Source organism: Pelodiscus sinensis, chromosome 2 (assembly GCF_049634645.1).
Source record: "Pelodiscus sinensis isolate JC-2024 chromosome 2, ASM4963464v1, whole genome shotgun sequence".
In the NCBI taxonomy this organism is placed as follows: Eukaryota; Metazoa; Chordata; order Testudines; family Trionychidae; genus Pelodiscus; species Pelodiscus sinensis.
In genome coordinates, this window is record NC_134712.1 from 43,374,796 (window position 1) to 43,618,588 (window position 243,793).

The 243,793-nt window shown below is 42.2% G+C and overlaps 5 protein-coding genes across 7 annotated transcripts; 3 read left to right on the forward strand and 2 right to left on the reverse strand.

Annotated features, from left to right (window-relative positions):
* The first annotated feature begins 60,269 nt into the window (after nt 1-60,269).
* LOC142827004 (uncharacterized) lies at nt 60,270-62,556 on the forward strand. The gene is made up of 2 exons (XM_075920419.1): nt 60,270-61,209; nt 61,606-62,556. Exons 1-2 carry the CDS (start codon nt 60,522-60,524, stop codon nt 62,151-62,153), a joined length of 1,236 nt encoding a protein of 411 aa, XP_075776534.1. The 5' UTR covers nt 60,270-60,521; the 3' UTR covers nt 62,154-62,556.
* Nucleotides 62,557-76,771: 14,215 nt separating this feature from the next.
* Nucleotides 76,772-101,814, forward strand: CALB1 (calbindin 1). Its single transcript, XM_006127494.3, has 11 exons — nt 76,772-76,905; nt 77,390-77,466; nt 82,739-82,813; nt 91,938-92,021; nt 92,130-92,186; nt 94,610-94,687; nt 100,109-100,164; nt 100,257-100,296; nt 100,378-100,431; nt 100,978-101,049; nt 101,410-101,814. The coding sequence occupies exons 1-11, from the start codon at nt 76,824-76,826 to the stop codon at nt 101,515-101,517; spliced, it is 783 nt and encodes a 260-aa protein (XP_006127556.1). The 5' UTR covers nt 76,772-76,823; the 3' UTR covers nt 101,518-101,814.
* Nucleotides 101,815-113,467: 11,653 nt separating this feature from the next.
* DECR1 (2,4-dienoyl-CoA reductase 1) lies at nt 113,468-145,819 on the reverse strand. Its single transcript, XM_075920423.1, has 10 exons — nt 145,661-145,819; nt 132,748-132,947; nt 130,858-130,915; nt 130,642-130,728; nt 126,577-126,724; nt 121,955-122,054; nt 120,793-120,865; nt 114,197-114,343; nt 113,759-113,821; nt 113,468-113,654 (listed from the first exon to the last, which is right to left on the reverse strand). The coding sequence occupies exons 1-10, from the start codon at nt 145,736-145,738 to the stop codon at nt 113,595-113,597; spliced, it is 1,014 nt and encodes a 337-aa protein (XP_075776538.1). The 5' UTR covers nt 145,739-145,819; the 3' UTR covers nt 113,468-113,594.
* A 2,665-nt stretch (nt 145,820-148,484) lies between these two features.
* On the forward strand, nt 148,485-200,776 carry NBN (nibrin). 2 transcript variants are annotated; one of them, XM_075920420.1, is made up of 16 exons: nt 148,485-148,662; nt 152,665-152,798; nt 157,341-157,489; nt 162,343-162,502; nt 165,475-165,578; nt 176,735-176,852; nt 178,300-178,490; nt 179,561-179,658; nt 181,786-181,933; nt 182,408-182,689; nt 183,246-183,699; nt 188,659-188,730; nt 191,871-192,026; nt 192,531-192,644; nt 195,059-195,108; nt 200,605-200,776. In XM_075920420.1, exons 1-16 carry the CDS (start codon nt 148,620-148,622, stop codon nt 200,633-200,635), a joined length of 2,304 nt encoding a protein of 767 aa, XP_075776535.1. In that variant the 5' UTR covers nt 148,485-148,619; the 3' UTR covers nt 200,636-200,776. The 2 variants fall into 2 exon arrangements, with proteins under 2 accessions (XP_075776535.1, XP_075776536.1); XM_075920421.1 differs by lacking the exons at nt 148,485-148,662; nt 152,665-152,798 and adding an exon at nt 157,833-157,954 and having other exon boundaries at nt 157,373-157,489.
* OSGIN2 (oxidative stress induced growth inhibitor family member 2) lies at nt 200,385-243,501 on the reverse strand. Of its 2 annotated transcripts, none has more exons than XM_075920422.1 (6): nt 243,258-243,501; nt 236,949-237,094; nt 230,590-230,726; nt 228,716-228,907; nt 218,474-218,565; nt 200,385-214,260 (listed from the first exon to the last, which is right to left on the reverse strand). In XM_075920422.1, the coding sequence occupies exons 1-6, from the start codon at nt 243,299-243,301 to the stop codon at nt 213,210-213,212; spliced, it is 1,662 nt and encodes a 553-aa protein (XP_075776537.1). In that variant the 5' UTR covers nt 243,302-243,501; the 3' UTR covers nt 200,385-213,209. The 2 variants fall into 2 exon arrangements, with proteins under 2 accessions (XP_075776537.1, XP_006127558.2); XM_006127496.4 differs by lacking the exon at nt 243,258-243,501 and adding an exon at nt 240,132-241,051.
* Nucleotides 243,502-243,793: the final 292 nt, after the last annotated feature.

Sequence of the window (243,793 nt, forward strand, 5' to 3'; positions counted from 1 at the left end):
GATACATTAATGGCAATTTCATGCAGACTCTGGAGTTCATCATTTTTATAGTTAAGAGGTCAGTAAAACTACCAAGGGGGCAATTTCTTGCAGCAACCTCAGAGCTGTGGCTAAGAATTCTTTTCTTAGGGTGCTGCAAAGTTCCTGAAACTTCTCAACTAAGGGATAGATTTTCAAAGGTACAAATGACAGTTAGGATCCCAACTCCTATGGACTTTCAATAGGAGTTACAAACCTATCTGGTATTTTGTGCCATTGAAAATCTCCCCCTAGACTTTTAAAGCCAAATTCTGCCTTGGTATATGTATATAGGACTCTCATTGGAATCAACATGACACTTACTAGCACATCCCTTGACAGAATCTGCACTTTAAGTGGTACTGCCATTGCCCTATTAGGAGTTCTAGTGATTCTGGTCAGGGAAGAGTGTCTTACCTTTCAGCCAATAGATGCATAATAAAAATGAACACTGTTCATAGGAGAATAAACAGTTGCAGTAAAAGGAAAAGAGAAATCTAAATGTGTGACTCTCACTTTCCTGTGCCTAAAGACAAGAAAATATTAAGCCGCGCGGCACGGGCTAGATAGTTCGAACTAGCAAGCCATTCCGAACTATCTGTACACCTCGTTCCACCCTAGTTCGGAATGGCTTGCTAGTTCGAACTATCTAGCCCGTGCCGCGTGTAGTCGCGCGGCACGGGGTTCGAACAAGCCGGCATTTAAAAATGGCGCCGGCTGGCTTATGCAAATGAAGCCCGGGAAATTCAAATCCCGGGCTTCATTTGCAAGTGCGGTATGCCTACATTACCACCCTAGTTCGAACTAGGGTGGGAGTGTAGACATACCCATAGAGACATCTATCCTGTCCCCCCTCCGTCTCCTCTTTTCTAAGCTGAAAAGTCCCAGTCTCTTTTGCCTCTCTTCATATGGGACCTGTTCCAACCCCCTGATCATTTTAGTTGCCCTTTTCTGAACCTTTTCCAAGGCCAAAATATCTTTTCTGGGGTGAGGAGATCACATCTGTACACAGTACTGAAAATATGGCGTACCATAGTTTGATACTTCCCCTGCTCCTTCTTCCCATGGCTTCCCCCTTCCAGCTCCCTCTTCCCAGGTTTCCTCCTCCCCTCTCCCACCCTCTCTCTTCCCCTCTCCCACCTCCTTTTCCCAGTCTCCCCGAGTTTTGTTCAAAGAGAGTTTCTATTTTTGAACACACTTGTCCTTTATTTTGTACATCAGGAAGGGGGGCTAGAGAGGGGTAAGTGGAAGGAGGTGAGGGAGGAATGGGGTATGAGCCCCCGATGGGGAGGACTGGGGTGGCTCTACAGGCTCCTCGGGGTGGAAGCTCTCCTGCAGCCCCCTGATGGACACCCCCTCCCAGATGGCAGCCTGCGGCAAGTGCAGCCGGGCTGATGGCCGAGTGCTGTGATGTGCCAAGTGTGGGCATTCAGGGCACTCCAAGCCAGGACTGCTTTGCTGTCCCTCATCGAGTTAGACAAGTGAGCGGGGAACCCCTGAGAACTGTCTGTCCGGGGTGGGGGTCAGGTCCCTTTAAGCACAGCCCTCGGCTAGCCTGAGAGAGCAGCTCCACGCTCTAAGTCCTAATCTGATGCTCTGCCGGCATTGCTTCCGGCCATCCTTAACCTTGGTTCAGGGTCCACTCAGTGTGGACATGCTAGTTTGAATTAGCAAAATGCTAATTCAAACTAGTTTTTAGGTCTAGATGCACTAGTTCGAATTAGCTTAGTTTGAATTAACTAATTCGAATTAAGTTAGTTCGAATTAGTGCTGTAGTGTAGACATACCCTAAAAGCTTAGCACTCACCTGGTATAACATATCATGAAAAAGTATTCAAATACAGCCATCCTCTGGTCAGCCTTTCTTAGACATGTGTATGGAGGGAGGTGGGATACAAGGAGTTCATACATCCATGCACAAAATGACTTGCTAGAATCCCAGTAGGGAGTGCAGCCCCTATCACCGCTCTAGGCACCAACTACTTGAGAGGTTATGGGGAAGAATGGGGTCATGACCTCTATTTCTTTCACATTAACTATGACTGTCAACTGTGTTTGGAGTGTAGATTATACTACTTCCCCTTCCACGGCAGCAGAGCTATTGCTTTGTGTACCTGTTTGAGGAGCTCATAGGAGGAATTCTGGCTGCTTCCAAACATAGAAGTCAGAAAGTTCACGTGAATTTACAGATTTTTTTTCACGTGCATAATAAAACCTCTGACCCATACAGGTGTTTCTGTATTCTGTGGAATCTGACATAACTTCATGTTGCTGTAATACAGGTAAGAAAATATCTAACTTCAGGTCATCAAAGGAACTGACAGCTAGGATCTGCTCTTCCTGATATTGTAGAGAAGTCCATATTGCCCACATCTAAAATATCACATTCAGAAACAATTCTGAAAAATGTAATTACTTGATGCACATGCAGTCCTGTGGATAATTTCCCTTATGTAAAGGAAGTCCCCAGGTGGTATAGTGCCAACGGAATGGTTCCACACCACAAGCTGTGTGGATCACTGAAGGACTAACTGCAAGAATCTGGATCATTGTGGGTACCTGTGCACTATTTATTTCAATCCCTTTTGACAAACTATGTCATTTCTAGCCCACTGCACTCTTTTTATCAAGAAATTCAACATGTAGCTTGCTCTGTAGCCTCCTCCCTGCAGCAGGAGATATGTGGGCCATTCTGTTGCATGTCAGGTTGCTTGGTAGTTCTTGAAGAAACCTGATAAATGATTTTCTTCTAGGTCAGCAGTTTGCAAATGGTCTTTCGAACACTATTACAATGGTTTATTTCCCTAATGGCCAGAGGATAATAAATGGAAGAATATATGTACTTAATACTTCTCTCCTTCAGAAAGCCTTCATATTTCTTGGATGGGAACAGAGCTCTGTTGTCAGACTATGTCTCATCCATTTCCTTCACAAGTGAAAAACAACAAGAACGGTTATGAACATAAACCAAGTCTTTAACTCTTTGTGCTGGAGTCACAATTGTTCATACTCCAGTGCAAGGTGACTGCAAAAATTAGTGAAAAATATTACTCTGCTATTCACTCATACTTTACACCTGCTTTGCCCAGGGACTATTGGCTATGCAGAGCAGTGATGAATCAGGATCAAGACTGGTTGTTTATTTGCTGACATAACTAATTAATACACCAATAGCAACTAATCACAACTGCTATATTAGAATTGCACAAATCCATAGTCACATGAAAATCACCTGTTACCAGCTGGTATTTTCCCATCCCAACAATAAGTGTGGTTCCAAAGCACATGGGGAAAAGCCATAGAATTCCTTTTCCTGGGTTTAATCTTGTCCATATCAAAGCTCTCCTCTTTCCAGGATACAAACAGTGAAACACACTATCTCTTTGTTTTTTCCAACATCATCAGAGATGCTATGTTCATCCTGGTTTTTTGTTTGTTTGTTTGTTTGTTTGTTTGTTTGTTTGTTTAAAGTGGCAACTAGTCCCTGTAATTTCAATAGCTGTGCCTGAATGCAGTGCCAGCAACTTAATCTTTCTGGTCCAATTCTCTGATCTCCACACCTAACAAGAAACTTAGGACAAGTGTTTTTGGTCCTACCTGGGCAGCCATGTGGCTACAACAGCTCCTACATCACCTTTTTTCAGGAACCCTACCCTCCCTCCACAGTCACGTAAGAAGTGTGTCTGAGAAAAAAGGTGCATAGCCAGGTTGTCTTTGCTCCCTGACTATCCCTAGCTGCAGAATTGTCCCTGCAGACTGTTGGCAGCTGGCTTAGTTTAGCTGAATTTGATATGGATTTAATTTGCACTGGAGACCAACCTGATGGCTGAGGATCGGGCAGGCTGCAAAAGTGAAAGTCCCCTTTGGCCATGTCCCTCCCATCTTACAGCAAACACTGCTCATTTGGACTATAGAATCTGAGCCAGAGAATTTGCTCATAGTCTACCAGGAGAAGCCAGTGGGGTGGCTTGTGTGAGGAATAACTTTCTCATGTAAGGATTTGCAGCTTCAGACCTTGAATTGCATGATAATGATAAAGTTAGTACAGGTCTGCTTATTCACACACTCAGTTTAATGACATAGTCCAAACAGTTTCAAACATCTTTTCTGCAGATTTAAGAGCCATCAATTATCTTCGATTTAATGATCGTCACTGTCATAACAGTATGTTATGCCTGACAATGTTGTCATTATTTAAATGCTAGATTATCCCCCTTTAATTAACAGGAGAAGACACTTCTGATTTGTATTAAGGATGAGTTGAGCACTGTGAGACTTTTACTCATAGTCTCTTTATAAAGAGAAACCTTTAGATGTTCAGTATATATCAGCTCAACACCAGGCACTTAGTTCTCATGTATATCTTTCACCAATGTAATTAATTCTATTGTTATCAATAACAAATACAAAACACAGTCCTCTATTTTGATCTGTAGAGGACAAATAGCTTGCGGTCTAACATGTGTATATGTGTTCACATTTTTCTAAAAGCTTTTTTAAACACCCAAAGGAACTAATTGGGGGCTAAAACAACATAGGATCCATCTTCTCATGGTATTTCAGTTTATGTCTGATGGAATTATGAGGACACTAGTTATTGTGATTTTGAACTCATAAATAGCTCTCTAAGAAATTATAAATGCCTGGTAATATGCAAATGTGAATTCCAAGATTTACCAGAATGCTGTTGCATCCGTGAATTAGAATGATAGCCCGATCTTTTGTGATGATTTGATCTAATAGTGAATTAAAGGGAATCAGGTCCAATAAGAGGTAAAATAGCTTTGTTTTAAATGATATTTTCACATAATGCATCATATTTCTGCCATCTATAATTTACCATCATTAGAGAGACTTTAATAAATACCCCATGTCTGCATAAACTTAAATAGTATGGAACTCCAATGACTAAAAATTCATTCAGAACCTAATCAGAACTGCTGAGCAAACCATTTCCCACAGAGTTGAAGAAAAATCCAGAGAAAGGATTTGAAGACACACATTAGTCTCCAGCTAACATTCAAACATTTTTGTTTGAGGAGGGGGGATATTTTGGAAACCCTCCCATTTATTGTTAAGCAAAGTAAAAATGTATGGATGCTGCCAAAAGGGGAGAGTTCCTATTTGACTTTCTTAAAGGAGTAATTCATTGAAGCCTAATTCTTCTCTCATTGCCACTAATATAATTCCTCTCTTTTCAAGGAATTACTTCTGATTTTCAATTGGATGAATAAAAGAAGAATCACATAGGTTAGGCCAGATTCAGAGGGGATATGCAAAGTGGTTTAAATTAGACTCCTTACATTAACTTGGACTCCTCTAAATTATTTTCTTGATCTGGTTAACATTTTTGTCAAAACTTTTCTTTTTCAATTAAATTTTAAAATGTTAATGGCAAATTTTCATTTTGGTCCAGTTTGTTGACAACCAGAAATCATAAGCCGACAATTTATCATAAACATTGTTACTTGTTCCCTTCAAATAACTTCTTGTTGTTCTTGGTAAAAAATTAAGGGTTTTGATTTTTGAAAACCAAATTTTATTTTTAACTGAAAAATGTTTTCAGAAGCAAAGAATGTTTCAGTTTTGGTTTTAATCAGAAAATATCCACAATCAATTTATAAAAAGAAGAAAAAATGCTTGATAGCATCCTGCAACAAAAACAACTGGCATGTTCAGACTGCTTACAATAATGCACTCATGTACAATAGTGACAGAGAATCTAGATTGTATGGCTTTCATTGAGGATATTGGGAAAAGATATACATTTCACCAATTTGGGCATCCCTGGACTTAGACTCCCTTCTGAATATGGAGCCATGGAATTTCTTTTATATGGAAAATGGGCACAGCCTGAGCTAAGGTAAATTACTTGTTATTTCTAAAAGTCAGCAGAATAATTTCAGATCAGCAAACCTAGTAATGGCTGACTGCATTACTCAAGTTAATTCCTATAGTCTAATTTCACATTTTGAAAGCCATGGAATACAGTTACTCTGACTCATTGTTAGCACCTTTCCTCTTCAGATTCTGTTTAATAATGACAAACTTTCAGCTACCCATGTTTCAAAGGGATTTGCCTGTAGTCTTGTCAATTTATAATAGTGAGTTGTTTTGAGGTAAAAGTAAACCTAGATAATGAAGAGAGCACTGTAGATTTTTCTTGAGTAAATATGAGTGGCAGAAAGGTAAATATTAGTTAAGGGACTTCTTTGGCAATAGGGAAAGTATTTGCTTTAAATACAAACAATGTGAACAAAATGAGTTAAATGAGAAAATGTCATGCAAAAAAAAAAATCAAGCTTCCAAAAGCAATTTTAGCTTCACTCATCCTGTACTTTTTCATTATCTGCATTTTACTTTTGAAACAGAAATACTTTATATTATATTGCACCTTTTACCAGAAAATAAAAAAGAATACACCTCTGTCAGTTGGCTGACTTAACACTCCTGTTGATACCTTACATTTCTGACTTAGTGTTTTTAACTTTATAACTTCAACATTGCACCAATGCCATTTCTGCAGTTAGTTGCAGCCTAACTCCTTGGAAGAACTGAGGTCAACCATAAAATATAGATTTTAAAAGTGCTTGATATTGTTCCCTCTCCACTCCTGGCTTTCTTTTGACTGTAAGGGTGGAATGAGGCCACACAGAAGTCAGTGAGTGGGGACAGGTTTGCTATTGACTTAACAAAGTCAGGATTTCACTCTCAGATTAAGGAAGAGACTGTGTCTTCCTAGAAGTTTGTATAGATCTTCAGAGAGGGTACAAAATGCAAGCAGTTTTTATAATAATAAAGATAAAAAGAAAGGGGAGCAGAGTTCCTATAACCATTCTTACCTGAACTTTGTCTATTACTTAATAGGTGCCTATAGATTTATTTTAAAATAGTGAAGATATAAATAAAATAAGTATTACCATTGGATATTCTCATGAATGTTGTTCAATGTTTGCAAAAGTTTTCCTCTTTTATTCCCCCGAGGCTCAGTAATGACCTTCCCTGTGGAATAGCCAAGAAAATGCGCCCTCTGGATCCCTAAGGATGTTGCTCTCTTGATCAGCCAATGGAAGGGATTATGTCATTCAGAAACAATCCCAACTCAGCAAAACTGAGCTTGGAACATATTGCACCTTTTTATGGTACATTATGTTGCCACCAGGACACTAGGCCAGCCTTTACATGTCATGAGTCAGTGTTGTTTCCCAGTAGAGATATTCACCACACCAACAGTGCATCAATTAACATGCACCCCAAACATATTATTCTATGTTTAGTTCTTGGAATCAACATAATCCACATTTTTATTGAAGAAAAAAATTGAAAGACAAGGAACAGCAAGTGGTCTCTTTAAAAAATTACTACATTATTCTAAATCAGTGGAAGAAAAATTGTTGTGTTCTAGTTTCTCTGGCTCATTAAGCCTAGAAATCTGATAACAGTCTTATCACCACAGGATAATGTTAAATTTTAAATGGGAACAAAATAAAGCATGCACAGGAATATATTAACCTGTTCTATCCCCCAATAAAATACACATACACTAACCGGCAATTTGCAAAAGATATTTGAGATGTATAGGGTACAAATAGGTTAATACATAAACATATGGACATGGCCTGAATATTAATAATGGGTAAGAAAGAGACATTCATCTGTGGTATTCAGAAAAGAAACATCAACAGCCGAACCAATTTGCTTTCTGATATTGTTGTTAGCATTTTCAGTTTGGGAGACAGAGACTATAGCTGAAAGTGAAGTTAGCGGGCTCCGAGGAATACATGCCACTAGCCTGGGCCTCAAAAGTAGAAACAACAGACAAGTATGATTCGTCTCTTGTTTTCTTTTTCTTTTCCTTTCCCTTTTCTTTTCTAACAGAAGCAGTCACAGGATGTTATTTCCAACTATACGCCTATCATCATCATCAACAACCACCCTGGGCTCGACGCCCATTGGTGTCCGATGCCTCCCTTACTATTTCCTTCCATCTTTCCCTGTCCAATGCGGAGAGGCTTAGTTTCTGTAAACTAGCTCCACACCAATCTACTATATCTTCCACCCATTCTCTGTGAGGTCTGCCTCTCCTATTTGAACCATCCATTATGCCGAATAACAAGGTCTTGACTTCTCACTCATCGTTCATTCTGCAGATATGCCTGAATAGCTAGCTGTAGTTTCCGCTGTATAACCTTCTGCAGTAGGTTCTCTTTTGGCTGTATCTTCCTATATAATTCCTTGTTGGTGACCTTCTGCATCCATCCTATTCTCAGGATCTTTCTATAACAACTCCTCTCAAATGCCAATATCCTTCTCTTCGAATCTTTCATTATCACCCAGGCCTCACATCCATACAACATGCTGCCGTTTTCAAGATGCTTAGCTTCGTTCCTAAGCTAATCGCTTTGCTTTTCCAGACCTTATCCTTCGCCTTCAAACTCACTCTTGCTTTTGCTATTCTAGTCACTATTTCCTTCATACAGTCATGTTGCTCCCCAAATACGTGAACTTCTCTATATTCTCTAGTTCGATTCCATCTACACTGATCTTCCTTTCTATTTCCTTATCTCCAAATACCATCATGTCAGGCTCCCCATCTCCTAAGATAAGTTCTGACTAGCATCACTGATACTGCTTTTCCAAACACCTATCTCCTTCCTGAGCCTAGGTTGCCAACATTTCTGTGTTGATTGCAAATCCATGTTGGAAGAACTAAGCTATGAGAGCTTATCTGGACATTGAAAAACAACATAATAGTACACTGAGCCCTAAAAATAATGAAAGACATGAGCTAGACCAGTGTTTCTCAACCAGTGGTACAAGTACCCTTAGGGGTATTCAAGAGAAGTCTGGGGGGTACGTCAACACAACTGAAATTTGGAGAAAACTGAATTTTTGTTTTAAGTTTTACAGCGCTTTATTCTTTTTGTACTTTTTACGCCCAAAAATTTCATTGCCCACCTGGCTATGATTACGTTGTTTAAACAAATGTGTTGCAAAGGTAGAAAAAAATTGTATGTCTGAAACCTATAAGTAAAGGGAGTACTTATAATTTTTTTAAAGGGGTACGTTATTTAAAAAGGTTGAGAAACACTGAGCTAGACCACAATCCTATAGTGCTAAATATATAGGGCTAGGTAGTAGCTCTAACCATAGCCCTGAATAGGGAAGATCACAGAAAGAGAGAGAGTTTCTCAAGTAACTGGAGCCTGTGCCATTTAGGGATTTATATGCCAAATTCAACACCTAAATTGCATCCAGAACCAAAGAGAAAGCTAGTACAGCTAGCAGAGGGCTTTGTATTGTGTACCACCAGTTTACACCATTCAGAAGGTGGGTATTTGCATGCTATATGAGCAGTTGTTTCTTAGCAGTCACAAAGACATGGGCTACAGAGTCTGCAAGAAAAGGCCATACATACATCGCTAAATATAGTCAGAAAGAGGCACTCTTGGCCATCATTGCCCTCTAGGATTCCAGAAACTCGCCCCAAACTGAAAAGCACGTTTCCAGGAAGCAAACACTTGAATACTGGGGGTGTAAAAACAATCACCACAGGATCCTTCCTCAGTCAACTACTATCCCATCTAAACTGAGCATTAGCCAGCTGGCTGTCATGCAAATTCCAGTTTCTGCTAGGCACTGAAAAAGCAAAGACATCCCATTATTTGGATTTGGTGAACCTGAAATCTGGAGCTGAGTGCCATCCCCACACTAATGGAACTGCAGTCCAAATCCCTTCACAATTCTCCAAACACATATGGAGCAGAGAAGTAGCAACACAGAGCTTGAAGGAACCAGGCTTCACAGATCATACAGCAGAGATGAGCAAATGCTTACATTGACACCCCCCCCCCCCCCATGCAACCTCTGCATGCATGCATCAAGGAAAGAACAAGGATGAGGATGAGGAATGATACAATCCATCCCAGCATCTACAGGTGAAATAATAAAACTTAGTAGCTGATGCTATAAAAGGTTGCTGGCAGATACAGACACCACACTAATTTCCTTTGCTAGAAAGGATCCATAATGCAATGAGAGTTATATGCTAAGCTATGCTCAGGACATCTGGCTGCGGTCAAGGATATCTAAGGACTTCAGATTGCACCTTGTCACGAACTTCTTGATAATCTTCCCTGAAAAACAGAAAGGTGCGATTGTGTTCCAGAAAGGGGAAGAGGCTGGCGCTTCCCTGAAACCTGCAAGATTCCTACTGTACTGCAGGAGTGTGCATGGAAGAATGACCCTGCAAATCACATCGTCCCAATAAGATGCCATCAGCAGGTCTAGGGGAGCTGCTAGCTTTGTGGTGGTTTAGTTTAGCTATGGTGTTGGTTCCCATGGAGGACAGAAGTTAGGGACTATTGCTATGCAAATAACTGATATTTCTATTCAAAATATTCATTTTGTTTTATTTTTGGTTTGAACAAAACATTTCATTTTGTTTTGAGGAGGTTTTTTTAACCCACTGTAAAACTTGAAACGAAAAGGTAACATTTCATTTAGAAAATGTTGAGCGGTCAGCTCAGGCTTCTGATAGCCCATGTTGCCAACCTCCCCTGCCCGCTTGTGGAAAGTTCAAACAAGCATGATGGAATGGATCAGTTGATGATCACCTGTTCTGTTCATTCCCTCTGGGGCACCTGGCATTGGCCACTGTCAGAAGACAGGATATGGGCTAGATGGACCTTTGGTCTGACCCAAAAATGGTCCGTTCTGACATTCAAGCACCTTTTTGATTCTGCTGCCCTTTGCGTTAGGGAGAAATTCCCTATAAACATCCACAAACTGAATTCATTATCTACTTTCAGATCCCTCCTTAACACTCTCCTTTGCAGTGATGCCCACAAAAAGCTTGACAGCTGGTAAGCAGCTGCTGTGTTGAGACCATTACCTATCATGCTGACCAATACTGTCTGATTGTCGCCTTCTACTCCATGTCCATCTGTTGTCTCATACCTTATACTTATACTGTCAGTTCTTTGCGGGCAAGGGATGTCTTATTTGCTCTGTGTTTGTACAGCACCTAGTCCATGGCTGGGTCTTTTAGGCACTATGAAAATACTATCAATGCATAATAATAGTAAGTTTTAATTTTTTCAAAAAAAATATCTGTTTTTAATTCCCTGGAGTGAAGACATGGACATGGATATGTCAGGCTGTTCTAAGGTATACCAAGGGTCTGGCAGAACATGGAACATGGAGCAGTCCAGGTCAAAAGACAACTTTGCTATTCTCTAGAAACTGGAGAGGATGAAGAGAAAAGGACATAAGTAACTTCTCAAAGTCCAGTTCCCCAGTCAGCATATGACAGACCTTCCTAGGGAACCCTTTCTTTCTCCGGTTACTATAACAAGGGGACCAATATTTAAGCAGCTACTTGATAGACTGACAAAGAATGCAGATAAAAGCACCAGGCATGGAATGGAGCTTGTGTTTATCAGGCAGCTCCAAAAAGAACAATGCTTTAGAGAGCTTCCAACAGTGAAGTGTGACAATTGTGGAAGAAAACATTGTCCTCATTCTGAGTTTGTAAGCAACAAGTAGCCAGAGAAAGTTTTATTATGAGCTGCAGCAAGGGAAAAACTGGTTCAGACAGGGGGGGAAGCCCCCCCCTTCCAAGGCAGATCTTCAAACACAAGCTATTATGAAGCAGTTTATATACTGTCCATTACATATAATAACAATAACAATTAGTCTCCTTCCCATTACAAACACCAAAGGCTAACAGTTATTTTAGTTCCACCCAGATGTTCCTTATCTCAAGGTCCCTCCCAGAGTCAGCGTTCTATCCTTATCTCCGTATGGAGGTGAGAGGCGAAGGCAGCGTCTAAATACAGATCTCGCGTTGTCAGGCCACAGACTTAGCCTAACTCTTTCTCTCTTGTTAACAAGACCAAGATGGCTGCACACAAATTCCCTTATTCCTTTTTCCTGCCTCCACACACCTATCCCCCTCCCCTCCACACACACACACACGCACACATTTCTGAGCTCTGCTTTAAAGGCTCTGTCAAGACCTAAATTAAACAGCTCCAACAAGAAGCCAAGCATGAAACTACAGCGGGAATGAATTTGGCTCAACATAGCTTGACTGAATTGTGTGTAGCTGGACAATGGGGGAATACTAGCTCCAGAAATGCATTAAGAAGGCTGGCTCAGTAAACTTTCTTTGGTGTCCCAGGACACCCAGATCACACACACTACTATTTGCCAAGTGCTTCATTTGGTCTTAAAACGATAACTGCGGAGCCTGAGGTTGATGATCTGGGTGATTATCAAACACAAGGCTTTACTCCAAGTTTCTGAATGTTTTCACAGAGAGCACTGGAAAATGCTTGATGATTGTGGCCTAAGTTTTGAGGCCACTAATAGGGGCTACTAGGGCATAAATTGTTATGAAAAAACACTTATCCAACTATGAGAGCCAGCCCTTGCAGAGCTAGCTCAAGCTCCCTTATTCCCTGTACAAGGTTGACCTGTTTGCACTAAACAACTGGGCTACGTCTACATTGGCCCCTTTTCCGGAAGGGGCATGGTAATTTTTGAAATCGCAATAGGGAAGTGCGCGGGGGATTTAAATATCTCCCGCGGCATTTAAATAAAAATGTCCGCCACTTTTTTTCGGCTTTTAGAAAAGCCGGAAAAGAGCGTCTACACTGGCCCCGATCCTCCGGAAAAAAAGCCCTTTTCCGGAGGATCTTATTCCTACATTTCACGAGGAGTAACCTAGTTCGTGCCCTGTGTAGCCACGCTGCATGGGGTTCGAACCAGCGGGGTTTTAAAAATGGCGGCTTCCCGCTTATGCAAATGAAGCCCGGGAAATTCAAATCCCGGGCTTCATTTGCAAGTGCAGTATGCCTACATTACCCTCCTAGTTTGAACTAGGAGGGTAGTGTAGACATACCCACAATGATTTGATATGGCTCAAGACAAAAGTGTCACCTGCTGAACCACCAACACCAAACTCTGTGTCTCCATGGATTTCCTTGGAGATCTTCTAGCTTAGTGCTACCATGCTAGGCTTTGCTCTGCTTGAGGAGACATGACAAAAGGTGCAGTTCAGCATTTTTTTCTCCACTAACCCTGATGTAAGCTGCAATGATCCACCAATCGTTAACTCACCAGGAAATCTTTTTATTACCTTTAAAATCCTCATTGATAAAGTGAAGCTGTCAGAAATCAAAGCCTGAGGTATGATCCACAGAAGATACAAAATAATATATTGTAACAGATATAGGCCAGTAAAAGCAAAAATCACTAGCTGCAATACAATTAGCTTTATAGTGTTGAAGGAGGGAACTAGACTCTTTTTGGTTAATTGGGGGGAGGGGGAGAGAACTAAGGGAAGTTCATTTGTTTCTTGCGGGGAAGGTCTAGGTTGGATATTAGGAAAAAATATTTCACTAGGAAGGTGGTGAAGTACTGGAATGGGTTGCCTAGTGAGGTGGTAGAATCTCCATTCCTAGAGGTTCTTAAGTCCAGGCTTGACAAAGTCCTAGCTGAGATGATTTAACTGGGGATTGTCCTGTTTTGGGCAGGAGGCTGGTCTTGATGACCTCCTGAGATCTCTTCCAGCCCTATGATTCTATGCTCTCCATACAATTTATTGGGTGACAGGATGAGAAGTCAAACAAGTATTTATTATGTTGTATCTGACAGATCAGTTGCTTTCACATTAGATCCAAATGTTCTGTGAAAAAAAAGAAACAGACAACATAAGACCAGTATTTCTGGCTAGTCTTGATGGGGAGGAGAGGGAGTGCTGGAAGACAGATTCTTTCGCTCCATGAGCATCTGCCAAAATAACCAGGGGGATAAAATCCAGGGGAAAGCACATTCAACTAATGCATCAATTAGGACTTTGCATATTAAGGGAGCATGGACAATCAGGATGAAGAGATTTGCCTTCATTTGCTAGCAGGGAAACACACCCCTGCTAGCATTTAACATCAAGGCCTGGGGAACCGGTGTCACTTTTCAAGGAAGCAGTAAGTGTTGCTGCTGACTGCATACACCCTCCGGGAGTGACTTGGGAACATGCCAGCAAAGCGTTCTACCACATCTCTTCTCACAGATCCCTGCCTTCCTCCTTCTAACAATAGGGGGGAAAGTTACAAACTGGCCTTAAATATATAAATACTAGCCAGTCAATGTCCAGGTAATTTGGGATGATCCAACAGATAAAAAAATGCTAAATATATCTTCATTATGCTTTATCGTTGTTCTTTTCCTATTTTCCAGGCAGCAGGGTAAATCTCTTAGTGTAGTGCTAAGTCCCAAATAAATGTGAGACTATATGTTTTGAAATGCTGTACTCATAAGGAAATAGTTCATACCAGGAGATCAAACTATCCTTCCAGGAACAGCAGAAGCACCACGTTTGGAGATGCTAAACAGAGGATTGTGTTCTTTGTAGCCAGACAGGAACCCCCCTTGTAACATCCATTTTTGCTTGCCTGGAGCATGCAGGGCACACAGAGCAGAAGGCCCAGGCTGTGTGACCGTGAATGGCTGTAAACAGAGATACGCCAATTGCTGACCAAGAGGCTGCCAAGGAGTGTCCTTGACTTAACCCATATTGATACGAACACACAGCCGTCCGCGGGGGGAGGAATCTCTCGCCTAGTAAAAAAATGTCTAGTACTCACAATTTAGTTATTCACTTGCAAGTGTAAATTAATTTGAAACTTGCTTGTAAGAACTGGAGCCACAAAACGGACTAGTACAATTCGGCATCTTAGATACGAAAGAGGATACGGGCCCCCAGGGATATATAGATGGGTCCAGCAGCACATTTTCTCTGAGTGTCAATCTACCATCTATCTACTGGTCGGGTTAGGTGTTTGATCTCCCGAGGTTCCAGAGGGGACGCCCACCTCATATTCGTCTTTCCTAGGAATTGAGAGACTGGCCCTGGCCTGACACGCTGGAGTCGAGAGGCACAGAAAGGGGTAAAAATTGTACCTGGATGTGGTCCTTTGTTTAAGTATATATATACATAGTGTTAGAGCTCTTTAAAGATTATATTTGCTAGCATTTAAGAAATAGAGCAATAGCCATTGTAACCATATGATTTATAAGCTTCTTTAATAAACCTGTAACTGTTTAAGCTTTAACCTGACTCCTTCAGTTGCTGTAATAGAACCAAGCACAATTTAAAAGAACTTCAGCCGGTCATAAAGGAACAGACATAGGGAGAGCTTGGGCGTTTGGATCTGTGTCACTCCTAGGTGACAAGATCCGTGGGGCACCTTTTCAGCCTTTCCTAGGCTGCCCACTGCGAAGGAACCCCTGTGTTCTAGCAGCTAAAATCTAAGGTGTAATAAGCTCTTCCTATATAACGGGACGTCTGTTGGCCTGCTGGCCACCCTCTGCGACGGGACCCCAGTCTTAGCAGTAAAGACACGGACGTTAAACCTTTTCTCGGAAACATACACACACACACACACTGCCCTGACCGTCGGCTGACATTCTTGCACCATTCAACTCACCTCACTACTAGTTCTTAGATCTGTGAATGCTATTTTTTGACCCTGGCTCTGCCCTCCCCAAAAATAAATGGCTCTTTTTCTTACTGATCACACTAGAGTGACCAGGGCCAGGATCAGAATGTGGGAAAGGAATTGTGTCATGATTCCTCAGTGAACCTCCAAACTTATTGGACCATTTTATGCAGAAATGAGAAAGACTTTTGAGGCATCTCCTTCTTGTGCTGGGAGCCAGGTAGAATGGCTAGAGAACAAGCACAGAGGAATAAGAGTTATTTATATCTTTGGTCCTTAACTGAAATAGGAACTTAAGGCCATTTTTACACTACCAATTAATTCAGTAAAACTTATGTCATTTTAGGGTGCAAGAAAAAACACCACACAAGTGACATAAATTTAGCCTACATAAGTGGTAGTGTGCATAGTGCTATATTTGTGGCAGATATTATTTATATTTTATATATAATTTAATATATATTTATATTATATTTCTGCTGGCATGTCTCCTGCCTCTTGTTAAGGTAATTTTATGATGTCTCTTGTTGGCATAGAGGAGCTACATAACTGATCATACAGCAGTGCAGTGTCATGAGTACACTTGTGCTGCTCTAAGGTCACTAGTGTTGATAAGAACTTACTATAGTTAAAGAAGTAATTTGAAGTATACTGTCTTTCTGAAAGTTAATGTGATTAAAGGTACTCTCACTTAGATTCTCTCTCTCTCTCTTTCTCTCTCTCTTACACACACACACACACGCGCGCGCACACACACACACTCTTACTTTTTTGGAGAACAGGTCATTAAATTTGACCAAGAAGAAACAACCTCTTTATCTTTCACCATTTTCCAACCAGTTTTATTTTTAAATAAGCCCACAATTCTTATCAGGAATTAAGTTCTCCAGTTCTATTTTATTTTATGGTATGGGTGCTTAGATCAGGGGGGTCTGGTTCTCCCTACTTCTGTGGCCTTCATCCAGGGCCAGATTATCCATTAGGCACAATAGGCACAGTTCCTAGGGCCTACAAAAAAGTTCTAGGCCTACAAAAAGTTTAGGGCCTAAAAAAATTCATAATGGACTCAAAAGTAAGAAAAGAAAACTACTAAAACAAATTATACAGTTGTAGTGTCAACATCCTCCTACTTCCCCTTTTCAGCTGATTATCATGTACACTCTAAGTATAATTGCAGTATACACCAAAATGGCTGTTACTTTAGAATGAAGTACCATGAATTGCTCACACAGTGCACCACTTTAAAGAGCAAAAATTAAAGTGGACGATATTAGGTGTATAGGTAATAGGGCTTTTCTCCCTTATATATCTATATATAATCTAAATAAAAGTCTACGATTTGGAGGGTGCGTAGGTCCTACGAAGTCCTTAATCTGGCCCTGCCTTCATCACTGTGGCAGCTCACCAACATTATTTCATTTATTCTCAGGTAGGATATCCCACTAATAGGTGGTAAGTGAGTATTATCCCCTACCCTTTGTAGAGGGGTAACTGAAGGACAAAGGAAGTAAGCAACTTGCCGAGGGGCACCTGAAATCTGTGCCAGAGCAAGGAATGAAACATAGATCTTCAGTCCAGTGCTTTAACTACAAGACAAAACCTTTCTCCAGCAGTTGCATTTCAGCACAGCATAGAGATAGGTATCATTGGTAAATTCTGATCCTGGAACAAGTGTGGAGTTTGAGCACCCCATAGGTTTGATGATGGTCAAGGCCATTCTTTTAGATCCTGCAAATCCCATGCTTTGAATTTGGGGAGGAATCAATAAGAGTACAGTACGTCTCTGTCTACACTACCAGGTTATTTTGAAATAAAAACTCCCAAAATAACTATTTCAAAATAGGCTTATTCCTCTTCACAAGCAGAAGTTTTTATTTTGAAATAACAAGCCCCTTATTTTGAAATAACAGGCTTGGTAGTGTGAATGCTCACCATGTTATTTCAAAATAAGGGGAGTTATTTCGAAATAACTCTCCAGTGTAAATATACTCATACTATGTCTACACTGGTGCGTTCTCATGCAAAAACTCTTTTGTGGAAGAGTTCTTTTCCATAACTTTTCCAAAAGAAAGCGTCTACACTGGCATGTGCTTTTGCACAAGAGATAAGCTTTTGCGCAAGAGCATCCATGACAGTGTAGACGCTCTCTTGGGCAAGAAAGCTCTGATGGCCATTTTAACCATAGGGCTTTCTTGCGCAAGAAATTCATGTTGCCTGTCTACACTGGCCTCTTCTGGAAGAGCTCTTGCGCAATAGGGCTTATTCCTGAGCAGGAGCATCAGCGTTCTCGTGCAAGAAGCCCTGATTTTATAAATTAGAACGTCAGTTTACTTGCGCAAGAACACACAGCCAGTGTAGACAGGAAGCAAGTTTTTGCGCAAGAGTGGCCTAGTTCAAACTAGGGAGGCAAATGAAGCATACCGAAGTTGCTAATGAAGCATGGAATATAAATATCCCGCGCTTGATTAGCATAATTGCAGCCGGTCACCATATTAAAAAGCTGGTAGCCCGAATTAACTTGCCGTGTGTAGACACAGTAATCCAATCCAAAACCCTTCCCTCGAATTAACTATTACTCCACCTTAGCTGTACAAGCCTGATAGACAAGTCATCTACCAGCTTTACATATAGATCCTTGGCCTTCATGGAGTTTGGTAGCCCAATTCCTCCTACAACCCCATCTATCCTATAGTAAAAGGCAAAGGTAAGAAGTAGCTCTTCAACAACCACCTATCTATTTGAAATAACTTCTCTCTTTTTATTCAGGTTGTAGTATAGAGTTTATGGTGAGGGTTAAAAAGCAATTAAGTATCCAGAATCTACTGCCAAGAGGATCTAATAAGACCCCAAACATGAAGCAAGCTTTGCATTCATTGAGGATGTTACAAATTCTGTTGATTACTTCATCAATTGATGCAGTAAGGACTCTACTACTAGGCAGGGGCAGATGAGGATTTTGCGGGGCCCAGGGCAGCACAATTTCGCGGAGCCCCCCTTTTTGACATGGCGCATGCGCCATGGAGCCACAGTGCATGTGCGGGGCTTCTTGAAGCGCGGAGCCCGAGCGGCCGCCCCACTCGCCTTACCCTATATCCGCCACTGCTACTAGCATAGTTTTATTTATAACTCTCAGATCACAGCAGATCTGAATTTGGCTTGATCTCATTCATACTGTTGCTAAACTGGAATTCAATTATGGAGCATCTAAGGACCATGCTTTTATTCCTAGGGTGATTTATAAAATCATGGGTTCACTCAAGCCCAGATTAAGGGGGGGCTAGCCGGGCAGCTGCCCAGGGCACCAACCTATGGGGGGTGCCTGTTGGCAGCTGTAAGGGGCGCTGTGCACCAGGGGCCGGGGGCCACGTGGCGCCACTTAGAGCTGCCATTAGGTGCCGCATGCCCAATTGCAGCTGTAAGGTGTGCAGCGCACTGAGGGATGGGACCACACATGCGCTGTGCACCTGGGGGTGGAGCCGCACATGCATCGCATGCCCACTGCCCGGGGTGCAGGAATGGCTTGAGCAGGCCCTGGGTTCATTGGGGCACTAAACTTTATACCATTGTCTAAACTAGACCTCATGGTACCAGGCTTTCTCATAGTATTTTGGTACTGTTGCTGCCAGTCCTGTCTGTAACATACACAGAGGCACCAAAAATGAAAAAGTTATGAGGTGATTAAGAATATAAAATATATTTTCCAAACTCTATTAAAGATTCAAATCAAACTGTAGGTGAATGCTTAAGATGGTACTAATCTTATCCAAGTGCTTTGTCTTGCTTTTAATTTTACCAGGACTAGGCCAGAGACATGCTGAATATTTGAAAACCCCATTGATTTCTATTGGAGTTGTACGTGTTCAGCACTTCGTAAGTCAGATTCATATTGTGCATTATTGAAACAAAACAAAAGTTTGGAAGGATTTTTTTTGAAGTGCTGATTTATCCATTCTGTATTCCCACTCTTTCTATTTAGTGTCTGTTTGGAAAGATAATCTATTTCTTTTAGTCATGTCAGTGACTCACTTTTTGTGGAAGAATAGCAATTTTTTGCCATTTTACACAGCTGGTGTCAGCTTTAGCTTAATAAGTCAGGAAGCACAAAAATAGAGAGATTCAAACCCCAGAATGAATGACAGCTAGCAATGGATGACTCCCCCACCTCCTTAGGAATGAAGTTCCTTCATATTATGCAATTATACAGTAATGTGATTCAAAAGAAAGTGTTATATGTGAAGCAAAGGAATGAACTTTTGGCTGGTTTCAGGGGAAAAATCTTCATTGCTGAGTTCTGATGATGTTGGTAGGTTGTAAAAAACACTGAAGGAAAGATTTGGATTTTCTCTTTGCCTTTGTGTGATGGATAGGAAGAGTGCTGGCCTTTTCTGAACATACCAGGATTCAGAAACCAAAGGGTTAAACTCAGGTTGCCAGGAGGTGTTGGCAGGGAGCCAGGAGAGCCAGTGGAAAAAGTTTTTGAGATTAGAATCGGAAGATACACCTGCCTGCTACTCTTCTTTGTGTGAGTTTTGTCAGGAGTGAAAATGGACTGGACCTTGAAATGCAGATCTTAAGTAGATAGGGAAATGTCCATTGAGATATGATCGGGTTATTTTCTTTGTTCTGTTGTTTGGTTAAATGTCTCTGTGCTAAGTCCCTGTCCGTGACTCCACTATGCACTATACTTTAAGCTGTATCGCACGGATGGAATATTCAGTCTAAGCCAGTTAAAACTCTTCCTGTATCTAAGTCATTGTACTCCATGAATGCAGGGGATCTTGTTTAGTTCTTTGTATTTTCAGTAGTGAACTTAGGGTATGTCTACACTACCCACCTAGTTCGAACTAGGGGGGTAATGTATGCATACCAAACTTGCTAATGAAGCCCGGGATTTGAATTTCCCGGGCTTCATTAGCATAAAGCCGGCGCCGCCATTTTTAAAAGCCGCCTAGTGCGAACCCCGTGCCGCGTTCCACGAGGCGTGCAGATAGTTCGGATTAGAAGCCTAATCCGAACTATCTAGTCCGTGCCGCGTGGCTACACGCGGCACGGACTAGATAGTTCGGATTAGGCTTCTAATCCGAACTATCTGCACGCCTCGTGGAACGCGGCACGGGGTTCGCACTAGGCGGCTTTTAAAAATGGCGGCGCCGGCTTTATGCTAATGAAGCCCGGGAAATTCAAATCCCGGGCTTCATTAGCAAGTTCGGTATGCATACATTACCCCCCTAGTTCGAACTAGGGGGGTAGTGTAGACATACTCTTAGTGTGTGTGGGTATACTATTAACTATGTTTCTCCTAATCCTTCAGGAAAAAATCACAGCCAGTGTGACCAGCCTGTCCAGCGCTGTCTGTGATTTGGGGGGGTAGGTGATGAATAGGAAGAGTGATGGAATAAATCCCAGCATTCAGTAACCAAAGGGTTAAATTCAGGTAGCTAAGGGCTGTTGGCAGGGAGCCAGGAGAGCCAATGGGAAAAGATGTTGAGATCTGAATGATAAGCTATACCTGATTGCTGTTCTTCTTTGTGTCAGTTTTAAGTCAGGAGTTGGGGGAACAAGATTAATTGAACCTGGCAGAACTACCATGCCTACAAAGAATACTGGGCATGGAAATGAATGGACCTTGAAGCACAGATTGTAAATAGACAGGGAAATTTCCATTTAGATGTGATCAGGTTATTTTCTTTGTTTTGTTGTTTGCCTAAACTTCTTTGGGCTAAAAAGCCCTAAAAAACAACAAATGGTCCTGCAGCATCTTACAGACTAACACAAAATGTAAATAGTATCATGTGTTTTCATGGGCACAATCCACTTCTTCAGAGGAATGGAGCAAGCGGTCCTGAGGTACAAATAAATAGCAGAAAAAGAGGGAAGATGCAGAGGGGAAGTGGAGGAGAGCTTTGTCAATCAAAGTGTCTGTGCTAAATGAGGCTAGTAGAGTGGGCTGTAAGTTTCCAATAGTTAGCTTTTGATGTCATTTGGGTGTTGAATATACCGGCCCATCCAGTTCATGTCTTCGTTCAAACCTTAGTTAAATGTGTCAAATTTGCATATGAAGGCAAGGACACACTATTAGCCTCATTTAGCACAGACACTTTAATTTACAAGGTTTTTTTCTCCTTTCTTTCCCCATCTCTCCTCTTTTTCTGCTATTTATTTGTACCTCTGGACCCCTTGCTCCATTTATCTGAAGAAGAGGATTGTGCCCATGAAGCTCATGACACTATCTACATTTTTTGTTAGTTTCTAAGGTGCTGCAGGACCATTAGTTGTTTTTCAAGATTTTTCATTTATAGACTAACACGGCTACCCCTCTGAGAATTCTATGTGCTAAGCCCATGTGCCTTCCTCCTCCCCATACACTGTACTTTAGGCTGTATCCCAGGGATGTAATTTTCTCTGTGTTTTTAAATTGTTCTTTTCTCAGTTACTTTAAAACACCTAGTAACCAAGTATGTTTTATAGAATCATAGAATCATAGAATACTAGGACTGGAAGGGACCTCGAGAGGTCATTGAGTCCAGTCCCCTGCCCTCATGGCAGGACCCAATACTGTATAGACCATCCCTGACAGACATTTATCTAAACTACTCTTAAATATCTTTTAAATATCTCTAGGCAGTTTATTCCAGTGTTTAACCACCCTGGCAGTTAAGAAGTTTTTCCAAATGTCCAACCTAAACCTCCCTTGCTGTAGTTTAAGCCCATTGCTTCTTGTTCTATCCTCAGAGGCCAGGAAGAACATTTTTTCCCCTCCTCCTGTGACACCCTTTTAGATATCTGAAAGCCGCTATCATGTCCCCCCTCAATCTTCTCTTTTCCAAACTAAACAAGCCCTTTCAGCCTTCCTTCATAGGTCATGTTCTCTAGACCTTTAATCATTCTTGTTTCTCTTCTCTGGATCCTCTCCAATTTCTCCACATCTTTCTTGAAATGTGATGCCCAGAACTGGACACAATACTCCAACTGAGGCCTAATGAGTTCAGAGTAGAGCAGAAGAATGACTTCTTGTGTCTTGCTCACAACACACCTGTCAATGCATCCTAGAATCATGTTTGCTTTTTTTGCAACAGTGTCATATTTTTTGCAACTGTTGACTCATATTTAGCTTGTGGTCCTCTATAACCCCTAATCCTTTTCTGCCGTATTCCTTCCTAGAAAAGTCGTTTCCCATTCTGTATGTATGAAACTGATTGTTCCTTCCTAAGTGGAGCACTTTACATTTATCCTTATTAAACTTCATCCTGTTTACCTCAGACCATTTCTCCAAATAAGGCAATGATTTGATTCTTGTGTCCTGGAAGGCAATAGGAGGTCTGTGAATGCATGCCTAAGATGGAGAGGTCAGTTATCAGAGATTGTAGTTTGTCTCTTCTTTCCAAACTCTCTTATGGTAAAAGAGCTTGAGGGTACTTCTCTGGAAGAAGTCCAAGTGCTTTCTTCCTAGGTTCAAGAAGAAGGGCTTTTGTTTTGTTTTGTTTTGCTTGGTGAGCTTTTAAGCAGAAGCCTCTAGAGCCAAGGTATTTTTAAGGTCTCTTGTGGACCCCCACCTTCTGCACTCAGATTGCCAGAGTGGGGAACAGCCTTGACACCTTGCAAGAGCTTACTATGCTTCTGAGAGCTGTATAAATAATGAGTGATAACTGTGAGGGCAGGTCTACACTTAAAACATTGCACTGGCACAGCTGCACCGTTGTAGTGCTTTAATGAAGATACTTTATGCTGACAGGAGATAGCTTTCCCATTTGCACTTAATCCACATCCCTGACAGGCAGTAGCTATGCTGGTGGGAGAAGCATAGCACTGTCTACATTGGGAGTTAGGTCGGTATAACTACATTACACTGACTTGTGGATTTTTACATCCCGAAGCAATGCAGTTATACCGAGGTAAGTCTGTAGTGGAGGCCAGACCTGAGTTTGTAACTCAAGTGAGAGGAATTTTTGTCAGTAAGCGCACTGAAAAACCCTGGACTGACAGTGAACTGGACTCCCATCAGTGCAAGTTCATCCAGTCTGCACAAGAGCTCTGCTAAGGTAATTCATTCTCTGGGGCTCATTCAGTCCTTGGTTTCTGCTGAAACTGCCAACAAAGAAGCCAGTTGTGACATTGGATATTTTTATGCTGTAGACACCTTTCCATTAAAAAATGGACTGAGATCACCAACTCATGTCATTCTGGCTGCTTAGCACCTATGAGAAAAGTAAAGACTTTTGGCATTGGGTCAGATTTGATTCACTGACCTGAAAGTGAAAATATCCATGTCCCATTACATAGTCTCTGCATCTGCATGAAAAGCAAGTTCATTTTATACCAGAAAATTGCTTTTGGTTTTACAAAAGTTGTCCTTGTGAATTACTGCAGTGGAAGAAAGGGCTGAAGGTCAGGGTAAAATAATTAAAATAGTTTTAAATTGCTATATTTTCTATAACCCTTGCAATTCTATTTCTCTGTTAAACTGAAAAGATGATGAACTGATACTCCTATTTAGTCTTTTTTTCACACTTTGGAGTGAATTAGAGTAGGGTTGGAGGCTGGAGGTGGAGACTGTGATAAAATAGAGAGGAAATACAAAGTTAAGAGAGTAAAAGGAAAATAACCACTTATCTCCTCTCACCCTGACCCATTAAGAAAATTTTGATTTAACACACTGGATAAATTTTATTCTATTACATTCTAAATAGGTTCTTATGCTGCATTCATCACCATAATAGCTGAATGAAAAAGGCAATTGGCCAATTTTATTTGTAAGCCGTCTTGCCTAGAATTGCATAGCTAGAACTCTGAATCAAACAAGCTTTGACATATATCTCCATGGATGAAGATCCCCTTCTGTTTGCAGAACCTTTGCTTTATCAGTTCTAAATCATTTGGACTGAGTTGTGTAGCTGTTGTGTGCCATGGATAATTACTCCCAGAGCCTTGGATAATTTATTTCATTTGTGATTGTCAGAATGTCAGTTGGGTCTCCTGTAATGGCCTAAGTTTGAAGGAGGGAGGACATCTCTGCTCTTCCTCTGTATTTTAACTTTCAAACAAAATAAAACCAAGCTTTATGCTATCCACTTACTCCTCTATTAGGAAATCAGTCATCAGCACTCCTGAGAAAGTAGGGCCCATGGAGTCATACTCTGAACAGGTGTTTTGGAGATGCTAATAGATTACCTAATATCAGCTGCTGCTGTTTATTAAATAGCTATTTCCTCTGCATTCCTACATGGGAGAAGAAAACATTACAATACTAGGATGATACCCTTAATGTATGCATAGGTGAATCTATTTGGCTGGAATCAGAGATTTTCTGATAATAATGAAAAAAATAGATGACACTAAAGAAAATAGTCATTAATTTATTGGGAAAGGAAACTAGATAGCTGTGGCCACTGGCCAGCACAGTCTCCTGCATTACACTATATTCCAAATGCAGTGTCTTTAGCTTGCCCTTCCTGCCTTATATTACACCTGAGATGTCTTTAACCTAACCTTTCTGTGTCACACTATACCTGCAGTGCCTTTCACTTAACTGTAAATACTGCAGCTGGGGTATTGTTACTGAAAAAAGAGAGCAGGCAAGGAAACAAAATGCCACTTCAGTTTCCTAACCATAATCCTTGAAAACTTTCTCAATAGCATAGTGTGCAACTTTCTGTTCAGAAGGTGAGATGGAAGTCAGTCATAGCTGCGAAGATTAAAAGGAATCAGAGACTTATCTTCTGTAACAGCTGTTGGCCTCCTAAAAATCTTACTGCTAGAAGGGGACATAAATAACAGCATCCAGCTTACCTATTTCTTTGTGCTGATTTATTTCCAGAATCTAACAATTACTTTACACAGAGTGAGTGCACACGATATGTGGAGGGTTACAGTATTTCACTGACAAATCCCTTAATAAGTTCCTGCATTCCCCTCTGTCTTGGCTCATTTTGTACCTCTCCCCAGTCACACACACTTGTCCTGTGGAACAAACTCTTAAACCTTGGTACAAATGAGAGTTTAAGGTCCCTGAGTTTCCATTTACCATTGACATTACTATAAAACCAGATGCTATTGTCAGGCTAACAGCATGGACCTGGTGAAGGGGCATGGAACATTAAATATAGACTCAGTTCAATAAAAGAAAGAATTTCATGGTATTTACTTCTAGGCAAAAGTTTAATTTATGTTTGTGTATTGATTCAAGTCCTATCCTATGATTCCAAATGGCAGAGTTTAACCCAACTGTCAACACCAAATACAATAGCAACTTCTTAAAAAAATAAAGCAATTTATTTTATTGAGTCATAGTCTGCAGTTCATACAGAACACCATAAACAAAACTTTCAAACCAGCCAATGTTTCCAGTTTCCATTCACCAACGCCCTTTCTACCCTTTCCTTTGGTGAGCAGAACAGCCTACAACCATCTCACACTCCTTTTTAAACCTTCTTCTGCACTGTCTGCGCATTTTACCAGGTCAAACCCCAGGCCACTCAGGTTCCATGTGTTTTACGTGGCGCTTGACTCGGCTCTTTCAGTGCCTGAGGTCTGAACACAAATGGGGGGAGAAAGACTAGTTTGCAATACAGTAGCCAGCTTTTAACCCCTGATAAAGATCTGACATGATTCTTCAGATTTTCAGTGTAAATGTCCAGATGAGACATTTATTTATTTTAAAAAGTAACAGCTTTATGGGATTAACCCAGAGGAGTTACTTAGACAATACTGAGTCTGTGGGAATTGTATCTGAAAATGGACTGACTAGAAATTAAGGCTCAGAACCTATGCTAGGGATATGTATAGTATAAGGATTTAAACTCCAGGTCCAGTGCTCCCTTCCAGGAAATGTATAACTGCTCTCCAGGACTTTGCTAAGAAAAGGACTGAAGAGTAGCAGTAGGGTGAAAGGTGAAAAGGGTGGCATGAGAGCCTAGTCTTGTCCCATTGCACCATCCAGGGGTAGCCGCCTGCTGATAAAAATAAGAATTCTTTTTATATTAGAGTACCAAGGAATCCCAGTGTGACGAACTGGACCAGGATTGAACACCACTGAGGGCATCCGCTCACAGTGAATTGCTCAAAACCAGTGCTCCTTACAGCCCTAGACTGGACACCTTTCCCAAAAGAGGCCACAAACCAGCCACACGGAGTGCTTCAGCTGCCAATCTAGCCGCAGGAAGCCTCATGAGCAAAACCCCTCAGACTCTCCAGTTCTCCCTGTGCCAGAATCAGCCCCTGGCTTACACACAGGTGAGAGATTATCGAACCTGATCTTACCTACCCTGAATGGATTCTCCTGGCCCCAAAGAACTAGCCACAAATCCCTGGTCAATTTCTACTTTAGATCTTACACACAAGATCACGCTGGGCCAATCCTTTAGAATCTAAAAACTAAAGGTTTATTAACAAAAGACAGAAAAGGTTGAGAGTAAGGTTATTAAGGAGAATACGCTACATGCACCAATCACCAAGTTCCTGATGCAGGCTCTTAGCAGAGATGTTACAGACTGCTAGCTTAAAAGTCTCTGGTGTACATCCTATGTCAGGATGGGTCAGCAATCCTTCCTGGCTCTCTGTCCCTAGCAAGGCTGCATCTGGGATCAGTAGCAAGATTGAAGACAAGATGGAGACCACCTCATGGCATTTTATATTCATTCCTGGTGTCTCCCAAGCTGGAGCGGGTCACATGGTCAAGTGACCTGTCTCTCTTCCACATGCCAGCTGCCATTATGCCCTAGGTGGTTGCAGGTTTCCAGACGCATTCCTCAGGTGTGTATTGGCCTCTCTAAGAGCCATTGTCCCCGAAGCTGTGCTAGTTAGCATAGTAATTCATTGGACATTCCTTCCTTACAGCAGGCAGTCCAGGCCACAGTACCAGCACAGAGTCCATATTCATAACTCCACATACAAACATCATACAAGTACATGAGTAGCATATATAGAATCAGTAAGACATAAGCTTTCATTTGACAACTCACATGGTCCACTTTGAACAGAATTTGGGGCAAACATCCCCCCCCCCATGGGCGCAGTAGTGTTCTGTCTGCTCATTATAAAACCCAATAATGTGACACCCAGTAAAGGATCAAGCCCCATTTTGGTAAGCAAAAAGACAGTCCCTGCCACAGACAGCTCACAATGTCCAGGTCAGACAGGCTGCTATAAGTAGATAAATTTGACAATAGGTGAGAGTAAGTTGCACTGTTAATGTGACACAAAAATTAAGTTTAGCAAAGCAGAAGAAATCCCAATTCTCCAGGTGCCTAAGCAAGGCCAAGTGTGGACTTTACAGAGCTATCTGCATCTCTGGACCTCCTGAGAACACCTCTTCAGGTATTAGACCTTTACTTTTTCTGCAGTGGAACCACAATTCCCTTCTCTTAGTCCAGCCCTACTTACCCAGCAAGTTCAACTGAGTTCAGAGAGCTGTGGTTCTTCATTTCACAAGTGGCATCCAGTTACAGAACACCCTTCAAACTAAAGTATTGTTTATGTGCACTGCGAGAACAAAGCATCAGGGAAAAAGAACTTTAACCATCAGCCAGTCGACTACATGCACAGCTCTTATCTGTATTCTTCTCATGCCTTTGTTAGTCTGGGGCCCTCAAACAACTCCCCCACTCTTGAGAGTCTTATTTTAAAACTGCTATATTCCTTCTGCTCTGCTGTGCCCAGGCATTTTCCTGTCCTGGAATTCTCCCTTAATAGCCCTACAGTATTCTTGGAGAAGTGGCATATCTTGAGTCAGTCTTTCCCTTCTTGGTTGGTTTTCCTTGAAGCCCCCTATTAAACTAAATCAATATAGTAATAAGGTAAACAACCCAATAGCCAGGTCAACATACAATATTCATAAGTTATTACAGAGCCATTCCAGTCCCGTCACTTCAGGCAGGAGTGACGTGTAGGTATCATGAAAATGGAATGAGAGTTAATGTGTTAACTATCCTGAGATCCCATATCTGAGACAATATAATTAACTTGTCTTAAAGAGGGCTGGGAGGTGACAGAGAAGTTAATGGATTGGCACAGGGCCATCCTGAGGGACACAGGACCTGGTGCAACCCACCCCAGTGCCTCAGATGCAGGCCCGGGGCACCCCAACCATGCCCTGCTGCAGGTCCCGCAGAGAAGCTCCGGCTCCCATCTCCCATGTGGTGAGTGCAGGGGGGCAACTCCTGCTGTTGCCCAAGGCCAGGCCCACATAATCCTTCAGGTCCCTCCTATCCATAGGATGGTTGGGGCAACCACAACAGGGCTTCCAAAAGCATGGGGCCAGGACAGCTTCCCCAATTTCTCCTATGGAAGAGCATAAAAGTCAGAAATATCATTTTGTGAGTTGCATGAAGGGAAAGAAACAGAATCAGATAGTAGGGGTAAAAAAATCTCTGTACTCTTACTAATTCTTTTTCTTTCCCTTCATGCATCTGATGAAGTGAATCACAACTCATGAAAGCTTATGCCATAATAAAATGGTTAGCCTTCAAGGTGCCACTGGACTCCTTGTTGTTTTTGCTGAAGTGATTACCTACCTTGGCATACTTGGTATCTTTTCCTACAGATCGGGAGGATGGGGAAATCTCACTCCTATATGACATCAGTAGGACTTTGTGCGCCTCTCTTGTGAGTGGGTGTCTCTGTGTGAAGGGGAAATCTGGTTCTGAGCAAGGAAGGATTTCAGCATTAGCCCCTTATCCTTTTGTTGACTTGCCTTTGCCTTCATGTTCTTTATGGAGCCATGCTCTTCTTTTCCATGTGTTAAGGAAAGTATTTATGGACATGGGGAAGCTGAAAGAGATGGTGGCAAGGAAATCAGGCACCCTTTCATGCAATAGTTATGTATTTCACTGCTAACATAATCCTGATAACATTATTATGCACGTGGGGTGTAGGTGAAGGTAGGGCTATGGGAAGCAAGAGACCCTGCTCCCCACCATGGCAAGGCGGGACAGTGTGCCGCCAACTCCCCCAGCATGGGGAGGGAAGGAGACCAACCTCAACCTCCCTGGCCTGGAGCATAGCTAGGGTGGGCAGTGTGCGTCTCCAGCCCCAGAGCACAGGGAGGGAGGAAGAAGGGTGCACAACTCCAGCCTCCCTGGCCCCAGATCATGGGGAGAGCGGAGATACATATCCCCAGTTTCCCCACTTTGGCACACTGGGAGGGATGAGGGTGCACAGCTCCAGCCTCCTTGCCCCAGAGCTTTGGGAAGGAGGAGGGTGCGTAGCTCCTGCCTCCCTGGCTCCAGAGTATGGGGAAGGTGGGTGCTCGGGGGCAGCAACACTCCGCCTACAACAGGCATTCTGGGGCCGGAGTGTGGGCGGGGCTAGCCTAGTGGTTTGGGAAACCAATGCCTTCCCCCCCAGCATACCGGCTGCCCATGATTACATAGTCAACAGTAAACACTAGGTACTTACTAAGACCATTACTGCATTGACGGACATTTGATATAGAAATCATATTTCCCGCAGGCCCTCATGACTATGATTGTTCTGGAAAATACATTGCTAATAACATTCCATTTTTAAATACTTTGCCACCCAGCTGCAATGTTGACTACAAATTCTCTGGAACTGAAGATACAGTATTTTCATGTTACCAGACACTCTTCACATTTTAAGTTAATTTAATTTGCATTAAAAGTGCCAGATTGGCAGAGCAGAGGACAGATATCAGGGTAGGCTTTCCTTAAACAGACCTGACAATGTCTTTCAGAGCGTAAATGGACCATCTCCTAGCTGACAGGGATAATTAAGCTTTCTTGTCTCAACTGAGGCTGCTAACAACAAGACCAATGAGTGCCAGTTGGGAAAGTGGATTTTGTGATGTAGAGATCTTTGTTCATATGAAACTGAACAGATTCCAGAAATTAATTTCCAGTAGGTCAGAAAATTGCCACCATTTTATAGCTTTATTTTATCATTATCGCCAAGGGTTGGGTTTGAACCAGTAACCTACAGATGGAAAGTTCTGTTACATATGAAGGTACAGGCAGTCCCCGGGTTACGTACAAGATAGGGACTGTAGGTTTGTTCTTAAGTTGAATCTGTATGTAAGTCGGAACTGGCGTCCAGATTCAGCCGCTGCTGAAACTGACCGCCAGTTCTGACTTACATACAGAATCAACTTAAGAACCCCAGGCGTCCCCAAGTCAGCTGCTGCTGAAACTGATCAGCAGCTGATTCCAGGAAGCCCGGGGCAGAGCAACTCTGCCTCGGGCTTCCTGTAGTCAGGGCTGGTCAGTTTCAGCGGAAGCTGACTTGGGGACGCCTTGGGCAGATCAGCTGGGGTGCTGCTGGGTTGCTCCAGTAGCGCCGCTCCTCGGTTCTACTGGACCAACCCAGCAGCACCCCATCTACTCTGCCCCAGGCGTCCTGATTCAGCAGCTGCTGAAACTGACCAGCAGCGGCTGAATCAGGACCCCTGGGGCAGAGCAGCTGGGGTGCTGCTGGGTTGGTCCAGTAGCGCCCAGAGCGGCGCTGCGGGACCAACCGGCAGCGCCCCAGCTGCTCTGCCACAGGCATCTGGAGAAAAGCCTAGTCTGCTGGAGGGGGGGGGGGCGTACTAGCTGCGCCCACCCCACCCCAGCAGACCAGGAAGACACGGGCGGCGGACCGAGACGCACCGCGGTCCCGCCACCTGGGTCCTCCGTGGCTTTGCTCCCAGTCTTCCTGGTCTGCCAGGGAGACGGGGAGCAAAGCCTGTGAGGACGCCAGCAGCGGGACAGCCACGGGGAAGCCTCGGGGAAGCCGGCAGCGAGGCAGCCCAGGTGCGCCTGGGCTGCCTCGCTGCCCGAGCCCCCCGTCACCCCCCCTCGCGGCTTTGCTCCGCGTCTTCCTGGTCTGCAGACCAGGGAGACGCGGAGAAAGCCCCGGAGTACACGGGCGGCAGGACCGCGAGGTCCCACAGTCCGTGTCCTCCCGGGGCAGCCCCGTTCGTAACTGCGGATCCGACATAAGTCGGATCCGCGTAAGTCGGGGACTGCCTGTATACCTTTTATCAGGGAAATATATTTATGCAGTTGGCACCTGTATTGTGTTTCACTTTTAAAATCTTCTCATGCCAGGATGTTGCTACACAAAATCTATTTCCTGTTCTTACTGAAAAGCTGCACCAACGCGTATCCAGACAAATGTTGAAGTTTCTATAAGTGTTGCTGTTTCAGATCTTTCTCTGTAATCAGATTGCTAGTGTATTTACTGCTTAGACTCTCTCCCCAGCTCTGCTGCTAATTGTCATACAACAGAGCACTGAAACCTATGAAGGTGTTTATGTCTCCACAAGCTCATAAAAGAGAACTGTAAAAGTATTCCTGCTGACTGTGCAGCAGGGACTCTGGAAAATAATTATCTCTAATAGCACTGTCCAGACACTTTATACTTCCAAGTTAAAGAGCAAACTACTTAACTGCAGAGATGCACAGGTGCCTGAGATAAGGAAATTGGATTCTTTACCAAGGCTTTTTTCCAGTGTCTCATGCACTCAGCAAAAAGCACATTGACATATACTAATAATTTGTTGTAGAATTTTCTCTTTTAAGCCAAGTGTTGTGTTTTGATTCTAGAAGTTAATTAGGCTCCCTGTTGCTTTCCTGACACTCTCTTGCTTTTTGGGGCTCATGCCTATTGAACTCCCTATTACTTGGAGTTGCTAAATCAAAACTGGATGGTCCTTTAAAAAAGAAATTGGTTTATTTCAGTCCAGGTTAGTGGTTGTGATCAGGACATCGCTAGGTGCTTCCGGAGATCAGCCTAGATTATCATAATGGTCCCTTTTGCTCTTAAAATCTAAGAATCTATTCTACCATTGTTTCCAGTGGTACATTTATACCGCGCAACGTAGCTCAAAATAAGCTACACAATTCGAGCTATACAAATTGCACAGCTTATTTCGAGATAGTCTATTTGGAAGTAGACTACTATTCCGACAAATTCATTGATCCTCATGGAATGAGGTTTACCAGGACATCAGAATAGCAAGCCTGTTATATTGAATATATTTTGAAATAACAGGCTTGCTGCTAAGATTCGGAAAACACTATTTCAGGATACCGAACGTATTCCAAAATAGTACCGCTGTCTAGATGTGTTGGGGAAAACAATTCCCTTTGCATAGTGCTTCTATAGATGAATGGCCATTAATTAAAAAATTGCAGAATTGATTAACTAATGATTCAGGCCAGTGCAACTGTTGCAAACTTTTCTAAACAAAACAAAATAAATTGTGTATAACTGAAAATGCAAAATGTATTTAATGGCTTAAACTGCACAAAATAAGTTTACAGTATTTCCAGGTTACCACCAAATGGGTTTCAATACATAATCTTAGAAGTACAGTAAAACTCCAATAGTCCAGCATCCAATAGTCCGTCACTCCTGATAGTCCAGCATCAAAATGGCAAGAGCCTAGTAAGTGAGCTTCAGCAAAAAATGAGTCACAAGGTAACAGCGGCAGCAGCTGACCTGAGCAAAAAGGGTAAAAAAGGCTTTAAAAAACTAAAATATTACAGTATACTGTATACAGTATGTACAATAAAAAGGGTTAAGAACACTTTATATACAGTATATAATGTATACAGTATATATATAACCAGTTTATAGTACCTCCGGATAGTCCGGCATATTTGATAATCTGGCACCACCTAGATCCCATAGGTTCCGGATTATTGGACGTCTACTGTATTTGACTAACATTTTGTTCACAAATATTTTCCCTATAGTGAACTGTCCTCCACCTCCAGTGCTTCCATTAAATGTGGGATTCACTAAGGGCTCATCTAGACTACGCTAGTGTGCTGAAAGAGGATAGGCAAATTTCATGGGAAAGTAGTTTAGATGCAGCTTTTTTGGCGACCCCCCCCCCCTTTGTCGAAAAGCCGTGTAAACCTCATTCTTTGAGGAAGAGCAGCTTTTCAACAAGGGGGAGGGGTCATCAAAAAAAGCCACATCTAAACTACTTTCACTTTCGAAAGCTCCGCTTTTGAAAGTGAGATTGGAAGAAGATATGCAAATTCTATGGGCATTTGCATATCCTCTTTTGACACTCTAGCATAGTCTAGATGAGCCCTAAGGGATCTTAGACACCTAACAAATAAATTAGGTGCATGTGTCCAATATTTAGGCACTAGTGACATTCACAAAACTGCTGCTCAGCCTAATCCTGTAGGTGCCTCAGTTTTCATCATTAAAGTCCCCCAATATGGCTAAATTTCAGTAGTTGAGCACACATACAGCTGCTTAAAGTCCCGACACCCCCAGCAACTCTCCATCTTACTTATGCCTAAACCTTAGTGGGACTCACAAATAAGACATTCCTCATCCAGGTTGCCTTCAGGGGCCAATTCACTAGATATATTCAGAGCTTGTCTAAATTCACACTAAATAGCTAGAAGAACAGCCAGTATCCATCCTCTCTCTGCCCCTCTTATAACCTTTAGCTTAATCATTGGGGCATTCACCCAGGATATGGGAAACCCAGATTCTATGTCTGCTCTGCCTAATAGTAGGCAGGAATTTGAATGTTGATCTCCCACATCATGTCCCAGAAGAATGCCCTAACTATTGGCTTGTGGAGCAGGGTTCTCTCAGTCTAGTCTATTGAAGCTGTTCCACTTTGCAAAAATAAATAGTCATTGGGTCACAGGCTACTCTTGCCACTGAACTAGAGACTCAGGGTGCATCTACACTGCACCATTTTTCCAGAATAATGGCCGTTATTCCGGAAAAACAATATTCACGTCCATACAGCAATTGCGTTATTTTAAAAGAAAATAGAAATAATTGACTGCTTTTTCCAACACTGGTAAACTTCATTCCGTGAGGAATAAGACCTCTTCCAAAAAGTCTTTTTCAGAAGAGGGTGTGTGTGGATGTGGAATAGGGAGTTTTTTCTCAAAAAGAGGCCTCCAGGAAATCCCACAGGTGCCCTGCTGGCCACACACAGGGGAAAGGGCTTGTGGCAGGAAGCCCTCAGAGCCTCCAGCCATGGTGCAGCTCACAGTGCCACACATCTGGCCAGCATGTCGCATCCCAGGTAGCACTCACTGGGCTCCCAGGAGCCTGCCAGGGGCTGCAAGAGGCATGCTCCATCCTGGTATGGAGCAGAGATCCTGGCCCTCCTAGAGGTGTGGGGTGATGAGGAGAATTTCTAGGATCTCCGCTCCAGACAGTGCAACGCCAACATCTATGGCCAGATGGCCGAGAGCCTGGCCACAAAGGGCACACCAGGAACCTGGAGCAGGTCTGGAGCAAAGTCAAAGAGCTCTGCCAGGCCTATGTCAGGGCGAGGGAATGCAGCTCATGGTCTAGGGCAGAACCCCACTCCTGCCCCTATTGTGAGGCCATGCATTGCATCCTGGGGAATGGTGCAGCCCCTTCCCCACCCCTGGTGGTGGATTCGGGGCTGGAAACACCCATCATTGCCCGCCCAGGGGTCCCAGCCCATGAGGAGGAGCAGGAGAAGCAGGAGAAGGATGCAGACAGCACTGTGACCATGCTCACTTTGGAGCCAGAACCCCACTGCCTGGATGTGTCCCAGGCATCCTTCAAGGCCGGGGAGGGATCATCAGGTGAGTGGACTTAGTTTTCTCACACACACAAGGTGGGGGTGGTGGGAGGCTGTGGTGCAATCGTCACTTGGCCTTCTCGACCTGCCCATCGCACTGCAGTCTGTGCACATGGACACACGTGCAGCACCAGTCTGCACCACGCAGCCCCAGGAGGCAGCATTGGAGCACCCCTGGGCTCCTGCTCATAGGCTCTGGTGAGGCCGCCCACACTTCTGACCCCCAGAGGGGATGCCCTCCCACTGTGAGCCATTGCTGGAAGGAAGCTGGGGACAAGGGCACACACACATCCGCACACAGACTCCGGAGTGCTGTACATGGCACGTGGGCATGACTGCACGCTCAAGGCAGCCCCTGCTCCCGGGGACAGCGCTGCCACGTGAAGGTGTGTGTGCGGTCCTGATGGAAACCCAGGCAGTGTGAGTCCCCTCTTCTGGCTACTGGATCCCAGTGTGGCCGGCCATTTTCCTTGCCTGCTTGTCCGTGGGACATGGGAGGGAGGGAGAGGGGAAGCGTGGTCCCCTGTGGACCTCTGGGCCCCTGTAAGACAGGACCCACTGTCCAGGCCACACATGGCCTTGCTCCCAGGACATCACCGTCCTCTGACTGGGGAACTGTTGCTCTCAGATCACAGATGAGGGCAGGGCCTCAGGGACAGTGTCTCCAGGGATGATGGACACTTCTCTTTATTCTCCCCAGCTGAAGCAGCTATGACTGTGGGGCGATTGACACCAGCCAGATGCCTGACCCCAGGGAAGCTGCAGGCACCAGAGGGTCCAGGAGGGCCTCATAAGGGATCACATATCCATCCTCCGGGACATGTAGCAGATGCTGGCCCAGAAGCTCCAGGACAACACGCAGTAGTGGACACAGATGTAGAATGAGCTCCTGCTCCTGCTTGTGCTCCTGCCCCAGTCCCAGTCCCTGCCTCTGCTCCTGCTCCCCATCCCATGCTTCACCCCACTCCAGCCCCCTCCTTGCCTATGCCCCTATCCTTTGTGGATCCCCCAACCCCTGAGGTCTCCATACATGAGACAGAGAAAGCACCAGAGCAAAGCACCACGTTCAGCCCCAGCCTTGAGCCTCTCCTCCCCTTTCAAGGTTCTCATCTCCCTTCCTCCTCCCCATTTCCATGTTCCCAGCCCCTTCCCACTCTCCATTTCCAGATTCTCAGCCCCCTCTCTTCCCTAGTTACTTCTACCCCACATAAACCACTACAAAGTTCTATTTTTAACAACCAAACAGTTTTTTTTATTACGTCTGTGGGGAAGAAGGCCGGAGGGGGGAAGGGAGGGGTGTTGTGGGAAAGGCAGAGGCCTCTAGTGGGGAGGGAACAGGGGAGAGTTACTGGGATCCCTGAGAGAAACTGACCCTCAGGGCCTCCCAGATGCACACTCTCACCTTATAAGCCTGATGGATGGCAGCTGTGCATGGCTGCTGAAAGGAGCACACACATGCAGATATCACCTGGGGGATGTTCTGCTTCCCCACATCCAGGTGGGTCAGAAGGCACCAGAACCTTACCTTCAAGCAGCCAAAGGCGCATTTGGTCTGCATGTGGGCCCTGCCCATGTGGCCATTGAAGTGGTCCTTGCTCAGGTCAAGGTTGCCGGTGTAGGGCTTCATCAGCCACGGCATGAGGGAGTAGGTCACATCCCCCACAATGCACAGTGGCATTTCAACATCTCTCAGACTGATGTGGCACTTGGGGAAGAAAGTGCCAGCCTCCAGCTTGTGATAGAGGCTGGAGTTGTGGAAGACATGAGCATCATGAGCCTTCTCCAACCAGCAGATGAAACTGTCCGTAAACTGTCCGTAGTGGTTGACCTGCAGGACCACCAAAAAGTATCCCTTTTGGCTAATGTACTGTACTGCCCGGTGGTCGGGGGCCTGGATGGGGATGTGTGTTCTGTCAATAGCCGCCCCGCCCCCCCCCCCGGCAGTTGGGGAAACCCAGGATAGCAAATCTGGTGACGATGATGACCACATTGACCAGGCAGATAACCCTGCACAGCAGAACAGTGTTTATGGCCCTCACCACCTGCAGAAGGAAACATACAAAGAAACAGAACAGAGAATCAAAGGAGTTGCCAGAGCCCTTGGGAGGTCCCCGAGCCCTTTCTCCCTTCCCCCTCACAAACACCCCAGGAGCCACCCCCTATGAAGCCTGTCCCCGACACAGGGCTGTGATGGTGGGACTGCAGAACCCTCTGGGGATGGGGTTTCCCTCGCTGCACCACCACACTCCCTTCACCCCCAACCTCCCTTTCCCTAGGTACCCCTTTCCAGTATTCCCCCCCCCCGCCAGGGACTGCAGCCTAAGAGCATCATACCTGCATGATGAGAGCCCCAACAGTCAACGTCATGCCAAACTAGTTGCCTACAGATCGGTAACTGTCCGGTGTGGCAAGCTTCCAGACAGCAATGGCAACTCGCTTCTCCAGGGGGATGGTGGGTTGCATCTGTGTGTTCCATTGTCTGAGGGCAGGGGTGAGCCAAGCACCCAGCTCCAGGAACATCTCCTTCCTCATATGGAAGTTTTGGAGCCACTGCTGGTCGTTCCACCACTCCATCACTAACTGGTCCCACCAGTTGGAACTGGTGTCCAGCCACCAGAAGCGTCGCTCCACAGTGGGGTGCGGTAGCAAGTGTTATACTTCTGCACACATGCAGAGGTTCTCAATGATCAGCTCAGGGTTGAACTTATGCAGGCCATGAGAACAGCCTGCAGAAACTGCTACAGAAACTATTGGAGGAAGTGCTGTGGTGTCCTGAAACAAGGCAACCAAAGTACACAGTGGAAATGCTTTGCTGTTCCTCAGGGCGTGTCTAGACTACAGGTTTTTTTTTTTTTAAAGTGGCCTTTTTTTGAAAAAACTTCCCCTGCATCTAGACTGCTGCCACGTTCTTTCAAAAGTAAATTGAAAGCATGCGGCAGTTTTTTCAATCATGGAAAACCTCGTTTTACGAGGAAGAACGCCTTTTTTTGAAAGTGCTTTTTCAAAAAAAGGCGTTATATATGCAAACTGTGCTTTTTCAAAAGAGAGCATCCAGACTGCTTGGGTGCTCTCTTTCAAAAAAGCAGCTTGCTTTTTCGAAAGTACTGCTTGTAGTCTAGACGCTCTTTTTCAAAAGAGGCTTTTTCTAAAGTATCTTTCAAAAAAGCTTCTTTCAAAAGAGGCTTGCAGTGTAGACATAGGCTCGGAGTGGTAGGCAAGCAAGCAGAAGAACCTGAGAAACAGCTGTCCGAGGGGGGGGGTTCCCTTTAAGCATGTGTCTCAGACAGCCTCAGGCAGAAGTTCCAGGAAGCAACTGCTGACCTGATGCCCTGCCTTAACTGGTTCCAGGTGTCCTTAAATGTGAGATAGCATCCAATCAGTGCGGACGCTCTCTTTTGAAATAGCAAATAGCTATTTCATTGTGCTTTTTGCTTGTAGACACAGATATCTTCCAGAAAAAGCTTATTCCAAAAGAAGCTTGCAGTGTGGACATACCCTCATTCTCACACACTCACAATCTCTCTAGACCAATGACTAGTTGCAATAATTGCACATTTTGCCAGACAGGGTTTTCAGTCATTTCAAAGCAATCTGGTTTTGCAAATAGCATTGAAATTTCCCACTTTGAAGTTATTTCAATGCTGCCAAGGTCATACTCAGGTTAGATTCAGGTTCAGTCCCAAGATATAGAGAATACACATCTGTATGCATATTCCTACTAGAGCTTCCTGTTTGAAGTGTGTTTAATGATCCATAGTCTCAAACGTATAATTACTCCAGAAGTCAACCCAACTGCATACACATGGCATCAGGAATAGAACTCATGAATTTCATCTTCAATATTCAGTCCTCTATCTTGTGAATTAAAGGAGCAGCTCAAAGTAGGTCTTCCAGATCTAGGTCTTTCCTTTTCTGATAATCACATTTTCTTCCAGAAAAAATTGGAAGCACTGCAACCATTCTCTTCCAGCTGTCTACCAGAGTGCCTTCAGAAAAGGAGATTCAAGAGGCTTCATCTCTGTCTTTTGCCAAAGACTTAGTTTTCTTCTTACACCATGTAATAAAATTGAGTCGTGTATATGCTGACAAGTGAATCTAAACTTTATTTTCTCACCCCAATCACCTGCCATTGGCTAGATTTATAAAATGTTCATACCACTAGCAGATGACAGCAATCTGTGTTCATTGACTCCAGTAGCTACTGTTCCACCACCACTTATGGATATCAGAAATAAAGGCCTAGCCATATCCAACTGACATTTCAGCTTCTGGTATCTAGTAATAAAATACCTGATAAAGGCTACGTCTACACTACACTTCTTTTCCAGAAAAAGGTATGCAAATTGCACTCCACAATTTGCATACCTTTTTCCAATTCTTTTTTCAGACACGGCTTTTCTAAAATTTGGCCCATCTATACTGGGCCAAATTTTGGAAAAACCTCCTCTTTCGGAAGAGCCCTTCTTCCTCATGAAACAAGGTTTACAGGGCTTCTGAAAGAGCATATCTGCTCTTCAAAAAAAATTTCAGAAGAGCAGATGCATTCTTTAGACGTGGCAGAGTTTTTCCAGGATAGCTCTGTAGTGTAGACATAGCCAGAATGATTGACTGACCTGATATGATGACATGCGATGTAACTGGTAAGACTGGGAGAGGCTCTCTCCCTATCATCTTTCCTGTCCCATGCCATGAACTAAATCAAGAAGTAATTCACTGCTCCTTCAGTCTGATGTTTAATCCTTATCTACCAAATCCCCTATAAAAATAGAACATATTTTTAGACAATTAAATATTAAATTGTAACAATACTAAGAATACTTTCCAATAACTGGGGAAGCTACAACAGCGTACTGTGTGTAGGCTTCTATCCAGCAATAATATGTTACAGGCCTCAGGCTGATATCACAAGAGAATGTATACATATCCCTTTGTAATAACTAGAGTAACTGCTAGGCCAAATATAAACTTGGCTCCTAAAGGAATTATAGAAGGTAATAACTGTGCTAACTAGGCCAGTGCCTGCCTGTCAGTCAGTCAGCAAGACACAGGGACTAGACTAAGAGAAAATGTGTGTGTGGGGAGGGGGGGGGGGAAGGGAGTGGTTCTTGTTAGGGAGTGCTTGGGAGCTAAGAGGGAAAAGTTAGATGTTTACAGCTGGAACAGTCAATTCAGCTTCTTTTTCATTCTGAGAAACCAACAAAGATGGACTTTTGAGCAGCAGTACCATGTAATTTCTACCATCTCTGACTTAAGTTAAGTCCCCAACAACCTAGGCTATATCTAGACTGCTGCTTTTTGTTGGAAAAAGATATGCATATTGTGCTCCACAATTTGCGTACCTTTTTCCGATAGTTTTGTTGGAAGAGGCTTTTCTGAAATTTGGCCCGTCTACATTGGGCCAAATTTCAAAAAACCCTCCTCTTTCAGAAGAGCTCTTCTTCCTTGTGGCACGAGGAAGACAGGCTTCCGAAAGAGCGCATCTGCTCTTCCACAAAAAAATGTCGGAAGAGCAGACGTGTTCCTTATGGTATCCCGGAAAAACTCCATAGTCTAGACATAGCTGTAGGCTCATATTCAAAATGCATGTAAATCCTAATTACCTGATTTTCAGAAGAACCCAAATGTAGATTCATTCTCTCTCCCCAAATCCAAAATTCATATAGAAACAGATTTCATTTATCTGTAATTCCAACTGTTCAGATGTTTCAGATAATTAGAACTTAGTTCACAGATTTCCAAGTCTCACAGGGGTAGTCGTGTTAGTCTGTATTTGAAAAACAATGGGGAGTCCTGTGGCACCTTAAAGATTAACAGATAAATTTGGGCATAAGCTTTCATAGGTATGCATCTGATGAAAAGGATTTTACCCATGCCCAAATAAATCTGTTATTCTTTAAGGTATCACAGGACTCCTCATTCTTTTCACAGCTATCCAAACGGAGTAGGGGAGTGAAATCTTAAATATGTTCCATGGAGACCTTGAAGCCTAATTATCTGGTTCAAAGACATAATCAGTTGCAACTCAGGTTGTGCCTCATCTTAAGAGTAGTTGTTCAATGAAATCAAGAAGCTAATACTGCTTTGAAGTCCCCTGTGCAAGTATACACTATGTAGTCTAGGGGGTTGACTCTGCTGTGATTTACTGCTATACAGGCAGTCCCCGGGTTACGTACAAGATAGGGACTGTAGGTTTGTTCTTAAGTTGAATCCGTATGTAAGTCGGAACTGGCGTCCAGATTCAGCCGCTGCTGAAACTGATCAGTTTCAACAGCGGCTGAATCTGGACGCCAGTTCTGACTTACCTACAGATACAACTTAAGAACCCCAGGCTCCGTGGCTTTGCTCTGCTTTGCTCCCCGTCCCCCTGGTCTGTAGACCAGGGGGACGGGGAGCAAAGCAGAGCAAAGCCGCGGACTAGGGAGGAGCTTAAATGTATAGTTCGAGAATGCCGGGGGGTTATCAGGAAGGCGAAAGCGCAAATGGAGTTGCGACTGGCTAAGGATGTGAAGGATAACAAGAAAGGTTTCTACAGGCATGTCAACAAGAAGAAGGTGATCAGAGAGGGTGTGCAGTCCCTAATGGATGAAGGAGGTAACCTAGTGACAGAGGATGTGGGGAAAGCTGAAGTACTCAATGCTTTCTTTGCCTCTGTATTCACGGACAAGGTCGGCTCCTGGACTTCTGTGCTAAGCGACGCAAGATGGGAAGAAGATGGACAGCCCTTGGTGGGTAAAGAACAGGTTAGGAACTATTTAGAAAAACTAAACGTACACAAATCCATGGGTCCAGACTTAATGCACCCAAGGGTACTGAAGGAGTTGGCAAATGTCATTGAGGAGCCTTTGGCCATTATCTTTGAAAAGTCGTGGAGATCGGGCGAAATCCCGGATGATTGGAAAAAGGCAAATGTAGTGCCCATCTTCAAAAAAGGGAAGAAGGACGATCCAGGGAACTATAGGCCGGTCAGTCTTACCTCGGTTCCTGGAAAAATCATGGAAGGGATCCTAAAGGAATCCATTTTGAGACACTTGAATGAGAGGAAAGTGATCAGGAATAGTCAGCATGGATTCACAAAGGGCAAGTCGTGCTTGACCAATCTGATTAGCTTCTATGATGAGGTAACTGGCTCAGTGGACATGGGAAAGTCAGTGGATGTTATATACCTTGACTTTAGCAAGGCTTTTGATACGGTCTCCCACAATATTCTTGCCAGCAAGTTAAGGGAATGCGTATTGGATAAATGGACGGTAAGATGGATAGAAAGATGGCTAGAAGGCCGGGCCCAGCGGGTAGTGATCAACGGTTCGATGTCAGGATGGCGGTCGGTTTCTAGTGGAGTGCCCCAAGGTTCAGTTTTAGGACCGGTTTTGTTCAATATCTTTATTAATGACCTGGATGAGGGGATAGATTGCACCCTCAGCAAGTTTGCAGATGACACTAAGCTACGGGGAGAGGTAGATATGCTTAAGGGCAGAGATAGGGTCCAGAGTGACTTAGACAAATTGGAGGATTGGGCCACTAGAAATCTCATGAGATTCAACAAAGACAAGTGTAGAGTCCTGCACTTGGGACGGAAGAATCCCAAGCATAGTTACAGGCTGGGGACCAACCAGTTAAGTAGTAGTTCTGCAGAAAAGGACCTGGGGGTTACAGTGGATGAGAAGCTAGATATGAGTCAACAGTGTGCCCTTGTAGCCAAGAAGGCTAATGGCATATTAGGATGCATTAAGAGGAGCATTGCCAGCAGATCCAGAGATGTCATTATTCCCCTTTATTCGGCTTTGGTGAGGCCACATCTGGAGTACTGTGTCCAGTTCTGGGCCCCCCACTACAAAAAGGATGCGGACGCATTGGAGAGGGTCCAGTGGAGGGCAACCAAAATGATTAGGGGTCTGGAGCATATGACCTACGAGGAGAGGCTGAGGGACTTGGGTCTGTTTAGTCTGCAGAAGCGAAGAGTGAGGGGGGACTTGATAGCAGCCTTCAACTTCCTGAAGGGAGGTTCCAAAGAGGATGGAGAGAGGCTGTTCTCAGTAGTGACAGATGGCAGAACAAGGAGCAATGGTCTCAAGTTGTGGTGGGAGAGGTCCAGATTGGATATTAGGAAAAACTATTTTACTAGGAGGGTAGTGAAGCATTGGAATGGGTTACCTAGGGAAGTAGTGGAGTCTCCATCCCTAGAGGTGTTTAAGTCTCGGCTTGACAAAGCCCTGGCCGGGTTGATTTAGATGGGATTGGTCCTGCCTAGAGCGGAGGGCTGGACTTGACGACCTTCTGAGGTCTCTTCCAGTTCTGATTCTATGATAAGGGGATGGTTGGATGAAATAACATGATCTTGGTAACTAATTGACCATTCATTTCCAGTTGGAAATAGGTCAATGGAGGGATGATAGGAGTTGCTATAGGGAACTTTCTGGGTGTCTGGCTGGTGAGTCTTGCCCACATGCTCAGGGTTTAGCTGATCGCCATATTTGGGGTCAGGAAGGAATTTTCCTCCAGGGTAGATTGGCAGAGGCCCTGGAGGTTTTTCGCCTTCCTCTGTAGCATTGGGCACAGATCACAGCTGAAGGACTCTCTGCATGTTGGGGCCTTCAAAGTATTGGAAGGCTTCAATATCTGAGACATAGGTGAGAGGATTATTCTAAGAGGGGTGGGCGAGATTCTGTGGCCTGCACTGTGCAGGGGGTCAGACTAGATGATCATAATGGTCCCTTCTGACCTTAAAGTCTATGAGTCTATGAACACGCGGGCAGCGGACAGCTCAGACGCGTCTGGGCTGTCCGCTGCCCGCGTGTTCTGCCGCTTTGCTCCCCGTCCCCCTGGTCTACAGACCAGGGGGACGGGGAGCAAAGCAGAGCAAAGCCACGGAGCCTGGGGTTCTTAAGTTGAATCTGTAGGTAAGTCAGAACTGGCGTCCAGATTCAGCCACTGTTGAAACTGATCAGTTTCAGCAGCGGCTGAATCTGGACGCCAGTTCCGACTTACATACGGATTCAACTTAAGAACAAACCTACAGTCCCTATCTTGTACGTAGCAGAGCAAAGCCGCGGAGCCTGGGGTTCTTAAGTTGAATCTGTATGCTCCGCCGCTTTGCTTCCTCTCCCTGGTCTGCTGGAGACCAGGGAGAGGGAGGGCCCCGTTCGTAACTGCGGATCCGACATAAGTCGGATCCGCATAACTCGGGGACTGCCTGTACTTGAAATAATTTCACAGGATCTTTTTAGGGGAATAAGGCAAAATCCCACATTTATTGACAATGTAACATTATTCTGTTATGTGCATATTCACACATACCCACTCACACACAAAGACACAAACAAACCCCATCTTGCTTTTGCTTAAAGTTACCAGTCTGTTGCTTACATTAACTTGCTGGCCAGGCAAGTTTACAGGAGGAGGAGAAGGGGCTTTTCTCGGTCCAGACCGATGCTCCAATCTTGACAAGACGAGACCTGGAGATTCATGCAAAACACCCCATCTTTTATAAGACTTTTCTCCCATTCAGGTCTATACATTTTGCTATATCAGTCCTTCATCAATCATCATTTTCACATCTGTTTATTTGGAAGTCATTCTTTGCCATCTGATAACAATATATTGGTGCCTCCTTCCCACTGTTTATCTCAAGGCTGTCTTTTTTAAAGGGATGCTTGCCCTTACCTTTAAGGCCATCCATAAGTCCTGCATCCGTCTGCTTTGTTTTGGGCCTTATTTAATGGTACTTTGATGCCTCTGAGTCTTACGGCCTCTGCTCCCCCTTCCTCGACATCTGAATTATGAAACTGCTGACTCTAAGTTGTTACATTCACATTCTGAACTCATTCACTCTCCTTCCATAGAAACTACACAATTATTTCACACATGGGAAAAGGGATACAATTGTCCATACAAAAGGTATCAATCTATTTCCAAACAAAGCTTCTGCTAATACAAACTTTTAATCATTTATCATATTTTCTTTATAACACAATCTTTATTTTAATTCTAGGAGCAACAGTGTGATCATGCTGAATCACAAGGATCCTTCTGATCTTTCTGTTTTGACATCAGATACAGACACAAGCAGTTTGCTGCTACATCTTTATTGAGGCCTAGAAGACTGTTCTTCCCTGCTAACCAGAGAAGGGCAGCCGGCAGAATTATAGTTGTTTAACATTTAGCACATTACATAAGACATTATAAAACTCTTTTGTCTACAGTACCTGAGCTTTATACTGGTGTAACTTCTGTGGTTAGACTGGAGTTACTCTATTTACTCTAGTATGAGAACACAATCAAGCCTGAATCTCCACGGCAGCTGCCTCTTTCATTTCTATGAGCTATTCCAGTGAATTAACATCTGTGAATGACTCATAGGATTTCAGTGAAAGGATATTTATCTTACTCTACTTTGTATTTCTTATTTTCTAAAGGAGGGGATGCTTAAGTACCCAATGGTAGAGCCATAGTTGGAACTAGGTTTGAGTTGATACCTTTTGATGGCGAAAACTAGAAATGGACTTAATCCACAAAGTTGGATCCAAATCCTCTTTTTTAATACTTCAAAATCTGAGAACGTTCAGAACAGGGTTTTCATTTGGGTGTCTCTTGACTTTGCAAAGCACTCAAAAACAGGGGAGGAAGATTGTGGAATTGCATAATGTAAATCCTCTGCCCAGAAATTCCAAAAGAGAAAGCACTCTCTACCCCTTGGCTGTGTCTACACTGGCACCCTTTTTCGTAAAAGGGATGCTAATGAGACACTTGGGAATTGCAAATTCCGCAGGGGATTTAAATATCCCCCGCGGCATTTGCATGAACATGGCTGCCGCTTTTTTCCGGCTCGGGGCTTTGCCGGAGAAAAGCGCCAGTCTAGATGGGATCTTTTGGAAAATAAGCCCTTTTCCGGAAGATCTCTTATTCCTACTTGAAAGATCTTTTCCGCAAGATCCCATCTAGACTGGCACTTTTCTCCGGCAAAGCCCCGAGCCGGAAAAAAGCGGCAGCCATGTTCATGCAAATGCCGCGGGGGATATTTAAATCCCCCGCGGAATTTGCAATTCCCAAGTGTCTCATTAGCATCCCTTTTACGGAAAAGGCTGCCAGTGTAGACACAGCCCCTCTGTTTGGGAAAGGGGAAATGTGCTAACATGCAGTTTCATTTGCTTAGGCTACCTATTTACAATTCCTGTAGCGACATATGGAAAGTAATCATATACATGAACTTGGATTTTAGGAAACAGTGGACTCTCTAGAGGTGAAAGAGCTATTACCTTGTGGCAAAGTATTCATTTCAAAACAGCCTGGATTCTGCTCAAGGATCCAAAGAGTTCTTGGTTCCCCTCCCATGAAGACTTTGCTCTAAGAGACAGTGTAGAAGACTCTGAAGCAAGAGATGACTCAGACTGAGGAATTTGTTGCAAGAGCTACCACAGAGAGTTCCATGGCAGGAGATGACATAGCAGACAATAGCAGAGCTGAGTGCACTCCAGTGAGCCCTTGCTTACCCAACTTCTTGATCAAGCTGAATCACTGAACTTGGCTAGGTAGTGGCATCTTCTGGCAGCATTAGGCAAGGAGCCCATTTGGGACTAGAAACAGATCTGCAAAGAGGCACATAGACTGCTGCAGGGGTTTAGCATATGAGTGAAGTGGTGCATCCAAAGGCATTCTCACTCCTAGATGGGAAGAGAGACCTACAGCAAAAGCCACTGGAAGGACAGTATTTCACTACAGGCAGTCCCCGGGTTACGTACAAGATAGGGACTGTAGGTTTGTTCTTAAGTTGAATTTGTATGTAAGTCGGAACTGGTACATATTGTAGGGGAAACTCTAGCCAAACATTTTTTTTAGTTTTGGATAGCATAGGGAAAGGTTAACTCCCCTCTAATGTTTGTTTTGCTGTCTGTTCCCCTGTTCAGAAGATTTCACATCTATTTCTGTCCCTGTGCAAACTCAGGACTAAAGGAGTAACTCATCAAATACCAAACAGCTCTGCACCATGCTTTGAGCTAATAGCTTTATTTCCACACACCACCCAGGGTTCTAGGAGGAGGGTCCTTTTTTTGCTAACACAATGAGGCCAGCACTTTGTTTGTTTTGGTGGAGTCTTTGTTTGCCCAGGGAGCCCAGCATGTATAGGGGGAGGAGGGGCGGAGAGGCTGCTTTTGTCTGCTGTTCGGCAGCCTGTTGCTCAGGGGAGGGGGCAGCCTGTTGCTGGCAGGGGGGGAGGGGGGAGGCGTGCAGGATGCGAGGCCGCGGGGGGGGGGGGGCAGCGGGCGTGGGGAGGCACTTTTCCTCTGCCTGGCAGCTCTGCGGGATCCCTGTCCCTGTGGCCAGCTGCTGCAGGCAGAGGCCAGTTGGAGCCGGCCAAAGAGGAGGAGAAGGTGGATTCTAGGACCCAGGTGAGCGAGCCCCGGGGACGCTGCTGCGCTCCGGGAGCCCGGCATGTATAGAGGGGAGGAGGGGCAGAGAGGCTGCTTTTGTCTGCTGTTCGGCAGCCTGTTGCTCAGGGGAGGGGGCAGCCTGTTGCTGGCAGGGGGGTGGGGGGGGCAGCGGGCGTGGGGAGGCACTTTTCCTCTGCCCGGCAGCTCTGCGGGACCCCAGTCGGAGCCGGCCCGAGGAGGAGGAGGATCCTAGGACCCAGGTGAGCGAGCCCCGGGAATGCTGCTGCGCATGTGCGGGAGTTGCCTCACCCCGTTCGTATCTAGGGATCCGACATAAGTCGGATCCACGTAAGTCGGGGACTGCCTGTATTTCTTTGCATATGTATTCTGTTGCTCAGTTTTCTGAAGTGATGATTGTGTTTCTTTTCCCCAAATAAAGATTTCTTTGTACACAGTCTGAGAATGTCTGAGAGAGGGGAAGTCCTGCCTCTTAAAGGAACTCAGGAGGGATACATTGGATATTCTAGATTTCTGGTGGTGTAGATTAGTTATTTGCCAAAAAGTCACTTCAGTATGTTGCATGTGGATCTTTTTTCCCTACCTTTAGTCCTATGGTAGAAGTATTAGAACAGTCCTAGCATATGTAACTCAAGTAAATTTATATCTGGCACCCCAGTGAGTTTTGATAATTGAGCATTCAGAAACCATCAAAGCCACTAATTGATGCCATTCTGCTGTCAGCTGCTCCAGCTCTTCGCCTCCCTTATTAAACCAACTGCTGTAAAATTAAGACTTGTTGCTGAGATAATAAGAACTGAAGAATGCACAATCTTATTCAGTTTTCTCAGTAAAGACAGTGCCTGGACATAGCAAAATTGCCCAGTTAGCCTCAGTCCAGCAGCACCTAGACTGATATCCTAAATATAAAATGCAAATTTTAAAAGAGATTTACTAAAGAGCACAGTTCACTTCCTTTGAACAAATACCCACATTTTAAAGATGAAAAAAATTGTGAAGAATTGTCCTGTTTTCACAATTTCTTCTGTCTGGATCCAACTATGAAGATAAATTATCTTCAGGCAAACCATTGAAAAAGTATAGTTTGAAGCTAGCCTTCGTCCAAGATAAATTTGACTTTTAGACATAAATAGCAACTAACATCTGTCTAACCTAAATGTTCTTTTTTTTACTTTAAACTAGTTTAATTTAAGCAATAGGAGTGGCAGTTATTTTTAATGGGCAGCAGCTGTTCATTAAAGTTATAATGACATTTAGATACCCTGGTGATAGACACCTCAGAAATGCCATAGATGGATAGATATTCATTAATAGCTTGATTGACCTGGAAGTAAAATTAGCTTGAAAATAGACAGGTTACCTGCTTATGGGTATAATGTGGAGGCATGGAGATAGTGTAGTATATCAAGAGATGCACATGCAATAGTAACCCTGTGACTCTGAATGTGCTAGAATCCAGATTAGAGTACACATATTACAGTGGGGATGCTCTTGGTCTCTGAGGTAAAGGTGTCCTCTATATGAACAATTGCACTGGATGAGTAATTAATAGATTTAGGAGAGATTGCACATTCCATTTTGATAGCTGAAGGGAAAGTGTTCTTGAAATCCTGGCGCGAGTTAGAGGATTAAGGGTATGTCTACACTACCCTCCTAATTCGAAATAGGAGGGTAATGTAGGCCTACCGCAATTGCAAATGAAGCCCGGGATTTGAATTTCCCGGGCTTCATTTGCATAAAGCCGGCCGGCGCCATTTTTAAATGCCGGCAGTTCGAACCCCGTGCCGCGCGGCTACACGCGGCATGGAGTAGCTAGTTCGGATTAGGCTTCCTAATCCGAACTAGCTGTACTCCTCATTCCACGAGGAGTCAGCTAGTTCAGATTAGAAGCCTAATCCGAACTAGCTACTCCATGCCGCGTGTAGCCGCGCGGCACGGGGTTCGAACTGCCGGCATTTAAAAATGGCGCCGGCCGGCTTTATGCAAATGAAGCCCGGGAAATTCAAATCCCGGGCTTCATTTGCAATTGCGATATGCCTACATTACCCTCCTATTTCGAATTAGGAGGGTAGTGTAGACATACCCTAAGAGATGTCTACAGTGGAGCAGGAGGTGTAATGTCCAACGTGGGTAGATATAACCTGCCTGGCTCTGATCAAGCTAGTGCTCTAAAAACAGAAGCATGGCCATGGCTGTACATGTGGCATGATGGGTTAGTCACCTGAGTACATAGCTGGGGTTTCAGATGGGATTGCACTCAGGACACTGAACACATTTCACCACCCATGCAGTAGCTACACTGCTCTTTTTAGCATGTCAGATCGATCAAAGCTAGCATGTATATGTCAGCCCAAGCTGAAAATTACATCTTACGACTCCAGAGTAGACATACCCTGAGAATCTTCTTGAGCAACAAAATGAGCCCTATATAGTCCTGGAATGCATTTGGAAAAAAAGACTACATTCCTGATTTGTTACTACTTATTTATAAAAGAGCATAAATATAAGAGAAATACACAAAGATAACAGTACTTCTGTAAGCTCCTTCTAAAGTTACAAATGCATTGTAAGTGTACATGTACAAGTAGTAGCCAAGTTTACGTATGTCTAAACAACTTATTTTCTTAGGGCTTATCTACGTTACAGGTTAGGTCGGTATAACTTACATTACTGTTCAAGCAGGATCTCCTCGGCTACTTGTACTCCTGTCTTTGTCTCTGGCTTCGGCCATTTCCAGCAGGTGTCGCACAGCTTCTGGGCAATGAGGCGGGGTCATTTAAGGTATCAAAAAAAATTTTCTCTGCATCCCATCCTGAGGTGACATGTTTGGGGATAATAGAAATCCCCCACTATTATTGAGTTTTTTATTTTTTAGCCTCTCTAATCTACCTTAGCATTTCATAGTCATTATCTCTATCCTGGTCATGTGGTCAATAATATATCCCTACTGTTATATTCTTATTATTAGAGCATGGAATTATTATCCATACAGATTCTATGGAACACTTTGGTTCATTTAAGATTTTTACTTCATTTGACTTTACATTTTCTTTTACACATAGTGCCATCAACATGAGATGTTCTGTCCTTCCAATATATTTTGTACCCTGCTATGACTGTGTCCCATTGATTGTCCCCATTCCACCAAGTTTCTGTGATGCCTATTATATCAATATTCTCCTTAAATGCAAGGCACTCTAGTTCACACATCTTATTTTTTAGACTTCTAGTGTGTGTATATAAGCACTTTACAAATTTGTCACTATTTAGCTCTCTGCCATTTCCTGATGTGTTTGAATGGCACTCTTTTCCATTTAACTGTTTCTCATCTCATCTAATCCATATTTTATCATCTTCCATCCTCTCCTCACTCGAACATAGAGAATTTCTATTAATAGACTCTCCCCTAAGAGATGTCTCTGTCTGATCCATGTGCTCCTATGCACCCATAAGCTTTCCCCCAGCCCTTAGTTTAAAAACTGGTCTTTGACCTTTTTAATGTTAAGTACCAGCAATCTGGTTCCATTTTGGGTCAGATGGAGCCCATCCTAAATAAATAGGGTAAATTTTACTCCACTGGCCAGTCTTGAAAACTCAACATAGGCTCTGAATCAAACTTGGCTCTTCCTTCCTTGCACATAATTAGCAATAATCAAGGTACTCCAGGCCAAATTAGGGCCTCAGTTAGACCTCTGGAAACCCCATAGTGTCCTAATTATGACTTAAGTGACACCTTTGCAATGCCATTGACAACTGTAGGGTTGCACAGTTTTTACTGACTGGAATTTAGAAAACAATTCTGTTGCTGATTCATTCCCTCTTTTGCAAGACTGGCTATGTGGGGCTTGCACGAGTAAAAACGCACAAATATGCATTAGCATTAAAGTCAGCAGCTATGACTCTGAATATAGATACGTAGAAGATTGGTGAAACACAAAAGGATCATTTCTACATAGTAACTTTTCAGAACAGATTTGTACTTTAATTAACAGCTCTGATTGATTAGAAGGAGCACATATAAGTACTGTTTTCTTTGTGCATCTCTATTATATTTATGCTCTTTTAAACGAGTACCAGCATATCAGGAAATTTATTAGCAAACTCTTTGCTGTAAGTAATGCGTAACTTTAAAACAAATACACTAGCATGAGAGCATTTTGATTAATCTGCTTTTCATTAATTGAACACCCTGGCAACTGTAGCAAATTATGCTTTGAAAGAAACCAGCACAATTATACGCAGCTGCATTGTTTAGAATCCAATGTTCCGACAACATTTAATTATCCCCAAACAAACATTCATTATTTCTTTACATCAGGTCTAGACCTAAACTTGATAACTGCAATACATATGTTCACTTGTTGGAGGATTGGCAATCTGGATGTCCACAGGGCTCAATTCCAGGGAAATGATTACTGGCTGGTCATAAAAAGCTCTGGCGCATTTACAACATGGACAGGGCTGTACATTGTGTAATCTAAGAAGTAGAGCTAGAGCGCATATGGGAATTGTTCCATCCCCCAGAGCTGTTGAGGAAGTGCTGTAGGGACGTCCAGTACAGCTCAAACTTTCCTAGTGTTCCATTTCATTACAAACCCAAAACTCTGACCACTTTTTCTCAGTTACACATATATTTTACTGAACTTTGGCTGTATTTCTAGCTGAACGGAATACAAGAATACAGTTTTTATATTAACTTAGCCAATTTGGGGGGGTGGTTAGCATGAGAGGAAAAACATTAAGCTAAACTCAATAGTTTTGCATTATTTGCCTTGAAAAGAGGCAAAAAATGGCGATTTCTATATTCACTAATGCTCTACCATGGTCTAAGGGCACTATGTTGCTAGAAATTACATCTGTGTTTAGACTAGTGCTACTTAGAGTCCATGTCACTTGTCTTAGCCACACACTTAGAGTAAAACTGAATAACTACATTCTGCTGACCTAATCTTCCTGTGAAGTTTCTATTAAAAAATGTATTCTTCTTTATATGCTGCTGTGTATGGTTAATGAGCTGGCTTGTTTCACAAGGTACAGATAGTGGCTGCAATTAAGGCCACATTTACACTACTGTTAAGTTGACTTCAGTTATATAGATAACCATCAACTACTGTAATTACATCACTTGTGCATGTTCACCCAATGCTTCTTGTTTTGGTGGAGCACTCCACAGTTGCTGCTCTAGCACCAGCAGAGCAGTGCACTATGGGTAGCTGTCCCACTGTGAAAATTGCTTCCTTCTCCAGCTAGGAGTTCTGGGAATGGTTCACAGTGCATCATGGGAGCAGAATCACCACCCCTTCATGCAATTTTCTCCATTCCAAGGCCTTCCATCTGCATGTTGTACCATTTTTCAGTAGTGCCTTGCCCTTTCTGCCTGAAAGCATGGATCCTGCACTGCTCACCTGCCTTTTGATAAGCATTATGGACACAAAGTGACTGAGTATTTCATGAGCTGTGAATCTGAACAACCACCTGTTTGTAGGTGTCAAAGTTCCTACAGCTGGATTGGAACTGTGACTGCACAGTCTTCTCTCCCCACAGACACAACAGATCCAGTACACCCTAATGTAATGCACATAGGAGTCCATTTGCTGAGGAAGGTTGGGATGGTCAGCTGAGAAGATGCAATATGAGCTGTCCTGATGCTTGTTGAGGTAGTTTAATTATGTCGGCATAGCAGGACTGTTAAATGGGTAAGAGGAGCATTGTTGTATGTACACTACCACTGTTTCGTTGACGAAAATGGGCTTGTCAACAAAATTGTATAGTATAGACAAGGCCTTAGTGAAAAATGAAAAAAAATCCTATGTATAACCTCCATGCATCTGACAAAGTGGTTTTTATCCATCAAAGCTTATGCCCAAATAAAGCTTTGTTAGTCTATAAGGTGCCACAGGATTCCTCATTGTTTTTGCAGACACAGACTAACATGGCTACCCCCTCTGACACTATGTATAGTTTGTATTTTTAACTTTTCAAAGTACTTTAAGATCCTTCAGATAAGAGTCCTTATATAAATATAAGATTAAATAATTATCCATTTCCTTCTAGTGTGCCATTCATTTCATTTTCCACTCGCACAGCACAAGCATAAGATTCACCTTTCACAACCCTTTATGCTAAAATTTACCCAGCTAGAACTGCTCTGCTCTGACCCGACCCATTCTTCAGAAGTTCACATGAATATGAATTTCCAAAGATGACAAAGAAACATGACACGTCACACCCAGCCACTGAGCAAAAAAATTGATCACAATGATTTATTAGTTAATCTACTATATATTTGAGAGTGTTTGTCTATGCATCTGCTTGAGAGTCTGGCTGTTTGTTCAAGAACTCCTCCTAAATGATAAGAGCTAGCCCTCCCCATTTGATAAGCAGCTTCCTTTTATTATAACTTAAACCATGATAAGGGTTTGGTTGTGCCAGGAAAATAGGAGGTACCCAGAACGGGATTGATTCTCATAAAACCATACAGAAAAGAGACAGGATCACCAGGAAGGTGAAAGAGGCTGACTGGGGGTGCCCCCCAACATGCACTGCTCCAGCCCTGAGCCTCCATCCTCCAGGCACCCTTTAGGAATGGTGAGGGGGGACTGTAGCTCCCTCTCCTTGTATGGGGGCATATAAAACCATACAGAAAAGAGACAGAATCACCAGGCAGGTGAGAGTGAGAGGAAAGTGCAGTTTGCTGCATTCCTCATTCTGGCTGGGAAGCACAGGGGGAAGACAAATCTGGACTTGCTCCAGCTGGGGTTAGAGAGGGCAGGCAGAGCTGAAGCTCTCTCTTACCCCCTGTTCTTATGGGAACACTGCTGGCTGTTTCCCTTCACCTGGGAGCAAGGAGAAAGTATGCAGTTTGCTCCATTCCTCACTTTGGCTATGAGATATACACGGCTCCTTTTTGCTCAAAATGCCCCTCTTGCGCAAGAGCTGTTCTTCCACATTTTTTCAGGAAGAACGGCTCTTACGCAAGACGGGGGGGAGGTGCAAAAACAGAGCTTTGTTAATTATGCAAATGAGGTGCAACAATATTCCACACTTTGCCTCATTTGCATATTTTTTTGCGCAAGAGAGGGCAGTGTAGACATAGCCCAAATGAGGGGGATCTAAAGAGTCTGCAGTTGCATCTTCAATTTCTGTTTCTGCCGCTGTTGCTATGACAATGTGAAGCAGGATCAAATCTTTACTAATTAAGGATTTCAAACAATTTTTAAAGCAATGCAGTTTACCTTCAAATAAGCCTTACTGTAACTTAATCTACTAAGTATGAAGCACTTTCACTTTCTTAGCAAACAATGCAATGGAAACAAAGTAATAGATCAATGGTAAAATAAATAAAGGTCTGGATTTTCCTTTCAGTATACTGATATCAAAGCTTCCTCACTACATTCCTTTTGTATGCATTTAAGAGTTTACTTATTTGTTTCCAGTATATAAACTCAGCATATGTCTGGGGATGACATGCAAGTTATGAATCCTATATATAAAATGTATTGATTGAATGTATATTACCTAAACATAAAAGGAATAACATAGTATATGTTTTGTTAATTGTGGCACATTATATATCTCTATTTGTAAATATAAGAATTATGCAGTATTTCAATATTAATCATTCATATGTATATATAAGAACAAGGACCATATCTATTTTTTTAACACCTTTAACTCATTAGCCAGGCAGATTGGTTTTTTAGATTAAGTCTGAGGGAAAAGTTATACCCAAGGTGAATTTTGAAACAACCATGTCACTCTGAAACTGATCCCTCAATGATCCTTATCTGCAAACTATGGGATATTTCTTCCATTGAACTTCACAAGGATAAAATCAGTCTGAAGTCTCATGTTAGCTATCGGAAACCACATAAGAACAGGCTTTACTTTTTTGACTGTAAAGGTAAACAATGTTTATCATTCTATTACTTAGGCAGCAAAATATTTTTAGATGTAAGCTTTCAAAGACTTTTCAGCCTATTAAGTATTCAATTTTCTCAATATGGGCAAGTACTGTACTAAATATACAGACTTTATAAAACTCTGCCATGAAGTCAGCAGATATTCTGTCCCAGTAACTATTCAATAAGATTACTAGAGAAGAGTTGTCCTTTTCATATGTGTTCATTTTTTTAATTGTATCCTTTGGTATATATGGTTGTGACAATTTTCTTCCACTATTTGATCTGAGGAAATGGGTCTGGCCCATGAAAGCTCATCATCTAATAAACCATCTTGTTAGTCTTTAAAGTGCTACATAGTCCTGTATTTTGTTTCAGCTACACCAGACTAACACGGCTACATTTCTATCACTAGAGAAGAGTTAGCATTTTCAGAAGGGCCTAAGTGTCCATTTTCAAAAATGACTTAGGAACCTAAATACAGTACTGTTAAGAAATTAGGACAAAGTCACTTTTGAAAACGATGTCTACAAGGTGCCCTAAAAGAGCTCTGAAGATATGTTGCACTCTAAGGGTATGTCTACACTACAGTGTTATTTCAAAATATCTTATTTCGAAATAGTTAATTTGAAATAGCTCATTTCAAAATAACACATCTACACACAAAATGCATTTCAAAATAGCATTTTTCTATTTCGAAATAGCACGTCCAAACTGAATGGACACTGAATTGCACCGAAGGCCGGCTGGATCCAGGTCCAGCAGGGCATCAGGTCAGGAGTTTATTTGTGTGGCTGCTGACTGAGGCTATTTGAGGCTTGTGCTTAAAGGGACCCCCACCCCGGGCAGACGGTTCTCAGTTTTTCCTGCTTGCTTGCTTGACTCGATGAGGGACAGCAAAGCATTTGTGTCTCTGTATGCTCTGGTTGCCCTCACTCAGGACACCACAGCACTCTGCAACATGGAGCCAGAGCTGCCCCTGGGCACTCTGGTGCTTCTCGTGAATGCGTTAATGCGAGCCTGGCTGCACTTTCTACAGGCTGCCATCCAGGAGGTCCATCAGGGGGCTGTCAGTATCCAGGAGGCCCTGCGGGAGAGCTTCCATCCTGAGGAGCACTAAGAGCCTCCCTGGTCTGCCCCAATGGGGGCTTGGGCCTCATTCCTCCCCCACGTCATTCCACTTACCCTCCCAGCCCCCATTTCTGATGTCAAATAAAACACACGTATTTTTCATGAACACGAACTCTTTTTATTTAACAAAACTGGGGGGAGGGTAAAACTGGTGAGACTGGAGAAAGGAGATGGGAGAGGGGAGGGGAAAACCTGGGTGGAGGGAGGAGGAAGAGGGAAGCAAGGGGAAGAAGGTGGAAGGGAAGCTCAGGGCTCAGGGTTGGGGGGTGTTGCCGGACCAACCTGATGTTCATGCGAACCTGCTCCTGAGTTCACATATGGCCTTTGATGGCCAGGCTAGCAGCTGTCCTGCCATAGATAGCCGCATTCCTCCGTCTAGTGTGGAGATCATGGACATTGGGGACATCCCCCCCAAACCTAAGTAAGGTCCACCCTGGACCAGGAAGGTGCCTGCCTTCTCCAGGCCCTGGCAGGCTCCTGGGAGCTGGCAGACTGCCCTGGGGAGCGGTGGAGGGCTGGCTGCCAGTGGCTTGCTGGCTCATGTTTTGGGGCCACTGGGTCAGAGGCAGTGACTGCTGGTTCTTGGGCTGGCAGGCTTGGAGCTGGCACAGGCACTGTAGCCGGCACAGGCACTGTAGCCAGAGTCAACCCCTTTAAGGGCTCCAGGGAGGGAGAGGAGTGTTCTAGTTTGAGGCTGGAGTAGCCACCAGGGCACCCTGGGAAGGCTGGAGGCCCCCTATTTCGAAATAAGTGTTTACACAGCACTTATTTTGAATTAGCTACTTTGAATTTGGAGTTATTCCTCATAGGATGAGGTTTACCAAATTCGAAATAAGTGCTCCACTGTGTAGACGCTAAAATAGTTAATTCCAAATAATGGCTGTTATTTCGAATTAACTTTGATGTGTAGACATACCCTAAGAGTTTGTCTACACATCAGGGCTAAACTCAAAATAAGCTACCCAACCTGAACTATGCTAATTGTATAGTTTAACTCAAAATAAGCTATTTTGACTTTGGGTGCATCTACACAGCAGTCATTTTGAAATAGACCACTTTTCCTCTGACTTCCCTTAATCCTTGTAAAATGAGAGTTACAGGAGTTACAGGAGTAAAAAGTCCTCCAGCTGGACAGTATTTTGACATTAAGTTGAAATAACTGCTTGTGTGTTGGCACGCACTTTGTTATTTGGGAATAACATGAGTTACTCCAAACTAATGCTGCTGTGTAGACATAGCCTAACTACCCCCATGCAGATCCTGCTGTCATGCTCCAAAGATAATTAGTTCATGTTAATGTAGTCCTGTTTGAAACATGTACTATGTTTCACATGTACTATGTACCACATGTACTATGTACATGTGTTCACATGTATTGTATACCTTTTATAACATGCCAATATGTCTACCTGGGGTGGTCAAAGAACAGTTAGTATGCTTTACAGATCACCTCCCTCTGGTACATTTTGACGTGACATGTAAACAAGCCCTTAGACACTTTTGAAAGTTTTATCCACAGTCTTAACTTCATTTTCATGCTAGAGTCATAGGACCAAATTATCTTTCTTGATCCCTTTGATTTCTCTTTGATGCAAAAGAGGTGGAAAAATGATGACTCTCTCCAGCTAAGGATTCTCTCAGGGTTGGAAATGTCTCAGATAGCACAGAGATGGCATACCCAGCTCCTGCAGCCTCTGGCAGAGAGAGAGAGATATTATTGGAGCTCAATTGCCTCATTTCTATTCTTCAATGGATACTGGGTGCGGCCAAGAATATGGCTGATAGAGTCAGAGAGTTACAGTTAACACTGGCATAAGCTGGAGCAACTTTACTGTAGTAAAATTGACCAGTTAGGCCATGCAGTTCCATCCCCCCTGCCATTGCAGGATTATTCTCTACCTGTGTTTCCTACAGGCTAATGGGAGCTATGGGAAGTGGCACAAACTGGGACACCACTTCCTGCAGTTCCCATTGGTTGGCATGGTGATTCCGAAGCTTCAAGTGGCTGTATTTGCAGCGGTGCAGAAAATACATTGGTGGCAGCCCTCCAGAGGCTGACCCTGGAGAATCACATCTGGCCTGTGGGCTGGTTATTGCCTGCAACTGACTCATATACTTGTTTGCATGTGAATGAGAAAATGTGAAATTTGTGAGAAATTGTCTGCACCAATTTTGAAGGCACATTTTTGGGGTACCAGTGCACAAATTTTGATTATATGGATCTTGAATCAGCAAATGGAAGGAAACAAAATTATTGTTAATAATACATCCCTGATTCTTAATCTTTTTATTTTTCACAGCATGAGTGAAAGATGGAGACTCATCCCTAATTACAAATTTCATTGCTTTCATTAGGCTAAAATCAAACCTTTCTGTAGAAGCAGGGCTTTTATGTATTTACTAGCAAATCTACCCAGCATTGTGCAGGTCCTTAGCTCAATTAAGTTTAACTTATTTAAATGATTGAATTTTTCCAAAATTAAGGGAAAAAGTTCATTGTAATAAAAGAATTAAAGTGATTCAAACATTAGATAGAGCTTGTTGGTGGACAATTTTTGCAGTTCTTCCATCTTTTGCTAGAACAAACAGGTTTATTCCACTTCCTACTCTCAGTGTAGCAACATATAGTTGCCCATGTCGACAAATTTCTCCACTTTCTCTTTTCTGCAAGGTTTATTGACAAGCAATCCTATTCCAGGTTCATCCTATTTTTCTGTCTCATCTTAGTTTGGTCTCTTTCAACATTCACTCATTTATGTTAGTTTTGAGGACTACTTCATTTAGTGATTCTGTCTCTTTTCTGTTTGCTTTTATGAGAAGCAATCCCCCATTCCAGGCAGTTCCTGTTTTCCTGGTACAACCAAATCCTTACCTTGCTTTAAGTTATGATAAGAGGAAGTTGTATACTGAATTCAATGGTCCTACCTCTTACCATTTAGAAGTCTTTGATCAAACAGACAAACTTTCTAAAATATATACCATAGTACATTTTTTGTTACTTGATTAATGGTAAAGGGGGGGAAGTACATAGCCATTCCAAATATAAACTGGACATTCACAAATTTACATTTAAAGGTGAATAATAAGAAATAAAAAATTGAACTGGTTTGCATATAAAATCATTAGCCAACATAGACTTAAACAACACAAAAATAGTCAAGAAGCTCCAGAAAAGGTGGTGAAAGGTAAGGATGTGGAAGTTAATAATGGAGCCTACAACATGCTCATTGAAATATATATATATACACACAGACATGTATATATAGTTATATATAGTTATTTATTTATGTGACAGATTTTCAGTTCTTTCCAAAACACTTCAGCATTGTCAATGAATTGCACTGAAGTATTTGTGCCTGTCTCCACATCACATCTCAAAGTACGTTTACTTGACAATATATAATACTTATAAGTGAGAGTACAAGTGAGCACTTCTTTTTTGTCTTTCAGTTTAAAATGAAAACAATAAACTTTGCACACAAGTTTCTAAAAGATAAGTACACTGCATCTATGGGGTATGGTATAATTGAGAAATTGACATTCTGTGACAAACACCTACTAACTAAAATAGAAATCTATATTTAGTCTCTTATACTTCATGCTTGGTTAATCTGGAAAACATGTCTGGGAGAGCAACTGGTGTTAACCAGTCTGATAAAGTGCTGTCTGCAGCACTACTAACTTGTTAACTGAGCATTTAAAATAGATATTGCACATGGTCTCAGATCAACCATGAGGAGATTTATCCTGTATTGTCAGTGCTCCTCCTCCTCCACTCTTAGGCCGTGTCCACACTCAGGGGTTCTTTCGAAAAAAGTAGCCTTTTTTCGAAAGAACTTCCCCTGCGTCCAGACTCAAGCCGCGTTCTTTCGAAATTAAATCGAAAGAACGCGGCTTTTCTTTCGACGGCGGTAAACCTCGTTTCACGAGGAAGAACGCCTTTTTCGAGGGAGATCCGTCGAAAGAACGTGAGTCTGGACGGGGGGAGCCCTTTCTTTCGAAATTATTGGCCTCCAGGAACAAGCCCTGGTGGACAATCTGGGCCATGGGTTGCACGTCTGTGGTTCCTGGCTGCAGCCATTCCTTAAAGGGACAGGCGCACCCTCACAGCCACTTGTTGCAGACAAGGAGCCAGAGCACACGGCGACCTTGCTGCAGCATGTCACAGCCCCAAGAGCGTCCTGGCCCTTCCTCCGAGCCTTCTGGGGACCCAGCCAAGGGCTCCAAGCGCCGGGCACCATCCTGGTCCAGCGCAGAGATCAAGAGCCTGCTGGAGCTCTGGGGAGAGGAGGAGGCCTTACAGGCCCTCAAAAGCCGGCGGCGAAATGCCGAAATTTATGGCCGCATGGCTGAAGCCCTGGCCCAGAAGGGCCACTACCCCCGCACACAGGACCAGGTGCGCTCCAAAGTGAAGGAGCTGCGGCAGGGCTACGCCAAAGCCAGGGAGGAGAGCTCCCGGTCTGGGGCAGCCCCCCACTACTGCCCCTACTACTCAGAGCTGGACCAGATCCTGGGTGGCAGTGCAGAAGCACACACACCACGGCGGTTCGTCCAGTCTGGATTGGCAGACCCCGTGGTGGACGCTCCAGAGCGGGAGCTACAGCAGTCTGGAGACGGGGACATGGGCCCAGAGGAGGAGGACACCGAGGAGACGGCGACCCTCACCCTGGAGCCAGTCACCCAGACCTCTGAGGCCTCCCAGGCGTCATCTGGCACGGGAGAGGAAGCAGCAGGTGAGTACAGTGAGTTTGTGTCACACCCGGGGGGGGGGGGAGGTAGGTGGGTGGGTGCACAGTGGGTGATGCACAAGGGAAACCTGTCATGCTCAGGCTGATGCCCAGGTCACACACACACACACACACACCCACACACACACACACACACACACACACACACAGTGTGACCTTCAGAATGTGTGCTTCCCCTGTCTCAAGGGAGAGGGCATGCCCTTTTGGACAGCTGTTGCACACATGACTGATTGTGATAGAAATGTAGCCGTGTCACTCTGATCTGAAGAAGTGGGTCTGGCCCTGGAAAGCTCATCCCCTAATAAACCATCCTGTTAGTATTGTAAGTGCTACAGAGTCCAGTTTATAGGACTGATTGTGTCTTCTTCTTTTCCTCCACAGCCGGACCAGCCGTGGAAGAGGGCCGCAGCACCCCAGCCCCACCTCCATCTCCATCTCCACCTCGGAGACATGGGAGCCGCAGACACAGGCGTGTCTACGCCGACATCCTCCGGCAGCACGTCGAGGCTGTGCAGGAGCAGAATGCCATCCTGCTACGGAGGGCGGAGGCAGAGGAGCGGTGGCGTGATCGGCTCATGAATGAGCTGGTCCTGCAGCGCACGGTGCTGTACGCCACCCTGAGGGAGGTCAGCGGCTTGCCTGCTGCTGTGCCAGGTCCTGCTCCTCCAGCACCCCATGACCCCACCCCACCAAACCCCCCTTCCACAACAGCAGCCCTTTCCCCCCTTGGACCTCCCTCTCCCCCAGCCCCCCCAGCTCCCCAGCCCCTCTCTCCCCCTGGCCCTCCTCTCCCCCAGGCTTCCACGTCCCAAGAGCCCCCCAGCAGCCAGCCAACCGACAGGTACATCACCCGATCCCGTAGCCGGGGAGCACCCCAAACACGAGGCCCAGGCAGGAAAGGGAAATCTGCCAAGCCCCGTTCAACCTGATCCCCTTCCCCCCTCCAGGTTTCCAGTCCCCTTCCCCCCTCCAGGTTTCAATGACCCCCATCACCCCACTTATTAAGCACACACAAAGGGTTAAAGGAACTGTTTGTTTATTGTATATAGTTTGGCAACAACAAAAATGAAAAAATTTTTTGTTCTTTTGCTACATTGTTGGATAATATGTACAAAATTTTAAATAAGTAAAGAGAACATTTTATTTTGAAACACACCCTGGTGTAAGTGATGTGTCCAAACTGGGTCAGGAGATGGGTTGTGGAGGGAAGCTTCTATTGGGGGCCAGGGCCCAGTCCCCAGGCAGAAGCCCCTCAGTGCACTCAGTGGCCTCCACTGGAGAATTGCTCCCGGAGGGCCTCCCGGATGCCAACTGCAGACCGGTGAGCCTGGCGGATGGCAACTGTCCGGGGCTGGGCAAAGAGCCTCTCCTGGCCATCAGCAGCTCTCCCCCACCCTGGTAGGAAGGCCTCCCCTTTCCTCTCCACGAGGTTATGGAGGACGCAACACGCGGCCACCACCTCGGGGATGTTGGTCTCCCCCATGTCGAGGCGTGTGAGCAAGCACCGGAATCTGCCCTTTAAACGTCCAAACGCACATTCCACCTGGTTGCGAGCCCGGTTAAGGTGAGCATTAAACTGCTCCTTGCTCACATCCAGGTGGCCGGTGTAGGGCTTCATCAGCCACGGCATCAGGGGATAGGCGGCATCGGCCACTATGCACACCGGCATGTGCACATCCCCAACCGCAAACTGGCGATGGGGGAAAAGTGTTCCTGCCTGAAGCCTCCGGTACAGGTACGAGTTTCTGAAGATGTGGGCATCGTGTGCCCGCCCTGACCACCCAACACAAATGTCTGAAAACTGTCCACGATGGTCGACCAGGGCCTGGAGGACCATAGAAAAGTAGCCCTTTCTGTTTATGAATTGGGCTGCTCGATGGGGCGGTGCACGGATGGCAATGTGTGTCCCATCGAGCGCTCCTCCGCAATTTGGGAAGCCGAGGGCAGCAAAGCCGGCCATGACGCTGTCCAGATCCGGTAGACAGATGAGCCTGTTGAGCAGCTCCGAATTGATGGCCCTCACCACCTGCAGAACGAGACAGACAACAAAGTGTTAGAAGGGGTGCCTTATGTCTTAGGAGGAGAACCCACCGCCCACCTTCCCTCTCAAACAAACAGCCCGGGAATCCCCTCCTCAGAACCCCCCCCCCATTCAGGGTGAGTGGAGGAGCTCCCTCCCACTCCCACTCCCACTCGGCCCTTCCTGACAGTCTCCCTTCCCCCCACCCCAAACTGTGACTGTCCCCAGACAATGACTTACCTCCATCAAGACGGCCCCGACAGTAGATCTCCCCACTCCAAATTGGTGTCCCACGGAGCGGTAGCTGTCGGGGGTTGCCAGCTTCCAGAGGGCAATGGCGACCCTCTTTTCCAGGGGGATGGCGGGCCGCAGGTGGGTGTTTTGCCGTTGCAGAGCAGGGGCGAGCCAGGTACACAGCTCCTGGAAAGTGGTCTTTCTCATGCGGAAGTTCCGTAGCCAGTCTTGGTCATCCCAGATCTCCATCACGAGCTGGTCCCACCAGTCAGAGCTGGTGTCAAACCTCCAAACACGCCTGTCAACGAAAAAGTTCGGAGGCAAGGGCAGTGTGGCTGCCGGACGGGGGAACCCCTTGTCCCTCTGGTCTGGGTCCAGCTCGGGAAGGAGCCTCATGATTGTCTCACGAAGATGCAGCAACAGCTGCAGTATGGTGGTGTGGGACCCTCGCCTGCCCAGGGGCAGCTCTGGCTCCATGCCACAAATAAGGGTCTGCAAGCAGAAAAACCTCACAAGAAAAAAGCTGCTGGGGTGTCCCAGGAAGCTGAGCACTCCAAAGCAGCACTGCGATGCCTTGCCAAATTCCTCAAGGGACAGCAAAGGCAGCTGCAGCAGCAGAGCAACGGGTGTTCAGGAGTGTCCCTCTCACCACGCGTCTCTGCAAAGGGCAGGCAGGCAGCACCCGGAAGGAAATGCTGCCCCCATGCCCTGGCAGAAGCAGTTCCGGGTGGCTTTCAATTTCGAAAGAGCGTCCGGCAGTCTGGACGCTCTTTTTCGAAATAGCGGATCGATCTTTCGATCCGCGCATTGTAGTCTAGACGCGCTCTTTCGAAAGAGCCTCTTTCGAAAGATGCTTTCGAAAGAGGCTCTTTCGAAAGAAGCCTGCAGTCTAGACACAGCCTTACTGATGATGGGAAGAATGAGACACTACACATGACTCCATTTTGATAAAGTCCCTCATTAATAATTGTGTCTACACATTAGCTTGTGCTATAAATGGCCACTGAACATTCTGCATTCCCAGCTATATGACTGCCTGTTCTGCACGAAGAACAAAACTAGCCCTTCATGAATTTCTCCCAAATATCAGTAACTTCCATTGACTTTAATGAGATTTCTGGGTAACTCAGTGCTTCTGAAAAAGTCAGGATGCTTTTATGTAGGTTCCTAGGTATAGATTTAGCAGTCTGACTTTAAAGCACCTAGGTTTGAAAATTTTAAGCAATGTGCAAACCCAATAAAGGGATATATTATCCCCTTTTACATTAAATCCTACAAGAGTTGACAACTCTTGAGCACAAGTAGAAACAAATTTGAAGAATTTAAGTGCAAAATATTGCATTTAATTTGCTTTTAAAGTTTGGTAAATTACAGGTCTGGTGCAAAGCACAGAAATGGATACAGGACATTCATTTAGTTTAAGATCTTGAAAAACGTCACATAATAAATCCACAAAACCTTAGTGTCACTGCATCAGTGATCAATAGTTGATAACAGGTATTCCAAAGATTGAAAGAAATTAGTATTTAAGCTTTTTTTATAATTCAGGTTGTAGCTGTAGCTAACTTGATTACATAAAAGAATTAGATCATCAACGAGAAGGCTGAAAATGTTTTCTTGTCCTTATAGGAACATTTCTGGACCCATCTCTCTCCTTTGAGCAAGTAGTTTTTAAAATATTTTTATGTCAATGATACATCAAACCGGTCCATTTTGTAGTTCAAGTGAACATAAAGCCCTGATTTCATGGACTCCACAACCCACATGTTCCTATCCTCAGGCCACAATTTCCTTGTGATGGAAAATAATTTCTCTACATACCTTGCTTACTAGTATGGCTGGAACTAAGATTAGAGTGGCCTCTGGTATTGCTGCTCCTCTTCCAATCAGACGCTAGAAGGTAAGGAGCTGTGGGCCAGTTTACTGCCCTTAGTACAGCAAGCAGTCAGCTATGCTCATAAGCTCCCTGGATGTGCTGATTTGAGCTGTAGAGCATGTCTTTTTCTATGTAAAAGAGACAGGCATGGGGAATGAGTCCAATCTTGGGTTGGCAAATGTGGTTGCATGTCTTGTAAGTTTAGTGATTCGTGAGGGAAAGGGCTTGAGGCATTAGCCTTTTGACATGCTCTCTTCTCCCGTAGAGACTTCACGTCACTCATCAAAAGTGGATGTGGCATTAGGGTCCAAACTTTTCCATCTGGATCTGTTCAGCACAACAATTCTCATGTTCAAATGTCACCCTGGATGCTTTGAGGCTTGCCTTCAAGGTGTATTCATATCTAAGAATAGGTTGACTCTTAAAGTTGGTTCCTATGGTCAGGTGGATATACAGCACCATTTTCAGTATATGGGAAACCTTCAGGAAGACCACATGTCTGTATCAATGAAATTGAGTCCTGATGAACATAGTCTTAATACTAGGGATTCTGTATAAAGGTCTTAGTCTGCCATTTGATGTGGCAGATGAATCTTAGAAAGAGAAAGTGGAAGAGCATTCATGTCTTGAAACCTTAAAGCAGTGAGGTGAGTGCAATATCATGGTAGAATTTTATCTTAGTTCTGAGACAGACTCCCTGCTCCCTCCAGAAATACCCTTTGCCAGGCACTGAATGATCTCATCATCCAATATAGCATTGCTAAAAAGTATGTTGCCCAATTGGCAGAATTTTCTGACCACGCTGAGGGCTGTGTTGTCAGTTATGATGGCATCCTGGTGCTAGTGATGCTGATTAGTACATTATCTCTGTCTTTTTCAGGCTGATTATGAAACCAAAGAATTCTGAAGCCTAGCAAAGCGGTCCAGAATAAGCTGAATCTCCTAGCAAGTGTGTGCTATGAGGGAATAATCAGCAGCAAAAAGGAGCTCTCTTAATATCTGTCCAATTAACTTGATATGGGCCTGAGTTGCTGAAGACTAAATCCCAATCCCATCTAAACTGGATCTGTATACCTCTATCAAAGTCCTGGAATGTGAACAAGAGCATAGCTGAATGTACAATGATAAAAAAGACTGGAGCCATTACACATCTTTGTTTGGTGCTGCTGGTGACAAGAAAGCCTTCTCAAATCTCCACACTTCATTGCGCAGAACATCATGTCTTCGCAAAATGAGTGGATGGCTACAGTCATCTTCTCTCCGCACTTTTCAAATGTATAAAAAAGTTTCCATAGACCCTCATATGTCGAAGGCCTTAGTCAAATTAACGTACACCACATATAAATCCTTGTTCTGTTCATGAGCTTTCGCTTATATTTGTCCGCCTGTAAAGGTCATGTCCAGGGTGCAAAAGCCAGTACACAAGCCACATTTTGACTTTGGCTAGACTATGTCCACTACATGAATAACAAATATGTGAAGGATAACCCATGCAAGGATCTTCCCCACTATACCCAGCAGTGAGATTTTGCGATGTTTGACACAGCTAGATATGTTTCCTTTTCTTTTGTATAGATGGACTATGAAATCATCCTTATATTTCTGGGGCATGGTACTCTGGTCCCATATATTGTTGAAAAGTCTGGCGAATTTCCTAACATGATGGGCACATCCAAATAAGTATGTGGAATGCCATGGAGGCCTGAAGATTTCCTATGGATAGCTGTATGATGGCCTTAGTGATCTTGTTTAAAGAGCGATCTATGGACAACTCCTCCAGGACAAGATGTTGGGAGTGAGTTGATAGTGAGTTGGACATAGTGGATTGACAGTTCAAGAGACTACCAAAGTGCTCTGTGTTTGGGAATATCATTTTTTTTCTGAGTAGCCAATTATCATATGTTGTGAGGAAAAGGGCTGTTCCATTGAATATTGGGCCAGACATAGTACAGAGACCTTCACAGAAGGCCTTAATGTCATGCTTGTCAGCTACTTTCTGCAGCCTTCTGGTCTCATCAGTCATTCTTCATTACCCTTAATTGGATTTATAATGTATGTTTGACCCGGAGGTCCATAGGCTTGCTTATTTCTTGTCAAAGCAGTAGGATTTGTGTATGTTGAGCATGATCTCCAGTAGCTGGTCAGACATTCTCATCAAACCTGTGTTGGTGTTTCTGCCTGTAACTGACTCCTGGTGCTGTCTTTTGCTGTATTCATAGGGGCAAACTGGTACAGGGGTGATCATCCCTTTACTGTCACAGGTCTTTCTGCCTCTCTTTCTTACTCTGTATTCTCCACTCTATAACAAGTCTTCTTTAGTCTATTGGGTTCCTACCTTCATGTCTGTCAGCTCTGGGCACTGCTTGGGGTCCAGCATATACTACACTTTTGACCTACAATGCACCCATATTGTCTCCTTTTGTTGATTTGTTTAAGACTGAGTTGGTGACAGTGAGACTGAGCTGATCACACTTGAAGGGAAGTAGTTGGCCATTGGCATTTTACTTTCCAATGCCACGAAGACCTACCACCCTGCTCCACATGTCAGAGTCACTTTCCATATGAACATTAAAATCTCCATGGACAATGTTTTTGTTCTGGTGTGGCACACCTTTGATGATGCTGCTGAGATTCTGATAAAACACCTGCTTGATCTCATTTAAACCAGTCATTGTTGGCATATGGTCACGAATAACGGTGGTGTATTAATCTTTGGACAAGTTTCCGCAGAACATCATAAGTCAGTCATTGATTCCCTTGGGGAATGAGTCAAGCTTGCAGGCAATCTTACACTATACAGCAAACCAACTGTTTGACTCATTCTTGACCTTGCCAATAGAGTAGTAGGTGTTGCTTGTTCTCACATCTTCAAAGTGGGACTCATCAGTGAATCTGGTTTCAGTGAGGGCAGCAATGTCTGTCATACCTCTTCAGTGTTTTGGCATCAAGGTCAATTCTACAGTCTGGTTTTTGGTCATTGTAAATAAGAGTTCTGATATCCCATGACTCAAATGTCAGTCTTTGAATCTGTGCTTTATTTCAACTGTTGAGTTAGATAATCAGACAAGAGAGCTTTCCTGACAAAGAAAAAGATAGTCTGTGTTTAGTTTTTTTTTACAGTCTCCTTTCCCTGGACTGGGGATAGCTGCACTTGGCCTAAAAAGGCCTGCTCTGTCACTTCAGCAGGATAAGATCTATGAAGAATCACCATCACCCAAAGACCGCCTATGTATTATCTTACCTATTACAAAGATAGTTTCCCCAATTATCACCTCTAATATCATTATCTCAGAGACATTAACCTCCCCCCCCCACCCCTCCTCTGTTCTAAAATCTGATTTGTCTATTTTATATGTGTTCACTTTTTTCTGATTGTATCCCTTTGGTATATATGGTCATGCCAATTTTCTTCCACAATTTGATCTCAGGAAGTGGGTCTAGCCCACGAAAACTCATCGCCTAATAAATCATCTTGTTAGTCTTTAAAGTGCTGCATAGTCCTATCTTTTGTGTGTACAGTTGTGAATGACTACTGCTGGAAGCATTCTCTGTCAGGAAAGTGTTAAATTAATTTGGTCAGATGAGCTAAACGAGTTGAATGAGTTGATTAAACAGCCTGCACTCTGAATGGATTTAAGTGAGAGAGGTTTGCGTAGAGCCTTGCTCACTTTCTTTTCTAACCAGTTGTTGCTGCACTGGTGCAGTAGATGCCACAATATCAGCAGCTGGCATGGTTGCAGGATTTGTGTTTGGAGCTGTCCTCCTCGATGAGCTGCTGGTTTGAGCTAAAGAGCCTCATCTGCCTCTGGGTATAATGACTAGTCAATGACCGTATATAAAATACAGGTTGCCCTTATGTGCCATCACAAGCAAATGCTTCATCTCCATCCTCTCTGTTTTCATCCTATTTGTTATAACTAATGTATTCTTTCATATCATCTGCCAATGAAAACTTCACAGTGACCCTGATAAGGAGGACAAGAAGGTTTAGGGGGTTACTCACACTTATTAAGGCGTGACTCCAAAACTAGTGGAAGGTGGGTGTATCTCTCTCTTCCCATACAGACCTCTGGAGTTCTACCCACTGCCCGCTTAATGAATAGGTAATAAAGATAAGGATCTTTATGAGTCTGAAAATCTGGTTTTCGAGGCTAAAGTTGTAAGCTGATAAGCTGGCCAGCTTGCACTGTAGCATTGTGAAAGCCTAATGCTTAGCTTCTATTTGTTTTAACTTACTACCTGCATTTTTTCCATTCTCTAAGCACTGTAAATGTCATTTCTTTCCATAAGCACACAAGGCTGTGTCCTGATCTTTGACCGCAAACTGTCTAGTTCTGCCATCAGCTCTGCACTGTGGCTCTCCATATTTTTATTGGAAACCTTATACAGTTTTACGGTGTTTATATTATCAGCTCTTGCAGGGAAGATATATGATTATGAACATCAGATAAGGCAGGTAAAATGGATCAGATTTGCAAATAGTTTGTTTTATAAATGTTTATAAACGTAAAATTCACAACTCCCAGGCAGCCACTACTGGTAACTAATGATGAAGTACTCCCCAGTAGCTACTTAGAAGTAGTTGTCAGTTCTCTACAAAAGCTATTCAAGATTGGAGGATTAGTCAAAATGATCCCTCATGAATAGAACCAGGTTTCTCAGTTCTGAACTGGAACTTAAGTAATATGGAGTCAATCATTTATATTTTATAGAAAATTAAACACTTTTAATGGATCACAGAAATTAGAGATGGGGAAATGCTTATTTATTCATCCATTCTAGCCTTCAAGTTTAGCTTGTTATTTGATTGATAAAAACATACATCTTAATTTTTCAAGGGAGGGCAGTGGGAAAGAATGTGGTGAAGAAAATGTACAAAAAGCTACAGGAGAATGCTATAGATAATGTAAATAAATCTCTGAACTCTTAAACAGCTCATTTAATTTGAGGGAGAAGTATTATATGGATGAACTATTCTCCTCTTCACATCCACATTTCCCAGATACTAATCTTAAATGAGAACCACAGATATGGAGAATAGACCATAAAAATAAATGCAGTCTCACAATAAATGCAGTCCCGTTTGCACCATTGAGAAATAATGGGGCCAGGAATATGGCACGATGTATGTAGAACTTTGATTTCACCGGTTACTTCTTTGGAAACAACTGGCCTTATTGGAGAATACCCAAGTTCTGAGGGCTTGATCCAAAATTTACTGAAGTCAATTATAGTCTTTTAATGGAGTTTTGGGTCCAGCTTTGAATTATTACAAGAAAGACTTGTGATATTGGTGTGTAACACTGGTAACTTTCCTTATCTGTAAAATCTGTATCTACCAATAATGTAAAGCAAATGCAACAATCAAACAAGTAGTACAAACTGAATATTAGTGTTAGTAATAGTTTTGTAATCAAATATTATAGACATACGGAGCCAAATGTCTATTGACTTCAATGAGAACAATAACTGATCCTTTATAAAAGACGTTTATAATTAATTTTAAAGCACAATTAATCCTATTTAAGAACATAGATCAAGAGTCTCATAAAACTGTCACTTTTAGCATGACTTTGTACAATAAATATTTATCCAAGAAATTCAGAGTTTTCTGTGAACATTGATATTAGAAATTATAAACTTTAGATATTCTTTTTTGCACTCTCACAACACAAAGCTATCCTGCACAATAGTTGTACTTTAAGGACCATGGAGAACATGATTATTGCTCAAGAAAGTATTCATTTTAGCAAAATTATAGCATATGAAACCCTTTTAATAGGTAGTCTCAACTAGTGAGTAATGGAAAAACTTAGGTTATCTAATTCCAAATTCCTTTATTACAGTTATAGGTCAAACTCATGTGACTTCAATGCAATGAAATTACATGACAGGAGACTCAATAAAGTATAATATGGAAAAAAACAATAACTAAAAGCAAACAACATTTAAAGGTTTGCAGGTTCATCTTCCAACCTGGTTGAACTTAAAACTAGCTCAGCACAATGACATAAATCCAGCTATAATAAAAGTCTGGGTCACAGTGTATTATTACTCAGCAAACTGGATTCCCTGTATTGATAGAAATCTGTGTGATTAGCTGGAGTGCTCAATTCATCAGCCTTTATACTGAAAAAACTCCATTAATTTCAATGGAGTTCAATAGTGGTTTCGATTGAAGTCTACAGGATTGGGCTCCAAAATCTATTTACTTTTTCAGGATAAAATCCCAACAATTACAATTAAATTCTAAGATCTATTCTTCATATATGTGGCTTTCATATAGGATTAGTATCAGAGGGGTAGCCATGTTAGTCTGAATCTACATAAACAACGAGAAGTTCTGTGGCACATTATAGACTAACAGATTTATTGGAGCATAAGCTTTTGTGGGCAAAGACCCACTTTGTCAGATGCTTCTGATGAAGTGGGTCTTTGCCCAGGAAAGCTATGCTCCAATAAATCTGTTAGTTTATAAGGTGCCACAGGATTTCTCATTATTCGTTTAGGATTACTGGTCGATAAGCATACATGTCAAGAAGAGAGTAGCTCCTCTACAAAATAATTTCTCCCCCAAATTATATGAGCTGTTTAAGAGGTAAGAGATTTATTTACATTGTTTGTAGCATTCACCAGTAGCTTTTTGTTCACTTCCTCCCTCACCTTCTCCCCTTCCACATTCCTCCTCCAAAAATTTAAGAGGACACTTAACTCAGCATAAAAGACTGTAATGCGGACAAAGATCTCAACTTAGTATTTGGTGATGGGTGCTTATTTTACAAACTAAGATCCCCAAACATACAATCTGATCTGCATAAGTGGGCTTTTAACTGTAACAGCCTCACTAACTTTATTGGAGCTCTCTGTGGGCGTATGTTTCTGATCATATGGAGCCAACTGCAGGATCAATGCTCTTTTTATTATATGAAATGAGCTAGTGTTGTATTGGTGTTATGGTATTTAATGTTAAGTGGCAGGCCTACCTGACTGCAGTGTATTATGCCCTGCATGCAGGGTGAGTCTACATCTATTTTTTTTCCTACTGGTTCAAGAGATATTGAAGTCTTATAATTTGGTTAATATTTTATCCACCATGTCATTAAAATAGTTTAAAGAGTTACTCATGATCCATTCATTAATACTTATTTCAAGATTTGACATAAAGTTAATTGTCTTCTAAAAATAGTCCAGAAATTTCTCCATTATGATCCTTTATGGTAGTCCATGTTTCCCAGATACCTTTAAAGTGTATTGTTTGTAAGTGCTGTAAGATTTTAAGAGATATTTTATGGAGGAGTTTTAATGTCTTTTTCCATGCTGAAAGGTAAGTAGAAAATGCCAAGGATTAACTTTTTCAATTGTTTATTTTTTATCTAATGTCTGTTTTCAGGAAGGCAAGATGCCAGCAACCCTGAAACAGGCTGTGATCAGACTCTACTTCAAGTAACTATCTTTTGATATTAACTATTTCACTGACCATCATTAAGGTTCAAGTCTTCTTTTTTTAGGGAAGATAGGAGAAAAGATTGTGATGAAGAAATTTTAATCACACACAAAGACTACACATTTCTTTTCTCTTCAGAACTGGGTATAGCACAAAGGCATTGGATGACCTCCTCCTAGCAATAAAAAAGAATAATTGCTTAATTGTGACTTGTTTTTGCTGTCACAGCATGAGGGTTGCCTTTCTAGTTCCCATTTGTCAGTTATCCTCTTTAGGACCATTTTCTGCTCACGGTCCATGAAAGCCCAAGTTTTGCAAGCTTCTGATCATGTGACAATGCTTTTTTTTAATCTTTTTTGGTCAGTCATAATTTCAGGATGAACATTATTGTGTTGTTTATTTCTTGTTTTGTCTGTGGATATTATAGGTTGGATCAGTATTGTATCAAAGTCAGGACATTTTTGAGTCATTTTGATTTCCTCATATCTTCATAATCTCATTACTGAACCTTGGGAAATTAGTTATAGATGCTGCAAAAACATCTAAGACAGAAATAAAAGTGAACAGTTCTCTGAAAACTCACACTCTGAAAACTATTCATCCGAACTATTCTGTGAACATTTATGACTAACAAATATATTCAGAAAAAATCAGGATCCCATCACAAACAATTCACTAACCATAAACAACATCAAAATAATAAATTTTGAGCCAAATTCTCCGCTGACTTAATTGTAGCTATTTTGATTTACACCAGCTGTGAATCTGGCTCAATATCTATAAAGAGAAGTTCAACTAGCTCTAGTTAAAGTGAACAACAAAGGCTATACTGCCCAGTTTGTTAATCAATTGATATTTGTTTGTTAATCAGTTGATAGGCTTAGAAAGGATAAATCTATGGCTCTGATCTAGAGTCCACTGAATTCAGTGGAATGCTTGCTATTAACTGGCTCAGATTGTGTATATACTTGTATTAGAAGATCTTTTTCAATTCTTTGTCTTTGTGAATGGAACTTAATATCTTCTTAGAAATGAGAAGACCGCCTTCTGATTTGGGTTTTACATAAGTAGAGTACAGTTGCATTATTTGAATGGTAGTTTGGTAATTCATTGAGCATGAAAAAGTGGAGCATAGTTAATTACACAAGTGACTATTTTGCATGTAAATGTCTTCTACTTTTACATTAATGTGCAGAGGTGCTTTAAGTACAACAATGATGGATCATAACACCTTCTGATATTATTTTAAGAGACACATAAATTATTTGTATACAGTACTGATTTTGGAAGTGTTAACATTATGAGAAGACAACATGCATTTTGAAATCCAGAGCACAGTACTTACACATATTTGTGTACATTACTAGGAGGAAGTACACATTTTTAAATTTCCAGTAAGATTTCTTTTCAAAGCCCCTTGGCCACCCATGACCTATGTGTAACATTTTGTTCATGGCATTTTTAGAATGTAAATAATTTTAAAGAACCATCACATTAAAATCCTTCCCACCCTCATTATTAAGGATGCTAAGTAAGTCATGGAGGTAATAGATTTTATGATTTTACGTGATCTCTGCGACTTCAGCCCCAGGAAGTGGGAATCCATCTGTTAGCCCCAAGCAGCAGGACTTGGGCTTCCATGATTTATTGCCCATATCCTGTCCATAACTTTTACTACAAATACCTTTGTCAAAATCTTAGCTTTAAGGATAATATAGCCCAAGATTATTCTGAGCTGGCCTGCCTTTTCCAGAGTCAAACTTTCAGGTCAGAAAACACAGTAGTTGATGTGCCAACTCAAAACAGAGCACAGCAAGTAGCAGACCAATGTAAGATGCAAGTAAGAAGACTGTACAAAATGCTTCAGTTTCCATGAGTGCATACAGCTGGAAGATGACATTCTGTACTATATTGGGAAATTTAATATGTTTGGAAAAAAAATAAAAGATTGCTTCATTGGTGGGGACCTGTTTATGTACAAATTATAAAAATGCCAGTTACATTTTTGTAGCCTTCTAAAGTCCTTTTCTCACTCTAGTGCCTGTTTTTTCAGATACCTTGTTTGGTCACAGAAACCTCGACAAACAAATCTGGCCCAGTGCTCTTATCCCTGATGCTACCATTACTGCTCAATGTGCTTGGCCCTGATACTGACATACTCATCAATGCTACATTGTCTTGCTGTTGCTGTTTTTCTGTGGAAACCTAGGAAGTTTCAATCTATATTTGAAGACCAGAAAAGAGCATACTTCAAAAGATTCAGGATGATGTCATAGCATAGGCCGTTTCTTAATTAATCTGAGCCATTCATAACTAAAATATTAATCGGTGGGAATTTGCTATAATCATGATTTTTTTTCATGTGTCAAAAATATAAGTGTGTGATTGCAATGAAATATTGCCATTGATTTTGTTTGATTAGTACATTGCAAATTTATAATGATCACTAATATCTTAAATTTATTTCAGACATTTTGTTCTTATAACAAATAAGATACTGAACTAAATAAATTAGTTACAATATTACCAGATCCTTCACCTTAACAATAAATAGCATTTACTGCTCACAACATACTCGGACACTTTAAAGAATACAGACAAGCTCTGAAGAGCTTACAATTTAAAAGGGGAAACCTAAAAAGAGAAAACTGCACACAGCAGATGGTGAAAGCGGAGACTGGAAATATATGGGGCACAAATAGGTGGTCACATGAGCACACACTTTTGTTTCATAATATGTAGAGACTCCCAGCCATCCAATCCATTAAAATCCTCCCCTTGGCAAATTGCCTCTTTAACTATCATCCTCTGAGACTATCCATGTCCCTTGACCATCTCCCCTGCTCTTATTCTCCACTAACCATTGAATTTCTTTTATCCTCACACCACATGCCAGCCCCAAATATGTACTCCTGAAATCATCACCTACATCCTGATACCCGAGGCTCTCAGGTCTTCAGGTAGTTTGGATCCCCCACCCACATCTTGCTGCATGCTGACCAGAGTTGGTAATGTCCTGTGTGCAGGTCTGACTTATCTGTGGTAGAGTCAGCAGGAGACTCCTGCCCCACTCCACCTGAGACTAGGGGTGAAGGCAGAAGGTTTCCAGGGCCTGGTGCTATTTGCAGTGGTCATCTCAGGTGAGCAGAACCACAGAGTAAAATGACTTGTCCCAGTGGGGACAGAGCCACCCTTTCGTTACAGCACCAAGTTCCCTGGGTGAGGGAAATTGAGGACATCAGTTGGGCTGTTCTGCTCCCTGCTTGCCAACCGACTGATGCAGCAACTCTAGGAGAAATTTCTGCTCTTCAACTCGTAACACTTGCTAGAGTCCTTTCCTCCACTAGTGGCTGGGTCTAAAGCAGCAGAAGGCTTTTCTGGGTGAACTCCTTCAAGCCTAACGAAACAGTAGCACCAGCTGCGGCTGGATCATTTTCATACTGTGTCTATCCCAAGCACACACCATGGCATCTGAGTACACTCTTGGTTCCAAAGAGTTTTGTTTGAGGGTGAGGACAAACCCTGATTTGCAGCTCTCCTCTGTGTTACAAGAGGGGACCTGCCTTCCTTGAACCCCCAAAGGCCATTACTATCTTCACAGAGGCATTCATCCAGACATGCACCACACATCAAGCGGGGGGGGGGGGGAGGAATTTCATCCATAAGCAGGCCCCGCAGTTACCCCAGATGGCCCGGGTTGCTTCAGGCGGGTTTTAACCGCCCTGGCCCCAGGACTTGGGTGAGTCAGGGAGAAGGGCGCGTGCTGGGGCACCCGCCCACCTGGCAGCGAGCAAGCGGTGGCGGGGCAGCCTCGCTCCCTCCCCCCCCCCTCCCGGAGAGCAGGAGGGAGGCGGGAAGGAGGGAGGCTGCCAGCGGGGGGAGTGGCCCAGGCGGGCCAGCCGCGATAAATAGAGCGCGCGGGGCCGGGAGCAGGGTCAGCACCGCGGACAGCAGCGCCCTGCCCCAGCCACCGCGCCCCAGCAGCCGCAGCAGCTCTCCAGCCCGCTCGCCCTCAGCCCCACGCCATGGCCGCGGAGACTCACCTGCAAGGAGTGGAGATCTCGGCCGCGCAGTTTTTCGATATCTGGCACCACTACGACTCCGACGGTGACTATATAGCATCGCGCAGCCCCTCTCCGCACAGCAGCTCGGGCCCCCGGCACCCTCTCCCCCCTTCCCCTGGACAAGCCGTAACTTTGCCCCGCAAGCCCGGAGCTACCAGCCCCTGGCGAAGCAGGCGGCCGGGGTGGGCTTGGAGCTCTGCACTGGCGCCCAACCTGCCTCGCCTCGCGTGTGTCTAGCCCGGCGGGCGCCTTTAGCAGGGCAACTCTCCGGCTCCCGGCAGTGGATTCCAGTTTCAGTGCCTCCTGCCGCAGCTAGGACGCCGCTATTTCCCTCTAAACAACTTTGAATGTAGATGCCTTTGGAGGGGAGAAGGGGTGGCAGGAGGCTGAGCCTACTGTAGCGGCTCCGAAAGCCTCCGGGTTTTGAACACGAGGTTTGTAAATGGCATTGCCGGCAGCTGAAGGGATGGACGCGAGAAAAGCAGAGGGCTCTTCTGGGACACTAACCATAACTCTCTTTGCTGTAGGCAATGGGTACCTGGATGGGAAAGAGCTGCAGAACTTCGTCCAGGAGCTTCAGCAGGCGCGAAAGAAGGCAGGATTGGTAGGTTACTGTTTCCTCCTGCTTTATGGCATCTTATTGAATAATTTTCTCCCGCAGATGTCCGGCGACTGCGTCTCTTCTGTCTTTATGGGGCATCAAATGTTCAGTCACTTAGCTGGTCAGGCAAGGGCAAAGTTTAGAAATTGACAAACGTCAAGTGGGATGCTAAGTAACTTCGGGAAATGCGGGGATAGGGAGTACCTGACAAGACACAAGGTAATAGTTAGATTCCATCTTGGTGCTAATACTAATGTTATGTTATTGACAACATAACAGTTAAGAGTCAGGAAAAATATGCACCTAGCATATTACAGATTGAAAGCAAGGCTTCTCCCTTTGCCTGACTCAATTATCTATCAGTATAATTGAAGAATTAATTTTTCACCTGCTGGACATATTTCTATCCCTTTTTTAATGTCAAGAGTAGGCTCATCTGCATTTCTGCCCCTCGGTGGTCAAAAAATAGGTCTGCACATTATTCCTAACTATTTGCATTTCATTGGTTTTATGAAAGAGGAAAACCATTACTAAATCTTGATAATCAAAATTGTATTAGTGTACAGAGAAGTTACCTGGATAATATAAAAATGTGAGCAAAAAGAGATGCAAAATGGAGTTTAATTTGTAACAATTATAAATTCAATGCTTTAAGCAAGAGAGAAACATTTTTAAGTCTTTTAATAGTCTTTAAACATTTATTTATTTTAACATTGCACAAAATAAAACCAAATGCTGCTAGATAAAGATATTAGATTAAATACACCGTAACCTTTCCTTACTGAGTAAATAACCCCTAAAAGAACCAGAAAATAAAACACACTATTTAGCATCACGCTAAAATATATAGTACTGTATAATGATACCTACTTAAATCTACTCTAAAAAAGATATATATGAAAGCATAGAAGATAAAAATGCATTAACTAGCTGACCTGTAAGGAGGAAATAGGTTATGATTCCATATAGGGCTATGTCCAAATTAAGAAATAAGTGTTAGCTTTTAGAAAAAGAATCCTTGTCTGGGTCTTCTAGTTTAAAGGCTGGAGAGTAAATGTGTATTGGTATTTTTATTTGTTTTGTGAAAAGTAACATCTTCCTACTACTTCCATGAGTTAATACACAGCTAAAAAAAATTTGTAATCTATGACTCTGCATGCACACTCTAGATTCCTAGTCTTTTTATAACTGTCACTGTAGAATTAATATCCAAAAGTATAGGTAAGTATGATTTAAAAGGATACTCAGAGTACTAAAAATTGTGCAATTGCAGTCTCTCTCTCTCCTCTTAATTTCTTTCCACAACAAGAATGAAGCAAGTAAAATTACATTTTAAAAGGGAGGGCAGGGAGAAAAGCCCATTTTAATTCTTTCATTAGAACAAAATATTTTTAACATATGAAGATGGAAGTAACAATAAGCAAAACCAGATGATGCTGAAGACTACATTTGGAATATATATTAATATTAATATTATTTTAAAAAAATGGTCCCAATGTAATGCTCAATGAATGAAAGATTCAGAGGTTTTACATCAGGAAACTGTCATTTTAAACTCATCTTCACATTTCTCAAGAAGCCATTTGTGTGATAATAAGTCATCTCCTACTTAAAAAGTTAGCATTCAAAAGTAATGTATAAGATGCTTGTAGGATTATTTTTGTCTTCCACCCACTTTACCATTTATGCTTTTTAATGGACCCTATCTGCACTCTGTTATATTTTGAAAGTGCTTAGGTATTTAATTAATTTTTCCTTGTCATTGCTCTGGTACAAGCTTATTTCTGGAATATTCTACTGAAAAGACCAATCTACAGTAACAACACTGAACTTTAGAACTTTCATTGGATCATATAGAGAGTCTTGATACCTTGATCCCTGAAGTCTTTTCTGGATTATGGATATGTGCCATCAAAGGTTTCAAATCTAAGCTGATTCTTGGATTTGGAGGCTCATTTTCCAGTCATCTCACTAGTTCACTTGTCTTACCTTACTGGAAAACTAATTCAATGGCTTTGGATTTCTTGTCCTTTGCCAGAAAGGACACAATGAGAAGATAATGGATGTTATATGTGATTTCTGTAGCTATGCTGTTCCCCCACAAAAGCTGCTGCCATCATTTGCTTTTGCATTTTTGATAATTTCTCTTGCTCTGTATTTTTGGAATATTCAATTATGCACTCTTCATAGCTGGATTTTACATCAGTCATGCTATATGCTTATAGAAACTCACTGATTTCATTCTTTGAACAAGATGGCTTAGCATTTCTCGGTGCTCTAACCAGCTCCTAATTTGTTCTCATTGTTTTGTCATAGCCTATCAACCATGCAATTCTTTTATTAATCAAATGGTTATTGTGAAGACCATCCTTTTGCTTTATATTACTTCCAAAGAAGAGTAACATGCAATTTGATTAGTTTTATATCTATATTGCATAATATTGTCAGAAGGAGCTTGCATTTGCAATTTAGCGTTTGAGCTTTTTTGGTGACACTTCATACTTCCAATACTACTCCCTCACATTACAGTATGTGAAATACAAAGCCAATATTTTACAAATGCTAAAATAAATAATACTATGGCATAAAATAAAATAATATTTTTGGGATAAAAATTGCATGTTCAGTCTCTTTTGGCCTACATTATACTTGGTGTGTTCTTCCTCTTGTTTCACTTTTGCTAATTGCCATGAGAGAAAATATGTAAGGAAGTGGCTACAAAAGGTATTTCTAGCTCTTCTACCACCTCACCAGATGACTTTGGGGAAGTTTTTTAATAGCTGTTCCTTGATTTTTCCCTCTGTAAAATGAGAACAATTTTTACCTACTTGATAGAGATAGTGTGACTTGACATTCATAATTGCAGTGTACTGGTGATACTATTGCACTGTTCATCCTATGATTTCAAATCATTTTACTAAAACTAATATACAATAATAATTCAGATTCAGATAAATATCTCCCTTGTTTTAAAAGGGGAAATTGAGGAACAGAGAAGTTAAGATACTTGTCTATGGTAACAAAGCAGCAAGTATGTGGTAAAACTAAGATTGGAACTGGTAAAAATACAGGATAAATTATTTGTCATATAATATATCCAGCAAATAAGTTATTATTTGATCAATTATAACGCTGATAACATTAAGAATATATTCATTGAATAGTTTTTTTAAGCGGTAACAAAGAAAAATATCCAAATATTTAATCAGGGCTAATTAGAATTAGATATCTAGACTTTCAGGCCTGGACCTCAACCAGTAAGCAAATGCTACTTCACTATGAGATCTTTATGTGAAAGGCAACATTGAAAGGTAAAGTATTAATAATCATGTCTTAATTACAATGGCAAATTATGGATTATTTTGAAACAAAGAGGACATTGGGATGTGTTTTGCTTTGTCATAAAAACGTACATGTTTTAGCAATTGTTAGTAATACCATTTTTTAGCACAATCTTGGACTTCACACAGGCAAAATTCCCAACTATTCCAGTGGGAGTTTCACCTAAGAAAGGACAGCAAGGGGTTTTTGCGTAAAACCAGCCGTTTTTGCACAAAAACCGTGGAGCATCCATACCTCAAGCACATTTTTGTGCAAGAAAATCTACAGTCAATTGACAAACAGAGGGATTTTTGTGGTGTAGGTATACCTCCTTCTATGAGGCATAACTCCTTTTTGCACAAGAGTTCTTGTGCAAAAAGGTGTGTGGATGCTCAACAAGTGTTTCTTGTGCAAAAAGAGCCTATCACAAAAAGCTCAGGTGTTCTGATGGCCATTCTGTGAATGGCCATCAGAACTTTGTTGCATAAGAGTGTCCATTCAGTGTGGATGCTGTCTTGCACAAAAGCACATCACTTTTGCTATATGCTTTGGAGCTATGGATGCATTTTTGCGCAAGAAGTTTTTGTGCAAAAACCCTGCAGTGTAGACAAAGCCCCAGACTAAGCTCTTCATAAAATTTTAGTCTCTTTCATATTGATAACTATACAACAGTTCTAACCAGAATCCTGCATGAGGATCTTTTAGCATATATCCTGGGATTCAAGAAGAGCTCAAAAGAAGGCAAATGGGCTCCTCAAAGGTGAAGGAGACTATACTAGTGGATCAGAGTTGAATTGATCCATGGTATGACTCCATTGCCATCTCTTAAAAGAAAAGCTGTCATTTTAAGACAAGTGAGTAAACATTTATACCAAAAGCACTTTGACATTGGCACTGTGGACTGGGGAGTTGACAGTCATGCTGGATCCCTGGGCAAGAGGCAGGAAGGACCAACTCCATGCTCCTGGAAGGGTAGGGCCTAGTGTAGAATAGATAGGGGCAGCCAGCCCTCAGTGCCACCCAGAATACGCCATGTTGTCCACTCCAGCGCTTACAGCCACCTGGAGCATGCTGTGCGGGGCTCCACTGGCAATTTAAAGGGCCTGGGGTTCTGGCCAGTGCTATTGCTGCAGTAGCAGCCAGAGTCCCAACCCCTTTAGAATTGCCAGGCTCTGGGGCAACTGCTTCCTTTCCATTCCCCCCATGTCAGTGAGCCTGTTTGTGGATTTACTTTGTTCTTGAGGATTGCTTTATATATTTCAGTAAATGATTCCTCCCTTGCAACCTGGCCTTTCTTTGTTTGTTCTGGCAATTAAGTTATAGTCCTGCTTTTATGGCATCATAAACAGTGGACAATACAAATGTATGATGTACAGATTCCACTTGTGTGACTTCATTATGAGAGCTGTTTGAAGACTGGGCAAAAAAAAAAGTTATGCACCTCATTCAAATGACAGTAACTTAGACAAATGTGAAAGGTAATTTTTTGTGATGTTCCAATGTGTTATATAAAAATTTGTCCCACTGTGAAAGACACAATCATGTTTCAAATTTGTTCATTTAAAAATGAAAAACTGAATAGTAATCAACTGTGAAATTTCACTGTCATCTGATTAAACAAATGAACAGTAATACTCACCTTCCAGTAGATTTGTCTTTACGTGTGAATGTTCTAATTTTGAAAGGTAAAATAAATGGAGTATCTAAAGGTCAGATTCTGCCACTCATTCCTATCAAGTAATATCTTATTGCTCAAGCAGGCACTGTTACTGCAACAGGTTTATTCAAAGTAAAATACTACTCAGCATAAGACTGGCAGAAACTAGGCTTTACTAGGTTTTTATTATTAATGAATTATTATTATTACCTGGCAGTTGCTCACAGGTCTTGAAATACTTAGCACATATTTATACATATCTTACAAATAATAATTCCATTATTGTGAAATTTTTAGGAATTAACACCTGAAATGAAAGCTTTTGTGGACCAGTATGGGAAAAGTACTGATGGAAAAATAGGAATAGTAGAGGTAAGCTAGTTTCTTTTATTTCAGGCTGAGTAATGTTTATGTGTACAAGAATGCTCTTAATATAGTAAAATGTAGCCAACTTGAACATCATCTATAAATATATGTATTTTCTTGGATTTGCTGTAACTGAGACTTCTTTCCACATCTTAGGAACTTTAGTATTTTTTGCACTGAGACAGTGAAAAACTAAATCTCTTTTTCTCCTTCTCAGACATTTTATTAGATTCCATTGAACATTACACACTCACATCAATAGAAAATAGATCTTCACTATTGTTTTCTAGCAATGCAATTAAAGTCTGCATATTTTCAGGAAATTCAAGTTATTAAAAACATCAATGTGGTAGGATATTGTATACGGTTTTATCCTGAGTTACACTGAGTGCTAGTTCAAAATCAAATTCCAATCTCACAGCTCCTCTAGTTAGTATAAACCACAATTCAATGTAAATTGGCTCAGAAAGGCTATGTCTATACAGCAGCGTTATTTCAAAATAACAAAGTGAAGCCATTATTTGGAAATAATGTTGAGCTGGAGGACTTCTTGCTCCGACTCCTGTAACCCTCATTTCATAAGGAGTAAGGGAAGTCAAAAGAAGAGTGTTCTTCCTTCGACTCCCTGATGTGTAGACAGTGCCAAAAGTCGAGTTAAGCTATTTTGACTTCAGCTATGTAATTGACGTAGATGAAGCTGCATGTCTTAAATTCAACTTTTGTACTGCTATGTAGACATGCCCAATCAGATTTCCCTTCTGCTCCCCCTTTGTAATCATTGTACATAATGGTTATTTCTGATTAATGCATATGATGGTTATTTCTGATTAATGCATATGATATGGACTTAGGGGAAGGCTAAAATCTTGTTCACATTTTCAGTGATGTTTTCACAATCTAATTAATGAGGGATTTTGATTCCTTATGGATTCTTTTATAGAACACAGACCCAGATAGAAATGGTAAGCAGAAAACTGTTTGCAAAAGTTAGAAACAACCCCCTGCTACCTGCACTGCTCTGGATTATATGGGACCATGTTTTCCATTGTGTAGACAACTTTCTGAGAAAGAGGAGCACTCATGGAAGCACTTCCTTACCCAATCTGTTACTTGGTTCTCAATGTTTAATTCTACAGATCAATGGGAAAGTGTCCATGGGCTGGTGCATGGTTTGAGAACCACTGTTTTAAGATCCAAAATACAGGACTATGTAGCATGTTTTAAGATCAGATTTATGAGTCATTGAAGTCGATGGGAGTTTTGCCCTTGAAGTCAGAGAGATCCGGTTTTAATCCCTTAAAATACAATCCTGTTCCCAGTTTGACTATCAGAAAAATATTTCTGAACAATTTATAAAGAGCTCCTTGGAAACATGCTGTCACCTTAACATTTCTGTGGTGACTGACTCCTAAGTACAGCTATTTTGAACTGAAACATTGTGTGGAATATACAACAATGAGATTTTCAGTATAAAATATGTAGTTACCAGTACAGTACATTTTGACCAAATGTTTGATTCATAATCAGACTGAACAGTCTACAAATCAGAAGAGTTAGTGCAGATATATCTTTCTATTTCTGACAGATTATTAGTGTATGAAATTAAGTAGGCAAGTTTAAATACTTTATATTAGAAGCATACCTCTTTTATTTAGAGTACATATGACAACACACTGTTACATGAAGCATGTACAAATACTTCCTGAAAAATACTATGTGATCTACTGATTAGACAAAGAATTTGGGATTGTATCTCCTAAATTTTATTTTTGGGTCTGTGACTGACTCATAATGTGACATTGGCCAAGTTCCATAGGGTCTGATCTTGAAAGGGGCTAAGCACCATCCACACTGACTAATGTCAGTGGGTACTGAGTGCATTCGGCAGTTAGCTGGAGGGCCTCAGCATCTTGGAAGGTTGGGTTCTTAACCCTAAAACTGCTTAACCTACATCACTCTATCAGTATGAAGCTGAATTGTTTATAAAGTGCTATGAGATCTCAGATGAAAGGTGATGTATGTTTAAAGTGATATAATAATCTTACTGATGATCAGTTAAACTTTGTTTTCTTGACCATATACATTTTCAAATTTAAAATGTTCAATGTTTTCAAAATGAATCCACCTCATTTACATGCTATATTATGATGTCTCCCCACTTCAAAGAGCATGGAGAGCAGGGATGGACAAGATGGCTTTAAATAGCTGGCCCCTCTGCTCTGGATGCTGGGGAGGAACTGGGAGGTGTCACGTGCTGCTCCCGTTCCCAAGCAAAATTCCTCAGCTCCTATTTGCTAGTTTCTGGTCAGGAGCAGTGTGGGAATCCCCCTCACTCCCTGTGCTGGAGCAGAGCCACATGCAGCAGCTAACTGATCAGCTTGGGTCTGCAGCATACAGGCAGGAAACCTGCCTCAGGTTCCTACAGGGCTACTGGCCTAGATAAGCATCTCCTGACCAGAGCCTGTCTCTGGCACCCCAGCCCCTCTCTCCCCTCAACTACCTGCCCCAGGCCACAACCCCCTCCTACTCCAGATTGCCACCCAAACCCTTGCACCCCTTCTTCCCACCTCCTCCAGGTCACAACTCCCTCCCAGACCCTGCAGCCCCCATACACCTCCCCCAGGCCAGAATCCTCTCCTGCACCCATATCCCTTTCCCGATTCTGCACCCCAAGCCTCTGCCCCAGATCACAACTTCCTTCCTCACCCGAACTCCCTCTCAGACCCCATACCTCTCCTGTACCTCAGTCCTCTATTCCATACTCCCTTCTGCACCCAACTGCTGTCCTAGACCGCACACTCCATAGAAGTGTGGCCCTTGTGCACTTACTAAAATCTTGGAGTGGCTCCCCATCAAAAATTATTGCTCACCCCGATGTAAAGTCTATGAGCTATTCTTCTTTTAAAATAAATAAATGCAGCATTCAGTCACTCAACTATTGGAACACATAGCACCTGAAGATTATTTAAAATATCCCGATTAATAATTATCCTGAAGGGAAGATCTATCAAAGAGGAACACTGAATGGCTTAAAGTAATGCATTTTTCAGCTTTGCTGACAAGATTAAATGAAGCCTTGAAGTGCAAACTGGGTCTTTAGCAGTACATTACTGCAGTAAGTTCTCCAGCTTTTAACTAGTTTCCTCCAGCTAAATATGGAACCTGACATTTCTCTTACTCTCCTTTATAAGACATTGCCTCCCACCCCAATGTTTTGTCAAATCAGTGCTTTCATTGACAGGTAGATCTTAAAGTCCAAGGTTTATACATCTCAGGACTAGAGCTATTCTTTATCTAAATTATGTAAATGCTTATTCCTATGAAACAAAGTAACTACTTAACATACAGAAAAAGTTTTTCTCCCTTTTCCAGGTTAAAATGTTATGACATATATTGAAGCATGTAAATCAGGTATTTTAAGGAAAGGGTTAATATCAGTAATATCCATTGAGAAAGTGATTTTTAGGGAAGTGTTCATGCTCATCTGTTTAAGATATTGTAGCTCCTTTTCCAATTAGGCAGTAATCCCCTTCTCTCTTAAGTTCATAATGAGAGACAGAGGGGTCAAGCTAGTCTCAGAAGAAGTATCTTTCCAACTATTTTCTAATACAGTATTGTACTCACAAGACAGAGAGAGCTGACATATTCACCATAAAAATAGCAGTTCACAGGAACATTCTCAAACTATATCCTTTGAGTCTGCCATTGTAAGTGAAGGCTTAGGGAATTTCATAATCCTATATAAACATCATCATGAACTACTGCTGCATTTTGTACTCTAGAAAATGACACCAGGCTTCCATATTTACTCTCTTAATGACTCATTCAAATCTGCTCCAAAGTTACAAGTAAAAAGATGGTATGTCTAACTATTAACCCTGCCAATTCTTCCTGAGACTTAGACATCAAGCTGAGTTCTTTTTTGATTTCATACATCTAGTAATAAAAATTCTGGATCTGGAACTTTATTATTGCTTTTGAGGAAAGAATAAAAAGAACCTAGCTTCCTCACTCCCACCTTATTGAGCCTACAATGCTAAAAGAAGCAAAATAAATACAATTGGGGAAAATTATTTTGTCAGAAATCTAGGCAAACATGATTTAATACCGAGTTATCAAATGAGACAGTTCACTTATCTATAAAACACTAATACAAAAAAAGTGGTACCATATATATTTCTCTGCATCCTAAATGAAAGTTCTATAGCCATAATGGAGAGTAAAACTTAAAGTAATATTTTATTGACAGTAGTAATATATTTTGTATCTTAAATGTAGATTAGTACTGGTAGGTAGTTGTTTTTTAGAGAGTTAGAATCCTTTTTCAGAATTCACTATCCGCTAAGTGTAGCTACCATTAAGTCACAATGGTAATGTTTTGTGGGAACATGTTTCTTCTTTAATTGTACACATTAAATATCTTCTGATTATAAAACTGGGAACTTGACTATGTGATGGAAGGGACAGATTTTGGATTATTGAAAGCAGTGGAAGGAATTCCTTTTGCGCTCCATGAGCTAAATATATAAATAAGTTCTCAAACTGTGGTCCATGGACTCCTTTCTGTTCTGCAGAATGAAACAAAAATGTTACAATAAATGAATGTTACAAAAGGGACCAGACCTGTGCCCAATTTACATAGTCATTTTTACCTTAACTACAAAAAGGAGAACATTTCTCCATATGGAAATTAATATTTCTTATTCCAGGTAAGTTCCTGCACTAAGGGACAGCTTGTGGCAATTAGCTAGGGGCTCAAGTGACGTTTGGCATGGGAAATGATCAGCCCACGAGGAGCCTAGGGGGATGTGCTTTAGGGAAACCAAAATCCCTCTTAAAACAAACCAGGGAGCAGGCTGCACCATCCATTTCGGTTTCCTGTGTTCTTTCATCAACCATATTTGGCCTGTTATGTCTACACAGCACTCTTAGCTCAAAATAAACTATTCAATTTTCCTAGCACAAATTGCATAGCTTATTTTGAGTGTATTTTGAATTAGCTTATTTTGTAATTTGGTGCTGTCTACACAATGCCAAATTTCAAAATAACTCGCTATGCCAAAATGCCCCTTAACCCTTATGGAATGAGGGTTACCGGGACATCAGAATAAGCTGCCCATTATTTTGAAATCTATTTCGAAAAATGGGCTGCTTCTACAGACGCAGAATAGCTATTTTGGGATACTTCCAGAAATAGCTCTGCAGCATAGACATACCCAAAATAACTACAGCCTTAAATACATAGGGTATTTATATAATACATAACTGCAGCCAGGGTAAATTGGCCTGGACAGATGAATTAAGAAAGGAAAATATTAAAAATTAAAAATATTAAAAATGCTTCAGAGAAACAAAACAAGGAACATTAGGAGATGTTAACTGCAGTCTGCCTCTAACCATCTTCTTAGTCTTTAAAGTGCTACATAGTCCTGTATTTTGTTCTAACCTAATTCATTCACTATGATCTAAAAATACATCTGACAGCGAATAGGGGAGCACTCTAGGGTCCCTATCAGTTGATAGGGACAAGTGTACATAACCTAATTAGTATTTTGTTTCACTAGTCACAACTTACAGTATGTGAAAAATTTCAAACTCATGACAAAGTGCCTGCACACTCTCAAATGTACGCACATACCTGCACTATAGCTGCGGAAAAAAGGGATGACTTTATCACTAAGAAATGTGGTAGCGTCAGATTGCTGATTGGTTTACCTATATTGAATATAAATAGGAAAACTGAAAATTTGGAATTTGTTACATAACTAGATGAAGATTTGCAAAAACTAAATACAACTATAGGAGCCTAATTTAGGCACCGAGGTGGCCTGATTTTTCAGAAATGCAAACCACCCCCAGTCAATTTTCAGTGACTTATGCTTGATGGCATACTTCCATGGGAGCTGCTGTGTAAGCAGCAATTCTGAGGCTATTTATCTGAATGCCTGATTGTAGATTTAGGAGCCTAATTTAAGGCCATCATTTCTTTACAATTAGACAATACTACAAAGTTGTGCTATACTAAGCTAATTTTTCTTGACAGTAACTAGAAGTCCTTTAGAGATTGGCTGTTTTATACCTAAAGATCTGAAGTTACTATGCCTGTTATACTTTTACAAATACCTATATAATAATTACAGGCTGAATCTTTAATCTGTCACTCTTGGCATCTGACCAGTGCCAAACCAGAGAATGCTGAACAATGGAAGGTCAATATTGTCTAGCAGCATTGCCAACACTTTCACTGCTTTCTGGGCTCTTAGAAGAGATCTAGTAGTAAATTAGAACTAACTAACAGCACAAAATACTGAGAGCCAGGACTGCTGGCTTTAAACAAATTTTATGGGACCATGGGAAACTTGGCCACACTCATGATAAGTGGACGTCTGGCTAACTAAAAGCATGCCAGACCATGGATGTTGCCAGACCAGCAAGTGCCAGACTAGAGGTTCAACCTGTACATGTTTGTATCTGTATGCAACATGACTCATTGTTAAAGTGCAATAATCCATAGACATCAACAAAATGAATGGAAAAGGTGTTATACGTCTTATGTCACAATCGCTTTTCTGGGAGGTAAAGGAGGAGACCCTGGAGGCAGAGAATGAAATTTCCATGTCTCTGAACTGTCCCCATTTGCTAATACTAAAGAAACAGATCACACTTACATCTATTACACACTCACAGTATGTAGGCCAATGGTCACCAACCAGTAGATCAGGATCTACCAGTAGATCTTGGAGCCTCTGACAGGTGATCCTGACTGGTTTGGCTGGGAGACTATCAAGTGCTGGTACTTCAGCTGCTCCACCCCCCCCCCCCCCCCATTGCCCTCCTGCTTGTTGTGCAGGATGGGGGAGACAGAGGCAGGAGGGCATTGATGTCACTTTGCCTCCCTCCCCTGTACCCATCTTCAGAGTGAGGAGGGCAGAGACTTGGAAAGGGGTGGGAGGGGCAGGGCAAGGGTATTTAGCTTGAGGTAGATCCTGGACTGATTTAAATTCCAAAAGTGATCTTGTGCTTAAAAAGGTTGGAGACCGCTGATGTAGGCACACTGTTTCTACCTATCAAGGAATGGAATTTTGAACATTTGAGTTAGAAAACTCATTTCCATTGATTATATTTAGTAATTTAGAAATCTCTCAGGATGCACTTTGTTATGCTTGATAGTGTATATCAATTGCTCCATTTCTGCAAGCCAAATAAGTGATGTGTATTTTAAAGTGTACCAACATTTAAGAAATATAACTGATTTTTGTGGTGATTTTTGCAGTACAGATGCTCCATTTTCATCTCACTGAAACATATTAAAATACACCTTATGGGGAGTGAAGGATAGGAGCTCCAGGCAGCTAAGATCCCACTAGAATCCAGCAACAAAGTCCCACCTTTGCAATTCCAGTTCATTGCAGTGAATTGAGATTTGAAATAGGAATGGAGATAAGATCTGAAGTATACAGAACAGATCTGAATTTTGAATCCGGTCTTGGATGGGGCTACCAGGAGTTGGTGTCTCTTACTGCTGTTTTTATAAATGGACACATTTAAGGAAAAAAATTAATGCCAAAAGGAAGGTTTCTGCCTTCTTCATCTTCTCTGCCTATCTTTTCTTTTTTCCATTGCTTCTGCCCCAATTTCCTATTTTAATTAGAGCTGGTCAATACTTTTTTCTCAAGCAATTTTTTTTTCAAAAGCAGGTTTTTTATAAATTATATTTTGCCAAAAGTGTTGACCAGCTCTAATTAAAATAGGAAAACAGGGCAGAAGGAAAGGAAAAAGGCATTTTAAATTATAGAAAATATTATCCAAACTATTAATTATTTTTCATTCCAGTAAACTACTAATTTTGAATTAAAAACATTTTCCAAATGAAAATGGTTCTTTTCAAATACTTCAAAATGAAAACCAATTTACTATTTGTGAAAATAGCTTCTCATCAGTTTTTGAGCTTTAAGGACACATTCCTTGAAGTCAGTGGGATGCACTGAAGGGCTGAGTCTCCCTCATCTTGCTGTTCTGCTTCTTGAATTGGCTTTTCCTGAGCAAGGTTTCATGATTGGGGCTGACAAATGGCTGTGGTTCCAGGATGGATTTACAGCTATCTTACACATTTTATTTTCCTCACTTCCCTCATTTGTTTCTCTGCTTGCCCTACGGCACCTTTGCCTTCTTCCTTTCACTATTCCTCTCAGACTTTTCCCTTACTTAGTACCCACATATTCCAAAACTTTTCCTTCACCCTTCATCTCTGTATCCCCCATGGTTCTCTGAATCTTGCCCCCTTCATTCGCAACACTCTCCCCACTTTGCCCTCCCATTCACTCAATTACATATGTAAGCTTTTACTGTACATCTTAACCTTGTTTTTGTGAATGTCAGGCTCCTCTCTCACCCTTTCTCTAGACCTGATGGTTCACTCTTTTCCCTCTGATCTTCATTTGTGTTTGCTCTTTAGGAACATATAAAAAGCAGGGAGCCAAAGGCCACTGAGAGGCATGTTCCCCATTCTAACGTATGGAAGATACTAGCAAATGGCGCATGTAATTAAGATTACTGTTTACAAAGAGAAAGACAGAGAGCTGATCAGGGGACACAGCACTCCTAACAAGAGCAAGATAGGGACGCCATCTCTGATTTCTATTAATGAAGGCAAAAAGTGGGCCTGTTTGATAGAGGGTAAAAGAGCCACTGAGAAAGCAACATCACTATACATATTAGAATAATATTGTATAACTTTTAAGAACCTGATTCCGTGGAGATCCTATACAATGAGTAGATGAGACTTGGTCCCTGAGAACTTGATCTAAAGACGATTGAAGCCAATGGGTGTTTTCTAATGGCTTCAGTGGCATTAGAGCAGGTCCCAAATTAAATTTTGACAGTAGGGAATAAGAGCACACAATTTAAAGTGTAGTTGGAGAGTAACCCAATATAATGACTGTATTTGTAAAGCTCCCCGACACCCAACTGAAGTTCTTGGTATGTGCTGCAATTATCATACAACCAAACAGCCAAATTATCAGAAACAATTTTTAATTGTCTCTAGAGCCCCACTAATGAGATTCTCTCTTTTCAAAGAAACAAATGCAGTTTTAAAATAAGATTTCAAATTGATTTAAATCTGTTACAGCTTGCTCAAGTATTACCAACAGAAGAGAACTTTCTGTTGTTCTTTCGGTGCCAGCAGCTAAAGTCCAGTGAAGATTTCATGCAGGTACTATACCCCATTTTTCCTTTTCCTTTTCCTTTTCCTTTTCTGAAGTCATTCTGGTCTAGATTTAAATAGATACATAAATAAATCTCTTTAATTTACTAATTGCAGACCTGGAGAAAATATGACACTGACCATAGTGGCTTCATTGAGACTGAAGAACTTAAGGTAAATTGATGATTACGTGTATTTCATAATGACTATATAGACATGTGTATTACACCTTTGTACTGGTCTACAAGCCTGTTGGAATGTAAAACACAACTGGAAAATGAGAAAACCTGATATTTCTATCATAGACAAATAGAAATGTAATTTCTGTTCTGATAAATGACTCTAAAATGGCATTTAGTTCAGATCCGTGTTTTCCCCCCTGTGACTGCCAAATAACCAGTGCTCAATTTAGAAGTTAAAAAGATGTTTTAAACTAACAAACTTAGAGAGGATCGAGAGAGCTAAACTGTGTCCCTTTTCCACAGCTATCTCATCCACCATACATTCTGTGGTCCAGTATAAGCCCACAGCAATACCTGTACATTCCTGTTGTTGCCATACTAACCCCTCTACAACATTAGTGGAATCCCATTGCCCATGCTGTGTTTGTATAGGTGTAATTGATGGGAACTTATCACATCTGATGCACAAAAAACAACAGCCTCCAGTTTGCTCTATTAGCTGTCAGCTCTGCGGTTAACAGACGTAAAAATCAGCACATACTTATTAAAGCTAGCAGATACTGTTTAACTCTAAATATACATGGGGAGTAAGTCCAAATGGAAAGAACCATTTATACATAACCATTTTTCTATGTAGAATTGCATTTTAAGTACACCTGGTGTAAACTGTCATAGCTCCACAGGACCTCAGCTGAGGACCTGTTCCTGTGTATGCACTGATTGAGCACAATTGTCTTGTCTATATTAAGCACAATTGTCTTGTCTCAACAAGAACTGCACACGCATTAACCAAACCATCCAAAAGTCAAATTGTCTGAAATCCTTAGTAGTGCTTTATAAAAGCAAAACTCACCACAGAAATCTATGTAGCCATATTGTCTTTTTTCTCCATTTTCTTTGAGCTGTTCTGGTAGTGCAAAAGAGACGAAGAATGTCTGTATTTCCTCTGCTGAGGAGTCCCACCTCAGATCAGTTGGCATAGCCAGCTTCTATGACTCGGGTTTACAAGTGGCTACCCCCTCCCACCCAAGCTCCCACATACAGGTGTGTCAAAAGAGAGGTGGGGGTTCAGGAAAGAGGCACAGCTGGTTCATATTGTACTTTAGCAATCCCCAGTTGTTGGACAGTTCCTTGAGGACTGTTTCCAGTGAGTACTGTTTAGACCAGCCACTGAAGACTGGGCTAATGAACAACCAGAAAATCTTTAAATGGTTCCTTGATAGCTCCCTATCTCTGCTTTGCTGGTCAAATCTCATTTATATCAGAAAATCTGGATCATTTTCCAGATCCTTTCAGAACAAAAACTTCTCTTGATACAAAAATATTATGCATTTGCTGTAACCACTTTTAGTCCCCACATAGCTATTTGAATGCACTTAAGATCTAAAATATTTACATGAAATCCATTCACAACATTTCTGCAATACTTTAAGTGTATAGAATAGGTACAGAGAAGTCTGATGAGAAAATTTACAGGATGGTGGTAACGATGGGGCCCAATAGCTACCATTCTTGTCTTTCCAATTCAGGACAACTATGTATACACATGACTGAGAGGGCAAATGGCTCACGAGGAAAATTTTATTTTAAAATGTGGTACAAACTGTGAAAAAGTAATGATACTCAAAGGTATGAGATAAAGAGGTTAAACCAGCTTTGTGTGTTCTTCATTGAAAATTGATAGGCAGGCACAGTTCTCAAAGCTTGCTGATTCCTTGCTTAATAAATTAAGATTCTTTTAATGTCACTTATCTAGGACATCTGTTCAAACTAATCTGTGGGGAAAACAAAAATTCATTCTTTAGAGTAAAAGAAGCTGCTGTTGAAGGTCAGGAAGAAACCTTGCCAGTTCCTCTCAAACTAGAAAATACTGAAAAGTACATTTGCAGTGTATGTGTGCACGAAGGAATGAGGTTTCACCTTCACCTGAAGTGTAAGATACTTGTCACTGATGAAGTCAGGAAAGTAAACTGGATTAATCATTAATCCTTTCTGTAAAACTGTTCCTATATTTCAAACAGACTAGGAATTCAAGTTTTTCCAATGGGGCTCAAGGTTAATTAATGCAGTTTACTGTTAAAATTAATTAGTACACAGTACAGCTGGAAGCCAAACTGTTTCCAGACTTCTGTATAGTACAGCAAAAGGCATATTATGCACAAAGTTCTGTGGCAATCTTTTAAAAAATACGGTGATTCTGTATGCTTGGTTTGGTTAAAAGAATTTTTGTCAGATATGCTTAACATGGAAATTGCTTCTTATTTTCATACCTATTTTACATTTCAGTAGAAAATGTATAAAACTAGAATTTCCCAGACTGCCTCTAGACTGAAATTAGAGTACAACAAGGAAAGTAACTAATGTGTAATCATTTTGGCTTTGTCTCACTTTACTGACTTATTTCACTGTTTTCAGAGTTTTTTGAAGGATTTACTACAGAAAGCAAACAAGCAGATTGATGATTCCAAGCTAACAGAATACACACAAATAATGGTAAGAATATTCAGACATTTCATCCATAAAAGCACAATACTGTGCACATCTATGGCCACTAAGTTCTCATTTAAAGGTTCTCATTGACTTGAATGAGAATCAGTTTGGATCCATATTAGGCAAAATAAGACATCACACTTTAGGGATCACAGTCCAAGCCAAGAGACATATGTAATTCTGTAGCTATGTCGTCTTTAGCTATGATCTGTAAGTTTAGCTGTCTTTATCCTAATATAAGTATAGGAAACCTTTGAGGAAATTTAAAGTATTGCTAACAAACACCACAGACTGGTACTAAGAAGAATTTTGCCATTGAAGGTGCTTTTCTTTCAGATGAAATTAAAAACTAAAGGTCTAAACTAAATTAAAAACTACAGATCTTGTTATTGAAGATCCCATGACACTCGTCATAAGAATAAGCAGATTAACCTGTGCCTGAGACACTAATTATAATCTTCCTAACTATAGTTACTTTGTAGTTTGTTACTTTATTTCTTGTCCTTCACTGTTATGCAGTACTGCTTGCACTGTTAAATAGTGCTCTATTTCATCCTAAATTTGGCTGCATCCTGGTGATGATGAGCAAAGTAATTCTTTGCATAATCTTTAAAGGTCAAGGGCAATGTGATAGTTCTGAATGAAAGGCTCTAAATCTCAGTTTTAAATTATTGCATGATTAGCATAGGGCACAAGAAGGAAAAGAAAAGATGAGCAAGACTGCCCAAAATATAAATTCTGCTGTGTGTTCATTAAATACTTAAAAACACTGACTAGATTGATCAGTTTGTTTTTAATTCTATGGTATAGAAACTGAATGATCTATAGAGTCTGTGATACAGGGATATTTGTTTGGCATATATTTATTAGTTTTCTCTAAAGTGTGGAATAGCACTACACACAAGTAGTAATTGGGTTTAATCCATCCTCTCAGAAGAAGGCACAGAATAGCTGGTAACCAATTACCATACATCTATGACTTTAGAACCCTAAAGACACATACCTGTTCTTAAACGTCTCAGGTAGGGAATGGAAACAGAATATAATCTTTTCCCTGCAATGCCTCCCTCTTCTCTTCCTTCTCTGTCCTCACAGCTACTAAAGGAATTGTATCCTACATTAGGCCAGGTTGATACTAGACCCGGAAGGTACGCTTAAGGTAAGCAACTCCAGCTATGTAAATAACATAGCTGGTGTTGACATACCTCAAGCCGAGCTTGGAGCCGTCTTCACAGTGGGAGGCCAACAGAAGCAAATGCTCCAGTCAGCTTCCCTTACTCCTTGCAAATTGAGGAGTACCAATGTCAACCGGAGGTGCCTTCAGCATTCGATTTAGTGGGTCTTTACTAGACCTGCTAAATTGAATGTCAGAAGATTGATCTCCAGCATAGTAAGTACAGAGGTGGCCTTAGTGGTCTAATAGGTTCCAAAATAGGTCTCAATTGTCCTTTTCTATGAATGGACAAGGAACGTTTCTGATAGTCGTCAAGTACAGAATGCTTAATTTTTATTTTATTTTTTGCCCATTCTACACTTTTACTGCCTTCCTTGTGCTCTATGCTAGTGTGAGAAGGGGAACCTGATATCAGGGCAAGCATTCTGGGCAGGTAGGATAGGACAGGCTCTGCTTGAGTCCTAGCCAGGCACCAGGGGAGCCAACAGCCATGTGGGCCCCTGGGCAAGGTTATGATGGTTATTACTATGATGGGGATTAATTTAGCTACAACTGCTCAAGAGAGAGATCTTGGTGTCATTGTGGATAGTTCTCTGAAAACTACCACTCAGTGTGCAGCAGCAGTCAAAAAAGCAAATAGAATGTTAGGAATCATTAAAAAGGGGATAGAGAATAAGACAGAGAATATCTTATTGCCTCTATATAAAACCATGGTGTGCTCACACCTTGAATACTGTATACAGATGTGGTTGCCTCAACTCAAAAAACATATATTGGCATCGGAAAAGGTTCAGAAACAGGCAACAAAAATGATTAGGGGTTTGAAATGGGTCCCATATGAAGAGAGATGAAAGACTTGGACTTTTCAGCTTAGAAAAGAGGAAACCAAAGCTACATCTAAACTATTTAAATCCCCACTTCATTTGCACTTTTGAAACATCTAATTTACATCCCTCTGCCGACAGAGGGGTGTAGTTTAGACATACCCCTAAGAGGGGAAATGATAGAGGTCTATAAAATCATGACTGGTATGGAAAAAGCGAATAAGGAAAAGTTATTTACTTATTCCCACAATATAAGGACTAGGGATCACTAAATGAAATTAATAGGCAGCAGGATTAAAACAAACAAAAAGAAGTTTTTCTTCATTCAGCACATAGTCAACCTGCAGAACTTCTTTCCAGAGGATGTGGTGAAGACTAGGACTTTAATAAGGTTAAGAAAAGAGCTAGATAGATTCATGGAGGTTAGGTCCATCAATGCCTTTTAGACAGGATGAGTAGGAATGCTGTCCCTAGCCTCTGTTTGTCTGGAAATGGGTGACAGGAGAGGGGTCACGTGAGGATTATCTGTTGTGATCTCTCCCTCTGGGGCATCTGGTAATGGCCACTGTCGACAGATAAAATACTAGGCTAGCTGGACCTTTGGTCTGACTCCGTATGGCCATTTTTATGTACTCCTGGAAGGGATGGGGCCTCAAGATGCAGGTGCAAGACTGGGGAAACAATCACACCACACACCCACCCCCTACAGCCCTTAGCCCTGCCTGGAGCATGGTGCACCACTGCCCCCCCTCCAGACTTAGAGCTGCAGGGAGCACTAAAGAGCAGGGAGCTCTGGTCACCTTCCTGCTGCAGTAGCTGTCCGGAGTCCTGGACTCTTTAGAATCACTGGGCTCCCGCCCCTCTAACTCAACATGGGACTTGCAAGTGACCTCCATGCAACTGTCAGTAAGATTTATGTGTTCCAGGAAAAAGGGAAGAAAAATCCCTGTTTTAAGAACAGCCAAAGCTATGATGTGTTTTTGCTTTGCCAACAACTTAGTTTCACCCCAAAATATTTTAGGGAGTTAACATTTCAGGGTGAAATGCCTTAAACTGACCCTGCCTATGAGAGAGGTTAATTAAGACAAAGATCTAGTAATTCAGTTTTCTTACGGTAAACTATTTGTGTATAAATTTCATGACAGATTAGTTGCTCAAAGTGTTACGTATGCTCAAGAAGTAAATTTTACATCCTTAACCTTCATGCATGGCAATTTTTTAGAACTCTTTAGTCCAGATTATGTCCTACATTTGGGCCTCAGTTGGTTGAAATAGTGCTAAAGAATTAATAGTCTAAATAAATGATAAAGGTGATTTTATGCCATCTTCTCAAAAACTAGAAGGGAAAAACTAAAAAACAGAAAACATAACAGGCTTTAAAAACACTTACCAATAGAAAAAGGAAGAGGTATCTAATAGCCAACATAAATAGCCACATTAGGGCTGCAACTGCTTGCTTCTGCCAAATTTAAAGCCCTCTCCCCCTTAAAGTCATGCAGGGAAGAACTTCCTTTAAAGGATGGGGAGGATAAGAAGGAACCAGGTGTTCACACTGGACTGTATGTCTGCAGAAACAGTCATGTCTCTATACTATCTCTATATAACTATTTTGTATTTTTAAATACAAAATTGTGCTTTCCCCTGCAGCATGAATGCTGTATTTAAAGGGGTACAAAAAACTGATAGAGTGTGATTCTACCTCCGACCACTGTACATCTGAAGTTACTGTAATTGAAAGAAACTAATGAGGGGAGGGAAAGGAGAAACATCGTGTTTTCAGTTACTCCTCCAAAAACTCCTTGTACATACAGTAAGTTTTCCATTATGCTTTTTCTCAATCTTTCACATAGCATAGCAAAAGGAAGATAACATTTGAAAACAGGAACATGTAACTGTATAGTGACTGGAGAGGAAGTCACAGGCAATGTAATACCTCAAAGTTCTGCTAACTAAATTTTAAAAGGTCTTAATTTCAAATTAACCATGTCTCTTAAGAGATTAGAGACAATGCAATTTGCTGACTTTTCATTGTATCTATGATACATTAAATATTACATTTTAGGCAGGAAACCAATTTCTAATACATAACAGGATCATGGAAAATAGTTTAAAATAGTATATAATATTTTTGTAAAATCACATTAACATATGTATTTATTTCTATTACATGAAAATTCAATTTGATGGAAGTTACTTAGATATAGTTCTTATATAAAATTAATCAACTGTGTGTCAATAGTGGAGACCTGCAGTTATTAATAATTAAGTGTTTATAAGACTTTAAGCTGGGAATAAGTTAAGCATGAGACATTAAATCAGTCAGTTCTGTTTTAATTCTTTAAGTAAGATTATATTTATAAGATACATAATCCATTTATAATACATCCCAAGATCAAAATTTTCATCAAGTGCATGGTATTAGGCAGATTCTGATCTCGTTTACATGTGCCTTGGCAATCAAATGAATATGCATTATAAATGTTGTCTTTTACATGAAGATAGCACATCTAGATGGAACTGAACACCCAGCCTATATTTTCAGATTTTAATTTTAGCTACTATACTTTAGCTACTAGATTTTAAACTGAATTAATTTGTCTTTTTATAAGCAGAGTTAAGTATGCTAAGTATTAAAACAGGACTCAATCAAATATACTACTATATAGGGTTTTTTAAAAGCCTGTACTGTAGTGTTTGACTTAAGTCTAAATGTGTTTTGCAATAGACAACAACAATATGGACTAAATCTTCATCTGAGCTTAAAATAGTATTTCAATAGGTTCAGTAGAGGATGTTGGCTACCATGGCTATGGCTTTTGTGCCCTTTTGTAAGGGGACAGATTCTGACTTCAGTTATACTAATATAAATCTGTAATATCCCTATTCAAATCAATTGAGTTACATACAAGACTCTTTGTGGATCTTTAAAATCCTTTTACGCCGGTGTTTCTTAAACTTTTTAAGACCGAGGAACACCAAACAATTTTTTTATGAGGAACACCAAGGATGTTTTGTTGACCCCCCCCTCCCAAAAAAAACGGGTTGGGGGGAAAGTTACTGAGGAAAAAAAACCTCTATTGTTCTCTGTGGCACACATCCGACTGCCTCGTGCCACACCGGTGTGCCGTGGAACGGGTTAAGAAACAATGTTTTATACTGTTATCCACAAATAGAACTATCAGAGTTGCACAAACAGTTCCTTATTAGGATTTTATAGTAGAATTACTAGTTATCAATTTATGTTTTCAATACTTTGTAAATTTGTTTTCAGTTAAAGTACCATGCAAGAATTAGTTTATTGAATTAGATTTCTACATTATATTTATTTAGCACATTCACATTGTTTTTAGATTTCCCAAAGAAATACTTCATTTCCTTGCTGTGCTAACCAATACTTTTATATTAAACATATACATTTTATTTCAGCTGAGGATGTTTGATGCAAACAATGATGGAAAGCTGGAACTTACTGAAATGGCCAGGTATGTTTTTATACCTATATCATCTAAATATTGCATGCTAGCTGCCTTGGTGAAAAAAAAAATTGTTTGAACTCTCATTTTTCTCTCCAAAGTTTACTCCCAGTACAGGAAAACTTTCTTCTTCAATTTAAGGTATGCAGTTTTACATTATAAAGTTTGATATGTGACACTATCCATTATTATTCTAACTCTTGGCATTCTTTTTGATTTTAGTGTGTCAAAATGTGTAGAAAAGAATTCAATAAAGCTTTTGAGCTGTATGATCAAGTAAGTGATCTGAAAAATGTTATAAAACCACCTCTTTATACACTGAGGCTGCGTCTAGACTGGCATGATTTTCCGCAAATGCTTTTAACGGAAACGTTTTTCCATTAAAAGCAATTGCAAAAAAGAGCATCTAGATTGGCACGGACGCTTTTGCGCAAAAGCACTTTTTGCAGAAAAGCATCCGTGCCAATCTAGACATGGTTTTGCGCAAGAAAGCCCCAATCGCCATTTTCGCCTTTGGGGCTTTTTTGCACAAAACAGTTTTTAGCTGTCTACACTGGCCCTCTTGCACAAATACATTTGTGCAAGAGGGCTTTTTCCCGAACAGGAGCAGCATAATATTTGCGGAAGAACACTGACAATCTTACATTAGATCGTCAGTGTTCTTGCGCCAATTCAAGCAGCCAGTGTAGACAGCTGGCAAGTTTTTCCGCAAAAGAAGCTGCCATCGTGAATAAAAATTAGGGGAAAATAAATTAGGTGTAATGTCACAATAGCCAAAATGTAAATGCTCAAAAATAAACATTGATATCAATATTTTTTCAGGATGGCAATGGATATATAGATGAAAATGAATTAGATGCATTACTGAAAGATCTGTGTGAAAAAAACAAAAAGGTAATTCTAGAGTTTTTCTTAATTATTAATTTAATCTGGGTTTTAAGGAGATTTTAAATCAACTCAATGATAGAGCTGCTAAATCATAATTCCTGAATTGAAGAACAATTAGAAATCTTGGCAAAAGTAAAAACAAAGTAAATCCTTCACTATGTGAGGAATGATGACAAAGTGACGTTATAAACTGGCTTCAGAACAGTGAATATCAGAACAGTGAATATCAATGTTCATGAATGTGAATTGCATGCAAGCACTTGAACAAATAGTACTGTTGGGTGGCAGGCAGCAGATAGATTTTTCCCTACCCATTCTCTATCCTTGGCAAACTGGATTATAAAGCATTATCTGTTCTTTACATAGGAATTAGACATTAACAACCTTGCAACATACAAGAAAAACATCATGGCCTTGTCTGATGGAGGAAAGCTTTACCGAACAGAACTTGCTCTTGTTCTCTGTGTCGAGTAGAATTAGAGACCGCCTGTCACTTCAATTTAACTAGTGATATACTGTATCAACACAATAACTGTGCACTATAAAGGAGTAGGCTGTACTTTCTTTTATATCTGTAAATTTAAAGCACACATACATAATTAGCCATGATGTGTGGCACATTCTTTTCAGTCTGTTTCTATACTGTTTGTAATGTACAATTTTTGTAATTATAAGATAAAGAGAATGTCGGTTTGGGCCAGTCTGTATATTCAATACAAAAACTAAATGACTTTTTTGCTTTCATAAACACTGCTGGAGAAAAATTAAAAATTCTGCAGAGACTGTTTTGTTCATCATATCCTTTGACACTTGCAGCACTTCTGTTCAATGACACACATAAAGTAAAAGCCCAGAAAGCTCTTTCTTTCAGTGTATGACAAAATATGATTTTTTGAGTGTAAAAATGCTGTTTCCAAAGTAGGAAAGATGACCAGGGATGTTTGAACTGAAAGATTTACCAAATTGCTGAGAAATATTTCCAGTAGTCAGATTACCTACATGCAAATCTACACTCCTTGCAATTAATGACGAGAGCTTATGAACTTACAGCATACAATATAGTATCTATAAACAGCAGCTATCTGGAACAGCTACCAGTGCTGCTATTCACAAGCATACAGTTATTTTCAATTTAGTTGTTTAATTTCACAAAATTTAAAAAAGGTCATAGGCACGTAAGAATTACACGAGACAGAACTTCTTGACAAATCTTTAATCTATTTTGAAAACCTGACTAAACTACAGAAAGGGAGGATAATTAATACACAAGGTAGCATAAAACATTAAGCGTAACTCATAAAAACTGCTGTGTCAGAGAATATGACAATTCATTTTCTATACTATTTGCACATATTGCAAATTGAAATTATTCTAGTAAACTGCTGTTTTTACCTCATAGTCTGTGTAACCTATAATTAAATTTAATATACTAAAACTACTCATGTCTGGTTTGTCTATTTCCTGGATTTTCTTAGCCAGTTGAAAACAATGAAATAAAGGATTTGTTTTGAAAGTGTCCTTCCTGCATCTTACATTACATGTCTATGGAGAAAATTATTGGCATTTAAAACTAAAAAAATAATCTATTTCTCAAAGTACGATTTCAACGATTTCTAGCAGAGTATATATTGGACCGTAAATTAGATTACTTAGCATAGGAATTGTTTTTCAATCAGAAAGCATACCATGTAGTTGCTCCCATCTTTTTTTTTCTGATTGTGCTCTCCTTTCACTTAAACTGGTTTTGTGCCAGCATAACACTGCAGACTTCAGTAGAGTCGCTCCCAATTTATAGAGCTGTGAGAAGAGAATTAGGTCTATGCCTTAATGCCAATCAACTTAAGCTGCCTCTACTTAAAGTGTGTTGTTTCAGAAGCAATCCCAGCTCAATAGATTATTTTATTAGCCAGACACAATGCCTAAAATGCATCCACAGTAATTTATCTAACAAACGGGGGAAAATTGGTTTAATTAGACACAAGTGGTCTCAAGTAGTAAGTGTATTGGGTATTTTCTGATCTTGAGACAGATGTAATTAGATGATAGGAGGAAAAGGAGGCTATAGAATTATTCTTGACAGAAAAAAATAACAGCAAGAAGTTTAAGGTCAGCTCAAGACAGGTCAATGACAGCCTGACTCCAGGCACAGTGATCTAATTCCTCAGCTTCTGTTTCACCTCTTTTCTCTATGTAATGTAAAATATAACTCTATATTTTAAGTAAAGGAACCATGAATAGATGAAGCAATGGATTTTGCCTTATTTTAACACTTAAGAGTAAAGGTGAAAAAAATCTTGTAATTACATATGTGATTTAAACTGACTGTTTGCTACAATAGTTAGACTGAAAGGTAAGATGGTTAAATTGTTTTGACAGAGTCATCCTTTAAATGTGAACCTGGCTTCCAGAACACAAGAAAAGTTGCTGATCAAATATTTGTTCTAAAGTCTCCCTTGTACCTTTCCTATTAATAACCTGTAGCCTTATTCTACTGTACAGAATGTATAAAGAAGATCTGAGTCATCTATATGTGCAATATTTCTTAAATCATACATAGCAGGACCATATATCCACTGAAATAGAGCAATTTAAAAAAGACAAACAACCATATGTGTTATGTTAATATGTCAAATCTAGCAAATATAAAAAGTCAGGATCACTGTAAAAAAGCCTGTTTTTTAAATTCCTGGAATTGTTCCTCAAAGTCTGGGGCCTGATCTCAAGAGGTGCTGAAGACAACAGGAGTTGGTGATGGACAAACACTAAGTTTATTTCATGTGGGAGATATCTGGTGGCAGCTTCTTTCATAATACTGAAAGAATAATAGACAGCTGAAATCTGGAGTTTAAATATATACAATATATTTTACAAAATATGCCTTATAATTGAGATTTCACCACAATATATGCTATTAAATTGACAGAGAAGACCATTTTCTATGTGAATTTTGATGTGTGTAATTTAGTGAAATGTAAAACAGAAAAGTTCTATTGTACTTCAGAAAAAATAGTTGCCTTCATTACCTTTAAATCTGACACTTCAATCATATGTGTTATATATAATAAACTCCTTATTTATGGAATTAATCTAACTAATTAAAGCTGGACAAGACCAAAACATTTCCCAGTCTTGGCCTACCACACAACATGATCATCTATCCCTTGGAAATCTGATAAGGAGGAATTGTTAAAAATATACAATTAACATCTGAGATAAGTTCCACTGTACATAGTAAAGAGAAACCATTAAGAAGAGCGTTGTGAGCAAGATACAAAAAGTAATTTGACCATTCTACTCTGCGCTGATTAGGCCTCAATTGAAGTACTGCGTGCACTTCTGGGCACCACATTTCAATAAAGACATAGAGAAATTGGAAAGGGTGCACAGAAGAGCAACAAAAATTATTAAAGGTCTAGCAGACATGACCTATGAGGGAAGACTGAAAGAACTGGATTTGTTTAATTTGGAAAAGAGAAGACTGGAAAGAGTCATGATTCAAATATCTTAAAAGGGTGTAACAAGGAGGAGAAAGAAAATTTGTTCTCCTTGTCCCCTGATGATAGGCCAAAAAGCAATGGGCTTAAATTTCAGTAAGGGAGGTTTAGGTTCCACATTAGAACAAACTTCCTGTCACGGTAATTAAACACTGTAGGGAGATTGTAGGATTTCCATCACTGTTGATATTTAAGAACAGGTTAGACAAACATCTATCAGGGATGATCTAGATGGTGCTTGGTCCTGCCATGAGGGCAGGGGACTAGACTTGATGACCTCTCGAGGTTCCTTCCAGTTCTACTATTATATGATTTTGTGAAATTAAGCTTTTCATTGTCAACTTAATGAGGATTAGAACACATATTTCAAAATAAAATATTTGTGCATTCAATCACTGTTGCACATATGTTCTATTTTGAGATACAAGGGCTTTGTCTACACTGGCAAGTTTTGTCATGGAAAATTGCCTGAGTGTTCATGCTGCAACATGAATTTTATTGCAAAAACCTCATTTTTGTCTACAAAAAATGTCCAGCTCTCTGGGGGGCTTGGTTGTCTTTTCCCCTCCTTGTGTTGTTGACAGACATACTGTGTAGACACTTTGAGGCATTTTGTTCCTGATTCTGGCCTCCAGGAAATGGTCCAAGTTCCCAATCAGCCATTCTGGTCTGCAGCTTGAACTCTGCTGTCCTGCAGCTAAATGACCAGCTATCTGCCTCGCCCCTTTGCAAGTCCCACAAAATTTAAATACTATTTCCTGCTACCTGGCACCTGCCTCCTCCAACCCCATGTGCTGGCTTAGCATTCAGTGGTCTGGCATCTTTCCAAATGTCCATGCTTGATTATCATACCAAACACTCCCCCACTTGCACCATTGCAGCGCTGTTGAAATCAGTGTAAGGGGAAAAGAGTAATTTATGTGAAATGGGTGTGACACGCTACAGTGCAGAGTGAAGATTAAATAACTCAGACAAGCCCACCATCATTCCTGTGAGGTAAGCTGATACTCCAGTATTTCACTGAAGACCTGCTGTTTCAATAAGGAGCTGGATGCTATCCTCAGTGGTGACATCACCTTTGCCGCCCACAGCCCATGGATATTTGGGAGGGCATGGAAGCAGTACACAGAGGCAATGCTATCCCTAGGCATACACAGTTGCATGGAGCACCAGGAAATTTTGGGCACCACATTTTCAGGTGCTTCTGCACAGCTGGGTGAGCTATGTATGTAAGGGACTGCTCTGAGCCAAAGTGGGGCTGCTTTCTCCCTGCCCTCTCCATCCCCTACTGCACTTCGTGGTCCCAGAGATTCCTTCTTTCTGCACTCCCCCAACTCTGCTGGCAACAGGGCTGCTTTCTCTCTGCCCCTTTCACCCACCCATTTGCTTCTCTCACCAGAATGGGGGCAGAGAGGAGCTGAAACAACCTCAAACTCTGCAGCTCTACTCTGGCCCCACCCAACATCCCCCTCCCCAAGACTCTTACCACTTAGTGTTGAGAATGAGGGTAGGGGAGAGGAAGGCTTAGTGACAGGCCTGAGGGTTTCTGGCTGACACTCCATATCACAGACTGCTAGGCAAACCTGTAGCATGGCTCCTGCCTCCTCCTTGCACTCTTAGGCCCCTTCCAGGCCTCCTAGTCCCCCCTGTCTCATCCTCCAACCAACACCCCTTGGTGAAATCCATTTCCCCTGCCTATCCCATCAGTGATCCTTGCGGGGGGGGGGGGGGGAGCAGTTCGCTCTGTCCCATCCCTCCCATTAGTGCCCCTGGGGGGGAACTCAGTTCCCCATTCTCACACACACACACACACACCACTAACACTGCGGGGAGAGACCTAGTTCTCTGTACCTGCCAATCACAGCACACACTCCATGAAGGGGAGGAGGGCAAAGGGGAAGTGAAGAAGGAAAAACAAGAAAAAAAAAGCCTCACTCTCAAACACAGGGGAAAAAAACAACAAAAACAAAAAAAGAACACACACCAACCCTCACTCACAAACACAAGCTCAGCACACAGCAAGAAAGCGCCAAACACAACACACACTTCCCTCAAGAGTCCTGTATCTGCTTCTCCTCTACCTGGAGAGCTCCCTCTCTAAATCCTCAGTTAGCACTCACCTGTTCGCAAGCTACTTGGTCACTTGCCCACTGCCTTATAAAGCCCTGGAGTGCCTGAAAGACCCTCCCCCTACCAAGGCTCAGCCAATCAGCAGAGGCTTCTAGAATTCAAACTTTAATTAGAAGCCAACAGTTTCCACCTGCCAATCACAGCACACACTCCATGAAGGGGAGGGGGAGGGCAAAGGGGAAGTGAAAAAAAAAGCCTCACTCACAAACACATGGGAAAAAACAAACAAAAACAAAAAAAGAACACACACCAACCCTCACTCACAAACACAAGCTCAGCACACAGCAAGAAAGCCTCAAACACAATACAACATGGAGTGTGTGCTGTGACTGGCAGGTGGAAACTGTTGGCTTCTAATTAAAGTTTGAATTCTAGAAGCCTCTGCTGAGCCTTGGTAGAGGGAGGGACTTTCAGGCACTCCAGGGCTTTATAAGGCAGTGGGCAAGCGACCAAGGAGCTTGCGAACAGGTGAGTGCTAACAGGGAGTTTAGAGAGGGAGTTGGGAAGGGGAGAGAGAAGGGCATGAGGTTCTCTTGCCTTTCTTTTTAAATCCCTTCTCTAAGACAGCAGCAATGGATTGTTACAGGTCTGCTGTTGTTACCTGCACAGCGTGTGCCATGTTTGTCTTCCTCCCGGAAGAAAGAATGGATTTCATCTGCACTAAGTGCAAGCTGGTTGCAATTTTGGAAGAAAAAATTAGAGGACTGGAGGCCCAAGTGTCAACCCTACGCTTGATCAGAGAGGATGAAGACTTCCTCGATAGAAGGCAGCGTTTAATCCTTCAAGCACGGCAGGCGGAAGAGCCAGCAAGGTACGTGACCAGGAAGAGAACTGGCAGCATGTAACTTCTAGAAGGGGGAAAAAGGCCAGCATGTGAATCCCCCAATGCTATAGAGGTAAGTAATTGCTTTCAGACTCTCTCCACAGGCTCTGAAGTGCTGAATGCTTTGGAAGGGACCTCACAAGGAAGAAACCGGAAGGGAACACTATCTACTGGAAGGCATGGGATGCATAGTCCTAGGGATGGGGGTTCTACAGCCACCACCCCCAAAAGAAAACGATGAGTGGTGGTGGTCGGGGACTCCCTCCTAAGAGGGACTGAGCCATCCATCTGCCGTCTGGACCTGGCATCTCAAGAGGTGTGCTGCTTACCGGGAGCCAGCATTCAGGATGCGACTGAGAGGCTTACCAAAATGATCAAACCTTTCGATCGCTACCCCATCCTGCCTCTCCACGTGGGAACTAATGATACGGCCAAGAATGACCTTGAGCGGGTTACTGCGGATTATGTAGCGCCGGGAAGAAGGATCCAAGAATTCGGAGCGCAAGTGGTGTTCTCGTCCATCCTCCTGTTGAAGGGAAAGGACTGGGCAGGGATCGTCGAATTGAGGATGTAAATGCGTGGTTGTGTAGGTGGTGTCGCAGAAAGGGCTTTGGTTTCTTCGACCATGGGACTCTGTTCCGGGCACAAGGACTGTTAGGAAGAGATGGGATCCACCTAATGAAGAGAGGAAGGAGCATCTTCGTGGGCAGGCTTGCAAACCTAGTGAGGAGGGCTTTAAACTAGGTTCGTTGGGGGACAGTGACTAAAACCCTGAGGGGAGTGGGAAAGTTGGATACCGGGAAGAAATGCAGAGAGGAATGAGCAAGAAAGGAGGACCCGATTCGAATGGAGAAGATAGGGTGATCAACTGGTTACCTGAGGTGTTTGTACACTAATGCGAGAAGCCTTGGCAACAAACAGGAAGAACTGGAGGCCCTCGCCCAGTCCAAGAAATATGATTTAATTGGGATAACAGAGACTTGGTGGGATGACTCGCATGACTGGAGTGCTGTCATGGAAGGGTATAGACTGTTCAGGAAGAACAGGCAGGGGAGAAAAGGAGAAGGAGTTGCACTATATGTAAGAGAGCCCTATGGATTGTTCTGAACTCCAGTATAAAGAGGGAGAAAAACCTGTTGAGAGTCTATGGGTTAAGTTTAAAGGAGCAAACAGCAGCAGTGATGTTGTGGTTGGTGTCTGTTATAGGTCACCAAATCAGGTGGATGAGGTAAATGAGGCTTTCTTCAGACAACGGAGAGAAGCTTCCAGATCGCAGGCCCTGGTTCTCGTGGGGGACTTTAATCACCCTGACATCTGTTGGGAAACCAATATGGCAGTACACAGGCAATCCAGGAAGTTTTTGGAGAATGTTGGGGATAACTTCTTGACAAGCTTGACCTTCTGCTCACAAACAGGGAGGAACTAATAGGGGAAGTAGAGGTGGGTGACAACCTGGGAAGCAGTGATCATGAGATGGTAGATTTCAGGATCCTGACCAAAGGAAGAAAAGAAAGTAATAAAATACACTCCTTGGACTTCAGAAAAGCAGATTTTGACTCCCTCAAAGACCTGATGGGCAGAATCCCCTGGGATGCTAACATGAAGGGGAAAGGAGTCCAGGACAGCAGGCAGTATTTTAAAGAGGCCTTACTGAAGGTACAGAAAGAAACCATCCCGATGCGTAGCTAAAGAGGCAAACATGGTAGGAGACTGGATTGGCTTACAGGGGAAATCCTTAGTGAACTTAAGCACAAAAATGAAGTTTACAAGAAGTGGAAACTTGGACAAATGACCAGAGAGGGGTTTAAATGTATAGCTCGAGAATGCCAGGGGGTTATCAGGAAGGCGAAAGCGCAAATGGAATCACGACTGGCTAAGGATGTGAAGGATAACAAGAGAGGTTTCTACAGGCATGTTAACAAGAAGAAGGTAATCAGAGACGGTGTGGGGCCCCTACTGGATGAAGGAGGTAACCTAGTAACAGATGATGTGGGAAAGCTGAAGTACTCAATGCTTTCTTTGCCTCTGTATTCATGGACAAGGTGGGCTCCCAGACTAATGCACTAAGTGATGAAAGATGGGATGAAGATGGACAGCCCTTGGTGGGTAAAGAACCGGTTAGGAACTATTTAGAAAAGCTAAATGTACAGAAATCCATGGGTCCAAACTTAATGCATCCGAGGGAACTGAGGGAGTTGACAAATGTCATTGAGGAGCCTTTGGCCATTATCTTTGAAAAGTCATGGAGATTGGGAGAAATCCCGGATGACTGGAAAAAGGCAAATGTAGTGCCCATCTTCAGAAAAGGGAAGAAGGATGATCCAGGGAACTATCCAGTCTTACCTCGGTTCCTGGAAAAATCATGGAAGGGATTCTTAAGGAATCCATTTTGAGGCACTTGGAAGAAAGGAAAGTGATTAGGAATAGTAAGCATGGATTCACAAAGGGAAAGTCGTGCCCAACCAATCTGATTAGCTTCTATGATGAGGTAATTGGCTCTGTGGACATGGGAAAGTCAGTGGATGTGATATACCTTGACTTTAGCAAGGCTTTTGATACGGTCTCCCACGATATTCTTGCCAGCAAGTTAAGGGAATGTGGATTGGATAAATGGACAGGAAGATGGATAGGAAGATGGCTAGAAGGCTGGGCCCAGAGGGTAGTGATCAATGGCTCGATGTCAGAATGGCGGTTGGTTTCTAGAGGAGCACCCCAATATTCGGTTCTAGGACCGGTTTTGTTCATTATCTTTATTAATGACCTGGATGAGGGGATGGATCGCACCCTCAGCAAGTTTGCGGATGACACTAAGCTAGGGGGAGAGGTAGATAGGGTCCAGAGTGACTTAGACAAATTGGAGGATTGGGCCACATGAAATCTGATGAGGTTCAACAAGGACAAGTGCAGAGTCTTGCACTTGGGACGGAAGAATCCCAAGCATGGTTACAAGCTGGGGACCAACCAGTTAAGTAGTAGTTCTGCAGAAAAGGACCTGGGGGGTTACAGTGGATGAGAAGCTGGATATGAGTCAAGAAGTGTGCCCTTGTAGCCAAGAAGGCTTATGGCATATTAGGTTGTATTAAGAGGAGCATTGCCAGCAGATCCAAAGATGTCATTATTCCCCTTTATTCGGCTCTGGTGAGGCCACATCTGGAGTATTATGTCCAGTTCTGGGCCCCCCACTACAAAAGGGATGTGGACGCATTGGAGTGGGTCCAGCGGAGGGCAACCAAAATGATTAGGGGGCTTGAGCATATGACTTATGAGGAGAGGCTGAGGGAGTTGGGTCTGTTTAGTCTGCAGAAACGAGGAGTGAGGGGGGATTTGATAGCAGCCTTCAACTTCCTGAAGGGAGGTTCCAAAGAGGATGGAGAGAAGCTTTTCTTAGTAGTGACAGATGGCAGAACAAGGAGCAATGGTCTCAAGTTGTGGTGGGAGAGGTCCAGGTTGGATATTAAGAAAAACTATTTCACTAGGAAGGTGGTGAAGCACTGGATCAGGTTACCTAGGGAAGTAGTGGAGTCTCCATCCCTAGAGGTGTTTAAGTCTTGGCTTGACAAAGCCCTGGCCGGGTTGATTTAGTTGGGATTGGTCCTGCCTAGAGCAGGGGGCTGGACTTGATGACCTTCTGAGGTCTCTTTCAGCTCTATGGTTCTGTGATTCTATCTCACCAGGTCCATCAGCACTCCTGGGGGGAAACCCAGTTTCCCCTGCTGGAGACCCAGTTCTCACTGCCTCATCTGCCCCCCACCAGCACCTCTGGGGGAGCCTCAGTTCCTGTCCCATTTCCTATAACAAGCACCCCTGGGCAAAGGAAGGATGTGGGTTTGGTCCAGTTCAGGAGGTGAATAGTGACATTATAAATAAAATATACTTTTTCATTTGTTTTATTTTTAAAATATTTTCATTTGCCCCAATTTCATACAAAAATTAGCTCACGTCCTGGTAGTTCATATGAGTGACTGCCTTGAGGCAGGCAAGTGGGGCGAGGGAGAGGCTGGCATGGAGCACACCTGCCTACAAGTACATTTTTCCAAGGACTGTGACTCCTCTTCACACTGGAATCAGTGGAGCACCAGTTTAATAATCCTGCATAAGGCCCTATAAATCCTAAAGACAGCCCTGCATGGAGGAGCTAACCTAGAGGATGAAATTGCAGATGAGGAGGTTGAGGTATACAAGGTTCCCCCCAGGTCACTGAGTGAGTGTTTCTGGCAGCCAGGAACTGTTCTCCACTACTGATGGACATAGCCAGTCTAAGCAACCGCTTTCCGGGGACCAGGAAGTAGAGCATCAGATGCAAGGTAAGTGGCTGTGGTTTGTGAAGTGCAGGACTGAGGGCATGGAAAAGTAGGAGGCTGCTGTGTTTCTGTGAGCTACACATATGCCTATAGAGCTAATCAATATGGCTGAGCAGGATTTTGATGCTCCCTGTGATCTCCATGGAATCCTGCTTTCAAAACTTGTGGAGAGGTACTTATAAATTTTCTGCCACAGATTCCATGGCAATGCAGATTGTCCCCTCCCTCCCTCATTGTAGGACACCAGCCTGTACCATTCATCAATCACTTGTGCAGGAACCAAAGCAGAACATGAGTTCTCCACAAGTCTGGAAAAGTTCTGCCTTGCTTTCCTTGCTCACCCTGACAGGGCAATGTCTGCCAGGGTGTTGCTTGCCTATAGAGAAGTGAGGCATAGTTAGAACTATGTTCCTGAAAAGAATTTTCTAGCTCTGATTGGAATTTCTTTTGTTTGTATGGACAACCATCAGCCATCCCCTCACTCACCATGATTACCAGGCTTGCTGAGATGTGTTCCTTGCAAGGGTCAATGGGAAATTGAGTAGAAATGTTGGAAAAGGGGTTTAAAAGTGAAATGTTACAATGTAGAGCTTAATATTAACAGACTCCTTTTTGTGCATTGTGCCAAACAGCAGAGATGTTGATGACTCTGCCGTGTACCATGTTGGAGAGACTGCAACAGAAAAAGTAACATCCTAGAAAGGACAGAGAAGATTTAGTAAGCAAAGTGCTAAATCAATTAGCAGATGTTTGGAAAAACTCTTGGAAAGGGAGCTGAGGGACCACAAGGTCAACCAGGCCTTTGCTAGGCAGGATCAGGGTAATGGAGGTACAGACTGAGATCTTAAAATGTTTAGAGAAGCAGCAGAGTGAGATAATCAGGTTTCCCCCTCTTCTCCTAGCAGATTCAAAATTTTGTGTCCAGTTACTCCTCCCTACCTTTACTCCCTCACATACCTTTTTCCCTCTCTAGGAGTACACATTTCCCCCTGCCCTCCACACCCTCTCCCAACTCTGATTATGATAGCTAGACCTACACACCTTTGTGAGTTGTAACTCTTACCAGCTGTCGGAATGTTTTATTGCATTGCAGTGCAAGGTTTTCTGATGAATAAAGGCCCACTTTTACAACCGTTCTACACTTATTTACAGTTTAACAATATCACAGACCAGTCACTGTGATTTTAGGTGCAGGCTTGAAAGGCATGTTCCTGGCTATGTGTTGCATTGGAAGGGGCGAGTGAAGCCTGGAAGCAACTGTAATGGAGGTTTATTTCAGCACTCCTCATTTTCAAAGTATACCCTCAAAGCCTCCCTGAGGCTGACAGCAGCCCTTTGAGCTCTTCTGAGCAGCCAAACGCTGTGCCTCACTGCTCCCTGCAAATGAGAAAAACCACTGAAATAGAGAGTAGGGAACGTTTCGTGTGCACTAGTTGGATCTCACATGGGCCAGTTAGCACACGTCATGCGGGTGCACGCTATCATACTGTGTAGAACAGCCCACATTAAAACAAGCAGAGAAGGGGAAGTAATTCTATAACATGGTATAGACATTTAAGACACTTTACTCATAGTTGGAGTATATTTTATATACGTAATCAAAAGACTTAATTTGTCTTTGGGAACAAATCAGCCAAACTGAGGGATAAGAATAAATGACACATTCAAAACATATCGCAGTTTCAACTTTTTTACTAGAATTGTTAGATAAATGTGTAACAATTTCTTCATATGTGTGCATTTTACTCTTAATGGTACTTTACCGATGATATTTTTGTAAGGAAATCATATGACAAGTGTATATTAAGAATCTTTTGTTTTCCTGATTAATGCTTCCATCAAATCCCACTGCTCATTGGTAACCTATATAATATAAGAAGAAATAGCATTTCACTTTGGTCTGCATACAATGTTATACAGATTTCTAAGTATATTTGTATGTAAATAGTAAGCATATCACTTATTACCTTTTTCATCTGATTGAACTCTCCAGCCATAGAAACATATTCGCCACCATCCATCCTAATTACCTAGGAGAAAAAGAAGCAGAGCTTCAGATTGGTGCTTTTTTATTACATGTTTGTATCATTAGCATTCTTATATCTCTGGGTGTGGTAATATCAGCCCAGCCTCAACTTATACAAGTTCAGACTAACAAGTACACTAACAAGAAATGAATGCAAAAGTTCTTATAAGAGATTCTGTGCTTTAAAACTATCTGCTAAAGTATAATAAGCAGACTAGGTAAAAATTAAACTAAAGGTTTTCAAAGGAGCAATTTCTTTTGTTTAAATTCTCAAATACTCCATAGCATTTAAGGCTTCCTGAAAAATTCTTATCAATTAAGAACTTCTTTTATAAGCTTAATACTGCTGACAGTATGAAGTAGAATAATGAAAACTTACTGCTCCAGTAATCCAACTTGCATATTCACTACAGAGGTATGTGGCAAGATTTGCTATTTCTTCTACAGTTCCCAGGCGGCCACAGGGAATCCTCCCAATCATCTCTTTCTCAAATACACCTGTTGGGTCAAGACGGCTAAACGCACCCTACAGAGTTTTAAAAAAAATTAGCAAAATGTTATGAGTAACTAAAAAATAAATTTAAACTCAGGTACAATACCGGATATTAGATTTAATACTCAAGCTAGCAGTTAGTAGAAGTGTTGTGACAATCATATGCCTATTAGTGGGGTGGAATAAGAAAGAACAGAAAACAAAAGTCAAACTCCGTTCTCAGATACTTAGTCTAGTGTAAATCCAGAAAACCAGTTACACCAGACTTTAACAAAGCAGTTCATGGTGCTCAGCAGTGACCCTGCTACACAATTATAGAGCAGAAAAGAGAAGCTCTAGTAAGCGTCTTTTACACTCTGATTGAAAACATGAAGGACAAAAGTCTGAGAAAAACAAGAATGCCTCAGAGCTACTACAGAAATGCAGAAGAAACTCAAAAAGAAACCAAAACGATACATAGCACAGAATAATCAAACTGAAAAGCAAATATCCTTTAAACTGGTTGAATAGGAACAATGAACAAAATACATCTAGATAGCTTTGGGCTTTAAAGTGCATTTGAATATCTGGAGACAGTGCAAAGACATGGGTGAGCCCGGGGGGGGGGGGGGGGGGGCAGCGACCTCACTCAAATTGATTCTCCCACTAGCAAGAATAAACTTTACTGAGCAAAATCAGAACCCTAAGAAAACATAAGTGAAGGTATGCAATGTGAAGTAATGCAAGTGTAGCACTCTTTAGTAAAACACAAATATGTAGTATATAACTGCTTGATCTTATTTTTTAAAATACCAGTTTGTATATCTAATATTTTTGTAATGATATTTTCCTTTTCTGTTCCTCCTACAGTTACTTAAAAAAGTATATATCCCAAAATGTGGGGGTTTCCTCAGGGCAAGTGGGGGGAAGAATATAGATAAGTCTTTCAATAGTTCTCTAGTATATTAACTGTCATTTAAAAAAGTCTCCAGTTATTACAGTTGCAGAGAACCTTTAAAACATGACTCATTGGCAGCTGAGGCAGCAATGCCTGCCTGAGTTCGTAGAGAGCCTGAACAACAGCTCTGATGCGTGAACTGCCCCACTAACTTAGATACAATGATAGTTAATGTAAAGTATTATGTACTATACAATGATAATTAATGTAAAGTAACCTGAAAACTTCCACACAGTGTGCAACGGCAGCCAAAAAGGCAAATAGGATGCTAGGAATTATTAAGAAAGGGCTAGAAAATAAGACCCAGAATATCTTACTGCCCCTGTATAAAACTATGGTACGCCCACATCTTGAATACAGGCAGTCCCCGGGTTACGTACAAGATAGGGACTGTAGGTTTGTTCTTAAGTTGAATCTGTATGTAAGTCGGAACTGGCGTCCAGATTCAGCCGCTGCTGAAACTGATCAGTTTCAACAGTGGCTGAATCTGGACGCCAGTTGTGACTTACATACAGATTCAACTTAAGAACCCCAGGTATCCCCAAGTCAGCTGCTGCTGAAACTGATCAGCGGCTGATTCCAGGAAGCCCGGGGCAGGGGCTTCCTGTAGTCAGCCACTGGTCAGTTTCAGCAGCGGCTGACTTGGGGACACCTGGGGCAGAGCAGCTGGGGTGCTGCTGGGTTGGTCCAGTGGCGCCCAGAGCGGCGCTACGGGACCAACCGGCAGCACCCCAGCTGCTGTACCACAGGTGTCCGGAGCAAAGCCGCAGAGCACGGGGGCTGCGGGACAGCCCAGACGCGCCGTGGCTATCCTGCTGCCCTCGGGCTCCGTGGCTTTGCTCTGCTTTGCTCCCCGTCCCCCTGGTCTGCAGACCAGGGGGACGGGGAGCAAAGCGGCGGAACACGCGGGCAGCGGGACAGCCCAGACGTGCCGTGGCTATCCTGCTGCCCTCGGGCTCCGTGGCTTTGCTCTACTTTGCTCCCCGTCCCCCTGGTCTGCAGACCAGGGGGAGGGGGAGCAGAGCAGAGCAGCAGAACGCGCGACCGAACGCGCGGCCAGCTGACAGCCCAGACGCGTCTGGGCTGTCAGCTGGCCGCGTGCTCCGCTCTGCTCCCCATCCCCCTGGTCTGCAGACCGGGGGTGGGGGGAGCAGAGCGGAGCACGCGGCCAGCTGACAGCCCAGACGCGTCTGGGCTGTCAGCTGGCCGCGCGTTCCGCCACTTTGCTTCCTCTCCCTGGTCTGCTGGAGACCAGGGAGAGGAAGTGCCCCGTTCGTAACTGCGGATCCGACATAAGTCGGATCCGTGTAACTCGGGGACTGCCTGTACTGTGTACAGATGTGGTCTCCTCACCTCAAAAAAGATATTTTGGCCTTGGAAAGGGTTCAGAAAAAGGCAACTAAAATGATTAGGGGTTTGGAACGGATCCCATATGAAGAGAGGTTAAAATGACTGGGACTTTTCAATTTAGAAAAGAGGAGACTGAGGGGGGATATGATAGAGGTATATAAAATCATGAGTGGTGTGCAGAGGGCGAATAAAGAAAAGTTATTTATTAGTTCCCATAATAGAAGAACTAGAGAACACCAAATGAAGTTAATGGGTAGCAGGTTTAAAACTAATAAACGAAAATTCTTCTTCACATAGCGTGTAGTCAACCTGTGGAACTCCTTGCCAGAGGAGGCTGTGAAGGCTAGGACTATAACAGAGTTTAAAGAGAAGCTAGATAATTTCATGGAGGTTAGGTCCATAACAGGCTATTAGCCAGGGGATAGAAATGGTGTCCCTGGCCTGTGTTTGTCAGAGGCTGGAGAAGGATGGCAGGAGACAAATCGCTTGATCACTGTCTTTGGTCCACCCTCTCTGGGGCACCTGGTGCTGGCCACTGTCGGCAGACAGGCTACTGGGCTAGATGGACCTTTGGTCCGACCCAGTACGGCCGTTCTTATGTTCTTATGTATTTAATTATTCAAGGTTTATTATGAATCTACTCTAAGTTAACAAGAGCGTTGGGTTTAATTTCCCCCTCCTTATTTCCGTTTGAGACGCAAAGCTCAAATTGCCCATGAGAGCATCTAAGCCCACTTGAGGGGACGCCAAGGCCAAGAACTATGCTTAGCCTAGTCAATGAGTGTGAAACTCTTTTTTAGAGAAAAAATTTTTTACTACTTAGCACAGCTGTCACCAACCAGCAGATCGGACTCTACCAGTAGAGCCTGGAGCCTCTGACCATTGATCCTGACTGGTTTGGCCGGGAAGCTATCAAGCACTGGCACTTCAGTTGCCCTCCACCCACTGTCATGCTGCTGCTCTTGCCCTCTGCCTTGGAGCTGCCCCCCTGGATGCCTCCTGCTTGCTGTGAAAGGTGTGGGGGGGAGAAGAGGTGGGGCACTGATGTCAGGATATCCTTCCTCTCCCCACTCCTGTATCCTATTCTCCACACAGAGAGAAGGGGATGGAGGGAGCTTGGCAATGCAAATCTCTGTCACTCTCACACACTGTGTGTGTGTCTGTCATTCTCACAAACACACACTGTCCTTCCCTCTCATCTCCTGACCCAACACATATGTGGGTTGTTGTTGTTACTTCTTTTACTGCTTGCAAAGTGTATTATTTTGGGGTTTCGACTGGTTTGTGCATTTCATAATTTTCATTTCTCTTTTATGGTTAAATTTAATTCTTTGAGTAGTGAGTTCCAAAATGCCTAACCTGTCACAGCTGGAGTAATTATCCAAATGGTAACTGTTGTTCCTGGAAGTGGCTGGCCTGTCCCAGCAGCTCCTGAGAGAGGCAGAGTAGGGGGTCTCCATATGCTGTTCTTGCCTGCAGACACCACTCCTGCAGCTCCCATTGATCAATAACAGGGAACTGTGACCAGTAACAGTGGCGGGTTCAGTGCCTGTAGATGAGGGGCAGCATATAGTGCCATGGAGCCATTGCTGTACATGCCAGTTGCTTTCAGGAGTGGTGCACGGCTAGGGCAGGAGTAAACCTGCCTTAACCCCACTGCTCTGCCACCTGGAAGCCGTCTCAGTTAAGTGGTGCCCAGCCAGAGCCTGCATCCTGAATCCCTGTTCCAGCCCTGAACCTCCTCCTACACCCAACCTCCTGCCTCAGACGTGAGTCCCCCTGCACCCAAACTCCTTCCCAGAGCTTGCACCCTGAAACCCCTCCTGGATCCCAATCTCTCACCCTGGGCTAAATCCAGAGCCCATCCCACACTCTGAATCCTTTGGCCCAAGACCAGAGCCTGCACCCCAACCTCCTACCCAGCCTGGTGAAAGTTAATGAGGTTCAGGGAGGAAGAGAGATGGAGTGAGCAGGGTGAGGCCTTGGAGAAGGGATGGAGCAGGGGCGGGGCCTCAGAGAAGGGAAGGAAGCGGGGCAAGGGTATCTGGGTTTGAGGTAAATCTTACATTACATTTAAATTGAAAAAAGTGATCTTGTGGTTAAAGAGGTTGGAGACCACTGACTTAGCACATACAACTATAACTACAACTTACTGTGAAGTGATACTGTAAACTTGAGAATTCATGTTCTATTTCAGTTTTAAATAACTTGTATTTAATAATTTAGCATCCAGTATTGACTAGGGCGTTGCATGCTTTGTTGTATGTGTAGGCCAAGCACACTGTATCCACCCAGGGTGCCTTGCATTGCTCCATTATACCCATAAGTTCCCGCTTTGTCAATCTCTCATCCTTCTCCAGTTTAGGGACTCCCTGTAAATCCCCCACTCCATCTTTCATACCGGCGGATCTGTGAGCCCCCCACATCTTTCTTCAGCCACACCACTGTCTCCATGCCTCACCCATGCCTCCCCCATTCTCTCATTTCCCCATGCTTTTCCTTTTTCTGCCAGGGTCTGGGTCCCCAACCCCCTCTCCCTATTCTCCTCTCTGCCACCCAACCACCAGGACTTCCATGGCCTTCCGCATTCCTCCCACAAAGCTTATTTCTTGTCTTTCTTTCTGGGACATAAGTCGTTCAGGATGTTAATATGTTTAAACTGTACTGAAGACCATTAGGGCTGTGATGGTGTGCATTATTATGTTGGAAGGCACTGATGGTTGTCATCAAACAGTTCTTTGATATATATACTGGAGAAAAGGCTGAAGCTGCTGGGTCTCCTAACCAGATACCAGGGGCCCATGTGTCTTCCAGTTTCCCTATATTACCAAAATCAATAGGATTCTGCTCACTTAAGCCTACAACATTCCCAGAAATTTTGGAATTGATTAGATATGGCATTCAGAAGAATTACAGACAAATAAATGCCAGACAGAAGGTAATGCCTTGCTTTTCTCAGATGAGGGAAGGAACAATAAGGGTAGAGAGAGCATGCCCAGAACTGCTGAGCTGAGGGGGATTGGTATCAGGAATAGAGGGCAGGTCTGGTTCCCCTACCAGCCACTGACAGAGTGGCTCCCGGGCATTGAATGAGAAGACTAAGGGTACGTCTACACTAGCCCCCTAGATCTAGGGAGGCTAATGAGGGCGACCAAAATTGCAAATCAAGCCCGGGATTTAAATATCCCGCGTTTGATTTGCAAGTTCCCGGCTGGTCTCCATTTTAGAAATTGACTAGGAAGAAGTAACTGCCTGCGTCTACACACGGCAGTGAAACGGGATTCCGATTTAAAGCCCCTAAATTGAATTAGCTGGTATTCCTTCTGCAATGAGGTTTACCAATTAATTCGAGTTAGGGCTTTATTTCAGAATCCTGTTTCACTGCCGGGTGTAGATGCAGGCAGTTACTTCGGGCTAATAAATTTCTAAAACGGCGATCGGCCGGCAACATGCAAATCAAGCCTGGGATATTTTAAAGACCTGGGCTTGATTTGCAATTTCAGTCGCCCTCATTAGCCTCTTTAGATTGATCTGGGGGCTAGTGTAGACATACCCTAACTAGGATTGTTGATGGACTGAACCCCGGAAGGGGGACCACTGAATGATCTAGATGTGGGTCTTGGAGTGACAGGAACTGCAGACCAGAATCAGAAAACTGGCTCTGGAAACAGTAGGCAGGAGCACTAGCTTCCAGAGCTAATCCCAAGACTAAGCAGGAGGCAGCAGTGAATGGAAACTCTGTGACAACACCATTTTCACTGTACACACACAAACCAATTAAAATATATTTCTATCGACTACCAAAACTTACAGATAGACAAAATAAGAGAAATGCTGCTTGAGAACTTACTGGAGTTTGATTTAAAACCCTGTTATATATTTTGATATATGATGTTGACTATTTATATTTTTAACAGTCATAAAACTTAACTTTTTGCATCTCAACATTTAATGTAATTAAATAATTATTTTATGACTTCCATAAATAAGTTCCCACAACTGTGTGAAAATTTAAGAGAAAAAAATAAAAGCTCAAATAATCATAATTTTGTGCAACTGTAAAAATTTAAATACATAAAAATGCTTTAAAATAAAAAATTATATTTTCCATTGAATTGATAAAAATGTAATAAATTTCTGTCAAGTCTAAGCATATGCAAGGTCATGCTTCACTTTTTAATTACTAAAAATGTACCTTTGTTTTTATTGGACCTGGTTGGATCACATTGAATCTCATGCCGTATCTACCCCATTCAGCTGCAAGAGACCTAAAAATTCATTAATAGAATGCATAAATATTTCAAATAGTATGTTGTCTAATTTATTCAGGAAGCAATTTAGAATCAAAACTGGGAAGTATATATGTCAAACATGTAAACACTTTAACATTTTAATCCTGACCTAGGTGCTTATAGATTTCTTGAAATATTTTTACTTTTTTATTATTGTTAATTTGATTGAAGTGTTCTCACACACGGTTCTCATGATATACGAATTAGCCAACTGACAGAGTGACACCAATTTGACATATATATTGGAGATAACGTATACTTTAATGACAATTACTGGGAAGTAGGTATCTATCTTCCTTAGACACTTTACAGAATCCCACCAGTTGCAGATCTCCAATATATTGTTGCAGATCTCCAATATAATTCTCAAATCAAGTGTTTCAGGAAAAATAAGATAACTAAATCCTAACTTCTAAAATGTTTTACAGCAGAATAAGCAGTGCAGTTTTCATTTATGAACAATATTATTGTTTTGTTTATTGTTTCTTTAAATGAGCACACTTTTAGGTCATGCACCATCTGTGTGAAAAAAGTGCATACAGAGCAAAGCAAAAATGTCTCTTATTTGCTTTCTGTTTGTCTGGAGATATAATCACACCTGACCTATTTATATTTTCAAATATTTGCATTTGGTTGTCTCTATTGAAATGTAGTGGCTGAACTGTCTATTAGTATAATCTATTTGCATGCCGTTAATAACCACAGATGCCTTTGTTTGGGGGAATGGAATGAGGGTATCTGTGTAAAGCTGTTAAAAGAATGATTGCAGATGGTCCTGACAAAAATCTAAGCAACAGAATTCCATGGAATTCAGTAAACAACTATTTACTGCTTTCTTTTTGCCCTGGTAAGATGGCAAAAGTAATAAAACTTAAATGTTTCTTTCCACAAAAAGCTGTGGCAGTAGCATCTGCTTTCTTGTTATGGAAAATGGAAGCTAACAAGTCCATTCATGGTCCAGTCAACTAGTTTCATTTTGCCAGACTGACAGGATATAGATACAGAACCAATTAGCCAGCTCTGGGAGATGTGAAGATAGAGCATGTGTAATGCTCAACTACTCACTTGCACATTGCATCTACCCCAGCTTTGGCAGAGGCACTTGGTGATACAAATCCAGACCCACTGTCTGCATAGATTGTTGTAATAGCCAAGAATGCTGCCCCTGTAAGATGCAAGAAGATAATTTTCCAAACACACAGGATGAGTTACAAATCTTAAAATCAACAAGTATCAGAATAGTAATGGTGTTGTTTTTACGGATATAATTTTCAGATGTAAAAATGAATTCAAACAAGTTTAGTTCCAGTTGTTCTTTTTATTTTCAGTTTAACAGTGCCTGAAAGAGTTATTCCATATATAGGAATGCTTTTTCTTGATAGCATTATAAGTCCCAATACTGCATTTGGAATTGTGCAAGTATATCCTTGCACTCACAGGGTATGTCTACACAGCAAAGTTATTTCAGAATAATGACCATTATTCCGAAATAACTATGCAAGCATCTACACAGCAATTCTGTTATTTTGAAATAATTTTGAAATAACAGACGGCTTATTCCGATTTCTGTAAGCCTTATTCCATGATGAATAATGCCTATTCCAAAATAGGTATTTTGAAATAAGCCGTGTGTAGATACTCCACCTCTGCTATTTTGAAATAGCCCCTCACCAGGGCCATTCTAAGCTATTTCTTTGGGGCCTCTAAATTGAGAAAGCACATCTACATTAGGGAATCCTGCGTCAGACTAGTTTTGAGGCTTCTCTGCGGTGTAGATGTGCTATTTTGAAATAAGCTATTTTGGAATAACTATTCCAGAACAGTTTATTCCGAAATAACTGTGCAGTGTAGACGTAGCGACAGAGTTCCACTGACATTGAAACTATATCAGTAAACCCCTTCTAGTGTACATGGCATGAGCGATGCTTCTTGCTGCCGAGGCCTTGAGGGTATTTCTATAATGCAACCAGATCTGTACTTTCCAGCTTGGGTAGATACACATATGCTAGCTTTGCTTGCACTAGTTTTCTAAAACCAGTGGTATAGCTGTGATGGCACAGGCAACTCCTTGGACTAGCTGCCTGAGTACAATCCCATACGACAACCTAGATATGTACTCTGTCAACGAGCCTGAGCCACTTCTGGAGCTGCTGTGGTTGCACTGTTATTTTTAGCTTGATGAAAGCTAACGTGTGTGCGCCTACCCAAGCTGGGAATTGCACGTCTATCTGCAGTGCAGGCATACCCTCGGTTCTCAGGCTCTATTTTGGCTCCAGTTTTCATCAATCCCCCACACTTCCTGGCTGAAAGGGCAGGAGATAAAACATCCGTGTGAACAATTAACAACTTCAGCATAGTTTTAAATAATTGCAAATTGCAATAGCGGGCTTGAGGCTGAAATTGAAGTTTATTATAGTGCCCAGAGATCTTTCTTAGCAGGTCGCAGTAACTCATGCGATAGCAGAAAATACACCAGTTAATCTTATCAACTGTTATATTAAATATTGCAATTAGTGCCATAATGAGGTATCATAACAGATTATTTGTATAAAATACATAAACAATTAAAATAGCAATTATTAACATAAAACAAAGCACATTCTGTGCTGTGATTTTTTTTGTTTGTTCATTCACAGTTTCTTGCATAACACAGTGATAGAAATGTAGCCATGTTAGTCTGGTGTAGCTGAAACAAAAAACAGGACTATGTAGCACTTAAAAGACTAACAAGATGGTTTATTAGGTGATGAGCTTTCGTGGGCCAGACCCACTTCCTCAGATCAAATAGTGGAAGAAAATTAGATATCTAATGCTAGATATCATTAGGATTGTTGCCTTAAGGACATCATTAACATTTGATATTAAATATCTAATATCTAATAACAGATATTAGATAGGATCACAAAGAAAAAACAGTTTCTTGCCATTTCAACCAGAAAGGGCTTTGTCTCAACGACTTGATTACCTACATCCTGCTTCAAAGACCTTTTAACAACAGACTTGAAAGAGAATCCTCTGAACTGTCATTCATGCTTAAATTCGACACTTTACGCCTAGGTCTAAACAAAGACATTATCTTACCCATTATAAAGATAGCTTCCCCAATTATCACCTCTAATATCATTAGCTCACAGACGTTTACCTCCCCCCTTCATCCCTCCTTCTGTTCTGAGATTTGATTTGTCCTTTTCACGTGTATCCTTTGGTATATATGGTTGTGCCAATTTTCTTCCACTATTTGATCTGAGGAAGTGGATCTGGCCCACGAAAGCTCATCACCTAATAAACCATCTTGTTAGTCTTTTAAGTGCTACATAGTCCTGTTTTTTGTTGCATAACACAGTTACTCAAAATATCTTCCCCAATCATTAGTGTGTACCTACTGTAGTTGAGAAAGGGGAAAGAGGGGACAAAACATTAGTCACCACTATAAGTTTGTGGTGAAGAAGCCACTAGTTCCTAATTCTAGTGAATGTAAAACTAAAATATTAAAAAACCACTATGGGTAAAACAATGATTTTCATTAGGATTGTTGCCTTAAGAACATCATTAACATTTTATACCTTGGGGCTAAGCCCACATACAAAGACAAAGAAAAGTAACTCAGTTAAACATTTATGGTGAGAGAAATTCACAGGAGAATTAAATAAAAACCAACAATATAAGTTCAATGGGCATTAACAGATGTGTGTGAGGCTATTGTGCAATAATTAGCCCTCTTTAAAGAAATACAATTCTCTATAGAGAGACTGGGAACAAAAAATAGGTACTCCCTTCTCCAACTATCTTTCAAATCTATTTCAATGTGAATAAAAATTATGCATACTTAGTAAACTTATAAGAGTTTATTAAATGCAAGTTAAGTAAAACCAGGTGCCCCTTGACAGAGCGAGGTCAGAAGCAGCTATACCAATATTGACCAAATATTGTTAAAAGGGGGGATGGATAGCTCAGTGGTTTGAGCATTGGCCTGCTAAACCCAGGGTTGTGAGTTCAATCCCTGTGGAGGCCATTTGGGGCAAAAATTCATCAGGGATAGTACTTGGTCCTGCTGTGAAGGCAGGGGACTGGACTCAATGACCTTTCAAGGTCCCTTCCAGTTCTAGGAGATAGGCAATCTCCATTTGGCTGTAGACATGGAAATAAAAGGATCTTGGCAATGCTGGGGAGGAAGGAAATATTAGTACTTCTCTGTGGGATTGGACTGACTGTACATTTCCAGAATGTACCTATGTTACCTATGGAACATGAAGACACCATTTGACCAGAAACCATAACATACAATTCAAAGCATCATGGATACTTTTTGGAGTGAAGTATTACTACACCACTCTAACAAAGACTACAATTTCAAGAAATCTGATAAGACTATCATTTTTATAACTATGATTGCAGTAACAGATTTTTGTTTATGTAAAATATAGGAACAGGCCTAAGTGCATGCTTTAGATGTGGTTTCTTCCAGAATTATTCCAGAAGAATTTAGGAGAAGCAATGTGTATTTAGGGTAATGGGGGAAGAGAAGGCTTCAATATCTGAGATATAGGTGAGAGGATTATTCTAGGAGGGGGTGGGTGAGATTCTGTGGCCTGCACTGTGCAAGGGGTCAGACTAGATGATCATAATGGTCCCTTCTGACCTTAAAGTCTAAGTCTATGAGTCTATGAGATTACATTATATAGGCACAAGATGAGGTGGCACACATATGTAAAGTAAACTACTTAATATTCATGTACTGTGTACAGACTATGAATTTGAATTATAATTATTGCAAAAACAAAAGATGATGATGTAACTCATTCATCAATTAAGTCTATGCTCTACTGGCAATTTAATATTTTAAAATGTTCCCCAAGAAAAATCCCATTGAAATTAAAATACCTTATTCCCAAGGATTCCTTGAAGCAGAAAGACAGAAAGAAAGACAGAAAGAAAGAGGCATTGAGGCAGTAGTTATATACAGATACATTAAAAGAATCATAATGAAGCTCACTGTGCTATATTGTAAAATATATGAAGAGACTAATTTTAAAATTACAATCTAGTAAGCAGTAAATATGGTTTCAGACAAGAAAGACAGAGCCTGACACAATGATTATACAATAATGAAGAACATATTTGGGAAAGATTATTATTAGAAAGGAAACATTTGTTCCTGCTTCAACATAACTGCAGTCTATAACAGCAAAAAAATCTGAAACCTTATAATGAACAAACTGTCAACATCATATGTCAAAATATACAAAGTAAATATAATTAATCAAACTCTTATAAGTTCTCAAGCAGCACTTTTCTTACTTTGACCCTATGTAAATTTCTATTATTATTGATGGAAATATTTTTGTTGGTTTGTGTGCACACAGTGATATTGAGGTTTACCAACATTTCCCTATAAAAAGCTAATCTTTTTAAATCTAAATACAAGTCAGGACAATTCTAGATTATTATCTAGTGAGAGTCACTGACTTAGTGGGCAACTTCGTACATTAAGGCAGTGCTGAGTATTGGATAGATGTCTGCAGTATACAAAGCCTGTAAACCTGTACAGCATTAAGACTAATTTATCAAAATATTTGTTTAAAGCATCAAAACTTGCCATTATATTGAATACATGTTAAAACAAGGACAATAAATGGCAATAAGATATCACAATCCTTAGGCATTATTTAGTTTGAAGTGTAACTTACCTTTTTGTACTTTAATCAGTTCCTTTCCAATTTCCAGAGTTACAAAGGCAGTACCGTTAAGAACAATATCAATTATTGTTTTCCATGCATTAGCAGAAAGTCGTTCAGTAGGAGAAATAAAGTTTCCAGCTGCATTGTTTATCACAACCTAAAACAAGAGAAGACAGGTCTAAAAAGTTATATGGAAATTAGTACACCATAGCTCTTAAGAGTTAAAAAAAATCTCTTGGCATTGCTAGGTATACAGGCAGTCCCCGGGTTACGTACAAGATAGGGACTGTAGGTTTGTTCTTAAGTTGAATTTGTATGTAAGTCGGAACTGGTACATATTGTAGGGGAAACTCTAGCCAAACATTTTTTTTAGTTTTGGATAGCATAGGGAAAGGTTAACTCCCCTCTAATGTTTGTTTTGCTGTCTGTTCCCCTGTTCAGAAGATTTCACATCTATTTCTGTCCCTGTGACAAACTCAGGACTAAAGGAGTAACTCATCAAATACCAAACAGCTCTGCACCATGCTTTGAGCTAATAGCTTTATTTCCACACACCACCCAGGGTTCTAGGAGGAGGGTCCTTTTTTTGCTAACACAATGAGGCCAGCACTTTGTTTGTTTTGGTGGAGTCTTTGTTTGCCCAGGGAGCCCAGCATGTATAGGGGGAGGAGGGGCGGAGAGGCTGCTTTTGTCTGCTGTTCAGCAGCCTGCTCAGGGGAGGGGGCAGCCTGTTGCTGGCAGGGGGGGAGGGGGGAGGCGTGCAGGATGCGAGGCTGCGGGGGGGGGGGGGCAGCGGGCGTGGGGAGGCACTTTTCCTCTGCCCGGCAGCTCTGCGGGATCCCTGTCCCTGTGGCCAGCTGCTGCAGGCAGAGGCCAGTTGGAGCCGGCCGAAGAGGAGGAGAAGGTGGATTCTAGGACCCAGGTGAGCGAGCCCCGGGGACGCTGCTGCGCTCCGGGAGCCCGGCATGTATAGAGGGGAGGAGGGGCAGAGAGGCTGCTTTTGTCTGTTCGGCAGCCTGTTGCTCAGGGGAGGGGGCAGCGGGCGTGGGGAGGCACTTTTCTTCTGCCCGGCAGCTCTGCGGGACCCCAGTCGGAGCCGGCCCGAGGAGGAGGAGGATCCTAGGACCTAGGTGAGCGAGCCCCGGGAATGCTGCTGCGCATGTGCGGGAGTTGCCTCACCCCGTTCGTATCTAGGGATCCGACGTAAGTCGGATCCACGTAAGTCGGGGACTGCCTGTAGAAGTAAAACCATTCTTATCAAATAAGACAGTTTAGACCGACAAAAGAAAATAATCCATCATAAATTGCAGAGAGCTGCCATATATACTCTGTCACCAAGCCCCACAGAGGAAGGCTGCCATATAGACTCTGACCACCAAGTTATGCAGTCCTGCAGAGAGGAAAGACATTGACCAAAAGGACAGCCATTTTGACTCTGGCCGTTAGGCCATACCATCCTCTGGTCATTTGGACTCAGCCATGGGGCTATAACACCCCTCTCCTCTTCCCAAATGGTGATGGGGTGTCCCATCCCTGTGACAGTTTCCCATAGTGAATACTGAAAAGAAAGCTATTCTACAGTGATAGCTTGGTAGAGTCTGTGTCAGTCAAATTCAAGGATCTTTACTAATACTTCAAACGACAACCCTCAGATCTCATATTACTCAAATTAAGAGGTGGGCAATAAGCAGGAAGTGGTTCGCTAGGGTTAGCCTTCAGCGGGCTGCCGGAACTTTATTTATCTGTGTATCCACAGGTATGGCCACTTGCAGCTACCATTGGCCATTTCCAGCTAACGGGAGCTGCGGGAAGCAGTGTGGACCAGGACACCACTTCCCACAGTTTCCAATGACCGTGAATGGTGTTCTGCAGCTAATGAACGCTGCAAGCAGCTGTATCTGTGGATGTGCAGGTAAATAAATCCCACATGGCCCATCAGAGGCTAATCCTGTAAACCACGTCCAGTCCATGGGCCGTTTATTGCCCATCCCACTAAAGTTGTTAATATAAGTAGTCACTGACCTTGGCTACTTTATTCCAATGAGAACAAACGTGTACAAAAAAATTAATGTTTTAAACAGACTCACCATCAAGTGGTTTTGTCCCACATAGTAATTAACCAGGATAGACAACTCCAAGAAATATATATATATATATATATATATTTTCTCATCACAAGGCTTCTGACCCGGGGGTGGGCAAGTGGCTGCCAGCGGGCTGAATGCAGCCCTCCAAGCCACTGGATCCAGTCCACGGCTGCCTTGCTGGGATCCTTAAGCACAGTGCAGCAGCAGACACTTTAAATGCTGCTGCTCTATTCTGGGAGCGAGGCAGGAGGCTTTGAGCTTTGTCCCACCCCTCAGCAAAATCTCTCAGCTCCCATTGGCCAGTTTTCAACCAATAGCAGCTGAGATATTTGACTGGTAGCAGGGTCAGCTAATGAAGCCTCCTTCCTCTCTCGCCTCCTCCCATTCCTTCACTCTGCTTGAAGCAGAGCCACTTGGAGCAGTCTGAGACTGCAGCCTTCAAGTTCCTGCAGGACTGCTTAGTGGCAGCTGTCTAGGTAAGCGCCTCCCAGCCACAGCCTACCTCTAACACCCCTATCCTCTCTCCTCCACCCAACTAACTGCCCCAAGCCAGCACCCAAATCCTCTGTACCCCCTTTCACCCAGGTCCAACTCCCTCTCAGACCCTGCACCCTCTCCTATTCTCTTCTCCCAGGCCAGAATCCTCTCCTGCATACATACCCTCTCCCTGACCCTGCCCTCCATTCCCCTGTCCGGAGTCATCTCCCAACCACTCTCTACCATAGTGCTGCACCTGGATCTCCCTGGACATCATCAGTACAGTCCTCTGACCTCGCAGCAGGACCAAGCACCATAGATATTCCCTGATAGATGCCTATCTAACCTGCTCTTAAATACCTCCAGTGATGGAGATTCCACAACCTCCCTAAGCAATTTATTCCAGTGTTTAACCATCCTAACAGGATGTTTTTCCTAATGCTCAACATAAACCTCCCTTGCTGCACTATAAGCCCATAGCTTCTTGTTCTATCATCAGAAGTCAAAGAGAATAATTTTTTACCCTCCTCCTTGTAACCCGCTTTTTGGTACTTGAAAACTGCTATCTTGTCTCCTCCCAATCTTCCCTTTTCTAAACTAAACAAGCCACTTCTTTTAGTCTTCCCTTAGAGGTCATGTCTTCTAGACTTTCATTCATTTTTGTTGCTCTTCTCTGGACCTTCTCTAATTTCTCCACATCTTTCTTGAAAGGTGGTACCCAGAACTGAACACAATACAGGCAGTCCCCGGCTTACGTCAGTCCGACTTTTAAGAGGAATAAGGGATCTTTCGGAAAAGGCTTTATTTTCCGAAAGATCCCCGTCTAGACTGGCGCTTTTTGCCAGCAAAGCCCCGAGCCGGAAAAAAGCAGCAGCCATGTTTATGCAAATGAAGCAGGGAAGATTTAAATCCCCGCTTCATTTGCAATTGCGTTGTGTCTAATGTGCATCCCTTTTAAGGAAAAGGGGTGCAATCTAGACACAGCCATTCTGTATAGTCACTTCCCATTCTATATATGTGAGCAGCCTCTGCCTTTAGAACCTGTTCCTTTAGTTTTGTTCCAAAACAGCCTTTTTTACTCAGCCATTATGGAAACTAACTTGTAGGAGAATTCTGATTTATTTAGCTCAGTGAGTTGCTGAGGGCTTTCTTGTATATTTTGTATACACCAAAATAAAGGCAAGGAAGGATGAAAGAAAGACATTATTACTGTTATTTCTGCTTCTAATTGGGAAGAGACTCTGCATAATGTGACAGGTGTCATAAGTACAGGGTTAAATTATAATTACTCTTGTACGGCTACATTCTTCTTGCTTCACTCAAACAAGTAATTCCATTCTAATAGCAATGGAACTTATAAATAAGTAAGAGGACAGGATTTGGTCCAGTTGGCTATTGAAGCATTGAAAGTGGCGATAAGCACTATAGAAACATTTTTGTTCCCACAAACTGTTCAGGGTATTTTCAGCAATAAAGACTGAAGTCATTGCCTCCTAACTAGCATACTTACAGCAGGGTGTCCAGCCACCTTGATTAATTCAGCAACAGCATTCTTAACAGAAACTGGGTCTCTCACATCACATTGGACTGCATGCACCTATATAATAATAGAGAAAAAGGCAACTGTAAGATTTTATTAAAGTATCACTCACGAGATAAAGAAGCCAAAAAATTCTTTAAAGCACATTAAAAACTAATAAAAATACAAACTTAACTATAAACTTACCTTGTTTCCTGTTTTAGAAGAAATTTCTTCTGCAGTTTGTTTCAAAACATCTATCTTCCTAGAAATAATTATACATTTTAGTATGACTTTTGTGTTTCCACTGAAAGAATCTATGTTACAAATCATTACACTTTGAAACATTAAAATCTTTCTATGAATGCCGTCTATGTACTGGTGATTTTAGTGCAAAATTCACCTTTGAAATAAAAATAATTTAATGGCCACTTGGCATTTTCATTTCATTAATCTTCTCTCATATTATCAGCTAAAATAAACTCAGCTGGGACAAAAAAAGATACTTTTGATAGAAAAATATATCAAGCGATATTTAACAAAAATGCCATTATCCTAGCAGCCTTCACTGACCAGAAAGGGGGAGAGGGAGTTCCAAAGAGGTGAGACTATTTTCCATGGTGACATATGACAGAACAAAGAGCAATGATCTCAAGTTGCAGTGGGGGGGGAGACCTACACTGGATATTAGAAAAAACTATTTCATTAGGAGGGTGATGAAACACCGGAATAGATTACCTAGGGAGGTGGTGGAATCTCTATCCTTACAGGTTTTCAAGGTTGTCAAAGGCCAGACTTGACAAAGCCCTGGCTGACATAGTTTAGTTGGGGTTGGTCCTACTTTGAGCAGGGGAATAAACTTCCAATCTTAATCTTCTATGATTTTATGAAACTCATGGTTCTAGGATTCTAAGCATTTTATTTAGAATCATAAAGCTGGAAGGAACTTCGAGGGTCATGAAATCCAGTTCCCTGTACTCATGGCACGAATAAATATTATCTAGACTATCCCAGACCATCTCTGCTTTTAAAAATCTCCAATGATGGAGATTCAACAACTTTCTTTGGCAAATTATTCCCATGCTTAACAATAATGACAGTTAGTTTAAGTGAGATATTAAGAAAATCCTTCCCTAAGTATAAAAACAACAAGCAGTCCTGTGACACCTTAGAGACTAACAAATTTATTAGGCCATGAACTTTTGTGGGTAAAACCCACTTCATCAGATGACTTGGAGTAGAAATTATAGAATCCAGGGCATATATAACATCAAAAGAAGTTACTTGTCAATTGTAGGACCAGGATGGATGTGTCTTATTCACAGCATTTGATGTGGAGATGAGAATCTCAAAAGCTGGGAAATTGCTTCTGTAGTTAAGATTTTTATTTAAGTACGAGTTGATAGTATTGAACTTGTACATGAACTCTAGTTCAGTTGTCTCCCTGGGTGATAACATTATTTTGTAGAAGGATGGCTACGTTTAAATCTGTTATTGAATGTCCAGGAAGGTTAAAATGTTCATCTACAAGTTTGTGTGTGTTACCATTCCTGATGTCATATCTATGTCCATTTAGCCTCTGTCACAGAGACTGTCTGGTTTGGTCAATATACATGGCAGATGGGCACTGCTGGCACTTGATGTCATATAGCACATTAGTGGATATGCAGGTGTATGAGCCCCTGATGTTGTGGCTTGTGTGGTTAGGTACTGTGATGGTGTCACCTGTATAGTTAAGTGGACAGAGTGTGTTTAGACTTGTGGACTATCATTATGACATTAATATGTATTTCTTCTCACTGATGGCTATACAGCAGTCAAGCAGAAGGCATTGCATATCCTACATAAATACTAACAGTTTTAAATATAATGTTTACACTCTGCAATATGTTTGCATACATTTGAGAGTAGCTTTTGAAAATGTAACACACCAGATTCTAATTAAAATAGTAACGCAGGTGAAGAGCCAGATCTAAATTACATTACTGTAGCTATGAATAAGAAACGTATTGTTTATGAAGAATTAGGAAGCAGATCAATGTAGTTTTCAATACTAAATTTAAAAAAGATTTTTTAGGTTTGATTATTAGGATTTACCTGCTTGATATAACGCATTCAGCACCTAAACTGGACAGTGCTGTTGTCATTCCTTTGCCAAGCCCAGTACCTCCTCCAGTAATAAAAGCCACTTTTCCTTGAAAGGCATTTGGTGGTAACATCACTTTTTGAAGAGGTGAAAAGAAGCTAGCTTGTGGTGCATTGCTGCTTTGACTTAATACATTTGATGCATGATTGAACTGGAAAAGAAAATAATTTATTATTGCAAGTATGCATGGATTCCCATAACTATTATAAGAAAATTAAGTTTTCCGTCTTGGAATTACAATAATATTTTCACAATTGACACAAATTACCTGTCAGCAATTATTTTATGTTTATTGCATCAGCCTACACATGAATACTTTTAAACAAATATGTATATTAAAGTCATTTTAATTTCTAGAGTGAATATACTGCTGTAATTTCCACTACATTTCCAAATGAAATAACTGTTGAAAATATATTTTAAGTATTTTTATTCTTTTGAACACTGTGCCCAGTCCTACAATGATTACTCCTGTAGACTGTAATCTTACATTGGGATTCAATAATGTGGATCTATCAGCTGTTTGTAAATCCCAAAGGAGGACTGAAGTGCTCCTATATAGACTTCTGCTCGTGTTTAACTGTATGCATTATGAGTCGCTCTCGTAAGTCAGTACTACTAACTAAGTGTAAAGATAAGCAGGTGTATAAATCCTTGCAAGATTGGGGCTTTTAGTAGTAGCTACCCAAGGCCTTGATTCTTCATCATTTTAGTAAATAGAATTTTCATTATTGGCAGGGTGATTAGATTTAAATCAAATTGATTTAAATCATTAGTCAGGAAGACTCAATTTAATCATGGTTTTTCTACATAAAAGTGCATTCTACTGAGAGAATGGTATGGGCAGGTCTAAAATCAATGAAGGCGACACTCAGAAAAACCTCGACATTTCTGGAATATGCTGCTCAAACAGTTTTACTTTTGCTTCTACTGACTGTCCCTCCCTTCTCACATTTATCTCCAGACATCTTCTCCTTGTCCAGATCTAAATCTCTCCCAACAATCTTCAATTCACTGAACTTTCTGAAACTTTACATTTTTAGACAGTGGTAAGGGATTGTCTGTATGTACACAAATTTGCAGAGGGTCAATATGGATGCGGTCTTATTTCTCATCTCTATGTATTATTTATATATTTAAAAACATTTTTGCTGTTAACAAGCATGTTATCTCTGGAGACACAAATTCACAGTTTGACTACTGCAAAATTAAGCCTCTCTGATGGTATCCAGGCTATGTCTAGACTCTGGAGTTTTTCTGGGAGGTATCCCAGAAAAATTCTATCGCATCCAGGGAACACATCTACTCTTTCAACATTTTTTGCAGACGCACTCTTTGTCTGAAGAGCAGACATGCTCTTTTAGAAGCCCTGTTTTCCTCGTGCCATGAGGAAGAAGGGCTCTTCTGAAAGAAGAGGTTTTTCCGAAATTTGGCTCGGTGTAGACAGAAAAGCCTCTTCCGACAAAACTATCGGAAAAAGTAGGCAAATTGTTGAGCACAATTTGCATACCCTTTTCCGATAAAAAGCAGCAGTCTAGCTGTAGTCTTAGACTGAACACTGAATCCCATTGGGTAGCTAGAAAGATTAACCTAAATAATCTATGCAGAAGGCTCTGGAACCCCATCAAATCAGGTCCCTAATCCACAAACTACTGAAACTCATTTATAAAACTTTTCTTAAGCATTATATGAATATATTGCCTTATACTGTACTGTAGAATTAGAATTTATAAGCCCTGTTCCAAAGAGAGATATCTTTGAGCTATGATGGATCTTAATCAAAACTATCTTTAGATAGGTTTTTCATTGATTTTATCCACCCTGATTACTGGCTTCAATGGGAACAAGATCAAGCCCCATACAACTAATGCCATGGGTTAATGGAACTAATTATACGAGTTAAGCTTTTACTACTAGAACTTTTATTATAGATGGAGCATTAAAAATGCCTGAACATCCCATTATAACACCCACTTTTTAGTTGATTATAATTTTGCTAGTTTGAACAGTATAAACTGAAAATCTTCAAGCTGAAGGCTTTTGTAAAATTTCAGCTAGAACAGTTTAACCATTGGGAACTCATTATGCTAGATCCTCTACTATTGCCAATTATCTCCTAAATTTAAAGCCTCTGCATTGGAGTAAATAAAACAAAGATGCCCAGGGTAACTCAGATTGCAGGAAGGCTATCAGTGAGAGGTTGGAGTGATGTAAATTGCTTGTCTCCCTATCAGAATGAAGAATTTAAATAGGCGTTCAGGCTAGTCTCAAAATTAAGTGGGGCTGGCCAGTGGGGGCAAAACTATATTGACTGCTCCTGAACCTACCAATGGAAACTAAATTACACTTCACAATAATCCATGTCAAAGGTTAGATGACAATTATAGCCTGCCCCAGCCACAATGCTTTTAAGAATTTCTGTAAGACTGGTTTTGACCAGAAGAAAAAGGGTGTGTACTTAGTTATAAAAGTTGTTTTAAAGATAAGGAAATCTTACATTTCTGAAGTGAACCTGGTGATCCAAGTAACAACAACTCAGTGAGGCAAATAAATGAATTCAATACTACAAAGAAATTCTGTGGTAGACAAACTCACACTTATCACTGTTCAAATCTAGATTACATACTAAAGTAAATATCCTAGTGCTGATTGAAGTCTTCTAGGTAAATATCATCAAAATTTAGAACTTTTCCACAGCATACCTTGTGGAAATATATTTATAATCATACAAGTTAATGTTTTGCTTTTTCAGTTAGCTATTTACAAGTTGTTCTATTCTGGCAAAATATGTTTCTCTTTTTTCCTTATGAACAATTAACTGACCAAAGTAAACTATAATAATCTTTTTCCATATCAAAGATAATTTTACTATCTGACTGCCAGTCACCTTCAGAACTTTTACATGAAAACAACAAAAGCCAAAGGCTTTTGCGAAGAATGACATTTTCGCCACTCCCTTCTCCTCAATCCTGTGTGTTTGCAATTGGCACTAGAACTGAGCACCAATCACTGCAATAAACTATCTCCTTACATCACTGGAAAGACCACACACATTCAGGAAACCTTCTCAAACAACAAAGATTCATTTCACCTATTGCTACCAGCCAATCTGCATTCCCAGAATTCAGTATACAGTAATTCCTCATTTAATACATGCCCATTTAACACGTTTTCGCGATAGTACGATTTTTTTTTAGGGAACGTTTTTTGAATTACACGACTGTCCCTGGAATAACATGATTTCCCCAGCTGACCCTTTGCCAGCAGCTGCACGGGGCTTCTCCCACCTCCCTGCAAAGCGGCGGAGGGTTCACCGCTCGCCGCACTGTTCCCCTCTGACTCCTCCTCTGCCCCCGCTTGCAGGCCAGCGGCTGGGTTTCCCCAGACAGCCCATTGCTGGCGGCTGCACGGGGCTTCCCCTGCCTCCCTGCAAAGCGGCGGAGGGTTCGCCGCTCACCGCGCCATTCCCCGGCGATCCCCCCTCACCGGACGCAGTGTGAGTCCTGACAGACCCGTCACAGGAGCAAACTCCCAACCCAATCCCCCTCTCCTCTCCTGCCCTTCTCTTCCCCAGAGCCAAACACCTCCCCTCCCTGCTGTAACCCAGTCCCCTTTCTCTCACAACCTTATGTCCCGGTCCCAACAGACACCACCGCTTGAAACGCAACCCCCAACTTTTCCATTATTTTCAATGGGAAAATTGACCCTGCATAATACGTTTTCACTTAACATGATCATTTTCTGAAACATATCTATAGTGTTAAATGAGGAATTACTGTATTCACGCATCAAGAAGTTCTGGACATTGCACAAGAGTGTCAACCTGAAATCTGTGAATCCAATCCATGTTCTTCCTGGCTTATGAAAGAGGGAAGAGCAAATGGCACCATTCCTGACTAAAATAAGTCAATGCTTCTTTCAAGAAGGGAATCTCTCCTTCCTACTTCAAACATGCTATAGTTCAACCAATGCTGAAGAGACCTAGCCTGAGCACATTAGTTCTAGATAACTACTGCACAGTGTTAAATCTCCCATTTCCCCAAGCAAACTCATAGAGAAGCTGGCTAACAGTCAATTACAACCTCCTCTAATTGAAGCTACTATTCTAGACACAGCACAATCTGGATTCAGGCCAAGTTGTGGAACAGAAGTTGCTTTAATGGCAACTCCTGTCCGTGGATAGGGCAGAGAGCTAATCTCCACCAGCAACATGAGGATGATACACAGAAATACATTTAGTCACACTCCTACCAAGATGGCCATGATGGATGTAAAATGGCTCCTGGCTGCAAACAACTGTCTGAAGCCAAACCTCAGCAAGGCAGAGGTTATGTTAATGGGCAGAAGAAAATATTTTCAAGAGTTCTCAGTCCTGGTGAATCTCCTTTGGTTGAAGGTACATACCTACTATTGCTCAATTCAGTCTTAAGTTTAGGAGCACTTTTAGATTGCTCGCTGACTCTAAACTTTCACATGGCGGCATTCACAAATAACACTTTTTGCCATCTCCAGTTGGTTAGAAGATTGTCCCATTCTGGTGGACAATGACCTGACCTCAGTTATTCATGCTTTTATGATCTCTTGGCTGGATTACAGCAATGCAAAATACCTGGGCATGAAACCTTCAGTACTCAGTAAACTCCAGGTGCTATAGAAAGTTGTAATACATCTCAATAACATAGGCTACTACGAATACATTAAAATCAGTACTACCCTTAAAATCTCAAAGCAAGTTCAAGGTTTCAGTCCTTATCATCAAGACACTCCATGATTTAGGACCAGGATATCTCCAGCATGAAGATTGTGGTCAACAACTTTGTACCTCTGGTACAATGAAATTCTACAAAGAAGATAAAGCTCATTTATGTGAAAGACATAACCTTCTGGAGGGCCACACTGAGACTGTGAAATGATCCCTAGTTCCTGCGGGAAGTTCATCACTAACGAGGCATGTTAAATATCGGTTAATTGAATAGTCAAGTAACCACATGAATTCTTATCAGGTAGTCAACTATTTTGTAATCCCTGGGAACGGGGGCAGCGGACGGTGTGCTCTAGCCTTACCCTGAGGAGTCCACTGCCACTCTGCACTACTGCCTCTGGGTGCCAGGCAGGAGATGGTCAACGATGGGAGCCAGTTTAAAAACCAGCTTTCCTCGCAGACTGCCTGCCTGTCTTCCTGTGCTGCCGCTTCTAATAAAGATAAAGCAGCCCCCGTCTGAGGAGGTCTGAGCTCCCAGACCTGATGCAAGCTGGAAAAGAGCCGGACTGCTCGCCCGCCCACCCGGCTCCCAAGACACTTTAAATGCAGTCGCAGCTGGGACAGGTCCTGGACCTGTCACAAGCCAGGACTGAGACAGGCTGCTAGCCAGCCTGAAAAAAAAATTACTGGCAAGAGGGAGATGGGGAGGGAAATGTGTGTAGTCTATAGCATTAACTGATAAGCTTTTGCTTATCTGTTAATTGACTACACTATTACATCCTTATCACAAAACTCACATTTCCTTGACCTGGCTTCATCTAGCATCAATACATAGCAACATGTATTTAAAATATCCACTAAAATAAAGCATTTCTCTCTGTGGGGAGAGGAGAGAACACGCTATACATGCCCAACGTTGATCACATCCCTAATGAACAACTGGAAAGACTGTGATGAGGAGCATGGTCGGGACTATCCTTAAGATTTTTGGCACCCTTCACAGACCTAGCACCTGTACTCTCCATCCCAGGGTAAGAGAAGGACAGCCACTCCCTGGGGCAAGGCTGTGCTCAGGACTATGGGGGAGAGGTTGGGAGGAGAGCAGGCAGACTAAGGGGCACAGCCAGCTGGAGCAGCGGGCAGCGTGGTGCTTACTAGTTAACCTTTCACATCCTTAATCATATCTGACTTTTGTAGTTTCTTAACCTCTGGATGATGATTTATAGGCATGATTATTCTCTCACCCATTCCACTCAACGACAAATAGTGACTAGATGCCTTCTTATTCTGTACACAGATATACGTAATATTTATCCATTATCTCTAAGTGGAAGACTTACCCGGCATTACCCGAGTCCTTCAGGGCAGGGAGTTGGTGGTGTTGGGGGGTAAAGGAGTCAGAGCAGGGGGTGAGAGAGCTCAGGGCAGGTATGGGGGGTGCAGGAGTAAGGGTATGGGGTTGGGTGTGTGGGAAGGCTCAGAGTAGAGGTGCAGTATTCAGAGTAGAGGGCTCAGAGGCGTGGGGGGGGGGGATTCAGGGCAGGAGGTAGGGATAGAGGAGTCAAGGAAAGGTGTGGGGGCTCAATGCACGGGGCTGAGAGGTTTGCAAGTGCAGGATGGATGGGTGCATTATTCAGCCGAGGGGGGCTCAGGAAAGGGGGCTGAAATATCTGGGGTCCTCATCAGGGCCTGGCCCTGGCAGCTCCTTGGTGTGGGAGGGGCTGCATGGGCCACCCCGACAGGCCTCAGGGGGTAGGGCTGTATGGCCTGGTCTGGCCCCTCCTTGAGGGGTGGGGTGGGAAACTGCCTGTGCCAGACCCAGCACCTCCTTGGAGGAGGGCTTCATTGGTTGGCCCCAGTGGTGCTCTTGGGGTAGAGGGCAGGGGGCAGCTCTCTGTCTGTGGCAGGCGGGTAGCTGCTCTAGTCCCACTGGTTAAACCTTCACATCCCTAATTTATACACTAAACTGGACAAGGCAATAAAAATGCTGTACAATGCCATGTATTAGTCATGGAAGTCACCATTATGTTTGATGATGTGGGAAATAATGATATTGAAATTATTTCCACATATAACTGCTTCAGTGATCTATGAATCTTCCTAATATTTACACACTCTGTTTTTGCTATAAAATAGTAAGATTTCCCCAGAAGCATAAAAAAAGTTATGATTACACAGGAAAAAAAAGTAAAGGACTCCACCTAGAGGTTATATTCAGATTTATTTTGATGTGATCCAACAAGTTCTGAAAGATTTGGCAGAATTGTGAAGATAAATGAAATAGTACTAGTTGAAGTTATGTGGTCTAAACCAAGCAAGAATGGATTATTAGAGATTAATGACCATATAAAGAATCAATCATAGAATTAGTATTAAAAATATTATACAGAAAAGTCTAAGAGAGAAATGATTAAGAGAGGCAGTCATAGAGAGATTGGAGTAGGAGACTGGGAATCAGGAAACCTGAATTTTTATTCCAGGCCTGCTACTGATTTAGCAAATAATTTCTGTATCTCAACTGTACAGTTTTTAAAACAGGAATTAAAATAATCCATGTTGGAAAGTGCATTGAAAGATGAAAATTAGTGTATTCTTGATAAATTGACAAATCATGTGTATACATTTGCCACAACAGAAAATAATAAACTTTCTTTATTTACTTAAATGCAGTGATAAGTTTTCTGACCTTACCTATTAGGAGGCCTGATATAGCAATCTACTGAGCACATTACGGAAGAGGTAAACAGTTACAGGACAGACCTTTTGTGAATGGACAGATGGTCTGGAAAGTCAAAGTATCACAGTACCAGGTACAACATCTGCTAAAGAAACTCCCTGCTACAGCTCAGGACCAAATCTACACAAACATTCCTCCCTTGCCCCCGATTCCTGACCAGGAGTATTCTATCTGCTACTCAAGATCCATAAATCTGGAAATCCCAAAGGTCCCATAATCTCCATCATTAGCATCCTTACAGCAGGATTAGCCAGATATGTTGACTCTCCTCAGACTCTTTGCTACCAGCACTACTAGCTCATTTCAAGACATCACTGACTTCCTAGGAAACTATAGAGCATCAGTAATCTTCCTGAAAACACCATTCTGGCTACCACATATGTAGAAGCTCTTCATCTTTACACCAACATTCCACACAAGGATGGACTACAAGGTGTCAGGCATACTATTCCCAATGATGCCAGAGCAAATCTGGTGGCTGAGCTCTGTGACTTTGTCCTCATCCACAACTATTTCCACTTTGGAGACAATTTATATCTTCAAGTCAGCGGCACTGCTATAGGTATCCACATGGCCCCACAATATGCCAACATTTTTATGGCTGATCTAGCACATTTCCTCAGCTCCCATTCCCTACTTATGCTACATTGATGACATCTTCATCATATGGGCTCATGGGAAGGAGACCCTTGAAGAATTCCACAGGGATTTCAACAATTGCCACCCCTCTATCAACCTCAGACCAGTCTATACAAGAAATCTACTTCACTGACATTACTTTACAAATAAATGATAATCACACAAACATCACCCTATACCAGAAACCTACTGATCTCTATTTTTACCTACATGCCTCTAGCTTCCATCCAGGACATATCACACGATCGATTGTCTACAGCCAAGCCCTAAAATATATCCATATTTGCTCCAATCCCACAGACAGAGACAAACACCTACAAGATTTTTATCAGGCATTCTTAAAATTTAAATACCCACCTGAAGAAGTGAAGAAATAGACTGACAGAGCCAGCCAAGTACCCTGAAGTCAATTACTTCAAGACAGGCCCAATAAGGAAAATAGCAGAACAGAATCATTATTGACAATCTGCAAACTATATTGGAAAACAATCCCTCACTCTCACAGACCTTGAGAGACAGGCCAATCCTCGCCTACAGACAACCCCCAACCTGAAGCAAATACTTACCAGCAGCCACATACACTCACCCAAGAACCTACCCCTGCTACAAATCTCATTGTCAACTCTGTCCACATAGCTATACAAGTGATGACATCACAGGATCTAACCATATAAGCTATGAAGTACCAACAATGCCGTTCTGCCATGTATATTGGCCAAACTAGATAGTCTCTGCAACAAAGGATAAATGGACTCAAATCAGACATCAGGAAGGATAACAAACATAAACCTGTAGGGGAACGTTTTAACCTGCTTGGACACTCAAACATGGATTTAAAAGTAGCCATTCTTCTACAAAATGTAATTTTCACTATCCAATTACAGAGAGAGACTGCTAAACTGGAATTCATTTACAAATTTTACACTGTTACCTGGGACTTGAATAAAGACTTTAATGCAGGACTGGGCAAATTATCGCCCAGGGGCTGGATCTGGCCCAACAAGGTACTGGATCCCGCCTGTGGACCACCCTGCTTGGACCCTCAGGCACACAGTTGCCAGGGTTTAAAGCACAGTCTGTGCAGCTGTCTGCTCTGAGGGAAGGCTTCCTGTGATGTCCCTGCCCCCGGCCCATTCCTCAGCTCCTATTGACTGGAAACAACCAGCCAATAGCAAATGACCCCAGCCAATCTTTCAGTGAGAGATTGGGCTGGGGATGGCGGCAGTGCAAGCCTCTTTCTCCTCCTGGGGCTGAGAGCCACACGAAGGGAACAGCCTGAAGTTTAAAGTGATCTGGGGCTGCAGCAGGCAGGGAGCCCAGCCTGCTTTGGTGGTGGTGCAGGCCAGGGGATACCCAAGTAAGCCCTCCTAGCCAGAGCCTGCCTCTGGCACCCCTGCCCCTCCTGCACCCCAACTCCATCCCCCAGGTCACCATCCAAACCCTCTGCACTTCCCTGCCCCTGGTTACGACTCACTCCCAGACCCTGTACCCCCTCCTACATTGCTCCCCCCAGGCCAGGATCTTCTCCAGCACTCAAACACCCTCCCAGACACCACATCCGACTCCCCTGTCCCAAGTCACCACCCTCTGTAGTGTGCACATCTTTTTCCCCTTCTCCCAGGTCACAGCACCCTTCCAAACTTTGCACTCCCGCCTATTGCCCCTCTCCCAGGCCAGAATCCCTCCTGCACCCATACCCCCATCTCCTGACCCAGGTCATAGCCCCCTCCTTCACCCAAACTCCCTCTCAGGCCTCACACTGCCTCCTGCACCCCACTCCCTTATGCTGTGCTTCCTTCTGCACCCAACCTCCATCCTAGACCCACATCTCCTCCACATGAAAGTGCAGCCCTTGACCACTTTCCAAAATCTTGGAGTGGCTCCCCCACGAAAAATTATTACCCACTCCTGCATTCACTGGTTAATGCACTACAAAGTCTATTTACCCGTCACATTTTTACATCAAAAGTTATGAATGGGAAACATCCAGCCCACTTAATTAGTTTCATTGATATATGTCCTACAATTGACAGGTAACTGCTTTTCCTGTTATATATAGCTTGGATTGTATTATTTCCATTCTTACTCATCTAATGTAGTGGATTTTATCCACAAAAGCTATGATCCTGTATATTTTTGTTAGTCTCTAAAGTGTCATAGGACTACACATTGTTTTTAAAGTTATACAGGCAGTCCCCGACTTACGCGGATCCGACTTACGTTGGATCCGCACTTACGAACGGAGCTTTCTCGCCCCGGAAGTCGGGGCGAGAAAGCCCCGTTTGTAAGCTGCTCCGGTGCCCCTGGTCTGCTGGAGACCGTCTCCAGCAGACCAGGGGCACCGGGCGGGTTCCCGCGCTTCTGAGGCTTTGCCAGAGCAAAGCCTCAGAAGCGCGGGAACTGCTGCTGCTGCCACTTGGGTGCCGGTGCCTGTGGTCTGCTGGGGACCGTCTCCAGCAGACCACAGGCACCGGGACCCAAGCGGCAGCAGCGGGCGGGTTCCTGCGCTTCTGAGGCTTTGCCAGAGCAAAGCCTCAGAAGCGCGGGAACCCCCGCTGCTGCCGCTCCAGTCTGGATGCCTGTGGTCTGCTGGGGACGGTCCCCAGCAGACCACAGGCACCCGGACTGAAGCCGCAGCCGCGGGGGGTCCCGCGCCTCAGAGGCTTTGCCAGAGCAAAGCCTCAGAGGCGCGGCACCCCGCTGCCGCTGCGGCTCTGCTCCCCGTGTCCCTGGTCTGCTGGGGGGGGGGGGGGGCGCAGCTAGTGTGCTCCCCCCCCCCAAGCAGACCAGGCTTTTGTTTTGGACTCTGGGGCAGAGCAGCTGGGGCGCTGCCGATTGGTCCTGCAGCGCCCGTGGGCACTACTGGACCAACCCGGCAGCACCCCAGCTGCTCTGCCCCAGGTCCTGATTCAGCCGCTGCTGGTCAGTTTCAGCAGCGGCTGAATCAGGACGTCTGGGGCAGAGCAGATGGGGTGCTGCTGGGTTGGTCCAGTAGCACCCCAGCTGCTCTGCCCCAGGTGTCCCCAAGTCAGCTTCTGCTGAAACTGACCAGCGCTGACTACAGGAAGCCCCAGGCAGAGTTGCTCTGCCCAGGGCTTCCTGGAATCAGCTGCTGATCAGTTTCAGCAGCAGCTGACTTGGGGACGCCTGGGGTTCTTAAGTTGATTCTGTATGTAAGTCAGAACTGGCAGTCAGTTTCAGCAGTGTCTGAATCTGGACGCCAGTTCCGACTTACATACAGATTCAACTTAAGAACAAACCTACAGTCCCTATCTTGTACGTAACCCGGGGACTGCCTGTAGTCTAATACGGCTACCCCTCTGAGACAGGCACAATACTGGAATTCTAACTATAGCATATTTAAGAAAAAATCCAGTTAAAATAAGACAAAAGTAGAAACAAATTAGAACCAAAAGAGTAATGGACTGAAAACAGCAGCAAAAAAATATACTACAGGTGCTGTGGCTGGACAAAATTTTTCAAAAATATGATTTGCAAAGGTACCTATATAAGTAAACAGACCAATCTATTTTATTGCTTTCACTCTGTAAAATATAATCTATTTTTGTTAAACTGTATTGAATAGCACTGCTCCCAAGATCAAAGGTTGGTAAAAGGCTGGCTGCACACCAGCATCTGCAATATTTATTCAGATAGGGAAAGGTTCCACTGAATGTTTGGGAGGAGCAGGACTGAAATTACACTTTGAATGTATGGCAAGGTGACTGTGACTCTACCTAAGCAAGTTACACTGAGTGGGTGGAGGGAGATGGAAGGTGTTCACTGGGTTCCTGGGGGAGAGAGGGGAGAAATAGAGTGGATTTCCAGTGCTGTCAACTCTCACAATGTTAACAATTCTTTTGATATCAGTTGGTATTTTTAAAAGCCCTAGTTACTGAAATCAAAACATTAAATGAGAATCTCAAATTTCATTAAAAGTAAATTTCTAGCCATTAAGGTGGTAGAGGAAAAGTTCAAACAATTAACCAAGGGCATCCTAAAGGCTAATAAACCAAAAAGCAAATAAAAAGAAATCAGTTTATTGTTTTAAATTTCATTATAAGCCAATTTCCTGATTTTTTTTAAACATTTGAGATAGGCAATGCTGAATGTCACTATTCTGCAGGGGTTAGCACTGCATCCAAACAGAGGGGAATCAAGATGGGCTATTCTAATTTCTTGGATACAGTTACACTGTGCGGGACTGGAGAAGAATGGAAGATGGGGACAGGTTACCATAACAAAAGTATGTTTGCTAGAAGATGATAGGGGTACACTGTGCCCTAGTTATGGATAGCAGCCTGTATCTGAAGGGAATGGGTGTTGCAGATGGTGCCTTGGTCAGGGAGGGCAGCCTGTGTCTGACAGGGGCAAGTGTTACACATTGCGCCCTGGTCATGGAGGGGGGAAGTCTATGTCTGATGGGAGGTGGGAGTTGCACAGTGTGCCCTAGTCATGGGGAGCAGCCTGTGTCTTATGGGGTCAGGTTTTGGATACTGTACCCTTGTCATGGGGGGAGGTGTGGAGTGAGAAGGGCGGCCTGTATCTGACAGGGGCAGGTGTTGCATGTTGTATCCTAGTCATGGGGGCAGACTGTGGGTACCAGACAGACAGAACATATGCTGTGCCTATGGCTGGGTAGCCTGTGGGTGCAGGGGAGAGGGACACACACTGTGCCCGGGGCAGGAGGGCAGCATATGGGGGCGAAGGACAGGCAACCGCCGTACTACTCGGGCGCGGGAGGGGGGGAGCAGCGCCTCTCCGCGGGGTGGGGGGGGCGCCTTACCCGCCTGGTGGGAGGGAAACGCGCAGCAGCAGCGGCAGCCCAGAGGGCGCGGTGCCAGCAGCCTACCCGGAGCGCCATGCCCGCAGCACCACCGGACCGACCTTTGCTCCGCTACTTCCGTGGCAGCGCCGCCCTGGAGCAAAGGGGCGGGGCTTCGAGCCCCGCTCTGGCCCCGCCCTTTGGTCTCGTGCGTGTGAGTTGGGGGGGGGTTTCCCTTGCAAGGGTTGCGCGCGCGCGCACTCGCAGGCTGCAGCTGCCCAAGTAGGCCGGGCCGGCAGGAATCGCAGCGCAGCCCCGCCCCGCCCGTTTTCACCCGTCACTCGTAGTTCTACCCATTGGTGAAATGCTGTTGCCCATGTAAGCGCCAGCGGTGCTCAAGCGGCTGGCTCGAGCCTGAACCAGATTTGTCCGTTTGTCTGGCCACTCCCGCCTGCCTCTGTCTACACACAGCCACGCCTTCTCCAGTGTAAGCACAGCCTGAAGCTCAGCCTGCTCCTTCCACCACTGCAGCCTCCTGTGCCTCCTTTCCGGCTGCATAGATAATTGCTAGTGCCGTAAGTGGTGGGTGTGAAGGAGGATCCATTTTAATTGATCAAAAACTGCCTAGGAGACAAAAGCATAGAGCAGATAGTTAATTTTCATCATAGCAAGAAGATAAACAGTAGAGTGCCTCAAGATGCTATACTCGATCCTGTTTAATTTCTTGGCAAGTACTCCACTTTCGTGTACCAGTATTGGTGAGGAGTTGAGATGAGAGCTATTTATGTTATTTAATCCCCATGACTATTAAGTGCTTTTTGACCATGTAATTGTTTACTTATAGCAAATACACTAATAAGAGTCCAATAAAGATTATTTAGAAAATAAAAAGCAGTAAGATAAGGACAAACATTATTAGAAAAGAAAAAATGAATATTTTGGTGAAATATTTCGAATAAACTATTATTAAATCTTCCATTTATCAACAGAAAAGATACATCTGGCTCTGACAAGTTGTCCCACTAGTGTGTTTTAGCTCTGATGTGGAGTCTCTAGACCTAAGAGATCATACTCTATGCCTGTTCTATTCTGGGCTTCTGTTGAGGCTTCCAGGAAGGATGTCAAGTTGATCATGCACAATGTAGGCAGGTGGTAAGTGAGAGGATGAATGGGGCATGTTCTTTTCTTCAAGTTTTTTACTACAGTTCTCCATTTACAGCCTCTTCCTGACTTACAAACCAAGCAATTGGTCATAACTCAGTTCGTTCGTAAGTCGGACCCCATAGAGTTACACGCGACCGCGCTGTTCGTAAGCACGGATCATGTTCCTAGGTTGGGGTCCACCATTTACAACAGCTTTGTCATAAGTCGACCATTAGCAACTCGGGGACCGGCTGTATAGGAATAATTGATATAAGAACCTAGTGTAGTGATCAAAACCACTGGTATAAAATCATTTCTATATGAATGTATATGTTGCTTGTAAGACTGAAATCATCTGGGACAGATGTAATTTTTATAAAAGGAGTGCACTGTATCTTGTTGATACTTCCTTGTAAAGGCTGTCCCACCTCCAATTTGTTTTGTAACTACATGTCTGTACCTAATAATGACAATTGTCAGGATAGTAATAGAGATGTAGCCATGTTAGTCTGGTCTTGCTGAAACAAAAGACAGGACTATGCAGCACTTTAAAGACTAACAAGATGGTTTATTAGGTGATGAGCTTTCGTGGGCCAGACCCACTTCCTGAGATCAAATTGTGGAAGAAAATTGGAATGACCATATATACCAAAGGGATACAATAAAAAAGTGAACACATATAAAATAGACAAATCAGATTTTAGAACAGAGGGAGGATGGGGGGGGAGGTTAGTGTCTATGAGATAATGTTCTAAAATCTGATTTGTCTATTTTATATGTGTTCACTTTTTTATTGTATCCCTTTGGTATATATGGTCATGCCAATTTTCTTCCACAATTTGATCTCAGGAAGTGGGTCTGGCCCACGAAAGCTCATCACCTAATAAACCATCTTGTTAGTCTTTAAAGTGCTGCATAGTTCTGTCTTTTGTTTCAGTTGTCAGGATGTTCTTAAGTAGCACCTCAGATCCATGGAAACCACTTTCTCTCTAAGTCACTGATAGTTGAGTTTGTTAGCCTTCAGAATATGTTGCAAGGCTTAACTTTCTCCCCTGTAATGGTACTTGTAAGTGTAAGGTGATGGATAGAGACTGTGATCCTGAGGGGAGAGTATGTGTGTGCATGCAGGCCACAAGGTTATTAGTTTTTATATTTATGTAAATGTTGGGTTGATATGGGAAACTGAAGTGTCTATCTAGATGGATTATCAAGGCTGCTCAGTGTACTGGAAAGGAGCTCTGGTATAGTTTGTAAACATTTACATTAAAATATTAAGCTGGTATTGTGATAGGGATGCCTGGCAGGAATTAGATAGGAACTTCAGCCTCATTTTATGTGTGCAGTCAGGAGACAGTCATACAATAGCTGATGGGCACAGTTGAAACTGGTGTCAGAGGAGAACAGATCCATGCCCTGGCTTCTGAGTCCCTCTCCTAAATCTCTGGAAAAATAGTCATATTGTAAATTCCAATATTTGATTCAACGAATCATTTCTAGCAAGTCTCTTCATAGCGCTGGATAAGGTGTTTGAGTTGCCAGCAACGCAGCATCCGCTTCTTCCCACCACTGCCTGACTCTGGCTGGCAGCGAGTGACCCTGCGAGTGACCCTGCACCCACCCCGTGCCCTCTCTCTGGCTGGCGCAAGCTCTTTCCCTTCCCTCCTACGTCCGTCCAGCCACCGCGCCTGCGCGGAATCAGCTATGCCCCTCCCGGGCGACAGGTGGCGCGGTACGACTTGTGCCTCGGCGAATTCTGGCCGTGGCCGCGCGGAAGGGCGCACGGGGACGCGCCTGTGAGGACGCGGCTCGGCGGACTTGGCTCCCCTGCCCCGCTGGGATGTGGAAGCTGGTGCCAGCGGCAGGGCCCGCGCCCGCCCCAGGTAAGTGCTGGCAGCAGCGCCCCTCCCCCAGCCGGACTCTGGCTGGCAGCAGCGCGGTGTCCCCTGCTTCCGGCCCGCTGCCACCGCGCTCTGTGCCATGCCCGTGGGGCGGGGCCACGCGGCGGCGCCGGGGCGGGTCAGAGGCGCTGGAAGCCGGGGTGCTGGGAGTGCTGCCTGTCACGGGCCGGCCGGCCTGGTGCAGCGGGGTTCAGCTCCCTGCCCCCGGTGTGCGAGCTCGCAGCGAGCAACCCGCGGGGGCTTTCTGGCTCCTGTCTGCTGTAGGGGGGCTTGCAGCGCCAGTGGCCCCGCCCCCTGTAAATCAGGTTTTTATATTGCGTGTAATTGGGCTGGTCTCCTAACTCTGTCGGTGCCTGATTTTGTCACTTGGACGGTATCACGTGCTATGAGTTCCACAGGGGAAGCACACCTCCTTACAAATGCATTTTACTCATTTTAATGTGATTGCCCTTTCATATAATCCTAGGGCTGGAAGAGACCTCAGGAGGTCATCCAGTCCAGACCCCTGCCCAAAGCAGGACCAATCCCAACTAAATCAACCCAGCCAGGGCTTTGGAGACTTAAACACCTCTAGGGATGGTGATTCCACCACCTCCCTAGGTAACCCATTCCAGTGCTTCACCACCCTCCTAGTGAAATAGTTTTTCCTAATATCCAATCTGGACTTCCCCCACTGTAACTTGAGACCATTGCTCCTTGTTCTGCCATCCATCACTACTGTGAACAGCCTTTCTCCTTCCTCTTTGGAACCTCCCTTTGGAAAGTTGAAGGCTGCTATCAAATCCTCCCTCACTCTTCTCTTCTGCAGACTAAATAAACCTAAATTCCTCAGCCTCTCCTCATAGGTCATGTACTCCAGCCCCCTGATCATTTTGATTGCTCTCAGCTGGACCCTCTCCAATGTGTCCACATCCTTTATATAGTGCAGGGCCCTGAACTGGACACAGTATTCCAGATGTGGCCTCACCAGTGCCAAATAAAGGGGAATAATCACATCTTTGGATCTGCTGGCAATGCTCCTCCTAATGCAACCTAATATGCCATAAGCCTTCTTGGCTACAAGGGCGCACTGTTGACTCATATCCAGCTTCTCATCCATTGTAATCCCCAGGTCCTTTTCTGCAGAATTGCTACTTAGCCAGTCGGTCCCCAGCCTGTAACAGTGCTTGGGATTCTTCCTTCCCAAGTGCAGGACTCTACAGTTGTCCTTGTTGAACCTCATTAGATTTCTTTTGGCCCAAGCCTCTAATCTGTCTAGGTCACTCTGGCCTCTATTCCTGCCCTCCAGCAAATCTATCTCTCCCCCTATTTTAGTGCCATCCGCAAACTTGCTGAGAGTGCAATCCATCCCCTCATCCAAGTCATAAATAAAGATGTTGAACAAAACTGGCCTTAGAACCGATCCTTGGGGCATGCCACTTGAAACTGACTGCCAACCTGACATCCAGCCATTGATCACTACCTGTTGGGCCTGACAATCTAGCCAGTTTTCTATCCACCTTATAGGCCATTTATCCAATCCATAATCCTTAATTTGCTGGCAAGAATATTGTGGGGGACTGTATGAAAAGCTTTGCTAAAGTCAAGATATATCACATCCACTGATCATTTTCATCACTTCTTTCTCTGAAGACTTTTTGGAAACAGTGTGACCAGAACTGGTCATAATATTCTACATGAGACTGTGCTGTTGATTTATGTAATATTTTCAGTTATTATTTTCTATCATTCTTTATGCAGGTTAGCAATTTGTTTGCATTTTTTATTGCTATTGCATGTTTCAGAGAGGTTTCCTTATGTTGTCCATAGTGGTCTGTCTGTGTGTGTGTGTGTGTGTGTGTGTGTGTGTGTGTGTGTGTGTGTGTGTGTAAAGTTAATTTACTTGTACTTTGTATGAGCAGTGCAAATTTGTTCATTGCAATATGCTTTACTTTGTATGTGTCAATAATGAACTTCCTCTGCCATCCAGCTTTGTTAGGGCCCCTGGGTTTCTGTAATCATATATATTCTTAACCACGCAAAGTAACTTTTTATTTACTTTGAACATCCTAAATCTTGTCACTATTCACTTCACCCTCCTTTGTATCTAATTTGTAAATATATTAAAATAATGTCAGCAACATATAGCTAGTATTTATTAACTATTAGAATTAATTTTTATCCCCTCTGTCATTTAAGCCCACTCTCAGCAAGAACTGTAATGACAGTGCAAGAATTAGATTAAAATTTTTGTAAAACATGGTGTTGTGACCTCAGTTATATTGCTTAGTCAGTTAATGGTTTATCTGAGGGCAGCAATTGTATTTACAAGAAGTTTTACTTCATGTAAATACAGTGAAATAGAATGTATACATTTCTTCTGTTGAGTTAAAATGTGAAAAGATTTTGAGGAGGAAAAAATACTTTGCATTTTTAATAAATTCTTCAGGAAAATAGTCCTTCATCTTTCCTCACTATGATTTGAGTTTTATTGCTCGCAAAAGATATCAAATGGATGGAGGATTACAGGCTCCAGAAACATCAAGTTGAAGAACTCATGCAGCATGGATAACTTGAGTGCCTTTGTGTGGTGGAACTGTCTTTTTTGCATACCTCATCCCTGATCTTGCTGAGTTATTTTTCAGGAGGATCATTTATTCTTCATGCTTGTTCATTCTTTGGTTTCTTGACTAAGGTCTGGAATACACTAAACAGTTTTTCTATCATAGTTATGTCAGAAGAATAATATTTTTACCTGACCTAGCTATCCTAGGCTTTTAAGCCTGCTCTCCGTGCATGCTGGCTCTGCGGACCCTCTTGCCCTCTCTTTTGCTGCCTTTTACAAAGGTAGTGGTGGGGAGGGGCAAGCAGGAGTTGATGCTAGAGGGAGCAGCAGCATGGAGTAGCAGGGGGCTCTCTAGGAGTGGGGCCGGGAATGCACTGGCTGCCAGTCCCGCCTCTGGGGACTATCAAACAGTTGTGTAACTACTAAAATTTGATGTAGTTACATGACCATTCAATTACATTCTATACTATAGAATCATAGAACAATAGAACTGAAAGGGACCTCGAGAGGTCATTGAGTCCAGTCCCCTGCCTTCACAGCAGGACCAAGTACCATCCCGGAGAGACATCTGTCTAACCTGCTCTTACATATCTCCAGTGATGGCGATTCCACAGCCTCCCTAGGCAATTCATTTCAGTGTTTAGCCACCTTGATAGGAAGTTTTTCCTAATGTCCAAGCTAAACCTCCCTTGTGGCTGTTTAAGCCCACTGCTGCTTGTCCTATCCTCGGAGGCCAAGGAAAACAATTTTTCTCCTTCCTCCTTGTAGCACGTTTTTAGATACTTGAAAACTTCTATCATGTCCCCTCTCAGTCTTCTCCTTTCCAAACTAAACAAGCCCAATTCTGTCAGTCTTCCCTTATAGCTCATGTTCTCTAGACTGTTAATCATTTTTGTTGCTTTTCTCTGGACCTTCTCCAATTTCTCCACGTCTTTCTTGAAATGTGGTACCCAGAACTGGACACAATACTCCAGTTGAGGCCTAATCAGTGCAGAGTAGAGCGGAAGAATGACTTCTCGTGTCTTGTTCACAATATTCTTGTTAATGCATCCCAGAATCATGTTTGCTTTTTTCACAACAATGTCACACTGTTGACTCATATTTCGCTTGTGGTAAATAGCAGTATGATATCCTTTTCCCCGCCACGTAAAACACAATGGTTCCCAAAAAGTATTTTACATTTCCTGTTAGTAATAGTGCAGTATGTGAGTTTTTTTAGTTTAAGCATCTGATGTACTTCATTTTCTTTTTCATCACAACAGTGAGTGCACCTTAAGTGTGCAGGAGCCAGTGAGAAGGGGAAAATGTAGCTGTAAAATTAGTTGCACTTCTAGTCATACCTGATAGACCTAGGATTACAAGACTGCAAGCTTTTGAATGGCTCACAGGTACTTTATGTTTTTCTGTTATTAAATCTTTGTTAATTTTGTTGTTATCAGGAGAGCCATATCGACTATTGGTTGGCACTGAGTATGTTGTTGGACGCAAGAACTGTTCAATTTTAATTCAGGATGATCAGTCAATCAGTCGAACTCATGCAGTTTTGACTGTCACCCATCCTGAACCTAACCTCGTAAGTATCCACTTGACTATTTTATGGATTTATGGCTTAAACGTGTTTTGCTATGACTAGCTTTAATTCCTCCACCTTTAATATTTGTGCTGCAATATGAAATCAGTCCCATTCTTATTCCAGCAAATCTACATTCATTTTACAGTAGCAGTAGTTTCATGGTATCTTTCTCTTATCTTGAATATTCCTAAGAGCTTGTTTACAGTAGGAAATTGACTGACAAAATTATACTGCTATAATTATATCAGTATAATTCCCCCTCATCAACAATCTTATGCCCACATGGGAAGTTATGCTGGTGTAATTTATATCAGTACATTTCCCTGTGCAGACAAGCCCTGTAAGGTTTGGTATTAGATTGTGACTTGCTTCCTTTTGTGTTCCAAGCTTCTGTCTTTGGGTATGTCTGTATAGCAGCTAGACACCTATGGCTAGCCCATGGCTGCTTACTTGGGCTCAGGGTATGGGGCTCACTTGATTGCTGTGCAAACTTCGAGGCTTGGACTGGAACCCAAGCTCTGAACCCTGCAAGGTGTGGGTCCTGCCCAAACTTGGCAGTGTACACAGCAAAGAAAAATTCCTGCAGCCTGTACCTCACAAACATGAGTTGTCTGGGACTAGCCAGCCACAGGTTTTTCTTTGCTGTCTAGACATACCTGTTAAGGCACATATGTTTAACACTTAGGCTACGTCTAGATTACATCCCTCTGTCGACAGAGGGATGTAAACGAGGCACTTCGAAAGTGCAAATGAAGCGTGGATTTAAATATCCCACGCTTCATTTGCATAATCACCTTAGGGTTTACAGGATAATTCGAAAAAGCCTTCCGTTTTCGAAAGAAGTGCGTCTAGTCCGAGGTTTTACTTTTGAAATGGTGCTTATTCGAAAGAGTGCCATGACATGATTATGCAAATGACGCGCAAGATATTTAAATCCCCGCTTCATTTGCACTTTCAAAGTGCCTCATTTACCTCCCTCTGTTCACAGAGGGATGTCATCTAGATGCAGCTACACTGACTTCTTGAGGTAGGTGGGTCTCGCTTATGTAACTGAACAAAATTTAGTATAATTTGTCCCATGCAAAAATATTTTTCTTGTTATTTTCTGTGATTTATATAAATTACACAGCAAAATTAGAATTTGCATGAGGGAGGAGGAGGAGAGTCCATAAGACTTATAAAGACATAAAATGATCAAGTAAAGCCACGTTTCTCAAACTGCGGGTCCCAACTCACCGGGGGAGTCGCAAGCAACTTAGAGGGGGAAAGTTTGAGAACCCTTGAGTTAAGGTATTTTGATATGAATATTCAGTTACAGGCAGTCCCCGAGTTATGCGGATCCAACTTATGTCGGATCCGCAGTTAACGAACAGGGTTTGCTCCGCATCTCCCTGGTCTGCTGGAGACCAGCAGACCAGGGAGACGGGGAGCAAAGCCTCTGAGGACGCTGGCAGCGGGACAGCCGCGGTGTGTCTGGGCTGTCTGCTGCCTGCGTGCTCCGCGGCTTTGCTCCGGACGCCTGTGGTACAGCAGCTGGGGCGCTGCCGGTTGGTCCCGTAGCGCCGCTCCTCGACGCTACTGGACCAACCCGGCAGCACCCCAGCTGCTCTGCCACAGGCGTCCTGATTCAGCCACTGCTGGTAAGTTTCAGCAGTGGCTGAATCAGGACGCCTGGGGCAGAGCAGCTTGGGTGCTGCTGGGTTGGTCCAGTAGCGTCGAGGAGCGGCGCTACTGGAGAAACCCAGCAGCATACAAGCTGCTCTGCCCCAGGCGTCCCCAAGTCAGCCACTGCTGAAACTGACCAGCGCTGACTACAGGAAGCCCGAAGCAGAGTTGCTCTGCCCCGGGCTTCCTGGAATCAGCCGCTGATCAGTTTCAACAGGCTGAATCTGGACGCCAGTTCTTACATACAGATTCAACTTAAGAACTGCAGGTGTCCCCTAAGTTGAATCTGTATGTAAGAACTGGCGTCCAGATTCAGTATGTAAGAACTGTTGAAACTGATCAGCGGCTGATTCCAGGAAGCCTGGGGCAGAGCAACTCTGCCTCAGGCTTCCTGCAGTCAGCCGCTGGTCACTTTCAACAGCGACTGAATCTGGATGCCAGTTCCGACTTACATAGGGTATGTCTACACTACAGCACTAATTCGAACTAAGCAAATTCGAACTAACGTATCCAGACTAAAAAACTAGTTCGAATTAGCGTTTTGCTAATTCGAACTAGCATGTCCACACAGATTGGACCCTGAACCGGGGTTAAGGATGGCCGGAAGCAGTGCCGGCAGGGCATCAGATGAGGACTTAGAGCATGGAGCTGCTGTCTCAGGCTAGCCGAGGGCTGTGCTTAAAGGGACCCGACCCCCACCCCGGACAGACAATTCTCAGGGGTGCCCCGCTTACAAAGCAGTCCTGGCTTGGATTGCCCGGAGTACCCACACTGGGCATGTCACAGCATTCGGCCATCAGACCGGCTGCAAGTGCCGCAGGCTGCCATCTGGGGAGAGGGGGCAATTGGGGGGCTGCAGGAGAGCTTCCACCCCCAGAAGCCCGCAGAGCCAGCCCAGTCCTCCCCATCGGGGGCTTGTACCCCATTCCTCCCTCACCTCCTTCCACTTACCCTTCCCTACCCCCCCTTCCTGATGTACAAAATAAAGGACACGTGTGTTCAAAAATAGAATCTCTCTTTATTGAACAAAACTGGGGGAGACTGGGAAAAGGAGGTGGGAGAGGGGAAGAGAGAGAGTGGGAGAGGGGAGGGCAACTACAATGATGAGAGGTTTGGAACAGGTCCCATATGAAGAGAGGCTTAACAGACTGGGACTTTTCAGCTTAGAAAAGAGGAGACTGAGGGGGTATATGATAGAGGTCTCTAAAAGCATGAGTGGGGTGGAGAGGGTGCATTCAGAAAAGTTCTTCATTAGTTCCCATAATAGAAGGACTAGAGGACACCAAAGGAAAGGAATGGGTAGCAGGCTTCAAACTAGTATCAGAAAGTTGTTCTTCACAAAGCCAAGAGTCAACCTGTGGAACTCCTTGCTGCAGGAGGCTGTGAAGGCTACAACTAGAACAGAGTTTAAAGAGAAGTGAGTTAAAGTGATGGAGGTTGGGTCCATGGAGTGGTATTAACCAGGGGGTAGGAGTGGTGTCCCTGCCCAAAGTTTGTGGAAGGCTGGAGAGGGATGGCATGAGACAAATGACTTGGTCACTGTCTTCGGTCCATCCCCTCCAGGGTTCCTAGGGTTGGCCGCTGTCGGCAGACAGGCTACTGGGCTAGATGGACCTTTGGTCTGACCCAGTACGGCCATTGTAAGCTCAGGGCTCAGGATCGGGGGTCTCAGTGGACCACCTTGATTTTCATGCACACCTGCTCCTGGGTGGTCAGGCTGGCAGCTCTCCTGCCCTAGACAGCCACTTTCCTGTGCCTGGTCCCAGGAAGAGGGGGAGTGCTGGGGGGCATCGAGTGGCTGGCTCGAGCCGTGCCAGGTGCAGGGTCTGCTGGCTGGGTGCTGGCAGGCTTGCACCTGGCACGGGCATCGTAGCCAGCCCGTGCCCCTTTAAGGGATCTGGGGCTGGGAAGGGGGCATACGAGTTTCCCTGGTGTTGGCCAGAGTGGCCACCAGGGAAAGCTGGGGAGGGCTAGCCTCCCACTTGTTCGAATTAAGGGGCTACACAACCCTTAATTCGAACTAGTAAGTTCGAGCTAGGCTTAGTCCTCATAGAATGAGGTTTACCTAGTTCGAACTAAGCGCTCCGCTAGTTCGAATTAACTTTGTAGTGTAGACATACCCATACAGATTCAACTTAAGAACAAACCTACAGTCCCTATCTTGTACGTAACCCGGGGACTGCCTGTACTTTTATGATGGTTTGTGTATTTGATGACTATCACCTGCAAAAAGTCACCTGAAACGTTGCAGCCATAGAATATAGGTGTGTAGTTTGAGGCACAACCACGTACCCTATTTGTAGCACGAAGTCCCATTAAAATTATAGGTGCTCTGTGTATATGCAGGGTCCACCGAGGGCTTTAATTCTGACCCATAACAAATTCATATGAATATTTTATTTGTAGGGTAAGAGAGCATATCTGTATACATTTTTTCACAGCTTTTAGACTGGTAACAGAAAAGGCAAAAAAATGAGCAATGGTATACCAATGTTACACAATGATTTACTAAAAGTGGTAGGAAATGCATCCCAATATCGCTATGTTAATACATCTTGATAGAAGTACCGTGGGTACAGAGGCAATGGTATCATGAGTTAAGGTAGTGGTAGTGAATTATAGCCAAAGATGAATGCAAAAAAATACTACTACTCAAGTAATTATGGAGAATTTTTTTCTCAGCCGTTTATAATGAAGAAGCAGGTCATAAACTTTGAACTACATAGCTAAGATATTTGTTCCAGCGTACTGTATACTTATAAGATATTCATACTATTGGCCTAAGATACATGCTTTCATTTTATACATCTGCTGCTTCTTGTTGTATAACAATATATATTTGAGTATCTAATAAGACAATTTTATATTCATTTTCAGAGTCAAGCTCTCACAGTCCCTGAATTGGTAATAAAAGACACCTCTAAGTATGGTACATTTGTTAATGGAGAAAAACTTTTGAATGGTACTTCTCGAACTTTGAAGTCTGGTGATAGAGTCAATTTTGGAGTCTTTGAAAGCAAGTTTAGGTGAGAACTAATTGGATTGATTTCTGAAATGCTGAAATCAAACCTGATTTGTTTTAAATAATATCACAGGGTGTACTTCAGGAAGTAAAAGAAAATAATGATACATTTCTATTAAGTAAAGATGGAAAATAAACAGATAAATGTGTCTGTTCAAGCCATGTTCTTGTAGAAGTTTCTGAATAACATTTCCTCCTGTGAATTGAATTTAAAACCTTTGGTGGTAAAATATTAGTCCATAAGTGACACTGCATCATGAGGACTAAGACTTCTACAATTAGCCTAAACAAAGAATAAAAACCATATTTAATAAAACTGTTCTTAAAACATCCGTGAATATTTACAGGAGGAATAAAATTAGGGAGTTGAGAGGAAGTGTGGCAGTCTCCTTTCTTTATCAGTGATGTGGAGAGAAAGAAACTGAGGTAGCTGGGGAGCTGCACTCTTACACAGCCTTGGTTTTAAGAGGTAAGGCAGTGCTTTTCCTCATAAATACACAGTGGTATTCACTGAAGAAATAAAGTTACTGATAACCATTTTTAATGACTTAAAAAGGATGGAAGCTAAGTTTGTGTCTCAAACTGGGCTCCTACTCCATCAGTGATACAAGTGTCATTAGTCTGTAGTAAAATAGCACTCTTCAGTTCTTATAATAATCTATTTTTGGATCTCACTGTGATCGATTGAGTCACAGAGATCCCCTTGAGATTGTCACTTAATGAATGGGCTGATCATACCACTGAGCCCATTTACCTATCCTTTGGGGCATCCCACCTGCCCTGCTAAACCAGGCCCTCCAGTCTTCTCCAGCATTGACACAGAGTTGTGGTCATAGCCCACAGCAGAACAACACAGACACTGAGATCCATTCAGCTCTCAGAAGGTTCAGTCAAAGGGACTTGACACAGCACCCAGGTGCACTGCCCCAACGGGACCAAAACCCCAGATAAATCTTACTCTGTAAAGTTTTTACAAGGTAAGTTCATAAAATGTTTGCTCCCTTTATCAATGAAAGAGAGAGATGCGCGGCTGTTGCTCCCCCTCCCCCAGTAACATTTATTTACACTGGGTTTGTTTATTAATAAACAATAGTGATTTTTATTAAGTATGAAAAGTAGAATTTAAGGTTGGATTGGCATCTATCAGGGATGATCTAGACAGTGCTTGGTCCTGCCATGAGGTCAGGGGACTGGATTCAGTGACCTCGCAAGGTCCTTTCCAATTCTGGTATTCTGTGATTCTGAATTAGGAGTGGGCAATTTTTGATAGGAACCATTCCAAGATTTTGATAAGTGGTAAATAGGTTATTAAGCAAAATAAAACACGCCTGTGAAACTTAGTACTCTTAAGAAACTTGTTATATGCAAATTCTTCCCCTAATAGTAGTTATAATAATTTTTTCTCACAAGCTGGGAACCTCCGAAGTGAACCTCATCCTTGACACTGTTCAGTCTTAGATGTTTCCAGCAGTTATCTTGGGTAGTAAACGGGTGTCCTGGTGTCTTGCAGTCACACCTATTGTTTGGCTTCCCAACTTTATATCACTTTGGCCAAAGGTGGGAGTCCTTTGTATGCAGTTTAAACTTTTCACACTTTGAGTAGAAAAGTACAATAGCCAAAATGGGCAGGGCTTGACAAATGATTCAATCTACTCGCCCGTGGTGAGTAGATTTTAAGCCGGTAAGGCCACGCAGCACGGTCAGCGCTTGCGCTTCCGCGCGGCTGGCAAGCAAGGCTCGCCGCTGCTTGGCGAGCCCTGAAAATGGGTTCCAGCATCAGGTGATCTGGCCAGATGTCTTGGCAGGCCCAACCATATTTCAGTCTTATATAGAAAAACAAGACTATTCACTGATCCTTGATTCAAGTACAGGGCCATTAAATTCCTTGAGTACTGCTAATATCCCTCACTTAGCATGTCTAAATTAGTCAATAGGTTTATACTTCATATTTCCAACTTCAATTACAAGAATGGTACCTGCACACAAATAGAATATACACATGCAACAGGTTTTAAGTTGTCTAATGATACGTTATAAGATGTATTTTGCATAAAGCATCTTCCAGATATACATATTCACAGTCATGTGCATATTTCCCTGAAGAATATGGGGTGCAATGTGTCAATAATGTTTAGCAAATATATCTGAAATGTTACAGAAAACGTCATAGAACCATATATAGCTGAGACTTTAGCACCAGAAATCTGAACAATTCAATGCCAGAGAACAGTGTACAAATACACTCGTGGAAGATGGAGTCATAGGACTGAAAGGAACCTCAAAAGGTCGTCTAGTCCAGTGTTTCTCAACCTTTTTTTATAAAGTGTCCCATTTAAAAAAAAATAAGTACCCCCAGTACCTACAGTTTTCAGACATACAATTTTTTTTCTACCATTGCAATACATTTGTTTAAACAACTTAATTGTAGCCAGGCGGGCGATGAAATTTTGGAGTGTAAAAAGTACAAAAATAATAAAGCGCTGTAAAACTTAAAACAAAAATTCAGTTTTCTTCAAATTTCAGTTGTGTTGATGTACCTCCCCAGACTTCTCTTGAGTACCCCTGAGGGTACTCATACCACTGGTGAGAAACACAGTTCTATGACTGATTATTATGTGAACCTTCTCTGGCAAGTGTTTGTCTAACCTGCTCTTTAAAAAAAATCTCTGTTGATAGAGATTCCACAGCCTCCCCTTTCCTATCATTGACCCCATAGAACTGCTTCTTCCCTCAGCACCTAGGAAAGCTAATGCTGACAGGATCCATAGTAATTTGGCTGCAAAAATTCCAGCATTTTAAAAATTGAGATGCAACTCTTGTGGAGTTGAGACTTCCTTGCTACCCCCAGTCCTCTTACCAGTCCCAGGGTTTTATCCTCCTCCTATGTGGGGAACGGTGCTGGAGCAATGTGTATAGTGGGGGAGGGAAGGTGCCAAGAGCAATTGAGCCAAACTATAAACCCTATATATTATGGAAACTTCTTCAAGCAGGGGTTCTGCTGCATCTCTAATTTCACACCGATGTGGAGGGATGAAGCCAATAATGAACCATATAATTCCCTAATAGAGCAGAAGAGTCAAAACCAAAGAAGAAAATGTAGGTTTCTCATGCAAGATTTAAGGGATAGGAGACTTAATGAGGAAGAGCAATTCAGATTCAGATTAGAGGAACTGTACAGAAGAAGGATTTTTTCCACTAACAGGAGAGAGAAGGCAGTGCTGGAAATGTAAAAGGAATGGACAGAAAATTGAACTGGTAATATTTTTTTAAATTGTATTTCTCATGTAAAGGGAACAAAGTGTTCTTAATCAGTGTACATTTAAATTTAGGCTGAACAAAATTGGTGCGTTCTTTAAAACGGTGACTCTCAATCTTTCCAGACTACTTTCAGGAGTTTGATTTGTCTTGCATGCCCCTATGTTTCACTTCATTTAAAAACTATTTGCTTACAAAATCAGACGTAAATCATTTAGGATATAAATATTGTACATTTCAATGTACAGTATATACAATAGTCACATGAAATTTTAGTTTGTACTGACTTTGTTAGTACATCTTTTATAGTCTTTTTTTAAAGTAGGCAAATAACTAGATGAGTCGATTCCTGAAAGACTTTTGTGTACTCCTGGGCTTCAAATACCTATGGTTGAGAACCAGTGCTTTAAAAGAAGCAACATCTATTTTAACTTGAATGCACTTTGAAATTTGTTAATTATGTATGCATTTTCTTTAATCGGTTGTGCTATTCGATATATTTAGCATATTATGTTAAACCTTAAAAGATCCACGTACAAATTTCTTTCCCAAACTTCCAGTTTCCCTCCAGTTAGAAGGGATGCCTTTGAAGTAAGCATTCACAAGGCTTTCAGGCTCCCAGCTCTTTGGCAGTTGGAGCCTTTGGAGTTCCTGTTGTTTGAGCTGCCTAACTTGCTGACTACTGGGGCTCCACACAGCTCAGAAAGCCCTGGAAATATTTCAGACAGAAATCCTAGTTCTCAGCTAATTTGGCCCACCTTTAATTTCACTTTAAATCAACAGCCATAATCTAAGTTATTGATCACAGTTAACACACATGATTAACTAAAAATCTTAAATTAAAAATTAATTGTGATTAATCAATTTTATTTGCAGTTAAATAGAATACTAAGAAAGTTATTAAATATTTTGTTTTACTACTTTTTTCAAATATATGGATTTAAATTACAATACAGAATACAAAGTGTACAATATTCACTTTGTTTTATTACAAATTTACTGTAAAAATGATGAGTTCACCTCATTCAACTAAGGCAATTTCTTTATAATGAAATGCAGCTTACAAATATAGATTTTTTTTGTTTGTTACATAACTATACTCAAAATTAAATAGTGTAGAAGTTCAGTGCCTACAAGTCCATTCACTCCTACGTTTTGCTCAGCTAAACAACTGGGCAATATTATCTGCTGCCAATGTAAACAAACTTGCTTGTCTAAATCATTAGCTGAATGAAATGTAGGACTGAGTGGACCTATAAGTGTTGTTTTATACTGTTTTGTTTCTGAGAGCAGTTACTTTATGTACATAATTCTACATTTGTAAATTCAACTTTTGTGATAGAGATTGCACTACAGGATGTGTAATGGAATTAAAAATACTATTTCTTTGTTTTTTACAGAGCAAGTATTTGTAATAAAAACAAACTAAAGTGAGCACCGTATACTATTGTAATTGAAATAATTATATTTGAAAATGTAGAAAATAGCCAAAAAGACTAAAATAATTAGTATTCTATTACTGTTTGTGTGGTTAATCATAATTAATTTTTTTAATTGCTTGACAGTCGTAGACAATTCTCTTCTGTAACTTGTTCCTTGCAGAGTGGAATATGATCCCTTGATTGTCTGCTCTTCGTGTTTAGAGGCTTCTGGGAAAACTGCTTTAAATCAAGCTATTCTGCAGCTTGGAGGCATTGTTGTGAATGATTGGTCAAAAGAATGTACTCATCTTGTCATGATATCAGTAAAAGTTACTGTTAAGGTAGGTTGAGTTTCTGCATGTTAATAAATCTTGTGACTTCTGTGTAAAAACATAACAGGGTGAACTCTTAGTGCCCTGTTGAAGTCAGTGGCAGAACTCTCATTGACTTCAGTGAAGCCAAGTTTTCACCCAGGAGAATGATTGTTTTCAAATAGAGTCCTTAAAAACAAACGAAATATGAACATTTAATTACAATCAGAAGAGTCTAAACCAGTGGTCCCCAACCATTTGAGGTTCCCGGATGCCAGGGGGCGTGGCCGTTTGCCCGCCGGGCGCCAGGGGGCGGGGACACTTGCGCGCCCGGGGCCGGCGCCCCCCCACAAGCACCACGCGCCCGGGGCCGGTGCCCCCTCCTGGCCCCTGCAAGCGCCGCGCGCCCGGGGCCGGCACTCCCCTTCCCCCCCCCCCCGCAAGCGCCGCACGCCTGGCGCCGGCGCCCCCTCCAAGTGCCGTGCGCCCAGGGCCGGCACTCCCCTTCCCCCCCCCCCCTGCAAGCGCCGCACGCCTGGCGCCGGCGCCCCCTCCAAGTGCCGTTCGCCCAGGGCCGGCACCCCCTGCAAGCGCCGTGCGCCCGGGGCCGGCGCTCCCCCCGCCAAGCGCCGCGCGCCCGGGGCTGGCGCCCCCTGCAAGTGCCATGCGCCCAGGGCCGGCGCTCCCCCTGCCAAGCGCTGCGCGCCCAGGGCCGGCACCCCCTGCAAGCGCCGCGCGCCCAGAGCGCGGGCGGCCAATCTGCGGCACTCCCAGGGCCGGCGCTCACCGTGCGCCATGTGCCCGGGGCCAGCTCCGGCACCATGCATGCGCCACGTGCCCGGGGCTAGGCCAGCCCCGAGCACATGGCGGGCACACACAAATACCGTGTTGGGGACTATGGGTCTAAACTGTTTATAGAAGTTAAAATATTTTGCAGTTGTCATCTTCTTTTGTGTATGATGCATTTTTCTGGGCTTTATATTTTCTCTTCATAATGATGTTTGAAAATGTAAAAGAAGCAGGCAAGTTAAGTAGTAGAGTAACATAGGAGTTTGCATACCATACTCTTGGGATTGCAGTCCATAACATTGATTATTCTTGTGTCTGATAGAGGCCAGAACCAGATACTTATAGAAGTGCAAGAAACCCAATAGTGAATAGTTATGGAATAATCTGGTCATTTGACGGAGTTAGAAATTGGTTTCCACCTTCAAAGACAGGAATTTAGATCCTTTCTATTTTGTATATTCTATCAGAGGGGTAGCCGGGTTAGTCTGAATCTGCAAAAGTGGCGAGGAGTCCTGTAGCACCTTATAGACTAACTGAAGTGTAGGAGCATAAGCTTTCGTGGGCAAAGACCCACTTCGTCAGATGCGTGACATGCATCTGACGAAGTGGGTCTTTGCCCACGAAAGCTTATGCTCTTACACTTCAGTTAGTCTGTAAGGTGCCACAGGACTCCTCGCCGCTGTATATTCTATGTAATTCAACTCTGGATGCTTCCATTGTCCATCTATATGTACGAAGTATATCTACACTACAAACTTTGGCTGACTCAAGTTACTTCAGCATAAAGCTATCTCAGTTACTATATCTCTCATTTGTGTACATATTTGGCTTTTTGCGTTTGCACTGTATATGCTCATATGCAGGGCTCGCCGAACCGCGGCGAGCCCCTCTCGCCAGCCATGCTGTCCGGTGATCTGCGCATGCATAGATCATTCTGCGCATGCGCAGATCACCTGAACCCAGCTCTTCTGGGTTGCAATCTACTTGCCACAGGAGAGTAGATTGCATTATTTGTCGAGTCCTGCTCATATGGAGTATTTGTTTTGATGCCTATTGCTGTGCAGCATGCGTAGGTATCGCAGGGTGAAACTTGACATTGTCCAGCACAGTGTCTTTTGGTAATGCAATGTGTGATAGAAATGAGTTGTTCAGGGGTGACTGGAAACAAAGGGTGAAGTTCCCAACATGCAGCTTCCTCCATTCCACAGAGTCATCCATATTTCATATTTTTTGAGCTTTTAAAAATCTTGAAAATCTGCATCCCCCTACACAGTTGTTATGAGTGTTGCAAACACAGGATGCACACTCTTTTTGCTATTTTCAAAGCTTCAAGAAAAACTGGAGGCCACTTAGGGTGACATAAGCAAACACAGTGTCTACTCCAGGGATGGGCAAGACAGCCTCAGTGGGCTGGATCTGGCCTGCCAAGCCAGTGTATCTGGCATGTGGCCGCCCTGCCACTCTCCTGCCCCAGCTCTTACTACTTTTAAACTGCAGAGCCACAGCAGAGGTAGCTCCTGGACCAGCGCAAACTGGGGCAGATCACCTTCCCTTATCAACTGATCGATTAGTCAGTTGCCCACCTCTTAACATTCTTACTCCACTTATCAGTTAATGATTTAAGCAGCTACATCATTACGTCCCTGGTGTAAGAACAAAACTACTTAGGCTAACATACATTCCACATTTGAAACCTTACATCAAGGCTACTCAACTTTGGAAGGCCTGCAGGCCACAGTGATACTCACAGCACATGCCAATGGCCACAATTTAAGTATGGTTGCATATACATACAAATATATATGCAAATAGCTTCTTTCACACTGAAGGACACAAATACAAAGAGTAAGGCAAGACTACACAACATGTAGGCCCCATTTAAGTCAGTTCTGCTGATATTAATAAAATTCAATATTTACTCAATTTCTACCCATATGGCAGCACTTTTAATGAGCAATGACAGTTCAGGAATTTTAAAACAGGAGGCCATTGTATTGACTACTTTTCTGTTTTGGATCCCACTCGTGGGCTGTGTGTTGAGCCCCTGTGTAAATCCAAACTGCAGTGCAGGCCTCAAACAGGCTGCGGGGCTACGTGCGACCCATGGGCCACATGTTGAGTAGTCCTGCCTTACATAAATACTCTGTTCTGGGTGACAGCATACTTTGCTTGAATACTTGAGTATGGTAATTAATATCTTTGTTTCTTTTCAGACTATATGTGCTTTGATTTGCAATCGACCAATTATAAAGCCAGAGTACTTTGTGGAATGTATTCAAGCCATTCAATCCAAGCAACAGTTACCAAAACTGGAAAGGTAAATGGCATGTTTTCAGTACTACAAAGTTGCATTTAGCATGGCTTAGTTTCATTTGATACTTATGTGACTTGGGTGCTAGATTAATCATCTTTCATTTTGTTTCTCACACCTATTTTCTGAATTTATATAATTATATTACTTCTGCAACAAGAAGCCTCATCAACTGTCCTGCTTACATGTAACTGTTACGTCTTACTGCATGTGCAATAGCCTGTATTATTCAGCATGTAGGATAGTCTAACACCATGGTGTCTAACCAGTTCTGAAGTGCCACTATAGTGGCTACTGCTGTAACAAACTAGCCACGCTCAATTGGTCAAATAGCCACATTGTTCAAGCCAACTAGCCACACTCAACCGGCCAAATAGCCACATGGGGTTAATGGCTAGCATGTTGGACACTACAGGTCTAATATCTGTTTGTTACAGTGTATGCATTTATATGGAATATAACTAGTTGATAAGACTTTAACCCATTTATAATAGCATTGCTCTATTTCTCAAAGTATAGAGAGATTTTTACCTTTTCTCTTAAAAGTTCTAATTCCAACTAATATTATGATGCTGTGATCAATTCAATATTTTTTTTTGAATTTACTTTCTTGCCCTGTACAAAGTGAAAAGATGTAAAGTACAGCACTGAAAAAGTTTTGAGTGCAATAATTTGAGTTGCAGCAGGCTGTTTAATTTGAAACATATTACATTCTGGTAATTTTCTTGCCTCCATCCCTGAGGAGTTAACAAAGTTAATATATAAATGTGAGTTCTTGATGTTCATTAGATGCTTAGAGACATTACTAGCTCTACGTAGGCCTCATTTTCAGAGGTTGCCATAGAGATCTCTATGGTAATATATTCAAAGCAGCATGTATACTCTTTTGGGAATAGATACATTAAAAATCTAATTTTCTTGTTTTAAAATAATTATATAAAGCTTACCTCAATATGGAAACTTATTCTATAATTTTTTTCAGTTTGTAAGTCTGGGTTCATTTTAAGCTTTGGTCATCAACAGAAATAATGCAGCTATGTTCAGTTGCTTGAAATACCAATTTTTTGTGCTTTTTTTGGTCTGAAGGTAAATATGCCACTAGATAACAAGAACGAGGTCATGAATCCCGTGTGAAAGAATCACTTTTTTTAATCTTGTGTGACCAGATCGTACATCTCTGGGATACCTCATTTTACAAGATAAATAGGATGCATACTTTGGCTCTATCACACAAATACACAATGTGAATTACACTTAATGCCTGTGTCTCTGAGATTGTTGTTTGGTCTTGTATGTTTCACATTAAGAACATAGGTAGTATCAGAGTAGAAAAGACTAATGGTCCCTTTTAGTCTGCTCTCCTGTCTGAGCCTTCAGTTAATATCACATGCTTTAGACAGAAAGCATCATGGTTTTCACAACTTGTTTGTTCAGAAATTATTCTGGAATAAGATAGGGTATGAATTTAAAGTGCCTGTAGTTACCGACAACCTTTCCATATGTGGATTAGGGATGTTAACGTGTACCCGTGTACACAGTTAACCGGTAAACCTGGGCTCATCGGGTAACTCTCACAGTTATGCACACACAAACAATCCACTGCCTCTGTATCACAAGCAGTGGGATGGGGGAGGTGGGAGCCAGTGCTCAGGGGGGACCTGGTGCTTCTGCTGAGCCGACTGCCCCTACCCTGCCCCGCACTGTTCCCTCTGTATCAGCATTTGCTCCTGCTTGCCCCCCCTGCATGTAAACATTTCAGTAGTTATACTTTTACAAAAATAAACATATTTTAACATTCCTAAGGTGGATGCTCTCTTATTTCCTGGTTTAGCTTAATCTTAAACTAAATCGGCAATAGCTCTGAAGCACTCAGCTGGATAGATATTGTAATTATAGGTGCTGTTCTTCTGTTCTTAAATCTTTAATTAAGATTTTGCCTCATTGATAATCTGTGACAGTAAACTTTGTAAGTAAAATGGAAGGGTTATTATCTTTAATATGCTGTGAAGTTAAAGACAATATAAAATAAAGTCAAAACATTACATTAAGTGGTTAGGATGCATGATACAAGAAAAATAAGGCATGCTATGTTCTGCAGTACTTAGTTGAAGAAGACATTTGAAAAGCCATTTTTCATTTTGTATATGTACGCAATCTTGGTTTTCCCTCATATATTCTTTTAAATTTTGTGAGTATTAGATGCCATCACGTGGGGTGGGGCTAGGGGCTGTTTGTTTGGAGTTTTCTTTAGGTATCTAAAAATGAATAGAGATTGTTTTAGATATCGAAGGGTTGCTGGAAAGAAATGTAATTTCTTTTTTAATATGTCTGAAGCTAATTATTGATGTAATACTTTAAAGAAAAATTGCTGTTAAATCAATCAAGCGTCACTGGAGTTAGTGTCTCTGAACAAGAAGAATTTATCTCAGTAATTACTGGCCTTCCCTATTTTAAAATTATAGAAGCTTTATTTTTTAATATTTAATGGCACATCAAGCCTAATCAATTATTCAGAATAATTTGTTCATTTCCTTCTAAATTACAGAAGATTTAAAAACAAAGATACAGGTTGAACCTCCCTGGTCTGGCACCCTCAGGACCTGACTGGTCCCAAAAGAGGGAGTTTGCCAGACCAGGGGAGATCAATTCTGGCCTCTCTGCTGATGGACTGCGGGATCTCCTTGGGTTTGTCAGCAGACACTGCTGGGCTCTGCTGCTGGCTCCGGGCTGCTGGCCTGGCTTTGCTGCTGGCCCTGGGCCACCAAGCTCCTTTCCCCTGAGCTGCTAGCCCGGGTCTGCTGTTGGGCCCCAGCTGCCAGGCTCTGCACCCCTAACCGGGTCTGCTGCCAGTCCAGTTCTCCTCCTGGCTGCCAGCAAGGCTTCCTGCCACCAGCCCCTGGGCTTCTTGCCCCCAGGCCACAGAGTTCCAGTCTCAGCCACTGGACTCCCAACCACTGGGGCTCTCTGGTCCAAAGGCTCTCTAGTCTAGCAGCATCCATGGCCCTGCCAATGCTGGACCACAGAATCCTGGACAGAGTTGTTCGACCTGTACTTGATACCTTAAGAACATAAGAACGGCCATACTGGGTCAGACCAAAGGTCCATCTAGCCCAGTATCCTGTCTTCAGATTGTGGCCAATTCTAGGTGCCCCCAGAATGAACAGAACATATAATCATTAAGTGATCCCACTCCTGTCACCTATTTGTAGCTTCTGACAAGCAGAGGCTTGGGACACCATTCCTGCCCATCCTGGCTAATAGCCATTGATGGACGTATCCTCCTAATTCTTTTTTGAACTCTGTTAAGCCCTGCAGTGTAGATGCACCCTAACTTGAAAGAAGCTACACAAATTGAGCTCCGTCAATTGCGTAGCTTATTTTGAAATAGGGAGCCGTCTACGCAGCACTTATTTCGAAATAGAGCTCTCTTCCTCCGACTTCCCTTATTCCTCATACAATGAGGGTAACAGGAGTCGGAGTAAGAAGTCCTCCAGCTTGACAGTATTTTGACACTATTTCTAAATAACTACCTGCTGTGTAGATGCACTAGTTATTTCGAAATAGTGTTGTAGTGTAGATGTACCCTTAAAGTCCTGGCCTTTACAACATCCTCTGGCACAGAGTTCCACAAGTTGACTCCAATAGCTGAATAGCTATGAAAGGTTAAACTAGAGCTAAACTGTGATCAAGAAACCGGTTGTGCAAGTTGAACCTCTATAGACTGTCACCCTTTGGACCTGACTGGTGCTGAATCTGAGAATTTGCCAAATCAAAGAAGGTCAATTCAGTGTGAGGATTATCTCTTGTTATTTTTATTTCGCCAAGGCAAATAAATGGAACAGCCTGAATTCCACTTCCAAAGTGATGAGACAATAATTGCTAAATCAAATTACAATATTTGGCATTGTTGATATAGATATATCTGCTCCACTTTGCTGCCTTTCACCGATCTTCCAACTTGTCTCATGTAGTTTGTTTGTTCTTGATACGATACAAGAAAAACTCATTAGAGAGACATGACCTATTGCTCAGAAAAGTGTCTTTGCTCCAGTCCTATTAAATGTGTTGCCAACTGAAGGCATTTTTTTTCTCTGACCTCCTCCTCTTCATCTTCATCACCATCATTGGCTTCTTTGTTATCTTTCCCTGCTGTACTAGTTGCATAATTTCTTCATTGGTCATTTGATTAGCAATTGGTGTATCATTGTTGACTTCCATCTGGTCTAGTAAATTTTCCCTCTCCCAAATCCTTGGCCAGCTCAAGCACTACAGGGTGGGTCATACAGGGTGGGATATACTCCATTAACTTGTTAACAATTTTTTGGTTTTCAGACACTTCATATCCAATGAAGTTGGACGTGCCATTGATTTCAGGGCCATGCCCAAACATTAGAGCTGGCCACATTTGATGCCATCCATTCTTCAGAGTAGATGGAGATATTCTTTCCCAGGTTCTAGCTAGCATTCAGATTATATCCTTGAGGTTAAATTCTTTCCTAAATGGTGTCCAACTCTTCCAATCATTAAAGCGGTACTAGCATTTGGCCCATAAACTCAGACCTGTACGTACACTTTAGGGATTGTAAGATGTGCTGATCACAAATCTGAATCAATGTGATACAGTTTGGATCTAAATACAGTCCCCTTACATTATCTTTAACAAGCAGCTGTGCTTTAGGGCTTTAGCAGTTGTCAAAAATAAGCACAATTTTGTGTTTCGGATCCAAACCTCCCAAAGTGCTATGGGCTTTTGGCTCCAGTACATACATTTCTCAAGCCACTCGAGACATAGATTAGTTGTTATCCATTCCTTTTTGTTGTCATGGTATATCACTGGGAATATTCACCCCTTTGAATGCCTTTGAGTTCACACTTTTCCCAGTAACTCTGTTTGCATTTGTTAAGGATTTTAGTGCAAACCTGTTGAAACAATTAACTGATAAGCCTAGGCTTATTGGTTAATTCAAATGACTACACACCTCCTGCCCTTGCTGCCTCTGTATCAGAAGCAGTAAGGGGTGGAGGGACGGCGGGAGCTGGTGCCCCCGGGGAGCTGGCTTTTAAGCTGGTTCCCCATGCGTGCTAGTTCCCACAGAGCCGCTTGCCCCTCCCCTCCTACCCCCTTGCTGGCTTCCACAGAGGCAGCAACGTGGTGGGAAGGCGGAAGCCAGGGCTGGAAGGAGTCAGCTTAAAAGCTGGCTCCCCTCCAGCACTGGATCCCTCAGAGCTGCCTCCTCCCCCTTCCCCTCTCCACTCCCACACTGCTGCTTCTGATAGGGAGGCGACTGTGCAGAGGGTGAGGGGGCAGGCAGGAGCCAGTACATGAAGGAAACTGCCTTTCAAGCTGGCTCCCTGTGTATATCGGCTCATGTGTAAAGTCCCTCGCCCCCCCCCACACACACCCCGAAGCAGCTGAGGCGGGGGCAGGGCAGGTGGGAGCCACCTCTGTATCAGGCAGCAGCACTGGGGGTGGGGAAAGAAGGCAGAATGCGGGAGCAGACTCTTTTTTCAAAAAAAGTCACCTGTGTCTAGGCTGTCGCCACATTCTTTTGAAATTAAATCGAAAACGCGTTTTTTCCAACAGCGGTAAACCTCATTTTACAAGGAAGGAATGCCTTTTTTTGAAAGAGCTCTTACAAAAAAAGGCCTTCTTGACGGCAAACAGGTCTTTTTCGAAAGAGAGCATCCAGATTGCCTGGGTGCTCTCTTTCAAAAAAGCGGATTGCTTTTTCGAAAAAGTTACGGCTGTCTAGATGATCTCTTTCGAAAGAAGCTGTCATGGCTCCTTCCCCATTCTGGCATGATAAATGCAGAAGTGGGAGCCAGCAGGTTTACCCCAAAGCCTTATCTACCAGGCTTTGGTATAAAACTTCCCCCAAAATCTTAAAAACCTATATTTTGGGAATAAAACTTCCTCTGCCACCACCCAAATATTAATAATGAGATTAGGGGAAAGATCATTTGGGAAATCTCACCCCTATTATAAAAATCAGGACACACAAGTAACCAATGCCAGGTGTGAGGGGGTTCGCACTCACCACCGTATCCCCCTGCCGTCTGTCCTCACGAATTGGCTCCCTTGGCAGGTAGGGTGCCTTCTCTGGGGTGGTGTCTCCCCTCTTTACTCCCGGCTGCGGCGTCCTCTTCGCCACACTGCCCTCCGGCAGTGGCCAAGTCTGTCTCTGAGCCCCCCTTCCGGGGGTTGATGTTCCTCCAGCGGGCCTTCCTTCAAGCCCTGCAGTCTGAGGATTTGCAGGCCAGAGCTCCCCTAGCCCTGCCTGGCCTCCCCAGCCCTGCCCTAGCTCCAGGGAGCCTCCTCCTCCCTCAGCAGCCAGGTTCTCACTGCTTCCCTTCACAGCAGCAGCCCATCCTCTATTATAGCGCCCAGCTAGGCCCTAATGGGCTAGTACAGCCTCAGCCGGGCTAAATTCCCCGGCCCTGGTTCAGGCCGGGGTCTGCCCTTAAAGGGCCAGTGCATGGCGAGCGCCCTGTCACACCAGGTTAATAAAAAGAATAGAGAAACTTTTATTATTACAACAATATTCCTGTTGCAAGCATAAGGATCAGATGGAAAGGTAACAAAATATACTCATGGAGGAATTACACCATGGGCTAGAATTTAGTTAAAAAGAAAAGCCAAATATCTTTTAAGCAGTGCCAGATATCAGATCCCATACCTAACCCTTAAAACAATAAAGCCTAACAAAACTACCTAAACTTTACCCTACTTACAGAAAGTGAAGAATTGTTTCTTGGAGAGAGAGAGAGAGAGAGACTTGCTTGTCCCTCCCTGTAGCTGCAGAGGACTCACTCAGAGAGACAAAGGAAGGCAAAAACCCAAATTCCTTTCTCCCAGTTTGAAAGTCCTACCTACATTCCTATTGGCCACTCCACCTGGCTAGGTGTAGTTAACCCCTTAATCCCCAGGCTGCTGGCTAACCCTCATAATCATGACAGCTTTTGAAAAAGCTTCTTCCAAAAGAAGCGTGTAGTCTAGACGTACCCTAAATGTGTTTCTGAAAATCAGTGCATAATGACCGTTCTAGTATCAGTTGTGCTAACAGGTGTTAATATAATTTAAATGTTAAGTGCTCCCTAAAATAGTATTTGATGGCTATTTTCTTCTCTTCATAACATTTTTTATAACTGTTCAACCCCCCCCAGTGGAATTGAACTTCACTAAACATGATTGACACTGCAGTGCATCTGTCATTTAGCTTTCAAAGACACACCTATGCATCAAGCAGGATGAGACAGCTCATATAATAAACAGGTCTATATTTAAAATAATTACAGTATCTCAGAATGGATGATCCTTAAGATGTAATTTACAAGGAGCTATTATAAACTTACTTAGTAGCTGCTTGTGTTAAATCTCGAAAAACTGCTTCTAATTTTCACAAATACTGCTTCCTTTCTACTCCTGAAAAAGGAGACGGTGTGGGATTTGGTTGTATATATTAATGTTCTTAGGTAGTGCCAAACGCCCTGTGGGGGAGAAACTTTTCCCCTGGTCATTAGGCTAGGGAAAAATCATAATATTTAGAAGCCTGTCAGAAAGCCAGGATGAGAGACATTACTCAGATACGCCTGAGTATTCTGCACTAAAAAATGAAAAATTCAGTGCACAAGATTTTAAAATTCTGCAAAATCTTGTCATCAAATGAATGTGGAGATTCCAGCATGGCAATGGAGAGCACTGGCCACTGAATGCATGGAGGTGGATGATCACCCTGCGGTTGTTCATCTAGGAGATGGACTTGCAGTGATATTCTACCTTACCCTGACACTATGCAAGGGTTGGGCCTGTCCCATAAATATCCTGGGGCCCTGCCCCTCCATGCCAGGTGTAGGAGGTGGGGCCATGGGGCTGGCAGGTGGTTGCTGCTGCTGGGAGTTTGGGCTGTGGGTCTGGCGGGGGGAACAGCAGGGGTTGGAGAAGGAGACAGAGGTGCTAGCTGTGTAACAGGGCAGAAGATGGGGCAGGAGCTAATTCATCTGCACGGTAAGTGGGGCTTTCTTCCATAACAATTTAAAATATATACAAACACACTAGGGCCAGTGCCCTATGCTCGCCAGCCCCCCTTTCTGAGGATAGGCAGCCCTGGCTCTCCACTGCCACCAGGGAAGGCAAGTTCGAGGTGTAGCAGCCCTGGCCTGCCCTGACTTTCCTGTGACTGGCCCCTAGAGGGGGGGAAGATTGGGCCAGACTGAAGCTGGCCCAGCTCTCTCCCCTCCAGCCGCTGGGGAGCTGGACTGGGCCGAGGCTGCAGCTGGACTGGCCCACTGCCTCTGGCAGGCATGGTGGGAGAAAGGAGCACAACACCTAGCCCTCTCCCTCTGTCAGGGAGAGGTGAGCTGAGGGAGGGAAGGGGGCGCAACGCCTGGCCTTCTTCCTGTGGCTGTGAGGGGAGAGGCCACATGGCTCCAGTCCCCTGCCATTGAGGGGCAAGGCTGCAGGGCTCCCATGTGCCCCCTCGCCCTGAACTACTGGCAACGCCACACGTGTCTTGCATGGTCCCCACCCAAGCCCCCACAAGGTTCTGTGGCTCCTGCATGCTCCCAACCCCTGCAAGGTTGTGTGGCTCCTGTGCCCTCCCCACCTGAATCCCCCTGGTTCTCACGTGTGCCTCTCCTACCCGCCCCGGACAGCGAAGAAGCTGTGCAGTTCAATTTAAATTCTGGCAGCCACCCTCCAGGAGGGATGCTCAGAGGCAGGTGGTGTGTGGGGAGGAGTTAACTGCTAGTCCATGCAGTGCAGAGCTGATAGGGGATTGTGTGGGGGGAATGAGGGGAACAAAGTAGGGCAGCTGTGCGGCCTCTCCGGGGAGGATAGAAGCCGCTTGCCCTTGGAGCCATGCCACCCCAGACCTTGCTGGGGCAGGTCAGAGAATGAGGAAGGCTGTATAACTCATGGCTCCCATGGAGCATGGGGAAGCGGGAGGCCTCGTGGCTGAGGGCGTAGGGAGGGGTTGCGGGATGCTGGGTGCCATGGTGGTACACATCCAAACAAGCGCATATGACATCACTATTGATGCACAAGACAAAACTCATTCCGCTCATGGAAGGAAAATCTTGGAGCACTGTGACACAGTCTTATTTCTACCTTATCTCCTGTATCAGGGTGTGGGCCAGATCTACAGCCCAAAGCTGGCAAAACTCCACGTGAAGGGTATGGCTACTCCATGGTCCTGAGACAGTGAAATGACCAGTTCCGAGGAGAAAAGGGGCTTTCTTTTAGACAGTGAAACAGTAGCAACTCCTTTTCCTCTAGCAACGATATTAGTTTACATACTGGAACTCAAGAAATCAGATCTCTCCATGAGCTGAGTCAGAGTACGCCTTGTGGTAATAATGGCATTCCTCCACAAAGCAGGTGAGTTCTTGGTATTCATCCACCCTACCACCAATCATTTCCTAAAGGGTCTGTGCAATCTTTGCCCTGAAATATGAGTCCCCACTCCATCTTGGGACCTCAGTCTGCTATTATGATGCCTTATGGAGTCTCCTTTTGAACCACTAGCGATGTGCTCCCTTCTTTACCTCTCCAGGCCTTCCTTGTCTCTTATCACATCTTCTCAGAGTTAAAGAACTGGGACCTTCATGGCACATTTCTCACAATATTTTTCACAAACAAATTTATCCTGTCACCACACCTGAAGTTCCTACCTAAAATAGTGTAGTCATTCTATTTGAATCAACCCATCCATCTACCAGCATTCTTCACGAAACCTCATGGAAACAAGTAGGAAGTGATGCTTCATACCCTGGATGTCCAAAGGACGCTAGCTTTTTACATTGAAAGGATATAGTCTTTGAGAAAATCATCAACATTATTTCTTTTCATCATGGAACAATAAAGGAGACACCACATCCAAAGGCTGCCAAAATGATGCTCCAGCTGCATTGACTTTTATCACCACTATCAACAGACCCACATAATGCACCAGAGCTTTTCTTGACATTCATAACCTTAACCGTGTGCCCATTTTGGACATCTGCAGGGCAACAACTTGGGCCTTTGCCATACATTCACACAGCACTATGTCACATAGCAGGACTTGATATGAGATGCTGTACAGACTTTCAATTTTATTATCCACCCAGACTGCAATGCCAGAGCTCCTTCCTTCCAGAAAGGGGCACTACTCTACAGTCACCTAAAATGGAGCACCCACATGGACACTCCTTGAAGAAGAGGTCGTTCACCCTGTGCAGTAACTGGTGTTCTTTGAGATGGCTGTCTCTGTTGGTGCTCTACTAGGCACCCTTCTCTCTGCTTTGGTATTTTTATTCTAGAAATTGTGATAGGGGAGGAACCAGGGGCAAGGAGTTGGTGACATCATGCTATGTAACTGCAACAGATGGCACAAAGCAGGGCCAGCACATATGCAACTCAGCCAGGCACTGCCACTAAAAAAAATCTGCTTGAAAACACACAGGTGCAGATTCACCTACATTAGAGCACCCACAGCGACACCCATCTCTCAAAGAATCTGTTATTGCACTAGGTAAATAACCTCTTCGTTGAGAGAGAGAGAGAGAGAGAGAGAGAGTGAGAGTGTGAGTGCGCGCAGACTGTTTAGTTGAAGAGGTGTAGCACAGACAGGGTGAGTGCATGCTTTTCCTCTCTTTTCCAATATACATTCCTTAACCTGGTTTAGAAGGATCATCTATAGTAGTGAGTAAGTTGTGCAGGGATCCTTGAGACCTGGGCTTCTGTGAGATTGCTAATAACATATTTAGCATGATAATAGTTATGATGATGTGGTTATTACTTTAGTAGAATTGGCACTAGATCCCCAAGCCATTAGTGATGGTAATAACTCAAGTACATTTGACCTGTGCCAGATTTAGGTGAGGGTTATCAAAGGATTCTCAGAACGAGATACCCAGCTCCATTGAATTTGAAAATCTCTGCCTCAGGTCACTGATTCAGATACGAGAATCTCCATGTACTGTTATAAATTACTGGAAAGATCCAATCCCTCCTTTGTCTATTTTATAGGTAGTTATAACAGCAGAAAATAATTACAGTATCGTCTGATGTCCTGCCTTCAGAGATGTCTTCTGAACTAAACAAAGTAGAAATAAATCACAGTAAACAGCTGCATAAAACATGTGCATCTGAGTGTTATTACTTTGTTTCCCCATCTTTGTAGTTTTTATCCTCCAGTTGATGAGCCCGCTATTGGTACAGAAAAATTGGATCTGTCTATGCGTCAAGAAAGAAATACGATCTTCGGAGGCAAAACCTTTCTGTTCCTAAGTGCTAAACAGGTAACTGGTCTCTGGGTTTCAACTATGTACAAGACAACAACATTGATTAAAGTATTTAAAAGATACTTTGAAACAAAACATATGAAATGTGTTTTGTTTGTTACACATTGTATGTTGATAGTGTATTTAAATCCTGATAATTCAGAATGTATATAATACGTAGTGAGACTCTTGTGTAGGCCTGCCACAGAAGTTGAAGTTTCTGTTGAATCTGATTTTGATTGAACAGATAGTCATATTAACTTATCAACAGAAACCGTACGCCTGAAAAAATGAGGAATAAAGGATCTTTGGAAAAAGGTTTTTTTTTTTTTTCAAAATACCATGTCTAGACTGCGGTTTCACTTTCGAAATACCCTTTTTCGAAACAGCGATCAGACATGAATATGCAAATGAAGTGCGGGATATTTAAATCTACGCTTCATTTGCACTTTTGATCTAAATTTACATCCCTCTTTCGAAAGAGGAATGTAGTCTAGACATAACCATAGTGTTTAAGGCACTAGTCCGGCAAAGGGACTAGTGAAGATCCTTATCCCATGTGAATTTGTACAGAAATAACTGATTTCTGCACAGAAAAGACAAGGTTTCATTTAATCTCTTTACAGAATCAAGGCCCAGTTTGAGAGAAGGTCTAATGAGAGAAACACTAATGAACACATGATGGCATCTGGTGGGAATGCAGGAATCAGAAAAATTGCAGTTGTCTCTCTTGATGTTGTTTCCATTATGCCAAACATACTTAATGGAGATTTGAATAGTCATTTTCACTGTTAGTATTTGCTTGTGCATGTAAGCACATATACATAGAGCTAGCTGAAGCTCAGGGTTTACAATTTGTGAGAAATGTCAGAATTTGAACTTTGGTTTTGTGTTCTCACTAACAGAAGATCCAGAAGAAAATTCTCATTGGGAACACTGTCAAGTGGTGTTTTTGAAATACAATATTTTCCCTCAGACCTGGCAGCTGCTGAGTGAAATGAATGTTCTTGTCAGTTGTACTACTGCTTTTGGGAACTATTCACTAGCAGTGGTGAAACAGACATGAGTGTCCATTTCAGACGTCAGTTGCCAGATCTTACAGGGGGATAAAAAATTGGCAGCTGGTCTAGATCAGCTGACTTGGGCTTGTTCTGTGGGACAGAAAAACTGCTGTGTAAGGATGTTGGCAACCCAATCCTAAATGGCTGAACATCCATTTTTAGCCTCATGAGCCTGAGTCAGATGACCAGGCCCACTGCAGCTGTGCCGTAGATCTCTGCCAGCCCCTCTGCCTCTCGATTCTGAGCTGGCCCCAGCTCCCACCCACTGGGGCTCCCTTGTCTAATGCCATCCGTGGTTTGGCCAGAGAGGTTTAACTGTATTATTGCTTCAATAAAAAAAAAAATTATGGATCTGATTAAATTTAGTCTGTTCATTAACTTGCATTTTCTTTACTGATTTTTAGCATAAGAAACTGAGTCCAGCCATTATTCTTGGCGGGGGAGAAGCAAAACTGTTGACAGAAAGAAGAAAAGAAACTTCTTTACTGGTAGCTCCTGAAGCTTGTGTTGTTGATGCAGGATTAACAAACTCGCAGGTCGCAGTGTCAGACTCTGTGAGAAATTGGATTGATTCCATTATGACTACGCTACAAAGGTGAAACACGTTCTTTTACTTCAATAGACATTGTAGAATTTTAGCAGTAATTTCATTGCGTTCTTTGTGTACTGATTGAGGGGGGATTATTTATAGTAATTTAATGAAATATTGATTAAAACTTTTGGGGAAAGGAAGGATTGTTGTCTTGGAGAATTTTGTGTAAGAACATGCAGATGAATCATGATTGGACTTTATTCGATTAGTATCAGTTTATTTTTCCCTTGACCTACTGTTTACAATATCAAAAGGGAAGTCAAGGACATATTAGGTTCTATCGCTTTTTTTTAAAAAAAAACTAAGAATAAAAGGATTGTGAGAAATAGGAGAGAGAATCTATTGATTAAATAGATTCAAGTGCATTTTTCAATAGGGATGTTAAATGGTTAACCAGTAAGCACGAGGCTTATTGCTTTGCTTACCAATTAACTGGGCCTTGCTGGTAAATTCCGGCAAGGACCAGCTGCGCCGGACCAGAGCAGCTCTGGCCATGGAGGGGCTGGTGGTACCCCACGGTCCTGGAGGGATTGTCAGAAGAACCTCTTAGCTGTGACAGCAGGCCCTAAGTTAAACTATTAACTAGTTAAGTGCTAACATTTAATCAGTTAACTTTTTTTAACATCTTTATTTCTCAATAGATGAATAGGAACTACCTTCCAAATAAACTCTTACTCTAAAATACAAATAAGGTCCCAGAAGCCAAGGCTGTGTCAATGTTTTTATAGAGGATAACTGGTAATAAAAATAAAACTTTAACTGAGACTAATAGCATAATAGTGTTTAGGCCCATAGATCCCCCATTTGGAAAAGAAAACCAGATAAACTCTCTTGTTTAATGGGAGGCTGTGTGCATGAAAAAGAGCTATCCAGATCTCAACTGAGATAAAGAAGAGAAAAGTGTACTGTCAACATTAAAGTTCTCACCTACTTTTAAGCCTGCTCTTGGTGCATGAAGCATTTTATTACCTTATTACCTTTTGAGAAGCATGTTTGGATAAAAGAACAGAGTATTTGAATATAAAAGTGTTGATCTTTGGTATTTCATTTTCTAAAACTTTTATTTTTAATAGCAAGAATCTCAGAACCATTCCGGAAGCAGAAATTGGATTAGCAGTTATTTTTATGTCTATGGAAAGATACTGCAATCCTCAAAACCAGCCTGGAACAAGTAATTTTTATAAACTTCGTTACTTTGGGAGGAGGGTAGTATTTATTATTCATATTACCATAGCATCTAGGAGTCCTAGCCAGGATTGATTATGGTAGTTTAAGCAAACGAATAAATAAATATGTAGTATACAAAAAGGTCAAGTAATAGCTAGTGGCCAAATATCTTTTCAGGCATAAATATGCTTCTTAAATAAATGTTCTTTTCTTTTTCTCATATAGTATTTTTGCTTTAATGTTTTTGTAATTCTTGCATCAAAGATGATCATATGTATAAATGTAAAGAAAAAAGCAGACTGACTGACTTAAAAGCAGATACATTGTGCAGAAAATATACAGAAACATTTTAAAATAATGTTTTGAAACCATATTTTAAATGGTACACAAGAATAATAGATATGTAAGCTGCTTATTCCGTGCTATCCTGCAGCCTTGCAGTGAGAACAGCCATGCAGAGCAGATAAAAGATGAATAGTAGAACATAAAAAGAATAAGAAATAAATGGATTTATAATGCAGTTCCTTATTTTCACTTAACGTCATTACCCTTTGAAACAAGAAGTTCAGGCGGGAAAGTGGGGTGCACAAAACTGGCATAGCCTAATAGGATTTGTAGGTTGATGGTAATGTTTCTTTAAAAACAGCACCCATCTGTCTCTGGGCATATGTGCATAAATTATTTTAAAAACAATACAAAATAAATTGAATATCAAAAAACCCTATTGAGTTTTGTCCTACAGTCTGTTACATAGAGAGACATAGTCTTCATCCGTCAGGCAAATGCTTGAGTAAATGGACTTTGTTCCAGACCATGACAGTCATCAGACTCAAAACTAATGGAGGAAGCAAGTTCTAGAGTTCCCAGGTCATTAAACACTGCTTATCTTCAGTACCATGCACTGTAGGCAAGCATGTGTCAACTTGTTTTTCACAACAGTACAAAGCAAAACAATTGAAGTGTAACCGCGTGCTAAAGAGACCTGCACATGACTTTAGACAGCTCATTGTGCAATTGCAGCAAATCCTCATTCTACCTTCCCATTCTCCTCCGACCCTAAAAAAAGAGGTTCTAGAAGAGAAAAATACTGAAAATATAATACCATTATAAAAAATTGATGATATGCTCCCACCTTGAATACCATGTTGAATTCTGGTTAGCTCATCAGAAAAAAGCTAAAGCAGAAATGGAAAGGGGCAGCAAAAATGATTTACAGGCTTGGAAAACTGCTTATGTGAAGAGAGAGAGATTCATTCAGCAATGAAGTGATTAAGTGAGGACATAAGAGTGAAGTAACAAATCAGATTCACTATGTAAACCAGGTGTTCCTTATTATCATCTCACATAGATAATAAAAGGACATCTGGTTAAAACGAGATTCAAAAACTGTAAAACTGAATAAAGGAAATAATTTCCTAGTTTGCAGCACTTGTTGTCATTAAAAGCAAACAATTAGTAGGATTAAAAAATATATATATTTATATGGATAATTTACATTTGGATACAAATGCATGAGGATTGTAAACCCTGCTTCATGACATAAGTCAGTCATTGACCAGCCAGGGGGTGGGGATTAAGAATAAACTACTTCTTTAGCCAGAATATTCTGTCATAGTACAGTAGCTGTTCTTGTACTTTAGATGTGAGTTAAATAGTAGTAATCCTGAGGTGCCCTGAATAACTTGAAAAAGTAACTGCCACATAATTTGTTTATATTTCTTGTTCTTTGAATGTTTTATAATCTGCACTGCTGAGTCTTGCGCTATACCATTGATACTTTAATATTAAAGTGTTTATTATACTGATAAAAATTCTGTGTGCCCAAATTCTAGTCCATCATTACTCAAAAAAAAAAAAAAAAACTTTCATTGGCTTTCATTTCAGTGGGATTTTTGACCAAGAAAGACCAAAGCTTTGGTTCTTGAAGTTGCATGTTAACTATTAAATCTGTGTGGCTTTAGCTTTTTATTTAAAAAAAAAAAACAAAAAAACCTTACATTACACAAGCATCATCAGCAAAATTTTCACATGATCAATTAACAGAAATATTATTGTAATACTGACTTATACATGCACAGAGCCACAGGAAAAATACTAACTCTTTAAATTGTTCAATATATTCAACTTACAGCTAAACAGCTGGTTACTCTAGGATCAGCTATTCCGCATGCAACCCTTTCTCAGAGTTCAACTGTCGATGAGACCATAATGCCCGTTGCTACAAGTGATAGCAAGGCATACGTAGCTGACACAGAATCAGAAGAACTGACGGACACATGGTAAAGTACACATAAAAATAGTTTCCTAAGTTGATGTATATAAACAAGACTGTTCATCATGACACAGGAAATTTGAACTAATTATAGCTTTGCCATAATCCACGGGGCTCAGCATTTGATGTGGCACAACATAACTTGCAAAGGTAAAATGTGGTCTTTATCCACAGTGGTCCAATTTTCACTTTGAAGTGATAGGGTATATTAAGAGTACCAGCTAGGGCACTAGAGTGTCAGAATATTGAATATTGGTGATGCAGCAGATCTGATTGGATCTATTTTATCATGTTCAGAATTCGAAAGCAATTTCATGATTATATTATTTAGTTATAGCAGGTATTAGTATTAAACTTCCATATATGTTTATTGTTTACCACAGGTACAGCTGCATTACTGTGGTGCTCTGTTATGTGTATGTTGTCTTTGCAATAACTGCCTGTATGTTTACATAGTAATTTTTTTGCCCCCTTTATGTAGTATGGAGACAGGTGGAGAAGACAGAGACAGCACTCCCAAAATGGATCGAAGAGACAAAATGTATTCACAGAATATAACCACTGTAAAGGAGACTCCCAGCACAAGTGGCATTGTAAACTCAGAGACCGCATTACACAGGGTGCATAGAATGTCCGGGATTGACCTAAAAAGTCAACCCCTCTCTCCCTCTAAAATTTTAGGAACTAATAGAATTAGAGAGAGAACTTCACAGCGAGAGTCTAACTCCATTACAAATTATTTCCAGGCAGCTCCAAAGAAAAGGTATGTTCACAGAAAAAAAAATGTTCTAGGTATTTTTTCATATTGTCAAATGATGCTATTTTTATTTTAGAAAGTAATTTGTTTTATATTGAAGGGAATGCATTTTATTCCCAAAGTAGAATTTACTACTGGTACCTCACTAAGAAAAACTTTTATTGCATAAAGTGAATTCCTCTATTCATTTTTTATTTTAAACTAGCCATTTCTGGGAAACTGTTTTCCCAAACAGAAAACTTTGTACTAAGATTGCTCAGATTCTGATCCCACTAGTACAATCTGAATAATGCAGGAAATCATCAGTTGTGGCATATAAATACAAATTGTCTTAAATCCCACTTGTATCATGCAATGCTCGTGCAGGTTGTTCATCTCTAACAAAGTTCCATGGATACCCAAAATGTACCAAGCACAGTGCACTTGAAACACAAATTTCTGGGCAACATTACAAAATCAAAATTAAGAAAATCATTACTTTTGATATTTGGGTTCATATTCAATCATTGTTCACTTAATGAGTTTATCATGTTGAAAAATTGTTTGTTTCTTTCTGGCTAAGGGAAAGGATTGAAGAGGGAGAAACATCTGCACCTAAACTGGCCAAGATGGAGGAAAAGTCATCTCATCTTTGCAGTCAGACCCAACCCACAACTTCCTTGATGTGGAAAAGTAAAGTGGAACAAACTCAAAAGGAACAATGTACTTTGGACCTGAAAGCAAACCTTTTGCCTAAAGACACAGGCCTAAAGTTTGCAATGGAAAGTAGCAAATCAGAAAAAGATAAAACTGTTACTAAAAATGTTTCTAGTGAAAAGCCTGCATCAAAGAAAAGAAAAGTGTTAGGTGATTTAGTTGAGGATGCAGCTACACTAGAACTTGTGTTTGGGAGCGAAGAGCTGGATTGGGAAGCTGAAATGGGTGATCATGATGAGGTGCATGGAGCCAATATGCAGAAAAAAAGACGTTTGGAAGCCAAAGAGGAAAGGATTGAAGAAGAAGCCAATAGAATATCTGTAAGTAATGTTCTTTATTAATCACTTGTTATGCAAATTGCAGCTTGACTGGAGGAGCACTTGTAGCATCTTGCAAGATTACACTGTCAGCACAGAGTCTGATACAGCTTAAGATCAGATACCAGCTTTGAGCAGTTTGCATGCATTATATTAGCTCTCATGCTGTTACAATCCCCAAACTATACCTATTGCTTTTTATATGTAAACTTTTGATGAATGTGTTTATATTTAAACTTCCCTGCTCTGCAGGAGTCACTATCCTGTATCATTTTCAGAGTACATTTCCCCAGATGGAGGCACTTTGTAACTTTATACCAGTGTCAGTTATTTACCCTTCATATTTTCTTTTCGAAGCTGTCTGTTTGCTCTTGCTAACAGAATACAACCTTTGTAAGAGGGACAACCAAGTCTTTTCTGTCCTGAGGAGAACATTCTTTGGGTAGTGTGTGCAGTTATTATTGTTAATTGTTACACTCCTGAGTTCTCAGGAGAAACTGTGTCAAGCTCCTATAGAGACAGAATGTCTGTACCTGTGTATTGTGTGTCAGCAAGATGGTATGTTGTCAGATCTATGGAAGTAACAGTGTAGTCGACTAAACAATTAACCAATAAGTGGGACCAGTATCAACCCTCGCGCTGGCTCTTAGTGCTTATAGTGTAGAGCCACAGTGAGGGTCCCGGCACGAGCAATGACTGAGCCACCCTGGCTCTTAGTGCCAGGACCGGGCATCAGCTCCCATTGTGGCTCTGCAGTACATGTGCTTCTAGTGCAGAGCTGCATCAGAGGTAGTTGCCAGACCAGCAGGAGCTGGGATTGAGTGGTTGAAGAACTACCCCTTATTGATTATTTGTGTAGTTGTCAAAATTTTTGTTAACTACATGATTAACAAATTATTAGCTTCTTAACATCCCTATCAGATGATTATGTATTCTTAGCATGCTCACCTAGTAGCTCTCAAATAGGTAAAGCCCATATGTGAAACAGAGTCATGTAAGCTGCATAGACAGAAGTCTGATCTGCTATGGGGTTAATTTCTTTAATATTTTTCATGAGTTATAAATATATAGCAGTATAAATATTTTAGCAAACCTTACAGGTTTTAGAGTTAAATGAGTATCTGAAACTGTTTGGTTGAATGTGAACAACTCCTGTGACTTTTTTTTTTCCCCCCTTTGGAAATATGCCTCTGTCACAGATGTTTTTTCTTAAGTAAAGTGCTGTCCTATTTTTTTACCCCCAAATATGCTCTTTCTGTGTTGACTCCATATCAGTGTTTGTTGGGATGCCACAGTAAATCTGCAATCTGAATATTTTTTTTAAAAAAGTTTTTTCTTTGTGTGATTGCTCATGTTCTTTCCAGTAGTTGTGTGCACGCACTATGTGCATGATCGTCTGAGTTTCTTCCCCTGAGCGGTTCTTGTTGGGTTGGCTTTGGAACTCCCTAGCATAATGCCTTCAAGGCATGGTATAAGATTGCTGACACCACCCCCTCACATCCTCTCAGTTCCTTCTTACCGCCAGTGAGAGATGTTGGAGCTGCCTAGCCTCTTGCATTGCATGTGCTTCAATATCTATTGTTAGTTGTTAAGGTAGTTTAATTTTAGTTAGAGTTTTGAGGGGTTTCCCTGCACTTTATGGTTTCCGTCACTGGAGCATTCTGAAGTCTTAGTGGTTTATGGCATGAGAGGATTGTGGGAAGCCTATGCTCAAGGGCACTCCATTTTCTTCCTGCCTTAAGTGCCTTGGAGAGGGCCATCAAACAGATAAGTGCCCTATTTGCAGGAGCTTTAGGCCTTGCACTGAAAAAGAAAGAAGTCATTGCCTGAATCTCCTACTTGTGGAGGCAGCTCTCTGGTCTGAGTCCACGCCAGAGACAACGCCTGCTCCAGCAGTGAGCAATGCACCAGCCTCAATGCAGGACCCCTCGTTGCCGCACAAGGAGGCGCTGAAGGACCTTCGGCACCACTCATCACTACAGGCAAGTTCGAGCTTGTGGCACCATTCTCCTTCCACAGTGCCACATAAGAAGAGGAAAATGGATAAAGTCAGGTCTTCGAGGAAGCTTCCTATAAGACAGGCACCTGAAAGCCTTAGCACCATCGACTCTGGCCCCACTACAGGGCTTGTCGAGTCCAGTGTGCCTTGTCTTCCCTGCTCAGGAGATCTTGGAGGAGGAATTGGATTCTCTCTCCACACCTGATACCTTTTGAGACCACCAAGGACATGATTACCATGATGACACAGTCCTCATCTTAGCAGGACTTGGCTTCAGTGCCAGTGCTGGACCCAGTGCCAACACAACCTTCGATGGGGACCCCAGCTCCAGCACAGTGGCTGATACCGTCTCAGGTGGCTCTGCCTCGGTGCTGTTGGCATCACAACCTGGACAGCACCAGAAAAGCCCCTGATGATATATCACCAATTTATATCACCATAGTCCCGTTCCCCGGCACAGTCGGCCCTGGCACTGTCATGGTCGGGTTCTGACCTCTAATCAGACTCTGAGGAGGACTCTTTAATGTTGAGACAGAGCAGGCACCATTCCCACTCTCGCCACTGTGCCCAGCACTGCGGCCCTCGGGACGCACTAGTACCAGTGCTGCCTTGGCAACATCAGTGGCAACTGCCAGTTCAGTGCATCTTTTGGACCTCGTGGACCTACCACCAAGCGCAAGGCCCTCATTGTACCATCATGTTAGTACTGTGAGGCTTCTCCCCCACACTCCCTCATCAGCCCTTTCCAGATGTCATTCTCAAGATGATGGGGAGCACGTATCTGTTTCTGCAGTGCCAAGTCTGGCACCAAGGTCCCCTTCAGCGCTGTAAGGTCCAGCTCAAAGGTTCCCCCCTTGGTGCGTGCAGCACCTGCACAAACTTTTCCTTCAGCACCTTCACTGGCACTGGAGATCTCAGAAAGCCAGGTGGCCCCAGAATCTCCGTCTGGGGAATGGGAGGCCCAGGAAGTCCCTGCCTTACAGGCCGCCTCATCCTCATCCTTGGATGAGGCTGCGGCTGGTACCTCAGACACTATGCTACCCACTTTGGATATCAGCGGCCACCGGGACCTCTTGAGACAGGTGGCTGAGAACCTTGCCTTGCAAATGGAGAAAATTATCGAGGATGCAGACTAGGGATGTGGAGCAGGGGCTGAGCTAGCGACTGCACAGCAGCTTCTCTGGGCTTTACAACGCAGAACTGCATGTAGAGAGGTTTTGCTATGAATCCGCATGAGCCAAACTGAGCACCGCAACTGCTTACTATCGTCGACTAATCGAATAGTAGACAAAAAATCTATCGACTATTCGATTAGGGAAGTAATCACATCTCTAATGCAGACTCTGTGGTGGATATCTTTGCCCCAGAGGGTCCTTCCAGAGTTGCCCCTCCCGTTCATTAAAAATTATAGAAACTAACACTCTGAGGAATTGTGGCAAACCCCGGCATCCAAATCCCCTACAGCTAAGGGAGCTGAACACTGTTACTTTGTTCCCCATCAGTGGGGATCACCTAGTCACACACCTGTAGCTGAGATCTCTTGTAGTGGCTGCTGTAAACCATAAGGAAAGCCAGGGACAACCCAGGCCCAAATCAAACGACGCAAACAAACTAGACCTTTTTGTGTTTAAGATGTATTTTACGGGGGCCTTATAACTGCGGGTGGCTAATCAGCAAACTCTGTTGAGCCACTACTCGTTTAACTTTTTAGAAGTGGAGGGCTCTTGCCAATTTACAAGCGCTCCTTCCTGTTGACACTTGCCAGGAGTTCATCGTCGGGCAAGCTTTTCACGAGAACTTCCCTTCAAGTGGCCACCGACTCAGCCACCCCTATAATGGTTATTGGTATCACTACGAGGAGGAGCATGTGACTGCAAATCTTGGGCATTCCTGCAGAAGTCCAGATAACCTTGCAAGTCCTCTTCTTTGACTGTTCTGGGCTCTTTGTGGAGAATATGGAGTCTTGCCTGCACAGCCTGAAAGATTCTATGGTGACCTTCAAATTTCTGGAATCCCCTGCACCCCAGAGACGGACTCTGCTGCTCCTATTCTGGTCAGCCCAGGCAGGACTCATCCAGGTGCAGAGGCCGGAATCACTGGTGGCACTAGCCTCACCCCAACTCAGACCAGGGTCAAGGTCATGGAGGTCCTAAGTCACCTTCAGGCTCAATACACAACTTTTTGAGGATGTGCCCAAGAGTGGAGCACTAGTTCTTGTGCCAGATCCTTTTCTGTTTTGACAACCACTTGTCCTATTTCTACATGGCAAAGGCAAAAGTTTAGACAAGGCTTTAGTTTTCTGGTGTGAAAGAAAATGTATAGTATTGAGCCAAAAATGACAAGGTGCTTTAGATAAAAAGCAAAATTTTGATCTACTCTGATTCTTTGGGTCACTTCTTAAGTGAACAATTTAGGAAACATTGAGTTAATACTAGCACTTTCCCCACCTGATTTTCTTCATAGCAAACATCATGTACGACATCAACACACTGTCATAGGAAAACAGAAAAGCCTTAGAGGAAGTTATTAGCTATTGAGCAAAATTGTGAGACGTCATAATCTGCTTCCCCTTTTTAACTACAGACAGTAAGGAGACTAACCTTGATCCTAAGATTGCTCCCAAATTGATAATTACATTTAGTTATTTCCTGAACTCTGGGATGTAATTTAAAATAGGAAAATAATTTTCATTCACCTGAAAATTTCCAGCAATTTTCATAATAGTTACTTGCAAGGATTTTAGGAATTATGAACTCTTAACGAAAAACATTTTAGTTTTTAGTATCAGAAAATAATCTCAACAAAATAGGGGCAGTGGTTTTATTAAACAATGCATTATTAAAGTATATACCCAAGATGTGGGGTGTTTTGGGGGTTATTTTGTTTGTTTTTTGTGTTTTGCAAATATGCAATCATAATTTACATTTACAATGATTGTTCTTTTAAATTGTTTGGTCAAACAGCAAGAAAATGAACTTGGAGCTGTTCCAACTTCAAAGAAGCAAATTGAGGTCAAGCAAGAGTCATCCGTTTTGGTAAGAAACTATTCAGTTGTTAGCATTAGTTAATACTGAGAAATATGAAGGAAATGTATCCCAGTTATTTGCTTTTAAAATTAAATTCATATACATGCAGTGGACATTAGGGATATAAAATTTCAGTTAACCAGTTAAATTTTAGTTTGATCTAACATTTAACCAGTTAACCAACTACCCGGGATCCGAGGTAGGCGGCGTCTGCAGCCCAGCTGAAGCAGCTCTCAGCCCTGAACTGGCTCCCAGTTCCTGCCAGAGCAGCCCCTGCCTATTGGGTGCCTGGGCTCCCTGCAGACACAGGCTCTGTCCAAGAGAAGCCTCTGTCCAAGCATCCCATGGCAGGCAGAGAGTCGATCCAGCCCCCAACCAGTTCCTGGTTAACCAGAACCAGTAAGCATTACCCATTCTGTTTAGGATGATGTTTACCAGTTAACTGGGTAACCAGTTAAACTTTCACATCCCTAGTGGATATTTCCACTGGAATAACCCATTACCTAGAGAGGTGGTAGAACCTAAGTCCCCACTTAACAAAGCCTTGACTGGGATGATTTAGTTGGGATTGGTCCTGCTTTTTTAACAGGGGGTTGGACTCAATTACTTCCTGTGTTCTCTTCCAATTCTATGATTCTATAGGAGGGTTTGATGCATGAACAGTTATCTTAACATAAATGTTGTTCAGATTTAGCTATATCAGTAGAGTCAAAAATATATAGACATGCTACCAACTTGTATGGATGCAGCTACATTGTTACAAAAGTGCTTATCCCTGTATAGATTTCTATTACCATAGGGGAAGGGAGAGAATGATATGAAGAGAAGTCATATTTATATTGGTGTAACTGTGTTCATAGTAGGACTCTCACTGGCATGAATTTATTACAGTAGAATAAATTACACCTTTAACCAAAACATTATTATTAACTATATTTACAATGGTAGTCATATACCAAGAAAAGGGCTGCCTTATGCTAGGCATTGTACAAATAGCAGTAGAGTTCCTGTCCCAATGAGTTTACAATCTAAATAGACTAGACAAAAAAACGGTGGGGAAAGGAGTATAATGCACAAAATAAAAATGTGGCAGCAAATTTATATTAGTTTTATAATTTTAAGGGGTTGGAAGATCAACTCCTTGGGGTGGGGGAGGAGAGGAGTAAATGAAAGAAGAAGCAGACAGTGAAAGAAAGGGTGAAAGGGACAGGGTAGGGGAGAAGTTGAGAGCAGGTGTGGAGTGAAGATGGAGTGGGGAGGTTGAAGCAAAATGCCAATCAGCACAGAACAGAAAAAGCCCAATCAGAACTATAGAAAGTTCCCTGAATGTCCAAAGGTGTCCCTGATTTGGCATCTTCTACAAATGCTCCTATGGGCTACAGTCTCTGGGAAGATCTATGCTGCTGCTGGAGATGTAATTTCCAGCTCAGGTAGATATTAGAGATGTTAAATATTGGATAATTGAATAGTCGAGTAACGTCATCAATTCTTATTGGTTACTCAACTATTCTATAGGGCTGACAGCCAATGCAATCTGGCCCTACTCCTAGGATCTCCCTGCCACTCCACACTGCTGCCTCTATATGAGAGGCAGCAGCGCAGAGTGCCAGTCAGGAGCTGGTCCACAAGGGGAGCCAGTTTAAAAACCAGTTCCCCTCATAGATTGGCTGCCTGTTGCCCTGTGCTGCTGCCTGTGATACAGGGGTGGCAGTAGCCCCAGCTCAGGTTCTGAGTTCCTAGACCTGGGAGAGGGGCGGTTCTGAGCTGGAACTGAGCCAGGCTGCCAGCCCTCCTACCGTCTAATAATTTAAATGCAGAGCCGCAGCAGGGGTAGGTCCCAAATCCATCACAAGCGAGGACTGAGACAGGCTGCTGGCCAGCCTACTAAAAAATTTACTGGCAGGTGAGGGGGGAGGGTTGTGTGTAGTCTATAGTGTTAACCTGCTTTTGCTTATCAGTTAATCAGTTAATTGACTACACTATTACATCCCTAATAGGTATACATACACGTGATAGCTGTTAACAAGTTAATTGGTGAAAAATTGCAACGTATCTATGGTAATGCAGGCAGCATCAGAAGCTAAGTGCCAGAATACAGTCCCATCTGAGACCCCAAGTATGGACTCTGTCGACAAGTCTAGTGATGTGCATACTTTTCCATTTGTGCCCACCCCTTACCATTAAAAGAATCTGTTCTTCCAGGCAGTCTTCACTACTAGGGCAGGTACAATACCTGTTCCTGTATTCCCCCCACCTCTGGTTTTCAGAGAGGTGGAAGATCTGTGTGATAGTCTCTGCGGGTTGAGCCAGTTTTGGGCACAGAATCTGCTTGGAGTGGAAATCTGGATGACTTGTTAAAGTGAGTTAGGGTGTATCTGGCATTCTCTCCCCAGACTCCTGTGGGGGCTGACCCAGGCCTCAGTTCACAGAGCTAATATGAGCTACTTGGCATTGCTGCCTGTCCCCTGAATGTTCCTCTGCTGCCCCATAATTTGTGTCCCTAGACTAGTCCATGATGCCCATACTGCTTTGGTTACATTACTATTTTAGTATGTTAGTGTGATCAAAGCTAGTGCTTGTACATCAACCAGAACTGTGAACTGCATTTTTAGCTGCATTGCAGACATCTGTCCAAATCTGATTCCTCCCTGCAGTTTCCTCCCTAAACAACATGCAGTAAGTGGAACCACCTGGACCCAAGTTTCCCAACTGATAGTAACAAGTTTAGATCAGGCTAGGGATATAAAATCCTGTTTAATTGATTAACCAGTTAAATGGGACACAGAGCGGAGGGGCCACTCCAGCCCAGCACCATGGCCGGATCAGCCCCTGTCCTCGGCAGGTCTTGTGGGGCTGGAGCAGCCCCCTACACACACAGCAGCCAGGAGCTGCTCAGCCCCCTCTGGTTACTGGAATTGGGAAGCATCACCCATTAAGGGTGATGCTTACTGGTTAACTTTTCACATCCCTAGACCAGGCCTGAGTTTAACAAAAATCTAGTTTTAAATTGTAAACCTTATCTAGACCGTTATGTTCTGATAATGATTGCCCTCCATTTCTGCCCTGTCAAGTGTACATTCTCTCGTCTCCTAAACATAGGCTTTTAGGTCACTGAATAACTTTCTAATTCCCCCTTTTCCTCTCACAAGAACACTGACCAACTTCAAGATGATTCCAGCAATCTGCCCAGCAGACTCTTGTTGACTGAATTTAGATCATTGGTGGTTAGCCATCCAAGGCCAAATAGTCTTGTCGCTGCACAAACCAATTATGGGCAACTGATCAACTTTAAGAAATTCAAAAAGGTGAGTGCATATTTTACAGTGCCACAAGGTGGCACTGTTTGCAATAGCTAAATGCTGCCATAATAAAATAGAAATGGATGCCTGACCAATGGAGTTTTACTGTAATGTGCGTTATTCCAAAATAGTGCTGCTGTGTAGAGGTACCCTTTGAAAGTATCCTCCTTTCCATTCTGTTAGGTTCTGCATTACAGTTTCTTCTCTACATCAGACTAGATGAGAAACTTAAAATGTCAGTTTCTGTTTTCAAAATGCATTTTAAATTAGCTTATTAATTTAACAGATTTAAAATAGAACTAGTCACAGCTATTTTTTGTGTGTGCTAATAGGGCAGAATTGGCAGTTTGCAGCTGGTGTGCTATTTAAAAAGAACTATTCATTGCATAGATACTGTTAGATAAATTGGATGAAAAGTATTCTGCCAATGTGAATTTACAAGCTGTGGCTATTCTTGTCCTGCAAGGTTGTTGGCCTATGCTATAACAGCAAATATTTATTGTCCAACAGGTACCTTATCCTGGAGCAGGACAACTTCCACGCATTATTGGAGGATCAGATCTGATATCTCACCATGCCAAAAAGAATTCACAGTTGGAAGAATGGTTAAGGCAGGAAATGGAGGTAAGGAATTCCTTCCAAGCAACAAAACAACTAGCTCTGTACTTAATGTGAGCCTTTATACTAAACAAATGTGACACTTCTTAACGCACCCCAAAAGATGTTAGGAGTGTGACCAAATGAACTGAAGAGATTCAGTGATAAGGTTGATGCTCTACTAATTCTTTTGAATGAATTTGAAATGCCATATTTATATTGTCAGTACAGAGGAGACTGCTGTAAAGCAAAAACCACTGGGTAGGAAAAAGTGATTTTAATGACTGAGTGAGATAAGCATTTTATTGAAGTCCAGCCCTGCATGAATTCTGATTGTGACAGTGAAAATTGTTATATTAACAAGCTCAGCAGCCTCCGCATTCAAGGCGCTTGGTGCAGCATTGCTGATGTTCTGCTCACAGATGGACTAAAATGCAGTTACTATTCATATGAAAAATATATAAGAGATGGGCATGTTGTAATAGGGAGATTGCATATTGTGATTTTCAGTAGAGAATATCTTTCCATTTGTATGTAATTTATATCATGCTGCAGTAGATCTCAACTTTTTCATTTTGTAGGCTTTCTTTAAAAAAGCTCCTCTCATGGGCCACATCCTATCCCAGTCTCCCTCTTCCGGTTCCATATCTTTCCTGTGGTATCAGTATTACTTGGTTAATTGAAAAGGTAATAGGACAGTATTAGGGGGAGAATTTGATCGGTGATTTTTTTACTCCTACCTCCACTTCTGTATCTGCTGTTTATTTCCTCTCCCTGATTTTAGCAGTTGGTTTCAGCACTGGATCTTACCTTGCAGTATAGCACTTCAGTAATCTCTTCTGGCCACTCTGAAATTAATGATTTTTGTGTGCTTGTTATCCTCATTTGGCATCGACCACAGATGTACTCATTGTTGAATTTGTATGAAGACCAGCTAGGAAGAACTGAAGCAGAGAGGTTCTGACTTTTTTCCCATCTCATGGTTCAACTCAGATAGCTAAAAAGCCTTTGGAAGCCCTAAAATAATCATAGTCTGGATTCCAATTACCAAAGTATCCCCTCTTGAAAGCAGACATAGATGCTTTACTTCCATAACAGAAGCAACTCTGGTTAGATGAAATCAACAGACCATAGTTTGAGAGTATGCTGTTACCCACATTTTTTTAAGGTAGTTTAGAGTATAGTTTGCATAAAAAGGTATCATGCTGGATATTGGAGAGATGCTAAAGATCTGTAGAGTGTATTGTCTTTAGTTGTGGATGTTCAGCATTTATCCAGCTCAGTGCTTAAAGTTTTATATAGCACAAGGGGTCAAACTCAGAGGACAATCTAAAATGGTGTAATTTGCAGCTTCTTTTTGTTCCTTTCTTTTTTTGCCATCAAAATGTACATGTTACACTTAGTATAGATTTTTACTTTGACTTGCAACATACCACTTACTTATCCTTATAATTCACCACCTATATTAGAATGGACTTAATTACTGAATTCAAAGTTGGTGCAGTGTAGGCTCAGTTGCTGAAAGATAGTAGCATTGAAGGAAAAAGTCAGTAATAGGAAGGTATAGGCAGCTGCAAGCTAACGTAGGTCAACCATTACTTTAACTTGGATTTCCTTGGCACAGTGTAAGTTAACTTACAGCTACTCGCCCTTGCTTAAAGGAGTCTGGCTTCACAACACTGCTAAACTAGTTCCAGTGGTTAAAACTGAAAATGTTGGGCAACTAATAGGCTTCTTGCAGTTTTAGTGAGATATTCCTGATTTTGAAAGTTCAGTCAGGACAATTAATGCAAAATACCTCGATGTTTTTCTTTCCCCTTCATTTTTGTCTGACACAGTTAATTCTGGTAAGTGACTCTTGGGTCTGAGCTTTTGGGTTAGACTTGCCTGCATATAAGCATTCCCACAGCAAAGATGTCCCTCTGTTACCATCCTCATTATTTCTGTCCTCATTCATGAATGTCTGGGAGCATAGCCTATGATGTTTCTGTGGAGAACCTTTCTGATATTTTCTCCCAGTAAATTTTGGGAGAACTTCTCGGTCCTTTGGAGGGAATTATGGGAAAGGGCTTTGTAGGACTGTCAGCACTCAAGTGATCTTACCTTCATCTTCACTGCAAAGTGGGTGACTTCTAGTCTGAGTTAAACCACAGCTCTGGGTTTAATCAGTATCTGGACCCATGCAAGTTCAAAGCACAAATAAGTATGTGCTTGAGGGTTTTGTGTATACGGTAGTTGAGAGTGATTTGGGCATCAACTACAGTGTTTGGTCATTTTTCAGATGGTGTTCTGTAACTGCAGTTTACTTTCAGAATTGAAAACCATGATGTGACACTCCTGTAAAACACATTGTATGTGAGGTATTCACAGCAAGATATTTCAGGACAGGATTATTGTGCTAGTATGAATAATATTAAAGAGATTTACTTGATTTTTGTTAGGAGCAGAATCGGCATGCAAGAGAGGAATCGCTCGCTGATGATCTCTTTAGGTAAGGGATTTTTTGTTACTGCTTTTAAAAGACTTGATATGTTATGCATCACTTCATTTATTTTCTGGACTAGTTTCATTTGTCTAATCAAACCATGATGGCTAATGCTTTACTTGCCTACCGCCTTTCTTTATACCAATTCGAGTAGAATGTGTCCAAATTGACAATGTCTTCTGCTCTTTCCTAACTTTCTTTATACCTTAAACTTCATCAGTTTCTGGGCTGTACATGACTCCTTTCAATATAAAATTCAAAACTACTAGTCTTATTGGTAACTAGAGTCGTCTCAGATTTGAATTGTTGCCATTTCATCTCCCTTCTAGGAACATTAGATATTGTAACCTGGTATGAAGCTTTTTGTGATTGCTGAAATACTTTTTTCTTTCAGTAATCAAAAGTGTGACGCTCTATTTACACACTTTCACTTAGTGAAGTCCTTATTTGCACCCTCACCGACACTATAATTCATTATTATTTGATTGCTCGTTAAATCTGCTACTGTTGGAACATTCAACTAGGGGTGGGAGAACCCAGAAAAATTCCAGCTCTCCTTAATTTACAGTTGACAAAGTTATGCAAAAAAATCACAATTTGCAGAATTGAAACTCCTCTGGGAAAAAGGATAGAAATCTAGGCAAAACTCCTTTTTGGCATGAGGACACCTAGGATGAAACTCCTTTTTGGCATGAGGACACTGCACTGTGAAATTTCAGATGTAAATTGTTGACATGACATTTATGATTTTTAAAATCCTATTACCATGAAATTGACCAAATTGGACCATGAATTTGGTAGGGCCCAAGATAGGAGACTGAACCTTATGGTTAGTCTACGGGTACGTCTACACTGCACACTTATTTTGAAATAAGCATTCCGCAATAGTTAATCCAAAATAGCATCTACACTGCAGGGAAGCCTCAAAATTAGTCCAAGGCAGGCTTCCCCAACATAGATGTGCTATCTTGATTTAGAGCCCCAGGAGGCACTGGAGAGGAATAACTTAGAATGGCCCTGGCGAGGGGCTATTTCGAAATAGCTGCAGTGGAGCACCTACACATCTCTTATTTTGAAATAGCTATTTCAGAATAGGTGTTAATTCCTCGTGGAATGAGATTTACAGATTTCGGAATAAACCGTCTGTTGTTTCAAAATTGTTTCAAAATAATGGAATGGCTGTGTGGACGCTTACATTGTTATTTCAAAATAACGCTAGTTATCTTGAAATAATGGTGCAGTGTAGATGCATCCTATAAATATGATTACAAAACTGAATTAAAGAATGCTGCTTGCCACAGAATGTTTGTTTTGAAGTGGTAGTAATAAGTATACAAACCATCAAATAATGCCTCCATTTTTATCATCACACATGCTGGACATGTTTTAAAACACTCTTCACCATAGTGTTATGTCTAAGCTCCAATGTACTGTTGTGTTGCTTTTAATATTTACTCTATTTGTGTAAATCTGTTGAAAGGTGGAAACTTGTAACAGATATTTTACTTTTTGACACACTGAAGCCTGTTGCTACTAGACAGATTCTGAGTATGGGCTTGATCTTGAAAAACTTCGCTGGAGCAGGGCCTGTGCCATGTAGTATTAGCAGCTGCAGGTGCCTGTGATCAGCAGAACCAATCAAGCAGCACTCAGAGATCATTCACAGTGTCAACATTTTAAACTCATCCCTCTCCCCTTCTCACTTCAGTCCCACCTCTGCGCTTTTGGGTTCTTCACTCGCCTCAGACCTGGGAAGCTGCAGTAGGGTCCCCTCTCCCACTTTCCAGGCTGGCAGGGAGCAGCCACCCGGGGCTGACAACAGCAGTGGCCATACTGGGGCAGCTGACAGGATTTTTAAGTAAAATTAAGCCTCATTTTTAGACCTTTCAAAGGCAGGAGGTTTTTTGGTGTTCAGGCTTGGGCTTCAGCCCTAGGCCTGCGCAAGCCTAATGCCAGCCCTAGTGACTCCATTAAAACGAGTCCTGATGCATTTTGGGATCCCAACCCACAATTTGAGAACCACTGCACTAGAGAGTTTGTACTCTTTACTAGGGATGTAAGCAACTAGTTTAGTAGTTGACTACCCAATAAGCATAGACTTATTTGGTAGTTGAGTGAGTACTCAACTAGTTGCCCTCCCCCATTTCCTCTATATCAGAGATAGCAAGGGGGAGAGCAGGAGCCAGTGCTGGGGGCGGGGAGAGACGCGGCTTAAAAGCTCACGCTGCCCCCCAGGAGTTAACCCCACTGCAGCTCAGCCCTTTAAATGAAGTAAGAGCCCAGCGGGAGTGTCCCCTTAACAACATCGATTGATTAATTAACTGATCATTAACATCTCTACTCCCTACTAGTGTGGCTGCTTCAAGCTGACAAGAGAGCTCTCCTGTCAGCATAACTGCTCCAGCCCCTCCCTCCTGTGGACAAGTAGCTATGTCACTGAAATAACACTGACACTGATGTCAGTGTAACTTATGTTGCTCATGGGAAGGGTGATTTATTCACCCTGAGTAACATGTATTTTGCCAACATTAGCTGTGGTGTAGACATAGCCCATGTGAAATTTCTCTCCTCTGCTGTGGTATAGACCCACTTTCACTTGCTAGTTTCAAAGCTAATACGTAAATGAATTCTCTTTGTCTTTCAAAGTACTTTGGAATTAACTACCTAATGGAGAAATCACATGCCTTCCTTTAAGGTGGGGTAACTTCTGTTTGATTGGAAATATGAAAAGAAATCCCTACATTTGAGAGCTCCATTGAGAGATCACAAGTGAGCCTTAATTTTACTCTGAAATCATGACTCTCGCAAACAGTTTACTAGAGTTGGCCTGACTCATTAGGCGGTAAAGCCAGAAAATAGTTATGCTCTTGACTGAACTCTAATAGGAAAATAGGACAAAAAATCCCTATCCCCACTACTGCCAACTTTTCAGAGTGTCCAGGGGTGTGCAACCCCATGCCTCACTTCCTACCAGAGTTCCCTCTAATTTTTTCCATTTATGGGCAGAATAAATTTGTTAAGGGCACCAAGGAAAATGCAGATGTGCACCAGTAATAGAAACACATGTTGCTGGCTGTGGGCACTCTGCCATTCAGCTGGGTAACATTGAAATCTCTCCTAGGCAGCCGGCCAAGTGCTCTGCTTACAGGGAACATTGCTTTCTGCCCAGTTCAACCCCCTTCCACAAAGCAGGCTATGGCCTTGCCTCCCGCCTGTCTCTAAACAGTGGATAGCAGCCGGTAGGAGGTGCCCCTAGGGAGGGAAAAACAATGATCCATGGAGCTCGCTGGTGGGTGCTCCACATTAACACTTGTGGGTGAACATTTTTCACTGAGTGATCATGCTGTGTCTGACCTCAGTCCTTATCCTCAGACGAAACCCACACATTTTCAAAAGATGAGCCTAGGAGCTGAAATTCATAACTTTGCTAGACACTAAAAACCATGACTGATACTAATGGAGGTTGGGTGCAGAAGCGTGTTAGTGATAGGGGTACAATGACTGGGTGGTGCTATGGATGCAGGAGAGGATTCTGACCTGGAGGAGGGGATGCAAGGTCTGGGAGGTAGTTGTAACCTGGGGCAAGGACTCAAGAGGAGATTCAGAGTTTTAGTTTGTGACCTGGGGAGATTGGGGATATGTGTGCAGGTGCAGAGATACAGAGGGTTTGGGTTGTCACCTGAAGGATGGGTGCAGGAGGGGAGCAGAGGGATGGGGGAATGGCTGGAGTGCCAGGTTTAGGCTCTGGCCAGAAGGTGCTTACCTAGGTGGCTCCCAGCCAGCAGGTGTCTCAGACAAGTTTCCTGCCTTTATGCCCTCACACGCCACTCAAAAGAGCTGCCTGCAGCACTGCAAGCCTGGGGATTGTGCTGGGGGTGGGGTAGTGAGCGAAACCTCTCCCCTCCTGGCTCATGGCACTCAGAGAAGCACGTGGCCAGGGCCGGACTAAGGGGTGGGCAAGTGGGGCAGCTGCCCGGGGCGCCAACTGATGGGGGGCGCCTGATGGCAGCTGTAAAGGGCGTGCGGCGCTCCTTGTAGCTGCCATCAGGCGCTGTGCGCCCGGCTCCCAGCGGGCTGCATTAACCCCCGGCATGCCCTTCCTCTTGCGGCTGCAGGGCCCTGCATGGCCAGGTGCAGCCTGCCCGGGCGGCATCGGGCTGCATGCCGGTGGCGGGGCAACACACATGCCGTGCGCCTGCCCGCACACGCCAGGGGCAGGCTCGCACATGTGCTCTGCACCCGGGGCGGCACCGCTCGCCTAGCGCCTGGGATGCCAAAATGGCTCGGGCCAGCCCTGCATGTGGCCCCCACAGATGGCCACTTTGAGCAGTATGTGGGGGCAGGACAGGCATGGACCCTGCTAAGGTTCTTACTCATTCAGCCAAAAAAAGTACGTCCTGTATGTTTCCCTATGTGAAGGAACTAGCAGTAATTGTGAGACTTGAGTTGCTATCAGTTGTATCTAATTTAACCAATATTTTTAAAGGACTGCTATTGCAGAACATTCACCAGTTGAACTAGCATAGTGCAGTATAAAGCATTAGAAGATAGCATATTCAAACTGGTAAGGAGCTTTTCCAAATGAAGTGTATTAACAGTACTGTGCTAATTATTCACAGTTTATTTCTTTTTCCCCAAAAAGGATAAATGAGTTGCCTAGTGACAGCAATGACCTGTAATACATTTCTAGTTAAGGGGTGATGTAAATTGGCTCACAAGTTGTGACATTTTCCTGTGTTAGGACAGGGGTAGGAAAAAAAGCTTAATAAATGAAATCCGACTTAAGGAAGTAAAACTGCCTGATCATTGAGTAGGGCTTGTAACCTATTCATCTGTGAAAACAAAGCAAGTTAGAGGAAAAGGGTTTTTTGTTTTTTCTTGGGCTGGAGGCAGAAATTGGAGAGAGAAAAGGTCAGGGTTTGAATTCAAAAAGTATAAACACATTCCTAGACACTAGTTAATCATTTTGTACTTTATTGAAAAAAATAATTAAAAGATCAAGTGCTAGGAAGGAGCTGGAGAAGAATCAAGTATGAGAAGAGGAAGGAATTGGTAATAGCATCTGTGAACTGAGCTGTAGCATGAGACAAAGTTGCTATCGGTACCTTCATTGTTTGTGGGAGGAAGTTCTTGTAAGAATGTTCATAGGTTAATATTGAATCAAGAAATACGTTTTCATGGTGAAATGTCTGGATTTTCTTTTGACTGCAATATTAAGACATTTAAAAATCCCAGACAGTAGTAAGATACCTTTAACAAAAACTCACAAATTCTAGAAATGGCACAGTCCAGGTGTAACTCTTTATTTTACTGGCAATAAAATGAAGTCCCACGGAAGGTTAAACACTCCCCAAAGCTGTTCACTCAAAGCTGTCCTTCTGCCCCCCACTGAGAAAAGGAAATGTCAATTTTTAACTGTTAAAATGAAGCATTTAGATTGGAATACTTGAAATAAATAGTAGATAACTGTTTACTTATGACATTTTTTTCCTCTTACTGCAGATATGATCCTAACGTGAAAAGGAGAAGATAAGTTGTTTCTTGAATTTACAATGAACCTACAACAAAAGCATCTTGACAATGTTTGCTGGTTTCAGTGTACAATATATGTGGGATTAAATTATCTCTTGTTGTAAGAGTTTAGTCCTGCTTTTATTAAAGAAAACAAAGTCACTGTTTTGGTATTTGAGTCCACATTTCTGGTTCAAAACTTTAAAGTCCTTTGTTTCAAACCAGTGCTATGATGCACCCTTTTAGGTATTTAAGGCTCCACTTCAAGTTTTTTTCTTAGTCTGAGAAACTTCTGCTATTACTCTATTTTTTTAAGCAGATTAATTTAAGCTCTTCATGTAATGGTAATAATTTGCCCTACACTAGGGCTCAAAGCACAAATGCTTAAGATACATAAAACAGATATACTGGGATAACTTTGCTAGACACTAAAAATCATGGATTGAACAGAGTGAATTTTTTTACTTTATTACTTCTGTTGGTGAAAGAGGCAGCTTTTGCACTATGGAGAGCTTGGGGAAAGAAGTAGCAGTCTGTGTACTTCAAGAACTTGTCTTTTATTGAACCAACCTGTTGGTGAAAGTTTCTCACTTCTACTCCCATCCCCTCATGGCTACACTTTCTACCTGTTAGGTTTGAAAAAAACCTTACAATTAAAGTGACAACTCAGCACCTATTTGCCTTTCTGCAACAGAGCTGGCTCTGTTAGAGTGAAACTTTGTAAGTCTTTTTTCATGTGAGACATAGTTTTATTTTCAATGTTGTCTATGACCATATTAGGTTTACCTAGTAGCCACTGCAATAGCTATGGTTGTGGATGGCAGAATTCTTAAATTTTCCTGTCAACTGTAGACAGATTTTATTCTGACAGTTATTTGATCAAACCAGTGAACAGCATTGTTAGTGTGCTCAGAATAAAATTTCTCTCCCCAACAGGAGGAGGAAAGCTGGTCTAAAACCTACTAGCCATGACCTATGACTCAGAGATCTGGTTAATCATATGGTGCACAGAATTAAATGAACTTAAAGAAACTTAGGTCTGTGGATGGCAGCATTATTCACATTGGTGATTTTTTTTCAATTACTTTTAAAGAAGACTGTGCCCAACTTGAGGTTCCATATGCTAGCTGTAACCTACACTGATCATTTCAAAGTGTTAGTAATCATCTTGCTGTGTCACATGTAGCTAGCTATTGAACGTATATTTGCTTAGTTTCAAATATCACATATTAAGAGGGTTTTTTAAAAACCCAGATATTGTTTTTTCATTACAGGCTCAATCTGGAATCAAATATAATTTTAAAGTTGGCTATAACTGCCACTCAGAGCACTGGATGAGCCATTTTGACTATACCCTAAATGCCTCTTAAGTATTTGCCCCAATCAGTGGATGAGATCTGATCTTTAACATCTCCTTAAAGTGTTAAGTCAGGGTACTGCTGTTTCCAAAGCTACCTGAAATTTTAAAAGCTGAGGAGAGCCTGACATTTAGAGTCCTACATGGACACAAAATCTGTATCCGCGTCCACAAAAGTGATCCACAGATGCAGATACCTGGAGACATAAAAGGTTTGCAGGGTTCTAGATACAAATTTTGTATCTGCATCTGTAGTCACAAAAATGAACCGTGGATATCTGCATACACAGCTGCAGATACCCATGGATATAAAGCAGATTTGCCGGGCTCTACTGAGCTTTTCAGTATTATCAAGTACCAAATTCATAAGTGAAGTTACTATGCTGTTTGAAAATGAAAACACTCATTTTAAACAAAAGTTCAATTAAATCAGTTCACCTTAAATATCCATTTTTAAACTTTGGCCTTTGTTCTGTTTCAGTAGGAGATTTTTTAAATGATTTTGAAATAATACAGAAAATCAAAACCTGCTCACTAAGTTATTGGGACTGTTTGTGTAAAGTAATCACAGGCGCTAGGACTCTTCAAAACCCACTTCACCTCTTTCTATAATCTGTGAACATCACTAGCACAAATTAAAAGTACCTCATGTATGGGCCCTAATTAAACACCTGTGCACATGTGCTGTAAATTAAAGCACATGTAAATGTGCTTCTGTGCAACTGCAATATTTTTCTGTTAAAGACAATGTTTCACTTTGGGTAGGAAAAGGCACATAACTGCAATGTTATTTTTTACATAATGTCTCCATTATCATTCACAAATGGCTTGCACACTTCTTTCTCAGGACATACATAGCTCAAGCACTTTGAAGAGAATTATAAGAATTGCTCAATCAGCCAGTGGCTTTGCCTGCTGCATTTGTAAGAGCCTGATTTTATTTTATGGCTGTAGCAAGCATTTATCCTTTTTTCTATTCCTCTTCTGGGAAAGTTTCCCTTCACAAAGGTTACTTCTCTTCCAATGAGGAGAAAATACCATTTCTTATCTTTCACTTTCTATTTGCAAAAAGTTCTCCATCCAAGAAAAATAAGCAGAAGTCATCCAAAAGCCACATGACTTCTTTCCTGTGAACTAAGAGTAATTGTTCTGGACAAAGCTGAGACCACGAAGCAAAGGGTATCACTGGAAACAGTGGGAGTTAGGGGACCTTAGTGCTGCTCCTAACCTGCTAGAGGACCTTGGTCAAGTCCCTTCATTGCTCTGTACTTGAGTTTCTCTACCTGTGGAACAGGGCTAATGGTAGATTCACAAAGCTATTTAGATAGCTAAGTCCAATAGTTCAGGTACCATTGGTACTTTCCAAAGCCATCAGTCAGATTCAATCTAATCTAGTAGGAGTCTAAGGGACTCAAGTGCCAAAGTCCTGACACCAGTTGTCCAATCCACAACTTGAGCCCCAAAGCAGAATTTTCAAGCCTATCTTGCTACCAGGGGCTGCTTCCATAGGCTGAGCATACCTAAGAATTGATACATGCCCCAAAACACAGCTGGAAGCATGCATAATTTGGAGCAGGAATTTCAAGCCAAATGAATGCCCTAACCAGCAAGCTACAGGATATTCTGGAACGAGTCTCAATCTCTCACGTCAGAGCTGCTATTCTTATATGTATGCATAGATATTGAGAGAGAGACTGACTAAAGCCCATGGATTAGGGCACTCAGGATGTGGGAGACAGATTCAAGTCCCTGCTCTAGTGAATATTTAATTGCTTATATGGTAGAAGCCCTGCAATAGGAATGAGTCCTAGCCCAGTGGTTACTCATTAAGGATGTTAAGAGGCAGGTAATCCGCTAATCGTGTAGTCGATACAATTTTTATCAACTACACGATTAGTCAATAAGGGTCCAGGAGCTACCCCTGCTGCGTCTCTGCAATTTAAATGTAGCAAGACCCAGGCATGCTGGCATCCCAGCTTCTACTACATTTAAATTGCAGAGGTGTTGCAGGGGTAGGTCCCAGACCCAGGGTGAGCCTGGGCCCACTGTGGGCTGAGGCTGCTTTGTGGCAGTTTCCCCCGCCTGGGGGGGAACGAACACACACACACACCCCTTTCTGATAGGGGCAACATCCCCGGGGGGGGGGGGGAGACAGGCAGCACCATGGAGACAGTGTTGGGGGGGACTGCATTTTAAGTCAGCTCTCCTCCCCAGCACCTGATTCCCCCCTCCCTCTTGCTGCCTCTGTATCAGAGGCAGCAAGGGAAATGGGGAGGGGAAGCAAGTAGTTGCCTGGACTACCCAATAAGCCTAGGCTTATCAGGTAGTCGATTACTTGCTTACATCCCTATTACTCACCTGGGAAGTGGGATGTGCTCTAGAAGGTACTTGAACTCTATTCTCCTACATCCCAGGTGAGTGCTTTGTGACTTGCAGAGATGGTGTCGTCAGAAAATTTTGAGCTGCTCATGCTCTCCCCTATTCCCCCTCAGGCAGTCTTCAGTGCATGTGCTGTGCTTCTCTCTGGGATCTGACAGTTAACAGGTCTTAAACATGATTGCCTCCAGGGCCTGATCACCCACCTGCTAACACTGAGGTTTCTTTGTTGCTCTGTAGCCTTTCCATCTGCTCCTGGGACCCCATCCCACTGCTCATCCCCTTTGGCTTCATTCTCACTTTTCTTCCCCTCACGATATAAGCATCCTTTAGTCTCCCTCATCTTAAACACCTCAACCTTGACTTCACTTGCCTTTCCAATCATTGCCCAAACTGACTCAACTTCATTTGCAGTCATTGCCTCAAATACCCAACTTCTTTCCTCTTCATTCATGTCTTCTTTCTAGACAAAGCTGAGGGCTTCTGCTCCATCTTCTCTCCTTGTGACATTGATCGCCATCTAGTACTTGACACACTGCCCACTATCAGCTTTCATGGCTCCATCCTCCCATGACTCTCCTTTGCTACTATGTTTATTCCCTTTAGCATGTTGTTTGCTGAGTCTTTCTTCCAATTCTCTTTCTGTAGCGTCTGCCTATATATCTGCCCTTTGTACTTCACAAAATGTCTAGGCAATCTTACTCACTTTAATGGGTCCTAGCCACTATCTTTGTGCTTATGACTCAAACACATGCCTCACTACTCAGAATCTATTCCACTTGGCTTGTGTTTCTCAACACAAGCAGTATTTTGTACCCCACGGAGAACTCAGAGGATACATCTAGGATATTTGCCTAGTTTTACAATCGGCTACATAAAAAGCAATTTTTCAGTAATAGTATGCCATGACACCTTGCTGATTTTGTAAGCTTTTAAGCAAGGTCAAACTTGGGATATGCAAGACAAATCAAACTCTTGAAATGGGTACAGTAATCTGGAAAGATTGAAAGCCACTGTTTTCACTGATCTGGCAACTTAAATTGAACTTGGCAAACAATGAGCTCCATTTTTCCTGCCAAAACATCTTTTCTGTCTCACTTCTGATGGCCACCAATCAAGACTTCATATGAATTTCAACACTTGTAATCAAGCTATATTCAAATCTTCCAATTTCTCTATTTCAAGATCTATAAGAACCAACTCTTTACTTGTCCACATTGTCAAACCTTGTTTCATCTCATGACTTGACTAGTGGAATCATCTCCTCTCTAACCTTAACTACACCTACCTTGGGTCCTTTTAAAACACAGCTGCCAAGCTCAGTTTTCTAGTTGATCTTGGCACTATGCTTCAGATCTATCTTCTGGATGGATGAATGATCCTTTCCTTCAAAGCCCTTCACAATTTAGCTCTTATGTACTTAAGTGCTCTTAAAAAAATTAACCCAGCCTTTCATCTCAGCCCTTAGGTCTTACTGATTGTGTTGCTCTTACTTGCAAGCTATCTGCAACCTGACAAAAAGTTAAAGGGATTAATACTAATTTTTTCCAGGGAGAACTCAAGATTTTTTGGGATACATATTTCACATCAGTGGCCACAATCTATGCATTTTCCATATTTCTCAAGACACAGTACAAAAATAAAAGGGAGAGGGAGGAACAGTGATTCCAGTATCATATACTCTCTCTTGGGTCTCTCCTTTTTCTCTGACTTGGGCTTAATATTTTTCACTCTTCTTTTAGGGATGTAAGCAACTAGTAGACTATCCAATAAGCAAAAGCTTATCATACAGTTGACTATTTGCTTTCCCCCTTACCCTTGCTGCCTCTAGTAGAGAAAACAAGGGGGTGGGGGGAGCAGGGGCTGGTGCTGGGGAGAGCTGAATTAAAAGCTGGTTTCCCACCAGCACTGCCTCCAGTCCCAGATGCTGCAATTCTGCTTTTTAAAGCACAGCTGGGGGAACCCAGCACCAGCAGGGCCAGCTGATTGCCGCTCGCCCCCCTGCTGTGCTTTAGCCCTTTATTAAGAGCCAGCAATCAGCTGTCCTCTGCTGGCTTTTAATATATTTAAAAGGCAGAGCTGCAGCAGGGTTAGCTGCTGGGACCAGGAGCTAACCCCTCTGCTGCTCTTCTGTTTGTTGACTAATCAGAAAAATCAACTGACTAGTCAATTAGCTGATTAAACTATATTTAACATCCCTTCTCTGCTTCTAAATGTTATTGGACTTGAGATATTTCTGACAAATTATCTTTACATTGCACTCATCTATAAAGAAATCTGTGACAAGTACATTCTTGGCATGTAAGAATTTTTATACGAGGAGAAATAAAAAATAACCCCAGGGATGCTAGGTACTAGTCAATTGTTGCATAAGGATCAGTCCACAGGTCTCAGCTTTAATCCTCAAAGGTGCAACCTCTATTCTAAATGTTTTTACTCCAGATCGTCTTTGGCATCTGTCATCTTCATATAGGTTTGAAAGGCCAGGTAAGCTTGCCAACATCCCTTCTGATGTTCTCTTCAAATTGAGTCAAAGTAAAGGTGTTGAAGATGCCATTCTGGTCCTTGAATAACAAAGTCAACAAAGCCTTGCTTTCTCTGTCAAAACATGTATCACCTGCCATCACTTTAGAGTCCAGATAATTCAGCTCTTCCAAGACAGACACTTTCGCCCCTCTTTTAGGAAGTCAAAGCAGTTCTTAAACTGTGTCCCAGTTTTATTCCAAAAGTAAATGTTCCTTCTCTTCCTAGTTAAGGTAATGTGCTCCCATTTGTCAGCTCAGTTAAAAAACAACCCTAAGGGTAGAAATAGCATCATACAGGTCAGCAAGATTCTAAAAGTGTCTCTAAACAAAGTTGTTCTAAGAAACTCTTCCACCTTGCTTTTCACTTTAAATATAAAATTCAACAAGTCTTCTGCAGCTTAAGGAACCAGATGGATTGTTACATAGCAGACAATGCAATAGACAAAGACGTCTAGGTTTATTTGTCATGGAGCATGGCAACATGGTCAGAACTTAAGCCTTAATAGGGAGACACTTAAAGCTGCAAGCATTGTCTTCTCTCCACTTTTTCCAGATCTACAAATTCAATTTGCAAGCAACTGCTGAGACAACCTTTAAAAGGTGGATACTCCAGTCTCTGGTCCCAATTTAAACCCTCCAGGGACAACGAGGAATCCTTCTAGGTCAGTGTTTCTTAAACGTTTTAAGACTGAGGAACACCAAACAATTTTTTTTTTTCCTGGGGAGCACCAAGGAATTTTTAGGTGAGGAAAAAAAAAAAGCCTTCCCAGGGAAAAATTGAGCAAAAAAAAAAAAAAAAGGCTTGTCCCTTAAGAGCAGCCATTTTGAATTCTGTTCTCTTCGCAGCACACCAGTGTGCCAAGGAACACACTTTTAAGTAACGCTGTTCTAGGTCACCTTTCCTACTTTCTCTGCCTATTGTTCCTTTCACTGCTTATTGCTTGCCATCAGTGAGTATTATCCAGAATGCAATTGTTTTCTTTCAGTTATGATTAAACAAAATCATCCTATCCAGCTACATTAAGTTTACTTATCTTAGTGCTGGTTCCCAGTAAATCTACTCCATTTCCCCCTCCTTGTGGTGACAGAGCTAAGAAAACTAACCCAAAACTGGGTTGAATTATTACATTTAGGATTTTAAATTTTCTACAACTTCAAATGAACTCTTCTGATTCGTTGCCAGGTGCCTAGGTCCAGCATTCCCTTCCAAGGTCATGAACTGCTATTGGTCTGTAGTGAAAGAAGGTGTAATTCAAGTCAGGATTAGTGGAGACAAAGTTTATAATATAACACATCGACCTATGGAACTCAGTACCTTCAGTGAACACTTCAAGAGAAGATTAGATTGCATCTGAATAAAGAATTCTGCAGTTACACACTGGTATAATATTTAGCAGCCTGTCAGACCTCATATCAAGTTAAGCCAATCTAGTAGACCCCAAAAGAAATTAACTCCCCATAATTATTATTCAAGTGCCTTTCTTTAAACAATGACCACTGTAAAACAATCATATTCTAAATGCACCGCTAGTCAGATCTGGTATGGCAATTCTAAGGTTTAAGTCCAAAACACTCAGATAAAATAATTTTAAAAACTTGTAGCTATAATTTAGCTTGGAAATATACTCTGTATTGTTGGATTCTAAGCTATTCCTAAATTAAAGGCAACTATAAAGTATTTTCCATTAACCTACTATAAAACAGAATGTGAATACTTTATAATTGTATAATTATAAATTAATTAACATTGCATTTCTTTTTTTACTTGTTTTTGTATCAGTAGTATTGTTTTACCCAACCTTCTAAACTATTTTAAAATCTAATATTTAATTGTAGTTTATAGTAAAATCTCTGATATTAGCGGGCAAGGGAAGTAGAGACAACTTTCCTTTTAAGAATTTGATTTGGCCTACCGCAACTTACCAATGGCAAACTTTATCCTTTGGTTTTGCAGGACCATTCCATACCAACAAGTTAAATCAAACTTTTCATGAAAATTGCATTGTTATACAATTCAAATTAGTGCTACACCAGTTAATTGCAATTTTCTTATCAATTTGTAAAGTAAGTCCATGTCTTCAGAAAATACCCAAGATTAGTCTGCATAATTCATAGGCAAGTTTTTACACCAGGTAAATAAAAGCCAGTTGCAAATAGAAAGCTAGCAGCTCCTAACGTAAAAGGAAGATTTCTCAGTACCACTTCAGTCGGTTAAAAAAAAAAAAAAAAAAAACTTTACATACTGGCTAGCTAACATTTACAGCTGGTCCCCAAGTTACGAATGCGTTATGAACCAAACACTTGGCCGTAACTTGGAATTGTCGTAACTCAGAACCCATTGAGTTACATTGCGACTGCACTGTTCGTAAGCGCTGATCACATTTGTAACTCGGAGCCCGCATTTACGACCACTTTGGTCGTAAGTGCGAATGGTCGTAAGTCGAGGTGGCTGTAAGTTGGGGACCGGCTGTATTCTTCAAACTCTATACATGCATATTGAAAACTACTGCTTTGTCCACCATTTGACTTATGCTCACAACTTAGTTGAATACCTAGGAACACAAGCAAGAATGGAAGACATCATAACTCTTTGCTCTAGTTTCACAGCACCTTCCAATGGATGCCAATATAATCCCTGAATAAAAAGTTCTGCAATTAACTTTTGTCATTATGTTATGCATTCATAATACTAAGTACTTGCTGTAGTTAAAGATGGGACTAGTCTTACTCTTCTATAGCTTTTGTGCGTGTCTCTTTGAAGTATGTGAAAAATAAATGTTTTCATGAAAGATGGAAATGCTTTTTTATAATCTGTAATGTTATTTTGTGAGTTACCTACCATAAATGTCAAACAAATTTTGGATGTGCCTCACCACCATTAAAACCTATTACAAGTTGTTACAAGCATAATTAGGTTCTTTAATAAAATCTTTAGTACATACTTAATGTATGTCACTTAAGTAATAAATTCAAAATTCATAGGCAAACTATGAATTAATTAGGTATAAATAATTAGGTATAATTTTTAAGTTATTGCATATATAACTCCTGTTAAAATGAAGTGGAAAGATTGTAATGGTCTACACCATGATTGGTAATGCAAAAAAAATAGATTTAACCACAATTATTGACATGGCCCTTTGCTTTCTAGATAAAAAAAAAGTGGTTAATTGATGAAATACGAAATGACTAAATTCAAATCGTGGGCATGACTAGGAACAAAAGCAATTTAAAATTATTTTTTCACATTGTTACACTATTAAAGTGATTTTATAAATTGCTGAAGTCTGTAAACTACATAACTAGATTTTTAACATATATATTCCTTACCCTTCAACTGAATATATTAGGATATTAATAGAAATATATTAGAAGCAAGAGGAAGACTGGGGACAGGGTAGGCCCATTAGCGAGGAGGGACAAACAGTAACAGGAAACATGGAAATGGCAGAGATGCTTAATGACGTCTTTGTTTCGGTCTTCACCAAAAAGTCTTATGATGGATTGCCTAACATAGTGAATACTAGTGGCAATGGAGTAGGTTTAGAAGATAAAGTAAAAAAGAACAAGTTAAAAATCACTTACAAAAGTTAGATGTCTGCAAGTCACCAGGGCTTGATGAAATGCATCCTAGAATACTCAATGAGCGAATAGAGGAGTATCAGAGCCTTTAGCTATCATCTTTGAAAAATCATGGAAGACGGGAGAGATTCCAGAAAGACTGGAAAAGGGCAAATACAGTGCCCATTCATAAAAAGGAAACTATAGACCAGTCAGTTTAATTTCTGTTCCAGGGAAGATAATGGCGAATACAACTTAGATGGAGCTACTAAAAGGTGGGTGCATAACTAGCTGGATAACCATTCTCAGAGAGTAGTTATTAACAGTTCACAATCCTACCGGAAGGGCATAACAAGTGGGGTTCCACTGGGATCAGTTTTGGGACCAGTTCTGTTCAATACCTTTATCAACGATTTAGGTATTGGCATAGAGAGTATGCTTATTAAGTTTGCAGATGATACGAAGCTGGGAGGGGTTGCAAGTGCTTTGGACAATAGGGTCATAATTCAAAATGATCTGGACAAACTGGAGAAATGGTCTGAGGTAAATAGGATGAAGTTTAATAAGGACACGTGCAAAGTTCTCCATGAGAGGTACATTTAGACTGCTTTCCCCTTCCGAAAGAGGAAATGCAAATGAAGCACTGATCAGCATATTCTTGTGCATCATTTGCATATCCTCTTCTGACCCTTTTTGTAGAAAAGGTTTTATTGCCAAAAAATGCAGTCTAAAACAACCGTTTTTCGAAAGAACCCGTAAACCTTATTTTAGGAAGGAACAATCAGTTTCATACATACAGAATAGGAAGCGACTGTCTGGGAAGGAGTACTGCAGAAAGGGATCTAGCAGTCATAGTGGACCACAAGCTAAATATAAGCCAACAGTTTGATGCTGTTGCAAAAAAAAGCGAATATGATTCTGGGATGCATTAACAGGAGAGTTGTGAACAAGACACAAGAAGTCATTCTTCTACTCTACTCTGCGCTGATTAGGCCTCAATTGGAATATTGTGTCCAGTTCTGGGCACCACATTTCAAGAAAGATGTGGAGAAATTGGAGAAGGTCTAGAGAAGAGCAAGAAGAATGATTAAAAGTCTAGAGAACATAACCTATGAAGGAAGACAAAGAACGGGGCTCGTTTAGCTTGGAAAGGAGAAGACAGAGGGGACATGATAGCAGTTTTCAGGTATCTATAAGGATGTCAAGGAGGAAAAGAGAAAAATTGTGCCTGTTACTGAATTAGTGCAACTCAAGAGAGACATGGTTGAGACAGCAGAATAGGTACATCACCAATATACATGTTTTCTAAGTATGTCCTCAGGGTTCTTTTCTGTTTGTTTCATTTTAATCATATACATAAAGGTCTTTTTAATCCAAACTACCACTATATACACTACAATACACAAGAGCAGAAATTAGTGAACTGATTTAGACATTATGTCTTTTACCACATTAGATTTGCATGAAAGTGCTTGGTAATGGATTAAAACTAAACACTTAGCCAAAGGGGGTTCACATTCGTACTAAATTAGTTATGATAATTATTTAGAATCTTTCAATCCACTGTTTGCTCCAAGTACCATAAATAACATTGGGTAGTGTCTACAACAGTTTATTCATCTAAATATTTGGGCTTGAGAGTCTAGGTCTCACCTTAGAAACCAGTGGTATGAAATTTAATCCATGTCATTTTACAATATTGAGTATGCATCCCTGCCACACCCATAAGCAAAGAAAGATGATTTTGCAGGAACATTTCTATCCAGGCTTAGCCATTTTGCATGAGGTGACAGTTTTAGACCTTGGCTTTTTTAAAGCCATTAGAGATATCTTAGTAGTAATGTTAAACATTACTGTACAAAGGTAAAGGGCAGGTCTGCCTCCTATCTCCACCACATAAGAGATCGCATCCAGACTTCTTTAGCGACACTGTGAGAAATTTTTTTACAAGTTTTACAGTTACTTCTCAACATTTCCTTTTCAAAAGTATATTAGGTATTCACTGTATTGACACTATAGTAAGAGCACTTTTATCAGCACTTTATTGTTTTACTGTAAACCAGAGTACTCTTGGAACAGATCTCTATAAAATGGTATGTAATGGTCCTTATGGAAGTGTAGGCATACGCTTGACAGAATCATAAGTGTATTGTCAAATTAGCAACTAAGGTTAAAGGAATGCTGTTCCCTATTATTGCAGTACCAAATTAAGATGAATCTGGTTCAACTGCTTCAGCCAAGCTTTTCCTGCTTGTAGAAATCCTCTTTGTTTATTGTAAAGACCATTTTACTAAGTGCTAAATAAAGGTTTATACAAGTGCCAGTATTACTAGGGCAAAATAAATAAAATCCTTGTTCAAAATACACACACTTGCTTTGACACCAAAAATGGTCACAAGGAGCGCTTTCTGTTTTTACAACTTAACTTAGAGCTAGAGTTTCACATAAGTATGGTGAAACACTAAGAATAAAGAGTAGCTCTTCAGCAGTGCCCTATTTGAGCAAGTAACCACAGGCAAGTAAATGTAAATTAGTTTTACTTTGCTGTCTATTTGGAAGAAATTCTAGCTGGGGACAGAGCACTTAAAATCAGTAGACCACCCCTGTGGCTTTTGAAAAGGGTGAAGTAGTGTAGTGTCAGCATCCTCTACCAGGCAATACAAGCCTCGCTTGCATACATAACAAATAAGAGGCTACTAACAAATTTAACTGTCAATGAGATGCTTGTTAGTGTATGCCTGTAATTCCATGTATGAAAGTTTATATGACTGCATGTTTTAGGGGACTCCATCCTCACCGCCTCTTTCAACAATTAGTTGATGTTTCTTCTTTTGTCTTGAAGCCAAACATCGCACAATGCCCAATGCACCTCCTTTTAAAAAACGTACAAAATTGTCTCCAACCAGTGGGCCTAATGCAAAAAGATTGGCTTCCTTAGTGCACTCATAAGTATATGGATCAATCTCAATAGAATTACCCTTGCATGTGATTGGCTGGTTTGCGATATGACCTATCCCCTGACCTTGGTCCTTTAGAAAGAACAAATTAGGGTGAGAACCTATCAATACTAAGGCTATGGAGAACTTGAAGATTTTCTTCAATCCAGAGGCACTCTGTAGGACACATTTCATGTCTGGCTTGAAGCAAAGTACATGGTGCTCAGGAAAACTGGTGTAAGCAGAATGTAGATTAGAGTCCACAGCATGTGACTGAGTACACATCATATGATAGACTTTATGGTATTCAGGATAAAGTTTTTTAGGTAACTGTTTGAAAATTAAACTTGGATCGGCAACCCTTCTACGAAACACATGAATTACAGGGATGTTATTGTTGTAAGCACACAGTACTGCGTCAGCTGCTGAGAGTCCAGCACCCACAATTAAGACAGGGTCTACTTTCCCACGTAGTTTTCCTTTGCTGATGGCAGCTCCAAAGTCAGACATGGAATGAAACACAAATGGAAATTCTTCTCCTTCAACTTGTAGTCGTCCAGGAGAATCAAAGGTTCCAGTTGCAAGAGCCACATTCTCAGCAAAGAGGCAGAAGGGCACTTGAGAACCGTCCGTTGTTCTCTGATAACCTCTGACTTCCCAGTTTTTCTTGACCAGCGATGTTTGTACATCTTCCTTTTTCATTTGCAAATGTTGTGTTGAAATATCTTCATTCACTTGGCTTTTATCTTCATCATCCTGTTCTCGGTAAAGTCTTGAAACAGATGTTATGTAAGTGTTGTCTCGGAAGTTCTTCTGGAGGCCCATGACTTTAACATACTGTTTATAATAGCAAGCAATTTCCTCTGGCATCACTCTGTCACTCTTTATACTTCTGAAACAGAAACAAAGGCTTCCAGTTAACATTTGTGGTTTAATGAATGGGTCGAATATCATGTTTGAAATACTGAATGAACAGACACAAATTTAAACAGGATTGACTCAGCACTTCACTCTCAACATAAATATATTGAGTTCAATATGTGTTATTGTGTGAAGTTTAAAGACAAGACTGTAAAGTGCTCTTTTTATGTCTGAGAGAAAAGTGGGCGAGATACTATCTTTTATTAGACCCACTTCTATTGGTGAGAAAATCAAGCTTTTGAGTTACATAGAGCTCTTCTTCATGTCTAGGAAAGGTACTGAGTGTCTCAGCTAAATACAAAGGTTAGTATACACTGGCACACTAAAGGAGTACCACTGGAATCAATGCAGCAGCATCACTTTAGTAGGTCTGGTGAAGAGGCAAATAAATTGATGGCAAAACGCTCTCCCATTGATTTCAGTACTCCACCTCCTGAAAAGGTGGAAAGTAATTCAGCAAAAGAGCATGTCTTTCTGACACAGCACGGTATAGACACCGCATTAGGTCAATGTAAGCTACATCACTCAGAGGGGGGATTTCTTCATGCCCCTGAGTGAGATAACTTACATCAACTTAAGCAGCAGTGTAGAGCAAGGCCGAGACTGAACAGATAGTTTAGTAAAGTAGTTAGCACACATTCTAAATGACCATTAAAAGTGAAGTGGCCTGCTAACATCCCTGTAGTCGTAGGACAACTGTTGTGAAAAACCATAAATCCACTGTCCTTATTAAGACCAGGATTCTTAGCATCTAATAAAAGTTATGAAAATAACCTTCCAAGATCATATTTTGAAAATGTTGTGCAAGTGTGCTTTGAGAATGGATAGGTCAGACAGAGTGATGACTTTGTAAAATGTGTTCATCCACCTGTAATAGGGTAGTTTTATCTTGAATTGTTTTCCTGTGAGGGTTTCTTCATGATTGTCTGATTTAACCCACATGGTTATTGAGCTATTAACTGCACTGGATAGACTATTTGTTGTTTAAGTTTTTCCTGTTACAGACTAACTCGGCTACCCCTATGAAGCTTATCTATTCACTGTCTCTTTTTTTTCTTCCTCCCCTCCGTTTTTTTCCCTTCTCCTCCCTTCCCCACCCCCTCCTTCCCTTATTTATTCTTGGATCTGGACTTCCAACACTTCTGTCATCTGAAGAAGTGGGTTGTGCCCACAAAAGCTCATGATACCACCTACATGTTTTGTTTGTCTTTAAGGTGCTACTAGACTATTCATTGTTTTTTTAACTTTTACCACACATTGTGATAGGCATGTGTAGGACCCACGGATCTTGACAGTTGTGTTGTGAAGGAATGATAATCACTGTAGCAGTGGAGATGAGTCTACCTTATCCACCTTGTCTCTAATATCCTGGAATCAACATGGCTCCAAAAACACTGCGTGCAACTTTTCATTTTGGGAACACAAAGTAAGTGAGGTTCGAACAAAATTAGTTCTCTAATTTTTAAGCTGGTCAATAATTTGAGAAATTTTCCTGGCTTTTTTAGTAATTCAAATTAGTCATTAGATCATTTTAAACAAGAGGACAACAAACTCAGTTAATAACTTTGTGTTACTGAAATAATTTTTTAACAAACTTGGTACGTTTTGTAGGTCTCATTAAGACTTCAAATCAAATGAAATCCAAAGGACGTGGTATATAAATTCCACTTAATTTATAACAAGATTACATTTTAAAACCTAACTTCCAGATGTCAGAGCTTTCAACCTAAATTCTGTTTTGAGCACCTGATTTCTCAACACTACCTGTGCATTAAGGCTAAATCTGGGTGAATTTTCATAAGGACAGCAAAAAGAATTCCCTCGTGCCACTTAAAGAAACAGATGTAAGTTTAAAAAAAAAAAGTGGCAAAACATACTTTTTTTCCCTAATCTCATTGTCAAAAGCAGCTGAACTATATTTTGCTGAAATTTCCCCCAAAAATGCAGCCTGCAGAAGGTACTTGGTATGGAAAATTGCATCACAACCTGCTATAACTGAGCAAAGATATAAGCATGGGAAACATGGTCTTTTAATTAAAAGTGTTACTGAATCTTACGTGTGTACAGTTCCCAAATTATATCTGTAATATAGCTGAAACTAAAATTAAGTTTTTTTAGTGGCTTGCAAAGGTCTTGAACTAAATCCAAAATGTTAGTCATGTGCAGGAGTGAACTCTGGAGTTAATACTGCTCTGCTTTTATTTAAAAAAAAAAAACCACACCTGAATATAGCCCATTTATAACTAAACAATATTTGTTTTTCTTTATGCTCTAAGTGGAATGTGTCTATTGTGCATACACAGAATGTATGGGGCTCAGTCTTGGCTTTGATTCATACTGGCATAGTCTCAGAAAAATATCCTTACCTGAGTTGATAATAGTTACAGCCAAGAGTGCATTAAAGGATCTGAAGACAGACATATCTCTGATATCTCTCCCTATAAAGGAAACTCTGTAGCCCGTCCATATCTAGTATAACATGTAAGTAGCAGCAATGCAACTTACCATGTACAAAAGAACTACATAACCGAGTTAAGTGTAAAATACAAGGTATTCTGATTACTATCTCTAAATAAAGAGAGTAAATAAACTTTATAACTATCTTGCATATAAATAATATCAAATAGGAAGTTGCCATCTTGACCAGGACTTTTATCACCGATTAAAATAGGATATGTATGAACAGCTGAATATGTGCAAAACTGAAAAGAAAACTTTAAAAAAAACCCTAGAAACAGAATTGAAGTATGAAGACCTTACTGGGAAAGATCAGGATATGGAAGTTGATATGAAGAGTTATGGAGTCAGTGACCTATTTACTCATGTATATAAAAAATTAATAAAATTCAATTATTCTTATTTAATACCATCACTGTTTTCATATGTAAAGCCCTGACCCTACAAAAACTTAATCACATGAGTACATTAATACTCCTCTTCAAGGCAGTTACACAACTACCACCCTTCTGCTCCTGCTGATGAGGCACTACCTTTAGAACTGGGTATCCCAAAACCATGATCTCCCTAAAATAACTTTGTGACCACCCAGCAACTACCTTTTAGGTCAGGGCCCACAATTTGAAAAATTCTGGTCTCCCCCGTGAAATCTGTATAGTACAGGGTAAAAGCACATAAGATTTCAGGGTCCGTGATGAGTTTTTCACTGCAATGAATTTGGTAGGGCCCTGCCTGTCTTGCAATGTATTAAAATCAAGCTCCTTAGCTTCACTGATTAGCCCCCACCACAATCTTCCTCCCTCCTATATAGCTGATCTAATTTCTCTTAGTATCCCCTTTCCCTATCATTCCCTCTCATGCTTCTTCCAACTCTTACTCCTACATTCAGTTCTTATTCCCACTCTTTTGTGCGCTTTCATATTTCCTTCTGTACCCATAAATTTCCTTTTCCTTAAAACCTCTTCAGAGAAATTTATCCTCATAATTAATAATGTCTAAACCTTCCATCTATGAGTCCAGTCCTGCAATCACAACAATGAAGTGTTTATTCCCACAAGTAATTCCATTTGTTTCATGGTAATAAGCACTTTAAACACAATAAAACTTGTTTATAAGCATAGCTTAAATTTAAGTATGTATTCTTTAATTAAAAAACAAGATGCTGTTCAAGCCTATATTAAGGTTCATTTTTAAGATGGGCGATTTAATCAGTACCATGTAACTACTCCAAATACTATTTGAATTACGTAAGCACTCAGGTAATATCTACAAAAATATATAAAGTGGCTTATATTTTATAATCGGCACTGGTAACCAATAGGATATTTGAGTCACTTTAATGTAGCTCTGAAATTCTTTTTTGTAAACTTCTGAGTAAATGAGGTTTAAAAGAAAAAGGACGAGTGTAACAGCATGAGAAAACAAATGAATTATCTTACTAAAAACTTTCAGTCAAAGACCTTGAACAAGAAGATTAAATACAAAACAATTTACTATATTTGCTTTATGTACACATAAGTTTATAATTTAAAAAAAAATGGTCAGGTGAAACTATAATGACCAATTTCCATTTTGTTAAATAAAGTATACCATTTCCTACCACATTCTGGGAAGGAGATGCACCACTTTAATTATTGAGAACTGCTAGATAATAGTTTTTAAAATTGTTCTATTTACAGCAATCACATTTTCTGCATTTATCACTTTAAGAAACATAGCATCTTTACCTGCGTTTACTAGCTGCCCAATCCTTAAATTTCAGTCCTGGTAACTCCATCCAGTCTCCAAAACTGATTGTCAACATGGAATCTTCCATAGTCTATGAGAGAGGGGGAAAACATCAAACTAAATGGATCAGGTAAATTTTAAAATTATTTTAAAAGAGTATATTTCTTCTAAATATTGTGTTAATCTAGAAATAAAAAAGATGATGTTGCATCAGTGTGTGGACTTCAAATAAAACAAGAGCTCACGTTGCGCTTAGGAAATAAAGTATGCAGTTTGATCCAGGAATGACACATTTTGTTTAATTTAATGGAGAGAAGTAGATGAATTACACATGAGGAAGGTGCAACTGGAAAGGGGGAAAAGGAAGATATTGCAAACATGGAACTAGAAATAAGAAAAACAAATGCTAGGGGAGCAATAAAATATGAGATTTTTTAAAAAAATCTAAAGATTTAGGGCTTTATTTATTAGTGTCTGATAAGCAAGCAAAGGACAGGTGGAAAACAAAAAGGGGGATGGTGGAGAGTACCATTCGAAACTTTAAACAATTAACAAGCTCGATAAAGCAGAAAAGGCAGAAGTTTGGGTCTCTTAGGATTTGGGAAACAGGATTACAAACTGTAAATTTCATTCTATTTCCATCAAAATCCACAGGAAAAAAAACCCTCTCAATGATTTCAATGGGTGCTAATCAAACTCTACAAGACGTACATGTAGGAGGAAATATTACACCAAAAAATAAATCATAGAATCATAGAATAATAGGACTGGAAGGGACCTCGAGAGGTCATCGAGTCCAGCCCCCCACCCTCAAAGCAGGACCAAGCTCTGTCTACACCATCCCTGACAGATGTCTATCTAACCTGTTCTTAAATATCTCCAGAGAGGGAGATTCCACCACCTCCCTTGGCAATTTATTCCAATATTTGACCACCCTGACAGGAATTTTTTCCTAATGTCCAATCTAAACCTCCCCTGCTGCACTTTAAGCCCATTACTCCTTGTCCTGTCCTCAGAAACCAAGAGGAACAAATTTTCGCCTTCCTCCTTGTGACACCCTTTTAGATATTTGAAAACCGCTATCATGTCCCCCGTTAATCTTCTTTTTTTCCAAACAAGCCCAGTTCATGAAGCCTGGCTTCATAGGTCATGTTCTCTAAACCTTTAATCATTCTTGTCGCTCTTCTCTGTACCCTTTCCAATTTCTCCACATCTTTCTTGAAATGTGGCGCCCAGAACTGGACACAGTACTCCAGCTGAGGCCTAACTAGTGCAGAGTAGAGCGGCAGAATGACTTCACGAGTTTTGCTTACAACACACCTGTTGATACAACCTAGAATCATATTTGCTTTTTTTGCAACAGCATCACACTGTTGACTTATATTCAACTTGTGGTCCACTATGATCCCTAGATCCCTTTCCGCCATGCTCCTTCCTAGACAGTCGCTTCCCATCTTGTATGTATGGAACTGATTGTTCCTTCCTAAGTGGAGCACTTTGCATTTCTCTTTATTAAACCTCATCCTGTTTACCTCTGACCATTTCTCTAACTTGCTAAGGTCATTTTGAATTATGTCCCTATCCTCCAAAGAAGTTGCAACCCCACCCAGTTTGGTATCATCTGCAAACTTAATAAGCATACTCTCTATCCCAATATCTACATCATTGATGAAGATATTGAACAGTACGGGTCCCAAAACAGACCTTTGCGGAACTCCACTTGTTATCCCTTTCCAGCAGGATTTAGCACCGTTAACAACAACTCTCTGACTACGGTTATCCAGCCAATTATGCACCCACCTTATTGTGGCCCTATCTAAGTTATATTTGCCTAGTTTATCAATAAGAATATCATGCGAGACCGTATCAAATGCCTTACTAAAGTCTAGGTATATGACATCCACCGCTTCTCCCTTATCCACAAGGCTCGTTATCCTATCAAAGAAAGAAATGGCCAAGTATAAAAAGAGATCCTGTTACCTAAAAGAGTGGAGTTTAAAATGTATTGAATATGATAAGATTTAGAAGAAAATGTGATCTGAAATAGAGGACTAGGAAAAAACAGTGTTCCCTTTAAGCCGTGTGCTTATACAGCCACTTAGGAGAGATTCAAATGCCTCCCAGCTGATTAGCAGAGTGCCCACAGCTCAGTTATTTTGTTTCTACCAGTGGTGCATTTGTGCACGTGTCTCAGTGCACATACAATTTTTACTGCACATGGATGGAAAAAAATCTATATATGGATGGAAAAGATTACAGGGAACATTAGTGGAGAAGCTACTGTTTGCCTTCCCACCATTTGTCTATCTTGCATATTAAGCTTGTAAGCTTCTTGGGATAGAGGTTGTCTCTTACTATGTGGTTATACAATGCCTTGTATGCTGGGGCCTTCAATGTTACTCAGGGTTTCTAAATGCTACTGTAATGAAAATACCAAAAAATAAGAAACCTTTCAGATAAGAGGATTAGATAATATCAGTTCTAGATGGCAATCTTATAGAAATGACATTGGAGGATGGACTCTCTCTTCTGGATAACTCAAGAGTGGTCAGCCTCAGGGGCATTCCTCAGTTGGAAAAGTATTCTACCCATATTATTTTATTTGTCACACTGAAGAAAGTATATTGTATGGCTCCAGAAAGCAAAGTTATCTTTTTTAGCGTCTAAACTGCACAATCTTAAATCAGGAAGTGTGAAAGGACTCAATGTGTTTTAGAAAGAAGGAACAGTGGAGGAATAGATGCAATGAATTCATGACACAGATGTGGGTTGGCCATTATAATAGATAAATATATGGACATACAGAAACAAGTGGATAAAAACAGACAGCTTTATAATGCTAGGAAGCAAGAGAGGCATTGCAAACTGTTTAAGGATATCCCACATTAAACAAGACCTCATCTTTCCTTTCAACAGCACTGTTTCTCTTACACACACACACTATTGCCAAGGGTTAACTTTTAAAATTACCCATATGTGAAAGTTCAAACCAAAGAGCCAAACAGCATCAAAATTCAGAACAGGTGGTCCGCAAAGAGCCATAGAATGATGCCCCCGTTTCCATGGCTGGAGAAGCAGCGCTATGGCCCGGGCAGTGCTAGTGAACAACTACCTTTGGCCCTGCCTCTTGGACAGTAGGAAGGATAAAGGGGCCCCTGAAGGTAGGGAGATTGGAGGGCATAAACCTCCCACCCACCCTTGGGAAACCTACCACCAGCTTATCAGAGGATAGAGTTGGCAAGTTATTTCCACTTTAATTACAAAAATATGTCAGTGAAAGTTTAAAATAATTCAAATGATAGCTAATGAAGATGACAAAGGAGCCCACATTTAGGCATAACAACCTTTTGCACTTCTACAGTGTCCTCCATAAAAGGATGAGTGCTTTGAGAAACACATTCCAAATCCCATATAATCAAAGAAGAAACAATATAAGGCATTACCACCATTGTTTTATAGAGTTTAGATGATCTGATGGTCTCTTCTGGCCTTAGTTTAATCTGTATCCCACAGATCATTAAATACTGACCCTAATAACTTGGATTATTAAAAGTACTAATTAGGCTAAGATACTGTGTGCTACAGGGACAGAACAGGACAGACTGGGGCACCATCAATGCGCTAGGCCTCTGCAACAGCAGGCAATTGATTAGTTGAGAAATGCACAGATGATCTCTGCAGGCAATCCACATTCCACACTGCAGAGCAAGATGAAACCCATCCAAAATCCTTGTCAATCTGACCTGACTGAAAACTTTTTTTCAACCTCAGATCTGGAGATGAGTTTGAGCATGTGAGCAAGACATGCCAATCATTCAAGAAAGAGGGTTTTCTGTACCATCTCAAAACACTGGTACACACCATTTAATGTCCTGTCCCAGGCTGAGCCAATCCATGATGCTTATGAGGAAGGAGGGAGCAGCTCCCCACCCAGAAAAAAAGCCAACCACAACCCTGAATATTTAATTTGGCTAACTGTGCACTACAGGGGAAATTTCCACCTGATCCCTGCAGATGAATGAATGAATTCCTGAAGCATGGGACTTCATTATACTCAGCCTTAATAGAGAGCTGTCAATACGAGCACCCATTAAGTACATTGCACAGCTCTCATTCTCCCTGGGGCCTATGAAGGGAAAGAATAAAACAGGGAGATCTGCACTCCAATACTGGAAGGAAAACCACCATAACTGCCCAGCCCAACCCACTGCATACCTTACCCATTGAATTTCTCCCAGAAGATGGATTAAAGCATATATATTAGAAAGATATCTAATCTTATTTTAAAGACTTCCAACAATCCTGAGTCCATCATTTTCCCAGTAAGGTGTCTTCATATTCAATCACTCTTACTGTCAGGAAAATGTATGTTATTTTAACAGTGAATTTTGTCGAATTAAAACTTCCAGCCACAGGAGCCTTGTTATGCCTTAGTCAGCATGTTTGAAAAGCCTCCCACAGTACTAGATACCTTTTCCACAAGGGAGATGGGAGAAGACTTCTTGCGCTGTCCCATCCCAGGCCAATCAGAGTCAGGGGGGAAGCACAAGAAGTCTCCTGGCCCTGCCCCTTCCACTCGAGCCCCGCCCCTTCCAGGATAGCCTGAGGCCACTTCACAAATTTCTGGTCAAGGAAATGTCTTCTTGTGGAAATGGTCAGCAAAAGTATTTCCTCTGTCAGTAATGTGTGCTGTCTGTCATATGGCCTGCTTCCTATTCTGTTAGCAATTGCAAAATAATCCTATGTCAGCTAGAGCAATTGCTTATTTTACTAATATTACTTACACATGTATGTCTTTGTAATACAGTTTAGCACAGAGGCGGGCTATAATTTTTAGAAGGGGGGGCCACTTCAGAAATGCTGTATTACAAAGACAGCAAAAACGTATGAAATACATGTAAAAGTAATATAAGTAAAATAAGCAATTGCTATATCCAACATAGGATTATTTTGCTATTGCTAGAAGAAGAGGAAGTGGGCCATATGACAGCACACATTACTGATAGAGGAAATACCTTGCTGACCACTTCCATAAGAAGTAGTCAGCAAAACGTTTCTTTTATCAGTAATGTGTCCCCTCTATCAGTAATCTAAGCTATTAAAAAGTTTGATAATCCCTCTAGCAGATCTGACAAACATATTTTAGATGGGTGTGGGTGTCTGTCTATGAGTCCATTGTTCAAGAACTCTTTCTAAATGTTAAGAGCTAGAACCACCAAATTTGGTATGCAGCTTCTTCGTAACCAAACCCTGATCTTGTTTTAAGTTAGGATGTGCCAGAACAACTAGAAGCACTGGGAAGAGACTGTTTTCCGTAACACAGAAAGGGAGGGTTTGTTCAGAGGGACCTGATACTGAGAGTGGCCACTGGGGGCAGCGAGCCCGCAGGGGAGAGCTATCTTGCAGCGTGTTCATTGGGGGCAGCCATAAGTACATTGGGAGCAGCACAGCTGACCCCAGGCGCTGCCCCTTTGAAATGCAGCAGCATTTCAAAGAGGCAGCACTGCCCGGAGTCAGCTGGGGACTCCAGCTGATCCCAGGATCCTACTATGCTGCCCCTGGTGGTGTTTCAAAGGGGCAGCATCACGGAAATGCCTGCGATTAATATGTTTAAAAAGTCAACACGTTAATTGCGCTCTGTGTTAATTGTAGGTGTTAACGCACATTAACAGCCCTAGAAAAGACCTATGCTGGATGCAACCTCCCCCGCACTGAGTCCTTCCTCATCCCCCAATCCTTACCCTCACAATCCCTCCTTTCCCAGAGTCCTGTACTAACCCCACACACACATCCCCAAGGTCCTACCTGATTCCTGAAGCCCCCACACCACCAGCTCCCTGCCCTGAAGGACCCAGCAGCACCAGGTAAATCTTAATAGACATATGTTTGAGACTACTGTATCCAATTTATAACTGTTATTTATACCTCTGAGCCAGGGAATGCAAGCCTTCTGGCTGGGGAGGATTACCAAAAAACTTTTTTTTTAAACTAGATTCAAGATGGAACAATTAATGCAGAGCCTGGGACAGGCTGATAAATCCAAAGAAATACAACCCTGCGTGGTGAATTGCATATACTGATACAGACCAAGTTCAAGAGACCCAGGAAACAGAAAGAGCTTGTAACACAAAGAGCCTGTATGAACTGACCTGGGGAAAAGGTTCATTTTGATTCATCAACCTGGCATGATTTTTTAACCAAGACAGAAAAAAAACAGCTGATGGGTTTGAAAGATAGGAATCTGCCAAGGTTTCTATAGAACACATGAAAGATATCTAATATGCTTAAACACGTGTTTAGACCTTTTGTTGCTTAGGATATGTTTTCTCTGTAATACTTCTCTCCTAAAATAAATGTACTGTGCTCTGTGTAAGGCTGTTTGATCACTTGTGAACCAGTATCTTTACCCTTGAGAAAGCAAATCCTAAACTGCAGATGCTGGACTAGGTCAGGAACCACTGGGCTAATCAGTGAATTGCCAGCAGCCCATCTGAAGGGAGAGGGAGTAGGTTCCTGCCCAGAGAGAAGTGGCGATTAGAGGCCCCAGACCTAAGGAGGCATTCCCGATCATGGAAAGGGTCAGAGGTGCAGTTACACAGTAATTACAACACAATTATGCATAAGCCACATCCACACTCTTGTCTTTGGTACCCTATACTGCCTCTTCCATCTCATGCAGTCCTTGCAACCCACCAATGACACAGAAGCATTTCTCATAAAAGGTAGGGCCTCCCTGTACCTTAGGGGTTTTCAAAGATCCTCAGAACAATTTTTTTTTTTTTACATTTTAACAAAAATATATTTAAAAAGTTGAAGACTAATCTGCTGTGCCATGGACATAAAGTAGAGTGAATCAAAACTGGAGTCTAGTAATGCCTAAAAAGGTTTCTGTCAAGACCGAAAACTGAAAGGACAGTTTTGCTTTCTGCTTCTAATGACCTGCTCGCTATGCTCGCCAACCCCCCTCTCTGGGGGTAGATGTCTGGCCGGGGGAAGGAGCAGGCTGGGGGTGAGGGGTCTTGGTGGAAGGGATGGGTGAGGAAGCTGGGTGTGCGAGGTCTCTGAAGTGTGGTGAGGGGGTTGAGGATGCAGGGTCTCACGTTGGGGGGGGGGCTATGAGCAGGTGAAGGGTGTGGGAAGGGTGTGTGACTGGGGGGGCAGCCACATGGCTCCAGTCTTGTCCTCCTTGCCCTCCAGCGAGGGCTCCACTCATCCCAACCCTCCAAACCCCACCCAGAAAAGCCCCAGCCATCCTCCAGGCCAGAGAAGCCCCACACCTGCTGCAGGCCTCACTATCAGGAGAAGACCCAAGCATTACTGCGTGCGCACGCACGCACGAACGCACACGGAGCCCTGGGCCAGCTGCAGCTGTGCTTCTGTTCCCTAGCCATAACCTGCTCTGGGGGAAAAGCATCTCCTCAAAGAAGAGGAGCATCTCCTCAAAGAAGTTGTCTAGGGGCAACCGAGTAGCAAATACCACTGGGTTGGGCCTGGGAATGGGAGGACAGGTTGCAGGCTCTGAAAAGAGCGAGGCTCTGGCAGGCAACCCTCAGCGCGTTCCAGATGGTGTGCCCCCCCTATCTGTTGGCCCTCAGAGCCATCCAGAATGTGTGGCTCAGGGCTCCAGCCACTGCTGCAGTAGCAGGAACCAGGAACTCTGGGACAACTACATAAGAACATAAGAATGGCCATACTGGTTCAGACCAAGGGGCCATCTAGCCCAGTATCCTGTCTGCCAACAGTGGCCAATGCCAGGTGCCCCAGAGAGAGGGAACACAACAGGTAATAATCACGTGATCGCTCTCCTGTCATCCATTTCCAGACAAACAGAGGCCAGGGACACCATTCCTACTCATCCTGGCTAATAGATTCATGGAGGTTAGGTCCATCAGTGGCTATCTAGCTCTTTTTTGAACCCTGCTAAAGTCCTAGTCTTCACAACATCAACTGTTGCCTTCTCCCTCTCTCCCACCAGCAGGCCTGGGTCTGGAAAGGGAGATGCACCTGCAGTTGGCCTGGGGCTCCTGGACAGTTTGAGGACTGGGGTTGCAACTGTCCAGGGAGTCCTCTGCTGGATGGGGGATTGTGGCAAGAGACAGGAGGCTCCTGTCACTGTCCTTGGACTGGAATTGCTATGGGCACACCTGGGACAAAGGCTGGGCAGGACTGGAGGACACACTGGGTCAAGGCTGAGCCGTACTGTGCATGGTCCATGCTTGGCCAGGCTGAGCCAGGGGCCAGACTGCATAAGCTGCTTGGACTCAGTCCCCACTGTGACAAGCCATGATGGCTCCGAGCGGGCAGGGGCTGTCCCTGGCACTCCCTCCCAGGACACGGCCTGGTTCCACTAGTGGGCACTGGCCGCTGTCGCCACCCCCAGGGCTAGGCCTCTTCTGTGGGGAAGAGCTGCAGCCAGGCTGCACATGCGTCGTCTGCAGAGCCAGGCAGCAGCAACAATGGCTCCACAATGACGGCTAGCTCTAACGGTTGCTATTGACATTGCGGCGTGCAGTGGATTCTGCCGAGTGCCCAGCAGGGAAAGCTATTAGTCCTGCACAGGAGCACTCCTCCCCCACTGCCGGCTCAGGAGCTATGGCCCAGGCCACCACCACTGCCTTATGCTGGGCTCACGGTCCCTCCCGCCCCACCACAGTACCGGGGAGGAGAGGGAGGGAGAAGCCAGGGCAGCTAAGGGCAAATGAAGGGTCTGAGGGATGCAGAGTGACATGATGATGTCACTATCGTCCCGCAGGGAAAGTTTTTATATATATAGTGAGAGATTAGTACCATACTGTTTGGACTCACAAAGCTGCAGCGACATAAACACATCAGAAGGTTTTTAATATATTCAAAATATGAAAAAAAAGCACACATACCTGTTCTAAAAGTTTAAAAATAACCAGCAACTACTATATTGGGATTTAACCTAAAAGTATCATATCCTTTTAAAATTACAGAATTTTTTTATAAATTACTTATCTATTACTAGACACATTCAGAACAAAAAATCCCGGGATATTAGTATTAAAATTCTGAATCAGACTTGCAACTATTAAGTCAGCAATGTGGTTGATTTTTATGAATCAAAATTCTGAGTGTAGTCTGGTAGTGGAGCATAAAAATATGCAAACAGATAAAAACACTTCTGTTTAATAAATTAACATGCAAGAGTAATAGGGCCTGTGGAGCTGCTGTGTACCTACAACAAAAGCTTTCAAATACACTCAATTTTCAGTCCCAAAGTTATCAATGTTCCATACAATTGTAGTGTCCCCTCACTTTTACTGCTGGACATTATTTACATCAAAAATAAAGAATCAGGAAATTGAAGTAACAGTTAATTTTGCTAGCAAATGAATCCCACAGCATTTTAAAATTCCCTAAATATGTACTTAGGCCCTCATTTTACATATTGTCAAACATGTGGGCTTTGGTAGGTCAAAAGGTTGCATCTGCAATTCCCATGAACATCTACAAATCATCCCCATACTAAGGCCCTGCCCTATTCCAGGAGTTTTGGTTGAATTTAGCTGCATAAGGTTGATTTTCTAAACAGAGTCCACACTATCTAGCTCATTCCATTGACTTTAAGGGCAGTTAAAGTCTATTTTGGTACTTCTGCTTTTCACAGAGAGTAATATTAAATTCGACCTTCATGGTAAACTCTATGGTTGTGTAGAACCAACACTCCAAAAGTCAACATTCTTGGCCTCTAGGAGGCATCCCACAGTGCCATACTGTGATCACTTTGGCCAGAACCTGTGATTTTACTGCTCTCCAGGTGAAAAGGAAAGCCCCAGGCAAGTCTGAATTTCATTTCCCATGTGGACAGCATTATGACCACACCTCAGAACAGGCAGCACACCTGAACAGCACATGTGGCTATGAGTTCAAGTCCCATGAACTCTAGTTCCCAAAACTACCGGCTACACAGTTTTGGTCCCAACGTGCACTGGGAGCATAACCCAGAATGAAAAGTGGTGCAGGCACTGCGGGGTAGCTACCCACAGTTCATCCCTCTCAAAGTTGATGGCAGTCTCCCTACCAGGGACACGCTACTTCAAACTACATTGCAATTTTGTACACAGTGGAGACATGCACCTTTGACTTTACAAAATCGGGTAGTAAGAAATCAACCTTAATAAATTTGACCTTATCTCAGTGTAGACATGGCCTTAAAAAAGCCCTCAAATAAAAACCCATTAGAAAGTTAGAGGAATATAAATGAAAACTTTACTCACATGCCAAGCTCCACCAGGTGGTCCTTTGCCAAGCACTATATGAGGGATATAATGATGCTGTTCTAGCTTCCAGTGCAGGATAGGTGGATAATCATAGCCAAAGTCAGCATCTGGATGAAGCAGTGTATCAAAAAGTACTGCGACTGGATTGGAAGAACGTCCTTCAAGACCTTCAGACAAATACTCTAAATCCTATATTAAGAAGAAAATTTTCCTCATTGATGTAACTGTTTATCATACAGCATAGTTTTAATGTGCAGACAGAATTTCAACTGGAAATCACTACTGAAAGATCAAAGGAAAATGGCAATAATTGGTTAAGTTTTAATATTTACTCTAATGATATACCGAAAGAAATTTTAGATATAGCACCTATCACTGTTTCAGTATCTGCATGACTATGAAAACTCTCTCTCTCTCCTCTCCTCTCCTCCTCCCCTCCCACCCAGCATTTGAAGAGAGACATTTAAGAAAGAAAAACAAGGGACATATTTTTAACTTAACTGAAACATATTTTACTAGGAAAATTTTTAAAAGATTTTTTTAAAAGTACATTGATACTTTTAATAAGATAAAGGACTCTTAATAAGGAATGGTTTACGTTCCCAGGAAGAGTCTGACTCGGATAACATAAATTAGGATTGTACTCATTGTTGAACGACTTTCTAGCATAGTGTGGTTATAATTATCCTCTCTGTAGTCATCTGTTGGGCTAGATGACTTCTACGTTAAGAATTCGGCCTCCTGTATAAATAGCTATTCCCAAATTTATTTCAATACTATTTATTCTTTTTCACTAGACTTTGTCAAATAGTTTCTAATTAATTTTAAATGCAGTTATACTTTAACAGCAGACTTTTTATAAAATTTCCTGCAAATATTTATTACTTTTTCAGCATCCACCTAACAGCCATGTCTTCAAAGCTAGAAACATCAGCTCAGCAAGAGACTTTTCAACTAACTGGAAAGAAAAACTAAGACTTTGGATACAATTTTGTTGACAAGGCAAGGAGACATTTTATTCTCCAAAATCAGGACAAAAGCTCTGTGGGTGCAAAGGCACATATACAGCGTTTATTCCTAGCAGCAAAGACAAATTGTTTTCCCAAAAAAAATCAAACCTAGAATCATTGAAGCCTACAAAGTTGTCACCTGAATGATGTTAAAAACAAATAAGTTACTTCGTAGTTCAAATCTTACTATTTACTTTCCTCTATCCAGATTATTCCATACACACACCCATATTAGATGAAATAATACTCTGTTTAGTGAAATATACACTATACTACATGACTCAGAGCACAGTCACTTCCTAATGGAAATTTAATTTCATTATGATAAACACTGTCAATAAATAAGCAGATGTAAACAGCATTTACATTGAAAGGAATAATTTTATCACATAGCTGAAATTAGCCAAGTAAGGTCAGTATTATTTTTGTGCAAATGAAGATGCTGAATGTTGATTAATGACTTATTAATACATTTTAACTGTGATTGAATAAAAGTTGTGGGATACCCATAGAGTAGCTTTCTTAAATTTCTGAATTAATAATTCACTTATTTAGCACTTTATACATTCAAACTCCTTTACAAGTATGATCTTCATTTGCAGGTGAGATAAATAGAGGAAGGGAGATCAAGTGACTTGCTCAAGGCTACAAAGGCAGCTGCTGGCTCACTAGTATGCTTATATCATGCCTTACACAGGGAATAGTAGTGTAGGCCTTGAGCAATTCTTTGCAGGTTAAGAGCATGTCGATGTCATAATGTATCTTAAATAATGATAAAATATCTTAAGATCATTAAATGAAACAATGTGTTTACTAGTTTGGTTTGTTAAAAGAAAAACAATTGGAAGAGTGAAAACTTACTTGGTCAACAATAGAGAGATGTCTAGCTTCTTCTAATTTACTGTGCAAAATAGGATTTGGATGTACAGCTTCAGGAGACAAATATGGCCTATACCCAGACAGCATGTAAGAAAGGCAAATTCCTGAAGGTCCATTCCCTATTTAAAAAAAAAAAGTTAAAACATTTTAACAAACATTTTAAGAAGTCTTATTACAATAGCTAAGGTACTGTAGCAATGTTCCAAAACATACGATGTATATAGCATACTATTCCTATCCAGAAAAGCCTACAACTAAAATCTTCATATTACAATAAATCCTAGAACTAGAGACCTTTTCAAAAACAGCTCTGCAGAATACTTTTTGGGTGTGAGGAGACTAGCCAGTTAAGAAGAGTAGGAGTACAAACATGATATTAAAGCTAATCTCAAGGTCATTCCCCCCTTCTGCCTGCTTTTAGTGTGGGAGGAATCCCTGATATATCAGTGTAGGTTAATGTAGGATTCATTAAAAAAAACCTCAGTCCCTCAAGTATAATACAATATACAGCTAATGTGGCAATGAAATTTGATAGACAGTGAGTTTCACCTTTTCAAGCTTGTTGATAGTTATAGTATTGACAGGGCAGTAATGTCCTAACAGAATCAGTAGAACAAGTTACAACAGAGTTGTTTGAGAATTGATTATAATATGTGGAAAAATTACAAAGTGGATGGGATTTGAGTGACTCTCTAATCAAGTTAAATATCAGAGCTAGTTACTACATGCCCACATTATTAGGATCTTGATTTGGTTGTCATCTAAATATTAGCATAATACAAGATACACATAGCAATACTATGTTAAAAGAACATAGCCAACCCAGTCATAACTTATGAGAAACCAGAATTAGGTTTCCCTCTGAAATCTTATTTGGTCCCCCATGCATCTGAAATAATATTTAATTATATGACTGAATATTGTTTTTTTCCACGGCATCCTTGCCTCATCTAGTGCATGGAATGGACGGTGCTCATTTAATGAGTAACATTCAATATTTTTTATGCTCATTGTTCAGTATGTGGCCCTAGGCCATCTTTACTGTATACTATTCAAAATTTACTGTGAAGACAGGTTTATTAGTTTCCTTGTGAACCTTTATATGGCTCTCATTATAATATCCAAGTGCTTCATGTTTAGATCCAGTGCACAGACTTCTGCCATTTGAGCTAATGGAGTAACTGACAGCAATAAATTAGTACTGCTGTCCTATAATGAAATAAGCATAGTTCTGGAGACACTCTGAGGTCTTTTTTTTTTACAACAGGAGGGAGTTTGTTAAATGAAGATTAGTTTAATCTTCTGAGTTTAAGTGTTCTGAGTTTCCCCTTTTTTCTTTATTTTTCTTCTACTTAATAAATGCTAAATATTTTTTATTTGGCAAAATACTAGAAAAACCAAGCTTGGGCTACAAAACTGTGAACACAAAACACTGTGGCAGGAAGAACACAAAATTCGTAACTTAAAAGGTACCCTACAAAATCTCTTCAAGCCCCAACAGCACTATTTATCTGAGCAATGACTATCCGCATGAATAAGGGTCTGCAGGGTTAAGTCCTAAATTACACATAAGATAGGGAAAGATGACAGACAAAGGTTAGGGAAGATGAGGGAAGGACAATATAAGGTCAAGATAATTGTGTAATGAACACATCATGTTAGTCATTTTAGTATTATTATATCTGTGCAGTAAGAAGACACTAAATTGGGAAGATAAAAGAAAAATGAACAATGAATGATAGCGCTTAACTGGTTAACCGTTTTAACTGAGGTCATGCTGTGGGGTTCCACTCCCCAGCTTACTGGCCCCTGCCTGGCTCGCTGTCAGCAGAATTAACTGGCAAAGGCTGGTTAATCAGTAAGCATATTGGTAAGCCTTATGTTTACCAGTTAACATCCCTAGAATGAGGGTATGTCTACACATCAAAGTTAATTCGAAATAACAGCCGTTATTTCGAATTAACTTTAATAGCGTCTATAAAGGCAAACTGCTATTTCAAAATAAATTCAAAATAGCGGAGCGCTTATTTCGAATTTGGTAAACCTCATTCTACGAGGAATAAGGCCAAATTCGAAATAGCTAATTCGAAATAAGCGCTGTGTAGATGCTTATTTTGAAATAGGGGGCCTCCAGCCCTTTCCAGTTTCCCCTGGTGGCCACTCTGGGCCAAATCAAGAAAACTCTTCTCCTCTTCCCCCAGCCCCAGAACCCTAAGGGGTAGACTCTGGCCACAGTGCACGTGCCAGAGCCAGGCCTTCCAGCAGTCGCTGCCCCTGACCCAGTGGCCACACAATGAGCCGGGCAGCCAGAGCCAGCCAGCGGTCCCCCGCCCAGTCCCCCAGCTCCCAGGCGCCAGCCAGAGGCCGGAGACAGCGGCACCCTCCTGGACTAGTGCGGAGATCATGGACCTCATTGAGGTTTGGGGGGAGGTCTCCAATGTCAATGAGCTCCGCACTAGATGGAGGAACCAACCGTGTACGGCCGCATAGCTGCCACCATGGCCACCAAAGGCAACATGCGCACCCAAGAGCAGGTGTGCATGAAAATTAAAGAGCTGCGGCAGGCATACGCCAGGGCCACTCGGGGCAGCTCCTCCACAGGGGCAGACACCTGCCCCTAATTTGACGCCCTGGACCGCATCATGGGGGTGGGACTGTCTGTGCCACTCCGGAGGGCAGCGAGCCAGGAGCGGAGGGCCCTGACCAGCGTGCGGAGGAGGAGCCGCAGGAGCTGCCATGGAGGGTACCACGCCTACAGGACCCCCGAGCTGTCCCAGCAGTGGAGTCACCAGAGTTATCTGGCGAGACCACACCAAGGGTGTGTCTAGACTACATGCCCCCTTCGACGGAGGCATGTAGATTAGCCAGATCGGAAGAGGGAAATGAAGCCGCGATTAAAATAATCGCGGCTTCATTTAAATTTAAATGGCTGCCCCGATCTGCCGATCAGCTGTTTGTCGGCAGATCGGGGCAGTCTGGACGCGACGTGCCGACAAAGAAGCCTTTCTTCATCGGCACAGGTCAGCCAGGTTTCACCAGGCTTACCTGTGCCGATGAAGAAAGGCTTCTTTGTCGGCACGTCGCGTCCAGACTGCCCCGATCTGCCGACAAACAGCTGATCGGCAGATCGGGGCAGCCATTTAAATTTAAATGAAGCCGCGATTATTTTAATCGCGGCTTCATTTCCCTCTTCCGATCTGGCTAATCTACATGCCTCCGTCGAAGGGGGCATGTAGTCTAGACACACCCCAAGTGAGTGCCATCACTATCCCCTTCCCACAGGGAGGGCGGGGATGGACACCAGGGACCGCATGCGTTTGCCTTGCTTACCACAGATCACGCAGCAAACTGTGCACGTGCGAGCACGTGCCATGCCACCCCTGGGCAGGTGGCTCCAGCTACATGCCACACAGGGGCTGTGGCCTGATAGCCACACACGTGTGTGAAGAGACCTGACATGCTCCTGACCCCGGGGCGGGACAAAGCAGGACACCCTCCCTTCACAAGCCTCCTCTACACAGAGGCAGTGGACATCTCCCCCCCATCTCGGCCGCACAATACACAGCACAGGGGCATGGGTGCAGTCTCGGGGCAGCTCCCACTCCCGGGGATAGCCGGACATTCTGACCTTGGCCTCTGTGCAAGCACAGTGGCTCTGATGGTGCAGGGCACAGTCATCCTCACCTCACACAGGGGGGCTGGGCTTCACCCACTGCGTCCCCAGGGAGAACTGACCACTTCTCTTCTTTCTCCACAGCTGCACCAGCTGTGCATGCAGGGTGCACCACCCACCACCCCACCCGGGACTAGGGTTGCCAGGTGTCTGGTATTGTACCGGACAGTCCGGTATCCCGCGGCCAGCCCCGTTCCACCCGACCCCCCGCCTTCTGGCCCCCACAACCAGCCCTGCTTCCCATTGCCCCCCATCTCCCGCAGCCAGCCCCCTTGCCGCCGCCCCCCAGCCAGCAGCGCTCCCCCCCCAAATGAAGCATATTCGGGGGTTGGTTTGTTTGTGCTGCCTCGTGCCGTTCTAGTGCCTGCTGCCTCCCCAGCTCCCGCTCCTCCTCCCCCTCCTGCCTCTCCCTCCTCAACCTCCACACCCACCGTCTCAATCTCCACACCCTCCTTCCCATCCCTACGGGGACGCTGAGGCCCCCGCACCCATGCTGGGAGACAGTTGGCCCGGCGAGACCCCCACCCCTGAGCCCTGAACTTCCCCTCCCCCTTCTTCCCCTTGCTTCCCCCTTCCAGCTCCCTCCTCCCAGTTTTCCTCCTCCCCTCGCCCACCCTCTCTTCTCTTCTCCCCTCCTGCCTCCTTTCCCCAGTCTCCCCAGAGTTTCATGTCCCACCCAGTTTTGTTAAATAAAGAGCATTTATATTTTTGAAAATACATGTATTTTATTTGACACAAGGAAGAGGGGTTAGGGAGGGGTACGTGGACGGCAGGCAAGCAAGCAGGGACACCTGAAATCCGGCTGCCCGGGAGGGGGTGAGGGAGGTGTCCCTTTAAGCACAGGCCTCAGCCTCAGGCAACAGACACACAAAGACACTCCTTACCTGATGCCCTAACCCTGACCTGGTTCCGGACGGCCTTAACTCCGAATCAGTGTCCATTCAGTGTGGACACGGTATTTCGAAATAGCAAAATGCTATTTCAAAATGCATTTTGTGTGTAGACGCGTTATTTCGAAATAACTTATTTCGAATTTACTATTTTGAAATAAGGTATTTCGAAATAACGCTGTAGTGTAGACATACCCTGAGGGATGGGAAAAAGGACAGGGGGATCATCCCAGTTACAAGAAGAAAGCATAGATGCACTTGAAGAAAGATCAAGATGAAATACAGTGAATACATTTGCCATTCTTTTATTCAGTCTTCCTAAAATATTTTTTTTGTTCTTGTTTTTTGAAGGCTTCTTACTTGTAACACATACATATTAGATATAATAGGCTATCCACTAAGGAGATCAAGTTATAAGTTTTCCAATTCTAAAATATATGATTAAAAAGAGTGTTCAGATATATTTGGGATAAAAAATGTTTTATTTGTCACTGGAAGAAGTCAAGGCTGCTGCATATCATGTGGGCAAATAGGAAAGTTTTGCAGCAATTCTTAGCACAGATATTTGCATAACATACAATTATTGAAAACTAGCGAAAGCTTTGAATCGGCAGTCCTAAACTATGACTGGCAGAATGATAGGACCCTGTATCTCGTTTTGCAGCGTGTGGAACTCACCACACAGCAACGTATACTTTTGTCATTTTCAGGTTGACATATTATTATGGCTGACAATGATACATCAGATGCGACAGAGTTCAGCACCCTGTTGCTTGGACAATTCAGCAGGTGGGGATGATCCCAAATTCGTCATTTGGCATCCTTCATAGTACAAACTTTTAATATCAAGGTTTTATCAAACCTACAGTTTAACAACTTAAACTGATTATCTTCAATTTTATGGTGTGATGATTTGAATTGTTAATGGCACCCTATAGTAACTGCTGCTTCAGAAAAATACATGAATAATTACAGTTCATGACAAATAAAAAAAGTGATTCAAAATAAACACAAATTGAATTTTTAAACTTTAAAGTAGATACAGGATTATTTCTAAAACCAAACCTATTAGAAATTAACACAACCTATGTTAGAGCCTAAATTTACTGTAATCTAGGGACATGAATGACTAATCCACTATCCGATAAGCAAATGCTTATCAGATAGTCAACACACTCTTCAACTAGTCCTTCCCCCTGCTTGTTGCATCAGAAAAAGTCCCCAGCTGACCCATGGCTGCATGCAGTGCTGACACTTTGAAATGCAGGGAACATGGATCCTTGAGTCTCCCACTGGCCCCATGCTGCCCACAGCGTTTTCGCCTTTGAAGTGTAGCAACAGCTCTAAGGCTGTTGCAACCCTTCAAAGGTGGAGGTGCCCTTATCGACTAATTGAATCATCAATGCAAACTGCATCGAGGATTCCATTAGCCGATTAATCTAAATTTAACATCCCTACTGTAATCTATTATCATTTAAATCAAATAACAAAATACACAGCATATATTTACTGCCAAAATCTCAAAGAAAATCAATCAAACAGGTCAAAGTCACTGGCTAAGCACCTGGAAACATAGTTTGCTGAAGTGCAATACCAACTTTTGACAACTGTAGGGTCTTCTGCAAGTGCACAGAGATTATTTTCTTTACTTCACCTCAGATATTGGCTATCATTTGGCAAAAACCATGTTATTTAATTTTAAATGGATTTGCAATCCTGAATCTTAAAAAGTAATGGTAATGCCAGAGAACACAAAATAATCTCTGGAAATAACTCACCTATTATTACTATTGGCACAGTCAGGATAGGGTCTCCCGTCAGAGTGGCTTCTTCTAGTAAGGGCATTCTTTTAATTTTCCTCCCAAGGCTGTCACCAAAATGCTGCACAAAGGAGCTCAAAAGTTGTCCTTCACTTTGAGGGTCACTGTAATTTCCATTTGAGAAAAAGCATCAGCTGAGCATTACAAAACTTTCTTCAAAGCTTAAATTACTATTGGGTCATTGCTTTAAAACTATCAAACTAACAAAGCTTGATTACATTAAGCAAAAGTAAAATATTAATCAATTCAGTACAGCTTTTCCCACATAAAATATTGCTTTGTCGTCTACAACGATGTATTAAAATATATACCTATTTCTTCCAAAAAGTCCTACAAAACAATATGGGCAGCAATGGAAAAGGGTTTGTAGAATATAATCTAATGTGTGTCTCATTCAAATCCAGTTTCTCATTATAAATCCAGTGTTTAAACTATTGATTTCCCCTCACCCTTTTCATATCTCAAATATAATAAATATTTGGTTCTTGGCAATAACTACCTTTCAATGATACCCAAGTTTAGGGTCAGACATTAATTCATTTATAAACATGATATTTAATTTAAAAAAGTTTTTTCCCAAAAATTTGTCAAAAAATGAAATATTTCCAACATTTTATTAGACATGTATGTAATTTATAAATGATATGCATCTAGAGAATTTGGGGTAATATATATTCAAATTATAACTCCAGTTCAATGAAAAATACCTTATTAAAAACAATCAACTGACTCTAATGAACTCATAGATGTTCTCAGTTACACAGTTCAAGAACAATTTCAATAGATAGTTTCTGCTAAATTCACTCCCAATAACATATAATCGTTCTACATTCAAAAAAATCAGTATTTGTTTTACAGTGTCCAAATGTGAGATAGCTACTTCAAGATAGGCCCCATCCCAAGGATTTAATAAACGACTTGAATTTCTGTTAAATTAAACAAATAGTTAATCACTGAACTAACTCCTCTTTTCAAATCTTTTCACTGTTAATAGAGCACATTTTTTGCTTGTGTATCTAAAAGGATGATGGCAGCTTAAAAGTAACCTGAAAATCAAATTGTTACCTACAGTAGGGCACTTCAGATTACAGGCAGTCCCCGGGTTACGTACAAGATAGGGACTGTAGGTTTGTTCTTAAGTTGAATTTGTATGTAAGTCGGAAAAGGTACATATTGTAGGGGAAACTCTAGCCAAACTTTTCTCCAGAGCTCAGTTTTATTCTCCCACACCTCACTTCCCTCAGTCCTTTATTCTCAAGCTGAGGTGTCTGCTGAGAAAAGCTGCTCCGCATCTCCCTGGTTTGCTGGGGGGGGGGGGGGGGGGCGCTAGCTTCACGTCTCCCTAGTCTGCTGGGGGGAGCAGCTAGTGCGGGGTTGCCTCACCCCGTTTGTAAGTAGGGATCCAATGTAAGTCGGATCCATGTAACCCGGGGACTGCCTGTATTTAAGCTTTAAAATAGTTTTTAAATGTGTTTCATTTTTTAGGACTGTTTTTAAAGACAGGGACACCAAAACTCTAGTATTATCCCTTCCCAGTCAGGTGGGTACTCCCAGATATTTCAAGTGAATAAAGTTACTGACTAATTAAACCACAACAATTTTCTCCTGACTTTTTTCTGCCTCTCTACCTATTTCTCCCAGAAATTAGATTAAAGAGCTTCAATGTCTTCTTGAGTCTACTAAAATTGACAATTCCTGTTATCATATCACCAGTCTATTGTGAAGACAGTTATTTGCTCCTTTTATAAGAAGAATGCATTTTGCATTTCATTCTGCTTTTAAAATAAAAATAGATTAGTTTCATCTCATTTCTCCAAGAGCATATTAGTTCTCAAACGAACTTGTATAGTGCTATAAATTGTGATTTTCAAGCACTGCAGCAGCAGATTCAATTTAAACAAATAACTTTACACTGGAATATATAAAAGGAAAATAATTAGAATAGTTTTACTAATTTTAAATATTGCAAAACCTTCTTTTATGCATCTAAATTGTGGGCCTGTATCAACCAGCAGTGTCTTTTAAATCTAACTATACTTTGTGTCCCCTCCCATAACGTTAAAAGCTAGAAGGTGTTCCAGAGATGTAGTTGAGTGCACATAAAGTGTATAACATATTATTTAGATAGGAAGCAATATCTTTTAGGGCCCTACCAAATTCACAGCCATGAAAACATCTCACAAATCACGATATCTGGTCTCCCCTCATGAAATATAGTCCATGGTTTTACTCTATAACTATACATGTTTCATAGGGGAGACCAGTGTTTCTCAAATGGAGGGTTCTCAAACAAAAGTGAGTTGCAGAGGGGTTGCAAGCAGTGTTCCCTCTAACTTTTTCCACCTACATGCAGAATAAATTTTGTTATGCCACCAAGGCATTTGCAGATGTGCACCACTAACAGAAACACATGCTGCCAGCTGAGGGAAACTGTGGGTGCTCTGCAAATAAGCTGGGCGGCACCTGAATCTTTCCTGGGCAGCTGCCCAAGTGCTCAGCTTACAAGGATCACTGGTTTCAAGGTTATTGTAGGGGGTCATGGTATTGCCACCCTTACTCCTTCATTGCCTTCAGAGCTGAGCAGCCAGAGAGGAACAGCTGCTGACTGAGGGCTCAGCTATGACGGCAGCAGTACAGAAGCAATACCATACCATGCCATCCTTTCCTCTGTGCTGCAGCTGGCAGTAGCTCTGCCTTCAGAGCTGGTTTCCTGGCCATCAATCGCCACTTTCCAGCCATCCAGTTCTGAAGGCAGCACCATTATTGACAGTAGCACAGAAGTCAGGATAGTAGTATTGCAAGTAGGGATGTGAAAGTGTAACCATGTACAGTTAACGAATGAACCTGGACACATCAGTCAACCTTCACAGTTATACGGAGGCTCCCAGCGTAATTGCTGAAATTTTTAGTGGTTACAGAGTTACTTAATTAAATGCATTTTAATATCCCTAATTGCAATCTCTCCCCACAACAACCTTTTAACCTCCTACCCCAACTCCTTTTTGGGTCAGGATCTCGACAGTTACAACACTATAAAATTTCAGATTTAAATATATGAAATAATGAAATTTATTATTTTTTAAATCCTATGACTGTGAAAGTGATCAAAATAGACCATGAATTTGGTAATGCTCTAAATACCTTATATACAGGTTACTCTTCTCTAAGACTGAAATATACTGCACTGTATCACTTGGTTTGAATTTCTAGGTTCCCAGCCAAAACTAAAGGCCAGCATGGTCCTTGATAATGTGGATTCTTCTGTAGTAGGACGCAACACCATATATTCACTGTTAATCCCCATGACAGAAACTCTTTGAAATGTGTTTCTTCTTGGTCCTTTATCAGCCAGATAACACAGAAAAGCACATTAAAATTAAACTAAAAAACACTTTTCTTTAAGTATTTAATTGAATCTAACTCTTAATTTATATCCTCCAAGAAAAAAATCTGTCAACTTTGAGTTAAGCCAGTAAGCCTGCATCAGCACAAATCATAAGAAGGAAAAAAAAGTAATTAAACAACACAACCCTCTACCTACACTTCACTTCCCCCTACTCATCTAACTCTGACCAATCATGCATCTCTGTCCTTATACTGAACAACAAACTTGTGGTCCGCTTAGACCATGTATGAACTCAAAGCAATTTTTCTGTAACAAGGATTACATTCTAGACTTGGTAGACAATTTCAGGGAAGGGGAAAGATTTACAAACATGGCTTTCGCTTTTATCCTGCGTAACTATAAGTGGGCAAAGCAGTTTGCCAGTTACAGAGTCAGAGCCAAATAATGTTATCGTCATCATGACAAAGGCATCTAGTCGTATGTTTTCTTCAGATAACCAAATTTAAAATAAGCTTCCTTATTTATTGCAAGCTAATACTTTTTTCAGGGGATGGAGGTGTTTTGGTGTTTTAATTATCAGAGCAGAAAAGTTGTCAGGGAAAACATTAGAGTATATATAAATAATATAAATTTCAAGTCAAGATTTGTTTCAGACAAAATAATATCTATCAAATTCTTCTGTAGCATCTATCACTTAACCAGATGTAACAAAAGACAGGACTATGCAGCACTTTATGGTTTTGTAGGAAAGATGCTTTACACAATGCTATAAATTTTAAAATATTGTGCAACTTTCTTCAACAGACAACTTTCAGTTTTAAATTATTATTATTCCAGTATAATTTTTTAGAAAAAAATACCTCTTCAAAGCCCACTCTTGGGTGGTAGATAAAATGCAGTTAAGTATAGTCCCAAATTTAAAGTTAGCTAGAACAAGCTTTTAAAAACTTTAACACCAACAAAAATGTTCTCAAAATAATTGTCCACTGAAAACAGTTGTTTATTTTTTTAAAAAAATACCATTCATAGATTGAAACCCGGATACTGCAGTAGTAAGAACCCGAAAATAAAACTGAGAATCAACAAATGTGAAAGCAACTTCACTGATTTTCACTGTCCAAGTTGAAATAGAAGAATATAAACAAAATAAGCAGCAACTTGTATAAGGTTTCCCCACCACCTTTTAATTCTTTTACTTTTAATCTAAAGTTCTAAAGTAATAGGTAAAGAAATGTTTGTTTATAATAGGATTTCTAAACTGACAATGTCTCAGTCCAGTCAAAGTTTAAGACCGCAAGCATATGTACATTATTTTTTCCAACACTCATAGTAATTATCACAATCACTACTTTACAGTTAACTAAATGCACCAAATCCTTGTGCACAGTGAGCCAAAGGTGCTATAGTCTTGTCTAAATTGAGCTTTTTTCTTTCAACCTCTCACCGTCTAGACATGCTCTTGAACAAGATTAAATGACACGGTTGTATACACACCAGCAGCCAGTCTATACTAATGCACTCATCACAGCTCTCACTAGTGAAGTTACAATGGAAAGGGAAGTTTGAGAAAAAAGCTCAATGCAGACAAAGCCATAGAGTTTAAGAGATTTGTCCAATCACACATACATTTCAATGACACGTTCAGGAAGAGAAATTAGATCTCCCAACTCCCAGTCTTATGATTTAATCACTAAATATATTTCTCCACAGAATAGAACAAGATATACAAATAATAGATCCCTTAAAAAAACAATGTATGGTTAAAAAATTACGAGGGCCAGTTATTTAGCAAAACATTCTAACTTTGCATTGTTAAAAACAGAATGCAATTGTTTTATGCACTCAATCTTAGGCGCACCCATTTTTTGTACAAATAAGAATGTGTAATTCCACAACCACAAAATGCAGAAACCCCCCGAATCATACTCAGATACAGCAATGTTTCCCAAATCCTATCTCCTGCTACCTAGTCCCCCGACATCCTTCCATTGTCCCCTATTCTTGTCCACCCACAACTGTCTTCTACCCCTACTCGCCTGCACACTCCATCCCCATCCCTTCACCTCCTGGCCTGTACCCACATCACAGACACTAATGTCACAACCCCAATCTCTGCCCCTACCCTCAAAAGGGTTATTCCCCTCACAACCACACCTACCTCCCCCTCCACCCTCCCAGACACACATGGCAAGCATTCTTTTTGTGATCCCACTAACCACCCTCCCTTAACCCACACCCTGGCCTTTTGTGGATGCACCAGCTTTCCCACACACACAGCTATTCTCATTGCAGCACTGTATGACCCAACATCCTGCACCTGTACCCCCATCCCAGCTCTTTCCCTTGAGATCCCACCCCTGCCTACCCACAGCCTCTCTATATCTTCCTCCCCACCACATTATTACTATTCTCTTCTCAAAACCCCCCTACTGTTCCCCTACATACTTCTGCCCCCCTCACTGTCATTGCCCTTGAAACCCCACTCCTATTAGGACCACTGACCTTGCAACCCCATCCCTTTGCCCTCCCACATCTACCCCCCATTTCGTGGTCATTCTCCTCACCACTAACTCCAACACAGCCATTCTGCTCGCCACCCCACCCCTCATGCACCCCCATCACAGCCATTCTGCTCATCAGCCCACCCTCCATCTACCTGCACCCCCCCTTCCTGCCTCGTTTACCCCCATCAGGGTCATTCTCCTCACCACCTCCCTGCCCCCCTTGCTGCCATTCCCCTCACCTCAGCCCTTCCTGACTCCACCATTGCCCTCCCCCATCCCTATCGCGGACATTCACCTCGCGCCCTCAGCGCCCCTCCCCCACACGCACGCTTCCCATCACTACGCCCCCGCCTGCCAGCAGCGGGCGGCTTCCGCGCGGGGGCGGGCTGCCGAAGCGCCCCGCCGCTGGGGATTCACCTGAAGTGGCCGGCCAGGGAGCAGCGGCAGCACCACACCGGCATGGGCGGGCGCGGGGAGCCGGCTGGCGGCTGCACAGGGCGGCGGGTCCCGGCTGCGCTGGAGCCCGGCTGGCTCGCTGCCTCTCCCCGCCCGGCGGCCCCGGGTCACCCGGGGAGGAGCCGGAACCGGCGGGGGCGGGGACTGCTGCCGGCTCTGCTGGGAAACGCGGGTGGGGAGGAGGGACGCGCCGGCAGCGGCAGCGAGAGCCAGATCCCGGGCCGCAGCCGCGGAAAATGGGTTTTGAGCATCCCGGCCTGTGCGTGTGAACGGCCCCGCTCCCACAGCGCTGCGGGGGCTCGTCCCGTGCCCCATCGCAGCCCCAACCCTTCTTCCACCCCGGCCCCAGACAGCAGCGCGACCAGCCGCTCTGCCTCCCAAACCTTTGAAAGCAACACCCCCCATATACCCCTTCCTTCTGCCAGCCTGCCCCCCCCCCCAGCCTTAGCTTGCGCCTCAGTCAATTGACTTGGACTCTGAGACTCCTGATGGATTAA

Excerpts from the sequence above, each read along its gene's own strand:
- DECR1 (XM_075920423.1), bottom strand. The coding sequence starts at position 145,738 with ATGGCGCTCCGGGTAGGCTGCTGGCACCGCGCCCTCTGGGCTGCCGCT. Across the intron at positions 130,729-130,857 it reads CTTCTAAAACAGGAAACAAG|GTGCATGCAGTCCAATGTGA; the intron begins GTAAGTTTATAG and ends ATTATTATATAG. Across the intron at positions 114,344-120,792 it reads CAGGTCCAATAAAAACAAAG|GGTGCGTTTAGCCGTCTTGA; the intron begins GTACATTTTTAG and ends AAAACTCTGTAG.
- OSGIN2 (XM_075920422.1), bottom strand. The coding sequence starts at position 243,301 with ATGCCGGTGTGGTGCTGCCGCTGCTCCCTGGCCGGCCACTTCAG. Across the intron at positions 237,095-243,257 it reads TCCCTGGCCGGCCACTTCAG|TGACCCTCAAAGTGAAGGAC; the intron begins GTGAATCCCCAG and ends TGGAAATTACAG. Across the intron at positions 214,261-218,473 it reads TGGGCAGCTAGTAAACGCAG|AAGTATAAAGAGTGACAGAG; the intron begins GTAAAGATGCTA and ends TTTCTGTTTCAG.
- LOC142827004 (XM_075920419.1), top strand. The coding sequence starts at position 60,522 with ATGGGTTGCACGTCTGTGGTTCCTGGCTGCAGCCATTCCTTAAAGGGA. Across the intron at positions 61,210-61,605 it reads CACGGGAGAGGAAGCAGCAG|CCGGACCAGCCGTGGAAGAG; the intron begins GTGAGTACAGTG and ends TTTCCTCCACAG.
- NBN (XM_075920420.1), top strand. The coding sequence starts at position 148,620 with ATGTGGAAGCTGGTGCCAGCGGCAGGGCCCGCGCCCGCCCCAG. Across the intron at positions 176,853-178,299 it reads TGTTCCTAAGTGCTAAACAG|CATAAGAAACTGAGTCCAGC; the intron begins GTAACTGGTCTC and ends ACTGATTTTTAG. Across the intron at positions 192,645-195,058 it reads GGTTAAGGCAGGAAATGGAG|GAGCAGAATCGGCATGCAAG; the intron begins GTAAGGAATTCC and ends GATTTTTGTTAG.
- CALB1 (XM_006127494.3), top strand. The coding sequence starts at position 76,824 with ATGGCCGCGGAGACTCACCTGCAAGGAGTGGAGATCTCGGCCGCGCAG. Across the intron at positions 92,022-92,129 it reads CCAGTGAAGATTTCATGCAG|ACCTGGAGAAAATATGACAC; the intron begins GTACTATACCCC and ends TACTAATTGCAG. Across the intron at positions 100,297-100,377 it reads ACTTTCTTCTTCAATTTAAG|TGTGTCAAAATGTGTAGAAA; the intron begins GTATGCAGTTTT and ends TTTTGATTTTAG.